This window comes from Poecile atricapillus, chromosome 2, assembly GCF_030490865.1.
Source record: "Poecile atricapillus isolate bPoeAtr1 chromosome 2, bPoeAtr1.hap1, whole genome shotgun sequence".
NCBI lineage: Eukaryota > Metazoa > Chordata > Aves > Passeriformes > Paridae > Poecile > Poecile atricapillus.
This window is the reverse complement of record NC_081250.1, coordinates 46,812,303-47,100,660: the sequence shown is the minus strand read 5'-3', so window position 1 is coordinate 47,100,660 and position 288,358 is coordinate 46,812,303. Positions and strand designations below refer to the sequence as shown.

The following is a 288,358-nucleotide window of genomic DNA, read 5'->3' as shown; positions in this document are numbered from 1 at the left end:
TCCAGCTTTTTTGTACAAGTGGAGAAAAATGTATTACTGAAGTGAGTTTCTCTGACAGATGCTGTACAGGGTGCTTCATCCACAGACATGACCTCTGTGCTGAGTCATGAGGTATCCTTTCTCTTTAGCAATGCCTGCTCAGGTGGAGAGCAGACTCAGTGGAGTGAGATTGCCAGACAAGTCACCACTAAGGCATGGCCTCAAAGACTCTCCGTGGGGAGTGCTGCTCACTCATAAACCCAAGAGGGTTTTCTCCTGTCTAGTGCTACCACTGGAGAGCCAGGCATCTCTCTCCCACCTTTCTCCCTCTAGTTTCGCCCAGACTGAATGACTATGGCTTTTCCATCACCTGCACTGTTGCCACAGTATTTTCAACTTGTCTCTAGAGGCAAGTCCCATGCAGAGCTGTTGCAGATCTTCAGGTCCAGTCCAAAATGTGGGATGGCAGTGGCATTTCTCAAGACACCCTACGATGTGTCCATGACACCCACATGATTTTTCCCATTTTGCCCAGGCAGACAGACCCACTGTGAGCAGGATTAATGCCTGGTCCCCAAGCCAAACTCCCTCCCCTGCCTGCCTGACCCTGCTCAACAGGGCCTGGGAGACCCCAAACCAACCAGCTCTTGGTGCCACTGGGACTCATCACCTCCTCTGTGTTTTGGATGAGCAGCCCCACGTGGGTGTAGCTCATGAGCATGGTTGTGGTCATGTGGGTGCAGCTGCGATGGCTCTGCCTCGGGCTCCTTGCTGCTGTTCATCCGTGCCATGACCGCAGGCTGGGACCAGCACCAGTATGGAATCACTGCTCATAATTACAGCTATTTTAGTGGAGACTACATCTTCTTGGGAGAAATTATCAGGATTTCAGAAATGCCAGACAGAATCAACTGGAAAAGCATGGATCTTTTTTGTTGGCATTCCCACACCGCGATTTTAATGTTTAAGAGGTTTTTTTCCCCTTCACTCACACAAAAAGACAGTTGATGGTAAAAAAGCACAGCTTTAGCCCAAAACGGTTCATTCTGGATTTGCATAGTACTGTTATTTTTAAGAGAAGCTGGCTTACCTCCAAGTTCATACGCCAGAGGCTGAATGAGCTAAATTTAAATACCAAAATATTTCAAATGGATATTTTACATTAACAGCAATCTCATTTATTTCAGTTTAGTGTTTTCCCATAGTTTTCCAAAGTTAAGCTAAACCCACAATATGAGTGTTTCATTAATTTTTATAAGAGTTATAAGAAGCATATGTTTTAAAGCTTCCTTTTGTAACATAGCAAAGTGTATTGTAGACATATTTATTTACATAATGGCTGCATTAGAAGAAATTTTCATATGGAAAAATGCAACAACACCAAGTAATGGTTACCACAAAGTTAAAAAAAATAAACTAATGATATGGGGTGACAAGAAACAGAAACAATTAAAAAATTAAATGACAGGATGTGATTTTTTTTTTAAGTACTCAAAGTAAGCACATTTCCATTCCTATCACAAAGCAAATGGAAGCACAGCATTCTAAAGGAAAATTTCATGAAGAATTGCAAAAAAATATTCTGTGAAAGAATTTAAATATTTCACATAGAAAATCAGATCTTCATCTTATAAAAGTGAAAAATGACAGTTTAACTTTATTAATCTGGTCAATTTGCTGTTCTTTTTTGTTCAGTTTTGGTTCAGGTTGCATTTTTTTAAATGTAGTATTCACTGTATATAAAATATATGTAAATCAAATGCTTTACTATGATACAGCAATAAATGAAAAGCACACAAATGTAAATGTTTTTACAATAGCAAAACAAGAGTTGATGCAGATAATCAAACCTGTTCTGATGAGAAAATTCGTGGTATATTTCAGGTGGTGGCAAAAAAAAATCATTTTCCTGTAAGAAAAAAAAAACCTGCCAGCAGCTTATCAGCTCAAAGTTACCACAAAAATTATTGAAAAGGGTTACAGCAAATAAACTACATCAGCACATCATCTTTCAAGAATCAAGTCAGCAGCTACTGTAACCTCCTTTTGTTTAAGGAAAAGTTTGAAAGGAGCCTCAAAATGTAATTTGTTTTTTATAGGCTTTCAGAGCTTAATAACTGTAAGTCTGACCTTAACAGGAATTTGAATTACCAGCTAAAATAATTTATAGAAGATGCACTAAAGAGGTTTTATATATATAAAAGACATATGTTTTCTTCTCTGCCTTGACTGAAGAGCTGTTGTTTTTGTAGGCATGTGTACTTACATTCTGCGGGTAGTTTCATAATCTAAGTTTTCAGCAAGACGGTAGGTTTTTACATCAGGTATATATTTTGAGGAAAGCATAAGAGTTTCACTTTTTTATCTGAATACTGGAAGAATATCATCAAGATTTTGCTTTCAAAATGCCTCTAGGATTGGAACTATTTTGTCCAAGACCTAGTCCTAGTACAGAACCTGAACCTGTCGTAAGCCATTAAGATGGTGCTAAACCCTAGATAATTTACTGAATATATCAGGAAAGCAGCAAAATCAACATTGCCCCACTGCTCCAGGGATCTTTTTCAACGTTGAGTAACAACTCTCTTGACTTCTCTCTGCAGAAAGTTGTGTAATGTCCTGCTCAATGAAGGCATGCATTCCTGGAAGAGCAGAGGTCCTGAGAATGTCAAAAGCTCTTGAAAACAGGTCCAGTTTCCACTTTGCCAGACGCTATGGCAAAGACTGCTCTGAGAGCTAATTTTGGATAATGAGCAATCAGCAGGGGCAGAACATCCTGTAAGTATCTACAGCTGAACACTCTTAGACAAGATTGGAATCACCCAGAGCTTTTCTCCTGGGTGTTAATATGGTGATTAAAGTTTACAAGAGGCCCATGGTTTTATTTTGGTCTTGTCACATCCAATGGAATCTAGGCAGGAAATCTGCTTTAATGCATCGATGTTTTTGGTCACCTACGTATGGAATGCCTGACATGTTTGTGTAGAATAACTGCTGTGTAAATTTAGTCATGATTTCTGTATAAATGATGTTAGGCAAAGGTGTGGCAGTATACCCGAAAATATTATTCGGATAAATATACTTTTACTGGAACATCTGCTTTAGCGTGCCAGTGTCTTGAAGTACAAATCTTGTGTTGTAGGTAAAATAGATACGCTCAAACTGTTTGTAACGCACAAATGTGTGCTCTGTCACAGTGAGAAATACCTCTTCTGAGCTGGCAATATCTGCTGACAGCACTGTGTACCAGCAGATCCTGTTGCCTATTGTTATGTATGTTTTTCTTCACAAAAGTCAACATGAGACCTCCTACTTGCGTATATTTATGTAAATTTCTTTGTCAGTGTACAGAGACAAACCGCCAACTTTTGGAAGGCAGCCTACTCAGTAAAATATGTAGGGTTGTTTCTTCCACTTTCTGCTTCTGTTCTTTCTCACCTTTGTATTTAAAAGACTGTCTTGAACAGATAGGATCCTAAATGAGATTTATCAAGGTCAGAGCTTGTTGCTCTGATACAAATTTGAATATGAAACTTTGTAGATATCTGACTCCCAAACATCTTTGGAAGCCATATTTACCAATAGCTTGCCTGTAATTGTGGTTAAATTTCTGCTTTCTTTGTTTCATTTCCATTATTAGAAGCTTCATCCAATTTAGTTAAATCAGAAGTAGATTTAATTTAATTTAATCTACATTTAGAAGGGATCTGTGAACAATTTTCTTTGTTTTGTTTTGGGTTATGGTTTTTACAAAGCTGAGAACAACTTATGTTTCATGAGGATAAATTTACATATTTTCATTTTTCTCTCTTAAAACTGCTTCAAACTTATTTTTGAAGAAAATAGTAATTTTTTTTTTCTTTTCGCCTTTTCTTTTTCTGTAGGAAGAAAATGAAATCTCATGGCAAGGGTATGTTGTATCTCAGAGTGGTTAGAATGGCCACTGTCACCAGAAGGGATGCAGGCATGCAGAGCAGTTGCCTACAGGGCTAGGACGTGCTTAGGGAAAGTTTTCTCTGGTTGGGTCCCTTGACCAAATTCCACTGTGCACAAAGCATCTGGATTTTTTGGGAACTGGCACTTGCCTACATGTGGAATAGTTTGCCAGAAGTATTTGTTTGGTACCTCTCTCATATACACTCTAACTCTTTCATACAGAGTAAAAAGCAGCGGTAGAAACTACTGAAACATAATCTCCTACATCGACCCACAATTTGGCGGTTTGAATTTAAACCCCTTAAATGTGCTTGAGTAACTCGATGGGTAGTGATGGGCACTTTGTGTAAGAGCCCTGTTGGACCTGAAGGGATAAATTCCTTACCCACATTGCCTGGCTATAGGCAGTTGGGCGATGGCCAGCCCTGACTCATTTGTTCACCTGTAGGTTTGTATGTGCTGTTTGGTGTGTTTCCAGGGCACCACATCTGGGTTTCATTTGCTGGTTGGCCTGGGTCTCCTGTACATTTATATAATATCTGCCAGCCTTGGGCCAATGTCCCAGGTGTCATGGGACGTGTCTGTTGGTTGCTTATAGAGGGGCAGTTGAGCTTGGCCACATCTGTCTCCTGAGTTTTGAAGACATCTTTGAATATTGATGATTAGGGCTTGATTACCTCTTTTTCTTTCTCATCCCTCTCTCATCTTGAGAAATGTGAAAAAAAATGGTTGTCTAGGTTATTTTCATTAGCATGTATGCATGCACAAAGTAAAGGGATGACACTACATCTTTGTGGGAAGGTTTCTGTGGGTAGAATTGCAAATAAGTAAGAAAACAGCAATTTGGAAAGCATTTGTTATGCCATTTGTTCCAATTTGATTTAGAGTTGTAAATATGTAGGTTTTCTATATTAACAGCTGAAATTTTTTGTGTAAACACAGATGGGTGTGGGGAAGAAAAAACCAAAATCAAGAGACTGATTTTGGTAAACAGTTTCAACAGATGTTCTAGAAGAACTGTTGAGACAGGATTCAAGCTCAGATCTGGGCTGAATCACCAGGATATGAATATGTTCACCTGGGTGGGTGATACACTTGGACATGCTGCTAAGATCAGAGAGAACAGAAAACAAAGGAGAAGAAGGTTATTTGTTTATCAGAGAAAAAGAAGCAAACATTTATGGGATGCCAGCTCAAATGCTGAACTAGCTTGATGGTATGGAAGTAAGACTTCAGGGCAGAGATGGAGTTCCTCCAATTTTGTGCCTGCAGTGCCAAGCCACATCTCGGTTCTCAGGTGATCTCAGTTTTAAAGGCTATGTCTACTTTAAGAATATTGCAGAGTGAGATTTTTATTTGTGTTTGTTCTTTTGATGGTCTAAACTGAAGATGAAACCATAATGAGAGTCTGGTTTTCAGAATGGAGTTACTTTTGATAAACTTCTGGTATCCAAAAGCAGGCTCTGGTCCTCTGTGCTCAGTGTGGAGAAGGTCAACTCTCCCTGTGGTACCTCTCTCTACATTTTCCTCAATGGTGAGTCAGCTTGAGGGTTGACTCATAAACACCTGGCAGGAAGGAATGAAGAAGACAGAGACAGGCTCTTTCCAGTGGCACCCAGTGTCAAAATCAGAGGTAACAGGCATCCACTGAAACACAGGAGGCTTTGTCTGACCATCAGGAAACACTTTTTCACAGTGAGGGTGACCAAGCACTGGCATGAATTGACCAGGGAGGTGGTAGAGTCTCCATCCTTGGAGAAATTCAAAACTCAGCTGGATACAATCCTGGACAATTTGCTCTAAGTGACCCTACTTCAGCTGCAGGGGCAGAACTGACTAATTCTGATTTTGAAAGAGCTCTATTATCACAGATTCTGGATATATTAGTCTCAAAAATTCAGAAACATCCAGAAATCTCTGGCAATTCTTGAAAAAGAATGTTCAATGCACCTTCTAAACCTGAGAGTGTTTTTGTAACATAAGAAAGCTTTGCTGTGAAGGACTTATTTAGCCCTTTACTATGAACACACTTGTGGTCTGCAGCTCTGAACCATGAAGAATGGTCATATGTTTCTGGGTCCTTGTACAATAGCTGCAAACACCGATAGTTATTAATGGTCTAGAATGGCATATAGTAAAAACATGAAAAGTGAACCCAGAGGGAAGTCAACCATTAACTTCAGAAGCAGAAAAGCTTTTGAAGTTGGGAATTTGCTAGCTGTGGAAGCTTCATCAACTCCTTATTACTTACAGTTTGCTCTCCAAATGTAATGCTGGTAAAAGGGCAGAACAGCTGGAAAGGGGGTGGTTTTCTTGCCAGGTCCATGGACCTCTGATTACAAACACATGACTGCATGACATGCAAAAGTGACAGGGTTAGCAAGCATGCTATGCTGAGGGTATATCACCAGCTGTACAGTTCTGTGGGATGAAAACATTGCAAATATCTAGCATTATAGCAAAATTTTAAAAGCCAGTCTTTGCAGTTTAATTTGCACAGAAGAAAATAACAGATCACATTCTTCCTTGGTTTCCTAAATTTTACTAATAGTGCAAATTAAAATAGATAATGTATGGGAGTCTGTGTGCATGTGCACACAGCTTGTGTATAGAGAAATACAGATACATATGCACATATTTCTATGGAACCAGTACATGCAGAAGTGATGTTCTCAAAACAGTATACAGGGCTTGGCATAAACTGGCCTGCCTGCATGAAAGAAATAGTTTAGAATATACCAAAGGAATAAAGAAAAAAGACAAGTTGCCCCTTAAGTGAAATCCCAGCAATTGTGGCAGGATTCACACACTTCATTGCTAGGTAAGCTGCACTGCTTTTCAGAGTGTTCAGAGTTAATATTCATTACCTAGCCATAATTTTTTTAATATATAAAATCAAATCCCATATAATTTAAATGACATTATTTTCCTGTGTGTCTTTCAAAACCAAGCAAATAATCACAATAAAACAATAATTTTCTGTGTGATACAGTAAGAAATACTGTGTTAGTGGTTTGTGTTGCATCAAGGTGTGCAGTGAGGTACACAGTGTCTGCTGTCCAGCTCCCACATTGCCAGACCAGCAAAAACCACACAGAAATGTGTGGTTATAAAGACTGCACTGCAATATTTTTGCAACTGCTCTGCTGGACAGATATGTATTTTTCGGTAATTTTATATTCTCAAAGAATAACAGCCACTTCAGATTTGCACACACTCCATTAATTATAAATTTTGGATTTTGAAGGCAGATATGTTACTGCTTGATTTTCACTCCAAATATTTTGCCATTCAGGTACACTTCTCTTAAACATCATTATGTCATTTTCACTTTTATGTTACAGATTTATATTTGTAAGTTCAAATATCAATACTGGAGTTAGATTTGGTATTGAATTATAGCCTAAAATTAAATTGGAATCACCTATGCCCAAAGATATCTCCAAAGATATAAAACAGTTAATAAAGGTATTTTAATGAATTGGTGCTTAATTAAACAGTAGTTTTAAAAGCAGCATAAAGTTCCTTTTTAAGTGCTGTTTGGAGAGCTGTTTGGAAAAACAAATGGCATCAGAGAAATTGCCTCTTTAGAGCCTAAATAAATGTAGCAAAGTCACAGGCCAATAGAAAAGGAAAAGGCCATCAAGAGTCTGTGAAATCAGATATGGAAAATCCTACTTTTATCTCCCCCCATTGTTAGTCACTGCTCTCCATCTTTCTACCTTCTCTGCACATTCAGCAAGTGCCAGATCAACATTAGCTGAAGGATTTTTCCACTTACATCTATTCCAGCCGACAGGGATGACGACAGCCCGTTATCTGTTGCTGCAGCTCCAAGGAGCCTCAGTCAGGGATCCTGCGGCGCTTGGGTTGATACGAAATGGAGAGACAGTCTCTTGGTCTGCCTCAGAGCAGCTGCAGCCTAAATACGTGTTGTGTACCTCACTCCCCAGGCAGCTGCACAAAATGGATCATGCCAGTGCTCGTACACCCAGCACCCACCATCGCCACCAGTAGTGCCCTTGGCAGTGGGGTGCAACAGGGTTTGATGGGGCACCTGCCCCAGCAGACATTGACTTCTCAGTCCTAAAGCAGCACTGGTGGTACTCTGCTGCTGGTGTTCCCTTTTAGCTAATATTTGAGTTGAACTACCAAATAAGTTCTAACTAAGTAGGCTGATTTTAGCATCAGATGTTAATCCATAGATGAGAGGAATCAAAGTAAAATTACCCATCCCATTTGTTGACATCTAATCTGAGATGCATGTTGCTAATGAATACCTATATCTCCCTACTGGTATTTATATTGGTATTTCAAGGAAAATAACCATGACCACATACTCGGCTGTTTGTTTGAGAGTTTTTTGAGTTCTGGTGGTGCTTTTTGAGTTGCTCTCATTTTTGAGTTTGTGGTTTATATTGCCACATCCTCAAAAAATGTATACAATAAGCAAAACACCCTCCCCTTGGAAGCCATTTATTTTCCTTCCATATGCACATCCTCACACTTTCTTATATTTAATGTAAATAGAGTAGGTTGGGAGATAGACGTGAGGGAGAATGTTGTGCTTTAAAGTCATTGGAAACAGAAAAGTTATGCTCCCTCTCTTTAGTAATAACAAAACAGTGCTTATAACTCTTATCGAGCAGTCTGTGCAATGTCTACATCCTTTCACTAATTTCAACAAACTGTCCCAAGGAGTGGGAAGATTAGCTGTGGGGTTGTTTATTCTTGGTGGAGTTATGGACATGTTCTCCATGAGAGAGAGAGAGAGAGAGGAGGAAAATAAAATCTTGTTTGTAGCTATCTGATCTGTCCTGACTTCTTGCAGCAGGAGAGAATAATGCCAAGGGATTTAGGATGCAAGCAGATGCAGTGCTCTTCCTGATGGTGCGTTCATATTTGGGGCTTCACAGCCCTTAGTTTTCTATGGCCAGAGAAATGGCAGGATGAGGAGTGTTATGGTAACTGAGCAACCACTTCCTTAAACAGCCCACAAAAGTCCCCAATGTCCTGTATTAAGTGTGTGACAATTAGTGCCTGTAGTTAATACATGAACATTAACTACATGATCAACATTAACAGAAGAAACCTCTGATATTATTATTTTAATTTTTTTTTCTTTTAGGCTCCAAACTTTACAATTTCCTGTCTTTCATAAATACTGATTTAGACTTCAGAGTCTAGATGCTCTTTGTGAGGTTTTCACTACAGGAGGAATAAAGGAATAAAGTTGTATGTAAGCATCAGGAGTTAGTAGTTGATCTCTATATCTTTTGTTTGCTATCTGAGCTGAGAAACCAGAAAGAAAAAATTTCAGGATTAGTTTTAACTTAAGTGGAGATAATGTTCTTTGTGGGTTCTAATTTTCTCTTTTACTCTCTCTGTTTTTATGTATTTGTGAGCATGTGCACACATGCACAAATACAGGTTCTTTGGGTGATCTCTGCATGATTTTGGGGGGGCATTCTTTTATAATTGAAAGAGAGACTTTGAAACAAAATTGTATTTTGAATTGAAAAAAACCAAACCCTTAAACTTATTTTTGTAAAATATATAATTCGGAAAACTTTTCAGATATTTGAATCCTTTTCATCTGATCTTATTTGCTAAATTCCACAGGGTTTTAAAGATAATTTTGGTCAAAGTATGATTGCAAGTCTCAGTAATTCCATTCATGTTAAAAATTTGCTAGGACCCGCCAGCTGACTTTTCCATGACAGATCTATAGACTAGGTAATGAAGGATAACTGAATTCAGCTTTCAGGTGACAGGGGAGATTACACCACAAAAAGACATTGTAGACGATATATTGAGGGGGCAATTTTGGGAGGAAATCTCAAATTAGAAGCTACTAACAAAAATAAAAAGAAAATGGTTCTTTTGCTGCTAAACCTGCTTGCATAGATTTTCCCCTATGCAAAACTTAGTCTTCCAGTTCTGCATTAGGTGCACTACACAGTAAACAAAACTCAGTGCAAACTTAACTACAGCCCTGCCGAGTTATGCCAGATTTTTGCCAGTGAGCCTGACCCCATGGAAACTCCACCTATGCATATGCATTTGTATAAATGAGAGTAACTTTGGTATTCATGTCTGGAAGTTACAGCAGAAACCTTTGCATTTCTTAGTCTTTTCTCTCTCTGGATTTTGCCAGCAAACAGCAGTGGGCTAGAGGCCACTGAGATAGGCTCCACATGGAATCCCAGCAGCTCTCACCAGGAATGAAGACCCAGGGCAGGAACTTCAGAAAAGTTAGGAGTTGTTTTAATTCCTTTTTTTTTTTTTTCTTGTATTGCTGAGGGAGTTTGTCTCAGCCATGTTTATCTGGTGTGGAAGAGGAAGCTCGCAGGCAGCATGATGCATGGGCGGCGAGTGTCGGCATGAGGTCATGGCGAAAGGGAACAGAGCCTGGCTGTGTCGCACGAGCTGGGGAGGGAGCTGCTGTGGCGCGGGACGGCCACTTTATCAATTAGGTAATGTCTGGGGGAGATTGGGGGGGAATTTCATTACATTGTGTTGGGCCGTGCCGCTGATGTGTTACCAAACATCTGCAAGGTACCCTGTAGTTTCTTGGGCAGCACAGGCTCAAGCCAAATCCTGCTGCCACGACTGAGCAGAGGAAAGGGGTGGGGAAAGGGAAGAGTGATAACTTCCCTCCAAAACAAACTCCAGGAGGGCTCTGCCTTTGATGGAATTCCCGTTGAGGCCTGGGGGAGAAGCTCATCATTGCATTGTGCAATGGAGATGATTGGATGAACTGTTCATGTATGCTCAGCTATCCCAGCCTGTTGCACATAGCCTTGTTGAGCAGGTATCTTTGGAAAGCCAACTAAGAGCCTTTGTAAAGTCTTGGGGATTTCTGCCCCACTCATTTTTACCTTTTGAGAAAGACCAAAAAGCCAAGAGACGTGTAAAAAGCAACATGGAAACAGTGGTGCCAGCCTTCCCTTTTAAGGGAAGCTAGCGATTTGAAAGCAAACTTAATGCTAAGGGCCAGCTCAACATTCTGATATCTCAGAGCCACCATAAATAAATGACCTAGTTCTCCCAGTGCTCCCATTAGAAAGGCCTGTAAGCAGTCCTCCACTCACTCACAAGACAGCGTGCATCTCTCAGGGGTGGTGCAGTCACCACAAGCTGCCCCACTGACAGAAAGTGTCAGGTGTCCATTCACTGAAAAGTGTGCCCTGTAGATGTTTCTAGCTTTGAAATCACAACCTCGGGGGAAGAAGCAGAGGAGCAGAGCTTACCCCCCTGGTTCCTGATCCCAGTGAGCACTGGGATCTCCAGGCTCCCTGCTGTATGTATTGACTCCCAGCAGTGATAAGCAATGATTCAAGAACACAAGCAAAGCAATGTGCCCCCACCCAAGAAGCTAGGAAATTGCTTAAGTTAGACATTTTGTTTCTGCAAGCACAAGGAGAATGTGTTTTCCCTCCTCCTGAGTGACAGTGGGCGCCCAGGCAACGCCTGGGGGCTATAAAGGGGCTGGTCCTGCACCCACTGAAATTCAGCATAAATCAGGATTAGTGCTGCGGCATCTGGGGAGCTGCGCCAGCAGGGAGCTGACGCGAGAGGGAAATCAGGCCCTGTGGAGCAGGCTCCCCGAGTGACATGTTTATTCCTGCCAAGCTCCCATCTTTTATCCCCTAAACAGAGCAGCCTGGTAAGCCCCTCTAAGTCTCTGGTATGCTAAACTGATATGGAAGCCCTGCTCTCACTCTGCTGGAAGGCAATGCGGTGGAAAGGGACAAGGACTACATGTTTTGGCATTGTCAGCCAAGGCTTTCACTGCCCATTCAAGCACCCAGAGGTGCCCTGCCACGAAGTCAGCTTTTTTTCAGACCCCAGATTGCTATCTGCAACCTCCTGATGGAGAGGGAAGGAAGGAGGGGAGGGCAATGGAAAACTGCTGATCAGGAGAAGTGCAGCCCTCCTCGTCCTCCCTCCTCCCCTTCTCGCCTGGGAGCAATTGATTTAGGAGCTTTTCTTAAGTAAAAATTTCATCATGAAAGAGCTCTCTTCCGAGAGCAGCTGAGAAATTGTCTCTCCCCCCTCTCTCTTATTTATGTACGTATGAATGTTCCTGTTTTGGAAGAAGCACCTATCCTGACCCAGGTGGCAGGAACTCGAACTAAGGGGTTTATTTACTATCCTTCCCTGGAAAACAATAAGCAGTTTTCAGGCTTAAGGTGTCACAAAAAATTACTAGAACATCACTGCCAATATTTGAAAATTTCTCATGATGGATTATAAGGAATAATAACCTTGATCTTTCCTCTGAGCCTGGAAGGCGTGCTTAGGAGACAGCAAGTAGGATTCCTAATGTTTCCAGCATTACAACTTCAATAAAAATCAAGGAAATCCACAGGATAATGGCTACCCTTAAAATCCATGGTATTACTGACATAAGTCTTGCATTGCTTCTGAATCCATGCTCATCTTTCTAGACTTTAAACACAGGATATAAGAGTTGTGTCCTGATTCTTGTGAGTGGACACCTGGGCAGGGCCATTCTGAAGAGCGCAGATGTTCCACCATGATACTGAGGGACTCTACATCCTCTCTCATGGAGTGTTTTGTATGGTCAAGGCCTCAATGCTCTGTGTTGCACCATGACAATTAAAATATGTTTCTCAAAATTCCTTAGATAAAAAGTAACTCCTGTTTGAGAAAACAACAGGTCAAACTTACAAGTGAGTCCAAGTCTACAGAATGTGAAGACATTGGAACTTTCCTCAGGAACTAGGGAAGTCTTGGCACTCATAGAAAACTACCCACTGGGTCGCTTCTGGAGACTTTGAATATTCAACATGGTAATACTGAGATACAGAGACCTTATCCTGAACTAGATATAGTTACAGGAGTTTTCATTAGAAAAATCCCCATATAGAACATTTTGTGGTTTTCTCTTTGGCCCCACAGGAAAATGAAGACAATTTAGACTGTGGTGAGACCTTCTTTGCCTTTCCTTCTTGTGGATTTCCAGTATTAGTCTAGGAGATGAGTAAAAAAAGCATGAAAATTTTTTACTTATTTCATTTTATTTGTTGTTCTTTTTTTTTTTCATTGAAAGATGTCTCAGGGTATTAATTCTGATTCCCTGAAAACATTTTAACTGTTCAAAGAAGATGTTAAAACTGGAAATGTTAGTTTCTTTGTTGAAACCTTATGTGAAAACTTTATGTAATTATCTGCTTTTCTAGACTAAAAATAATAATCAAAGCAAAGACCTCCAGAAAGGTAAGAGTGTCTTTAATTAATACCATGGAACAAATAGAACTTTCAAAATACCAAGTAATTTCAGAAGTTTTGGAAGATGAACAATTTAACTGAACAAAGAATATTTCCTGAAAGAATTCATTGTCATTTAAAGCCAGATTTGTAAGGAAAGCATGTTATTGAAAATGGCTTAACTCTTAAGATTTGTGTACAAAACACAGACAAAAAGTGCACCACTTTGTCAGTAATTGCTATTTTAAGAAAAAACAGTACTACCTAATTTATACAAGTCATTCTGCCTCTGTAGATGATCATGTAAATATATTCTGCTTTTTACGAGAGTTTAAAGGAAGATGAAATTTAAATATCTAACCTGTAGGTTTCCTAGAAATTAACTCTTTAACGGCTCTTTACTAATGCCTGGATATTAATGCCAGAAGATATTTGGAAATATTGCAGAGTACCCCTTTTCCAAAGCTTAGAGGCCTCTTTTCCTTTGTGTAGCACAAAAATAGTGACAGTGGCTGTAGTGACATCCCTGCACAGCCCTTTGGCTGTAGCCTGCTGAGGTGAGCACATGCAGGTTTGGAGTGCACTTAGTCACTACTTACTTAGTGCGTATTTATTTAAAATGATATTCTTTTGTAAACTTTCCTGGCAGTAAATTCATTAGTTGAACTAATTGAGAAGATTAAACATAGAAGGACCATGATACAGCAATTCACTAATGAAGAATCATGTTAGGGGAAGAGTCTGATCTTCTTTCATGATGAAGTATCAACTCTGTGGGATATCAGCTCCCAGAAAACAAGCTAAAAGGGACGGCAGGGCTGCTCACCCAGCCAGATATTGACCGAGACCCCAGGGACCAGGAGGACGAAAAAGAGACATGTTAGAAGAAAGTAATAGCATTTGGGAATGGCAGTTCAGGAGATAGCTCAGAGGAGATGGATGATAGTCTAAAAGTCTGCCTGAAAACCAGCCAGGAGTAGATACATATGTCTCTGGCATGGCTGCATGGGCAGGGAAAGGAGCTTGTAAAGGTAAAAACTAATGTTTTGGGTTGTTCTTTTTGTCAAAAAATTGGTCTCTTTCTTATCAAATTAAAAATCAATATTTTTACTTGTATTCAAATACTACATTCAAAATTTGGAATTAATGGGGGTTTCTAAAGTTGTAGAGAGAAAAGAAATCATAAAGAAAAGAAATTTGGGGACTTCTATAATTTTTCCAAGTGATGGGCCAAGAGTCCCTGTGCTTCACAATTAACTTGGTTCTATTTTAAACTTTCTTTAAAAACTTTGTCAGTAGACCAGAATCAATGATATTTTCTTTATCTCTGTCCTCCTAGAACCTAGGTTTCCTGAAGAACATCTTTCACTTGCAGTACTCCCATGTTCTATTGCAAACTCTTATATACAGGAACCATGTGGAGTTCAGAAATACTGCTGACAATGATGAAGCTGAATTACAGAAAGGTTTCCAGAGCCTGGATCACAATTAGCTGTGCTCTGGGCTTAAGAACAGTTAGTACAGACATCTCAGAATAAATATTTCTTCATCAACATACAATACGCAGTTTGCATACAGAGAAAGAAAGAAAGCAGTACAGAAGCAGCTGATAAACAATTCCTTGCTATCTGCTGCAAGGGAATTGCTTATAAGAGCCCAAAGACCACCCCAACATTGCTTTCTATACATGAGTGCTTCTTCTTCCAGCCTGGTGTTGCTTACTAGGGAGCAAATAGAGATTCCTCTGCGTCTGAGGACAACAAATCTGAACTAGAATATACAAAATGCCATGCCAAACCTGTGTCCCACCTGACCGAGAAGGAATATCTTCTCCAGGTGTTTGTATCAACAGCCATCACCTGTAGGAAATCTCCCATCCAAAGGGATGGAGAAGGCCTCCCCTGCACAGGTGCTGGCCAGGAAGAAAAGGCTATAGGAAGTTTTTGGTGAGCAGCCTTTGCCTTGGCCTTTGCTGAGAACCACTTTTGGATAGCGAGGTGTCTGTCACTTGCTGTGCATTGTGAATTGCTGTGATGGGTTAATTTTCCCCTTCTGGGTATGAGCACCATGAGTCAGAGCAGTATGTTTGTTTGCTGGGCTCCTGCTTGCTCAGGACACTCTGGTATATTGTGTGCATGCCTGGTGTATATTATTCTCCTATGCTGCTACCATAGCTGAACAGAAATGGTAACACCAGTGTGTTATTGTCCTTGGCCCAGACTTGGTGCAAGTGCTAATGGCCACCTAAAGTGTAGAAAAATAATAAATGGTCCTTGAAATGTTACTTGCCTGCTACCCTCAGAGATGGGAAGCTCTCTTGCCTACAACCCTTTAATTAGTGTGCTATTGAATACTCAGGTTAAGTTGTGCCTTTGGCAACCTTACTTCAGTCAAATTAATTCTTCTTAATTTAAGTTGTATTTTATACAATGGAGGCCTGAAACTTCTGCTAGGCCTTCGCAATCTGTGTGAAACTTGCTGCTGCTAGGTAGGACAACTGTGATGTTAGTTATTTTCTGTGGTGGGGTTTGGATTTTTTTAACCCTTAAATAAAGTTAAATTTCAAGAAGAGGATAATATATTATCTATTTCCAGAATATATATCCCTCTTTCTAGAATTTCATGTTGTCCTTTGCCTTCCTGGCCATATCTGCCCATGCCTTGAAATGCTTTTGCCTATTGGCTTGTGTGTGTGCGTGCACATATGCCTGCTGCAAATTTTTGTGTGTGCATATTTATATCTTGGTGGCTGTGTTGCCAAGGAGCTCTGAAAGAAAGCAGAGCTGAGATAACTTCTAATCCACCTTTCTGTGATAATGTGGCGCAAGTGAAAAAAGCCAGGGGTCTTTCTCTGCTCTAGGTTTGGTAGACTGGGGCCTTTAACAGGCACTTGGGACTTTGCACTTTCTGTCTCAGGGTTAGTGCTTGGCAGGGGAGAAAGCAAATATCTGGGCAAATGGAAACTGTAGGCCTTTGCCGGAGGAAGTCTCAGAAACTGAATGAATGTTTCTGATTGGGCCTGGGCAGATGGCAACTGTCCTGTTATCTGTGCCTTCTATCAAAGTGCTCTGTTTAGTTTTCCTTGTCCCTTTTGAAAAAGGGGTCACAGAGTTGGGGTTGGATGAGTCCTGCCTGGATGCTGTTGCTTCCCTGGTTGAGAAGAGAGATGGACATGAAATGATTGTACCATCCCTCTGTAGTTTTTCAGACGTGGAAATCCCTGTCCTTGTTTCCTGTTGCCCGGGAGGGTCTCTGGAGTGCTTGCAGAGGCAGCAGGAGTCCAAAATAGGCAATGACCTCCTGGTCCTTTCTTTCAGCACAGAATTTTGTTGCTTTTGCTCAAAGCAGAGCCTGAACTTTCCCTATCTGGGAGAATGTCCAGGCTGTTGGACCTTCCTATAGTTTTGTGATGATCCTTTCTGCTTCTCAGAAATTCTTCTTTCAAGTTGAGATAGCCGTACTCCAACTGCAACGCCTGATGCTTATCCAACACCCTGCTAAAAACAGGTTTGTTTTTGGAGTTGGTATTGTCTGAAGAAACGAGTTCTTCATAGCAGAATTCCTGACTTGGCTCCTGCCTTTGTTACTTTTACATAATATGGTATGCTTCTTGTTAGCATGGACTTGCAGAGCTATTTTGCTGGTATTACCCATGTGCAGCAAATAGAAAGAGACAGTTTGACAGAGAATCTTTGGGGGATATTAATTTTTCATTTTGACAAGGGTTTCAATTAATTGTGGTACTCTTCTTCATCTTCTGGATATTATGAATAATGGGCCAAATGTTCCTGTGGTGTAACTGCATTAATGACCTCAAATAAGATGTAAACATATGCACCATAATTTGAAGTTTTGTCATCCATAGGCTTTTTAGGATGTTCAGTACTTTTGCCTTTTACATCTCCATTCATTGTCTGGCTTGGCTTTTCAGAGTCTTATTAGACTATAAAGATAGATCTAGAATATGGAATGCACAGTTGGCATCTAACTTGTAGTGTTGCTGATAGGATGATATGTTTTGTAATTTAATGCTCTTGAATGGATGGATGCCAGTAAAAAGGCAAGGCATCCATACTGGTCACTTAATTCTCAATAAAAATATAAAGCAAATAGCAAGCACAGGTGACATTCTGTTGTAAAAGCTTAGATTAAAAGACATCAGCGACTAATTCTGCCACTTTCTGACATTAGGGTATTTAATTTTGCAGCCTTTCCTTTCTGCTGTGACATTTGGGTTGTAATTTCCTACCCATATAACATTTGCAACATATTGAGAATACTAAAATGGGATCATGGTTCTAGCAATAGCTAAGATCAAGACGTAACTTATAAGAGGTTAGAGTTCTGTTATTGCTATTAGACTGCAAAGGGCATCCTCTGTGCTGACTCCAGGCTCCAGAAGGCCAGTGTGTCTTTCTTTTCACCTCCTCTTACAAAATTGCTCTTCCCAGCTGCTGCTCTTCCTGTTGATGTGTCCACATCTGCTTTTGTATCTCCTTTCCTATATACTTTCCTCATTCATCTGAGCTTCATCTTCTTGTCTCCTTCCTCTTCTCTGCTTATTCACCCCTTTGCAGCTTTTCAGGCTGCTCTCATTCTTCTCTGCCAGAACATTATCAAGGGAAGCAGAGGGCACAACACAGGCAGCTGCTGTCAGCTCTCCTGTCTGGCTCCACGGAGACCCCGGATAGACAGGAGAAAAGAATAATTGCAACAAGCATTTCACTTGGCCCTTTAGCCCTGGGATATTCTGTGGAGACAGCCTAATCCAGTTGAATGCAAGAACTGAGGGAGGTTAGAGCAAGGGACCATCAGGGATCTTTGCAGACAAGCTAATATGTTCCAGCTGAACATTTGTGAGCATCAATTCACTTTTGTAGAGGCTTTGGATATGGGCAGAAGCAGAAAGCACATTCTTGATGAGATGACAAGCTACTTCCCAAATGCTAAGCCTCCACTCTCAAGCACAGGAGACCACAGAGCTCTGCATGTGGGGGAGAGATACCCCTTTACCAACTCTCCATCACCAAATTATGGTTGGGGGAAGTTTTACCTGAGGTGAGTGCACCAAAGTATTTCAGGATGATGAGTCAAGATTGCTAGCAAAGTTAGATTCCTTCTAGGAAGGCAGCCTGTGTACAACTACTAATATTGCTTATGGGAGAATAGGAGGAGATTTATTACCATTTTTGTTTAAATTCTCTCTGCTTCCTTGTGGTTTTGATAACAGCCCCTTCTCTATCATATACACTTCTTGGTCCTTCTGCATTTCTCTTTTTGAAGAACCTTTAAGATATTTCAAAACCAGTCCCCTGATTCACACCTTCAGACACTAAGCAAATGACACAGCTCCTCTCTGCCCCTTCACAAGACTATAGTGCTGCTTGCCTAAACAATGTTGGGTTGCCTTTCTCCTGTGACTGATGCACAGTTCTTGGGACATGACCAGCTCCTGCCTGGTAATCTCTGAGACCACGCCTGTCCTGCTACTCTCAGGTGGAGCTGTGGTGATGGTGACTTGATTCCTACCTTTCAAGTACTTGAGACTCTCTTCTCAATTTTGATACCCAAAATTGTCTCTGCATGGTGCTCTGCTAGTTGATGTGCTCATAGGATGAGTGAATTTTTGTGGTGGATATTACAGTATAAGAGAAAAGGTGGTGTTATGTGTCACTTGAGCTGAGTACTTTGTTGGCTTGGAGATACAATGAGGGGCTGGAAGAATCTTATCCTTCCACTTCAGAAGTCCCTCTCTCTGAAAAATGTGTCCTTCTCAGGGATTCCCACAGATAGCTACAGTCATCATGATCTTTGTAGGGCTGTGAAATGCATTGGTGTCACTCTACTATCCACGTCAAGGATGCTGTGATACTGGAGGGTCAGATTTGGAATCAGGGTTCTCCCTTAGCATTTCTTTCTCCAAATGTGTTTGCTTTGCTCATGGTTTACGGGATGGATTCTAGACCACAAAAACTTTCTAAATGGAAATCCTGAGTGTATGAGTATCTCTTGTGCTGCATTACGGGCCTTTTGTATCGCATTGGTGTCTAAGCCTGTGCTGTACTTGTTCGTCAGAGAATGCTTTTTCTTTAAATAATTGTCCTCAGAATCTCACTCGAGTAGAAGTAAATGTGTGTAGAGTCAGTAGGCGTTGTGAGAGGAAGGGCAGAGCCTTTTTTTGCCATAGCTCCTCTGGATTCCTCCAGGCTGATGTTCTGGTGATACAAAAAATAACGATTAACTGAGTGGGCAAGGTGTTCAAAAATGAGGAAAACCATAGTGAGAAAGGGTTTTGGACTGTCATAACTGTACTATGAAGTGAATCAAGTAAAACCTGCATGCTTGAGGAGAGGGCTTTAATATGAAGTGATACATGCCTTTAGCAGAGTGATTCTAAAGTCCATTCAAGAAGACAAAATGCTCAGATGTAGAAGAATGAAATATAGTGTGCACGTGGCTATAGAAAATGTTTTTGCTGCAGCTGAGTAGTTGTAGTAGTAGTATCATAAAGTAGAAAACAGAGTAAATATTACATACTTTAGACCCAGATGAGAGAACAGTACAATATTTATTAGAGGCTGGACACTGGATCTATTTAATAAAAAAAGAAAAGCTCTCCTTGGAATTTGACATCTGCTTGGTAGCTGGATCCATTCCTGCTTTAACAGCCCACACAGAGTGACACTCTGCAAACACAACATTGTCACCTGAACAATTCACTCAACAGCTCGCTATGCTGTCAATCTCAGCAGACTCATTTCTCTTCTTAAAAAATTTTTTTTATACCCCCTCATTTTTTTTCTTTTGTCTCCAAGTCTTTGTTGATGTTGACAGCTCATCCTTTGGCCATCATTCATCCTGGCTACTGCAAACTTTGGAGAAAATAAAAACCCTGCTCCCCTAATCAGATTAGAGGGCCTGCAAATTGAATTCAGCCCCTCTCAGTGTCCCCTCAGCTGGCTGTCATTAGGAGCAAAGGCTGGCCCTTGGCGGAGGTCCAAACACCAGCTAACTGAATTTGAGATGCTGGAGTCTTGACAGGCCAACGAAGGTAATTGAAGAGCTGTGGGGATCTTGTAAAATTTCAGGCAGTAGGGATTACACTGGGGGGATCTTTGGGACCCATCAGTAAAAAGGGACAGAGCACTGAAAAGCAGCTCTTCTCATTTTTAAGACTGACACAGATGAGTAGAGGAAAAATATTAAAATGCAGAAATGAGGTTTTGGACTTTCCGACTTCTTTGCCCCCTTCTCTGCCTCTGTCTTGACTGAATGCCCAGATCCACGCATCATTGATTGGTTGTAGCTCAGAAATGTCCGGAGGCCTTAGCCATTCTATAAACATGCTGAATTAGTAAATGCTGTGTTGGAATAATATTAGTTCTTAAAATATTAAGAACAGAAAAGCAAGACTACAAACTAATGCTTAGATATATTTTCTGAAGTATTTTATCCTGGAGCCTATTAAGTCTGCTCCACATAACTTTACCTTCCAGTTCAAGTTGTCTTGCTTCAACTGAGACCAGATATTTCACAGGATAACACCATGTCTTGGTCACTGATGTCTCTCCTACCATTAGAATTTGCTAAATATACCAAGGCAGAGGGGAAACTCTTTTTAGCCACTGTTCCAGCACTTAAGTAAGTAAGTACTTATCTTGGCAAAAATGTTTTGGATTTTATCCATATGTAGAAAGGTTCTGATGGGGGAAACATTAATGTTCTTGTCTGTCAATGCTTGTGGATTTGAGATGACTATAGAAAATTGTTGCACCAGAGGATAGTCACCACAGATCCCATAGATATACCAGAGTAAGACTAACTTCAAAAGAGTATAGCTGCACCTGACTGGGCTCCTTAAGGTATGTTATGCAGACTGTGGAAGAGAAGAATTCCACTGTAAAAATGTCAGGTTTTTTAAAAAGATCTAAACTCCTGCTGAGGCATATAGGTGGATCTGTCCTGGGCACTAGAGCATAGCACAAAACGTGCAGATGCCTTCCCTATCAGTGTACCTTCCCCTTTCAGAGAGGAGCAAGCTGATCCCAGCAGCTTGTACCCTTGATCTCTTCGATATTATAGTTATTGGTATATTGATTGCATCCTTGATTAGAAGCCCTCATGTTCATGGCTTTTAAAAGTCAGACTCTTCCCTCTGCACCATCGCCCAAGAGAAAGAAGTTTTGCAAAAGAAAACCACATTTCAAGGACTCCAGGGCTGACACACTCTCAGGACACTTCATCTGTTTCTCAACCCAAGCCCAGCTCTATGCCAGCTACACAGTTTAAGCTGAGCTACTGGTGCATATTTGGTCTCTCACCATTTAGCATTGTTATCAGCTGCCTCAGCCTCCCATCCATCATTCGAAGTACAGTTTAGGAAACCAGAATAACACAACATATATTACAGGCAATCTTCAGCTTCTGTAGATTTGAATAGCCCTTGGGAAGGCAAAGGAACTGTGCTCATTTAAAAGCAAAAAATAAAATAAATTTCTAAGATCTTGTTCTGTTTCTAAATTTCTAAGATCTGTTCATGCAGTGTTATAAGTAGGACAAGAAGTGTAACCTGCTGCTGAAATTGTTGACCAAGGTCCAACTGCCCATAACTTCAGGTTATATCCCCTTCCAGTACTAAATGTTTGCTTTGGACTGGCTTAATATGATAATGGGAAATTTAAGAATTTTAGCTCTTCTAGTCATTTATGTGGAAGACCACATGATGCCACATGATATTCCCAGTGTGTGCTTCCTTGGGTCTTGCTGTGATTTATAAGAATTTTTCATTGTTCTTCTACTGATGGCTGCTGCTTAGCTGGGCATGTTCCTTGTGTACTGAATGGGAACTGAGCAAGGTAACAGAGTTAAACATACTGTAACATGTTCACCACCCATGGGCTGATTTAAGGGTCACAGGGTAGCCACAGTTTTGGCACTTCCCAACTTGTGAATGCTTAACTCCATGACCTGCCTTTTATGTCTGTTCTTTTCTAATTTTCACTTTGGGATGTGGGGTAATCTGTAGGGAGGAGATGAAAGGAGGGAAGAAACATGCAGGCTTATCAGTTGGAGAAGGTAACTCTAAAAACAATTAGAAGTGTGAAGCGTGCTCTCTTTCAATAGGGAAAATGACTGGAACATCTCCATCTATTGTAGAACATCTGAATTTTCTAGGGAAAAGTTTTCATATTAAATTTTTATTCTGTTTTAAAACTTGAATTGATTTTCTGTCTGAGTAATTAAAAGCAAAGTCCAGCTTGCTTTTTTTGGTGCTTTTTTTTTGGGGGGGGGGGGGGGGAGGGAGGGGAGTGGAGTGGGAAGGGCAGGAATGGTGTATATAATTGACTCTTTGCCATGGGTTTTGGGAGGAACATATTTAACATGGCAGGTGCAGAAGCCATATAACCTTCTTAGTTTCTAGAAACCAACAAGGTACCTTTTGGGCAGCTTTTAATGGTTGAAGGGGCAGAGAAGTCAAGTCTTCATTGCTTAATCAACTGCCACCAAGAATTGCTGGGTTACATGAAAGCTGAATTCTCCTGAAGATTTACAATACAGATGCAGAGGCTTCTAGATCCAGGAACTCATTGATTCCTCTTCATTCTGGTAGATCTGAAATCACTTCAGGATGATCACAAAGGTCTCAAAGTAAATTCAGGTAATCTCTTCCGTTGAGCGACAGCCATGCCCTTAAATTTGCCAAGCTTGAAAGCCTGAGATAAAGCATTATACTGAGTGATTTTCAATACTTTAATATGAGTATTTGATCCCAAACAGCAACATGGAATAATATCCCTGAGCTTATCCTTGGAGACCCTTGAATGCACTGTATTTAAAAAAACCCCAAAACACAGTTTTTAAATCCTCTGGTACTCAGGCTCCAGTGACACTGATAAACTAAATATGGGTAGAGGACCCTTTTGTCTTGTCCAGGCCAGATTGTGTGACTTCAGACTATCAAACTGATGACCTCCATGCTCCTGATAACACTGCCTTCTGTAGGTCATACAATCCATCTAGATGAGCACATGTAATTAATACTTCCTTAGAACAAAATATTTCAGTGACTACTACGTTTTATGTAATAGGCTACTGTATAACTGTGGTGTTGCTTGAGAAGATCAGTACTCACAGGATAGTACAAAAGAACATTTTTTCTTTTCCTAAACATCAATATTTTTCTTTTCCAGCCTTCTCCATCTACCTACTTTTCGGTCTGCAAAGAGCAACAGCCCTTTGTGTGACAGGAAACTATCCACACAATCCAATACTACAAAAAAATCCTTAGGAAATTGTTGGTCAGCAGTGGCCAAAGTTGAAAAGGGTGCAGTGTATGTAAAGGAACTCAGAGAGTTATGGCTTGAGTGGAGTTGCAGTGCCCTTGTGGAGCAGGGCTTCAGCCATGCAGAATGGAAATGCGACACCAAGCAGCTCCCTCTTCCTCTTGGACAATTGTCATATGTACACATCTACTGGTGTATATTCAGCTTGCTTTTTATCCTTGGTCTGGTTGAGTTGTGTGAGATCTCTAGCTCAGGTGAGGTGAGTGCAGAGGGTGTGGAGATGTCTGTGCTTCTGATTCTGCTTGTGGAGTTTGTTATTGTCTTGTAGTGCTTCTTATTCTATAAGATGTATTTCAAAAGGAGATTTGTCAGGAATCTGCCATGAAGCCACTTCAGCAAAAGTCACCCTTAAGAAGAAAACAAAAGTCACTTCAGGGGTTGCCCTTGTTTTCTAATCTCTCTTTAAGTTTGCATCTTCTGCCTGCATTTTTCATCTTCTAAATCTTGAGGGGTATGTCCTCTTACTATACTACATTTCCAATAGGCAACCTCTCTAAAGTGGCCTTATGTCCGTTGTCTGTACAGCTGAGAGTGAGGCCTCACTTTGTGTAATGGTTTAATTATAATGTCAATGTGGATTCATTAGCATGACAGCTGTCACTGTAAATGGGTGAGCAGGGAGCCTTTTGGACCCCCTGGGGTCAGGGTAATTGATGTAGTGAACAGAATACTGTATTCACTGAACAATGGGATGGGTTTCTATTCTGACCCGGGAACGGCAATCAGTGTAAGCAGGGGAATCGATAGCAGCTGAATTTTCATCCATGATCAGATTGATTCAGCCATGTTAACCTCCATGTGCAGATTATATTCTGCTGGAGCCTGGGTGACTTTAGCACACCCTGAAGCAGGACAGGCAAATGCTGATGCTTTCATTTTTAATATAAATCTTGAACAGATACAAGAGCAGCTGCAGTTTTGCTCCACCACTCTGATCAGAGGAAAAGGGGATCTGCCTGAACATCTGGAGGCAGTTCTTTATGTTTGTTTTGCCATTGCTTCCCCAGTTCTTACTCTTCTTGACATTTATTCTACAGTTTGTCTTCCCTTGCCAAGTATGCCTTTGGAAAATGAGCAATACTGTTCTATTAGCTAACATTGCAGTTTTGCTCATTTTCCTTAAAGGAACTTGCCCCATGGAGCAGCACCATATTTGTGCTTCCTTTATGGGCGTCCTGGTAGAGGTTTGTAGTATTTGATATCTACTACAGGTTTGTTTCTCTGCAGGTCCACCACAGATCTTCTGTTATTTCTCCAAATGGAGTTTATCTCATGCTGACAATTGCTTCCTATAGTATTTTCTTATCTAACATTTTTTGTCTTTTCAGTGTTACTTGTGCAGTTGATCAAACATGGAGACAAAAGAAATATTGCTGGAAAGTGCAAGAGTTAAGAAAAGTAAGGTGTTACTGTAAAATTTATAGGTGTCTTCTGTAATATTTGTAAGGTAACCTGAATACTAAATTCATTCCTCTAAACATTGAGCTAGGTAAAAATAAGTTGAAGCAAAGAAACTGAGTAAATTATAGTTAGAGGTGGCAGTGACACCTCTGTTCTGAGATATCTTTTATTTCTTCCTTGACAAGGCAAAAAGTTCTCATTAATTCTTTCATTGATGACAGAGAGAGGTGTATAGAGACTTTCTTCTGTCTTACAAAATAAAAATAAATCCATAGTTTCCCATGAAAATAGAATACTCTTGTTTGAAATCATACTGAATAATAAAAGTTAGCAGAAGTATGGCAAGACTTTTAAACTGCTGACAGCCTCCTTTGTCCTCTGTAGCCATGGCTCTTTCTGCGGCAGAGAAGCTGCATGCATTCTGGGGAAAAGCACACTCCAGTATGAGTGATTCATCACCATAGCTCTGTGTCGGCTCTGCTTAAAGTCAAACTTGAGTTTTGGTCTCCTAAGGCTGACCCTTCCACATAAGGCTGATGTTGGAAGAAGTCTGGCCCTTGCTGGACCCTGCCTCCTCCAGTGCTCTGGAGCTCAGGAGACTCAGATGTGTTTCGAGGCAGTTCAGGAGCTGTGTCTGGAAATACAGAACATAGATGATGGCTGTAGGAGAACCGTCTGCAGGGAGAGGAGGTTCAGATGCTTGGGGATTCAAATGGACAATTAACACCAGTACTGGGGAGATCTGGCTGAAGTAGAAACTGAGGTCAGCAAAGCAGAGTACAGTGGGGCTTTCTAAAACTTAATGGATGTTAAAATGCACGTTGAGATGGTCAGGAGAGTTTGTATGCCAGGATGCGCTGAATGACCACTGTGTCACAGGCTCTTCTCTCACTCTTAACGTTACTGCAATTACCAAAAAGCCCAAAGTTCTTGCTCTTGGAGAAACATCACACATCACTAAGCTCCCTTGGTGGGGATCACACACTTCAGCCACTGCAGGTCTACAAAGCTGGAGGGAAAGGTTTAGTTTCAGGGCTCTATAGAGCTCTTCCAGAAACATGCTTCAGAACACATCTGAGAACAGGAATTGCATGAATAACATTTTCTCCTCTATTACACCCTAACATAATCCTAATTTTGTATTTCTGGCATTTCCAGGCTATCTTTTTAGTTTCTAAGTCTGAAGAAACTCAATTATTAGTGGATGCTAAGACATATTGCCAGCCCTCTATTTTCTTTGTCACCATGGGCAGAGGTCTTTCTGCTCTGCAGGGACAGATGGAGTTTTGATTAGGAGATGTTGACATTTGGAGAGAGGACAGCACCGTTCTTCCTCCCCACAGCCCACCAGACAAAGGTGGGATTGTTGAATACCAAACTTCCCCTTTCCACCTGTCACACTATTCCTGTTTAGCTGCACATTGAAATGCAACCCTTTAAAACAGAAGAAAGGCTGTACAAATATTTTCCATCCCAAAAAAAGAATTATTTGTTGTTTGACAAAAGTCACCGAGAAGGGTCAAAAAACCCCAAAGCCTCTCCTGCCTTGGGCTGCTTATCTTTTGAGGGGAGGAGAGTGAAAATAGATTGTCTCAGTTAACCAAGTATTGAAATGGGAGTACTGTATCTGGAATGACTGTCTCAGTCCAGACTGTCTGACAGGCTGCCCTGGTTCCATGTTTTGGGGATGTTTCACTGTGTTTATGTCAACATCGTCATTAGCTGGTTAATGTGCTGGCTTTCTAGACATCTGTAGTGTGGGTAATTTTTTTTTTAGTTGGAAGGGTATCACGGAAAGCAGAGAAATGAAATTAATGGACAAAAAAATTGATACATTCAGTAGCAAGCAAATTATGTGAGGGATTCTAAATTTGAACCAAAACTTGACAAACACATTTTCCAAACACTGAGAAAGAGTGACACTGTGGTTAGTTTACTTTAGAGTAAGGGAAAGCAGTGCAATAAATGAAGATCCCTAAGCACACATAGGGGCTGGAGATGGTTAGAGTTAACTTACTCGTCAGGGGACATTTGCTTAAATCCTCTGTTAAAAGGAAGCTATTTCCATGACTAAATTGGACTTGTATAATTGATCAAAAGGGTATTCTCTGTGCCTTTTCCACCATACGTAGCGACCTACTTGGATTTTACACCGCACATTGGAAACTCATGTTTAAGATAGATACAGTGGATATCAACCTGTACCTGCTTAAAATGTAAAAAAAAAAAAAAATAAAAAAAAAATATTGGGAAAGGATAGAGAAAGGAGAAAGTAGGGATAGGGCACAATCACATTAACTTCTGAGGAGGCTTGTGTAAGCACACACACATGGTGTCGCCTCTGTTGGTTTCATAAGTGCTTTTAAAATAATGAAATTACTTCCTTCAGAAGGAGGAGAGAGATTCTTGCGTGATATGGCTTTTGGGGAAGAGGGAGGGGGAGTAGGAAGGTTTGCTTTTTGCTATTTAAAAATATCTATGGCTGTATTTATACCAGCCAGGGAAGTTGTGTTGCCAAGTCTTTTAAAGCTTACAGAGGAAACGCAACACAAAGCAAGAAAAATATCTGTGGAAGTACTTTAGAATGAGCTCCAGAGGGGAAAAAAAAAAAGAAAGAAAATTCCAAATGCTGCGTACTGTGTGGTCTTTAGAGGACTACTTTGAGGGAAGGAAGAAGAAAGGCTGTATAAAATACAAATGTACATACGTACGCCTCCTGGCAAACTGGTCTGATGGTTGTGACCAAAAGCAAGAGGCTTTTGAACTTTTCATTTTACTTGTTTGTGAAAAGAAGGAAGAGGCCTTACTGCAATACCCATCTTGCTAAGTTTCTATTCTATTGAATAGTGTCAGAATTAAAGAGAGCATGTACAGCAGAAGGAGATGTTTCATTTGGAGGAGGAAGGGAGAACCCTTCTGTGAAGAATTTCCGATTTAATTAGTGTTGGCTGAGGTAGGTACTAAGAAATCAGGGGACACGTGCAGTGGGTTTGGTGTCAAATGGCTCAGCCAGAGCCATCATATAAGTGGAGGTCATAGAAGCACCCCAGACTTGCATTGGGGGGCATCAGTCTGGGAAGTAGGGGGACCCACACAGGCAGGTAAGGACCCATATGCTCTGTGTGACAGGGACTTTGCACCATGATAGGAGACAGTCCTTCCAACAGTCCTTCTGCCTTTTCCCTTCTGCACCAAACCATGACTCATAACCACTTTCATCTGCTATTTTTGGTACCAATCCAGGGAATAGTCTGGCTATGATTGAGCAGTACTGTATTTCTCTGGGTACCCCTGACAGTAGTTGAACATTTTTAAGAACAGCCACCCTCTCAACCAGTCAAGAACTCTTGGGCAAGTGAAACTTCTGTGCTTCCTTACTAAAACATATTTTCTTCCACGATGGAATAAGGTACCATTTCTATATAACTACATGTGCATGCAAAGTGTTTTGTAGTCTCCTGAGAGACTGAAACAGAAAAATTATTTCTTTAATGACACATGCTTGTATATGAATTTACACTTTAGAAAATAAATAATATCAGGGGAGTTTTCCCCTAGTTTATAACTGTTTATGAACTAGCACCTTTTCTCTCATCCTCCCTAACTAGCCATAAGAAATAGAGCCTGCCACAGCTGACAGCAAAAGCAGCTGCTGCATGTCTGCAGTGCTCACATTTGGCTCTTGCTATCCAGGGTTCTGCCATGCTGCCAATGTGTTGAAGAGGTTAATGTGAGCCTCAGAAGCGTGCCTAGGAAGCCAGACCCATGGACTGACCACCTTGTTTCCTTCCGTGCTTCCGTGTTTGAGCACTAAATGGAATGTATAGCTTTCATCCATTTTTTTCTTGACAGAAGCTGCAAATTCAATATTTTTCTACACTGAGTGTCTAGGAAAATGTGTTTCCAGTGGTAAGATGGCCCATTTATTTGCCTATGAGAAATAGGCAGATTAGGCAGAAATTCTAATTAAAAAAGGATGTTATTCAAGTTACTACTGAACAGTGCAACTCCCTTTAAAATAAACTCCCTTTCTTTTTTATTCAGACCTCTTCTGGCAATGAGAATCTTATGTAAGTAATTGATGCAACAACAAAATCTATGTTACATCACTATGTTGCAGTCCCCCTACCCAAAGATGATGGCATACACAAACATATGCACCTTCAGAGCTGACATAGACTCTGTTAAAAATAAAGCTAAGACCTTCTTTCCTAAAGCCCTTCGTTCTTCCTTAAGAGTCCTGTTTTCATTTCCCTCTTTCTCCCGTGACTGTTAGGCATTCTCCCTGAGATCCTGGGGACTGTCAAGAGAAATGATGACATGTCTTCTCTTGCAAGTAGACCAGAAGTCTGCAGTGGCAGAGGCAGAGCTGATTTCCTATCTTATCTCAAGTCGCTGGTCTCTAATTCAGGCTTTGGCAAACAACTACTAGTCCTGTTTTTTTCTGGAGCTACAGGTTAATGCTTAATGTATTACTTTTCTGGGACTTTGCCTATCAAGAATGAGAAAAAAATCTTTTGTCTTTTATGATACCATCTGGGAACAGACTCAAATCAAAATTTCAAGTCCAGGGAGCCCAGAAGGTAAGAAGGTGAAGGACGGGGACATTGTCTGTCACTGAGGACCTATTTTTCCTGTAGCCACCCCTGAAGGATGACAGGCCACGATTTATCAAATAGTAGATAAACTTCAAATCAAACAGAATTATGTCAAATTGACTTGAGAGATTCACTTTGTCCTTGACCTGTTGTGATCATTTTAAAATGTGTTTATTGAAGTGAGATCCTTGCCAAGAAGGAACTATAATACAAAGAAAAGTCTTCCTTTGCCATTAACCATCTTTCCTTCATCACTATGCTGTGAAAGAGGTTTTAGAGCACTCCATTATCAATACCTAGCTATCCTCTGTGACCCATAGACCACGCCCCAAGGGTGACAGACAAATAATGTCTGTCTGCAGGACAAAATACCACTTTACCTGAGACATCCAGGAAATTTTATTCAGTATTACATCTTTTCTGTGCCACTAAATGAGTGAGTTGCTCTTAATCTTGCAAGAGAACTTAAGTGTAGTTTTCATGGTCTCATTTTCAGAAATACATGGCTGTGAATTTAGACTTCTTGTGTGGTCACAGTCTGCATTTAGAGAGAATGGTGTGACCATACACCTTTCTGTGATATATATAAGGGTGTGACCATACACCTTTTGATAGCACCTGAACCATGGAATTTGTTATGAAACACAGGCTGTATGGTTATCTACAGACCCATTACATGAGCCCATGGGCTGAAAGGTTAAATTTGACTCAATGCATCTTTTATCTGCGTCTCACCCAGAAGAAACAATCTGTCTTCAGAATAAGATAGGGAGAGAAACTGTTGGTGGAGGGTAGAATAACTTTGAATACTAGGAGGTGATCACAGATATTTCCTGCTGCTGGTCCTAGATTGTTTCCTTATGTGGTAGTTCAAAGATGCCATGGAAATGGTAAACTAGCATGAGCAGTCTGGTTAGCATGATGAGCAAACTTTGTTTTGTATGTTGGTAGAAAGAATACTCTGACATTTCTGGATGCTGAATTTCGGACATGTGCATCCATGCTGTTATATTCAGCACAGAGCTACAGCAGCCTGCACTGTCCTGCCTTGCAGGAGTCCGGTTCATGCACCAGTCCATCTCTCATGCATACTGAAGTCAAATGATTCACTCAAGGTTTTTTTTTTCTGAGAGAGACATAATGATACAAATCTGCTGTCTCCACATTATTACAGTCGGGCATGGTCATGGAGCCCAGGATAAAATATTTTCTTTTGAAAGTGATCTTCAATGGCCAATGAATCTTCAACCTCTAGGTATACTATAACAGCTTGTCATTTCATGACTGACTAAAAGCACGTGGCATGATATTTAACATCATGCTAATTTTTTAAAATTTTTTAAAATTTTTTTAAATTTTTTTTAGATTTTTTGATAGTAGTTGCTGTAGAATACTGGAATCAATACACTCCCTATAAGAAATTTCATCACAGAGTGAAAAATATCATGTTACAAAATTTGAATAAAAAATTTCTGCAATGCAGGTATACTTTTAGCTAAGCAAGGCTCCACCCTGTGTTAGTACATCACTGTAGGGCAGGATTATTTTTGAAGTCTGTCTCACACATGTCCCCACTTAACATGCTTTGGTTTGCATTGTGAGGCAGTCCTGGAGGTCACAAACCTTGTTTCTTCTGTGTGGACTGAAAACAGAGGATGTGTGACCAATGTGCTCCAGCCAATGGGTTTTAAGTCTGGGGTAACTGGGTGAGTGCCAGGCTGAAGCACCCCTTCAGCTGAGTGCAGTGTGAAGCTGAGTTCCCTCCACCGTTTTCTTAGCTCTGCAGATCCCCTCCTACTGCAAAGGGACTGCTTGCTAGTGCATACCTGCCCTTCATTTCTCCTAAGATTTTTAACTTGTGGCACATGCTGTTTTCACTTGCTTCCTTTTTACTGCTTCAGTAATTTCATGGATTATTGAAACTTGACTACCTCCATCCATGGGTTGTTTTTGGTTGGTTGGTTAAAGCTTTCAGTGGCTTCTGAGGTTTGGCTGTTTTGTCTCTACCATACTTTTACCAGAAACTGGACATCATCTACAGCTTGTTTTGGAAGCTGATCAATCTGCTGCTTCTGCCATGTTCCAAGCACCTCAATAGTTGTTTCTACATTGTAGTATGTATCAGTTAAGTCTGGTCTCCCTATCTAGCATGACACTTTTTTCTGCATGTCTATCACATGCCAAACTGTGCAGGAAACTTGCTCAAAGCAAAATCTCTGGTCAGACAAAGCCACAAAGTAACTTAATGATACATTATCTGCTGATATTTTATGTTATTAGTCCATATAGGAAAAGCAAGGCCCAGTGGCTCTTATGAAGAGCTTGGTTTTGTAACACCAATACTACCCATTTTGTGGCTTCTGAGCAATTCTATACTGTGGTCTCAATTAAAAACCTCTTCTGTTTATAATGGTGTGTAACACCAGATTTATTGCAAAATGTGTTTGCATCATTATTTGAATGATTTGGATTCTACCATGTTGCTTTCTAATTCAACATTGGTATAAGCATAATGGGTGGGATTTTCAGTAGGGACTGCTATTACTCTAAGCCTTTTCCTGTTAGTCTTAAATCTGCTCTTAATAAAGTGGATGAGTCTCACTTCTGATGACGAGGAAAGAGTTTTACCAACATTCATCACTTCATCAAAATCTTTCTTGTTATAAATATAGAGTAATCCTGTTCTCAGCCCCAAATAAAGCTTTCTATGAAGTACTGACCTACTTCATAGCTACCACCTGTGTGTGCTGTTGTGGTACAAATAATTAACACTTCATGTGTATGTAGTCCTAGTTGTTTTATTTCAAGCCAACAAACCAAAGCCTGTAACATTTGGCTTGAATGCTCTTTTATCAATGCCGGAGTATGTGCAATATTTTACAAGCATGCTACTAATCAACTTGCCCTCTGAATTATATTTCATTATTGAGAGAGCTGAAACTGTTTAGATAAAACACAGACAAGAATCTGATGCTTTTTGTTACTGAAATAAAAAAAAAAAATTAAAAAAGTAAGATCTATCAGCATGTAATATGACCATAAAATTAAGCACAGCCACAGCATCCCAAACCAGACTGGTTGAATCATTGCAAAAATGCATTTGAAACCAGGCTTTCACTTCCAATTCTTGCAGTACATCAGGAAAACTTTCAACTGCTCCCTGGTAACAATAGCCTTGGCTCCTGACAAACTGGTGGGAAGGAGGAGAGGAAGCCTTTGCATTTTCAGTGTTGAGACAAAAGAAACATGACTTCTTGTAAATGGAATTAGCCTTGAGCTTCTTGAGGTGGATTTTGCCTGGATTCTCTTGCTGATATAGCACACCATCCTTACCACATGCTGCCATGTGACTGCTGTGCAAAGCACTTTCCACCATGACACCTAATTTTGTGGTTTATGATAGCACCTTACTAAGCTCAGAGAGGCAGCAACTTGTGCCTGGAGCACAGCAGCAAATTTCTTGGCCTTCACAGTGAGCCAAAACTAATGGGTGCCTTGGATGAGCCATCCCTGGAGCAGGAGGATCAGCAGTTGTGGCTGCTCTGCTCAACCACTGATGACAGATGCTTGTCACTCAAATGCACAGCAGATAATGTGCTGGGGATGACATCTCTGTCCCTCTTCTTACCCAGCAGTGCCCTGGAGGCTGGGTGTATGGCGTCTCCTATCCCTGTCCGCTCTGGCACAGCCATGAGGAGAGGCTGCCAAGCTGCACTGTGGGATCAGAGAACTGGGGCGTTTCCCTTCTCCTTCCAGGCAAAATTGTTTGGGTTGTCCCACTCAGACTGAAACTGTTGCTCTTATTGTCAGGATCCTCAACTGACATGGCTATCTTTACAATGACCTTATTGGTCAGACAACACACTGTGCTTACAAAAGGACCTAACCTAGCTCATGTTTTGGAATACTAGTCTTGATTCAGCCTCTAATGGTTAAAGGAGTATTGATATTTTCAGGCCAAGACCTTGAGAAATAAGATTTTACTAGCAGAGTGACACAAGCCACCCTCGTTTCACTTTCCCTCTTCAAAAAGACCCTAAATTCTGAAATTTTTCTCTGTTCTGTTTACCAGAATATCTGAATGGTTCTTTATGGTCTCAACTGTCATCTTACATGTGCCAATACAGTAGTTAGTCAAAGAATTTCACTGGTTCATTCATTAAAATTAAGGATTATTTTTTGGATGGAGTACAGAAAAGTCAAAATTTGTCTTGGATGCTAAATGTAAGTGACTGAAAATCACATGAGAAGCATGATGTTTGTTATGCTACATTAAACCTTTAAATGAGCTTGGATTGGAGAACATGGACCATGCATGGAATGAAGACCCTTCCTTTTGCAACATGATGCCAAGGTGTGTGCATTTTAATGCCTTCTGTCAATCTTGACAGATGCTCTTCAAATTTCTGCAAGTTAAATAACCAAGAATAGCTCCAAATGCACAATGATCTGAGGGCAAATTATTTTAGAAATTTTTGTGATCAAGAAATATCAGAGCATGTAATACAGTTAAGAGATGAAGAAAAGCCAATGCCTACCACCTGCTTAAGTAACTCAGGACATGATAAGCCACCCAAGCTGCCTGATGTTATTTGAGGTGAAGATCCAGAAAAGTGCTTGACTTTGGAACTGAGTGTGGGGGAGCACCTGGGATCTAGCACTTTGCTATCCAGCTTGGCTGTGGGAAACAAAAACACAGGTTTTGAAGGTAGGTGCAAGGGCCACCAGGTCACAGCCTGTTGCTTCTCATGGTGGAGTCAGTTGTTGTGCTGTGGCCAATGTGGTACAGATTCCTCATCCAGCATAAGAAAAATTCAGGCTGCTCTAGCAACACAGGTCATAGTTCCAGGTACTGCACTTGCAGTTAGCTGAGGCCTGCAGATTTTGAACCCAAAACACACAGCTCCTTCCACTGCTTGGACCATTGTGATACTTCTGACTTTACCAGACCCTCCAGTCCCTTAAGTGAATGTGCTTGTATTTTCCTTCCCTTTTCTCTCAGCTAAAAATGACTTCAAAATATTTTGGCACTTGCTCCTCTATGGTGAGAATTTGGCTGGGATGTCTCTGGGAATAACTATCAGCCACTTGCAAAAGAGCCCAACCTCTCTGAGCCTGCCTGTGAGCCAAAGCTTTTATCAGGGAAAGTTTCATTCTCTGTAGCACTGCCATGGCTCTTTTTCTCTCTTGTTGTCTCTGCTGGGTTAGATGGTGTGATTTAGGACTGATGCCTGGGAAGGTTGGGGTGAAGGCATCTTCACTGAGGGACTGGGCAAGGGGCAGCCTGGGTTTTCCTCCTCTTCACATGCTGAGAGAATGTGCTGGAGAAATACAGCTAGGAGTTTGAAAGGGGAGAGGGGTACCTTCACCTCTATGTTCCCAGCTATTGAGGATGATGTCTGCCACTCTGCTGGGGCTGTGTGGACTCCTCCTCCTTTTTCCCCAGACTCCAGTTCTCCCCTCCCCAAAACTCATCTTCAAAGTCCTTTGTCCAGTTACACTGAGAAAGCTGTAAATCTGTACCCTTGTTTAGTGTGGCATGTACTCTGCCTCTAATCCAATTTCCCCTCTGTTTGTTCTCTGTACAGCCTCATTTGGCCTGACAGCTATTTAATAAACCTATTTGCTTTTCTTTGACATGAGGCAGAAGTGGTGGGTGTTGAAGAGCCATAAGGCCCTAGTGGACAATGAAACCCTTTCCCACTCAACACTCTTCCAGCTCAGCACAGATAAATTGTGTAGAACTGGGAAATTAACTCATCCTATCCTAAAAAAAAAAAAAAAAAAAAAAAAAAAAAAAAAAGGAAGGAAAAAGAATAAAGCATTCACAGGCTGGTCCACAATTGATTCATTGATTCATTTCTTACTCCTAAATGAGAATTCTTTTCTGTCTGTCAGTGCAGATCCACAAGGCTGTAAGATGTTTGAAGATGATTATTTATGCACCTTTGTCTTTGTCAACTATAAGAAAGAAAAACATTCAGAGACACTGGAATTCATAAAATAAAATCCTGTCTGAGATATAAAGGAACATTAATCTGTGAAGCTGAGAGAAACTAACCTGGTAATTTACACGCCACAGAGATGTTTTACAAAATGACTAGCTTAGAGATATTTCCATTTTCGTGTATTTTCTGTGCTCACCTTTCTCTGTACGCCCCTCCCTCAAACTAATGTTGACTTCTGGAGCACTGCATCAGGTATCTTTCAGGCAGTCTCCGTTTTCATCCTTTTATGGCTGAGATGGAAGACACACAGACTGCAGTGGTGAAGATGCTAAAAGATCAATATTTAGATACATAGCTACATATAGGAATGAGAAAGTTTTTTCTCTCAATGAAATTAAAATAGAAAATAAACTTTACAAAAGTTTTAGCTTCCTAGTACTCTACAAATTAGCAAAGAGGCTTTCTTGGCCTTTATCCCATTTAATGATATTTAAAATATCTTTTCATATATGTGTGAAATTCAAGTGCCAACCACCTACATTCCAGGGTAGCGGGAAAAAAAATGTTAATTTTGAGTCTGTTTTTCTTTGGATCTGGAATATTATCTAGACCTACTGATAACTGAATGACAGATTAAGCAAGTAGACTATTTCCTTCCAGTTATGCCAGCTATTTAATATTGGGTAATTATTTCTTAAGTGGGTTTCTGTATTTCTGCCTGTAGACTTTCCTTTTGGAGCAGAGCCTTAATGAATTAGGTGCTGTATAGAGACAGAGTGAAAAGAGGTCTTTCCCAAAGAAACAATACAGATATCCACAAGGAGCCATTAATTTGACAACCCAGACTGAACCTGATCTGTGTTGTAGTCCCAAGTTTGTTAGAAACATCAGGGATGTATGGACTTGGTTATTCTGCCCCTAATTTTGTTTCTGATGTATTTCTGATAGACAATAAGCAAGTCAAATATCACTTCCCCATATCTCTTTCAACTAACACAGCAGGTATTTTGGTTTTTTTTACATCTTTCCTTCAAAGCCACATTTTCTATGATACCATAGATATGTGTTCAAAGCAGCACCTTTCCTCTTCAATGACATTGTCCCCAAATCTTACTTTTTAAAACTATTCTCAGTCATAAGGATTGGAAAAGATACCTGAGAAGTACTCACAAATGCACAAATGCAACTACTCCAGTACAGCATTTTTCTTTGAAGTTCCTGTCCTGCTTCATTTTTGCTGCAAAGGAGGAGGGTCAGCACCAGCAGGAAGAGGTAGCACTGCTCCCTGATGTCATGTGGGAGCTATATCAGCTGTGGCAGCACCTATCTGCAGTGAAAGGCCAAGTGGCAAGCTGAAATATGTTAGAGAAAAGACTTGCTGGCAGATTGATGGAGAACGCTGACATATTTCTGTAAACCACAATACAAAGAGAGTTAATCAAGATCAGGAGGAGTGTCTGTCTTCTTGAGAAGTCATTTCCCACCTCAATTAGCTGGCAGTTTAGGCAAACATGGGCAGTGGTTAGCCCCCATCAGTCTGAGTGATGTTTTCTTGAGCAACTCCTATATTCCTGCCTTCACTGAGTCTCTGTGACAGCGTAGCTGGCCACTGCAGACTTTGTCAGCAAGCCAATAAATCTTTATTGACAGCCTTAGCTTCATGTTTGGCTCAACTAATGCTCCCCTCTTAAAGCAAAGAAGAAGAGGAGGAAATATCTAGGCTCAGCATGCACAATGTCTATCAGAGGTCTGGCAGGGATTTAATTTCTTTGTTAAAGAGATTGTCACATTTTACAAGCCTGTGTATGTCTCTGTTGCTAGACTGCTCTCTTTTGGGATGTGTTTTTTTTCTCTCCCCCTGTTTGTATGCTTGTTTGGTGTTTCCTTTTCTGGAATGACCAGTGTCCTAATTTTGCCGTGTAGTCTATGTGAGCTGTTTGAAGAAAACCAACTTGTACAAAACGATGACAAAAAAATCCCCAAGATCAAGAGGGAAAAAGGAGCCTTCAGGCTTGTTAGCCTAAACAAAGGCAGGCAATAAACATGTGGTAGAAAGGGATGATTTCTTTCAACCTTTTTACTGTATTCTCTGATATTATCCAGAATAGGTTACAGCCCTTTTGTTTTGCACTCTCTGGATTTGGCAGATCTCTGCTCCCAAGCTGCAGTAATATGTTTTTTCCACTGTCTTTTTTCCAGTTTTTGGTGTCCCTTGGCATAATGAAATTCTGTGAATTGTCCTTCCTGCCTAACAAACACCCTGTTATTGTTTTGGACCACACTGGAGGCTCTTTACAGTGAAAGCTCTCAGGAGTAGGATGTGATACACTGGCAAATTAAGTAATAAGTTTCCAGGTCTTGTTTCCTAGTCTCCTACCTTGCAAAGAGTAAATATAACTTTTTTTTTTTTTTTCTTGCTTTGGGTAACCCTTTGATGTTCCAAATTTTAGAGAAAAATCATACTTTTCCTTTCTTGTCCATTCACTATGAGAATTTCTCTAGCTGTGTTAGGTAAATATTCTAGGTGAATGCTGCTGGTGCACATAAAGATTGAACTGGGTGCCAGCAGCAGGCACTCATCCACTGACTCACCCATGCAGAAGGGTTGTCTGAATGGCTCTTATCACCCAAGGTAAACTGAGCTGCTTTAACAGTCCCAGGTCTAATTCAGGTAGCTATCACAAGTAACTTAGGCAAGTTAACTGATAGACAGTCATCTAATTAGAATGCATCTATAGAATGAAGTATGAACTCAGTCAAAAGCTTCCTCTTTCCTACACCCTATATTTGGAGCTATTTAATTATCAGGAATAAGTCAGAAATTAGTAAAATCTCCCTGGTAGAAAATTATAGTTTGTATAAAAATACAAGTTTATTCTGGGGAAGGGGTTTGCAGACCTGTTGCAGGAGAAGCAGGTGCTGATCTCTTATCTCTGTGTCATTGGGAAATGCTGCACAAGGATGACATCCAGGTATTGCAAGGAACAAGTATTTTGCAAATGGGGGTGTAGGGAAACCACTGCTGTGGCTGTGACTGTACATTTGTCCTTGTGACACAGATGGCTCTCCAGGGGATGTTCTCATGCTTGTGTGTGGCTCCATTGGGTATTTGGGAGTAAAGGGGCAAAAGACAAATAAAATCACTTCTGTCCTGCACATGGTGCTTTTTAGTTGTAGACCATGAAACAGGAATGCTGTCTTGTTTTCTTGGACCCTTCTGAATGATGGATTTATACTTCAGTGCTGAACCTTCTTGGTAGCACCAAGGATGTTTTGGCCAGTGCGCCTGTGGCTGTTGACAGACAAAGTGGTCATGGAGGTGGTCTTGCAGTGCACAACTCAGCCAGAGTGGTACCTCATTAATTGCTGCTGCTAAATAGGATTGGTGGCCCAGATTTCATGCTTGGCTCTTCTGTTCTTTGCACCAGAGTGGTCAGGAGCCACTGCACAGCAATTACTGGTGTCACCAAAATAAACGTTTCCCTGAGGGACAACCAAGCCTTGAGTTTATTTTTCCTTAATGAATTCTTGATTGTTAGGTCAGGGAATATTCTTCACCCCCAGTGCTGGTGTGGTACTTAGCAGATGGAGCACATCCCCTCATCTGATCCTCCACCTGAAGAAAGACACTAAAAAAACCTCAAACTGTTTCTGCCTGCCTGGAAAAGCAGCTCCCTGCCAGTGAGATTAAAATATCACTGGCACTAGACATTAGTCTAAGGCATATTTATTTTCTGATAGCAAAATATTCCCCTCCTGCCCTTTCTTATCTCCTAGCTTCTCCTTGTTCCAGCCTCAGCACCTCATTTCATGGCTGCCCTGACTGAGCCACCTCTGTGTCATGCCATCCCACCTCTCCCCTCATTTTGGCAGGTCTTGGCACTAATTAGAAGTGTTAACACTTTGCAAAGGAGCGGTGAGTGCCTGCAAGGCATCTGGCATGGTGCAGGGTGAAGCTGCCAGGGCCCTGATGAGTGCCAGCCATGGAGGATGCTGGCAGCTCCCTGACACACCTGTGTGGATGGGAAAAGCCTTATTTGAGTCTGCAAGGCCGTGTGGAAACCACATGAAATTCTAAATAAGAATTTAGACTTTTCCTCTCCCTTTGTAAGCTAGAGGGAGGTGAACTGTGGCTGCCTTGTGCCTGGTGCTGCATGGACCAGGTGTGAGCACATTTTGGGGAGAGCTTCTGCACATTAACAGGACAAAATTGTCACAATAGCTTGCAGGAGAATCTTGTCTGAGAGGTTTTTGATTTGTGCTAGCAAGAGGCTGGAGATGTCAATGCCTTCATGAAACAGAAAAGATGGCAGCACACGGACATCTTCACAATGCAGGCCTCAGACTCCAGAGAGAACTTGAGATGGGAATGAAGCTTTTGAAATCCTTTTTTCCCCTTCAGCCATTTCCTCTTTAACATGTTGACCCCAAAACCCTGGCAGTGCTCGAAAGGGTTGGCACATCAGCGCTCAAACACAAGACTCTCTATTATTCCAAATTTATGCCTTAGAGCAGAAAAGATTCAGCTAAGCCTTTGAAGCATCACGTAGCATTTTTCTCAAATATCTGTCTTCTGTTGGGAGTCTCTTTGGTGGGAGGCAATAACAAAAAATTTCACTTGGGTGTCTAGAGGGGCTGATGCAATGTTGCAGTTGTCAGAGTTCCTCTATGCTATAAAACTGCCCACTCGATGCATCACCACAGTCATTCAGAACACCAGATTTACAGTGATTGTGTATGTTATGTCCTAACAGTGTTATCCCGAGGGGAGTGTTAAACAAAAATTCATGCAATAACTTGAGATGGCTCCAGTCATCATCAGAAATTGTGGGTAAAATGTTTTAACCTGCAAGTGTAAGTCTGCAATCCTGGAAAGCAGTGACCAGGGTAATGCTTGGGTACACTTCTAACAACTGCAAGGAGGGGGTCAAACATTGAGAGCAAGCTTGAAGATACAACCTCAGACATCAGTTTAAGCCCCCCCATGGAGAATCCTACTGTTATCTACCCCAAATGCTAACCTCCGACACCTTATATTTGCATTCCCCACTGTATCTGGAGAAGCATCCTGGAGAGCAAGGGATGAGTCTGCTCTGTCCTGGAGCTGCTTCCCAGTGAGGTGATGCTCTGTCTCACACTTATTTTGGTGCCTAACCCAAAAGAAGTCACTTGAAATGTGGCAAAATGTGAATTCTGCAAGAACCCCTTTCCTCTGAGAGAGCTGAATAAGTTTTACTGCTTGGTTTAACCAAGGCTTTTGCTATCAGCTGGCAGAACTTGCAGCCTTTTCCTGCCTGGCAGTTGTAGACAGGGAATTGCTGATAGCCTGTCTGAAATCTGTCTCTTGCTCTGAGTTGACTCCAGAGTTACCTTGTCTGGCACAGTTATAAGCTCTGGGAGATTTATATATTTAAAAAGGGGTGGGGGTGGGAATAAAAAAAGTCTGGCCTAGCCTCAGAGTCCTATGAGACTGCAAGAGGAAGCAAACTGGAACCCATTTTCCTATTTCTTCCTTGGCCTTATCCGAGAACAGCCAGCCTATCTGTAAGTGGCAACTGTGGAAAATGTGCTCTGGCCACTTGGTGTGAAAGATAGGCAAGACTCCTAAAAAATCTTCTCCGCAGCTTATCACCTTTTTGCTGGCTCCACAGCAAACCAGTGCCCCGGTGCAGAAGGAAACTGGCTGTCTGTAAGGCTGGACAGGGCCTCATCAACAACTGATAAGCTCCCCTGTGAACATTCAGGCTCTTCAGGGTTTACTGTCCTTTCAAATACCACAGAAGCTCTGGCTGGGCAGATTCATACACATACACATGTACATCAGTGCAGTTGGTATTTAACGCCATGCATCTATCTGGTTCTCACTCGCTCTTTCTGCTGTTTTGGGAATGCTGCTCCTGTATCATTTGGATGTCAGTGTAATAGGCTTGTGCAGCATGTTTTGTAAAGTTGGATTGAGGTATTTAAAGATAATTCTCCTACCAGTTCTCTGTGTAAATTCATCTTCCCACTAAAATAGTAGTAGGAATAGAAAAATTGAGGGAGTTCCCACTTTGTTTTTGGGAAAGAAAATGTCCACAAAAAAATTTATGCCTGGAGTTGTTCAGGTCTTGGCTATTTTCAACTGGGCCAGGGAAAATGTGACAAGCCATTGTTCAAATTTCATTTTCTTCTATGATTTCAATAAAAACAGAGAAGTAGCACTACACAACACTCCTCTTCCATGGAGCAAACCTGCCCAGTTTGGGGAAAGCAGTTATATAGCCGGCTGACCAAAAGCAATTAAAATATGCTGCTACATGAAAGGACCAGCGGGGTGCAAGGAAACAATCCCACATGCTGAAGGTCTACTTTATATTTTGAAGAGTAATTCTGTAAGAGAAGGCTTGATTTGGTCATGCAGAAGCTTGAAGTGAGGTAAAAAGCAACTCTGTTGCTTTGACACCACTTAAAACTCCCAGTCTTTGGAGTTACCACTTTCAAACCAAGGTTCGTTTCACACTAAAGGTTTGCATGGAAGGGGACACTTAGTGGACAAGTTTAAGTTGTGGTTGATATACATGACCACTGCTCCTGTAGAAAACTGCAGCAGACTGGAGCAAGGTGGGCAAGAGGGATGGATGTCTCTGGGGGAGTCTGCTGAAAGCACTTCAACTTGATTGCTTTAAAAGAGTTAATGCACAGTGGATCTAATCTCACCAAAACCCAGAGCCTCAGGGTTTCTCTCTGCCATTTGGCTAGGGAATTGTTTAGATCAATGTAACTTATAAATCTGAATAGCTAACAATTAAACCAACTCAGTTCAATAAACAACTAAACAAAGCCACAGTAAAACACATCCGTTCCCCATAGGGCATTTTCAACATTAGATTGCCATTGCAATGGCAGAGCAACAGACCTCAGAAGCCTGATGCATTCAGATCCAGAAAATCCTAGCTGGGATAACCAGGTACATGACTTTGTACTGAAATAAGAGTATTTCTCTGCTTGAGAGACTATAAACACTGTGTACGATTAGCTGTTAACAAACAGAACAAAAACATGGAAAAGGGGAAGAGAACATCATTAGGTAAGATGGAAGCCCTCTTGGGAAAAGTTTAGTCTCAGAGGCAACAGTGTTTGTGTACCAAGAAAACACTGTAAAGGAAAAGGACAAGGAATTGCTGGTGAGGGCTGGTATTGCATTGCCAACTCTCCTTGTATGGCTCTGGTAAGTAAAGCATGTGTTGATCCTCTTCTGGATTTTAGTCGTTTTTGTTTAAAATCCACCAGAAAATGGGATTAAAATATTAATGGCAATGTATTTATCCAACAGGACATGTACTAAAGAAGCTGGAGGAAACACACTGTAATCACTGGATAGAATGGGTCTGAAGTTGTACCATTAGTGCAAAACTGCTGTTCTTAGAAATCCTTGTTATTAGAAAGACGGTGAAAGTTTAATTAAAATTAAAATTAAACTTATCCATGCTTCCACTGTAATACAATCTAACATGTTTAAATATATATATGTGTGTGTGTGTGTGTGTGTGTGTGTGTGTGTGTGTGTATGGAATGCATTCAGAAGAAATAAGGAGATTTAAGAAGGAATATGAAGCCTAAGCTGGAGGGAATGTATGTGACCATCGGTATTATACACAAAAGGAATATAATGTATTTTTATTACAAATTAGGTTAGTCGGTCTTAGCAGGTGATCTTTTCAGACTTTTAGAAAGAGTTGGACTCTTTTGGCCATGTAAAAAGTAAAATAACAGCTGTAGCTGCATGAACATGTTGTCTTTTTCATATATTGGGGTCCTTTTTACTTAACACAAGATCTCTCTGACTCTCAAGGTCTACAGGTGTTCCTGTGTCACATTAATGTAAAATATTGTCATACTGAACATCTTTATTTTATCTGGGGTTTTTAAAGGTTTAATTCAGAAAAAAAAGACATGGTATGTCTTCATTCCTTCAGATAACAAAATTAGTCATACAGTGACATAAGTGATGGGAAAAATATAAATTGAATGAGGGTAGAACAAGGAATCCCTTTTAAACCCATGTTAAATAGTCACCATACATAAATTTTCTAGCTGCCAAAGGATCAAAAGTTGGTCCTTGTCTCCATGATTTCAACGGTGCATTTGTTTCCCATGGTCACCACAAAAACTACTTGATGGGATCTGTTACCCATTGTAATTACCTGGTGGTGGGAGTTTGGGTTCAGCCCCTTCAGACTTACATTTAGTCAGTCTCACCAGAAATGTCTGGGAAAACATTGGGAGAAAGACACACTCTGTGTTTGAGGGTTGTAAAGTTGGCTTTCTGTTGGAGTGCTCTGTAATGCAGAGTCTTGGTGGATACTCACTGGCAAGCACTGTTTCCTAAAAATGTGTGGTCTCTCCATCCTCTTGGGGCATGGGAGAATCTCTCCTGACAAACCTCCCATGGTCTCAGCCCTGGTGAGTGAGGGAGCTGCTCACCCCACAATGCACACCATACACACCATCTGCATCATGTGGGTACATGCTTGTGCTGTGGGGCAGCACAAGCAAGAAAAGAGGGTTGGATTTTCACTGCCGTAGCTTTATGTCCCTCCCTCCAATTACTCTGCTAATTATTTTATGTGCATGGTCACGTGCAATTCTTCAGCAAGCGTTTTGCTGGTTTTAATGTTAGAGGAATTATGTAGTATTTTTCAAGTAATTTTTTGTTTTTCTCCCAGTCACAAAAAGCTCCAGGTTTGAATCTCTGCATGTTTTTCTTCCATGCATTCCCTATCTAGCATCTCTGTGGCCGACCTTGTATAGAGCAATAAAGTAGGGAAGGCAATTTAGGCTGCCAGGCAGCTTTGAGATTGCTTGTTAATATATCTATTTAGAGCTTCTTGCAGATGTATGGAATAATATTGTTATTCAATATAAATACAAAGAGACACATCTGACTCACTCTCAGAGACAGCCCCATCAAATCAGTTCCTGTGAAGATTTTTAGGAGCAGTGGATTTTAAGAGCCAAGGGCCTTGGCTATGGGTGTTTTGGATGAGCCTGGAAAGCAAGCTAAACTGTCGTGTTTGGTCCAGCTGCTGGGAGAAAAGCTGTCCCTCTAGTGATCCACTGCTCCACAGTGAGAGCAGTGCTCTCTAAACTAAAGAAGAAAAGGAGGAAAAAGCAAAGTTCAACATTACAAACCCCCCCCATTTTCCCCCCAGTTGGGCAACAGCACTGGGAGAAGCTGTGAATTTGTCCTCAGGTTACCAAAATACTCCATTTCTCCCTTTGGACCAGTTACAACATTTATGAAGGCTGGAGTTTTATAGAAGAAAACTGTCCTGCTTCCTTAATGAGAGTGATCACTGTGTCTGCTGCTTTTTAAGAGGACAATAACTTATTATGTTAAGCCTGTGGGATGTTTTTTTGGCTAGGGAGATGTTGTATACTGCAGGCATCTGACTGGTTTCTGTGGTGTCATGCCTGGTGTCAGGAATGATGGGGATCTGCTGTTTCAGGGAGAAAAGCACTGCTGAAACCGGACAGATCTGTCAGCATAGAAACCCTCTAAAGCAGGGCTTTAACCAGAGTCCACTGAGCAGTCCCACTGGTTTTAATCACACTCAGAAGACTTTATCTACGTCCTTTGAAGCAGATGACTCTTCCTATTTAAATGAATTCATGCATAGTTGCATTTGTGTGAGACTAACACAGGCCACAGGATATAAAGTGAAGCAAAAGGTCACAGAGATCTCCATTACCCCTCAAAAGCAGACATAGTAATAGGAATAAGTAACTCTAATATCTAAACTTACTAGGAGCAGGGTCTATCCTTTCCGCTGTGTTTGCAGAGTCCCTTCCATGATGAGTGCCAACCCCAATGGGCAGGTGTATGTGACAGTGCTCTGCCAGGGGTGTCAGCACTGTGAGCAACAAGAACCAAGGGTCTTTATTCTACCCTTCTTCCATTGCCTCTCTGTTTTCCCATCAGCCATGTCAGGAGGAACTCAAGGGCTTTGACTGCTGAAATGCCATTTTCATTGTTATGGGAATGTGTGAGTATTTAAGGTTGTTTGGTGTCACTGTTTCATTTCTCCAGACAAAATCTGGAATCCATGAAAGAACAGGACAAAATGTTGGAGGGATTCAAAGAAGCCAGATGACCCTCAGCTTGCTGCCTCTTGGCAGATCTTTTCCCTGGAGTGCAACAGGTCATTGCAGGATTTTGCTGCTACTTGGCTCTGTTTTAGCATACTCTGTATGATTTTCTTATCTAGAGTAGTGCCAGAGAAAGATAATGGTTCATTTTTCAGTATTTCATCATAGACAGAGTCTAGCCAAAACCAGCCTAATAATGGACAGAGGGAAAGTAGTTGGTCAAGGTGTGTGGTGAACCAAATTTTTTGGCATCATAGCTTTCAAGAAGTTTGTGTGTTCACAGAGCTGGAGGGCATGATCTTAGGAGTACTGCATCATAATCCTGGCTGAGCATGAGCAGATGGCCCTGGCTCACTGGCCCAGCCTCACTGGTGAAGGTATCTATTTATCAAAGATGGGTTGGGCTACCTGTAGCCAACCTGCACTGTAGTCATATACAGTGACTTGCTCCTCACTCAAGTACCTATGGCTCCTGGGAAGAAGATACAGAGTAGGAATAGAACGTCTGTGGAGATGCAGAGCAAGTCAGTGACCTCATGCACAGGGTAAGTGACCAAATGTACAGCACACTTAGAGATTTAAGGAAGTCCAACATTTTCCTCTGGCAACTGCCACTCTCCTGCCATGGTCTTGTGAGAAGCTCAGCTGTTTCCTCCCTCTTCCCATCCTTCCTCTCTTTTTTTTGCTCATTCAGAGCAAGAAGCAGGGACCAGAATAAATAAGTCTTGACCTTACCAGTGCTAATAATAACAGGTTAGGTCAGCTGACACTGTACCTGATTTAAAGTAAGCATGAAGTTTTTGTATATGGGAGTTGGACTGGGAGAGGCATCCTCCCTTGAGGATATGTCTTTTAAAAATACCTGGTGCTAGAAGGAATGTGGTGTGCTCTGAAGGCAACATGCTTTGGCTGCTCTGAAACATTTTTATGAGGCCTGGGATAAATCAGCTCTGGAAAGTATGAGTTGGCAGTAATCAGAAGAGAGAGGGAGTTTTATCCAGGATGTGGGAATCGCAGACTGCAGTCTTACTAATGCAGCAATAACGTGCCAAAGGAGATTTCTGTGGATCCTACAGCAGCGGTGCTTTGCTCCCTCTGCAGAGGAAGAGCAGCATGTGGCCCTGGCATCATCAGGGATTTATGGAAAGGCTGGAGCTGGCCGTGCCTGGCAGCTGCCTCATTGAATAGGAGGGCTCCTCTGGCTTTGGCTGAAGACTGTGGGGATGATGCACTGGACTCACTGGGTTCATTCCTGGAAGAGCCAATGGGTAGCAAAGGTCAGACAGGAGTGAGGGGGTAGGAGGGTCACCAAGAGGAAGGGAGTGATGGCAGTTGTCCAGATCTCAACTCTAAAATCAGCTGCATTCACACAAACCCCCAAATTGTTTTGTTCTTAGTTTATTATACAAATATGCAAAATATAATTATGCTGTCTTGGCTCTGTTGAGTGCCAGGGATGAAAAGCTTGGGGTATACAAGACACCTTGATTTATGTTTTTGAAGATGTGTGGGTGTGGTTCCCAGCCAAGGAAAACCCACAGCCTCTTTGGGGCACCTTGTCTCTCTTGTGTCATGGAATACACATTGGTTGCACTGCTAGGAGGGCATGGCTGGTGATGAGGGTGCTTTCTGCAGAGGGGTGAGACCGTCTGGTGCTGTCTGCAGACCCGTCTCGTGTACCAGGTTCAACTGAGAGAGTAAGAGCTGACTTTCAAGAGTGATCCAGGCCTTGATGCCAGGGACTGCAGTTTAGCTTACTGCCCATGCCACTCTCCCACTGCCTATGGAGGGACTGCTGGTCCTTGAGCTTCCGCTTCCTTGGGCTTCCTCCTTCACCACACTTGCCACAGAAGTTCACTCTCCAAACTCAAAATTCCTGGTCCCTAAAGTTTGAGTGGTATGGGTCATCTTGCCCTACAAAGCCCTGTAAGCTAGTGGATTACAGAAATGTATGCATCTAGGAAATGTAAAAGAGCTCCAGCTGCAGCTCTGATACCCAGCTGAAGGCCCCCACAGGCATTTGTAGCCAGCCATGCTGAAATGCAGCCTGGACCTCTGAGAAACAGGGTGATCACTTACCCAGGCAGCTATCAGGGAAAGCAAGCTGTGACAATAATGTTTGGAAAACACTCCAGGATGAAAGACATGCTGCAGATTAGGTATCTAATCAATCTATGTTTCTACACTGAGTCCATCATCTCAGGCCCTTTTTTTTTTTTACAAGCTGGAAGATCAATGCATGTTTCAGGTAAATCCCCAGCCTCTTTGCAATAACCCTATGGACTTTAATTTTATTTCCTTACTTGTTAGTGGCAAGCAAAGCCACATTAATTCTAGGTACATGATGCTGAACCAGATTCCTGGTGAGATAAACCCCTGTGGTTTCAGTGATGCAGGCCAGCTGAGGATTTGGTCTGCCATTTAGCAAGTTTTTATGTGAAAGTATTATTTGGAAACATCCTTTGATATTTCCCCTGGTGCTGAGAATATTACATAGCAGGAGTTATCTGAAGATTATAGTTGAAGTCAGGATTTTTGTGTAATGCTTACAGCTGTCCTATTTCTGCACAGTATAAAATGCATCTGCATCATTTTAGGTTTGGAGCAAATGTAGGCTTTATTGGAAAACCTTGTCCATACTGGAGGAGAAGCCACTGGGGACAAGGAGATTTCTGCTCATGTAATGATTTTGACATGTCAGAATTACAACTCTATCACTTTTGGCAAGCATGACTTTAACTGACAGTGAGTGGAAGTGGAACAAGAAAATTATAAGGAAAAGGCCTGGAACCCAACAAAATACAGGCAGGGGTGACAGGCAGCCATATGGGATAGGGAGGGATGGGAACATGGACACATTTCCTGCCAGCATGTGGGATTTAAGATGAAGAAGAGTTGATAAATTGGCTGCGGTTCTACAACTCAGGGCTGCCAGTGTCAGAATGAATGGCAAAATAAACTTTCCAGCATATGCACGTCCCCCTGGCCTGGAAAAAGCCCACAGGGGATTTACATTTAAGTGATGTTAATACAATTTTTTGAAAATACAAACTCTGGAGCATAAATAACATCTTCAGGTATAAGCACAGTTGCATTTACTCAGTAGCCATCTCTCTCATAAAATGATTGAAGGATAAAGGTAAGTGACTGGTACTAGTCATGCAGCATCATCTTACTCCTTTCAGAGTTCTCTGATTTTGGTTCCTTTGGCTTTAAAAGAGCACATTTTAAGATCTTTCTCACTAAAAACCCATAAATTACTTAAGCAAGGTCACATGAATGTGGTTCTTTGCATGTTAAAGCGGTTGCAAAATAGGCATTTTCAGACCATAAATATATTAGTTTAGGCTCATCTTGCTGAATCTTAGACCACACAAGACCTAGGACATGCTGTAAAACTACCAATATTTACATATTTAATAGACAGTCAGTAGCCACAAAGAGTAAGTGGGATAACTTAAACCAGTGAGACAAACATCAGGCTCAGTCAAAATAAATAATGTATTTCTACAAGGCTCTGTTAATGAAATATTAAAGGACAGGAACATAATTAAAATATGTTCTTAGATCAAAGCTGATGCCCTCTATTCTGGAATTACAAACTTTATTGCTAAAAGAAGTTTTGGAAGGTATTTATCACACTACCTTCTGCACGCCAGCATTATACATTGCTTAAAAAGCATATATGAGATGAACTAAATCTTGAAGAAGTTGTAAGTAAATGAGGAATTTTAATTGAATGTAGATTTTTCTTGTTTGATTCAGTGGCAGTACATATTTGACCTGGCAGTTTGACATCTTTATCTGTGAGCTGAAGTAAAACCATAATCCGGAGATAAGGCAAAGACTACCTGGATGGTAAAAGTCAGGACGACTACGCAGTGTTATAAACTGGTCTGAGTGACTTGGTAAGTATAGTCCTGCAAAATGAAGTGGTACAGTTAAAATACCAGTTTGCATACCTTAGAACAAAAAAAAAACATCTACAAGAAAGGAGGGCTGTATTCTTAAAACCAAGAGACTACACCAGCTATACCGGACCAGAAGAACAGCAAGGGATTGCAGCACAATACTGCAGTTCTCTTTGCAGTAATGCTTCCATGAATAAAGAGGTTACTGAGCTCTGAGTTTGTCTGTGACTGGAACTGGTGAGAACAATGCTGGAATACTGCAGTTTCAGCAAGTTGTGCTTGTGAGGTGTATATCCAGAAAGCACAGAAACAGCTATAAAACAGAATCAAAGGTTGGAGAAAAAATCACTGAGACAGAGCTTTTTATGCATGTTTACCCTCCATAAATGTCCTCCAGAGAGGCATCTTCATTGGAAGAGAAGGTTGAATGCTAAAGAGCTTTACAGTCCAGTGAAGCAAAACATAATCTAAATCTGTGGCTGGAAGCTGAAGCTGGACAAATTAAGCTGAAAATAACACACATTTTTATTAGAGTGAGTCTAATCATGGGAATACACTAGTGGGGTAGGGTAGGAGGGAGAGGGAATCTCTGGCTCCTAAAGTCTTTACATCCAGACAGATGCCTTTCTGGAGATAGTCTTTAGCAAAAAACGATTTATTGGACTCGATGCAAAGGTAACTTGGTGAAATGTAATGACCTGTGATATATAGTAGGTCAGACTGGATAACAGAGTGGCCCCTCCTAGCTTGGAGCATTACAAATCTATAACACTTAAACTTTAGGAAATTATGACAGTAAGCTGTAATATTTTTTTTCTGCTGAGATTTCTCCAAAGCTCCTAAATAAATCATTACATACAAAGCTTGCTAACCAGCATAGATTTTTTTTTTTTTTTTTTTTTTTATGACTTATGTTGGGGATTTTTTAATCTTCTTTTTGGAAAAATGGTTTATAAGATTTTCTTTTCCTTTTTTAAGTATAGTTAGGAGGCTCTAACACTAAACCTCTCCAAGAGAAAGGGAGCATTCCTATGTTGTACCTGAGCTAAGCTATGTAACTTCATTGTGTTTGGCTTTTCAAAACCTTTCCCATAGCAATTTGCACTTTCCATGTGCCCTGATACCAGCTTTAACGTCAGCTCTACCACGTGGTTGGCTGCCCGTCCCCTGTCAAAAGATATAAGGTTTTGAAAGAGCAGGCTGATACAAGAACCCTTTTCTCATAAGAGGGAACTGTTAATCTACACACTTCTCACAACAGGAGCTGGGCTCAGGAATTGCACTTCATGTGCTTTACCTCCTCATTTGAAGGGGAAAATTTTGCATTATCAATAGAGCCATCTCAGAAGCAGCTCTTTACACAGCCTCTCCTTGGAAGATTCTACAGGGAAGAAGGGAGGCTGGGTATAACTTCAGAAGAAAGTACTTGAGTCCCTTATTGAGGAAGTACTTAACTTTAAACAGGTGATGAAGTCCATCAATGCAAAATAAATAAATGATCTGTGGAAACATTGCAGTATATACTTAAGCATAGGCCTGTGCTGCCAATTCTAATGAGTTACAGCTTCAGTCTCTGGAAGCACTTGAAGAGCTGTGTGATCCAAAGTGCAGGAGAAGTCCCTTGACTTTAATAGATGGTCTGCACAGTCAAAGCCATCCACCTCCTAAGTGCAGAACTGAAATAAAGTGCTCTGAAAAGGAAAAGGAAGCAAAGTGGGAGAGTGCGGTGAGCACACACCACTTTATTTGTTAGTGTTTGTTAGTCTGGGAAAATTGATCCACAGGTCTTGGGAAGGATGGAAGTATGTGAGGCCTTCAGGTGTGATTTTCTTTGGGAAAGGCTAGAGCATTTTTAGAAGAGAAAAAAAAAAGAAAACCAACTCAAATTTAAACACTTCCCAGCAGTTTGGGGGTAAATAAGCCCTAAATTTTAACCTGGTGGAAACTAAAAGAAGTTTGCCTGAGATATTCAATGAATTAGCTGTAAGCAGGGAATGAGCTGTCTCCTAACTCCTTAGGCAATGGATTGATGGTTGTTTGGTTTGTTGCTAAAGAGGCAACTGTTGTTGATTCAATTCTTGTAATTCTTCCTTGCTACTTCCCTCTCAGCCCTAAACTTAATGCAATTATTTACAAAAAAAAAAAAAAAAGTAAAAGAAAGTTTACCTTTGTTTTCTTTACTATTTTTTCTTTCTTTTTTTTTTTTTTTTCAGAGATTATTACTCCTAACAGTGCCTTAACATAATCTCACAGCTGACTGAACACTACCCTCTGACCTTTCTTTCCTTGGGGACAAACTCAGGTTTAATTGACGTTTATGTCTGTGAGCTCTGCTGAGGAGAGATTAGCAGTGGCTTAGCTAATTAGTATTTAAATGTTCACTAATGTTCCAATGGATTTGTCAATTGCAATCTTATTAAAAATTGATGCAGAGATTTCAATTTTTTTAAAAAAAAGCAGCGATGTCAGAGCTGATTCAATTTATCCAGAGGATTAAAGACAAAATCAAATCTGCTATTATGATCTTTTCAGTCATACTAGAACACAAGAAAAGTATTTCAAATTGTAAATGGCCCATATACTTCTCAATGTGCAAATATGTTCAATTCTTGTTGCTGGGTTGAAAAATTTGAGGATGAACAAACTCTCATTAGGACAATTTGGAAATATGCCCCCTGTAATTAGAGGTGTTGATGTTCTACTGTCCCAACAAAGCCTTTGCAGTTTGAAATACTAGAAGAGTTTTCGAGACAAATTTAACACATGACATTAGAATAACTCCACTGGTAATACAGGATATCAATCTCTTTAGAGTTGCCCATGGTGTACATAATACACATTTCACCCAGTGCACTGAGTGTGATCTGTAATAGTTTTTAGCCAAAGAGTTTCAATTTCAAATTAAATCCACAGTTTATACAGTAAATGATGAAGGCAGCTTCTGGCTGTGGAAAATCTTTAACTGATCAAAACAGGGGCACCTTGTTATGAGCTGAAAGCTTTCTTCAGACCTGGTGAATGAGGGAAGATAATAGAAAATAGCAACGTGCTTAGAACCAACCTTCTTTCAACCCCTTTCCACTAATGGATTTCAGCACACAGAGCAAGTAGGCAAATATATTAGATTTGGATTGAAGTTTGAAATTTGGTGCCCTAAAGACACTCTTTAAAGAGATTTCAGAAGCCATCTATATAACCTAAATATAGTTGACTTGACTTTTTATTTCCCAGAGATGCTAAGGTAATACAACAATACAGCAGGTTTGGTGTATTAGGAGTTTCCACCACTTAGGAGTTACACACCTTCTGCAAATGGAGTTGGTTTATTTGGAAATGTGAGTGTAATTGTGCATTTGGGTGCTCAGGAAATATAAGGAAATATTTTCATGTACAGTAAATATCCAAGAATACTGGCATGACGGGGAAGCCCAAATTCATTGACCTTCCATGACAGCTCTAATTTAAGCAGCAAGAATGTATGATTATTTTGGGGTTTTTTGCAGTCATTATTTAAATAGGAATTAATCTATATTAGCAGAAAATTGCTTTGTTTCCTGTTTAATGAACAGCTAAGAAAATATGCTTTGGATTGAACTAGTGAAGAGAGTGTTATTAGGTTTACCTGGAAAAAGTTACATTTCATTTTTAGATGCTTTATTTAAACAGAGAAAATAGAGATAGTCCAAAGTTTCAGAACAGCACACATACTTCTGGTTTTCTTGTTTCTAAAGCACTTAGAAAATAATACCAGCCTCAGAATTGTTGTAATTTACCCAGCTGCTTTTCTTCTGGTATTTTTCCTTGATGAAAATTTATCTAAGAACCTGCATCTCTTTTAGAAAGGGGCTGCAAATTCGTAAGTACCTATATGATTTTCAGTCATCTTTAGCACCCCCAAGTCTGATGCCATGGTGCAGATACATCAGCTCATTTGGGTCCTAAGGGTTAGTAGGTAGTTTTCCAATTAATCTTGTTGGAGCTCTCATTAGACTAGAGGGGAGTTTTCATGAATATATTAGGGGAAATTCTTGGACTACAGCAAAGAAAGTTGGAGTAACATGAGTTGGAGTAACTTCTCTTCTCACATCTAAGCAATGGCATTATCTCCTTCCATCTCTTCTTCCACACACCACCTTTTGGGTGTCTTCACCTCCCACTCATCTTTACTCCTATCTCATGGCCTTCTTCAGGAAGGGCAGCATGCTCAGGTCCAGAAGATGCATCAGCAGGAGTGTCAGTGGCACATGGGTGCAGAGCTGGGCAGATCCAACCCTGCATTACTAAAACTCTCTGTGGTCCCTGACTGTTAAGACACAAGGCTCTGTCTTTCCTAAAACATCCCCCTGCAACTCAAGAGCCATTAGTTACAGTTATCAGGGAAAGAGTTTTGGTGTTGAGTTTGAGATATTGAACTGGAGACATGGGGTGAGCAAATTCACCTCTGCATCCTACAGGCCTGTCTGGCACCAGAAGGTCCCAGCCCTTCTGCTGGAAAATGGATGTCTGAGGTAGTTCCAGGACATTGCCCTGCCTCCCCCAAACCCTGATACCATGGGTGTTAGAAAAAAGCCTTGATAGGGGGAAACATAAACAGATAAAGACATCTGGGAACTGTAGCCAACAACTGTGTTCTGGCACCATGAGCCAAACCGCAGCCTTGACACTGCGAGGAAGATATTTGTTGGGGTCACTGATCATCAGGAGGAACCCAAAGGGGACAGGAATCTCCCATCTCCACCAGCTGTTGGAGGATGGGAGTAGGGGTGAAGGCTGGACAGCACTTAGCAGGTTTTGGGGAGGGAGAGGACACCAACACCAGGATGTGGCTCCAATCAGAGTCATCAAAGGGACATGACCCATCCCCAAATTCACATACCACTTCCTGATAACTGTGAGGGCCAGGGAAGAGAGCCCAAATCAGTGTTACCACATCCCTGCAGTAACTGTGGGGTTGGTGGGATGTCACATTGCATCCAGAGCCTGCTGCTGGCTGGGGAGAGATGGCAGGATGGAGCAGGGGGTCTTGACCCCCTGCCAGAAACCCATCTCAGCCTATCAAGGCATCATATGGTGCAGCAAATATGGTATAAGTTGATGGGGAGAAGCTCTGTGTGGCCAAAATGGAAATAAATGGAAACAGAACAATTTCCTGTAGCAAACTGTCATCTCTTGAGAACGGGCAAGAAAGAAGGAACCAGACTGATTTTGATTTGTTACTCCTTTTGTAAACACATTTGCTGACAGTAGCATGGTATGTAATGTCTGTCTCTACTTGATTGGCATATCTGTTTTGCTCATTGCTTCATGAAATAATACATACTCATTGTACTTCCTTTTATCTTGACTTTTTTTTTTTAAATTGAGAGGCCAAAATGTTCTTGCTGAAAATACAGGTTACAGCCGTTTTTGTTAAAACTGTATGTTGAGGAAAATGAACAATGAAAGTAGTGTCCCAGTTGTTAAAAGCCAGATAGCTTTTATATTGTTTTGTCATCTTCATTCCCCAAAATATTTGTAGTATAGGGAGAGTCAGCCCACTTCCTGGCTTCTTGCATAATGTAATATGTTGCCTCTAAAGCTTTGTTGATAAGAGATGATTGGCCAGGCTTCATAACAGTCCTCTAAGAAATGGGTCACTTTATCCCAAGATTGGACAGGAGAAGGATGACAGCTGCATGAGGCAGCTCATCTGCTCTTCCAGAGGAAATGTCTAAAGCCAAATTTTGAACTAAGGAATAAAACCAGTAAGTATCCATGTAGCCTAAATCTGAGATAATAAAATACTGGATTCCAAAAAGAAAATACAGTAAGAATCTATTAAATTAAGTGCTGAATTGTGTGTAGGATTGATTTGCTAATTTAACTGACAAATTTTTAAATGTCCTGCCCAATCCCTTTTAGCAGCTGAAAGTTTTGGTTTTTTGGGTCTACCAAGACATGATGTGGAGCATATTGCCCAGGTCAATCTGCTTCTGTCAGCTATCAGGTAACACATGCAATCAAAAAATAACCATTGTCCTCGTCCGTGGAACTAAAAGGAAAAGGTGGAAAGACAAAATATTCCTCCCTGCATTTCAGTGAAACACAATATATGTTTAATAAGCTTCTTTTAGATACAAAAGCAAGCACATTTCATTTTGTGAGTCAAAGGGAAGGAGAAAGCATGGAAGCTAGTGAAAGGATAACTGACAAATAGGCATCACTATCCTCTTAAATTTTGAACAATTAAGAATTGTGAATTACATTGAAGCAAACCTGATGTCATTTCTATTTGCTGAAAGCCCAACCTAAAGTACACAAGGAGTTGTAAACTCCCCTTCAATGAAATTGGCCCTCAGTTGAAGCAGGCTTCCTACTTTAAATGAAAGTTATAAAATCATCCTGAAACAGAAACTTGACCGGGAAGATTTGGGTGCACTGAAATGTGTGAGTGCCCCAGCAGTGGGCTCCCATGCATGGGAGGTGGCAGCCCCATCCCTGACACACAGCTGCCTGTGCACGTGTGCTCCAAGTGCGGGGTGCTGCGTGGAAACAGCCTCAGCTGACTGCAACCAGATGGTGAGGGGATGACAGCTCATAAAGGATGCCAGTATTTTAGATAATTTCACAGAGGGTTCTGCTTGGCTGAAGCACAAGGAAACTCTCTCGCTCGGTGTTTTGCACAGCCGAGTGTTAAATCACTTTATATCAGAGCTGAACCTCAACCTCATTGCCGTTAATCTTCTTGATTGGTTAAGTCTTTGCTTTCTGTCAGAAAATCTGAAATCTGAGTGTCAACGATCAGCACATGAAGCCTTTATGGCAGTGCCCCCCCTTTTCCACCCCTTTTCCCCTGCTGCTCAAGGGAGAGAGCATCCTCTCTGTTTCTTGTACTCACTGTTTGCTGACTGAACAGCCAGCCTGAGCTGCAGGTATAGCCTTCTAATACTCACCCCCAGCCCAATGAGGCTTTTTACTCATGCACTCATTATTCACCTGTACAAAGGAATAGTGTCTGGGAAAATCACAGAATTCCTTGTGTATTTGAATATATCAGCTCTGAGAATCTGGTATCCTTGTTAAATGAGAACAGTTCTATGAGGAAAAATCAATCTTTTAATCACAAAAGGTCGAATGCAATTCCAGCTTCTATTTGTACGTCACTGACAGTATTTACTGCTTCACCAAAGGTAAAATCCCATTCTTTCATGAACAGGACCTGGTTTGGGCTCCTAGGCAAATGCCCTTAGCATTAAGAGATATCCTCCCTAGACTGTGTAGTCACTGCTGCAACCATCCTAGGAGTCATACCGTGCGTGAGTCTCCTCCCTGCCCACGGTGCACTGGCTAATGCTTCACTCATCCTCAATGCAATCCATGCAGGGTACCCATATTTCCTTCCAGAGAACATAACCATACCAAACACCTGACCGTGTTGTGGATCTTGCTTTCTAACAGCAGAAGAAGTGATATTCAATGAATTACAAAGATTTTTTTTCTCATGTCAGAATTCTTGCCTTCTTGTCCATCAAACCTCATAGCCAGCCCCTTTGTAACTTAAGCATGATGTCTGACTGGCCCCTCAGTCACTGGGTATTATTTCAGTTTTCTAATTGAATCACAAAACGATTTATCAAATGAATTAAGAATAACAAAAAAAAAGTCAGGGTGATGCATGAACACGCAAATGAATATGGACATTAGGAAGATTAATAGACATGTCTCAACTAGTCATATCAACAAAACTTTGGTGGTGTAAACAGACCATTAGCAAATAAAAGCAGGATGCTAAAAAGGTTAAAGAGGGCAGCCTCTCAGAAATCAAATGAATGTTTGGAAGCAAGGTTTTCCAACCTGGCTAAACAGGCTGTGGAAAAGAAGCATAAACTCCCAGCACACAGCAAGAGTCTCTGGGATCATTCTTGCGATGTCCAGCTCACTGTGTGAGATTTACTGAATGCAGAAATTCATCTCTGTGATCACTGTCTAGTGATGATCCTAGTCTGAACCACAGTCACTCCACTGGGTGCCTCGGTGAATAAGGCTGCCAGAAAACTTGCTCACACAGTGCACACAGCATGTGCCATTGCAGACCCTTCCTTGCAGCTTGTCCCCTTGGATCTGACAGAACCACAGCAGAGATTTTGCAGAGCAGCTTCACCCAAATTTGGAAGGCATGCTTCTGGTTAAAGCTGGGCTGTTTCATGCAGAGGATAATGTTTGCACTGAATGTCAGTGTGCGTTTTGGTTTGGTCAGGATAATGCCTAGCCAGTGACCTTATTCAGCCCCAATTAGCTGATAACTGCCAGCCAGTCGCATTCCTCATTGTTAGGAGTGAACAAGGCAATCACGGGAGAAAGGTAGCAATAATAGGAACAGCTAATTAAACTGTGAGTGGTGCACAAGGCAAAGAAAGGAGGAAGAGGTATTGTGAGAGTTTCTAGATGGTCTGGCTGCCAGCTGAAGATGAAGTAAGGATCTGGAGTCCAGGACATAAGCATAAGTCTCAGATCAAGGTTCAACTCCCTCTGCTTCTGCAGCCTTTTCTCCCAAGCCGTTTGAGTACATTTAGGTCTTGCAGCACAGCACCCTTGCAGCTCTGCTCAGATAGGCACTATCCTCGTGACACAACAGCCTGTGACACACAGGTGGCACCTCTAGTCCCAGAAAGACAGTGGATGGGTGATTGCAGTGCCCTTCCTGACCCCACTGCTCCATTCCTGGAGAGGGCAGTGGTCCCCTGCCAGCAACAACTCAGTGCTCTCACACTAGTTCCCTTTTCCTTGAGCAGTGGTGGACCACAGGGAGTTATGTACCTCAGGTGTTTTAGGGAGATAATAGGAAAGTGGCATGTTTTGTGGGAGCCCATTTTAGCACCTTCAAGAAATCACAGCATCATTTACATTGGGAAAAAAAGTGAGATTACTAAGTCTAGCTTCTAACCTAGCATTGCTGACCACCACCAAAACATTTCTCTATGTGACAAAGTTCCCTTGGGGACCTCGTGCCCACAGGATTTTAGTATCAGCAGCACTGATATTCATCAGATTGGAAAAACCTTCTTTCTGAAATATGCTTTTGAGATACTTTTCTCTGTTGAATATAGGATCTGTAAAAGCGAAAAGCATCATTTATAGAACCCGAGGGAATTCTTCATATACTGCCAAGATTTCCAGATGAGGGGAAATATTTTTCCTTTAATCCTATTTCCACATTCAGGCCTTATATTTCCTGCACAGTCACTCGAATTCCAGTTTGTTGCCCAGTGTCACTTGGGAGAATAATGTATACTTATTCCAGCTTAATTGTGCCTACAAAGATACCCAATGACAGTAGAATAATCCTACTGAAACAATGGGATTACCAACATTTCCTTACCTGCAGTCTTTTTTTGTGTGCCAGCAGAAAAGTCATTAACATGACATTTTTAAAAAAATATTTGCTGTGGACTATACTCTGCTTTCACTAATCCTCCTAAAAATCTGGCAATTTCTGTCAAAGTTGCTAGAGCTGACCTGAACTTGCATTTAGGCTGAATAATGAAATTTGACCCTCTACAGCTATATGAAATGTGGTTTCCCATGTGCTGTTTCAGGGGAACCATGTTTTGGATGGTGGGTATTTCAGGGGAAAATTATTGATTTGAGCAGGTACAAATCAGGGTATCATGAGAGGGTGGGGATGCAGCCTCAACAGCCCTGATGGTTTGAAATGCAGGGAGGCAGGCAAGTTATGTAAGCCTGCAGAGGCTGTCGTTGGAGGGGATCCCTGATTTCAGCAGAGAACTCGGGGCATTACTGTGAGACAGATACAATAAAGTGTAAGTCGTTAGGCAGAGAAGATAAAGCACCACTTAAGGGAACCACTGACAAATGGGAGTGTGGCTCTGCAGCTCCAAGCAGGGAAAGACTTGGGTGCTTGCCCCTTCTGCCTCTGAACCTCCTCACAATGCCTGGAGAATAAAAGCCTCATGGCATAATGGTGGTGGTGATGACAAGGGTAATAAGGCTCATGATAATAAGGACAAGCAGGGTTTCCATTTCCATTACCAGAGGAATCGATTGGAGCTTAAGGTTTTTTCTGCTTTTTTTTTTTTCTTCATCTAAAGCAAGTTCTGTAAGGGCCAGATAAAACACTGAAAAAGGCCTTTAAAAAGGTCTTTGGGAACAGTGTGGAATTTTAAAATCTAATCTGTAATTTAAAGAATGAAAACTAATCTAATTGGTGTACAATCCGTTTCCATTAGGAGCAGGATACTGCTGGGTTCTTTCCCTTCAGCATAGGCTGGATTAAACATACAGGTGAACTATTCTTTTTTTTTTATGTAGTTCCACTCTCTAGGGCATCTGCACAGTAGCAGATGGCAGCTTTTTTGCCCATTATATACACACACAGATACACACACATATATATTTGCTCCCCAGCATGGAGAGAAAAGCAGCTGATTCAACAGAGGTGCTTTGAAACTACATGAATCTCAAAGCTGCCTACATGCTTGAGAGTAGAGGCACCTTGCTCCTCACAAGAGATACAGGCTGCAGCACTGGGTGGTCCCTTGGCACAGAGGGGTGGTGTGATGCCCCTGAATCCCCAGCACACTCCTTTGCCAACACCTGCCACAACTGACCACTGCAAACAGATAGATCAGCCTGGGCTGGCCGCAGCTGGAGTCAGTGCCAGCAAAGTGAGGTAGGAACTGTGAGGGGAAGAGGTGCTGCGTGATGCTTGGGGCTGTGGAAGCACACAGGGGTTATCCTGGGGGGGCTGCTGGCAAAGAAGTTTGTGTGAGATGAGGGTAGGGGAATAACCTGGCTTCTGCTCAAGGTAAAACCACCTCCTTCCTCACCAGGAGCTTAAAGCCAAGGCTGAAACTGAAGTGCTAAAGAAATAATCCTTGCCCAGAGCTGTTGGCTTTGTTTCAGAATTGAAACTGTGAGTCAAAGATGTTTTTATGTCAAGACTTGCTTGAAATCTCTCACTGTGGTCCATTTATTTTAGTCTGTGGCTGCTGGGGATGCAGTTCAGATGGGTAATAATATTTGGGAACTTGAGTATGAACTTCACTTCCAAATCAAAACGTCTTCTCTGTGCTCTGCTGGCTGTTGCTCAGGGCTGTGAGGTGCTTCAGGTGATGCTTGCATACATTGTGATGTTCTGAGCGTCACACAAAAAGCAGTTGTAAGCTGTATCTTGTGGGAGTTTGTTAATGATTCAGTTTGCTATATTTTCTCAAAAACATGACATGCATGGCCATCAGTCAGGTGTCCATGCAGACAGCATTCTATCTATCTATATATAGAAAGAGAAAATTAACAACTATTATGTATTTTAACTCCCTCACACCATCAACTGTCCAGATTCTATCTGGAACAGTAACCCTCAAGCAGATGAAACAAAGGAGAAGGAACAACTTATTTGATAAGTAAGTATCACATTAAAATAGCTATCTTAAGTTAAACTCTGTAGTTCAAGCAGGACTGGGCAGAGGTAACAAATATTTGGTAGCATGGGATTTTTCCAAGGCACTGAGAACAGAGAGTGCAGAGCACATGAGAGAGGCCAAGAGCAAAGAAGGGTAAGGTAGCAATCTTGCACGGAGAAATAGAAATTTTGTCCCTAAAAAAAAAAAAATCTGACATGAAATTGGAATATTTTCTTCCATTAAAATTCAATCATATATCATTCCTCCATCAGTTGGATGCCCCTAGAAATCTCAAGCTACACTGTGCTATTGAAACCACTTATGCACATCAACAATATGTTTTTTGCAGTGGTCATTATGCCCCCACTTTTGCAACATGTTATTTTTTCCCCCTCTATGAAACTGTGACTTAATGCAAAGTAATGGCATGTCAAAGGCAAAGTTACAGCCCCCGTCTTGAATGCAATGCTGAGCCTCCTGTCATGCGTGGAATGTAATTACCATTAAGGCTGAAAAATGAGGGAGATGAACAGTAGTGGCAGTTTTTCTCAAGTTTACATAAACACTGGCTGCAAGAAGAGGGCAGGAACATTAAAATCAAAGAGTTCTTGTCACATCAGCGCTTTAAATCTCTAAGCGGCTCCTTGAAAATCATCTGGCCTCGGTGAACACAAACAACTGATAAAAGCTTCAGTTAAGGTCTGCTCTTATCTGCTAATTTCAGGGCAGTCTTGCCCTTTACCCACTGTCCCTAGGAAAGTAGCGATTTTGGCACTTTCTCTTGGCTTGCTAAATTCTCTGCCGTGGCAAAAATATTAACTAGCTGAAAAAGAAGTAAAAATGGGGTTGAAGGTGTTTGAAGAGGAAATCCCTGTATCACTCACTGAGGAAACACTCTGTTTCCTTTGCCCATGCATCCTTAGAGCTAAAGACTGGGTGATGGAGAGTACCACTCCCCTCATTCCTGGAGTTGGGTGTTATCTCTTGGGCACAGGGCAAGCTCTAAGCCTGACCCAAAATCTCTCATGTGGGCAGTATCCCTCTCCCACCCATTCCCACTGAATCTGCAAGGTTTGTCTCCTACTAGCAGTGCCAGGAAGCAGGAATGCTTTGGGAAGAAGGAGTAGGCAAAGGTGTTTTAAGTGGTTTCCTGCCCCCCCCCAGTTGTGGAGGTAGTCCTTTCCCTGACTTGTGCTGAGTTAACAGCCAAAACACAAGCTCACAGGTTTCGGGTTTCATTAGGGACCTGAAGCTCTCATCAGGTTTGCCAGAGGATGTTTCAAAGGTAACTTGTCTGCACGAAACTGGGCAGATTTATTGTCTCTGTGGTTTTATTGAACGTTTTTGGCTTCTGTTTTCTCTTTTTGGTTTTTTTCATGTGAAAGCCGATGGCTTAAGGCAGGATTTGTTTTGTGGCTTTGATGGATTGGAGTCTCCCCATCCTGCCGCTCTTAATGGAGCAGAGCTGTAAAGCACTTCAGGTTCAAAAAATTCGGTGCTGGTAGGAAACACAGGTTGCTCGTGTCTGTGTCTCCTGGGTTTTCTCTGTTGCCCTTCCTCTCCTCTCTCTGAGACTGGCTCTGGGCATTGTGCTGGAGCCACAGGCAGGCAGCCACCCAAGCAAATGGCCTGTGCCTTAGAATGGCCCTTTTGCTCCCCTACTTCCCTTTGGCTTCTCCTCATACCCAGCGAGGATGGGAGCCATGCCATGGAGATGCTCCTGTCAGTGCCTCAGGCTGCAATGGAGAGGAAGAGAGAAGGAAGCAGTCAGGAAAAAGACAGAAAAAGGGACACTGCTGGTAGTCTGTGTACCAAAATTCAATAATGTCTTCATGAAAGAAGGCAAAAATGCTGGTCTTCTCCCCGGCAGTCTTTTCCTGCTGCCATTGCAGTCACCGGCTCCAGCGCTTCTGAGCTGTTATGAAAATGGTCCTCTTGAGTCCAAATGGGCTCTTCTCATCTTCCAAACTGCAGACTGTGTGGAAATTGTAAACAGCTGCGCATGGTTTACCTAACAGCAACAGAGAATTACAAGAAAAGCAAAGAATAGGAAAGTTTAAGGCAATCCCACTTGTAGGTTTGGACACTGGTACTGATTTGCCACAAAATAATCATGTGTTTTCAATAAATATCTTATTTTTCATTAAAACACTACTTCTTGTGGCAAGCGTTTTTTTGGCAAAGCCTTCTCTCCACCAGTGTTTTGCTCAGCATTTGTTTCTGAGCTGATAGAAATTGGTAAGCTCTAAATATCCTGGGGAGAAAAGAGGGTTTCACCCCTCATATTTTCCAGGTTGAAGGTTCTAGGTGAAGCCAAACTTAAGATCTTAAAATGCTCTAACTATTAAAATCACACAATCATAGAACTGATGAGGTTGGAAAAAAACTTTAAGATCATCAAGTCCAGATGTGAACACAGCATTCCCCACCATGTTCACCATTAAACAAATACTTCCATGCTCTTTGCAGGATTTGGATCTCCAGATGGGCTAGAGACTCATGCTTGTAGAAGTCACCTCCACAAAGCACAGGTTGAGTGCTATGGCTCATTCTTTATCATAAAAGTACTTCTAAGCCCATAATTGCTGAATCTTTTGGGATCTGTCCCACTGTACTCAACAGCTGCAAGCAGAGTATGTCTGGGGATGTCTCACCAGGCTGAGATAAGAGGAGCCAAGGTCACTAAAGGAACCCATGGCGGTAAAGCCAATTCACAGCCAAACCAGGACCTCTAGTCCGGGGGTCAGGGATGGTGACGTGAGATTGAGCACCAGCGATGTAGCTCAGGCAGAGACCGGGGTGGAAGCCTGAGCTTCAGTGTAGATCAGGAGGGAAGTGGAGACCTGCAGAGACTTCTCATGGCCAGACCCCCAGGATGAAGCAATCCACCCAGGGCCCTGACACAGATACACTCACCCTTCAATGTTGTGGACAGGTGTTTGCAGTGCTAAACCCTGGAGAGTACTCTCAGTATTATAAATCATTCAGGTATTAATGTTCCTCAGTGATAGGAATCAGTATCAACAACTTCAATGTTCATTGCTGGTGCTCAGGCAGCAGGATTTCATCTAACCTTAACCCCAGTCAGGTGAGGGGAAATGCCATCCATTAAATATTATCTTAACGACATAGTTGGAATAAATGTATAAATGTAAACACCACAGCACTCAAGTAGAGTTGAAAACACCCCAAGGGAGGAGTGTTCTTCCATGCAAGTGAGACAAAAATTGGATACTTCAGAAATGGTGAGAATGTTCTTGAGAGTACAATCCTTTTTGCAGTGTCACACGACTATGATGGACTTTTATCAAACCACTATGGTGATAAAAGCTCAGAATTGAGAAAATCAAATGGAAAAACTATAAGTGGGAGGAGGGTGTTAGTAAAGTCTAATGTGTAGTGTGCCATGTATTAGTTTTTAATCAGGTTCTATATGTGGCCACAGTAAAGAAATATGACAAGTTTCCTCTGCTTATATTTCACATTCTTGCTGGTGGTCTTATTTATTCATGCTGCATTTTTTGGATAAAAGCACTGGGGGTGGGCAAGAAGAGGTGGGAAAAGCAGAGAGAAAAAAGCAGAGACCATGCTGGAAAAAGAAAAACCCCTCTGAGCATTCATGCTTTACATAGTGCATTCTGCATTTCATTCCATGTGTGAAAACAAAATGCAGCTCCCCTGTTCCCCAAAGTACCAGTGGACCAAATGGGTTTGATTCCTTTAAATATAATGGAGTAAGATCATTCGGGGTTCAGTTGTTTTCCATTGCACTGAATTTTCCATTTTGCTTGTACCCAAATTAATTTATATCTCTATTTATTCATAGACAATTTGTCCATTCAGTTTTGTTCATTTTACAAATCTTTGACCCTTGATCTGTTCTGATACATGTAAAGGGATATGGTTTAGCAGCTAAGGAAGGTTTCAGCTTAATTAACAGCTATATAAAAAGTTTTGAACTTTCCTAGCACTAGAGTGGCAGGTCTTGGACCACTGCCTCCTGGTTTGTCCTGCCAGGCACGGTGCAACGCGTACAGCAGGATGCATTTCACCGGCTAGCTAAGCAGAAAGGGATAAGCTCCAATCTAAGAGGAAATCATCGTGCTGGGAACAACTTTTATGATCTTAAGGACAACAGATGAGACGATTTGCATGTCATATTTCTGCAATTAGGGTCTGCATCTTTGATCAGACACAGAGAATGGGTCCCAAAAGAAATTTTACACTTTGATATGTTTCTCTGAGTGAATTCTCTGCTGCCATGTTAGGCTTTTTCTGGATAGCTTCTTGCAAAGGTTTGAGTGATGGAGCTTTTTTTGGTATGTATATTTAAAGGAGGCAATTTAGGAATTACTTCAACATGACTAAAATGAAAATCTCCTTATGAAATTCTAGAGATGGTTCATTATTTTAATAAGCAGAGGTGATACTGTGTGGCTTGTCCGAAAAAATTGACCTAAAAACTTGCAATTTTTTCCATCCATATTTGCTGGTCTGCTAAAGGATAGTGTCTCTTCCTGTGAAGATTGTCAAATTAGTACAGTTCAGACACTGAATATCACACCTTGGTAAAGGACTTTGTGTGCACTGAGAGAAACTTTTGGAGAGAAAGGCAACAACACAACAAGTTGTTAGACTTTTTAAAGAACAGATATTTTGAGGAATATTTTAAATTATCATCAAAACTAAATTGGATTTTTTTCCCATATTTGCTTCATATTTATTTGTTCATTTATTTCATAATCTGTATGACATTTTTAAGAAAGGACATGGAAGAATAGAATGGTCTATAATACCACCTATAGATAAAACCACAGAACAGCCCTTTTGCTGCTCTGTGACCCTGCTTCAGCCCAGACTATTGTCCAGGATGTGAAATGCCATGTCACATGCATGAGGTCATTTGTGGCACAGGGCACCCAGCTGTAGCTTCTTTTTTCATGTACTGTTTTTATAATTATTGGTTTTCATTTGAGTATAACATTGCACATGTAAGATACTTCATCTCTCACAAACAGCCCAAAGTTATTATTAAAAGGTCCAAGTATACATTATTTATGATTTGATCTAAGGGGGAATGAAATATAAATTACACAGAAACTTAGAGAAGATTTCCAATTCTCTCTCTCCCTAAAAGCAGTTTGCACAAATACCTGTATCTCCTCTGTTTTATTTGGAGGTCACCACTAGCTCACTGTTTGGAGACATAAGTGTAGCTCTTTTAGATGGAAGATATAAAATCAGATTTTTTTATTTTTTTTTTTGGTTCCAGGGACAAGTGTCCTCAATTAACACTGACAGCTATTTAATTTCATTTAAAGTAGGTTGGTTTAAAATATGATTCTTATCTCACCACCGCAGGATGGACTAAGTCTCTCTTTTAGAGCCACCCAGCAGTGGGGATTAAGGGAACTCGGTTACATTTCTTTCTACAGAAACCTGAGCTCCATTAGCAAAATATAGATTTGAGCAGATATGGACCCAGCATCTGGCCCCTTAGAAATAAGATAAAACTGTGAGGAGGAAATTAGAGAAGATCCAAAGCCCATTTAAATCAATAGGGAGGTTCCATAACCTTCAGCAGATTCTGGATCCCACTCCCAGAGAACAGAAGTACTTGTTTACCATAAAGAAAGAAATCATTATCAGTTCATTAAGGCCTTGACTTTGTTTTTGTCTAAAATCTTATTTCTTTCTCTAACAGTAACTGGCTCTCTTAAAGAAAATGGGAAGCAACCTATGCTATGGTGGAGAGGAGTATATGTTGTCCCTTACTAAGATGGCTGTTCCTAATCTTCTAGCACTTTGGTCCAACCTCAAATACTGCTCAATTTGTAATTAAGCCATGTTTTATGTGATTGTTTATGTTTTATGGTTTATGTGCTGGTCTAGATTTGGTAGACTGATAAAACCAACTACTCTAAAGTTTTGAAAACATCTTTTCAGAGTAACAGATATTGATGTGCAGTGCTTTGGTCAGGTTGGTTTTGTGTGCTTCTCATTTCCCATACAGGTTTTTTTTCTTTCAAAAATCACTGATCCTATTGGTAGAGACATTTTGTTAAAACACCAAAAGAAAGAGGAAGAATAGGAAGACAAGAATGAGAAATACCTCTCTTATCCAGCTCTAGATAGGCCTTCAAAAATATTGAATTGACTAAAGTGAGAACAACTGACACTGAACTCATTGCTAAGAAGGTGTAATGTATCATGTTGGATTATATAAACTCGCTGTTTGAGGTGATTCCAAAATAGCTTCTTATCTCTGGGATTGTTTAACTCCTGAAACACAAGGCTCGAGGGCACAGCTACTAAATTAATATTTCCTGAGCCACGGTCAGCCAGAAGAAATACTCAGGTCCCAGGACATTACTGCATGTGATGGCTTCACAACAGCCCCCTAAGACACCAGGGAAACTGTGAGAAGCACAGTTGCCATTTCTACCAGCATGGGGGGACTACTGGTAAGGGTTCCAGAAGGCAAAATTGCCACCTGTGAGTGGTCTTAGTCCAGATCACAGCTTGCTATTTGAGTAGTCCAGCTCTAGGTGTCAGTGAGGCTGTTTTCTCTATCACCAATGAAGATACAGGAGAAGAGTTGCAGTACTGCTCTAGATAAGTGAACATGGTGAAGTTCTCTGTCAGCACCCACAAATAGCATCTACATGGCACTTAAAATCAGTACCTAGCATCCCTCTACCAGATGTGCAGCTACAACACCTGCATGCAAAGACTTGTTTCCCTGCATAGGAGAGCATATCTGGGGTAAGAAACTTGTTAAGGGCTCTCAGGTGCTTATGGTTTCATTCCAGGTACTCTTGGGCTGGTGTTGGCCTTGCTACAAGCAACTGGGAAGAGTAGAGAAGTTGTGATATGCCTATTCCCTGGTTAGCAAGCAAGTGGACTGATTTGCTGCTATTCATCTGGAGGTGTTAGGGCTGAAAAGCATCTGTGTCATCTGTGGGGTTATTGGCACCAAAGACAGAAGGGCCACGGAAAGCTACCACTTGCTTGCTGGAACTTGCAGTGGTGAGTGGAGAGGAGATTCTTGAATTAATAGGGAAGGGGGTATCAGTGTAACACTAAAAATTCCATAAAATATCTAACTTTTATGTGAGCAGTCATCTATTTCTACATTCATGATTCCTGTATACAACTGAGAGACGTACCCACAGAGCATCCCCAAGGACAGCTGTACACAGGTAATCCTCCCTTGCTATGCCATTTTTTTCAAGTTAGTGCTATGCTGGTTCTCCCTTACTAAAATTGTCCTTTTTTCACCTGAGGTGCTTCCAAGCAGTGATATAATAGGTTCTATAGATGTGGTTAACAGGCTGCCTGGTGATCCTGAGAGACGCCTGTTAAAATACAGGTTGATGCTGTATGTTTTAATATAGTTCTCTTTAATTAATGTGAGACTGAGTGTAGCATGGAGGTTTAGGAAAAAAAACTGTCATTAACTGTAAAAACAATAAATTAGAATTTTTATTGTATTACAGTGATAAAATCATGCACTATGTGAGGTGTCTGCTTTCTAGTCAGGGTGTTGGTCTCTTCGAACATACTCATCTTCCATATTCCTTCTTTGCACACTTCTTAGGATATGTTTTTGGGTGAAAGAAATGCTTCTGAGGATAGTCTTAAAAATGTATTACTCTTGGGACTTGATCTGATTTTCTTAGTTGCTAAATATTAGTATAAAAATTTGAAAACACAAAAGTACTATTAGGATTACATTATTTTTAAACTAGAATATTGAAAGAGGAAGTAACAAATACAGACTCTAGAATACTGAACTGATATACTATAGAATTATACCATGTCCCTAGTTTTAAAGATTGTTTTCTCTTACAATCTTTTTTATAGCTGTTTTTCAAATATTTACTATTAATATAGGCAGGAGAACACTACAAACAGGCTTTCATGTTGAAAACAGAATCACGTTGGAACAGATAGGTGGGAATAAAGAAATGGAAAAAATATGTGGGTGAACAAGGGGTGTAAAAGATTTTTACTTTCATTTTTCATTTCTGTAAGAGCTACTACAGTGAGCCAGACCAAAAAATCCATACAAGGCGATACTCTGTTAGTTGTTTTCCTACAAGCTGGCTGAAAAAATAGAGAGAGATCCCTTTTCTGGCATATTTTTCCAGCTTAAAAACGTGACATAAGGACCACAATTTTCTTGAATACGCACTGAGGGGATGGATTTATCCTCTACAGGTTTGCCTAATTCTTCTCTGAATCTGTTTTTATGCTCCTGCCCTTCACAGCCTTCTGTCACAATAAGTCCCAGAATTTAACTATTTGAATGAAAAAGCACTTCCTTTCCTTTAGGATTGCTGTGAGGTAATTTCATCAGCTATGCCTTCAAGTGATTTGTGAGAGGCAACTACCATCACCTCACTAGTTTTTGGTGTGACAGACACCATTTTTAGACACAGTTACTTTTGAATATTATTTAAAATTTCTGTTTAATAAAGGAAACATTTCTTGATGCCTCTCTGATGAGTTACTTTGAAGGACTTAGTTTCACCTATCTTTATATGTGCTGAAAGTTATATTGTAGCTACATCCTTCTTCCATTACATTCTGTCTGGATTGTCCTTAATAACATTGTTATTTCAGTCCTTTTTCAGCTGATGTTGTGTCCTTCTTAACACATGCTTTGAAATTTATCTTTGTATTAATGTTTCAAACTTATGAAAAATTGTGTCAGGGAGATGGTGTCATTAACCTTAGGACACCTATAACTGTGAGAGGTCTGATTCAATAAGGCTGGAGGTCAAAGTTTTGTAAATCATAGAAGCAAATAAACTATCTCCCAGAACTTCAATTTTGGGTGAGGAGAGTGGGAGAAGAACTAATGATATTTAGCTTTTTTTACAAAGGTGAAATATCTTAGCCACCTCAAAGTCAATTATTCTGCTTGTCCATTACTTGGACCCCAACATAAATAGCATTGAAGGAACATCTATTTTTCTGCGAGACAGTGACACGTTCAGGGGGTATGTGGTGAGCTGTAGCTGAAATCAAGTTTTTTTCAATAGCTCATTTGGACCAATTGTCATGTGGTACAGAGAGTCAAATAACCCCGTGGTGTTGGGTTTTAGGGTGAACAGCAACCCAAGCTCTGCCTGTCTGAGCTCCCTTTGCTAGTCCTGCCCCAGGGTTCCCTCCAGCTGCTGGGCATGGCCCCAGTTAATCCACAGCTGTTAGTTAGCACAGATCATGCTAAAACCCCTCTACCAGCTCCTTCCAGCATGTGGTCCCCAGGGAGCCCCAGGGTGGACCTGGGGATGTGAGGTGTGGCTTAGTGGTGGACTTGGCAGTGCTAGGCTAATGGCTGGACTCGAACATCTCAGAAGTCTTTTCTAACCTAAATTGTTCTTGGATCCTGTGGATAAGTGGTTTTGTACTTCAATGAATTGCTTCATCATTTCCTACATGGGTATGTTCAGGAGGTCTTAAGGGCCTTAAGCATATCATAACAGGAAATGAGGGACTGGTTTTTCCAATGTCATGGTCATTTGTGTTAGTGAAAGATGGGAACCAAAAGAAACAAAGAGAAAACTAAATAAGTTCCTTGAAGTACTCCAAAAATAAATTATTTTAATGGTATTCAGCACAGTGTTCAGGATTAATTAATTGCTCCTTGAAATGAAATTGTGAAAATTTTATTAGATCCTTTCATTTTTAAAAAGGTTAACCTGTAGAAAAATATTGTAAAGATTCATATGCGAAGAGGCTATTCACTGCTTTTACGCCATTTTAAAAGTATTTAAACATAAGAAACTACTCACAACCCAGATTTCAGTTTGCAATTATCAGGAGCAAGGGGTGTTTGTTGTGAACATCATGAGTTTGGTTTTCTTGGAGTATTAGTAAAGGGGATGTTATTTGTTTTGGGTTCTTTTGCAAACTGTTGTTTGGCTACAGCTGGAACAAATGCATCATCTCAGTCAGACTGGTAACTAATGACATGTTAGAATTTCTTGCCTTTTGGAAAGAAGATTTTTTTTTTCACAAGACAGAGCACAACATGAAAAACTGCTTATAAAATTCTGACAGACCTATCCTATGGCTAAGAGAGGTTAGAAAGGCTAGGACACTTCCAGCTTATTAGAAAGGGAGCATTCTGATAGTCCAGTGCAAGAAAAAATTAGATGGAGTTCTGTGTGTCCTGAACTCCTAATGAGTCTCCTTATCTCCAGAGAAAGATAATCCCATCTTCTTCTGATTTAGCATGAGAGGCTGGGTGATGGGAACATAATCTTTTACTTCTCAATCCTCCTGTCCTAGAGTTCAAGTACCCCAGTGCTTCCAAGTTCTTTGACACTTTTCCAGCATATCACTCCCATTCTTCAAGCTCCTTCCCCATTCCCAAACTGTTCCCACACAGAGTTTTCTGCTCCTTCCCCAACAGACTATGACATTTCACCACCATCTACCCCAAAGTCCCCGCTTTCCTCACCTTATCCATTTCATACTGTGGCAGCCTTTGAATAAAAATTTTTGGTAGCGTAGTGTTTGGTGAGCTCTCCTAGGCTCTCTCTCTGTCTCCCACAGCAATTACAGCTGATGAATATCAGCTTCAAATATTCACTCCCAGCTGTCTACAATGGGAGCTGTTGGATGTTGAAATATTCCTATAAAGCTAGTCCAAATAGGACCCTATTGTAATGAACAGAAGAAAATGGTGTGAATTTCCTCCTAAGAGACAAGAGATTGTGAGTTTGGGTGTGCATACTCATGAACATCTGGTAAAATGCTATTCAGTGATGAAAGCTCCCTTCACATGCTCAAGTCCTGACAATATCACATGCTGTTTAGACTAAACTTTTATTTCAGCAAGTGCTGCACTTTTGCTTTCAGTGACCTTGTACATCAGTCAGAGGGCATGCCACACACACTGTGATTTCCACTCTAAATGGGGAGGCTGAGGTTGAAAGTTGCAGGTTGGAAACTCTACCACCCCAATACTTTGTCCCCATTGTTGCAGCCAAGCTTGTTATTGTGGAATAATTATTGTTATGTCGACAAACCAAGCACTGGGCTGGTGACCTCTGCAATATCAAGGGTGCTGTTTTCATGAGACTCATTTCAATAGACATTTTCAAGTGACCTTGAACTGCAGCAAAGATACCCTGCTGTTCTTTTGTGGTTCAGATGGCCTACATGGCACAGGCATGATGCTGAAATAGATTCCTTCCACAACAATCTCTAGGAAACCTTGACTGTTGATGGGACCTAAACTGTTATCAAAGCTGTGTTACCATTTTGTTTTATGTTCCTTTGCCTTATTTAATTTTCTATATATGAAAGAGTAGAGTGGGGGGGGAGATACTGTGCCATCTGCGCTCTGGTGTTTTTGTCATAACTGTGATCCTAAACTCTGCTATGTGGAGAGTTTTCATTACAGATGTAGGAACTCTAGGACAGGAGGACAGCATCTCTTATTTTTGCATTTGTGTTTTTGATGACTTGGTGCAACAGGAGATTTTAGAACTGTGGCCATGCCCAAGTTATCTGTATTACTCAATCCATGTTGTTGGAACATTATCCAAACATGGAGGAATAGGATGCAGGTAACCAGCTCTTTTGGAGATGAGAAGGAGATTACCACTGACTCCTCTGACTGCATCAGAAACCTAAGAGAAAAGATTATTTTTATTTTAAAGGAAAAGTTGAAGGGCCAAAATATAACACCAGATCCAAGGCTTTGTAATGGCTACCTATGACAGGATTTGGAATAAAGACTTTGATCTGAAGGCAAACAATGTAAGACAGTGCCTTCTAGTATTCTTCAGGTCCCCTCTTTTTTCAGAAAGCAATGAGGACATGTGGGACAGATGTCATGGCTGAACAGGGGAGCTTAGGTTTTCAAAGGCTTTGTGCTCAGAGGGAATAGGCACACCTGGTACGACACTGTGACTTCTCTTTTACATGTCTTCTTTTTTAAAGAGTTTTCTGACATGCATTGCTAATACAGCTATTGATAAAGTTCTGCAGGAAAGTTTCCTGCAAGTCTGTGCTGATGTGAATGTGGAGAAAGGTGTTGAGGAGATAGTCTTCCCCTATATAGACAAAGAGACCACAGAAAGCTGAAAAGCCATAATTTAAATGAAAATAGGGCTTATGCAGATGCAGTCAGTGACAGGGAAGCTGTTTTGCTGCTGAAGTGCTAAAATAGAGAACCTGTGCTTTCAAAGTATGAAACCAAGGATGTTTTGCTATTTCCCCTGTTATGGGTGAAAGACCCTTGAGGTGAATCTTTGCCTGCTCTATTCCTTTTATTCCAGAGCAGACAGTCATCCACAGTGGAGCTAGAGAAAGTAGCAGGAGAAAGATTGTATAGTCTGTTATATGGCAGGCCTTAATATACATGCCTGTGGCAAGTTTGAAAAAGTCTGCTTTTACTTCAAACCTCCAGAAATTGAAAGACTAAGGTGACACTTTTCTCTTGAGTTATTACAAGAAAGCAGTACGGGGTAGTCTTATCTGTACTGGTAGGCTATTAAAATAGCAGTGCAAAATTATTTTCAAGTGATCTAAAGAAGTATTAAGAAAGGTGTGTGTGTGGGGGAGGGGGTGTATTCATTGATTTTTGTTTGTGGGTTTTTTTTTAATATACATTAGTTAGATCTATGACAGTGCTTTGCTCCGCTGGACTCTACTTTTGCTGGCATCTCCCACCTATTTGTGGAGTGCTGTCTCTCACTTGTTTGGATAGTCTCACTGAAAAGAGAATCATATCCTAAGCAGAAAATTTTTTTAAATGTCAGATCTTGAAAGAAAAATTGAAAATCACATTACGAGTGCTGTGTAAAGCCCTTGCAATTTTGTAGTGACTTTTAAAAGAAAGCTGATGTTTTGCATTCTGTACTGATTAATACATGTTCTTAGCTTATCTCAAAAGACATTTCAAAGGCTGGAATTTCATAGATCTTCAATAATTGCATAGTTCTTGTCCAGCCAGTTGAATTTCTGAAGAATTAATTTATTTGGAGGTTGAAATGTTCTATCTGTATCTCTCCCACCAGCTTTTGCTTCCATGCACTGAGGTGGACAGGCATATATCTTCACTGTATCTACAAATAGGCCTTCTGGTCATCCAAATTCCACTGAACAGAAGATTAAGAACTGGAAGATATATAGGTGTGTGCATATGTACCTGTGTAGAACATATTTAGTTGAATGATGTTGAATGAAAGGAGCAGAGCAGTTGATAATCACTACTTTATCCAACAGAGTTCAAACAGATTTCTGGTAGAAGTCATTGCTTGGGGTTTCTTCTTGCTGTTAATGTCACAGAATCGGGCCTTGTTCACTCTTGACCTCTGAGATATTCTGAGACCATCCTGTCTGAAATCAGACCAAGAGAGTCCTCACTTGGCTGAAAACTCCTGTTTCCCTTGGATTTCATTGCTCAGTGGGGTAGAAAGTCTGTTGAAGTTGCACAATGCCCACTTTTTCAAGTCAGGCTCTGAGGAGGCTCACAGACATACAGTGATTTCCAAGCAGTTTTCCCCTCAAAATCAGAGAGCTGTGCCTTTCCACTCCTGAACCATTTTACTAAAAGGAAAAGCATCGAAAAGAATAGGGGAAAAACCCAACCAACAGAATTGAAATCTTTCCTCCCTCTTTTGCGGTGTTGCCGTGCCTCAATTGTAAATTAGAATTTTAGGACTTTAATGGGGAATGGAGCATTTGGCTGCCTCATTTCATTCTAAATCAGAAATAGTATAATAAAGCAGTTATTTTGCAAAGAAAAGAACAGGAACTACTGCCCAGAAAACTGCCAGTTTTCTCCTGTCTTTGCAGCCAAGCCCTTGGGCCCCTTTCATCTCAGCCCTGCTATAATTGTAACACCTGCTCTGGAGTTACACGGAGAGCTGAGCCGATAAAGGTGGTGGTTTGCAGACCTGAGCGCACTGGAGCGCCTGAGCTTTTTGGAGGGCCCTGCTTTCCCTGGCCCAAATCCAATACACCACTTAGACATCTGCTTAACTTTAAGCATGTGAGTATCCCCTTTGAAGTCCTATGTATATTGTTTTGCTGGACTGAGGTCAATGAGCTCAGTACCTTGCAGGATTGAGCTCCTGAATGTCAGATTTGATTAAATGCTCCCCTTTTCTTCCCCCCTCCTCCTCCCCTACCATGAAAGCCTGACCAGAGCTAAAACAGCCTCAGCAAAAATAAAAAAAAAAAAAAAAGGAAAAGAAAAAAAAAAAAGAAGAAAAAAGAAGAAAAAAAAAAAAAAAAGAAAAGGCAGGCAGCTGTTGGGAAGTGAGCCTGGCTCAGCTGTGGTAGCTTGGTTTTAAACTGTTGCAGATCTAACCAGAATAAAAGGAGAGCAAAAAATCCAGTTGGAGATCTGTTTGAAAATTAAACTATCTACACTTTCCTAAGGGAGCTGGAGAATCTCAGCTAGAAGTGACAGTGACCGTGATCGTGCTGCTTTTTTGTCCTTAAACTCTTGGTGCTCTTGCTTCACAGGTACGACTGTCTGTTTTATCTAAGTGTCTCCTGTTAATTGTCCTCCTGTTTCTGTTTTTTTCCCTGTGGCTCCAAAACGCACTCTCCACAAGTGGAAACGACCGTGCTCTCTCTCCCCCAGTCTGTTCCTTGTCAATTCGCATCAGTTTAAGGTCAGGAAAGCTAACGGGGAACAAGGCACTGCAGCATTTGAACTCAACCTTGCCTTCCCAAGGAACAAACTGACAATTAGTCCAGGGATCAGCATCAAAAAAGAGCAACCCAGCGTGAAGCCTGTCTAATTAGTCATATGAACGGAGGGCTTCCCCTCCACTTCCTCAGGAACACATGCCTGTCAGATCTGATACAAAGAGACTTCTCTCCCTAGCATAATACTGAAATTAGGTTGAGAACAGGTAGCCCTGCTTGTTTAAGCAACAGGAGGCTTAGCTGCAGGATCGGCTTGCACACCAGTATCCACAGTTGCAGCGTGCTTATGACCATGTGCTTTGCAAGTGATTGCAGGATATTTCCTTCCTTGCAAAATACAGGGGGAAAAAGAAAATGAGTTGATCATGTTGCTAATCTTCTCGATTTAATAGCACTTCTTGTTTAGATGGAAAAATGAGCAAGGGGAAAAATTAGAGATGAAAGTTGAATGACAGTCTCTTAATCTCAGAGAATTGTGCTGGTTGAGAGACTCCATGTGTCTGACTTCTTTTTTTTTCTGTATGAACCAAACATGCCTTGATCCCCTACAAAATGAAAGACAGTATAAGTATAACTTAAAACTTTGATTACTGCTAATTTTGCTGTAGGATTTGGATAGTGGCTAACAGCTTGAAATTAGGATCCTGTTGCATTCACTCTGTGATGAGGGCGATAACCAAAGCTTATGCAGACTAGCAGCTTGTCTAGACAGAGACAGAAAGAAAAGGAACGAGGCAAATTAACTAGAAGTGTATGTTTTATGATTAGTTATTTAAATTCCTTAGTCGAACTCCTAACTCAGAGTTTAAAAGTCCTTCATCTTATTCTGCAATTCTGTTGAATTTACTTTGTAAGTGAAGCAAACGAGATGAAATAAAACTGCTTTTACCATGTCCTGAAACTTTTCTGATGTGGGCTGCAGAATGTATGTGGCATGCTAGCAATTCTGAGTTTTCATTTTGTTCTTTAACATAAGGTACTTTTTATAGTGCTGTGGCTTATTTCAGAAAGGAAAAAGGAATAAGCTACTTGGACATGTAGAACTTTTGCATTGACGGAAAGAAACATCTGCATAGGTGCTACATGCACATAGTAAGGAAAGAAACACACCTCCACCAGTGCCACAGTTTAGTCAGTGCATCTGCTGCATTTTCAGAGTGACGTGTTGCAACAAGTCCCTCAGCAGTGATTTCCATACAGACCACAGCCTAGACTGAGCTTGCTTCTCTCTCCCATTTCTCCAAAGTGCTTTATGCCTCAGTTTCACTGATACATCTGTCCTTTCAGATAAACTCTCTGCTCCTTCTGTAGGGGCTGCCAAAAGCCATCAGAGAAGCTTTGCTCCTATAAGGCTGCCTGTTTCTGACAGGAGACTGACAGCTGCATGTTCAGATTTGGATTCCTGGCATGGCAGGAGAACACCAGTACCAGCCCAGGCATCTGTATTCAGGTTGCTCCTTTGTTTATATACCAAAAAAGGAACACAGATGTTTTTTATTTCATATAATGCTGGGCTGAGACTTGGGAGACATGCATACACTTCCTACCATGCCATTTACCTTCTGGTACTTCAGGGAACAAAGCTGGAACAGTTTATGTAGTTCTTCCTGTCCTATCTATCATGATCATACACTTATTGCAAAGAACTTGAGCTGTCCCACTGAAAAGTGTCATAGAAGGTCTTTTCATCATTAGTTATTTTTATTAATGCAGAAGCATGGGCAACCCTAGCTTGAGCTAAGTGTGGGCTCATGAGGAGCACTGCTGTGCCCAAGCAGAAATGCCCACCAGGACCTGAGACTGTAATTCAGTTGTTTCCTCGTGTCCCAGGGTGCGTGTGCCAGCGTGTCAATTCCTCTGATACTCTGACTCAGAAGCAGTGCCACGTGCCTGCCAGTGAAGCTGCATCTCCCCAGTATTCAAAAAGTGCTCTCTGCTTCATTCATGCAGATGCTCCATGTATTAATTAACTGAAATCAGATACTTGTTGCTTTTAGCAGTTTGTATTTGAATAGACACTTGGTGGCACACTTTCTCTGAACAGTGCTATGGGAATACTTAGCTGTTTTGTTAGTGACCCTTTTTGTTACCTTTCATTGTCCTTGGCATGATGTGTTCATACAGGCTGCCAGCCTTGTCCTCTGGCTTTTACAGCTTACCTTGAGAGGGTGAGCAGGTGCTTTTACAAAACAAACAAACAAACAAAACATTTCCCCACAGATCCCTTTCCAGTTCCGCAGAAGGAGAAGAAAATTGACAGAGTTTTCTGCTAGTTTTGATGACCATCTGTGTGGTTCCAGCTCACCTGATTTCTCTGTAGTCTGTGGGTGGTGGACACACAAAGTCCTGCTCTCATGGATTTCCTGGGCATTCCTTCCTGCTTCTTCATTTCTGCTTTCTAGAGGGTACAGTACTCTTCAGTATTTGTATATACTCAAGAAAACACCAATATTTACTTTAGCTAGCCTTGGTGCTACATATTTCTGTTACGCTCACACATAAGGAAGAACCTTGCTGTATTAAAAAAGGAAAGCTATTTGTACAAATAGTAGAAGTGTTTTGTGATTTTTTCCTTGTAAAAATACTTGTGGTTCATAAATATTTACCCTACTGCCCCTGTTATACAAATACTTGCCTAATACTATTGCTCAGCCATAAAGCTGACTTTTGCTTCCAGCAGAGTTCAGTGGTGTGAACTGGCTAATACAGGTATCATCTCTCTGTGAATATGCATTACTGGATGACTAAAAGAAGAATTGTGTCTACATTGCCCTGAAATTTTACATTTTTACATGGTGCATTTTTGACTTCCCGTGCTTGGTGAAATATTGGTTGAAATGTGAAAAAAGTATAGGAGTACCCAGTATCTGTTGAACTTACAGCTCTGATCATCTTTCCTTCATGCTGCTTCTAGCAGCTGGTACTTCAGCCATGCAATGGACAGCACAGCCCTGGGTGTGGGGGCCACTAATGAACCAGCAGTAATGAACTCTGCCAAAATCCACTGCCATCAGAGCACAAAAGTAGAGAAATGGCCATCTTGTCAAGTGTTTCATATATTTAGCCGTGGACAAAAGCTGAGGGGGAGGGGAAAGAGCAGAGGGACAGTAGTATGCTACATATCAAAGATGACTGTCATATGATGAACTGGTAACTAGTTCCCTGGTGTTTTATCTGCAGTTCCCCCAGCCCTGCAAGTAATATTTTAATTAACAGGATAGTTGTCCAAAGCAGTCTTTGCTTATCTGCTCATTCTCCTTACTTAATGTATTATGGCATTTGCTCTTCTGCAAAGCTCTGAGGACTTCTGTGAGGAGGAAAAGAAACAGCAGATTTGGCTCACAAATGCTCTAAAGCTCCACTTAAAACCAGAGAGTGAGTAAAGGCTTCCCATTGCTCACATAGGAAGGTTTCAGATGATATAACAGTGTCTTTTTCATCCTTTACAGCTCTGGCTCAGGTCTGTTAGCCATTTCAGCAGTGTCCCTCTGAGGGAACGTTAGCAATTCTTCTGCTGCTGACTCACAAAAAGCTCCACTTCCTTGACACATCACAGTGACTGCAAAGAAAGCCCTTCTCCATGTGAGCCATGCAGAAGCTCAGCCTGGTTCTTGTTATGTTCCACCTCATACCACTATACTTCTGCATAGATGCAGTACCCACCCAACTGGGGTCACGTCTGCTGCTAACAATCTGCTGACATATTAGATAATTTATATGGGTTTCTTCACTGCTGCCAAGGGCAAAATATTCCCACATATACCGGTTTTTGTCATCCTTTACTTCTTATATTTTTTTTTAAACCAGATGTGGGTCAAGCTACAAAAGCAGGGAAAGTTCCTGAAGTATTGTGTGTTTAACACTGCCTGGTCTGCTCCCCAGAAGTGTAGGACATGAAACAATGGGGAGGTAACAGTCAGGCTTTTTCCCCTTGGCATGTCTGATGGGTCTTTTGCTTCTTTGTTTCTTCCTATGCTCATCTGATTTGGATGTTGTGCAATTTATTGTCACTCTCTTTTAATTGAGGGAGATCTAATGATTCACCTGCAAGATCATCATCTTCAAGGTAGAGCACACGGACAATTTGCAAGGCATCTTAATGTCTCTCACAGAGTTTTTCACCCCAAAGCAATATTTTTGTTTATGTGACACAAAACTGATATGATTCATTGTTGTGATATTACTACAAGGGAGCTGTTTTTGTTGCCTGCTTCTCCTTAAGGAAACAAGGTTGAAAAAATTCTGCCTATCCCACCCCTTCTCCAACAAAACTTCTGAACAACTTGGGTAATTTCAGTTTAATTTGGAAACAAGGACAGGATGTCAACGAATTTCAATGTCTACTTGTTTTGTGACTATAGACAGACTAATATATGAGGCCAGAATTCTCTTCATACTTCCATTCATGGAAGAATTACAGCATGGTATGATTATCTAATTAGAAAAATTATTGACATAGTATACTTTATCACAAGACATAAATTCATGGGTGACCAGCTTTCATAGGTTCTATTACTTTCTACTACTAATTGAAATAATTATTTTAGTCCCCTTCAGTACATGCAGCAGGGAATCTGTACCTAAATTTGCACATACTGCTGCTCCACTGAATCACAGAGGAATAGCCTGGTTCCAAACAAACTGAGCATGGGGTAGATGTACCAGCAGTCTTGTTCCTTGAGCCTCAGCAACTGGTCTAGTTTCCCAACACATGAAGTTTTGTGAGCTCCTCACATGTTCTTCCTTGTTTTGATTACACAGGTCTCATTTGTTATAAGCTCCTGTTAATAAAAACAAACCAACCACAAAAACCCAAACCAACCAAACAGAAATAATTGGTAAATTCAAATTATACCAGAGGAGGCAAAATTTACTTTAGTTGTTTTGCATGTGCTACTGTCTCATATATAATAGTTTATACCTTTTCCAGTCCCTAGCATGTGGATGACTAAACAAACTTGTTAGGAGCTTCACTGTAAGCCTTCAAAAAGGACCTCACCTAGACATGTCTTAAGCTATTTAGTATCAGTGGGGCACATTAATATCAAATCTGCTGAACAGATAGTAAATCTGTTTTCTGTCTTTCTTCTTTAAGAAGGGAACCCAGCTTTTGTAAAATCTGGGTTCCATATGCAGAGCCAGCTATGAAGTCTTTCCTTTCACAGGAAAAGCCTGCACCAGTGTCCTCAAAGTTTCATCAGCTCTATTATGCCTCTCATGTCCCTTCCTTCCCCCCAGGAGATTCAAAGTACCAGTGCTTTGGTCAGGCCTGCATCATCTTTACTGGAGACAGATGGTGATAAGTAGGTTTCATGTCCCCACTACCTGTTAATAAAATGGCACATTGAAGGACCAAGATGAAGAGCCTAGCAAGGAACTGCAGCTTCTGGTGGCAGTTGTATGAGTCAACAAAGATGATGTGACCAGGTCATAAACATCATAAACATCCTATTAATATCATTCATTCTGAGTTTGGCTGCAAAAGTTTGTTACAATCCTTCCCCCCTGATTTATGGCTTTGAGGGGAGGTTATTTTAAGATATCAAGAACTAAGTTCAGGAATATGGTTAGCTGATCAAATTACCCCATCTTTACTAGATGGTTCATGGCATGTTTCCTGTGGATAGCTGGGCTAAGTTCACTAGCAACTGTGTGTTAGCAAAGATCCATCTAAGTAGTGGCTTAGGAATGTATAGCAGTGAAGCACCACAGGAAGAACACAGAAGAATGATCACTGTTTATTAACTCCTCTGCGTCTGGGGCTGAATGTGACAATGTTTCAGCTTTACATCAACATTTATGTGCTCTGAAAAAGATCTGGCATTTCACAGCAGAAACTGCTTTTCTTTAAAATAAAAAAAAATAAAAAAATAAAGTAAAATGAGAACCAAAGTGAATTACAGATGTCAAAGACTGTAGGCTGCCAGCGATGACATGAGATAGCATTCAGATGACTTAGGCAGTGTGTGAATAAACTGAAAATTCTTCTGTTGAAAAAAGGGCAGGAAAAAGAAAGGATGGTTTTCACTTCCTCTCTTTCTCTAATACACAACCTTCCTTCTCTACCTCTGCAGCCCATGCATCTCTCTCTTGTGTGTTTCAGATGTGCTCAAAAGTTGGTTCTTTTTGGTTCTCTATTTTCCATGAAAGCCCTCTCATTTCTGTGGCAGTTGGTTCTCTGGATTTCAACGTGGTACATCTTTAAGAATGCACATTTGTGTTAGCAGAGCAAAACCAGGATAAGTGACATGGATACATTTGAGATCCCACTCTCTGCCAAGTGGCTGCATCTCCAGTCCCACCATTGCTGCCATCTAGACCACCGCTGGCAGGACAAGTGCATGCTCCTCCTGTAATTCCACCATCACCACCATGGAAAGCACAACAGACACAGATTTTAAGGCAAAAGAGCAAGGTCCAGAAATAGATAAGAAATAACAAGGTTAAAATGTTATTCAAAACTGTATATACTCAGTTTTTAGTGGAGAAGACCAGCAAAGTGATGGTGACCATTGTGTTGTTCTTGTGATGGGTCTGCACCCATTCAGTTCTTCAGTGCTCAGGTCACACATTAGAGAAGGATCAGTCACTGTAGATTAGCAGATGTCATCCATTTTAGTGACAGCAGAACTAAGTAATACTCCTTTTTCTGCAGCAGTCGGTAGTTTCTCTAAAGACATTTCCAAATTCAATTGCTGTTGGGTTAATTCCTCTTCTCTTATATCATACTGCAGACTGGACAGCTGCCTCAGCTGGTGTCTGAATGTTCAACAAAGAAGAGGTCAGCAGAACTATTTTTCAACATTTAGCAGAAATCTGCTGAAACTGTCAATTTTAGAAAGCTGATGGCAAGTTGTTTGACAGATGCCAAGTGGTAAGAGCCCAAATATACTATTGGGAATGTTTATTTGTGGGCATAATCTCCCCTGTCAAACTGAAGAAAAGGAAGCCATGCAGGTTTCAGATATTAAGTGACAGATTTCATGCAGTCTTTCTTTCACTGGAAATGTGAGTGCATGTTAAACACAGAAGTGCTCTTCCCAATCCCTAGGAACACATCAGTGCAAAAGGCACACGACCCTTTGAAACCGGACTGAGGAAATAAAGAGTTCAAGTATTGGTTGCTTTGCTAACAAAAATATTTTAAAACCTCTCTGAAAATTGACCTAATTGAATATGATTGTGTCATTAGCTGTTGGTGGGTAGAAAGAGTCTACTTTTAAACCTGACCTATTTTATTTGTGAAAGCCCAGAGAGAGTCTGCAAATGAAGGTGCCTTCCCAAGTGCCCTGTTTTATAGGCAGTACTGACACCATCTCTCTAGGTGGTGCTTTTAATCAGCAGACTCTGATGCCTTTTCTGCAGCAGGTTGGTATCACTCCACTTGGGCTTGGGCAAGGCAAAGCAGGAAGGTAGAGCAGTTGCAGCTGTGGGCTAGAGTCGAAAACCAGTCAATTCTGACCTTGTGTTCGAGTTACCACATTGTACTGATCAAGATCAATTGTGGCACAGCCAAGGAAGGGTGGAGGCATCACCTGAGATACAAAGCTGTCATTACAAAGCTGTAAAAGTTTAGCTGGGATTTTCCCAGCACTTCCATCCCTGGAACTTAGCAGTAAATTCTTTTCTCTCTCACTCTTATACCTTTGGTCTTAGTTTTTTTTTCCAGTACCAAATATCTGGTATGTCTATATGTCTGTTTATTTTGCCGGAATTAACCATGGGTTTCTCCTTTTGACATAAAACACCTGTTTTAAAGTACTCACTAAATTATGTTCCAACTTTCCCTCTCTTATCCCTCCTATAGCCTTACTGTACACTATTATCTTTCTTTTATGGTGCCAGCCTTGGTTTTACTATCTGCTTAGTAAATCCACATAATTTATTCTAGGCCTTTTTAGGGGATCCATGCTAATCACAGTTCATAGTTCTAATATTTTGTACACTATATAGAGGTGAATATCACTTTCTACATGATCACTTACATCCAAGTGTTTCAAAACTGAGAGACAAGGTTTGTCTTGGCACTAGCACTCAAAGCATTCCTGGTGTTAGAAAAAAAATATTAAAATTCTTGTACAGTACTTTGGTTGCTGTCTTTGAAATTGAAAGATGCATGACAGGTTTCTGTACTCTATACTTGCTCTAGAGTTTCTGTAACAGAAAGAGGGATGTGAACCCAGGTATATGAAAACACCACAGACTTTTAAAGAGAACCCACTCATTTCAGCTTGTGTGAGACTTAAACTCTTGACTAAATCCTTAATTTGTCAAAAAGTGACAATATAAAATGTATTTCTTAACTTGAAATATACTATTTTAACCTGTTTAAAATAATAATTTCCATTATTGGAAAATTTTTTCAGTTAATGAAATGTATTTTTTTATTTGATAAATATCTTTCTTTTTTACTTTGAAATCCATTTACAGATGGAATTAAAGCCTATGACTTCAGGCTGATTTTCATCACAAAATTATATTTTAAAGAGAAAAAGACAAAATGCTTAACCTTAAATTTAAGGGACTACCATGGAGGAAAAATAAGTTGCCTCCAGTCCTCAGCAGTGGTTATGGGGGAAGACAAGGAGGTTAATCCATCTCTAGTATAACACAGGGCTGCCTTGGCTACTGATCTTCAACCATGTTGTAGCAGGATTTGGGTACATTGGGTAACTATGGATAGAGAGAAAGGCTAAATCCTGCTCCAAAGCCCTTGCAGGCAGGCTTGGAGCAGTGGTGAATGGAGAAGGAATGAGCTGTCTTTTTCCACTGATGGTCAGCTTGCACAAGGGGAATCTCTCCTGTCCGGCAGTCACTGGTGGGGTTCCCTAAGGCCCAGTATTGGGGCCAGTCATGTTTAATATCTCTGTTGATGGTCTGGACAAGGGGGTTGAGTGCTCTCTCAGTAAGATTGCAGATAACACTAAGTTGGGGAGGAGTGTTGGGAGTGCTGATGTGCTGGAGGGCAGGAAGGTTCTGCAGAGGGATCTAAACAGACTGGATCAGTGGGCTGAGGCTCAATAGTGCAAAGTTCTGTGCCCTGCACTTATTTCACAACAAGAACTCGTGCAGCACTACAAACCTGGGAGGAGCGGCTGGAAAGCTGCCCAGCAGAAAAGGAACTGGGGGTGCTAGCTGAACATCAGCCAGCAGAGTGCCCAGTTATCCTGGCTTGTATAAAAAAACTGTGTGACCTTCAGGACCAGAGAAGTGATTTTCCCTCTGTATTCAGCACTGGTGAGGCCACACCTTGAGTATCGTGTCCAGTTCTGGGCTCCTCACTACAAGAAAAACATTGAGGTGCTGGAGCATGTCCAGAGAAGGGCAACAAAGCTGGTGCAGAGTCTACAAAAGTAAATCAGAGACAAGTGGAGGCTCAGGGGTGACTATCACTCTCTACAGCTGCGTGACAGGAGGCTGTAGCAAGGGTGGGGGTCAGCCTCTTCTCCCAGGTAGCCAGTGACAGGACAAGAGGACATAATGTCAAGCTGCACCAGAAAAGGTTTAGTTTGGGCATCAGGAAGAATTGTTTTTCATGGAAGGGTTTGTCAAGCATTGGAATGGACTGCAAGGTAGTAGAGTCACCATCCTTGAAAGTGTTTAAGAAATTACTAGAAATGGGACATAGTGCTATGGTTTAGTTGACAAGCTAGTGATCAGTCAGAGGATGGACCTGATGATTTTGGAGGTCTTTTCCAACCTAAATTATTCTATTTTTTTTTTTTTTTTTAAAAAGTTCCTCATTTACAGCCCTAATGCTGGGCTAAAAGAGCACACTGGAATGCAAATGTAGTTCAGTCCTTCTGTAACCAAAGTTAATCTCAATAAAAGACCAGGAAAACTTATTTTTCTGCTATGGAAAAAAATAAGATGCATGATAGTAAGTGTTTCCTTTTTGTTGGAAATGAGCTCTTCTCACACTTTTTTAATTCCCCTTGTTTTTATCCCCAAGATATCCAATGTACATGACTTAAACCCATTTAAGACCTATATTTATGATTGTATTTCTTGGTTATTTCTTCAGCACAAGCAGCAAAGTATTATCCGATTAGTTAAGTTTCATTTGTGTTTCATAGTAACAGCAGTAACAATTCTGTCAAATTTTGCTAACCTTTCATGTATCTTGAAAAATCCAGCCCAACTTTGTATCTTGCAAGAATGCTTGGGGCTAACACACGACTTACTCTTGTCTTGCTATGTTTTAAACAAGCAGATTTGAGCACTACAAGACCATAAAGGTTCTTCGCTAACAAAAACTACCTGCTGACCTATATTAAATATAAACTGTTAAAATCTCCTATAAACACATAGAATCTCATGTCTGTCATAGGACAGTGCTTGTTTCTATGTCACCCAGAAGCCTAATTGATTTGTATTTTCATTACTGCACTCATTGTTGATGAAGGTTTTAAGATCAACCATGAATTCTGTACTATGGTCAACAATAAGTTAAGCTCTAAAACCAGCCAAAAATTTCTGGTAAGGCTGAACTGAAATATTGGTCAAGCTCTTCTCTGATCCATGCTAAATGAACTGTTAACTTTAAAGGGGCCATAATTTCACCTCTGATCACCTGAAAGCTGATGGCAACCTACTTGGCTTGTAGCCACTTTTTATGGTGCAAATTCCAGGTTGATTGGTTTCCTCGCTTTGATATAACTAATGGAAGCAAGCTGGCTTCTCCTGCAATCCTGTGCAGGCAGGGCAGGAAGTGCTTTCCTCGTAGGGTTGTCTTCACACTGCTGAAATGAAAACCCTCTCGGTGTCAGCCTTCCAGCAAAGTGTGTGCTGGGAGTTACACAAACTTGTGAACTGTTTTCCCCCCGTGTTATTTACGACCACGTTATTTCAAATAAGCTTAGTTTCCCTCTGCGAGCATAGCTGTTGCCAGATAAATCAGCGGTATGTTATGGGTACTGAAATATGTTTTTCAAACCCTAATCCCGAATGCTTTCAAAACTGCAGGCTTAAAGAAAAAAAAAAAAATCCTTTTTATGCCTGAACACCCCCAGTCCTGTTCCCCTTTCTGTTAAAATAAGCAAAAGCAATGCCTTTCACCATGCCATGGTGTGGGAATGCTTCTCCCTCCATCCTTACCTTGTGGAAATAAGCCAGAAATATCTGGCGTTTGCAGTGCCTCATGAGTCCAGCAGCAGGATCCTCTCTTCACCCGCTGGGTTTCTGTGATCATGGCTGTGAGACTTCAGGCAGCAGAAGGCTGCTGGAGCAGCTCTTCGGTGACAGCAGCGCTGCTCCCAGACCGTATCACACGCTCTGTTACAAGCTCTGCATGAGCTGGGAGAGTTGTAAACCACAGCGCTTCTTCTCACTTTCCAAGCTCACCAGGCCAGAAATGAAACCTTCTTTTTTTCTATGTTCACCTTTCTCCTCCTTGTTTTCTATCTTTTAATTTCCATTTTTCCCTTTTTTTTTTTTTTAAGTACCATTTTTCTTTACACCTACCAGCAGAGGCGAACACAAATGACAGATACATCACTGAGCAAAAATGGAAAAAGCACCACTACTGAAGTTTTTGAGAAGTGGCTGATAGCCTTCTTTTAATGCTTTCTATCGCTGGCCCTCAAAGCAAAACTCATTTTCTTTACTCGTTGTCTTTGGGCGTATTCTACTGCTGTATGTTCACAGAGGGAAAATATGCAGAGATCAGCAGTTTCAAAGGCAGTCTCTAATTTTAGGTCCTTAGCTTTGGATATTTTGGGACAGAACTTTAGACACAAAAAAAAAAAAAATTTCAAGGAACTATAAATCTAGATGAAGTAAATAACACCCAAGACATCTCGAATTGGTGAGCCCAAACTAGACACTTCTATTTAAAAAAAAACCCGAAGTTTTAAGATTTGCCAGAATTTTTTTCTCTTACTTGTTGGGCTTTCTATTCTTCACAGCATTTCCCACTATTCCTATTTTCATGTTGCCATTACAGGCAGCTCTGAAACTCTCCTACCAATCCAAGGTCTGCAAAGAGAGAAATTTGGCCTTTCTCATTAATGTTCACGTGATCATCTTTAGTACTATCAAAAGTCTCACGATTTTTTTGACCAAAAAATGCTCATTGAGATTTTTTTTATTTAGCTGAAATTGTTCTAAATTGACAATTTATGGTTTATTAGTATTCCTTAAACAGGCAATTTCCAACAAACAGCAAATAGATTAGCTATTTAAATCTCACTTGCATAATAAGATCAAAAGTTCTGATTTATTACTTTTTAATTAAAATTAAATATGAAATGAGGAAAAAGACAAAAAGGCCTGAAAGAAAATGAAAATAAAAGAAGGTTCAATTAAAATATCTGTCAGAGGTGCAAGAAAAAAAAGAAAGAAATATTGTTTCAGGAGCTTGAGGAACATTCTCCAAGCTGTTCTACTTCACGAGCAAATCACACACTAGCCAGAGATTGACTTTAACCAACAAACAATGTGAGTGGCAGCTTTCCTGAAGACTACAAGCCCAAAATTTCAGGTGGACCACTGTACCTGATCAAAGGAGAGAGAGCCATCATATCCCTACAGTCTGCCAGGAGCTGCATCTTGACTTCCATCATCAAGGTGAAAGTCAAGAAGCTCCATCCTATCTCAAGGACAGACAAATAGGCAGACATACATGTGCCTGTCACGATATCTTAACTCCAGTGAGACTTAAAAAGTCAGGAACTAGAAGAGATTTTTCAGAAGCTCCAGCAAACTGCTTCCATATCATTGGCATGAATTTTCATGTCTTTAAAATGAGAACTGAAATAACGAAGTTTTGTTTTCCACTAAAATTTTGGTCCAAAGCAGTGGTTTCAGCTTACAGTAAATCTTGTGCTGTGGCAGACCGTGGCTTTCTTGTATTGTTTCATGGAAGACAACTAAGAAAAGCACTGGGCAAGTTTGTGTATGGTACTGCAGATGTATGTATGTGTATACAAAAGCATACACACAGGCACATTTTGTTCATCTTGAATAATATTCCCATCTGCTAAGTAAACAAGTCACATTTTATTATTTATAAAATTTTGAAATGTTCTAAAACCCTTTGTGAGTAAAGAAATTAATAATACTTTTTGTGTAAAGAAACCAGACAAACAGTTTCTGTTCCAAGCCATTGAAATGTAGTTCTCCCCAATGAAGAAGTTGGACAGACAATTCTGTGTCCTCTGTTGTCTAAGACCTGTGAAGGAGCTTTTCTAAACTTATCTTTCTAACATGCCAGCCCTTCTGCTTAATTCTGCCACTTAATTAATATTTTCTCTAACTCTGCAAAACAGGTGGACGGGCTCCTAAGGACTTTGATTTGGAATTGAGCATAAAATGGTTGTATAAAATAGAGCGTTAACGATGTGGCTTTTCATCACACTTCTGTGTGATTTAAGCCCCAAAATCCAAAGCTGGTGCTTGGTGCCTTCAAGCCTGGTCTGCATTGCATAGGTCCTGGCGGTTCTGGGCGTTTGGGGGGGATGGGTCGTTTTGCTTTAGTTTTCAATTAATTGATGTTGGGAAAGACAAGCAAGACAATCTTGTGTGTTAATGATTTATATGTTTTTATATTTTTATACCTTTAAAAACCCTTTAAAAAACCACAAAGACACATGATTTTTTGGTACGTGCGACATGAAAGGAGGCAGAAGTTCCCTCAATGAATAGAGCCAGGAAGGCCCTGCTGCCTCTGCCTAGCCCATCCCGCTATGGGGAGCCCAGCCTTGCCCTCCACCGCCCTCTGGTCCAGGACAGACTCTACTGGGGCAGGAAGTGGTGCCGGCCGGCCGCCGTGGAGCATCGTCTTCCCGGGGGTGCAAGAGCCTCTCCCCGCCGCAGGGAGGGAGGCTCACAGTCCCCACGTCCCCCGGGACAGGCACGGCACCGGTGGCTGCGAACCCGCTCACCTCATGGCAAAGATTTTGCAATATTGGAATTAAATGATCACATCCGAAAGTCGTATATTGCTTGGTGGTGCTTCAAATTATAGCTGCAGAGCGTTAGGAGTTCAAGCCCTTAGTGAGAATTTCGTCAACTTCCAGTGACAGTTTTAAACCGAAAAAAATAATCTGTGGAGTACCCAAAGTGGGACATTTATTTTTAATAAAAATGTCATCGCTGTCATTAAATATAAACTTTAGGTTTATACAGAAAAGAGTGTATTTTCTGCACGTGAAGGGACATTAAAATCTAATTGCGTCCAGCTGATGCGGCGATGTGTGAGAGCTAGATGATCTTCCAAGCTCTGCTATACACGAGCCGCGCTATACACGCACAGTATGGCACTTTGGAATAGGCGCTATGGATGCGCTTATCCCGGCGCCTTTTGCAGCGGCTGTGCGTGCGCTGGCCGGCTTGGACCACAAACAGATTTGCCACACGGCTCTGGGTCGGGAAGGATGTGTTTAATGATCCTTCTGGCTGCGAGACCTCCTGCGTGTGCGTCTGTCCGTGTGTCCGTGCGTCTGTGTTGAGTTGTACCCGGCTGTTCGCGCTCTCCGCGGACAAAGACGTCTCGCGTCCAGGAGTGCGGCAGCCTGCAAAGTGTGAATAATTTTCAGCGAGGAGTTACACTAAATGGGAAAGCTTTTAGCACATTATCCACTGGCAATTGGACTATAATCTAATTGTCAGCCCTCGGGTCTTAATAGAGCCTTTCTCTTTCCACCATTGGATTTGCATCTGGGAGATGCCTAATAGGTTTAAAATGCCTCGCATTTTGCTCCAATAAGCCAGCCACCTTCTCGCTGTAGGTGACATTGAGATGTTTTTGTTGTGAAATTGGATCTCGGGTACCTTGCTGGCGCGGCTCTTTCCGTGAGGAGTGTGGAGCGGCGGCAGGGGAGCGATGTCCCCGCCGCAGCAAGAGCTCTGGGAGCGGGGTCTGCCCCGAAATCGGGGAGCGCAAATAGAGGGGGAATCCGGCCGACAGAGCAATAGAATTACGTGCAGCGGAGGACAAAAAAAAAGCTCCTGAAAGCGGGGTTGATAATCTTGTGAGGTCGCAGGGCAGCAGAGTCAGAGCCGGGTAGCGCTGTAGCCGCGGCTTTTTAAAGTAGCGGCGCGCTCGCAAGGCAAGAACGGGCGAGCCGGAGACCCTGCCCGAGAGAATAAACACCGTTCTTTATGCTGGACAAATTGTTTTCATCTACAGCGGTGAAAAATAAGAAAGAGCAAAATACTTTAATTCTTCCTTCCCGAGGCAGGGGGAAATTCAATCCCTAGGCAGTGCAGTAGGTTACCTTGGAGAGGGGGTGCGGGCTGGAGGGTCAGACACACACTCCGGGCAGCACCGGAGCGCTCAGGATGGGACGGCGGCAGGGAGGGTCTCGGCAGCGGCACCCCGCACCCCTAGGCTCCTAATTAAAGGGAAATGTGGTCTTTGCCCTCCGCACAGGCTACGGATCCGGAGGGGAGATGGGAAAGTAACGGAGCAGGAGAGATGGGATGCACATGCCGGGTTATCCCAAGGGACAGCCGGGAGAAGAGCGGGTGTCAGCTCGGCTCGGTGCCGGGCCCGTATTCGGGGCGCAGCCCCGCGGGTGCCGCAGCACAGACTTGTCTCTGCGGCGTGGGGGATTTTGCGGGAACCAAAAAAAAAAAAAAAAGTACAACGGCAAGGACCCCTCACCACTGTGCGAAAGAGTTGCTTAAAACCTGAGCATGGTTCCTCGCCCGGTGTGCGCCTCTCTCCGCACACGCCGCCCGCCGGCGGGGCCTGCGCGGCCGCGCAGAAACGCACAGCCTCGGAGCTCCTGTCGCACAAGCCAAGGCGCACCTGAAACCACCCTCTGGAGCCCAGATTGCTCGGCGGGTTTCTGCGGGTTTTCTGTCTCTCGTGTGTCGTTCCCGTCGTGATTTTGCCTCGGTGAGGAAAGGGCCGGGAAGATGCGGTGCTCATGGTTTTCTCGGGATCGAGTTTTCTCCTCGGCTTTTCAGGGATCAGAGGCAGGCTGCAAGGGGAGCAGTTTGAAACCTGGAGGCGAAACTGAGACCTAATCCTGATTAAAGCTGGGGAGCGAACGAGCGCGATGAGGTGTGCAGCGATTACCACACGCTGTTTTTCGTGGTGCACAAGAGAGTAAGGAGCGTTTCAGGTAAAGGAAGGTTGTGGAAAAAAAGTATTTTGAAAGAATAATGAAACCTAATGAAATGTCTCCGCCACAGCAGGCTGACAACAGCGATAAACACATGGATTTGCTAGATTAAAAACAAACTGCGGTGTACATTGCGTGTTCTTCATATTCGGATAAACAATAACGAAGGATTTAATTGAAACGGGTTCAAACGAGGCAACTGCCCTGTTGGGGAGCAGCAGGGTTGGTAACTCTGCTCTCGGGAGGGGGTCGGTACAGAGGTGACAGCCGCTCTGCCTGGGTGCGGCGGGGACTGGCAGCTCCGGTTCGCATCCCCTGGGAAGAGCGCGCGGACGTTTTTAAATACATCCACTCGGTTGGGAAAGCAGAGAGGCATCAAGAGCCTTGGGTTAGTGGCGCGTTCCCCTGACACCCTCTGGTCTCTGGAAGCCGGCCCGTCGCCGGAGAGGGCCAAGGGCAGGGACGGCAAAGCAGCCCAGGGAAGCCGGGCTCTCACACTTTCCATACTCCTGTTGCCTGATCCCTGGGTCTCCCCAGCTCGGCCGCGGCGGGGGAGGGAGACGTAGCGAGGATTAGGCGGCCGGAGTTGAGACCCATTCCCTGCCCACGGGAGAGGAGGGGGTGCTCTGGGCGTCTAGACAAGGCTCATTTCCTTATCGGAGGCGGAGCGAGGGGGAAAAAAAACTTAAAAAAATAAAGATTTTCATGGGATAGAGCGAAAAATTGCATGGCTTAACCAAGTAAAAGAAAAGTCATCCCGTGGTGACGGACCCGTTAAAAATAAAATAAAACGAAGCTCCTCGTTTATTTCCATCCCGTTTTTATTTTACCTCCAAGGTACGAGCAGACACCCACAGGTCCCCAAAGCCAGTTCCTCTCCCCGGGGTGAAACGTCCTGCTCGGGGGAGACCGGCAGCCCCGTCCCAGCTCCACGGCCTCGCCGCGGCCTCGGTTCCTCCTCGCCCGCAGCTCCGCTCCCCTCCGCGCCCGGGTGCGCCGTGCCCCGCTCACCGCGCAGCGCTTCCCCCCGCCACGGCCGAGTCCTCCCCCTGGCCAGGGCAATGACCGCTCGCCCTGCGGGACTGGAAATCCTGCGGAGAGGGAGAGCAGAAATCGGTCCGGAGCTGCCTCAGCTGCCGGTGTTTCCCAGACGGACGCACAGAAATATCCACAGCCCCATCGCCCCTCTCCCCTCAGCCCCGATGGAGCGGGGAGCCCCTGCTAGGGACAGGTATGTTACGACCCCACTGCTAGAGGAAATAAGAAAGGGAAAAAGAGAGGTTGTTTTTGGGGTTTTGGGTTGGTTGCTTTTTTGGTTGTTTTTTTTTGGTTTTTTTTTGGGGTTTTTTTTGGGGGGGGGTTTCTTGTGGGGTTTTTGTTGTTGTGGGTTTTTTAGTTTGTTGGCCTTTTTTTTTAGGATCTGCGCTGTTACTTTGACGGGTTTTAACCTGTAGGTTTTATTGTCCTCCTTAGTTTCGCGGCGCATGCAGTAGGTAGGAAAACAAAAGAGACTTGGGCATCCCTGTTGCCACCAGAGGAAAGGTGAAGAGGATAACTTCCCCGGCTCTTTGTACCCTCTTTCCTCTTTCTTTTCAGGCGGGCCGGACCCTGCTTTTCAGGTAGGGCCAAGGAAGCGCAGGGCCGGGACCCCCGTCCCACCTCCCCTCGCACGCCGGGAGGGGTCCCAGGAGCGGGGCTGTCGGGCAGGGAAACCCGACCCATAATTGGCTGGATGTCCCTCGGGATAAAGCTGTAAAGTGTTGGGGGGACTTTTTGTTTGTTTTTATAAGATTGATGTCGGCAGAACTTCTCGTCTGTGTTTCCCTGTGTCAAGCAAGAGGCGATGCTTCGTGAGCTCACCCTCGCAGCTCGCCGGCCGCGGGACAGGCTGGGCTTTCCCCTTTCACCCCTCTCCTCCGACTAATGCCTGAGGCGAGACCGGGGCCCCGGACCGCTGTGGGCCACGCCGAAATCCTCAGCCAGACTCTTTAGGCGCTTCTAAATATTCACGTCCCGTTTGCGATAGATATTCTGTCTGTCAGGAAATTCAGGTAACAAAAGGGCAAGCTGCAGTTGATTCTCGCCGATCTCAAGGCGATGAAGCAATGTTTCGTCTTCCCCACTCAACTGGCTGGGGAGGGTGACCCAAATCATTCTTTCTCCATAATAATTAATTAAGAGTAGTAGAAACGAGGGTGACGCCGGGTATGGCTCTTGGCAAGAGCCTGCATAATAAGAGTCCTTGGATTCTGTTCTAGGTTTAAAAGGTGGAACTTCAGTGACAAGCTTGCACGTCCTCTTGTGACTCGTTCTAGCGAGTAAATATTTTCAGTGCTATTTTTATTTAAAGGAATTTAATCAAACGCACCGCTTTGCTTTATTTAATTTATTCATGAGAGTATGTTTACATTTGATGTGTGAAAGAGTACCGGTGATCAGCTTATTTAAATCACCGCCTTGGAATAAGCTACTCGTTGGTACCATCAGCCCGTCCCGACTTTCTCTGTCTTACGTGCTTGATCAATACCATCTATTTCGGTGCAGCCGCTGGAACGGATCTGAGGAAAATTGTGCGATCAGCGGCCCACGCACTGCTTTGGCTTAGAAGGGAATGCTGCAAGGGTCTCACCTGGAGTCGGTGGGGGCGAGCACCTCTCACCGGGATGACAATATTTGGGATCCGGTGCAGGAAAACCAAGGGCACGATCAGCCTTAAGGAACATTCTGTCCCAACAGAAAGCACGCAACGACGAAAACAGCCGCTTTGAAAGATGTGGTCTTTTAATATTTGAATGTAAAAGAGAAAATTGACACTCACACACACGCACCAGAAAAATTACATTTCATCCTTTCAAGCGCTTCTCCGCCGTTTCTCGCCTAGGCAAAGCGAACAGCCTAGGGACCTTCTCGGGAGCATCCCCGCCGCGGGGCCTGCCCTCCCCTTCCCGCCCCGGGGCTCAGAGGAGCGGAGGGCGCTCCCCGAACCGCAGCAGGGGCCCCTGCGGGGAGCGGGGTTGGGGTGCCCTAAAGGGGAGCGGCTGCGGGGAGCCGTCCCGAGGGCCGGCCGCCCCCTCCCCACCCTGCGGGCGGGCAGAGCCCTCCCCTTCTCTCCCTGCCTCCCCTCCCTCCCTCCGTCCGTTCGTCCGTCCCTCCTCCCCCTGCTGCTGCTGCCCGCCTCCGCCCCCTCCCCCGCGGCCGGGCCGGGCCGGGCCGGGGCCCTTGACGTGTCCCGGCGCCGATTGGCCGCCGGCCGATAGGATCTCCGCGGCCCCGCGTTAAGGCGGGGGAGCGAGCGGCGCCGGGAGCAGAGCGCTCCCGGTATCCCGGCTCCGCCATCCCCGGCCGGTCCTCCCTCCCGCCCGCCCCGTCCGGGCACCGCCGCAGCGAGTCCCCGCACAGTGGCCATGGAGTACACGCCGCCCCCCAAGCCGCAGCTCTCCTCCCGGGCCAACGCCTTCTCCATCGCCGCCCTCATGTCGAGCGGCAGCTCCAAGGACAAGGAGTCCCCCGAGAGCACCATCAAGCCTCTGGGTGAGTGGGGACGCGGGTGACCGCCGGTGTCCGTGGGGTGCGGAGCTCCCGTCCGTCCGTCTGTCCCTGTCCGCCCTGGCTCGCTCTTCCAGCGCTCCGGCAGCCGGGACGGGCAGCGGCGCGTCCCCCCTGCCCGCAGGTTTCCCCTGCAGAGGGAAAAGCAGCACCACCTAAGCTTGAAGGTTGAGTGCCTTCATCACCCACGGTCGTTTTTAGGCGAGGCTGTTTATAGCATAAAGCATAAAGAGTTTCCTAAATTCCTCCAGTTTCAGTTATGCCTCTTATTCATTCAGCTTCGCCATTTGTAGAATAATCCCGCGCTCTAAGGTAGCTCAATTTCTCTTCGCTGACATGAAATTAATCTCTTAAATATTTATTGCAAATCCACCCCGGTTCTGAAGTCAAATTGGAGACTCTCCGTTGTCTTACCTAGACTTACAAGGGGTAGAAAAACTTGTGTGTACAACTGAAAATCCCTTCACTCCGCAGTTCCTCGATGTAGGCTCATATGGGCTGTTTTGCTCTACACAGACCGGGAGTTTTTTGTAAGCGCTTGCGATTTTCGGGTAAGCGATTTCGCTTCTATTTGGTTGCCTCTATTCAGAATCCTGAAAAGCTTTTAAAAACCATTTACATCTTCCCTTCCTCCCCCTCTCCAAGATTCTGGGGTTTGTCATCCTTGCGTGTATCCAGGAGTTCGCAGAAAACTACAAATATGTGTTAAGCTTTCAGGGCGCCAATGAACAGGATTACATTCAATCTTAAAAGAATTTAGAAAAGGCAGCTCCTCAGTGTCTGCTGCACCTAATCAACTGTCTCAAAAGATTTCACATAGTTTAGGGATTCATTGTGAACTTCAGTTTTAAGTCTGGGAGCTAATGTAGGCCGGGAATGTTGTAGTATTCCCGATAGGCGTATTTACATGGGCTTGTGTTAAACTTAGTGGGGTTTGTTGTTTTGTTGTTTGTTTGTTTGTTTTTTCTGAAAACTCTAATTTAACTTTTGAAATTTTTTTTAAGCCCTTCCCTCATGTCGTTCAACCAAAAACCCAAACGACTGCCTGTGACTGGGTTTTTATTAACTGGAGCTTTAGGCAAAACCTTTCCCTGGAGGGCCAGGGCGCGTTCGTGCTCCTCCCGTTCCTTGGCGCCGGGCGGCGGATCCGTCGCCGCGTCCCGGTGCCGCATCTGGGGGCCGGGCAGAGCCTTCGCAGCCCCTCTGCCTGCTGGCCTCGCCTCCGGCCGAAACTCCCAGCGGAGCTGCTGAAGCGCCCGGAGCCTCCCGGGCTTGCGGGGGTGGGCGGCAGCGCTGGCGGGAGGCAGGCGCGGCGGGCAGCCAGCGCCGGCAGCAGCCACCGCACCCGCGCAGGGTGCGCGGCCACACGCAGCTCCCCCGGAGCCTGTTTCTCCAAAGGAGCGGGTTCAGTGTCAGCAAACCGGCTGTGAGAAAGGCAGACCCAGTTTTCCGGGAGGGTGAGCCCGTGCCCGCTGTTTAATTAGTATTTGGGGTTCGCTTCCCCGTCAAGGAAGCGCGGAGGCTGCGCGGCCGCGCTCGGGCTCCTTTCGCGTTGCGCTCTCTGACAGCGGCGCAATCCAGGAGCAGCGTCCCGTGGTTCCCCAGCGTGACCCTGGCCCTCAGCAGCCCCTCGGCGCCCAACGCTCCCGTTTTAATGAGAATTAGTGACCTTTCCGTGGATCCCCTCGGTTGGCGGGGGGGCAGCGCGCAGGGCTGGCTCTGCTCAGCGGAGCGGGATCACAGCCGGGCGGTGAGGCCGGGGCCCTGCTGCTCCCGCCGCCACCCGGCTGGCTCTCCCGGTGAGCCTCTGGGGAGTGGCGCCGCTCCGGGCTCTTCCGGAGCTCATCTCCGAAAATCTCCACCGCTGCCCGCAAATGATGAGCGGACGCCTAAAGAATCGGCCGGGTCTGCGGGTGTGCTGGGGCAGTTGAACGATAAATGCCTTTTACATATATATATATATATATATATATATATGTACACATATATGTATACTTAAAATAGCTTGTCTTGGTGGTCGCGTTGTCCTGACTGAATCTTCTCTCTCTCTCTTTGTCTTTCTCTCTCTATTTCTTCAAACCCTGCAGAACAATTCGTTGAGAAATCCTCCTGCGCCCAGCCTTTGAGTGATTTATCCAGCCTGGATCCTCACGGGGATTTTAGCAGCAGCCCTTCTTCCCTGTGCACCGAGCCCCTCATCCCCACCACCCCCATCATCCCCAGCGAGGAGATGGCCAAAATCTCCTGCAGCCTGGAGACCAAAGAGCTCTGGGACAAGTTTCATGAGCTGGGTACCGAGATGATCATCACCAAATCCGGGAGGTAAGGCTGGGCAGCCCCGGGGTTTCCCTCTGGGCATCTTTCGAAAAGCGGCTTTGGTCGGGGGTAAAAACGTCAAAGTTCGCGATTCCCGCAGTTCTTTTGTATGGGGAGAACGGCAGGGCTGGGTTAAGGCGAGGATGAGGAGGGTGAAGCCCGGTTTTGCCGCAGCCCCTCGGCGGGCCCAGCCCGGCGCTGGGGGTGCGGTGCGCGGAGCCCCGCTGGGGCAGAGGGAGAAGCGGCCGGGCCGGCAGCGAGGTGCGGTGCGCTGCGGGCTCAAATCGATCCCGGCCATCCTGGCGGCAGGGAAGAAGTGGTGCTTCCTTAATCATCAGGTTTGTGACTAAAATCCCGCGGTGATTTTGAGGCGCTGGGTTGGTACAGACCGAGGGAAACGCGGGGTCGCGATTCTGTCAGAGCTCGGTTTAGTTTGTTCTTTTCTCTCTTGCAAAAACGCGCAAAAGAATTCCAGGCTTTCTTCTTACATCGAGCTGTGCCGCTTTCTTCAGTAAAGCTTGTGGGGTTTGGATCAGTCAAACGCAGTCCGGAGGAGCCAAATGTCTTTTCGAGTTTTTTAATCCCCAAAGTTACTTTTTATTAACGGAGTTGCCTGAAGTTGTTTTGGTTTTTTTTTAACTGGTCTGCTCTATAGGTATATGTTTGGGGTTTTTTTGAAAAGGTATAAAACATGAAATATAAAACATGCAATTTAAAGCTCAAAATTTAAAACCGTCAAAAATAATTTATTTCTTTATTTTTAAAAAAAATATTTGTTTGTTTGTTTAATTCTTTATTTCTGGTCTATGCGAAAACCTTACATTTTAAAACTGTGTTTTCTTGAAAGTTTCGTACAGAAAATAAATGTTTTAGTTTTGAAAATTCCGTTCAAAAACATTGTGAGCAGGCTTAAAAAAACACTCATCTAAAATATGTGAGAATAACCACGGAAATAATTTCTGGAATATTTCCCTTACAGTAGTATGAATCCTGTAAAAAATAAATAATGAAAAGAAAATTCAAGTTTCTAAATATCTGTACTTTAGCTACAACTATTTGCTGACATCGTTGTGTACTTTTAACAGGAAATAGTATTTTTCTCCTTTACTTTTTCACCTTTACAATATTTTTCTTTTTGCTTCCAAATATCATTTCGATTTCAAGCTGCTTTTTTTTCCTCTTTATTAGAGAGACACAAGATTTAACTCCCATTATGTTAAAGCAAAATCAATAGATGTCCTAAGATTTTCAGGGTATTTAAATATAATTCTTACTTTTAACAGCTTTTCAAATGCTCTCTTATTTCTGATTTTGCCCAAATATTTATTTTCTGATTTACCCTTTTTTTTCAGGAGAATGTTTCCTACGATCAGGGTTTCTTTCTCGGGAGTGGATCCTGAGGCGAAGTATATTGTGTTAATGGATATAGTTCCTGTGGACAATAAAAGATATAGATATGCCTACCACAGGTCTTCCTGGTTAGTGGCTGGAAAAGCTGACCCTCCTCTCCCTGCAAGGTTTGTAAATTTATTGCTGGTCTTTTATTTTTCTTTTTTTTTTTTTTTTTCCCAAAAATATCTTGTATTATTTTATTATTTTGTTTACAAACAATACTCTAAGATTTTGAGTCCATGTTCAACAAAGTTGGTTACAAAACTCTGATTACAATTTTTGTGTTGCAGAATCTGGCCTCAAATCTCTGCTTGAGGTTTGATTTATGCTGAATTTTCCAAGATATGCAGAATTTGGTTAAGAGTTCTTTTATATCTATCATTTATTTATTTGTTTGTTTGTTTGTGTTAAATGAAGTTTGTCATGATTCAGATAAGAAAACTTTAAAAAGAAATAGAATTGATTTGTCTCTTGGATTTGCCTCCCCAATATTTGACCTCATAATTCAAAGCAATCCAGGCACCACCAGCCAAGCCAAAGTAGAAATAAATTGCAGCTCATTGCTGTTTATGCTTGAAATTATATTATTTCTGTAACATATCCAGCATTTATTGGTTTGCATTTGCTAACCAATGATTTTATTCTTGATTTTAATCATCTCTTGGGCAGCAGGCAAAGTACAGAAGAGTTTCTCAGCACAGTTACTTTTCTTTTCATTAAGAAATCATGAAATATCATGAGACATTAGGAAAAAAGCCCTCTGTAAAATAAATTCCCTTTTCTTTACTGACACATGCTTCAGAAATTTGATTTCTAAAGTAATTCCATTAATGTAATTAATGACTGATTCCTTTAAGTGCTGGGGAACTGAGGCTGCAGGGCTGGGCTGTACAGTGGGAGGGCACTTCAGAGGAGACCCACACTTCATCGTGTTCAGCCCAGCACTTCTGTACCTACTTCAGTCCCCAAGTCCAGTAAGACTGCAGCACATGTCGAAAGGCTTTGCTGAGTCAGAGCTGGAGATATGGAAATAACACGGATGCCTCTCTGGCTTCAAAGAACCTTCTTGCAGAGGGCTCCACACAGGAACACAGATCTGCTCCAGGTGGCTTAGCCCAAGGTTAAGAACTTGCTTATTACAGGGGCAGAAATTATAAGTGAAACACAAGAAATGGAAAAAATTTTTTTTGGTGTGCGAGTATAGGCACCAAATTCTCCATGATTTCCTTATATAAATCATTGAATTGAAATCTTGGTGACTGGTGATCTCTGGAAGGCTGTTCAGGGAAGTAAACAAACAAAAAGCGCAAGCTGAGAAGCTGTGATTAAAGGCAGCAACCTAGGAGTTATGTCTGCTTTGTTTTCATGGCCAAAAACTCCTTCTTGCAGTGTGGTTAACGTCTGAGGGCTTCGTTTGACGTATTGTAATGGGCACTGATCAAAACCCAAAGAGAAAACACTGATCCTGCTCCAAAGGAGTCAGCATCAAAAGAAGAAATAACAGAAGAACAGAAATAGTTTTAAGGCAGGGTTTCCCCCTTCATATTTTTCTGTTCACGCCCCTTTTGGGATACCTTTAAATAGATTTCTAATTGGCATTCTTTCTGGCATAGACTCGCTCAACAAGGAAATACTAGAACGTAAGACAAGAGACTGGAATAATTAACAATTGCCTTACTGAGTATTGGAAAAAACCTTCTTGAAGTTTAATAGTTATTTTTATTGCACTGTGGTAACTTTGTGAGTCCCCAGCAGATCAGTGTCCCTATGTGCAAATGCATGTCCCTGCTGTTCCATTTTCAGGATGCATTGCTCCTGTGTGTGAATGCACACCTTTCCTGCCTCATTTGTAGGATGCTTAGTTAAACAGACTATTGATCTCTGATCATTCATGCACTTTTTTCTCCTTATACTTTGATGAGAGAAAGGGTGCCAAGAAGTTCAGTGTGCCAGTGTTTGCATTACCAGTGCTGCATCTTTTCAGGTGAGAGGCCTCAGTCTTGCTTGAACAGATTAAAAGTAGTTCTCCTTCCATCTTGAAACAAGTTTGGTCCCGCTCCAGTAACAGAAACCTTTAAAAAAGTTATGATTTCTTGTCCTCCAAACACAGGGTTTTAGCTCTCCCTGCTTGAGGAGCGTCAGAGAGGTGTGTGTGTGTTTAGTGTCTGGGCAGGGGTAATGAGGTACTTACTCCCCACACACATCACTGCCTGCCTCTGCCCAGGCACAGTATAATTCATGAGTTGCATTGTGTCTGGGTGTAAGACTTTGCAGGATTGAACCAGTTCGATGGTTTTACTCTTTCCATTATAAAAATAACTTTCAACATCACGACAGTTTTGTAGGGGATTTTTTTTGTTTTTGTTTTTTTTTTTTTTTCAAATTAATAAGTATTCTGTGATTCTGTTTGAAAGATTAGCCCTTCAGGGAACTTTCTATTAAAACCAGTTTTATCCTTGTCTTCCTGCTGTCAGTGTTGAAGACAAGTTTATGTTGCAATGAACAAGTTTATGTTGCAATGAACACTTAAATAAAAATACTTTTCAGAAAGTCTTTTGTAAATCTTCTAAAGTGGTATCTAGGGATAGAGTTCCTATGTGATATTTTGTGCTTGTCTTCCACATTGTTAAGACTGTGTGAAACATCAGTTCAGTAAGTCTCAGCATGTACCTTTACTTGATCTTCTTCCTTTTTTGCCTCATTTCTTTCACTCAAAAGTTTGTTACTATTTTTTTTTTAACTGTATTTGTCTCAATAATTTGTTTAATGAACTTAATGTTTACAGACATATGGAGCACTCTAGGCAGGAAACCTTTAAAAGGTATTATATTTTGAAAATTATTTGAGACATTATGGTAAATAAAAGTAGCATGCATAGGGCTTGTGGGACCAGACCAGCTGTTAAACTAAATAGAGGGAGTGCGGTGTTGCATTCCAAAATACACAAGAAAGAAGCAGTACCCAAACCTTGCTTATATCATGAAACATTATATACTGCAGAGCAAATGCACATCCAAATATGGCTCCTAAATCCTTTGTGAATTGAAGCGAGGAGCCCCTCACATCTGGCTGGCCTTAGGCAGCAGATACCAGACAAACTTCTGGGAGAGCCTCGTGTGCCGCGCTGGAATGTGCGCATTTATCTCACTGGCCTGTTTGCTCGTGCTCACTCCTGGTCTTGCCAACTTCTGCTTCAGAAACCACTCTGTCAAGTGTTCAACACTCTTCCCCGAGGTGTGCAAGCTCTGGCTGTGGGAGAAGTGTGGGAAATAAGTTTAGGTCACCAGATGGAACCCCGTGTTGCAGTGGGATTGTTGGGGTGTAGCAAATGGGTAAAGAAAAGTAAGGTCTGTTACTGCTTTTCAGTAATTGACATTCTGGTGCCCATCCTTCAGTGACCTTCCTCTTAGCACTCTGCTTACAGGCACTGGTAGTTTTAAAGCAGTGCCCAGCATTAACCATTGATGGTGTAAAACAATTGTGCTCAGCTTTTCAGCACAGGGAGGTCTTTACTCATTCCCTGCACATATTTGAAATACTTTGGCTTCTTGGTCCCAATTAGCCAAACCTTGCTGAGTCTGTGCTCACAGAGTGTTATTAGCTATCCAGACATTCAAAATTAGGAGTCAGGCTCAAAAAAAGAAAAAAAAAAGTCACAAGAGGCTGGCTGAAAAATTGCAGGGCATCTTTGGAACTCTTTGCTTTGCCTTCTTTAATTCAGGGTTCTAAATATTGACATTTTCACAGTTTTTTAGAGGAAGGCAAAGCTAGTTTTCTTGATAGCTAAGATTCTTTTGACATAACATGATTCTAGGTCTTGGTATTTCAGATACATCACCATTTTTCAAGAGCTTTGCAATGCAAGCGGCAGAGTTGATAGCAGTGAGGACGCCTGCATGCTAGGAATATTTTATTGTGACAGGAATCCTGGCTCAGCATCCCTCCCATGGACATAGCTAGAGCAGCCAAGCTGTGCTTTGGATCAATGTAAGGAAAACATCCTGCACATCTGAGGCGAGCTGTGCTGGTAAAACTTTAGTTTCACTGTGTCTTGGGGATTCGGCTGGCAAAAACAGAATACAGGATCAAATCTCCTTCCTCTTTGAGCAACAGAGCTGTTCTCCCCAGCGTCTTTGCTATGGGTATTCCTTGATTAGGGATCAGCATGCTCTACTGGAGAGTTACGCCCCACCATTTAGTGGTTTTTCCATTCTAAAATCGTAGCTCAACAACAAGGACAAATGTTTATCTTCCTAACCTAGCAGCTCAGTGCTGCCCCACCCACCTAATGGAAGAAAGTCATTTGTGTGGCTAAAGACATCACCCAAAATGAGAGTCAGGCCCTCAGTGAGTGATAACCAATGCAGACAGCAGCAAAACAGGGCTGGCTTGCACTAGCTGAAAGTCTACTCCAGCTTTTAATTTGCCATCACAAAAGAACAGTTGAGTTCATAATTTCCAGCAATACATTATTCCTATAAAATCATTGCTCTTAAATAGCATGGCACTTGTAATTAGTGTAGTCATAATGTATATATGATTGTATCTGCATGTCTTCTTGCTTCCTTTTCTTCTGCTTAATTTCCCAAGTGTAGGACTGTTAATAGCAGAGCTGCAACTGATTTTTCATGTCAGACCACTGTGTTGGACTGCAGCCTTCAACCTCTTATAAACAGACGTCACCACAGCGAATGTGTGATCGAGTGCAGGTTAAAATCATTATCACGGCTTAATGTTACATATAAAGAAAAATGCATTTTTATCTGCATTCCCCCATTATCTCTGTAATGACACCATGTTTTTTCTCCTGGAGTTGTAGTCATTGTTATTTTAAGTGCTTGTTAGTACAGCTGTGGGGAAAGACATGATCAATTTTTCATTTGGGAAAAGACACAACAGGGAACTTTAATGTCTCCATTTTAGATAGTGGGATAAAATAATCAGTATGGTTAAGGAGCAGTCTAGCACTCAGACACAGGATTCTCAATTATGTTCCAGTGAATTAAATAATGCTTTACTGCTTTACTGTCCTTCATGAATAACTTTATTTCAGGAATTCATTTATTTGGGGGGAGATGGTGTCATGTTCTAGCAGCAGATTTGTATTACCCTAAGCTCTCCGGAAGTCCATGCCCGTGAAAACACTGCATATCCTGAAAGCAAAATGATGTATGCATTTTAATTTCATACAGAGTTGGTGCCCACAAGCACACAAGCCCAGAGGAGAGATTTTATTTTGAGCAGGCATTTTCCCTGTGTTTTTTAGGTTGTATGTGCACCCTGATTCCCCGTTCACAGGAGAGCAACTGCTGAAGCAGATGGTGTCCTTTGAAAAAGTCAAACTCACCAACAATGAGCTGGATCAGCATGGCCATGTGAGTAGCTCTATGGGTGGGAAAGGGAAAAGAAATAAACCAAGGAATTGCTTGCTTGTGCCACAGGCCTAAATGGGAGAGAGACTGCCATGGGGAAAGGCTGCCGTGGCCCCCATGGTACACCTCTTTTAGCCAGCCCTTCATACCACAGTGGTGGAAGATATTGTGTGAAGCTTGAATGTGTTTGGTTTAACACATTTAAGGGTACTTTTGGGTTCCTTTGTTGCTGAAGAACAGGCAGCTTTCAAGCCAGGATTTTCTGTAATATTTTATAAGGTAGAACCTGGATCAGTGTTTCAAATCATGCTTTTACTTCCATTAGAGGCAAAACATCCATCAGGGGCAAGTTCAGGGTGGAGCTGAGCATCAGAGCAAGGGGTAGAAGGAAGGTAGATGAGCCTTTTGCTGTGCTTCTGCTTGCATTTTGCTGTGACTTGGCAGTATGCTCTGCCACATGCTGTGGCCAGCAAAACCACGTGCTTGGAAGCTCCCTACAGGTCACTTCAGGCCACCTGTTAGGGTTGGGTCTGTCAATAACAGCTCTTTTACTTCCAGACTTGTGGCAGCATGGGCTCAGAGTCAGAAACAAATACTGACCTGACACCAAATCGACCAAAGCAGGGTCTATTGAATTATAAAATATAAATATGCCTCAATTGCCTGTGAAATTACTGTAGGCTAACTGCAAGTCAAGGTGCCACAGGGTGGGCTTGGGCCTCTGAAGGAGACAGGTCCCAGATTGGTGCCAGTTTGTTGTCACAAGTCCTGAGGCTGGAAGATGGTAAATAGGATTGAGAGCTGCTTGCCATGGGTTCCTGCTATGCTCCATCAGTGGGGACAACTCCTTTAGTTATCTGACTACCCAGTGGTAGGTAGTAAGAACAGATATTGTCTGTCCTGTCCTCTCCATAAAAGTATCTATAAAGTACAGGAATGTCTCGGTAGAGTTTCCATATTTCAAAGAAAGAGCTAAAATTGTTGCCTCTGGGCTTGGTGAGTCTCTCAGGGAAGGCAGAAGGAGCAAGGGGATGGATTTGAAAGGATTGTTGGCTGAGAACGGGGAAGTTCAGAAGAACAAGTATAAGGACAGTGTTAGTAAACGAGGTGTTGGGAAGAGAGGAATGATTTTGAATTCTAAAGCATGGGTAGGGGTAATGAATTCGTTCAGCTGAATAATTGCAGAATACGATGTATCAGAAGTCCCTAGTGTGGTATTTATTGCCTGGACTGTGGGATACAGTGGCCATTTGTCTCAGCTATGCTCTGCGCAAATGTTTCTCATCCAAAAGAGAATTTTCACTTATTTCACAAACTGAGAATTGAACCACAGCCATGCTCGTGTAAAATACATCCTGGATATAACAACATCAAAAATAGCTGAATACCCCAAACAAATAAACAAAAGAAAGCCCAGATAGATGCCTCTGTGTTGTTCTTTTGTTGAGATCCATATGTGGGTATATTGTTCTTGAACCCAGCTCCCACCGTTGTTCCCTTCAGGACTAGCGGAGAATGGTTTTTCTTTTTTTCTCTCTTTTATTTCATAATCTGTAGAAGGGCAAAGCTGAAGATTTGTGGGCTCTATCACCGAGTGATGATAGAGCAGTATACGTGAGCACTTAAAAAGAAGCATTTTTCATCATAACAGGGGCCATGTGTGCCTCTAATAAAGGGCTCGCAGCAGTATATTGCAAGCTAGTTAGGAGAGCTGCAGTTCCCAGAAGCCCAGAGGAGTAGGAAGAAGAAGTAGGTCTGAGGAGCTGTCGGGAATAGAGACATGTGGCAGAGCAAGAAGATTTAATCGTCTCAAATACTGGCAGCAGGAGAAAATGATCCGTAGTGTTTGAGATGCGCCTTCCCATTAATTTCCGGAGAAGCAGAGGTTGATCCCGTTCTTTACACAAAGGCTCTGGACAGCCAACGACAATGGAAAGTTTTGTGTGTTCAGTTAAGAATAAGCCCTGAAGTCTTGATCCTGTGTTGAGATTTGAGTGACAGGTGTTATCCCTTCACAGAGCACTCTCTTTTAAATATTTTGTGGGGGTTTATGTTCCAAATGAGGACGTCAGGTTTTACATGCTGCCTTACTGAAGCTATGCAAATGCCATGATTGGATGATCAGTAGAATTAAGGATGGAATCAGTCCTCTGGAGCCTTTAAGGAGGATTTACTGTGCTATGGTCCATGGCATTTCCAATCACATGTGTATAAAGAGAAGAGGAGAATTAAAACACCTCCTAAAATCTCTCCCTTCAGTTTGAAAGAGTCAGTCTTCACTTTTTAATTATATTCAATAAGGTGTGTTGGTTCCTGAGGAAGTTTGGATGACGCCTTTAAATACCAGTTACAGGTATGGAAAATGAATCCAACCTAATTCCAGTTTGTTCTAGTTGCTTGCTTTCTTCACTATGCAGAAGACAGTTTGGGGTGTTATGGTAATTGTGGCTTATTTGTAGGGTGGTTCACTTCCTGAAAAGCAATCTGTAGAGAAGAGAGGCATTTGTTTGTTCTAGCATATGTTTGTTTTCTCGTGTTCCGAGTCTTTTGGAGTTGGCAAGCATTTCTGATGTGTACCTTCAGGAGCATGTGTAACCCCAGAGTTATGCACATATTCTCCCCAAGCCTCAGGCACAAGTCTTATCTCTGTGTCCATGGCATACAGCTCACTCCATGGAAAAACTTTCAGATATCCTTACCAGAGAAAGGAAATGACTCCTATCTCTAGATTTTTACAGCCAAGCAAGTAATTGCCATTTTCCTGACTGCGAAATATTTATGAATGTGACATTTTCCCCTTAGTTTTTAGTGATATTTTTCATCTCGAGTGCTTTCTTTAGGATGTTTCATTGCCCTTCATTGGAGTGCCATAATTTCTGATTTATGGTGAGGTGAACCATGAGTGTACACATTATTGTAATTGTTTTTTTGGCATTTACTCAAACACATGAATCTATGCAAAAGCAAACTCAAAGCTGTGAACATGTTTAATAAATAACTGTGAAAGCAGGGTGTGTGGAATATCCACTCCACACACTCCAAGGAGTTATGCCCAAGTTTTTTTAGTCAACCAGATAGAAGTTAGGAACCCCATGCTTTCAGAAAGAAAACTTTACATGGTAATGCTATTATTTGGTGAATATGGAAGCATCATTCACAGCACAGTTCCTGAATTCAAAACCACCTTGGAATTTTGCAGCTGGCATCCAGATTGCCTCTGGTGACTGGTCTGTAGCCAGTGTGAGCCAGATGCCTACAAACCTGCCTGACCTTACAGCAATCAGGATCCAGTAAGAAGGTATCCTGGTCATCTCCCCTGACTCAGGCTGTCAACACAAAGGTAGATGGGGTAGCTGGGGGCCTCTGGCTGCCAGAAACTGTGTGCAGGGGGGCTGCCATGAATATATGGGCACCTGATGTATCTCTTGGGACATGCCAGCAGGATTGTCACTGAGCTGGCATAAGGGATTTTCTGATAGCTACATCATGCAGGAGGGGACTGCTTGGACTTTGAGGCCACTCTTGGAGACTACTCTGTGAGGTGCACCCCATGGACCTAACTCCTTTGGGCTATTTTTATATGGTCCTAACTCAAGAAGTTGCACAGGTATTAAGGAGTGTCTTTGTATGTCATCAGCAGCTTGTGTGGAGGTACAGGTGGAAAACTACACATACAGACCCTCACATGAAGGAAATGTTCACATTTACCTTGGTCATGGGTCTTTTGTGACCTCCTGGCTGCATTCAGTACTTGTTTTGTACATGAACAACCAGACTTGTTTCTGGTGGGAGCGGGAAATGCAGAGTACCATGGCAAGGGATGTTTTCTATGTGCATTCTATTTTTTGGAAAATTTTCATAACAGAGTCTTGTTTGAGAAACACAGTTCCTTTATCAAAATTAGCATTCAGAGAGGAGTGAAAGGAAAGGGCATGTGTGGGAGCTGCTCTCAACATTTTTTTCTTCCTTCCACCTGAGTGCTGCTCAGATGTAATGCCTTGGTGTGGACATCGTGGCCATGGAAGGCAATGGAAAGCACCAAGGTCTGTGGGCCAACCCCTCAGTAAGCTCTTCACTATCCACACACCCTGCTTTAAAATGTCTTTTCCATCTGCTTAGAGCACTCCAAGTAACTAGGATGGCAAAACAAAATTTTACAAAGAGAAGGAAAAGCGCTAAGGGTATTAAAGGCAAGGTCCATGGCCGTTGTGTTTGTTCCTATATAAAATGGTAAAGTACTTTGAAAAAGGACCTGAGCTGGTTAAAGCAAATATGCAACACTTTCAGGATGATGGTTCAATGTCATTTTAATGTCTTTCTCGTTGCTGTGTGCCTCCCCTCAAAGTCACAGTGTGAATCTTGGCAATATTTGGCCCCAAAGGAGCAGCAAAGAAAAAAACTGATGGATATTGTCGCCATGATAGAGCTGTCTCTGTGCTCTCCACTGCAATGCAATGTGCAACCTTTCTCATTGACTTAGCATGAAATACTGCGCCGCTCCTGCTATATTTCAGCTGAAGTTAACGCTTCCTGAGGAATGCACATTAGCTATTCCAGATGTACGGAGCTGACTGTAATGTCGTTATGGTCCCTGCAAAATAGAACCACCCACACCATTGCCAATTTTGTCTTGTGACTGTGATTATATCCAAAACAAGGGCTGGTGTGAGCTGAGCTCTGTATTTAATTCTTATATTGTAATACTGTGGTTAGAGGCCGCCAAACAGGCCTCCAGCCAGTGGTAACTGAAGCAAGGGGGACTCTTGGTTTGACTCCAGTGAACGTTGAAATTGGTTGGTTGCTACTTAGGTTTAGAATTGTTTTGGGAGCTCGTAAACAACTATTAATGAGGATAGAATAGCAAAACCCAGTCATTTGGGGGTTCCATACTGGTTTCCCTCCTTGCTCGCATTTTTGGTAGTCTGCGGTGAGGAGCAGTTCCGAAGGAGTTTGTTTTAAAGGTTTGCCACAGTGAAAGGCTACGTGGAGTTTTACTTTTGGTCAGATGGCTTGTGCTGCTGCTGGTAGATTTTTGGATGGGTCTAATTTTTTCCGTCATTTTTTCTTTTTTTTCTAAGGGATTTGTGACTATTTCATTCTGCACCTGCGCATTTTTGCAAGTGGGGACTCTTGGCCATTACTTTTCGGGAGTTACATATTCACACCTGCCAACCAGGGCACACTCTGGCAGTGACTAATTCTGTATGTAAAACACCTCACCTGTAGGAACAGGTATTTACGCTGCAGGAAATGCATGCTTGCCAGTGGCGTAGGAGTGAGAGGAGACTAGCTCCTGGGATGCCTGCTTTTCCACCTTCATTTCCTGGAACTGCCCAAAAGATCTGGAGAATTTGCTCTGAAAACCAGCCCCTGGCTGGTTAGATTTCAGATGCTTCCTCTGCAGTGTTAATTAGATCTTCCCTCCCCAGCCACCCCCCGCCATGGTTTAATAGTCTTTGAGGGCCCTGTCAACTTTCCTCTCAGGACGGTGCTCTGTCATTCTTCCTTGCAGATCATTTTGAACTCCATGCACAAGTACCAGCCGAGGGTCCACATCATTAAGAAGAAGGATCACACAGCTTCTTTGCTAAATCTGAAATCAGAAGAGTTCAGAACATTCATCTTTCCAGAGACAGTTTTTACTGCTGTTACTGCCTATCAGAATCAATTGGTGAGTAGAGTTGCTAATTTCTACAGATGTAACTAGATCCCACCCTGCTGAAAACTCCCTTCTGCCCAATCTAAACTAGGAAAATTTCTGCCATAACCTACCTTTCCATGCCAATTTTACTCACATTCACAAATAATTCCTGAATATACAGTAGTAGTACAGACTTCAAAGAGCAGTAAGGATTACTCATGAGAGTAAAAATGGCAAGTAGGAGGCTTTCTTTTGTCTTCCCCTCTGTCTATACAAAGCTGCTTGCATATTAACATTTAGTCATTTTCTAATTATAGCTCATTAAAGAACTGTTCTTATTTGCAGTGATATGTCATGCCACAAGCTATGAGCTGAGAGAGATTCTGGTTTGCACATGATGATTTCACAGGCTTAGAAAGTTGACTAATTAAGCTGTAAGGCTCAAACGTAAGGAAAATCACTCAGAGATATACTTTTCAGAGGCTGCCCAGATTACATCCAGATGTTTGAATTTCAATTTGCATGCCAGTGAATAATAATATATACAAAATGGAGGAGATCATAACAATGGATTGCTAATGAGTAATTTTAGGAAGTCTATAAACAATCAGAGAACAGAGGCTCTGCTTGATGGTGGATTGGGCTTTAATATTAAAGTCAGTGGAAATACATTCTTGCCTTCAGTGTGATTCAGAGCATGCTTGAAGGGCTTACTGACTATGGTAATTCAAAAAAACCCACATATTTTGCTCCTTAATTCCCTCAAGTTAAGAAAAACACAGGCACTGTCCAAATATGTGGGTAGGCAGCATCACAGAGTTAATGTACCTGCTGGATTGTTTAAAGTAGGCATTTCCTAATATGAAGAAAATCAATTTTGAAATGCTATGAATAAAATGAAACTAAATCATAGGGTGCCAAGGAAGCTCTGAAGATAATGTTAGTAATATTAAGTCAGTCCTTATGACAGACCCCACATCCTGTTTTAAGGCTTTAATGTATTGATTTAGACTTAGATTTGTATCTGAATGCTGTAGAAAACACACTCAGAACCTGGCAATCTCAAGAAAATAGTGTTTGGACAGGCAGCTAGATTTTTCCATGTAACTTTCTTTAGAAACCAGCAAAATACTAACAAGCACAAAACCAGCTAAACCCAGAATTTATTTCTGTAGGATGGATTTGTGTCTACAATGATATTTACACTAGAGATGTTTCTAAACTAACCTTCCCAAAGCACATACATTGAGTCCTGGAAAATTTCTCAATGGAACATCTCCGGAACCCCTAGAGGTTGATGTTGTCATTTTATTTATGACTAATGAAAATGGAGCCTTTTTTCATTTTTGCCATTTCTTTCAGAACTGTTTTAAGGAGGGATTGATTACATTTCTGGAGGTTATTAGATAAAAGCTAAATACATTACACTTTCAACAAACTATCTCATAATTTAAGATTTAAAGGGCATGCATTTATTTAAACAGTCAAACCACCGCCACAGAGTTGAATTGTAGGTCAGATTTCATTTTAAAATGCTTTCTAGCAGATGTTCTCTGATTGTTTGTGAGACAGTCTCTCAGGAAAAATATGGTCATAAATGATTGTGAGTCTCATCTGGCTTTGGTGGATACAAAAAGTTTCTCCTGTGATGTCATACCAAAACTTTAATATCAGGAAGATGGAAGTTTGATTGGTGAAAATATGCTCAAGAGATGAATAGACATCCTTATTGTTCTGTAGTGCAGTTGGCTTGGTGTGTCGGTGATCTCAGTCAATGGAACTAGTTAGAGCTTGTCTTTTTTCAAGGTGGTTTTCAAAATGCTGCCATAAAAATCTTCACTGGATGTGAGGCACTAACTTGCTACTCTGCAACATCACCATGAGCTGAGGGCTTATGGATGCCTTGGAAGTAGAATGAGCCAATAGCTAAATTTTTGAGCCATTTCGAGGTTCTTGCGACAAGGCTCCAAGGTTGTTCCCACCAGTTGTACCTGAGCGATGAGACAGCCTCAAACCCTGCACCAGCACTCAGGTCCATGAGTTTTAATTAACTGGCAGGCCATTAATTAAAAAGTCAGAATTTCCCTTCATCAGCATGTCCCTTCCTCTGTGTGTTTTCCTCAGAAGACCTCTTTCTCAGAATTAAAAGTTGGGTCCAGTTGTCTTCTTTATATTTTTTTTTTATATTTTATATAAATACATATTTGTCCTCTTTATTATTTTTTTATTTTGGGGGAGAAGCCACCCCATTTTGAAATATATTTGTTTGATGAGAGTGTTTCATTGTTTGAGGATTTGGAAAAGATCCCATTTCTTTTTTTCCTGAGTCTTGAGGCCCAATTATTAAAAATGAGATTGTAGCCTCTTTGATACAGACTTTTTTTGAGAGAAGTCAGGCTGACAAAGCCCCTTAATATGAAATGATTTTCATGGCCTTAAGCTAGAGTTGGTGGCATTCACTGCGCTGCAGGATGGGTCCTATGTTTTCTTTCATCAAGCTCTAACTCTCACTTACAATTTTAGTTTTAACTCTAGGAAGATGTATGGCTGGAAAATCCATATATTACAATGATGTCTCAGGTTTTATTCACCAAATCCAAATTGGTTGTATATATAGAAAATTTCACAAGAACAATGGAGCATTTTTTTTCCCGGTCCTCAAGAACCATACGGAAAGCCAGCGCCATTTGCCTGAAAAAGTTTCACCACAAAGAGGAGCTCAGATGTTTTGGGGCAGGAGGGATTCCTGGTCCATGAGTTGCTCAGTCAAAATGGAAAGGCTGACTGAATGACTGGGCAGGTTTATAGCTACCTTTGAAGAAGGGAGGAAAGTTTTTACTCATGATCTGTGGTTTTTCAAGACTGATAGTTTCAACGGGGTTACTCCTTCGATCCAAGCTCTTTCACTTTAAATCTGAGTTCTCCCCACATTTTTCCTTCCCTTCCTTAGCCTCTTCTCATATAAAACCAGTTAAACTGCCCCATGTGGTGACTGGTAGGCCTGGCTGAGAACATTTCCACCCCAGTAAAAAAAATAAAGGTGCTAGTGTAGTGAAGCCATGGCTTCAGGCTGCTCGGGCTTGTTGAATTGGTTGATGTGCAGCTCCACCAAGCAGGCTCAGCTGTTAGCAGGGTGATTTGTGCTGCTTGTGGTAAAGAAAACCCGATTGATGCTGGGAAAGTATTTGGAAGCTGTAATACTGGCCGTGGGTGGGTTCCTCCTGCTCCAGGCAACAGGAAGGCTGAGCCTGCCGTGCCCTTTGGCCTTTCCACTGCCATATGTGCAGTGCACCCTGGTTTGCCTCCTCAGCTTTGCAATGTCTCAGGAGCGGCGCACACGCACAGGGCACGCGGATAAAATTAGCAGTGAAGTCACAGGGGATGCATTGGTTAACACTTTGTACGCTGCAGTACCCTAACACTGTATTCGTGTAATGTTGCTCTTTTCTGTGTTCCCAGATAACCAAGTTGAAAATTGACAGCAACCCTTTTGCTAAAGGATTCCGTGACTCTTCCAGACTCACTGATATCGAGAGGTAATGGGGACTTTCTGTTTACTTTCCATGCAGATAAGATAAAGAGAAGAGAGAGTATGTAGGAAAAGCATCCTTTCAACTCCTGAGAACCTGTGCATTTTAACGTTATCTTGCTGCATACAGTAAGACTCCTCCACATCCTTTAAAAATGCTTATAAACTTTATGAAGAAAGAGTTGTTTTGAGTTTTGACATCTGTTCCAGTTGGGGCCAATATATTAGTCTTCCTCAGGGGGCTTCTTGAAGGAGGAAGAGGGTCAGTTTTACAACTTCAGAATGAAAAGCTTTTTTCTTATCATGCCATTTAATCCTGTTGAGAGCTGTGAATTGGGTCAATGGGAAACAAGGGCAGTGGTCCTGTGAAAAACATCTTTACAGCTCCCCACTGCTCAACATAGTGGAAAAGAGAGTGGAGAGCTCCCAAAATTCACTTCAGCAGTCCCAGACACCAAATTGGCAATTACTGCCATCAGGATGGCTCCCATAACTCCCACTCTGACAACAAAGATGCCATTTTTGTTTCACCAAAGTTGTATTACAAGCTTCACCAGGGGAAAGCTTTATCTGGAAACTGTTTTGTATGTGTACAGCTCATTACAAGCAACTGCTGCCATAGGGACAGAAGCATTAACCCACAGCTGAGTTAGGAAATAAACTTCAATCTCTTGGTGGCTTTCCAGCACGTCACATTTTTATGATATCGTGTCATATAACTTGGCAAATGAAGCAAATTAAGCTGCTTGTGTCCTTTAAGCTGGAAGAGAACTCGATGGAGATGGATATAGCACGTCCAATTTTTCCTATGAACACACAGTCATGAAAGAAAGTTTGGAGAGGTCAAAACCCTCCAGGCTCCTATGTGGAGACATCCAGATGTATCTGTGAATCATTTTTTCACAGGTGCATACAGGGGACGAACTGCTCAATGAAGTCATAGCCACAGAGCTAGAGAAAGTCTTTACAGCAGTTCAAAAGTACATCCATCTAAGCAGGCCCATGGATGGGAAATAGTGATATCCTTTACACCTTACTAATGACTGGATCATAAGTGATCTGTTGAGTAAATGGGTAAAAGAACAGGAATTTGGGGAGAGAAAGATTGTAGGCTGCAGTGCATACTTGCAAAGTCTCTTAAATGGAAGCCTTCATTAAAAATGGAAACAAATCAAAGAAAAGAGGCAAATTTAATAAAATAGCATGGTCTGCTGTATTGACAGAATACTGAGGTAAACAACATCCAAAGCTCAGGTTAGTGTGCAATAAATAGCCAAGGAAGCACCTGTCAGAAGAGGTTTCCTTGTTTTACAGACAGGAGACATCTAACGACGCAGCTTTGCAGGGGCGGAAAGAGTCTGAACAGATAAGCTGGGAGAAAAACTTAGTTGCCTCTGTGCAGATGAACTGACTATCGTGGTGCTGGATATGAAGGGAATTTTTCCAGAGGACAGCTTATTATAACAGCACATGGCATGGAGTCAGAAATGTTGAGCATAAGCTGCAGTGCCCTTTTGTTTATTGATAAGTGTAAGAATAGAGCCTGAGACAGGCAGCCGAGCCCAGGCACAAATGTTGCCATGAAAGATAAGGCAGACAAATGGGAAGCCTACAATAAATACAAGAAACAGAATGTGAAAAGTGTTAAACATACATTAAAACTCTGGATTTGAGAGCCCAAATTTGGGCTATGTCCAATTTGTTCTTAAATTAGAACGCTTAGCCCTGATTACTATTACAATAGTATTTAAAAATTCAAAACCTGCTGCACAACACATCAAGTCATGAGATAATAAAAGTGTAACATGCAAGTGGGCTGGTAACAGATTTGAGAATTGCCTAAGTTATACAAATGGTACAGAAATATCAAGGGGTTTATTCAGTTCTGCCACTAAAATAGTCAGGCTGATGAGGACGTCATTCTCTAAGTGCCCACAGGTTCTACAGATTTATCTTAGCACCAGCAAAATTGCTTAAAGAAATCTAAAACAAAGCAAAGGAAATAGCAAAGTGAGACATGACAACAGGAAGAATTTCTTATTTGATGTCAATTGCAATATTAATTGAATCTTGAATAGTACAGCATGATTCTTGCTCAGTCTAATTGGAAACTATAAGATCACTGCTGGAGAAAAACACTCATTTTCCAGGGAAAAGACTGTGAAGGCCAAAACACACTTGCACAGCTCTTGAAAATGGAATAGTTGTCTAGAAGCTGTGAAAATACTTTGCCTGCACTGCTCCCTCAGCAGGCGTGCACTCCGCACGAGCAGTGTGCAATCTGCAGTGTGGCGTGGTGATCCTAATGGGCTCCTGTAAAGCATCCCATGATGCTGGGGCCAAGACAGCACTCATTTATCCTGAGTCCCAGCTTTTCCAAATGACCTAAGTAGTGTGAAAGCGCACTGAGCTTTGTATTTCATTTCCAAGTATTTAAGCCTGCTTTTTCCTAAACAGCCTTTGGGGAGGGAAACAAATCAGATCAATTGATCTTTAGAGACCTAAAGAAATTAAATTAGTCTGGAGTCAGTTACTGCACTAAACCATCCAGTAATTGGATTGCTTCTTGTAACTGATTGAAAACAGCCTCTATCTGTAACAATATAGGGAGCTTTTCTTTATAGTAGATCTGAGAGAAAAACACATCTTTTTATGACATGATGACAGAAATTGCACTTTTTTAACCTAATTGAATATGATTTTATAAATATGTGACTTTAACGATTTCAGGCTTCCCATTCTAGATTTACGATCCTTATGTAAGAAATTCAAGCTGCAAATACCTTTAGGATTAAATCTGTGGGCATTGAATGTGTTGGAGTTGAAATAATATATGTAAAGATAGTGAAATTTGCACAGCAGTAGAGGAGGTAGGCAACAGCAAAACTTTTGAAATACCCTGTGTTTTCTTTAGTTCCTGTCTAAATACCACAGAATGGTTTCCTTTTACTCATAGCTATATGCAGGCCTTTTAACTATTGAAAAAAATCTTTGGTGAGTTTGGTATATACCTAATTTTTTGTAGGATGCAAGGCTCCTTTCACAATCAACCCTTTCCCTACATTACTTGTGGTAATCTATTTATAGCAATGGGGCAGACTTTATCTGGAGCTACTGTGATTTAGATAAGTTTCTGACTCACCTTTTGATCTTTTTACGTGGTATTTACATCTCCTCTACTATAAAAAGGCTCCCACAGTGGTTGTGAACAAAAAAAATTGAACGTTTAGCAGCAATTACTGGAATGTGGAGCTTAACATACTGTGGTGTTGATTATGGGATGCCAAATCAAGTAATGAGGCATTTCTGCTGAAGAAAAACTGCCAGAGGCATGAAGGATGTAGAGGCAGAACTCAATATGCATTTTTTTTTGTCTTGAGTCTGAATTTATCTTTCGAGTTGTTGTGAAGAATTAGCTTGTTAAAAATAAATAGACAAATAAAACAATCATAATTACTTACCATTTCAAAAATCTAGTGAAAAAGATGATAATTTCAAGAGCAGAAGCCAAGTATGTGATAGGCAAGTTCAGGGTGTGGATTTTTAACTATTAAAGAGAGAGTTAAATGAGTATACCCATCTGCACAAGTCCAATAATGCTTCTGGGATACTTAAGAGGAAATATGGAAAAGTATGGTTGCACATCCAAGTAATTTTTAAGCAGTGAAGGGAAGGATGGGGGATGGGGAAGTTAGAGAGCAGCATCCCAACTGGATTTGCATGGTAATAAAATTCCAGATTTTCCCCTGAGGAGCTTCATCTCTGAGATGTGGAAATGCATCATGCTGGCTTACGAGGCTGTAAGCAAAGTTCATGCTAATGCCTGGATAGGGGCACTTCCCTGCTGAAGGATCAGTCAAAGCCACATGCTCAGTGATGGGCTGAGCACAGCCATCCTCTCTCCCCACAGAGCTGCCGTCCTTCCCATTTCTATTGCCTACTGCTGGTCTAGAACTTCTTAGAGTCTTGAAAGACCCCTACCAACAGCCACAAATATATACATGCTCTATGACTTACCCCCACTTAAGCATCCATGGTTAAGTAGGGCTTTGTCATAGTTCTCCAGTAAGTCAAAATTCCAGCTGATCTTTTATTCTCAGCTAGTTGTCAGTCTGGGAATGTCAGCAACCAGCCATGAGATATCATCTCTGATGTTTAGGCTCAGAGAGGAAAAGGGGAACAAGTCCTGAATTTAGGGAGCAATACCAAGGACTCTGGCATCTAAATGGCTGGTATATAGTGCCATTCCAGATGTTGCTGACGTTATTCCAGCCTTCAGCTGCTGCTCCAGATGGGTGGGTGGATTGTCGGTATTTTCTGCATCATCCCTTCCAAAACACTGCAGATGGCTTGGATGCCTTGGCAAAACTTGAAAGCACTACCTGGTTATGTTTAAACACCTATGTTTAAATTATTCCCTTCAAATCTGGTTCATCTGACTCTTGTTGTTAGCCAGGCAACTCTTGACCCAGCAGAAAGCCCCCTGTGCCACCTAAATCCTCTTTAGTTCCCAAGTTTTTAAGGACTCATACTCTGGATCATTTTTCACTTAGGTTTTCTGTTATCTATCTTCTTACTTGTGCAAAGTAGTATAAAAATACTTTTCTAGTTGTTTCCATTCACCTCATGCAGATGTAGTGTGTGCATAACAGGTGGGGATTCAATGTCAGGTGGAGTCAAATTAGACCTATGGTTTCCACCTCAGAGAAAGTTTTCCAGGGACTTCCCCCTACAATTTCACAGGACTTCTCTGTACTCACCTCTCATCATTTGGTTACAGTCAGAAAGAAGTGGTTTCTCCACTGGGTGAAGTGGAGCTCCATAGGGCTAGATCTGTAAGATAGTTTTCTCATTTTTATTTGCAATTGAGAAAAGAGGAATGAGTATATGGAAAACTTCATCCCACTTCTTCATAGATGTCATTACTTTTCCCATGCCATGGCTTTACAGCTAGGATTTGCCACATCCATGCATGCTACAGCTCATCTACAGGTGCTGGATTTTTACTGAGAGTGTGACAGTAAACATCATTGTGGCAGTGCACTTGTTCTTCTACAGTCATCAAACCCTAGGTTTTTCATAATTTAAGACTCATTTCCCTTCTTTCTTGTATATATTCTTGCAGTAATGCATCCATCCAACACTTGCCCAGCAGTCCTGACTTTGTGTGAAAGTGTTTTGGGGCTGTGGATTAGTTTTTGGGCCAGATCACATGAGCCACTGTAGCCTGTAGGTCTTGTTTTGTCCCTGGTTGGTTCAGTTTTAATCTAAGCAGTGGAGCAGTGGAGCAGTGGTTCTGCTCAAGGATTTGGTCTGTACCATGGACCTTCCACAGCCTGAACTATGTTCCTGTGGTCAGCCCCTAATATTCATCTACCAGTAAGACCAAGTATATGTAGAAAAATTCATATGTCTGTATGTTAGTGCATATGTAAAATAGCAAAAGCCACAGGAACATAAAGGCTGAATGATATCTGACAGCAAAAGCTGTTCACTCATAGCTGCTATTAAAGAAATGTATGTGTTCTTCTGTTCTTCCTGCTATGCTGTTTTGGTTTTTTGGGACGTGAGTGGTTTTATTGTTGGATTTTTGGGGGGAGTTTTTTTTGTTAATTGGGTTTTTTTGGTTTTGGTTTTTTTTGTTTTTTTTTTTATAGACTTGTTTTTAGCACTTGTGTCTTGGACAAATTAGTCATCTTTTCCCTTAAAAAAGAGTTCTACTACAGTGCAACTTCCGACAAGTTTATTTTTGTGCCTTCTCAGTCCATTTATTCCATCTGTCTTCACCTCACCTCACTTCTGACGTCTTCTGTTATCTGGGCTTTCTTCCAAACATACTGACTGGCAGCTACAAAAAAAGGAAACCTTTGAAATGCAGAACTAAAGAAGTCATTCAGGCTGCAAACTGATAATTCATACACTTTATATCCTGTTCTTTATTTTTCTTTCTGTTGGACTGAATGGCCAAGCAAAACACAATTGTCAGTTTTACTATTTTATTATTTTCTTTCTTTTTTTTTTTTTTTTGTTTTAAATTGTTATTGCCTTTTCTTGCAAAGAGAAAGAAAAAGTCAAAAAAGCAAACTCCACAACACCAGGAAAAGGGAGCATATTCTAGGAATATCCTTACTTTTTTGCACACCTAACACTTGGATAGCAAGGGGTAAAACAAAAAAGAGGTTAATAGCTCTGCTCTGAAATTTGTACCTCTTGTAGCCATTCCTGAAACAGTAACTTGTTCAGAAGACACTAGTTCAGAATGCCTGGCTCAGCCACTTGCTCTTTCTCATGGCCCTTTGACTTTAGCGTTTTGTCTTCAAAGAAGCTTGAACCTGGCTCCCACTTGGAAGGGACAGCTGCCCCTTACATCAAACTTCATCTTCTTTGTAGCCGTGGTATAGATCTAAGATAGGTACTGGATGCCTTGGTTCCAGAAAGCTACTTCTGAATCAGCTTTTCTGACACCTTCACCAACACTAAATATGTCTTAAGCATCCTTGTCTCAAAGGAAGAAGGTAGGCTTTCCATCTCCATCTCCTTTCTGCCAAATTCAGAATTAGGGTCGTGGTGATCACCAGGCTGCTGTGCATGCACAGCTGAAGTAGAGCAATTGCAAAAGGAGCAGAAAAAGTGACAATCAGAGATGCCTGCCCCCACCTACAAAGAAGCCCTGTTCTTCCATCTTGATTAAAGATCCTGCTCAGGGTAATCTGGGACTTTGTCATCTCCTGAGAGAATTTCTATAATCTGGGTTGACAGCAAAAGAAGTGAGCACCCTCACTCAGAGCCTCAGTACTTACCAAGCCAACTCTGTTTTCTGCCATCTCCTAGTTCAGATCCATGGCAAATCTTGCGTTTGGTCTGTAAAGTGCTAGTGAATCATTTGTCAGGTACATCAGGATTTTCCCATCTTCTTATTGGTCATATAAGGCTACTCTGTACATACAGGGCACTGTTAGTTAAACAAGGCCAAAGACTCAGCTTAGAACTACATGACATCAAGCATCCCTAGCCAGAAATTTAGTTTTGGAATTGGTTGCCAGCAGAAACAAGAGTGAAATGTTTAATCAAGAGGTTAGAACCTGCAGAATAGCAAGATGTTCCCTGTGCACCCTAAACCCTTTCTAATTGATTAATTCTCTCAGCCTTTCACATGTTTTGATTTCAGGTTCAAATTTTGCTGTTTTATTTCTTAGACAAAGGAGACAAGTGCTTCATTCATAATAAGGTTTATTGACAGGGCTGGGCTCAAAGTGTGCTTTGAGCTCTTCATTCTGTTGGAATGAAGATTATTGGGATCAACCCAAGCTCCTTTTCCTATTATCTCTCTTCAAATTTGTCCTTCCTCAGCATCTTCTCTGTGGGTGTGCTTGCCAATACAAGCTCAGATTTTTCCTTTCCATTTGGCACATGGATCCTTTTTCTGAGGCAGCTTCAATCCCTAACTTGTACTTCTTTAGTCTGCATCTCCTACTATTATCCAATTCGACACATTGCACAGCTTAATCATAGTAATATATTGTGTGTATGTGCATTCTTTTTCCCCTCCTCTGGGTATTTCCAAGACATCTGTGAGTTGAAGAACCGCGTGGAAGACTGAAACTTGTTGGTAGACCACACAAAAATATTTGACAGAGAGCAGATATCTTTCCTTTATTCAACTGGCAGCTTGTGATCTCTCTCAGAACAAAGTTTAATGCTAATTTCTTGTTAATAGAAGAAATTGTGGAGTTCTAAGACATATTAAAAGGTAAAAATTGTTGGGTCCCAGTATTAGATAACAAGTTTCTGATCACAAAGAAAGAAACAGAAGAACAGAAATTGAGTAACTGGAAGTCACTCTGTTTTCCAGACTGTTTACTGTGGAACAGTGGTGAAAAATACGCAAAGCCAGCTTTAAAAAAACCTCTACCATACTCTTCACTTGCTATTTTTTGAAATTGAGCATAGAATCATAAAGTGGAAAATATTAACTTATCATTTAGTACTTTATAAAATTATTTCCATCAATCCTTTGAACTATATTGAAATATCTGATGTTGAATACATAACTCTAAAGTCAGGGGTAATACTGTATTTCCCTTTTAGTAGTGTTAGTGTAATATTTTGGGACTTGAAAAAATGTATTTTATTAATCCACTCTCCAGAACACCATATTTGGGATAACTTAAAGGGTTCATGGTCTCATAAAGAGAATTTTCAGAAAGATTTTAAGTCCTTTTGTGTCCAGTGGAAACAAGGATATAAGAAGGAATCTGTATTCCAGATTTGCAGCTTTGTTCCTGCATTTTGAACTAGATTTCACAGGCACTTAAGTCTTGTTGGTAAAGCTTTGCTTCCTCCTATGTATCTGCATTGGAGAAAGTCCTAAGGCACCTCTGTCTTTAAAGGGTGGAGGAGGATAATCTCCTCTTTCCAACTTGTGTAGGAAACTTCAAATGTTTTCATAGATTAAATGAGTTGCAACTGCTGTCTTCTCTATCCAGACTCGAAGTGATGTTCTCTGAGGATGGAATATTGCAGCATGGTGCAGAGGCCACCACACCCTTTCCTTTCAAACATGAGGGGAAGGAAAGAAATCTAAGTGCAGACTTCTGCTCTTGTTTTTCTAAGTGGAAGAAACAGTGCTTGGAGGATAACTCAGAGATATGGTTTATGAGTGGAGAAAATACACCACTTCTTTTTTTTTTTTTCCTGTTTCCTTTTGCACACTTAGGTGTGCCCAGCCTTTTGCATTTTGTAGGTCTATTTGGAGGTTTCTATGCAGCTTGTGTAGTATGTGGAAAGAAGAGGGGCCACCTGAAGCCTGTGGGGGCAGGTGCCTAAATTCTGGTGTGACTCTCAGTGCTTTGCACTCATGATGAGAGTCACAGCCTCAACCCCTAAAATGAAAATTCAGTAGGTGTTTTGTGATTATAGCATAAACAACCAACATGGTTAGTCAAGATAAGCTCATACAGTTTTGAATATTAAATCTCCATTGCACAAAAGTGTTTGAGATTAGTTGCTTTCCCCTGATGCAAGTTTCCACATTCCCTCTGCCATAAAAACCTTTGCCTTTTGTGCTGATGAATGAGATTTACCTTCCAAAACCTTTTGCATACTATCTGCAACACTACATCATAAAATAAATAAATAAACCTACCACATAGTTCCCTGGTTTCAAACTTTGCAGATTCAGGGTTCACTAAGAAGTCATCTCTCTTTTTCCTTTAAAAGAAGACAACCATATAGAATAATAGAGTTCTCTGTCTAGCATACAAACCCATCTGGAAAGAATTTAGTCTGCAATAATTGTGGGCATTTGATTTAGCTTTAAATCCCTGTAGGTAATTCAAATGTAAATTTATTGGGGTGAGTTTATCCCCAAGCTGCCATTGGATCCAACGTTTTAGAGGTGAAATTGGCCCACTGCACTACAACTAAAGCCTGCATTGTTTCTGTTGCATCAGGATATTATTACATGCTGTAATCTCTGCCATTATAAGCAGACCCTTACTAGAAATAAATACAGACAATCACCTGTATTAAATTTATTTTTCAGACCTTGATAGACTAGTAATTCTTTAATTATGAATATGTTTATATACCAGTTTCTAAATCACTCAGAAAACACTGGCCTAATTTGTTATTCTGTTAGGCTGTACTCATATGAAATAGTCATTTTGCGCAAGTAAAATTCTTTGCATGTCACATTCTGCTTCAGAAGAAAGCCTAATGTTCCAAAAGGCATTCAGCACATAATGTAAACAATGCCATCTGTCTTTTTCTTTGCAAAATCTTCTTCCAGATAGCCCTGATATGCCTACTGTTTTCAATCACTTAAAAGGCAGTAATCCAATTATATCATACTCTATGTAGGAACTGCCATTGCTTTCAGTCCACTTCCAATCCTGACACAAGTAAATCACTTTGATAAGATCCTCTTTTTATTTATTTTTTTCTAAGGAGACTAGCATAAGTAATGATGCCAGTGATAGACCAAGGACAAAATGACCATAATGGACTTTCTGTAGGAAAGGAAAACATGTGCCATTGTGATTTATCATGTTACTTGAAAAATATTTTTCCTTGGAATTTCTGGAACAGGCACACTCAGCCAAGGGCATTAGCAAGTATGAATGGACAAATGGTAAATTCAGACAAAACCTTCATCAAGTAGTAGATTTAAACAATTATGGATACTTAGTTTTCTTAAACAGGAACAGAAGGTCAAAGCCATTTTGAAATGTGCCTAGGTCATTTTCATCTTTGGTATAATGCCACCTACTTACATGGAAATGCACTTGGAATGTGTAAGGTTGGATCTTCCTTACAAACTACTAAGGCTTATCGTGCAGATATGCCTTCCTTCTATTTAAAAATGGTTTGGGTGACTTCAGTGCTTTGTGCTACCAGTGAGGCAGGGGCCTGGCAGACACGTCTAACCTCCCGGAATAGACATGGCACGAGATCGGTAGTATCTGAAGACTTCCTGCTATGAACTGCCCTCAGCTCTGATGCTGAGAGAGCAAAGTCAGAGCTGAGCTGTCTCTGGACACACCTATCTTCACCCCTGCTTTCAGAAAATGGAGAGAGCAGCAAATGAGGTGGTCATGTGCGATGCAAAAGCTTATTTGAAAGGAGCTGGACCACAGGTGTCTCTTTGAACCCAGACTCACCACTCAGCACAAATAACTGCAGAATTTGCATTTTCAAATTTATGAAGAGTGCTGGTCTGATATTCACTGTCTGAGACCACATCCAGGAAACACAATAGGAAGTTCACTCTGCTGAAGAAGCTGGTAAGCAGTGATCTGCAATATTAAAAAAACACAGGTCAAATCTGACATTTCCAATGTCATGCTATGAAGTAAGTCTTTTGCAGAGCCTGTGTGAGAAGGCTGTGATCTGGACAGGAAAAGGCACTGTGTTTACCTTAACAAATTAGGATGCAGTTTAGGATGGTATTGATACATTAGGTTGTTTCCTTTTACAGAGAAAGTGTGGAGAGCCTTATCCAAAAGCATTCCTATGCCCGATCACCCATTCGGACCTATGGAGGAGAAGATGAGCTTGGAGATGACAGCCAGGCAACACAAAGCAGAGGTAGGAAAACATGCTCATGATGTAAACTGTGGTGACTCATTTATGCTTGAGAAAAGCAGGACCACAGGCAGTACTGTGGTACTCTAAAGCATTTCTCTGGTGTGTATCTCTGCCAGGAAGTCATATAATGAAGAAGAATACTTGTTACCTTTTGGCTCTTTGGGACATCTGATATGCCCACGGCACTAGTGTGGGTGGTTCAATTCAGGAGGCAGTTCTAGAGACAACCACGTAATCTTTGCCATCAGAAGAGAATTAGTTCTGCATCCTCTTCAAGATGTCTGCAAACATCAGGAAACTTCATTACTGTGGTGCTGAGAACAAGTTAACACTTCCCATCTCTTGGCAGGACTTACTAACTGGGCTCCACACCACACGTAAAGTACCATGCTGATGTGCCTCTTGCTGCCCCTCCAGCCTTCTGTGAACAGAGGACTTAGTTCTAATCATCTTCAGCCAGCCTGTGGTTAACCCACTTTGCCTCCTCAGGAAGAAAATTTCATAGCTCCCTGAAAAACTGATGTTTGTTATCTGTTAGTCTCTTAAAGGTGCTGTTCCTGCTAAAGCAATTAGCCCCAAATGCTTTAGCAAACAATTTGTCTGCGTTAGTAGCAGCAAAAGTAGTAGCAAGACTGACTTGCTCTTTGTGGGGATATTTACTGGAGAAATTGTATCTGTCATAATATACCACTGGAAATAGATCTCAAACCCTTCCTGTAGGATTGCTGACTAGCATAAACTTGTGTTGCATTATACTTTGCATGTTGACTTTGTGACCTGCCTGATATGCCACAGCCACTTGAGGTAAAGCAGTTCTGTCTGTCTTCGACTGGCAGTGCCCTTGTCTTGTCCTCTAACTTCATACAGTGCTGCTAAGATAAGAGCATTATTTCTGGTCATGAGCTCTTTGGACTTGTACAGGGAAAACACACTTATTTTTAACCATGAGTTGCTCTTCAGCAAAATGTGATTAGGTGGGCTTGCTTTTACACATCTATTCTAAGAGCAGGTCCTTAGATTATGGAGTTTCTGAAGCAACTTTTCACCTGATATGATGCCATCCTTTCACATAGTTCTGGGGAATTACCTTGCTTCATGTCAGCTTAGATCCTAGGCCAGATGTTGAAGACTGTATTAAATTTTCCATTGCTGGAAGTGCTCAGAGTGAAGCACATTCTCTTCTAGAATTAAATTTCTCCCTAGTATGATGCCCTCCCTTGGGAGTGACAAAACAAATCAGGTGAACCTCAGCATGAGAGCTGGCTGTAAAATCTCTTGAGAAGAGAGTCCTTAGAAAGGTGTCATGGGGGATATACTACTTTATGACAATTAACTTTATGTGCAATAAAAGGGTACAGTTCTGCATTTGCTTGCAATATGGCAAATGAGTAAGTGAGGAAAATTGTGAATCATGGCAAAGAACTTTTTTCTAATCTGGGAGCCATATGCTACATGGGATGTGAGCTCTCTGGGCAACCAGAGACATGCACAGAGGGTAAATCATACTGTTCTTACACGTGAGTAACTGGTACTGCATTTGCTCTCTCTTTAGGGCTAATGTCCTTAAATAAGGAAAAGTCCTCCAAGATACAAGGAAAGAAACAAAGTTCTTATTGAAATTCCATCGATGTTTTAATTTCTGCCAATTAAATTTAAAATTACCTTGCATGCAAAACTGATGGATCTTCCCCCCTGAAAACATGAGCTGAGAGCCAAATGCATATACATTGCTGGGTGGTGTGTGTTATAAGCACTTTGAGACCTTGATTGCCTCAGAACTACTAATTACCTGGCAAAAGTGGTATGTGAGTCTTTTTGGAGTACTAAGTTGCAATTAGAGACCAAATCAGTTGGAGCAGGAAAGGATGCTTGCAGAAGTTCCTCATGAAAATCATTGAATAATAAGTGTTGGAAGGGACCTTTAAAGGTTATGTAGTGCAATCCCCTTCAATGAGAAAGGACATCTTCAATGAGGATGCTTAGAGCCCAATCCAACTTGACCTTGCATATTTCCTGGGATGGGACATCTGGCCCCTCTCTGGGCAGCCTGTGCCAGTGTTTCAACACCCTCATAGTAAAAAATGTCTTCTTTCTATCTAGTCTAAATCTATCCACTTTTACTTTAAAGCCCATACTCCTGTTGTGACAGACCATGCTAAAAAATTTGCTTCTGGCTTTCTCATAGGCCCACTTTAAGCACTGACAGGCTGCAATTAAGTGTCCCAAAAGTCTGATCTTCTCAAGACTCCACATCCCCAATTTTCTAAGCCTTTCCTTAGAGGAGAATTGTTCCAGCTCTACAATCATTTCACATTCATTCATGAGAAAGAATGGCATACCTTATTCTGCATAAATCAAAGAAATAGATAGCAGCAATAGAGTTGGTAACTAGTTCAGCACCCTCTCAGAGCATATTCTGCTCAGCCAATTTCAGCCATCTAAAGATGGAAGCAGCTAACCTACAGTACAAGATGTCTAATTCCAAAGGAATTGACAAATTGGAAATACATAAATTCAATGGAAACTCTTTAATGCATAATTTCTCTGTGCCTACATCCACACACATTCATAGTAGCTACCAGAGTCAAATGCAAACCTGCAAATCCAGATTTGTACCCTGCTTTCCCTGTAGTGCAGTAATGTTCAGATACCCTCTGATTTGTCAAGGGTTTTCTGGTCTGTGAGTAATGCATCATCCTTAGAGTTTGGCTTTGAATCCTAATTTCTCAGCAGTTAGGATTTGGTTCAGTGGTAGGACCAGGATTTGGTTCAAGTTTATTTCCACTACTAAATTGGCACAATTTCTTTTTCCTATTACTGGGTTGTTTTACTTGTTTCATTAAACAGAGGGAAAATACTTCATAATTTGAGAATACATCCCATAAGAGATTTATGATTTAAAAAAAACAAAACACCAATATGCACTTTTTATTTCTGTTGTTTTTTGCTAATAGTTTTGGTTTGAGTATGTGACTATGATTGGTTACTTTACTTAATTCAAATAAGTTTTCATTGATGGATAGAAGTCCTCATATGTTTTCATTCTACAGTTTGGATGGACCTTCCTTCTTGAATAAGATTTATGAAACTAATACCTGTTACAAAATTTGTTGTCTCAGAATGTTTTGCAATACTGAATTTAAATAATATTTCATCAAATACTCTTGCCAACAGATTTATTTTCTAAAGTAAGAGAGTTGGTCAAGTAAGAAAATACATAAGTGACAAGAGTTAAATTATTGTTTAAAGAGGAAGACAAAGAGTTCATTTATAGAATTTTGTTGTATTCCCCATTTCTAGAAATCAGTCATATGGTGATGACCAGATGCATATAGGAACTACAGAGATGAAGGGCAACACGGTCATCAGATTATTTGAAAATTACCATGTGTAACTATCCAAACAAATTATTGTTTCTCCAAAATTTTAGTGTCAACATGAAATAAGAAATTAGTTTTAATTTTAAGAAACCATTTTTCTTTTTTTTTTTTCTTATGATTCTTCAATCTTCAGGAAAGAAAGGCATTTTAAAGAGTTGGAAGATTTGTGGAAATAGTTTTTGAAACTTTTCAGATTAAACAAACCCAAAACAAAATGACAAAAAGAACACTTTCATTTGATCAAAAGTAGATAATTATCTTCAGAGCAAGTTCTGCACCTCTTACTATGAATTAGCACTGGTGTTGTTTATTAGAGTATTACACACATTTGGAAAAACAACAAATACTTTGACATTTATGTTTTTAGAATTTTTTCGTTCTATATTATGGAAAGAATCAGGTTGACTGGAAAGATGTAGTGTTGACATGTTTCACTGGGATAAAAAAAAAGGAAAACTTGTAGTGCAAATTACATTATTCTGCATTTTTGCCACACTGAAATTTTAGAAAAACACCCAAAACTACAGTTCTTCTAAGGATATGATGTAAAAATCTACAAGTATGTCTTCAAAACACAGATGTAATACAGGGAGCTTCCATGTCAGAATAGATATTTCAGTGTTAAGTGGCAGCATTACAAGGTGCTTCAGTGTTTAATATCTGAAATGTTCAATGTGGAAAGCTGATTTTACTGTTGAAACCACTGCAACCAGCTTCTGAAAATCGAAATTTGTCTAAGATATAGTAATAAAGGACAGCAACCAGCAAATAACATTTTAAAGATGGACATATTTGGGAATCATTTCCAATGACAAGTGGTCATTTAAACCAGGCTTGTGAGAGACTCATTTTCTCCCTTCTCGCTACTTTACCAGCTTTGTGTGTCCAGTGCCAATGTTAGGTATTCTTTCTCTTTGCTTGCAGGGTCAGCCTTTACAACATCTGATAACCTGTCCCTCAGTTCCTGGGTTTCCTCTTCAACCAGTTTCCCAGGATTTCAGCATCCACAGTCTTTGAGTGCCCTCGGTACCAGCACTGCGTCCATAGCTACACCCATTCCTCATCCGATCCAAGGATCTCTGCCTCCGTACAGCCGCCTGGGAATGCCTCTTACACCCTCTGCTATAGCCAGCTCCATGCAGGGCAGCGGCCCCACTTTCCCATCCTTCCACATGCCAAGGTACCACCATTATTTTCAGCAGGGTCCTTATGCAGCTATCCAAGGACTGCGTCACTCTTCCGCAGTGATGACACCGTTTGTATGAGTGACGTAAGACAAGAGGAACACAAGATTTTACATGTGCAAGTTTGCTATGAAAAATACGTGGGACCTTCCTGAAAGGTCTGTGGCAGGAGTGCTGAACTCATAACAAACCAGCTAAGAAAATGCATTGTGGATATAGATTCCTCTTTTGAGGGATCACAAGAAGAGAGCATGCAGCTTGGAGCTGCTCACAGATCTATGTGTAACACAGCCAAAATGGATCCCAAAGTTCCCAGGATCTTTGGTCGCGTGCAGCTTGTTCCAAAGGTGCATTATACCTGGTGGAAAGAGATTATCTTTAAGCAGTAATGTACAAACTATTTGTCTATAGGTCTTTTTTCATATGCTAGATGAATTCTAAAAAAGGCAATACTCTTACTCATCTTCATCTCTTCTTGTGACTGATGAGCATCTAAACAGAAAAAATGTATTGCTATAACTTTGAGCATGTTCTAGGCTATCTCAGCATACATTTGCTGAAAACAGGACAAAGTGGAGAAGACCACTGTCCTTTTTAAGACTGGCATATATTCACCAAAACCAGTATTTCTTAGTTGCTACTATAATCACAAAGAGAACGTTATTAACAAGTATTTCTTTCTTTCTTTGTTACTTTCACAAAACACTTATCGGTTCCAAAAATAAGAACTGTGTTACAGGACTGTGGTAGTAATAATGTATTCTGTCCTTCAGCCTAAAAGGAAGTTTGTTCTATATCCGAGGAGGAGCAATTTAACTGTTGGTTAAGGTATAATGAAGAAAAATTTTGATTTGGGAAAATCTGTTACTTAAACTTAGAAACCCAAGATTTCAAATTTTAAAGCAGTGCTTGTTAGCTACTGTGCATGCCACTGAAGGCTTGTTTCCACCTGTGCATGTGTTAACCAAGTTAACACAGTTTCAGACTAGATCAGTCTATAGACTCTCTGGATCGAACTATAATTAATGGACTGGTATGAGTAGCATTGGAGTATCTTTCCACTTGTTCTGATTTTGTTGGGTTTGGTCATGGCTGTTACTGTACAAGTTCCTTGGCCAGGAAAATGAGGGTTGTACTACCAGCTTTTTCATGTTCTACTGGAGTTTCCTTGGGAAAATATCAGTGCAGAATTTCACATGAAATTTTTTTTAAATTCATGTCTGACATTTTTTCAGTTAGTATTTGGGGCTCTCGTTCAAAGTACTGTCCTGTTTTTCTGGTATGTTGTCTCTGATGCAATGGAGGAGCTATAGAGGCATAAGAAAATAATGACCTTATCTGCAGAGAGCTAGCATGAATCTTTTGTACTGCTAGAAACAGTACCAGTGTGATGTTGGTTTTCTGTGTGGCAAGAGCTGGGATTCCGCTGTATATAATAAGTTGACATAGTTTCTGTGTCGAGTTGCATCCAAGCTATAGATGATAACACATCTACTGACAAAAAAGAACTAGCATATATAATTTCATATATTACAGATCTCTGTAGAGCTGGAACACAAAACAGACTTATTTCCTGCTATTGTCCTCTACTTTTGACCATTCCGTGTTGGTGTCATATGGTAAAAAGCACAGTGCAGTACACTGAGTCACCTACTCCCATACCTGCCAAGTGCAAGGCAAGGCACTTGTGTCCCACAGAAAAAGAATATTATTATGTATTTTCTAGAAGCTGAATTAAAAATCTTCTCAAGTTGGCCATTTCAATCACCTTTTCAACCAAGTTATCTGCAATATCACCCTAATTCCCCATTAATCACTGTTGGACCTGCTGATGAAAAATGACCTGGGCCAATTTGCAGCTCCTGTGTTCTGTATGTAAATAAAAATTAAAATTTATTTATAATTCAGACCTGCTACAAGGAGTTCCATAAATTAATATAACAGGGCAAGCTCTGCAATATTTAAATGGCTCAGAATCAGACCCTGAATTTGTCTTGGTGTACCCAAATATTAGATTTTGCTGTAGGCTACCATGTTCACAGGAAAAGTGCATGTTGCAAGATTGTGCCTACTTATAACTGGTTTTGATATAAACTCCCCCTATTTTTCACAAAATTAGGTGCTACTGACCCTACAAGAATGTAATTCTTCAAGTGCACATGACTATACAGAGACAGTAATTACAGAAAGGGTTTGGAAGAAAGCTTTCTCTTCAGTTGTTTGACTTCTGTTAGAGCTGTATGAAGACCCTAGGATGACAAGCACTAAGGCCTGTGGGGAAATTCTATTTCTTTTATCTGTCTCCTTCTGCAGATTCATTATCTTACCTGAAGTTGCAGGGAATGTATTTAGGTTCAGAATTCAAGCCAGTAGTTTTACTGCTGGTACTTCCGTCAGAGTCAAGTGAGTAGACAACCTTCACATGACTCTAGAAGCATGTTTGGAACAGGTGAGCTGATTGAGGCATGGTCAATATGTGACATAAAGGCTGCTCATACATGACCTTCCTTCATGAAGCAAATTCAGAGAAATAAACAATTTTTCAGCCCTGTCCCAGTCCCTGCTCTGGGAACACCAATATTTGGCATGCAGAAATGCCCCCGATACTGTTTCAGAGAAAATTCTCCAGGCTCTTTCTGGAGACTGAAACTGGATTTTGACAACTTCATTTATAAAAAATATTAAATGAAAGAAAAGTGCTTTCCACTACAAATGGAGTGTGATTCATAGCTGAAATAACATGGCAGTAGGCTGTCTCGACATTGAAACATGATAAAGTAAACTCCTCATCCAAATTCTCTCCAATGAATTTTGTATTACAGATGATGCAAAATTATCTGTCAAAATCCACAGCTTGATTTTTCCAGTTACACCAAGTCTGTCTCAGTGGGCTCATCCCTCCTTGTGATGCTATCTGATGGTTTAATTCCTTCACAGCCGAAATCCATTGGGTTCCCCACTAATGCAGAATCACAGGCAGGTCCCAAGCAAGGGAATGAAGGCAGCTTGTGAGAGATTTCCCCCAGAATGAGATCAGTTGATCTGTCCATTCCTCACTTCCTCTTCTTTGCCCTCACATATTTACCTACAAAACTGGTTGCATAGAGTTGAGGTTAAAGGGATTAAGTTCACAGAGGCCACAGGACATCCAAAGAGGTCTTGCCACCTCACAATGTTTTTGCTCCATGTCCCTCTCATCTTTCTACAGGCCCAGGGAAGCATGGGAGTGATTCCAGGAATAAAATTCCTGCCCAGCTGAAGTCAAATGGAAATTTATTGACTGTAACAGGGGCAGGATTTCATTCCACTTTGTCATCTAAAAATAAAGTCTGACAGTAAGAACAGTGACTTAAATAACAGCAAAAATACAAGAACAGTACTGAAAAGATTAAAACCCAAGTAAAAATGAGCTTTAGCACTGAACACACTACTGGAAGAAAATGAGTGCAAATTTGTAATTAATAGGTTAAAGAGTGAAATCACTTTTGCAAAAAAACCCTAATAAAATAAAAAATATTAAATTATCTCCATCACTTTGACAATAACCCAGTAATTTATTTAAGGATTTGCTGTAATGCTGTCAAAATTGTATCACTTTCAGGACAGAACATCTGTTGTTGGTAGATGGGCTAGGAATGCCAAGTATAATCTAGAATTTATTTTCCAAATACATTTCACATTTTATATCCCATGAGAAGTGCTCTTCACCTTTATGAGCTTTTATCTTGGCTCAGAAAAATGGAGCTGGTTTATGTTGTTTGATTTTGTTTGGGGTTTTTTTGGGGGGGAGAGCTGTTTGCCTTTTTTTATAAAGAGTGGAAAGAACATGCATGAATATACTTTTTAAAGAAAATGGTAAGATTTCCTTGGAAGTGTTCCAAGTACTTTTGTGTTTTTCCTGAATTACCATTTTATCCATAGATTGTCAACACCCTCCAGTCTTTAATCCAACAAAAGTGCCCCATACAGTAACAAAACTTATTTGGATGTATTTGTCTGAATTTTATTTCTTCTACTTTTGGAGCCCTGGGAATCTAAACACAAAACCTCCCATTTTTAATTTATCTCTTTGGTTTGTAGTATTGCTTTATATGGCCTGAGGCACTGTCAAAGATAGCAAATCAATGCCACTGGGTTTCAGTCATACTTTTCTGGGTGTAAACTGAATAACAAGCATAGACCATGTAGATAGAGTTCCTGGTGGAAATGCTTCTTCATGAGTCCGAGGATGGTAAACTGTATGGTAGCTAACATGTTTGGTACTACAATCTTCAGAATGCAATTGCAGAAGTTCTCACAGTTAATTTTACCCATGAAGGCCGGGACACTGCATCAACATGCTATTTCCAACATCCAGCAAACACTAACTGGCACTTGAAAAGGAACCTTTTTTAACTGAAAAGCATTTGGGCTGCAAGAGTATCTCCTCTCTATATGTGTGTACTACACAGAAACAGAAATATCAATGAAAATTTTTGAAAAATCTGGGAATAATTTCCAAAAGTGTAAGTCAATATAAATTGTGGTAATTTACTCCTAGATAAGGGTAAAAGCAACAGTGAGATCAGTGTCACACTTATGGTTTCTTGTCTTCAGGAAGTTGTGGCCACAGTGCATATACTCATCATCTGCAGGGGGATGACACTCACTGCAAGATTAATTTTGGTTTTAGTGAGATTTTATTCTCACTATTGTTTATAAAGCATTTTCTGCTGCAGCTGTGGCTTCTTTACTAACCACCTACTTGCTGGCCAGAGGATTTATGTATTACTTTATAATCAAACGTCCTTGCATATAATCTCTAGATTATCAAATGACAACTCCTTTTTCTTTATTTTATCTTTTTAAGAGAAAACTAAGCAGTGAATTAAACAAGCTCTGAAGTAACTTTTTATGATAGTTTAGGGACAAAAAATACAGTTTGCTGTATTTTACCTTTAGCACATTTAAACAATCTTCTCTTTTTTTTTTTTTTCTTTTTTTTTTTAACTTTACCTTCAGAAACATGAGGAAGGATTTGGTTTAAAAATAAGGAAGGTAAAAAACTTGGATGTAGCCTCTTTAACAGAATGTACCACAGTTCTTCTGTTTGCTGTGTTGACTTTGTTGTTTATAATGCATTGCGTGAGCACATTCACCATGTACCGAAGTGTGTGTTTGTGTGTATGGGGTGGGGGTAGAGGGAAATCTTTTTATGGAAAAAAAAAAAAAAGTTGTGAACATAAACTATGAAGCAACATCTAATGAAAAGTTTCTTTTTAAGTGCAATATATTTATTTCTGCTAGACATATAATATCAACATTATGTAATATTTGAAGCATTAAATGTTATTTGTAAACAGCTTAAAATTATATATATATCACAAAAACTGTACAGAAGTGCAAATGTGTGGATATTCAGTTTCTTTCATTAAAATATTGGGTGTTTTGATATATCATTCTTATTTAGCCAAATCTTTCTGCTTCTGTTTATTTTTTTCTCTAACCAAGTTGCTGAAGGCAATGGAACCAGTCACAGATGTTTCTGAGAGCACACAAAATTTGTTAGGGCTGCTCATCTACAAAAGGTGGTCTAAGTCTTGGATTCATATGGAGTGATAGTTGTTCTGTAGTGAAATACAATTGTAGTCTGCATGGAGTTACACAAATTATTTCTTTTTCAAAATGCTTTGCAATCATATTCACAAAAATTCCTATGTTTGCCAGCAGAAGGGAAATGAATGGCTGAAATATGGGGTTTTCAGGGTCCCCAGGACAGTAAATACAGACCTAGGAAACACAGTATAAGAAGAGAGTAGAATTCGGTCTCTTAAGTCAGGAGTAGTGAAGAATGTAAAGAAGTGAGGAGTAAATTCCTCTCCATAAATACTGCAGGCTTTTTATTTAAAAAAAATAAAAGTGGTTTTATTGCAATTATAATAGCATATATTAAAGCAAGAGAGAGTTACCTGAGACTCTATCTAAGGTATTCAAAGAGGAAAGACAGTGACACACAGTAAAGGATTACCTAGAGAGTATAAGGAGCAATACCTATCATTCAAAGTCTTCTAGAACAGGTTGAACATGCACTACTCAAGAATGATGTGATTAAAGCTAATCTTGCCTTAGGACAATCAAATGATCTCTTGAGGTGCTTCCAAGCTTCCTACAAGAGCCATCCCTTAAAGCAGCTTCTGACAAAATTCTCATGTTACTCCAAAAGTTTTTGTTATGAACCCAGAGTTTATCTTGTCCCCAAATTGAGATCAGCTGCTGGGTCTTTTGCAACTAGGTCACAAGATCCCTGGTTTGCAAAGAAACTCAGTGGGATGGAAGAGCTGTGAGGTTCTAAGGAACAGTAGCAGCAGCATCTTCTTGGTTTGGGAATGTAAGCATGGAGATAGCAACCTCAGGTAATTCAAATCTACCTTTACCTATGCTAAATTGCAACCATGTTTTAATGTATCTCATTAATATTTGGAATGTATGAAAATCAGGATGGATTGCTGAGTTGGTAACTCTGTATGATGCCTTTTGTCTCTGTATTAGATTTTATGGCATCTTGGTAGCGAAACACCTGCATTCTCTCATGGATATTCAATGCTGTGAAAGTCTTTTGCTTAACCTCAGGCTAAGGGGGCTTTCTTGATTACAAGTAACACCAAGCACGTGCATTGGCACTTTCCTGAATCAGAACTATTGGCTGTGCACTGCTTTAAGACACAGTTATGCCAATGGTCCCATTGAAATCAGCTGCCTTGCTTGTGTGAAGTTAGATCAGTGCTTAAGCATTGCAGTGGCTCTGCAACAGCAAAACTCCTCGTGCTTTGCAGAATCAAGACCTTTGGGAGCAAGTTGGCTGTGCAACAAACACCTCTGTAACTGGAGCTTTTATTTGCTATTTTACAAAGAGAAACTGGGGAATTAAACAAAATGAAGATTCTGAACTGTCTCCCAGTAGGATTACTTCGAAGAGACTGATGAATAGTCATGGCGACTGTAGGCTGCCTTGTGTATCACATTTAGAAAACAGACTTCTATCCAAATTATTTATCTTGGAGATAAGCAGTGCAGAAAACAAATTATTTGGAGAATGCTATTTTCTAAATTTCCTGTGCAGGAGCACAATGAATGCATGATTTTATGGTATGCTTCAAATACAGAGTAATAAACAATACGTTGAATCAAGATCATTTCAAATACACATAAAATATTTAGATTATACACCAACAGTTCAATATATAAAAACTAACAACAATCACTAAGAATAACTCTAAAAATGAAACTGCCAGTGGTCTAATGTTCAAGATCTTTATTAAAGTTAGTCATTGATATCAGGGTTGGTCAGTGAGGCTCTAGGGACCTTTGCAGACAGTACAGAAGCTGGTCGCTGTTCTCCAGAGTAATAACCAGAGGGACCAAGAAAAACCTATAGGGATGTCTACCAGAAAAGTTGGACAGAGAGGTTTTTTTGAAGAGTAGGATAATAACTTCTCCCAATGCAGAGTATTAGATATATCATAACTGTAGTATTTTTAGCTCTGTTAATATAAAATATTATTTGACAGGCAGACACATCAAAATCCAGTATTTTTGAGGCTTTTTAGGATGGAAAATAGATCTATTGCATGAACTGCACTGACTAACTAATTTGGTAAATTAAAATCAAGCAACCATTCTCAAGCAATAATTTTTGCCTCTTGGTTGATTTTGAATTGTTTTTTATTCCCTGGCAGGAATATATACAGTAATTTTGAGTTGTTTTAGGGTGCTGTGTCCTAGAGAACTTCTAGAGAGTTTGAGTCATGTTTTCACAAACTCCATGAGAAACCCCTTCAAAGGTCTGTGTTCCCCTGTATTTGGAGAAGGGTAGTTGCAGAAATGGTTGTGAGCTGAATGGTTAACCTTTAGCTATGCAAGGGGCACTCAGCTTGTTCTTTGTCTGTTTAAATTACCAATATCAGAATTGCCCAAAGAGTAAGATTAATTAAAAAAGGGAAAATGCTTGCAACTGAATCTGTAATTGATGATATTTAGAACAAATAATCCCTCAAAAGGTTGAGGTGATAGCAGTTCCTTGAACAGCTGTGGCTTTTCTCTATTTAGATGTTTAACTTTGGTCAGCTGTTCTGAGAGAGTCATAGAAGAAACAAAGTACATGCCAAAGAGTCTGTGTCTGTCACCTGTGTCAGAAGTCTGTTATCTGTGCTGTAAAAGGCAATGCATTAATATGGCTTTGTCACTTCAAACTAGAATGATTTTTGTGCTTTTTACCTGGGTCTCTGTCTTAAGGCATCTTAAATGATGTGAAAGGAATGATATTAAAATGGTGAAATTCATGATGTCTTTGCTTCTAGTATGCACTGTCTTGCAGTCAGCTTCTAGGGACAATGCATACATAATTTTAAGTATAAATACTAAATCAGATAGGTATTTGGTGTCATCAGAAACCACCCTCTCTTTGAGTTCTCACAGAGATGGAGTAAATTGTGATGCTTAAACTGGTAGTCTGTGCTTAAGAGGGTTCACTTAAATTGGACTGCTTTCAATGAGGGCTTTTTTTATTGAAAATTCCACATGATTTCTGAAACAAGAACTCTGTGGTCTTCACTGGTCTTCACTCTGGTGTAAAAGTCGAGTGTGGGAGAGAGAAGTTTCTGTTTATCTTAAAGACATGGTTGATACATCATCACAAATCAATTATTATTTCTTCCTGTGCTCTCTTATTGATTGATCTAAGGCAGCCAAAGGAGGGATTACTTTTTATCTTGATGCAAATTGCTACCTGTAAGATTTGCATTGATTATATCTGAACATGTACTGAGGGCTTTGGAGTGGCAGGTTTCAATTACCTTCCCTCTGAATGTCATAGCTTTCAGACTTGAGACACCAGTCATACTACTCATCTTCAATGATATTACAAATAAGTTAGTAGTACTCAGGGGATTTTTCAGCCTGACTTTATTTAATCTCTCCATTTTCAGTTAATATAGTCACCTCAAACAGTGAATTTCCAGAGGATGATTAGATTGTTTCAGATGGTTAAAGACTTTGGCCTTCCTTGCTCCTTCATTTTACAATGCACTAGGAATCTTGTACATTTTTGACTGAACATATAAAAGCCTAACACTTGTGCCCCCATAATTTCCTTTACAAGGCTTTAAACACTTCCAAGTTGTTCTTAAATGAATTAGTATGTGTTGTAGAGCCTATCTAGCACTTAAGACAACTTGGCAAGGTTTCCAGTGGTTCCGGACAGACAACTACTTGTGTTTTCAGTCACAGAAAATGTTTTCCTTTCTATATACCTGATGAAGGAAAAGACTAACAAGGAATATTATAGGCTGAGCTTTCAAAGTCATTACAAAGGTAGATGCACAGCTCACAGTAATTTCAGCAACTCATCTTTCTGAGTCCTGTTCAGAAAGTCTTTGCTATAGTGTTTGTTATTTTAAAAGGTTTATGTTTTTTTTTCAGAGACCAGCCTAAACATTTTAACATTTGTTCCTGAATTATTTTAAAGCCTCTTTTGCTCCATGCCATAATATCATGCCTTTGTTCTTCTGTTCTTTTAACCTTGGCCAAACTGTTAGAGAACACATGGATACTTCCTTTTCATTTGCTAACTCAATAATAAGGGAATGCATATGAGCTGAAGAGGTTAACCTACTTTTTTCTTTCTTTGTGGAGTTTTGGAGGTGGTTTTGTTGTAGATCCTATTCGTCAGAGCTTAGTTCTTTTTTGCCTTGTTTATAGAAGTATAGTCTATATACTTGTCTCAAAGGCAGAGTTGCCATCATGGCAATATATGCAAAACTGAATTTTGCTGTCCAAAATTTGAGGGATGGGCTCGAGCTGACATAAAAGAAATCAGAATTTAAAATGCCATGAAGATGCATCAGCACACTTTTACTGCTGCCAGGAACTCCCACCCTGCTCCTGAGTAGCTGCTGCCATTCTGCATGCAAAATTTCCCCAGCAGCAAAAGCAAAATGTTTTCCTCTTCAGGGCTTTGGTATAGGCAGCAAGGCAGGCATCAGGTTTGGGACTGGTTTGTCCCCACCTTGCCCACAAACATATAAACATGCAGAGTATTTGATGCTGAGGAAGCACCGTGTCAGCTTGTGCCTAGAGCCGCTCAAGGCTGTGGATTCCCCGAGTGATCTAAGAGCCTAGCACCTAAGATCTGCAATGTACAAGTCTCTCTTTCACACACGCAAAAACTTATGGCTTAGAATATTTTTAACAATGGTATTATTCTGGAAATGTGAATCCGCAGTGCAGCTGCGATGAGATGGACATTTTCACCGGAATGGACACACTGGAAAATCCAGAAATACGTAAATAGCAACTGTCCGGATGCAACAGTAGAAATAAATTGGAAGCTGATCATAAGATCCAAGTGGGTATTTAGAGTTAGTGTAAATAGAAATACCAAATTAAGCAAATAACATGTAATTTTGAGATGAATTGCCCCATGTGCCAAGCACAAAACTTTGCACTGACTATGCACTGCATGATAACATGAGAATAGGGCAGACATTTTAAAACCTAAAATCACATGAGAAATTGCAAACCACAAAAAAGAATACTAAAAGTCACACATGCAATGTGACTGTAAACAAAACTGCAGTATGGTTAAAGACAACTGTAGCTTAGAAAGAAGGTTTCCATAACACGTAACCTGAAGGAAAACCAGATCATACATCCAAATTTCAGCTATACCAGATTCTAACTGAAAAAAATCTAAAAAAGCACCAGTGTAAGGATACCTAAACACAGGAAATATGTTATATAGCTTATTCTAATTTCTGAGTTAAAATACACTGCTAATTCCCTGTTTACTGCTTTGGTTCTGGAGTATGTCCACATAAAATAAGTTGCTCGACTATGGCTTAAACCAGTTATCCAAACATACAAAGACAACAAATGAGACGGCAATAATGGATTTCTGCTTTATCTGGGATTCATGGCAAGTGCTGAACATGCATCCAGATGGGGAAATTATTTAGAGAAGACGAAAAAGACCCCAGAAAAGGAAACAGAGAACTGTGTATCATCTTCATTTAACTAATGAAAGCCATAAGAATTAATAAGTGCACCAATCTGTTGGAATAAAATTGAGAAAAGAAAGAGAGGTCTGCAAAGTTTCCCCTACCATTGAATATGACATAAATAATTTTAAAATTAACAATGACTTCATTTTTGTTTCTCTCCACACTTCACTGATGTTGAATTAACCAATGCCTTAAAATAGATTTCTCCATGTGAAATCACTTTGAAAATTAGCTTTTGAAAGAAACATTTCAAGCTAGTGAGGAAATCACAAGTTTAAAAAAAAAAAAGCAAGCCTTTGCAAAGATATTACGTGATGGTCTGCACTTTTGCTAGTAAAGGAAATAGTGATTCCTAAACATGAAAAAGTTCAGGCATAAATCTGATTCTGTAGGTACTCTTTCCATCTCTGTGATGGAAAGGACCATAGCAGGGAGCTCATTCATTTTACACGTGTGGTTTCAGCTGTTTTTACTGGATTTCTTTATTTATATACACAAGACATTATAAACTAGTTGTTCTTCTTGCTTCACCCAGATTGACATGTATCGGATATCCAGATGTAGAGCTACAAGGTATGAGACTACTTTTAAATTTTAATATGGAATGGCTATTCCCCATAATCTAATTTTATGACTAAAACATTTCAATTCAGCATTTGGGAAACCAACCTTTTCCTCTCCAAGGCATCCTCTGATTTCTCCTTTGTAATTGTACTGTGAATTTTGTGTTGTTTTATCTTGTTTTTTTACTAAATGCATGGACATGAGAAAGAGAATTTCATGACAATCCCACCTTCCATTAAAAATAAAAAAGGCAGGAGGAAACTAAGTTGGAATAAATGTTTCAAAATTCAGGATACTACTAAATGAACCAGCTTATAATTCTTGTTTGGACACCTTTTTTTTTTTTTTTTTTTTTTTTTTTTTTTTTTTTGATATTTGGGACTGGAAACAGAATAACTTTTGCTGCTGTTGCTATGTCAACAAATAAATTTACTTGTAATATAATTTATTCCACTTACATAACCAAAATAAACAGTAATGGCAAAGTGGCTTTTAACTGTCACTCTTCACACAGCCTTTAGGACTCTTTAAAAAAAGGCTCCTGGATGGTTTTTGGTTGGCCGGTGAACTGGAAAAAATAGGGGAAAATGAATTCAGAATTAAACGAAAATGCAAAAATCAAATTTGGAGGAGTATAAAGGGTTGATTTAAATGAAGAACAAGATGACCCACACATTTTGTTTGTGTAAACGTGCAATGTCGTATTCACTGAAAATTGTTTACTGTGTCCTCAAACGAATCATGACTCTTTGTTAACTTACAAATTTACATCAATTTCAACTGAAATACTAAAATACTTTATCACCTATCAACCAACTTTTTATTTTCAACTTCTGATATAGTTTCCTCTTTTTATTTCCAGCTGAAAATCATTTGGTCTGAATTAGAAACTCATTTCCGCTTCCAGGAACCAGATCTTTCTTCTGACAAATGCACTTATCACTGAGCTTCTTGGCCATGTGGGGTCCTAAGACACTCCTTCACGAGACTGTCTACTCTTTATTATATACTGCCACTCCATCATTGCTTTTATTGTTAGATAAGGAAAAAAAAATAATATGAAAAAAAAAAAAGGCATCAGTGACTTTCTCACCCGTGCCCTAACACTCTGAAGGTACATAGACACAGGAATGTTCCTGCCCGTTTGTTGCTAATCGAACACGGCAGGTTTTTGGGTTAACCCCCTGGAGGCAGGGGTTACCTGGACGAGCAGCCCTGTGCCCCGCTCCGCGGAGGGGAGCGCAGCCGCGTCCCGCGGGCGCCCTGTGCCCTCTGCCGGCGGCACCTCCGGGAGAAGGCAGGCGGGAGAGGAAACGGAGAGGGAAAAAACAGAAGTAAGAAAAAGAGGGATTTGTGAACGTAGTATTTTCCATGCGCCCCGCATGCCACCTCTGGTATTGCCTGAATTCCCGCTGCCCCCTCTCGTCTGACCTCCAGAGCCCTGTAACGCAGCTCTCTGCCCAGGAACCTCTTCCGCCACTGCTGCACAATTTCACTAAAATGCCTCAGACGTTTTTCAGGCAGCAATATCCCCTTTCCCCCCCCCCCCCCCCCCCCTTACACAATATGTAACACAGCCTGCTTTGGGTACGTTTTCCCAGATTTTCTACCAGGTCCTCAGGTGCAAAATCCACATGGTGAGTGAAAGCGTGCTGGCCTGCATCGGATATCAATTTATGCTTCTTAAGTTGATTAGGCTTTTCCCTGATTTGTTTTTATCTCAGTAGTTTTGTTTGTTTGTTTTCTACTTACTGGTTGGATGGCATCCAGGCAAGTCATAAATGTCTTTTTGGATTATGAATGGTAATATATAAAGTTTTTTACTCTCTAATTTTCAGCAAATATTACTGTTGTTTGCAATAAATGAGCCTGAACAAGAGAAAAGAATTAGCTTGTATCCACATGTACTACCTCTAACTTCTTCCAGGTAGACAAAAAAAGTATTTTGCTCTGTATCTTAACAAAGAAGTAATCTTTAAATACTTTTGGAACATGCACTCAACACTGTACCAGGCAGAAAATACACAGCCTGATTTTCATTTACACAAAAGCCAATTTATAAAGCTCAGGAAGCCTTGCAAAGATTAAAGCAAATGTCTGCACCCACTTAGAGCTTTCTTTCCACACCAGAGTTGTGTAACTGAATAGCTGCTCAGGACTTGCTGCTGCTGAACCGGGTAAGCATGCCACACCTAACACCTTACTCAGGGCAAAGCTATGTAGATTGCATGTTTTGCATAAAGATGCATGTATTTTCTTTTGTGGCAGTCATTTTCATACATTTGCAGCCCTTCAGGTCTCAGAAAGCATGATGATGGTCTCAGCATTTTGTTCCCTTTTCCTTCCACTGATTGTGTTGATTTAACTGTCATTAATACAGAAGCCATCGAATTACACAGCCACACCCCACCATTTCAAAGTATAATGTTGCATTAAGTTAAAACTGGCTATATAGTGAAAAATAATTTCCTATAATTAGAAAAATTCATATATGCATATCCAAACATATTTTTTGTAGGAAACTGACTAAAAATCATGAGCATAAGGACTTATTTTCCTCTTTAATCTTCCTGATTTTTGGATTTTGTATTTAAGTTGACACAATAAAAGAAATGGAATCACATACTGAAAAGGATGAATACAGTCTCTGCAAAAGGATCAGGTTGTGTCAGCTGAATTCCCTAGTGAAATGGGAATAATTCTCTTTTAATGGAAATGCTGAAGTCCAAAGCATGTGTCTGCCATCACCCTGCCACCTCTGAGGAGTAAAGACATATGACTGGTCTTGTGTTTGAATTCCTCTTTCTTCTTCCAAGCCATATTTGGAGAGATTTTTAGAAACAGGAGGGCTAAACCCAAGGAAAAAAAAATCCAAATCCTTTAGTGCTAAAATTACAGGGACTTTAGGACAAGGATAGGGCAACTCCAAGAGTAGAGCAGAGATTGGAGAAGTATAAAAAAAACTTGAATGTTCAGTTGCAATCTTTCTTTTTGCAAGGTGGGTGCAAATTTTTTTGGTTTTCCTTTTCTTCTTGCAAAAGGGGTGCAGTTGTTCTTCTATGAAATTTAACAAGGGAAAGTGCCAAATTCTGCACCTGGGACATGGCAACTGTGGTTGTGTGCACAGGGAATGAGAGGCTGGAGAGCAGCGCTGCAGAAAGCTGAACATGAGTCAGGAGAGCCCTGGCAGCCAGGAGGGCCAGCCCTGTCCTGGGGGGCATCAGGCACAGCACCACCCTCCAGGCAAGGAACACACCTTGAGTCCTGTGTGCAGTTTTGGGCACCATAATATAAAAAATACATTAAGCTGTTAAAGACCATCCAAAGGAGGGCAATGAGGATGGTGAAGTGCCTTCAGGGGAAGTCGTATGGGAGGTGGCTGAGGTCACTTGGTCCGTTCAGCCTGGCAGAGACTGAGGAGAGACCTCACTGCAGTTACAACTCCCTTGTGAGAGGAAGAGGAGGGACAGACACTCATCTCCTCACTCTCAGGACAGGACTTGAGGAAACATCATGAAGCTGAGTCAGGGGAGATTTAGATTGGATATCAGGAAAAGGCTGTTCACTCAGAGGGTGGTTGGGCACTGGAACCCAGGGAAGTGGTCACAGCACCAGGCCTTGTCTGATTCCAGGAAGTGTTTGGACAGTGCTCTCAGGCATATGGTGTGAATCTTGGGGTGCCCTGTGCAGGGCACGGAATTGGATTCATTGATCCTGATGGGGCCCTTCTAACACAGCATTTTCTATCATTGTACAATTCCAATTCAGGTAGCAGTGACAATGAGGAGCGAGGACCAGAAACAGGCTCTTCACAAGACCTTTGGGACTTATTTGTGGAAATCCTAAGGAAGAAGTAACCTTCAGTTCAAAAGAAGACAACAGCAAAAATCCATCACACAAGAGACAGACAGACCCACCCTTGAATGTGGCAATAGAGTGGATATGATTCCATGAGAAAGCAACTTCTTGTGTCCTAAGGTAGAGAAGGTGCGTACAAAGATACCTTCTCAATCTTTTGAATTACATGAGAAATTTAACCATGGCTGACTGGCTTTTACATGTCCTTGGGAGTGTGAGGTTTTGGGATCTCTGCTATAAGCAGCAGGTTAGGGGATCCAGGTTCCAGGGCCAAGATTCACTACAGCACTTAGATATTTTTTTTCCAACCTGTAGCACTCCTTTAAAAAACATATGCAACACTGAAAGCACAGAATTTTTGTTGGAGTTAGGCCTCTGTTGCACTTGCATATTTAAAGTTAGTTTCCAATATGACTTTTCTTTCCTCTTTCCTTCTTTGTCCTCTGACATTTCTTCCTCATTTATTGCCTGCTCCTCTTCATTCTCATTTTGCATAAACATCCCCTATTCTCAATGCTGCTAATCAATTATTGTCACAGCTCTCTTCCTTTCTTGGTATCACCTCATTTTAGAGCATCCACTGTACTCACAAAGTAGATTTGTGGCAGACCCAGTAGTGAAACTTGCGTGCCTCTTTAAGACCCGATCTAGTTTTCAACTGCAAACTCAGTGTTGCCTCTTCCTTATTTTCCTCTTCTGCTCTCCCAGCTCAAGAGAAAGGTCCAAGCAGATATTACAGGTTTGACCCTGCTCTTCTCTTTCCAGAGTTCCTTCTTTTTCCTTGTTTTTTTTTTTTCCTTCTTTTTCAGGTATTGGCAAAATTTGAAGGTGTTGCCAATGCAGCTCATTGTTGAAGACTCATAATCTGCAAGTTACACAGAACCTTTATGATAAACAGCATGGCATCTCAGGATAAAAGTAGCATTTTCCTCAGTATATTAGGAGCTGGGTGGTCTCCAGCTCAAAGCTTCATCAGGGGATACTTGGGATGAATTTTTTTCGTAAATACTCACTGAAGGATTTGCTGGTACATAATAATAATAATAGGTAGGGCAGGAAGGGGTCTTCAGAGATCATCCCCTTGACTTAAGCCAAGATCAGTTTATAATTAAACCACCTCTGGAAGATGTTTATCTTATTTGTTTTTAAGAGGCTCCAACAATAGAGACTCCAGAGGTCCTTTAAAGATTCTATTGCTTAACTATTCTTTCTTTTGAAATTGGCCCTAATATCTAACCTGACTCAGATGGAAATTTTAGCCCTTCACTCCTTATCCAGTGCTTCTGTCACTTCTTGTAGCAACCTTTTGCCTATTTGAAAACTGATACTACATTCCCTTTGATTACTCTTCTCCAGGCTACTTTTTACATCTTCCTTGTGAAGACTTCAAGAGTGTTTTTTGCTGTGTGTATGTGCTTGGTGGAGGGGGAAATCTGGTTTGCAAATACCATGGCTGATGTAAAATAAGGATGACAGCAAGGGATAAAGGAGATTAGGAAAAGTCCCTGTCTTTCAGTGGAAATGCTTCCATGTTTCCTGAAGTGCAGTGTTCACTACTGGACACATTCCTTTAGCTGAGATCTCCCCAGTGCTAACCAAAGTTAACAGATGACTGGAAAGTAAGACTGTCATAATTTATTTTTCATTACTTTTTCTGCAGTTTTTCTAACAATGATAGCAATAAGGCTTATAATGACAGCTGAAATGTGGAATGTGGAAGTTCCATGCTGCCTGCAAAAAGGAATTGTGTGCTAACATGAAACTACTTTAAACCTGGTACAGGCAGTTTGTGAGTTGTTAGTGCGCATTGAAGCTCTTTCTGTTTGAAAGGCAGGTAGAATTTTTCCAAGTACCACCTCAACAGGGTGGACAGTTTTCTCTAAAGAGAAAATACCTTTTAAAACTTTATCACGTTTTTCTGACAGTCATTCTGCATTCTGCTCTTTGGAATCCTCTTCTCCTTCCATTAAGTGGCAATTTTAAAAGCATCCTTCCCATGAAGTATTTCTTCAGCAAAACCCAGGATTATGAGTGGGCCACAGTTTCCTTGCAATGCAGCCCCAGGACTCATTCTGGAAGCACAGCTCTACTCGATGAAATTCTCTGTGACTTTGTAACATGACAGCTGCATGGGAGAAATGGCTGAAGACAGCTCTGTCTTGTGAAATATGCCTTCCTTGACCAGCAGCGCAGGATTTTTAGTATTTCATAGTATTTCATAGATGCTTTTTATATATATGTGCATGCAAACACATATACTTGTATGTGCACACTTGAGAGTGCATTGTTTAGTGAATTCTCCTCTTTTTGCTGTGGGGCTAGCAGCAGAAAATGAATGCCATCCTATATTCAGGCTTCAGCCCATTGTCAATATATACCTTGATACATATCATATCATCAGTGTAATCTGCCCGGAAGGGAAATCCTCTGAACTCCCACGTGTCATGCCACAGGAGCCATGCTACAAGATCCCTTACTGGGAAACAAGTTGTAGCACATTGAGGAACTGGAGTGGTTGCACCTGCCTTGTGAAACAGTAAGTCAGCTGCTGCTGTCTGAGCATAATGAGTTGTTCTGTCAAACTAAAAAGAAAATGAGAACATGAAACAAGCAGTATATTTTAGAAGGAGCTTTTCCCCTTCCCTCACATAATCTCTTCGGTGATAACAGCTGCATGCTTCCTGAGAAGTGGGTAAGGCTAGAGATTTTTGTTGCCTATAGATACTTCTTTTGAATTGTTTTTGGTAACATCAAAAGTAAGTAGGATTTTCTAATAGTAGGAATAGAATGGGCAGAGAAGTCCATACCTTTTGTAAATGTAAATGGGGCTTTTGGTGTGAGAGAGGGAGTGTCACCAAGGGTCTGTGGTGTGAGCAATGGTAGGTGGGAGAGTAGAAATGATCCCAGGCTCTCTCCCAGGACAGTCTGTAATGCTCCAGGCAACACTCACAAGGAAGTGAAACTGCCTACATTGCCACACACCACCCGTGGAGAGACTGAAGGCAAACACAAATTGAAGAGGAGCTTGTAAAGAACACTTCTGTATGTAACAGGTAATTTGTATCTGCAGAGCTGGAATGATCACCCGGAGCAATACAAATCTGTGGCAGAGGTATTTACAATTTGTACTTGAAACACAGGCCTGATTTTTCTTACTTTGCATGCATCTCCAAGTGCTTCCTTATGTAGACGTACTCAACATTTACAAGTCAGGTGTGATTCAAGATCTGCAGAGATCAGTGGTTTAACTTAAATTACCAGCAACTCTGACAAAGCAGTATTAGAGTCAGCAAGAAATTATAATGGCCGGGCCAATCTGTTTTCTTTTCAATCAATCAAACAACTCGAGACTTGGCCTACTAGCCTAGATGAACGGGTATATTGAAACACAAATGAACGTGTTATTTTACCTGCTGGTGTTTTTAATTATGATGATGCGGCAGCAGAGAGGATGCATTGGACAGTAGAGGGCACTATGACCTCAAAAATAAGCTTCAGACTGGGCTGTAATTGAGCCTTTTTGTGAGCACAGCTGATCAGACAAATGCCCTATTCCAACCAAAAAAGAGCTCTGTTTGTTTCTTAGTAGTTCTAGAGACTAGAGAAATAATGTCAAAAAGCAAGGAGGGGTTGGACTTAGAGATAGTGTAAAGGAATTATCACTACAAACTTCCACAGTAGCAAACTGAAAAAAGGGATAAATTTCATCAAGATGCTTGATACTGTGACATATATTAATGTTTTGTGAACACAGTCTTTAAAGCCTGGGTTGGGTGCTATTCTTAACGAAGTTTAAGAATATATAATGAAGTATTTAGGATCATGCTCTGAGATGGATTGTCAAAAAGTTGAAAAGGTGAGGAAGGAGATGAGGAGATGCAGCTACTATTTTTATTCACCAACAGGGACTCCAAGTACCATTTTCAAATTTTTTCTGCATAAAATTTGTATCACATTTTTAGTTTTGTATGGGTATTGATCAAAGGGTTTGTAGGCTAAGTATATATTTTTTTTTTCTCCTCTTTATAAGGTATTTAGCGAAAAGACCAGATTTACCAAGAAAGGATGCCCTGCAGTCCTCAAAGTGACTGTGTTAGTCACATCAGCTTGTCATAAAGAATTCACCCTTTCTCAGTCATATGCAGGAAGCAAACAGCATTCCCAAGCCACGACTTTGTCATTTAAGGGGTGTTTGATGTGTAGGATTATTTTGCCTTGTCTTGTCTGCTATGTTGCTCAGTTTGCCAGAGGTAAAACTATCTTTCTATCTTTTTATCACTGTCTTAATGTGCTTCTTCTCTACCTCCAGTAACCAGGGCAGCAAGGCACATTCTGGGATCCCCACCAAAATGAAAATCAGGTCAAGAAAAGTGTGAAGCAGAAAAAAACTTGCTAACATCTGAACATGCAAGCTGCTGCTGCTTCTGATCAGCTGTTTGTATTACACAGTGGTCCACAAGCTTCTCTTGCCAAAACAGATTTGCCAGTAAATCTCCACCGATGCAGATATACTGACTTCAACATGGCAACATATTTCAAGAGCCCCACTGTTTCTCACATCTGGCTGCTCTGCCAGTTGTTCACTGAAAATCTATTCTGTGAGTACTTCCAGATCATTGCTTTTCTCCTGCTTCTAAGTCCACTGCTGACCTTCCTGTATTTCCACCATAAGTGGTGTCTATATTCTCAATCTCACGCAGGGAGCATCTGCCATGAAATATAGTAGTAACTCAGCCCATGTTCATATGGTCCTGTTCTGTTGTTATCACTTAGCTTCTGCTTGTCGCTGCAAGCTGTTTCCTCCGTGTTCTCTGATGCATCTTTTGGCAGCTGCTACTTAGAGACACAGCAGATAAACACCGACTCCATAAAAAATTAAGTAAAACCACCGTGGCTAGTAAATCAGGTTAGGGGAAGCCAGATCCATCACTTCTGCTTGTAAATATTGAGTTCTGTGGTCCTCAGGTAACTTTCTCTGTAATTTGCTCCTCCAAATAGAAGCATAATGAGATGCAGTTGCTGTGGCTGTGAATCATGGCATCTATGCCAAATTAGCATGACTACTCACAGCGGCCAAATGCCACGCAATAAGAATGCGGCGTGTACAGCAAGAGATCTTAATTTTGAAATCTGAAAGGAGATTATGTCATGCAGGGGAGTTAAAAGTCCTCAGAACAGTGAAGAATTACAGAAACATTCCAGGCCTCAGCTGGGAGGAGATGATCCCACTCCATGCCTGAGGAAGGGGCATTGCCAAATCTCCCCAGTCAGCTGGTCAATAGGGCAAGTGAATGCGTGTGCTGCTTTCATTGTTCTGTCTGCAGCAAGGAAAGAAGGGTAACTGGAAATATGTTAGAACTGCTTAAAAGGTTCTCAGTGTATTTAATTTCTTTCCTGAAGTCATAGTATTTAGCAGTCCTTTTTTTTTAAAACTATTTTATTTTCAGAGCTGCAGGGAAGCACTTAAGGTAGCATGAATATGTGGTACTGGAAACTGGAAGCAAAGAAATAAGAAGAACTCTGGTGGAGACTAATTAGGTTTTCTGAGTCACTAATGTTCTTCAGTGTTATTCTGGCAGTAGGAAGTTTGAGACTTATAATCAACATTACAAAAACAAAGGAAATAATTTCTGTGTCAAAGAAAGAAGGGCCTTCAGGACCTCTCATCCAAAATATGTGATTTTTTTGTTTCTTTTGTTGTTGTTGTTGCCAGGGTAGACAAGCTAGGTAAATTGTTCTTATTTGGTTCTAGTAGAAAAAAGGTTTTCCTTGTATGAGCAATTAGCCATATAGACACAGATAATCCAGTTCTACATGGATTTTTTTATATATATAAAAGTTAAAATGCAACTACAACTTTAAAAGTGACTAAAGATACATATGAACAGACATGTGCAAGTAGAAATCAGATTACTAACCTACCAGGAGCATACTTTTTCTTCCTCAGAATATAGGTAATGGATGTTTAAAGGGGTCAGCTCAAGGGGGGATATTTGTATCCTGCAGAAGGTGAACTGGTCCCACAAAGCTGTTAAATAGGACAGGGTACACACTATGATAGTTTGCCACTGCATTCTGCTCTTTTTGTTTTTCCCTAGGAAATTCCTCCATGTACAAACTCCAATGGCAATCCTGCATCTTTACTTCTGCCTTACAGGACTCCTTTGTCTCCTGCACTCCTGGTCTTCAAAAGAAGAGGTCCCAACTCTTTCTGTTGCCCTAAAGATCTTTCTGTAAGTAAGAATTTGTCTGCTGTGTGACTGAAGCTCAAGTAGTATAAATAATGAGTTAAGTCAGATATGGCCATACGGCCATATGGCGTGGAGCTCTAAATGCTCTAACATCCCAGCTAGTTACCTGAGGCTCTGAGCTCCACATTGCTGCAGCTCTCTCGCTGTCAGCACTCAAAATGGCACATTCAATGCTAGGCTGGGTACATCGAACCACACAGCAGCCACACAATGGTTTTCTGAACAGCCACACTTTCTAGAACATGCCTTCACTGAATGCTAACCTTGGATTAAATGAACCAAGGAAAGGGAGCCTGAAGTTCCCCAACTTGCTACAATGCAGTCCTGCTATTATTAAGTCTGCTGCTGAACGTGTGAAAGTGTGGGGGATCAACAGAAACTTCACAGAAGCAAAGCCCTGTGGTAGGTGGAAACGGCAGCCTTGTCACAAAATCTGCAGAATATGCTCTGAGGCAGTGCCACTGGAACAAAGCAGAAACATCATTACAGACAAAAAAAAGGAATCTCTACAGGCACCCTTATCAGAACACCTTGAAGGTGACTGAAGAGAGAAGGGGATGGTACTCGTAATAAACTAGAAAGTGAAGGTCTCACTTGAGGCAAGAGACAAAGAGAGAACTGGTGTAATGGAACAATAAAGAAGATGAGAATGAGTGGGGGAGAGGAAAGCAAGCTCTTGATGTTTGATAATGAGATGTGCCCATCCAGCATCCTGAGGAACAAATACTGTTCGAGAATATATAGGAACTGCCAAGGCCAATGTGCTTCACTCGCAGGGGCTTATTCCTGAGGACTGTAAATTACTTCCACTGACAATGTGTCACAACCACTATCCAGATGAGATTGCTGATATCTGTCACAGTGGTTTGGAAATATGAAGAGACAGTCCAGTGATCACAGAAAATATGTGAGCAAAGAGATAGAGAAGACCTAGTGGAAACAGAAATATTGTGTTCCAGAACGTGCCTTGTCCTGGAAAAGCAGAAAACTATGGAACCACATATTATGGATTTTGCTTTCCTCGGACAAAATAAGTTAGGAAAATCTGATTAAGATGATGTCTTTCCTATGTACTTGTGTATGTCCTTCAGCACCCTTGAGAGTTGAGAAATAGAATCTATTTTCCCTTCCTTTTTTGTTACAAGCAGAAAGATATGTGCTGATTTATTGGAATCATCCTTTCGCTGTGACGTGCAGGATCAGTAATGAGCTACACTGTCTGAAACATGATGCTGGATATTAAACATAGCACTTCCCAAAAGAATATGCAATTCCTGTGATGATATAAACCCAAGCTTTATTTCTTACTACTTGTATTGTATAGATTGAAACAAATGTCATTTTATTTTTAGAGGTGTACTGCTCTACTGCAGCTCTTCTGAAGTAGTGTTGGAGGTTTACTACAGCAAGTCATGGTTGCTGAAGATGGGCGCCTTTACATTTAAGAACGTGATGTTCTGTTTTTGAACACTTATAGTAACTTTTTAAACCTTTAGGATTGTTTAGTAGTATGTGCCTTTGTAACCACGTTCTGTGGGTGGTACCTGTTGAAATAAATTGCCTGAAGAGTTTTATTAAGAGAAAACAGCCTGAAGGTAATTGATCTGCTGCAGGCTGGAGCAGGCCCAGTTAATCTCAACGGCTGAGCCATTCCAGAGCTATTTTATGAACCTTAATAATATCAACCCGTCAAGTTTCTAAGTGTTCCATGACTCTATCGATTTTGGCAAAAATTGAAATATAGGTTACAGGAGTTAAAAATCAGCAGAACATATAATACTGCTCTTTTCCTGTGCTGGTTATGTAGAAAACTCTATCTGGAGCCTGCACCCTTCAATCACTCAGACAGCAACAATAGACTCCTTTGGTTACTGAATTTACAACAAGGCTACTCAATTAAAATCAAATACAAAAAAGAACAGATTGTGGGACTTTTTCTCCTGTAAAGCAGGCGGGGAAAATAGTATGTAGTCTTCAAACACTTGAAGGGTGTTCCTTTTATGCCTTTATTTATATTTAGTATGTAATAAGCACAGATAAATGTTTCTTGCAATATGAAACTGCCACACATAATTCATGTTGGAAGAAGAGCCTGGGTACTCAGGAGACTGGCTGTCTTATATGAAAAATTGTATTTCTTCCTTGCTTGCTTTTTTGAGATCAGTGTAATACATGTCCTTTGCAGTTACCTCCCCAAAACAGCTAATGATAGAACTCCCACTACAAATGAGTAGTGATTCTCCCCCAGCAAGGAAAGAAACATGGGGCCAAGAGAACTTGTGGACACACAGGATTTCTGTCAGTCCCACAGGTTTGCTTAGTACCAGTTTGTATCTTTACACCTTTATTGGGGTGTAAGCAGCCTTACTACTACCACAAAGACAGCAAAAGCCATCCTGCTCTTACACTTCCATTGCCTCAGTGGTTGGATCTGAACAAAAATTACTTTCCTGTGCTTACAATGTGCCAGTTATATATCTGCTAAACAATTTTTTTTTAGTGCTTAGTCTGGTGTTTGCCACAGACTCAAACCTTTTGTTTCACAGGATAGGATTAATAAAAATAATTAGGGAAAGGAGATGGACATAAAGAGGTTGTAAACATTTTAGAAGAAACCTACATATGTTATGTCAGAGGAAAAAAGTGGAAAGGCAAGTAAAAATAAATAGTTGAATGGAAAACTCAAATATAAAACTTGGGAGCAAAAAAAAAAAATGAAGAGAGCAGAGGGATAAAGAAAAGCATGAAGGCAGCAGTGAGGAGCACCTGGGAGGTAAGGAATAGGTACAGTCAAGAAAGAGAAAAATAAGAAGAGGCCAGGTAGGAGGGAGCAAAATGGATCTGTTTAGAGAGATTGCTGTTACTGAAGAGGTACACTCTGCTATATTTAATCAATATTATCAAAAAGTAGTAATTAAATTAATATATTGATATATTAATATATCCCTATTGGATGAGGCACTGCTTGAGCACTGTTCTGTCCTGAGAGCACAAGAAGGAGGAGGAACAGCGGCTTTGCTGTAGCTGGGTCTTGCTCCACAGTTGTTCTGTATATTCACCACTCTTCAAAGAGGAGTAATTAGAGTAGGAGCTTCAGGGATTGCTACTGAGAGCTCCTGAAGAGAACTGCTCCGGAAAAGTCATGGAACACCTCATGTCTCAAGGGCGTTTATGTGCAACGGGGCCTTTTAGCCTCTGAACCCAAAGCAAGAGTTTGGCTGGACCTGCAGGGTGCTCATGAGCGAAGAGGCTGCATTGCTAAAGCAAAATCACAATGAAACTCCAGAACAAGAAGCAGGACAAGGAAGTGTTTTCTGTGGTGCGGAAACCCTATAGAACATAGCAGTTACACAGACAATTTACCTTCTGGGAGTTTTAATTTTGGGAATTTGAACAGGGGGAGGGGTGCCGGGCACTTCTGGGGTGGGCTCAGTTTAAGCAGACGATGTTACAAAGCTGAACGGCCCGAGAACGGGAAAGGCAAATGAGCGAAACACCAAGAGATGTCGGAGGACGAGGCCGCAGCAGCGCGGAGGGCACTGCAGGCCTGTCCGCACGGGGACCGGCGGGAGAACCGCAGGCGTCCCTCAGAAAACAGAGGGAAGGAGCGAGCGGGAAGAGCCCCGCTCCCGCCTCCTCCTCCTCCTCCTCCGCTCCCGCCTCCTCCTCCTCCTCCCTCCCCCCGCCGGGCTCCGGCGCGTCCGTGAGCGGCGGGGCGGAGCGGGGGCCGCGGGAGCCGCTCCCCGCCCCGCCGGCAGCACCGCCCCCGTCCCCACGTGTCCAGCCGGGCGGAGCGGGCGGCGGCGGCGGCGGCCGAGCGAGGACCGGCCGCCCCCTCGCCCCGTTACTACGAGCCCGCCGGCTGCGGCTCCGCCCCGTGGCCTCCGGGCCCTGCCAGGGGGCGGGAGAAGCTCCTCGCTGAGCACCGCCCCTCTCGGCTCGGCTCCCCTCCCCTCCGGCGCGGCGCTCCGGCCCCGGCGGGGACTATGCGGAGATGGTCGTCCCGAGCCGAGGCAGGAACAAAGAGTCGCCGCCGCTCAAGCCCGGGCAGCAGCAGCAGCAGCAGTCGCCGGGCGCCAGCCCCAGCCGCGGCCGCCGGCCGCACTCGCCCGGCAGGCAGGTCTCTGGCGGGGCCCGCGCCATGCGGAAGGGAGGCGGCGGCCGGCGGGGAGCCAGGGGCGACCCCCGGGGACCCTACCGGGAGGGGCCCGCGGCGGACGGGGAGCGGGACGTGCTGGGCCGCGGCCCCCTGAGTCTCCTGCGCGTCTGCGGAGACCGGCTCCGAGGTGAGGTTCCTGCCCCGAACCCTGCGCCCTCCCAGCTCCCTCTGCCCCCGCTGGGATGGGAGCTAGCCCTTCCTCCCGGGGGAAGTGCTGTGGGGCTGAGCGCCGCTTCCCGTCCCTCTCTCCGGCAAGTGGCGGTAGTCTTGCCCCGTGGCACGGGGTGGCTGTTGGCGGGGAGCGCCGGGACGTCTTTCCCCGGGAAGCGGCGATGGGGGTCCGGCGGCAGGAAGGTCCATCCCGCGGGAGGGAAGGAGGAAGGGAAGGAGGGAGGCGGGCGGTGTCTGGCGCTGCCCGGGGCAGCGGCGGCGGGGTCGCTCTCTCGCCCTGCCCGGGCCCGTGCTCCAGCCTCTCACAGCGCGGGGACGGCAAAGAGAGAAAAGCTGACAAAACCCACACAGGGATCGGCAAGAAACGGGGGCGAGGGAAAGGGAAAGGGCTTTTTACCACTTCAGCATCCTTTGGGGGAGAAGTGGGGAAAGATGCTGTTTGTGTAACTAACTCTTGCTAAAACAGCCTGTCTGGTGGTGTTGACTATCGCAGCTTGCGGTGCTGGCATGACCAGCTTATTTCTGCTGGAAAGCATGGGAGGTTGTTTGTTCTTTAAAAGTCTGACTTTCTGCTTGAGCGAATTTGCCAGTAATACAGCTATGTAGAAATTCCCTTTTGACAAGTTATTCCGTAAAAGTTATTTCAGAAATTAAAAACCGGATTATTTATATAGTCACTTTTGTCGTCTGTCTGTGATGTTTAAAGCTTTTATGTGTAGTTACGGACTTGCTGTATGAAGTTCCAGCATTTTTGAGGTCTAGTCAAGATTTTTTACGTAAAACTAATGTTGCAGAGTTCAGATTTCCTTTTGTAGACGCTGTGCTTAAGTGATGCTTATGTGCTCTTTTGGCAGTATTTGTTGTCGACAGAAAGGCCTTCATCACAAAAGCTGATAGCAAGATATGGCTCACATTTCTTCTGGGTAAGTAGAAGGAATACATCGTGGGGGTGGAATACTAATCTTTTTACCTTTCTTTCTCTGGAATTGTAGATCGTGTCAAAATACATTTGGAAATACTACTCGGGAAAAAGCAAATAACATAGATGATGTTGAAAAGGGACAGGAGATACCTTCCTACCTGGTAACTTTTGTAAAGCTGTTACTGTAGCAGTTGATGATCACAATATTTATAGGAAAAAAAAAATTCTAGATATTTATGGATTTCTCCTGTCGAGTCATTAGTTTCTAGGAAAAAAGGTAAAAATTAAAAGGCAGCAACTCTTATTAAGTAATGTCATCGCAACAGCTTGTTTGGGATGAATTGTGGGTGGAAGTACATACAGTTGTAGAGGGATGTAAATTTGGATGTTACTAGCTTTGGGCATATTTATAAGTAAATAATGAAATGGCTAAAGTCTTGAAAAAAACAGCTTAAGTATTTGCAAAGAGATGCATTCCTAAAGTTAACAAATGTTAACTAATAGCATATTTGTCAGATGCACCATTAGGTATACCCTGAAAGGTATTTTAGTAGATACTGTCAGGGTATTCTAAAGATGCTGGTACTGTTAATCACATCACCAGTAGTCCTGGTTGCCGGAGGGAGTTTCTTCAATTTGATGAATTACATTGCAAAGTGGTAGCAGAGAAACAGCCCTTAGCTTACAAACTAATTAATGAATAAAGCGTTCCTGAATTGCTTCGCTTAAATCTGTTTATTCAGCATTTCCTAGACTCATAGTTACTTAAATGACATAGAAATGCTAAAATGGTGGTCAGAATTGAAAAATGCTTTCCTCTGATTGAAATTAAGAGTAGATTAGGGAGAGAGCTTTATAATTTTTGTAAATTGAATTTGTCTGTGAAATCCAGATAACCTATTAAATATTTCAGGAAGGTTTTTCAACTGGAGTAAAACCTTAATAGCAAAGTATCTACTAGCATACAGTATTTGCAGTAGCAAAGATTGTACATATACTAAATATGAAATAGTGAGCTTTGATTATGAGATTTGATTATGATTAAAAGATGAGTTTAGAGGACTTTGAATTTTTGTTGTTGCTTTGCTTAAGATTTAAGGCCCATATTTTAAAAACAGAGGATCCCACAGCTGGAAGTAGTTTAATTGTAGAGTGTAATTTTTTTTCTCTTAAGAATTATCTCAAATTTATGTGTAGCAGTAAAGTTGTCAGACTTTCAAGGATGTTTTATACAACACTTCATCCTGTTATGTTGTTTGGGTTTTTTTTTTCCATATTGACTGTTGACTTGGGGCCTTATTCCTGAAGACATCCTTATTGCACAGAATTTCAAAATGTAGCAACCTGACTAAGCTACAGAAGCAGTTGATGCTTGCAGGTTCCATTGTTTACAATATTCTGATGTATTCCTACCTGGTCACTTTGTGGATATTTGCAAAATATGAATCAGTTTTTTGTACCTTTCACATCCTGTTGGATTGTAGTGTCTCAGCATTTGTTGTTCTCTTGGTAAGTAAAGCCAATGAATGGCTGTATTCTTCAGTATTTAATTTCCAGAATTAGAATCCTTTTTATATGCCATTCATACTGCTTTTCTTAGAATTATGCACAGGGAAAAATAGGAAATCTATCAGTTTTTACATAATAGCCCTAGTCTGCAAAAATCTTATCATATGCTTTGCTTTTTGGGTTTCTTAGGCTGGGTGAGAAAATGGCATCTGCAAGTTCAAGTACATAGTAGCTGTGTAAGTGTCTACAGCATTAGGGCTGTAGTATTCCCTTCCTGTCCCCTCCTTCATTCCCTCTCCAGTAAGGACATTAATGAGATCAAAGGGTGGTAATTTAACAGAGCTGAGCTGCATGTTTTCCATCAGAAACAGGCTTAATGCAGTCTGTTGAAAAATGCTGATTTGGTCTTACAGTGGAAGTCTATGAATTAAGCCCATTGTCTCTTGAAATATGAGTAATTAACATTAATTGCTGTGTGATTATGAAAGGTCTTCACTTTGTACTTATAATAGAATGATACTGTGAAAATGTATATGAAATTCTCCAAAATAACTGTGAATGTATTTACACTTGCTGCATTGACTTTGAATAAAACATTTACTGAAGGGAAGAATCAGATTTAAAGACATTGTTTTCTCTATGAAATAAGTGGTATGTCTGGATGTGAAATGTAATTTCCATAATAATAGACAGTTTATTTGCATCAATAAAATGCTGCATATTTGCTTTATTTGTAACCACATGAATTTGAGTTAATGAACTGTCCTGGTAACTAATACGATTGGACTTTACTGTACATTCTTACTTAACATGTGATCTGTCTTAAAACTGTTATTTTTTCATAGCTGGTGTGTGTGTGTATATGCAAATGTATTTGAGCATCTAGTCTTACTGGGAATCCTGGGAATGTTGCTGAGAAAAGAAATAATGCCTTGTGCACATGTGTAGCTATTACTCAGTAAGCAGTAACTGCAAAAGGTCTGGTCTGCTCTGTTTCTTTCCATAAAAACAAATTTTTTTTGTATGGAATATGTTTTGCTGCATTGCTGGTAGAGCTAATGTGCTTACCTGGAATTCCATCTCATATCAATACTTGCTCTTCTGAAAAAGACATTTGCAGCTTTCCATGAGAACTAATGTAAATGTCCTTAATACAAAAATAACCCCTGCAACTCCTGAACCTTTTCTAAAACATGTAAGTTCTGCTTACCTCAAGCAATTTTGGTGATATTTTTCTAGAAAGCATATAAATAGGCAAAGTTTTAAGTGAAAGGTTGAGGTCTTAATTTTCTAACTGGAACCCAGGCTTGTCTTTGAAAAACCTACTTTAGTGATGGAAGTGGAGCTGTAAAATTCTGAGGGAAGTTTGTGTGGTATAGTACCACGTCACCTGCTGTGCAAAGTGTTTATCATGAGGTCAATGTTGTTAAATTGTACCAGCAGCTAGTTTAGAATTTTTTTCAGTTGGTTTTTTTTGTGTGTTTTTCTTTTTTTTTTTTCTTTTTTTTTTTTCTTTTTTTTTTGTGGCAATTTGTTTTGTTTTGTTTTTGGGTATTTTAAATTTTATTTTTGTCTTGCCCAGCTTCACCTTTGATCTCTTTGCATACAAAACCTGAATTTTAAAATTAGGTCATAATGCAGCCCACTACAGTTAGGAAGCTTGTTGTGACCATGATAACAAGTACTGTCAGCAGCACTTCCAGGCTCTGTTTTGGAGGAATATGTGGAAAATATATCTATATATGGAATATATATATTTGGTGTATATATATGAGGGTGTGAAGTGTACATTAAATCCCCTCCCATTCCACATGAATTTAGCAGGTTTGAAAAGGTGTTTTTCTTTCTCTTATCCCTGCTGCTTTCCAGAAGCAGACAACCCTAGTCTTGTAACATGCAGCCTGAACAAATGTCCATTCACTAACTCTCAGACTATATTCTGCATCAGCATGCAGGCCTTGCTGTGTGTTTCACCAATGAACAAGCAACGTGACTCCATGTCTTCAGAGAGGCAGCAGCAGTGTCTGGGTGCCAGAAGGAGGAAGGTGTGTGCCAGTGCTCAGGGAGGGACACAGTGCTCAGCACCTTTCTGGCCACAGCTGGGTCTAAGCAGGAGGGATGGTTGTCCTCTCCACTTTGTCTGCTCCATACAGCTGATGTGAATAAGAGGGCTCTTCATTAACCATAAAGATTTTCATGGATTAAAGTCACCTAGTCTGCCAGATCTTTCTGTGGCAGAAAGCTTAGAGGGCAGCTGAGACACCTTTAGTCTAGGAGGTGCACTTTGGTCTCTCTAAATGCCTTCCCGTTATCCCTCACTCATGCATGCTTTGCTTCCATGCTAAGCTGCATATGTTAGCACTGCTCAAGCAAAATGGAGTGGTTCCTGTTCTCTCTGGATCTTGTCATGCTGAAGAGGTCAGAGACCTAGACTGTTAACCCACTGCTTTATCAGCATTTGTCTCTTCCCTTTGTCCCTCTCTTGTTGTGTACCTACATGGCAGCAGTGCAGATAGTCTTCAAATGGACAAATGGAACGTTATTGTATGCAGAGTCTGTAATTTTTTAGCAATTACAGTCTCAATTAGATTTGTGCTGGTTGTCACGGTCCATTTGGATTTCTCATATTTACAGCACAGTGTGCTCTGTAAATTAAAATTCATTTTATGAGTCCATTAGGAAAGAAAACAAACAAACATGACAAACAAGGGCCAGTCCACTTTGTACAGGCTAGTCTAACATACGAATTCACTAAATCATCATTTAAGGCATGAGGTTTTGAACTCACAAATGCTCTAGTTCATAGCTCAACTTGAAACTTCTAACTTGCACCTCTCAGCAAAATTATAATTACCTAGATAATGGTGGGAGTGTTCATCCTTCCTTTTTCATCGTGATGCTGTATCAAACCAAGAGGCATGAAAGCCTCAGCAGTCCTGCTTCAGAAGCTTTTTGGCTAAGCTGATGTGTTTTCACATTAAAGCTTGAAAGTTTGGTCTGTAGCATTTCCATGAGTTAGCAGATTCTGAAGAGGCTGCCAGACAATCAATACGCCAGGAGGTGGAGGGGATGGCTGCAGGAGACAGCGGGCTGCAGGTGAGAATGGCTGCAGGGTGACCTTAAGCCCTTTCAGGCCAGCAGGTCCTGCCTGTTGGTTGCCCTTGCTTTGACCTAGCAGCACTGCTCGTAGTGCTGCTTTAGGCCTTTTAGCATGAGTTAGTGAAAATTTGAGCAGGAGTTGAGTGAACAGTCACAGTAGGCATCATAAAAATTCTAAAAATATTTATGCTTATTAAAAAAAACACTTTTAACTGTTGATAACTGAAATGTGTGCATTAGATGCTGGTGGGTCAGCTTGAGTGATGCAAGAAGTAAGTGGAAACGTTGCTTAGTGCTGAGTACCACAGAAAATTTTTAAAGACCTGGCTGTGGAGGTTAATGCAGATGTTCCTATTCTGTTTGCTGGGGTCTTGAGTACCTTCTGTGCATCTCTGAAGTAGTGCAATTACTGCAGTGGACACGATTTCATGTTCAGTTATTTAAATATTTGAGTAACTTCGCACCTTTTGTTTCCTTTACAGCTGTTTTTGCAGGAGTCCTACATTGGTAAGGTTAATTTTATTGCTTCAGAGTAATATAGTATTTTAAAATAATAAAAATATTTTATTTGTAGAGAAGATATTGGAATAAGTTATATTTAGAGCATTCTTCTCAAGACTAAATTATCTTTGAGCTGAATAATTCTGTTCTTGTGAAGCTGACATGGGAGGTTTCTTAAGTCTGTTCAGAGAAGAGTGAAGCCTGCTTTTCAAGTGAAAAATACAAATACATTAAAAATGTAGAATACCTTACAGTTTTATATATAATACATAGCATTATAGTATTATTGCTAATGCCATAATAGAATTTAATATTCTGTGTTCATACTTTCTCAATTTAAAATTATCTGAACAGATGAGGGTATTTGTGTAATATAGGTGTAAACTACAATAGCAGTTTGTAAGTAAACTTTGGGTGTTCATTGAATGTTCTTTGGCATCTATGACTTAGTACGTATTCTAAACCTCTTTATTCCATTTTAATTGTTATTATTTTTTGGCAGGTGTCACATAACAACTCTTTTTGAAAATGACCGTCATTTTTCTCACCTGTCAACACTAGAAAGAGAAATGGCTTTCCGCACGGAAATGGTTAGATTATGTTTCAGTGTTTGGAAAACTTCTGTCTGTAACCTGATCATGGGCTTTCCAAAATTTCCTAATGCATTCTGCATAAGTATACATATTGATCTCTTAGAACTATTATGCATTACACTTTTATGTGCAGAGTATTTGTGTGACTTGCAGCCAATCCCTCTGTATGTATCAGTTCACAGTTCACTTAAAATATTATCTAAAAGTATGGTTCTGGAGAACCCAAAATACCAAACGGCAAGTACCTTGTACCTTGCTTTCAATTATGGTCTTCTTATGCAGCCTGTTTTTCTAAATATTTTTTCAGTTAATGTATGTTAGCATATATACACACACACACGCACACCTTTTGTCTGCTTTTATTGTGTGAACTGTGGAACACTATGTAATGCATAATTAGCAGCTCAAACTGGCAAGTATGCCATGAAACAAAGTGGAAGGAAACCCACATTGCTTGTTTTGGTGGCAGTAATAGATTTGAAAAGCTGGATGATCATCTTTAATAAGCCTGTCCTGTTTGTTGCATTGCAAAATTTGTTTAAAATTGAAGCTTGTATGTAGTGGTTCCTGAAGCAGAAGTGACATCTTTAATTGTAAATAATAAATCTGTTCTCCTGTAGGGTCTTTATTATTCCTACTTCAAGATCATTATTGAGGCACCATCATTTTGGAGTGGAGTATGCGCAATTATGAATGACAAACTAACTGAATATCCTTTAGTGATTAACACCTTACAAAGGTTCAATCTTTACCCAGAGGTGAGCTATTAAATATAATACCTTCTGCAAATCTTTGATTGTTTAAGTTTTTAAAAGTTATTCTGCAAAATGTGGTTTTAAAGATACAGTGACTAATGAAGTGTTGCTTAAATACTGTACTTCAATTCCAGATTTCAAATGAGTAAATTACTTCATACATTGTGATCAATTTCCAATCTTCAAGTATTTTCAATCAACTATGAAAGCTTTCTAGATCTTAGTATTTTGTGCCCAAAAGTTGCACACCAGTTCTATACCTCCTGCCTTTTTTTTTTTCTTTTCCCTGGAAGCACGTGGGTTGCTGACATTATGTACTTCAGGAAATAAGGCGTATGAAGTATCAGTAGTATGTGACAATAATGACTGCAATGATTTAGGAGGTTGCAAGGGGTTATTTTGTTTTCCATTTTGTATAGGACACAAAAAACTGACAGAACTAAGCACATCACAATTTGCAGTGGCTGTGAAATCCAGTGGTAATAGTTTACTTAGATGTTGGAGAGGAAATTCCTCTGTGGAGGACTGACTGCTGTTCTTTTTGTACATACTTAATGTTGGACTTGTTACCTGGTTAGATCACATTCCTACTCTGCTTTTTTGTCAGTAAAAAGAACAATTGTTTAAAGTACATATTTAAATATTGAGGTTTTTGCTTTTTAAGGTTTTGCCAGTGTGTCTCAAACATTTTGCCAAGGGAAGATTTCTTTGGTTAATGTATGTTTCAGCAGCAGTTTATTTTTATGAGAACCAACTAATAATGGCAGTGATTGTTGGGTACTAGCTTTTATATTCATGCTCCTGCTCTGTTGGAGCAGAGCTGCTTTCAGGAACTGTGTGTGTAAGAGTTCTTGGTGTGCATGTATTTGTACAAGTTGCATCTACTTGTTTCATTTGCTTCCTCAGTCCTTGCACTGGAAGAACTAAATGCAGTATGGATGAGCACTTTTTGTTGCTCTCTTACTTGTTTATGGTTTGCTTGGAATTTTGTTTTCTAGCTCCAGAGGGATTGCAATTCAGTTCTTGAAATGCCCCATTGTGAACCTCATTTGAAGACTAAAGAGTTATTTCCTTTAGCTGACAAAGATTTAATGACTTCAGCTATATTCTGACTTTCAAAAATCAAAGATTACTGGTGAGATGAACTTGTTTTTCAAGACTCCTCAGTATCATCCTGAAGTATGACCAAGGATGAATTCAAAACAAGAACAATCAGATATAGTGGCTGACATTCTGCAGTAACACTAGGTTGATTACAGTATAAAATCTGTAGGTTTGTCTGTTCATACAGTTTTCTAGGATTATACTGGCTTGCAGAAATTGGTGATAAGGTATGAATTCGTTCATCTTTTCTATGCCTGTGTGGGCATGCAGAGCAGACAAATAGTCTCCTCTGCTCCTTTCAGTCATTCACTGCTTAATGTCTAGCCTTCCAGTAAATAGTGCTTTGGGGTTTTCTTTTTAAAGTATTTCTTGAGTACTCCTGTTTCCACATAACTGTATTTATGAAACTGTCAATTGGTGCAACTTGACATTTGAAATACATTGTCCAAATTTGTAGAATTTTCTTACAATTATAATGGATCTGGGTGGTGAGAAGATGCTTGTAGATTTATTTGTTGGCAGTAAAATTCTTCCTTCAGATGCTCAGTATCCAGTCATGCTTCCTGAAAGTGTTTCGTTTCCTGTTCGATATTTTGGGATCTTTCCAGCTCTTTCAGCCCATTAGTAGCACTAAGGCTAAATTATAATAAAATGTTTGTTTGTTTAGTGGATATTAAAATTAAATTCATCAAAATCAATCTGGAAATCCCATTGCTAAATAGAATGTTAAATTAATTAAGAAAAGTAAAACAATTCACTTGCATGCACAGCCAGTACTAGCCTTAAAAACTTCAAAAAAAGGAAAGTAAAGTAAAACGAGTCTGTAGCTAATCAGTACGTCATTTATGTGAATTATACATATAAATGTTAAAAAAAAACTATTGAAAGCAACAAGGTAGTCCTTGTAGCTATACAATGTTATAATCCAAATAAAGTTGATTTTCCAAGTATTTGCTCCATACTCAGGTTGTTCTAGTAATTGTGGTGTTTTCATTTCTGATGAAAAATGAGAGAGAGATAATGTGTTCGTTTCTGTGGTGGAAAGATAATATGTTAAGTTTGCTCTCTGGATGTTCATTGTTATGGAACAGTTGATATTTCTGTGTGTGGTGGTGATAATGAAAATGTGAGTTGAAATGAGGAGTGTGTTGCAAAGATCCATGTAATTTGCTTTAAAGTGTACACTCAAAGGCAGCTAATGAAAGGGCTTGACTTTTCTCCATGTTCTTTTACAGCAAAGGACTGGCCTTGTCCACAGAGCTCTCCAGGGTCTGAAAGCTAGGCTTTTGTATCCTGGGTTCTGTGTTTTCTGCCTTATCTGATACAGAACAGTAGAAATTCCAGAAACATCACCTTGCTCTGACTGACCTAGCAATTTTGTACTGCTTACTGATTTGTTTCCATTTTTATGCCCATGTTAACTGTTTCATGTGAAGGAGCTTTCAGCAAAAAATGTTTTGGTTTTTTTTTTGCTTGATGTACCTAGCCTGATACCTTTTTAGGGAGTATTCACTTGTAAAATCTTCAGCAGACACAGGCACTTGTGGCATAAACAAGTTAAATGGTTAGGTTGATAAAAAAATCGTTGAATTTTTTTTTTTTTTTTTTTTTTTTTTTTTTGGTGCAATATTGGTTTGGAAAGAATGCATTTTATGCTTGGGTAATGTCAGCTTCAGGGCTGGTAGTGCAAATATGCCATACAGATGTCCCTAGCAAAGCACATCCAGGTGATGAGAAGAAAGACAGTGATTTGGTTCTTCAGGCCTATTCATGTCTGTCTGGAGATGGGGCAGGTGTCTGGTTCATGTATGCACATGTGCACTGTCAGAACCACAGGGCACAGGTATTTAGAAAGCTTCCAGGAGTTCAGGATATTGTACTTTGTAAGGCACAATGTTGAGGCATGGAGTCTTGGTCTGGGAAGATGATATTTTATAGGATTTACCTTGCGAGGGTGTGAAGGCCACAGATGAAGTCAGCCATGATGATTGGAGCTTTGATATTAAAAATTAATTAATTTTAGAATGTCAGAACAGCTGAGGTTAGACAGGCTGTCCGAAGATCATCTAGTCTCAACACTGCTGAAGCCAGGGTGAAGTAGAGCAGGTTGCTCAGGGTCAACTCCAGTTTCAATTTGAATATACTCCACCTCTGTACAGGCTGTTCCAGTGTTTGACCACTCCCAAATTAAAAAAGTTCTTTTCCTATGTATAAGTAAAATTTATTGTATTTGAATTTATGCTCATGTCTTATCTCATGTCTACCAAAAAGAGTCTGTCTCAGTCATCTTTATTCTATGTCCTTCTTGTCTGGGCAGCCCAGAACTGGGCTCAGCACTGCAAATACAGTCTTAGCAGTGCTGAAGAGAAAGTCGCCTTTCTTGTCCCAGTGACATACAGCTGAAGATATATTTGTCTTTTTTGCATCAGGGGCTTATTGCTGGCTCAAGTATAAATTATCTACCAAAACCCACAGGTCCTCTTCTGCAAAACTGCTTTCTAGGTGGTCAGATTCCAGCTGTACTGGTGGTGCACAGTGATGGTCATCCCCAGTGCAGGACTTTGCATTTCTCTGTTGGGAAGATTCCTGTTGGCCCATTTATCCTGTCTTTTGATGTCCCTCCCAAAGGCAGCACAAGGATCAGTCACTCCTTCCAGTGTTTATCCTGCAGACTTGCTGAGGATGTTCCCTTGTGCCATCATCTATTCTTAAAATGTAGAACAGATTGGCACCAGATTAAAAAAATATGCACAGCTGTCTCCTTATCGATCAAGACAGTCATCTCAGAACGTTATAAGGCTGAGCAGGTGTGATTTCACCTTTGTAAATCCATAATGATTGCTTCAAATCAATTTTTGTTGTCCTTTGTATATTTGGAAGTGGTTTCCAGGAGGATTTACATTTACATTCTCACACGCATTGTCTGTTTTTCCTTCTTGCCCTTCTTGAAGATAGAAGTGACATAAAGAGTTTTATTAATTGTATGGGGAACGAGAAGAGAGAATCATCTTTCTTATATATGTTCTCTGTGACACAGGGCCAAGGCAGCTAATACTGCAGTGGTGAAACATATTGTCAGTCTGGGAACACTTGGGTTATAACTTTCTGCAGCAGCTCAACTGGAATGGCCACATTACTCATTTATGAACTGTATAAAGTCAGTTATATCCTGACAGAATAGCTTGGTAATGTTATTAACTAATGACTTTGCTATGAGATGAGTTGTCATTTTTGCTGTGTGAAGTACTGATGTTTTCTGTGTCAGGTGTTGAGATTTAATTGAGTTGTTGTTATAGGAACATTACAGCCTTTGCATGGAAAATGGAAATGCTCTCTTACATTGCATCTGGAAGCCCTTTGTAATGCATGTTTAAAATTAGCCTTTCAAAATTCAACAGACTAAAAATCCTAAAGATTTGGTCCACTAATATTCTTTCCAGGTGGAAAAAAAAATGATTGGCTTGAATGGGTTCAGTTTGGTCAACTGTCCTCTATCAACAACATCTGTGATATTAATATCTGATAAACATAAATACTCAAATGAGGAACCTTCCAGACAATGTAAGACATAGGGATTTTTTTTTTCTGAATACTGCAGCTTGATGCTTGAAATTATTTCTGTTATAAAGCATCTAAATATCAATAGACATAATTTTAGTCTGTTAATGAGCACTTGGTCTGTTCAATAACTCTAGGAAATTGTGGTCAAAAGTACTAAGTTGCTGATGAGATAAATGCTGTGTTTGAAAATGAACCTGGGTGAGAGCCAGCTGTCATGAGAGGTTAGTCTGGGCAGAAACTTCTAATCCTGTTTTCCCCCTAGGTGGTCCTTGCCAGCTGGTACCGCATGTATACCACCATTATGGATTTCCTTGGTGTATCAACAAAGACATGTTGGACTGTAAACAGAGGAAAGGGGCTTAGTCCTGTTGAAAGCTGTGAAGGTAAATTCTGTTTTTTTCATGGTTCCTCCTTGGAAGCATACAATTGTGGCTTTCTTTATTTCAGAAATAATAAATATTCCTCTTAATTTCCTCTTTTCGAGGGTGAAAATGTGGGTTTTGCTTATTAGGTATAACTCCTCCTGCCTAGATTGAACTCTTGTTCTGGGCTTCAAAACTTCACAGTTAAGGTCTGAGCCTTCATAATGTTGGATTGTTACAAAGAATAATATGTTTTAAGTGCAATTGGAAGCCTACTGTACATGTATTAATTTTTTGTGACTTCTGAAGGATCCCAAATACATTATTTCCTCCCTCAATTTTGGAGACTTTTTAGAGAAATCTTACATAGTGATGCTGCTAAGAATCCTCTTCCTCTCATGAGCTACTATTCAGCCTAAGAATTTCAACCTTATACCTTGATTTTGACACCAAAGCAAGGACATTGCCACTTTTTTTCTTTTTTTTTCCCCCACGTTTGAAATACTGGCTTGTCAGGTAAGTATTAAACAATAAAAGTACCTTACCAAGAAGTGCTTTTGAGGTGTTCTACAGTCAGTTCAAGCTGAATAATAGATGGTAGTTTGTGAAGTTGTTTCATTTTATCATTTAGAATGCCTTTGTGTGATGACAGGGTAGTATTTTTCCTTTGCACAAAGGCTGTAAGAACTTCAGTGCTTGAATGGTTCACTTTCTCTAATTTTGTTAGAGGCAGTAAGCAGTGTACAACCTTTCATTCCTGTTTTTCATAAAAACAAAACCAACAGGAGCACCAGCTATTGAGACTGCTGTGTTTGGTGAGCGAATCATCATCTTACTTTAGAAAACTGTCTTGCTGTATTTTCAGCAGTGGGGAATAATCAGTTCTGCATATGAAACTATTAAGTTTTGCTGCCATTCACTTTAATGAATAAGGCTTTTTATGTTGTATTGCTGAAATGATTAGAGCCAGGAGGGTTTAAAGAAATAGCGGGAAAGAGAATAACAGCAGAAGAGTGAGCGCAGAAGTGTCTTGTTAATGAATAAATTGAAAGACTTGCATTACTGGAAAAAACCTTGGTTTATAATGAAACAAAGAAAGCAAAAAGCATTGTGTACGATATGTTTAAAGATGGATTTACTTCTGCAAGAGATGTGAAAGGCTAGGATTAAAAAACCTGTTATAAAAAAGCTCTATGAAGTCAAAATGTTGTGTAGAGAATATTCTCAGCAGTACTTCTATCTTCTAAACCGTTCAGGTTTTTCTCTGGCGTTAATGCATCCCTCTTGGCTTACTCTGTCACTGACTGCCCCAGTGTTACATCTACCCCTGCTCTTCCTGGATTTTTTCAAAGCTGTGGTTTCCTGACTGAACCTTTACAATGGTCTTAATGACATCTGTATTCTTTTTGTCTCTTTCTGTAGATACACTGAGATGTTATACTGATAGTTTATATATAATATAAACAGATTAAGATAGTATACTGATTGTGTGGTGCTTTATAACCAATGTGGCCTTTCTTCTATATTTGACAACATATATTAACTGTTTTTTTGTTAGGGTTGGGAGACCCTGCTTCCTTTTATGTTGCTGTGATTTTTCTATTGAACGGATTCATGATGTCACTGTTCTTCATATACGGTACATATCTCAGGTAAGGCCGTAGAGACTGGGCTATTTAGTTGGTATTAGCTGCCAGTTTTTAGAGAAAACTTGAAAAAGTCAATGTTAAAATATTTTTATGGGATATTGATTATTTGTTTGTACAGCCTTAGTGCTTTTTTTTTTTTTTTTACATAGATGTTGTCAATAAAAACTAACAGAAAAAGTGAAGCTTTTTGCTTGAAATAATAATGATGCTGGAAAAAAATATGGAAAATTTCATTGAGGTAGTATCTTATTGATACCACTGGGTTGTGGATAAAACTAGATCCTGTGTGTGTTTTAAACAGCTTTTGACATATTTCTGCTCTTAGAATTATCACTGTAACTAATTTTTAAACATGAGTTGAATGACTGTGTACTTTTAACCAAGACTGGTGTTTTCCCAGTGCTTTGCTTCAAGTCATATTTGCATGTATTTCCATTTTAACTTAACTGAGAAGGCAAAAAAATGCATTCTTTTGGACAAATCGTATGTACTTCCCTTTTTCTATAAATTTGTGTTTTCAGTATCTGTCCTTACATTTCAGGAGCTGTTATACATTTTCATACAAAAATAGATTCCACATTCAGCAGAAAAGCAGAAGTGGAAATACATTTTCTGTTTATGTCTGTTTTCATGTGTTGGTTTTGCCAAAAAGTGAAAGGCAGCTCTGTTTTCCTCTGAGAGATGTGATTGGTTTTCCTCTCCTTCATTTTCTGTCTTCATTGTCATGGGTTTTCTTCTTTCTCTCTCTCAAGCATGGGCTGATAGTTAAAATAAGGAATAGCCCAGGGCAGACACTGTCAGTAAAAGGAGGAACTTGCCTAGTGCATGTTTTGAGGAAGTAGGTAAACTTTGAATATTTGTGTTATTAACTTGTAATATTTCTCTTGAGGGCATTATGCAGAAATTCACATTTTATATATGAATGTCATTGCAAAATCAATGAGCTCTTTATTTCTCACTACTTTCTTTAGAAAGCATAGACCTTGAGTTTTGTTTCTGGTTTGGGGTGTTTTTTGGCAAATTTTTGTTTTGTTTCTGGGACTAACATTTTTAATGTTAAGCATGTTATTTTTTTGTAATTTTGCATTTTAGTGTTAAAGCTTTTTGAATTTATGGGATGTAAGGTTGAGTTTTATGTGCAAGAATGCACAATTCCTGGAGTTTGTTTTAGCACTTGGTATCTTTAATCCTTGTATTTTGTACCCAGAACCTACTGATTCTGTTTGACTTGCATATTAGTGATGGGTGAAGGATCTGAGAGGATTTGAAGGGTTATTTTTTTGTGGGTTTTTTTTTTTGTGTGTGGTTGTTTTTTTGTGGTTGTTGTTGTTTGGTTAGGTTTTTTTTAAAGAATCTTAGCAGTTGTCTGCTGCTTTTATTTAGTAGCAAAAATCTGTCATTCAGAGTAGTAGTGAACTTGTGTGCACAAAAATGTTCTTTGCTTTGTGTCACATAACTTGAGTAATTACAAATCTGTTCAAACAAAGAGGAACCTTATCTATTGCTCTTTTGAAATGGGAAAAAATCTGGGTCGTATCTTTGAGTTTACTTTAGCTATTTATTCAATAGGTGAATTTGATTCATATGGAAATGTAAAAAATTCTTAAGTCAAGGGCTTAAAAAGCTTCCTGATGTTAACATTGCAGTATTTCACATAAAAATTAAGTTGTATCTTGCATTGACCATATAATGAGTTAATTTTTAAATATATTTTTTGAATGTACTTGATTTGATTACCCTAAATTTATCTTTAGATCCAGACCAAAATTTCCTGTTGGGTGATTGAGTATGTAGATTCTGAAATGCACTGCTCAGCATCTTAGGGAAGAAGTATTGCATTTATATTGCCCGGTTTTTAAAAGCACTGGATGCAATGATCTAAACTGAAATTTGTGAGCAGTGGAGTAACTGTTTTCCAAGTAACATTAAAATTGGTGATCTGCAGAAAAGTGTTGATGTATGAAGGACTGGTTTGCTCTGAAATAAACACTGTCTGACTAACTAGTATTGTAATATTATATATACTCTGTTGATTGCTTTCCCGTGATGCTTGAAAGCTTTCCTCCTTTCCCCCCCAATAAACTTAGCTGTATACAAGTGCTGCTTCACATTTTTTAAGCAACATTGACCATTATAAGATTTTTTTGTACCTATTTTTCTTCTTTTCACAGTGGGAGTCGTCTAGGAGGCCTTGTTACCGTGTTGTGTTTCTTTTTCAATCATGGAGAGGTAGGTTTCCCTCTCCCAGCACTCCTTTTTTCTTAATTATTATTGAAGTTTAAGCTAATTCTCATTTAATTAAATGTAGTGATGTTGCTTATTTATTCGAGATTGAATTTAAATAAATTCAATTAAAATAAATGAATAAGACAATTGAAAGCAAAATAGACTATGATTGGAAAATATACAGCACAGTTCAGTGTCACTTTAGTGCTTAAAAAATCAGAAAGGAAATATATTGTAAATTGGTCCACTTAGTAGCACAATGACTTCAAGTTTCAAAACATCAGAATGCTGTCTTTTCATGCTCGCTCCACGTATAACTGGGCGATGTGTACCATATGAGTAAGCTTCAGAAACTTCTTTAAATTGCTATGTATTTTACTGGAAATTCATCAGTACAAAGAAAAGTGCAAAGAAACATCTGTATTACTTATATACTATACCCAAGATGCACAGAATTTAGAAATAGTGTATTTATATAAAGGATTCCAATGCTAAACTTAAGTAAGCTGCATCACAGGAAGGAAGAAGAAAATAAACTGTCACTTAAAACATCTCCTGGTTTTCCCAGTTAATGCTGTTCGTGTCATTGTTTTATATTTCAAAAGCAAATTCATAGCTTGCCTTCTACTTCTCTTGGGTGTTCAGTTTTTTTGGTTTTGTTGGGTTTTTTGGTGGTTTTTTTTTGTTTTTCTTAGTGCTCATTTTATGAATGGAAATGTGTAAAGATCTTATAAATGGAAACTAACTACCTTCTGGTTTAGTTTAGTGTTGAATTTATGTTTTGCTTTCTTATTTTACTGAGCTGAACTTGGTAGAGAACACTGAGTTTTAAGAACATGTATTGTACATAACAGAATTAAAGATGCTTCCATTCACAGAAAGCTTTGACAGTTTTCTTATAAAACAAAAATCTGTGTGATGAAATAGCTATTTTATTTTCAAGTTTCATTTGAAATGTCTTTTCTTTAAATGTTCCCATGTATGCATGGGGGATATATAATGAATTTAAGCATTTAAGAATTTAAGCATATTAAAGCATTGTCAAGCATGGATGTTGAAGTGCTTGGGTTAGAACAGGTGGACATTAGAGTTGCTAAATTTTTTTTTGTGCTCTGCAAGTGAAAATACAACATTTTATGTGAATTTCTGTTCTTAATGTTGTGAAATAATAATAATAAGTTGTGAAATAATAATAAGAATAAGTGAAATGATGTTTCATCCTTTGCTAGTGAATACTTAAAAATGGGTACTGTTTTGCCAAGTCTGTGCAGGTGGTAAGTGTAACTTCAGAAAGAAATGTATTGAAAACTTGAAAACTTCAAGGTAGTGGTAGTAAAAAACAATTTATTTCACTAGTACAGTGCAGTTCTATCCATAGGTGACTGTAGGGGAGCTTCTCTCTCTGTGGGTGACTTGACCTGGGGAAAAAGCACAGATAATGTATTTGGGAGAATGGTGTGAAATCAGATCTGCATAGCTCTACACAGATGTAGTCTGGGCTTAGGAGGGTGTCCCTGATTCAGGCTCAACTGGATGGATTTCTGGAGAGTAATACTTGCAGAGGTGCAGAGTTGGCTTTCAGCTGGCACTTTGTGTTTGGACCGTAGCTGAATGAAATAACTTATTTGATGTTGTTGTGTATAGTATATAGTTGTGGTAGTACCTGTAGTTACAGGTGCACGGGGGCATCTCTCCTCACTGGGTGCTCTGTTGAATCCCATGCAGTGGGTGTGCCTGTGTGTGTGTAAGAATTGCCCGGCTCTTCAATACACTTGTGATTATGTGCAGATCGTCTTGTGTGGGTCAACAGTGTGTACAGTCGAGCTAGACCAGCTGCTAAAAATTTCCTTTCCTATTTGGGAAAGATAGTGCTGAGCTACAGGAGTAAGGCTGATCTGTGAGCCCTGGTATCTCAGCTCTAATGCTGTGTAAAAATACTCTCTGGCTTTGAGCTAGTGACCCTAAGGCTGTATGTTTTTGTTTGTGCTGTTCTTGTGCTACTGTGTTTTAATGATTTCAAACTTAGACAAATCTGATATATTTCCACCTGCAGCAGAGTGAGTTTACAGCCTTGATAAATCATCCACAGATGATTGAGTTTAGCATTACATTCCAAATATAGAAAATTAGCGTAGCCCACATTAGTCAATCCACTTCTAAGGTAGTGTTTCCTTTTTACGGTTGTATAGCTTATCATTTTTTCCTGTCTTATCTTCTCCAGTATCATAAGATTTGGTAAACCAAATGTTGCTGTAGTCCTGAGAAATACTCAAAATGACTACACTGCTTTAGAATAATCATGATTATAGTTATTGCTTATTAAAAAAAAATTAACTCATCACATCTGTGCAGTCAGCTGAGGATAGCACATTAATACATGTATTTATGAAAGGTTTATTTTAATGATAATTGGTGCAGCTTTTACAAAGAGTACTTCTAGATGTCAGGAACTGTGATTAATGTGATGGGTTTCTGTACTTTGCTTTTATTTTACACTATTAATTTAACATACTTGGGAAATAGCAAGACAATAAGAAAGGAATTAAATTATGTTGATTTTAGTGACTTGTTTGGTAAAACAATATTTTAAAAAAATGGTTTAAAGATTCTAGGAAGCAAAGGAAAAGGAACATCCTGGCAGCAGTATCCTACAAGGTTTTCATAGATTAATTATGGTCCATGTTGAGATGAATTACGTTTTTTTCCTGTAGTTGTAAAGAACCTACTTCTAATTTTTAATGCAAATCTCTATAGCAAATGTGAACCTGTTTTTTGTATGTCAAAGTACTCCTGTAAAGTTGTATTTGTTCTTTTATGGTGGTTAGTGCAAGCACTTTATAAAGAGCTGGGCATGAACATTGGAGACAACTGTTGTAGCTGAGCCATTTGCCACGAGGCCCATTATTTATTTGTCATGAACCCCATTAATTAAGAAATAATTGAAAAAAATATTCCATTGATTTCACTGTATTATGCTTTGCTTTATTAGGGTTAAAGAGTGGAATAAGTAAGTTATGAATAAGCAATATTGAGTCTCTATGAACTTAATTTAATGAGTTAAGTGTACTGGCCTGTTTTGGAAGGCAGCTTCAGATGTTATACTTAATGTGCTGTTACTAATAGAAATGTGAAATGTTTATAACCTAAGGAACTCTGGCATAATGAAGAATATATTGGTTTATCCTTCAAATTATCTCCCCATACACTGTCTCTGCCTAACTGTTGCAAGTCACTTCATGAATTTGGGAACGATTTACCTGGAAGAGTTGATAATTTCAGCAGAACCAGGGACAAGTAGCTGCTGTCCTGCTTTTTCCCTGGATATTCTCTAGCTGTTGAATTTCATTTTGGAAAAGAAGCGATCTATTTTAATTAAACAGTGTATATTGGGCCTCAAATGTGGAAACTACTTCCTTTTCTTTCCTCTTTTCTGCTTCCTGGCTTGTTTTTTTAACTTTCTGAGTAAAACCTCATATAGCTTGATTTTTGCTTTGTTGGAATATCTGTAGTCTTTCATTTTGAAATACAAATGCATGGTTTTATGGCAGTGTATCAGTGAATGTTACCATCTAACCCAGTTCTTATTTTTAGTGCACTCGCGTCATGTGGACTCCACCTCTCCGTGAAAGTTTCTCGTACCCATTCCTTGTGATGCAGATGTTGCTTTTGACCTATATTCTCAGGTACCTCTCAGTTTATACCGGGCCTTTACAATGCTTTAAAAAAACTGAATGTCACAGGACATTTATTTAAGTGCCTTTATTTAAACATTTATTTAAATGCCTCCATGTGCTGTAACAATGGTATCATTAACAGAGAAACTTTCCTGTGGCTGTTACATTACAGACGCTGCACCAGTAGAACTGCAGTCATATTACTCATTTATTAAAAGGAAAAACTTTGCAACTTGAAGACATGATTAACATAAAAATCAGAATTACTGTGTTGGCAAATACGTATCTAAAGTAAAAATCAGAATTTTTGGTTGATGTCCCTTCCTTCCCATGAGAAACAAGCTGATACTTCATCAATTGGTTTTGTCCCTCTTGGAGAGTGGTATGTTGGCTGCACGTAGAGTAAGCCTATGCTTTGCAACAGAGGATGCTATAGGCACCCATGAGCTAGTATGTTCTCGCAGTTTTCTATGACTAATTAACTAGTCTCATTAACTAGTTCAATGATTTAGAGCAGTCTAATTACCTTAATGCAGGGATGCTCTTGAGTTCATTAGCCCTGCTTTTCCATGATTGTTTCTGTCTTGCAACTTGATTATGTTACTGTCTTGCCTCTGTTTTAGAAAATAGCATGACCATTCATACTTAAGGGCTTTTCCACCAACTCCATTGCATCAGATTTACAATGTATTTATGATTTAGCTGAACTTAGTACTTAGAACCACCAATTTTCGTTTTTTTAGGTCATACTGATTTGTAGTTATTGATTTTTAAAGCAAAAGTATGTCACTAGTTGTCACTAGTTTGTCAAAATGCTTGTCACTAGTTTGTTGGTTTTTTCTACATGAGGAAAAGATATGTGCTCTCTAGAATTTAGTGAAATTTGAGACATGATGTATTTCAGAATTGAACCTGAATCAACACAGGATTAAATCTTTTGAATAACATTTATTTCAGGACATGGAGAATAGGCTGGGGTTTCAGTTACAGATGAGTTTCATGTATTTGTTATTGTCTCCTTCCCTAAAACATCAATCAGGATTGCTAGCAGAAAGTTGTAGAAAGTAAATATGGAAGAAATGTGAGAGAGAGGAGTTAAATCACTTTGAAATGCAGACATTCTGAAACAGTTGTGATTTCAGCTGAAATGGCAATGGTTGTGACCTGACTGTAGAGTTTTCACAAGAAGGTGAAGCACTTGAAAATTACATACTTTGGCCTGCTGTACTGCATTCTGCCAGGAGAAGACTTGTTTGGTAATCAGTGACTCATCAAATAGTTAAGGAACATTAAACAACAGAGCTTGTTGTCATGGAAACTCAAGAAAAAAAAAAGATATTCAATTTATTTGAGCAGTGTTATTTGTAGTTGATCAATATTGCTAGCTATCTTCCAAGGTAACTGTGTTCTTATTGCATTTTCTATTGTACTTTTCAATTATATGCAAACACCTGTGTAATTGTACTTACTGATGCCTATTCTGTCTCTTTTTCCCAAGGATTCCGAGTATTAATACAGGAAGCTTGATTGCACTGTGTGTTTCTAATATCTTTTTCATGCTTCCCTGGCAGTTTGCTCAGTTTGTTCTTCTAACTCAGGTAAGCCCATATTTACCTCTAAATAGCCTCTTTGTCTAACCTGGACAAATCAACTGTTTTCCATAGACAGCCATTGAATTCACAGCTATACAGAGCTTTCTTTTTAGCCAGATTTCATTCTTGCTGTCAGGAAAGATTCTCACCATTTATCACATCAATATTTTTCTAGTCTTGAGGTTAAAAGTTGACAATTTACACTACTTTCCATTTGGTCCCCAGGACTGAAAATACTTACTTTTCCCATATAAGCAGCCTCTAGACTGAGATCAGAACATCAGTACAAAAACAAAAACTTCGTATTTTAAAGCACAAAAATAAAAAAAACATTGATCTTGCATCTCTTTAGGCTGTTACAAATTTTTTAAATGTACCAGTGTTTGCATGGCATGTAATATCTGGCATGATTTTGCATGATTTCCTATATAATTTTGATGAGTCTGTGAGTAGTGCTGTAGTCTGAGATTTTGGATAGTTGAGGTAGCTGTAGTTAGCATTGAAATCTAGTGAATGCTGATTGGAACAGTAGGATACTGTCACACAGTAAGTCACACAGCAACTTCCTTAGTGTTTGAAGTGGTTGAAATGTAGCCATTTGACTGAAATTCATCTGTGTCTCCAGACCTTTTCACTTCTCTGCCTTACTTGAAGCAGATGTTGCCTGGTTTGAGTTGATAGCTTTAAACAATATAAGCTGCAGTCTGCAAGTTTTCTATCTGCGTAAGGGAAAATCAATAAATTCTGTAAAATATTGAGAGAAACTTGTCACTGTAACCTGTGTGAAATGCTGAGCCTGAAATTTGAAAATTCAGGTTAATTTCATAATTTCATTAATTTCCCATGTGACTTTTAAGAAGCTGTGTCTAATCAATAAGTCTTATTTTCCTCAGCAGCAAATTGTGGCTATTTCCATATTTTGCTGAAAACTTAAAATTAATGATTAATTATTTTGTGGTTTTGACTGATACATTTTGGGTGTTTTGGTTGGTTTGGGTTTTTTTTCCATTTTTGTTTTGTTTGGTTAATTTGGTTTGATTTACTTTGTTTGGGTTTCTGTTTGTTTGGTTTGCAATTTGTTGTGTTTGGTTTTTTTTTTTTTAATTTTGTTTTAAGTTAAAAGACAAAAGGTAGTGTGTTAGTGCTGTATTTTGGTGACTTGCGTTCTTATAAAGTTGAATACTTATTTCTTAAATATTTAACTATATTTGATAATTCTCATTTAGGGCACCAGAACAGGATTTTTGAAAGAAATAATTATGAAACGCCTAAGTACTTAGCAAAAAGTAGCAATAAAAGTTAATGATTGTTTGAATAATCTTTTCTTATGCATGAAGGAGTACACAAGTGCAAATTGTTTTAACTTCCCTTTCACTTTTGATTTTAGATAGCTTCATTATTTGCGGTGTGTATTATGGGTTATATTGACTCCAGCAAATTACAGAAGATACTATCTGCTCATATGGTAATGCTTTTTAAAAAAAAACTTAAGTCCCCTCAAACAGGTCAAAGCATGAAAAGAGACCATTTGTCTGAAGTGTTTTCCTTAGTTGTGCAAAGGTTGAAAACATGCAGTGATAAGGGAGGGAGGGGTCTGGATTTGAACTAAAATTGGGTTTTGAAAACTGCTTTAGTCTTGACCATGCAAAGATCTCATGGTTTAACTGTTTGGGGAGATACTTAGAAAGGAGGACAAGAAAATAAACTGTTAAGTTGAAAACCATTTTTTCTTTTTTTTTTTTTTTCAAATCTGGGTGAGAAAGTCAAGAAAAGAAAGGAAATGATAAGTAAAAGATGTGTAAGTTTCTGCATAATACCTGATTTTAATTTTTTTAATTGAGATAATAATCAAGTTTTGTTTTTGAAGTGAGATTACAGTTTTAAATATAAAGGAAGAAGTAGACAAGTTGTTCTAAGAAATGTGATGGTGTTGACTTTTTTTTTTTTTTTTTTTTTTGCTAAAGTTGGCTATGCTAACTCAGTGGGCAAAAAGGGAATATTTCCCCAGAAAAGAAACCAAATTATATTTCATATGTTTTCAATTATTTTTTTGAAATACTGTAAATGATAAACTAAAGGTAGTGGTAAGTTCTGTGCTACTCATTAGTTGCATGAAGCAGGGACAGAATAAGCAGATTTATTTAGTAGTTTTTTGACAGAAGCAGGATGACACACTTAAGCTTTCTGGCTTATGTCAATAGCTGTATCATAATTTAAGTGCTGAAGTGCCATAAATAGCCTATTTTCAGATAGATAAACAGTCATGTTATATTACAGAGACAGCTTAGTGAGTCTGGGTAAACTGCCAGTCTCTATTGTGGTGTTTCCAATTTTTGCCTCCCTCCTACCTTCCTCATTCTGTGGAAAATGAAAGTCTTAACTATGTGAAGAGGGGAGTAGAAAAGTCTGCAAATTACTATGTTATTTTTCCTTATTTCTGTGTATAATAGAAGACAGAGCTTGCTTATTGATTTTTGCCCTTCAAGGTGGAAAATATAATTCAGATTGCTTTCTGTTAAAAAAGAGAGCACAGTAGATCAGGATGGTGGATAAAAGTTGCATTTCAGCCTTGACTTTCAAGCTCATATAATTAGGTGCATATGATCAAATTGTCATAGTTCTCTTTCTTTGACTTTGATGATGGTATTTTAAATACATGTTTGTCAGTTAGGAAGAAAGAAGACATAAAACATTCTATTCATTTTTGTTTGTCCAGAGTTCTAAAAGGTAGCAAGCAGGATGGAGAGAACTCATGCAGTAATTTAGAAAAAAATTAATATGTTAGAAATAACTTCAGAAATGTAGCTGTTGTGTTACATAAATTCATCTTTTGACCAGGCTTTGTTCTTACATACTTTTAATAAATAAATTGAGACAATAATCTACACTTGGCTATCTGCTGTCATTAAGCCCTTACAATCAGTATTTTGAGAACAAATATGCAAGTGTGAGTAACAGGCTTGCACTTTGCTGTAAAGTAGGTGTTTTTAAATTTAAAGCTGTTAACACATTAGGTAATCCTTAACTTTCCTGGTTTTAAATTGAATCATTTTTATTTTCTTCTTTCAGGTATCTCTTCTGGTGTGTTTTATTCTGATGTTCGGTAACTCAATGTTACTGACATCATATTATGCTGCATCTTTAGTAGTTATCTCGGTAAGCTGCTTAAGAAGAATCATGTGCTGTGCTAAGACTGCAGTGCTGTAGTGTTATATATTTATTGATGTAAAATATCATTGATGTATAGATAAACATTGATGTGAAAACTGCTGCATTACCAGACAGATGAGAAACCTTTCACATGAGAAGCAGAATTAAACCATAAAGATATCTGGTGAAAGGGTAAATACTTATTCAAGAAATCATGGATTTATACCAAAACCTCTTTGTAAAACAAATTCAGTTAAGACTCAGCTCTTCTACTTTTATAGTTCTCTTTTTATAAAAATGTAAAATTTACCATGTATGTAGTTTTGACCAGAGTGACCGTAAAACAAGAACATGAGCAAGGAGGAGCTTCATTTAAATGCTTCTTATTGATAATAAATCCTCTAGTGTAGAACAAATGACTAAACCATATATAACGTGGTTTAAGACTGTTTGAAACTGCTGCATCATACCACTGTGTTCACGAAATTATTCACTGAGGATTCATCATCTCACCATTCATTATCTTAATTTTTCTTTAAATTGGAAAAAACCCCACAACCTCTTTCAGTTTTGTATAGTTCCTCATAAAGGATTTATGTATGTTATAAATAGGAGGTAGTGTTGTGAACAGATCCTGTTTAGCTTACTTGAAATCATCTTAATTTCTGATTCTTTTTGTCTGTTTGTTTTTATTTTGTCAATCAGGAAGAATGTGGCAATTTCTCACTTATGCTAACAGTAAACTGCCACGGCTGCATATTTGCTGTAGTATAGTTTGCTTGTTATGAATCTATTCTAGTTTCTTGCAGCAGGTTTTGTAATTATGTATTAAGTGTTGAGTTGAGTTCTCAACCTGTAGAGTTCCTTGCTCGGAAAACCTGTGTTCTGCTTTGAAAATCGTATTTGTTGTTTGTGTGTTATTTGGATGCTTATACTGGCCTCAGTCTCACATATGGACTTGGATTTCTGGAAGCTTTTAATTACATTGTTCATCAAATTAGCCTAAAATGGGTCTTCCTTATGTCGTAAAATGAACATACTGTGAAACAGAAAGGAGTGACTCCTACTGCTCTCTGTGTTCTGTTGCCTTATGTGAAAATTGTTTGTAGTATACTGCCAGTGATTTATTTATTGCTTCAGTCTCTTGTCATTCACAGTTTCGCATTGGTTTTAATTTAAAGAGGCTTAGAACCGAATAATACAGAATCTCCTTACTCATTCAGGAGAAAAGTAGTCTTCCATTAATTGTACTCAAACTGCAGTAAGAGTTTTTATGTTGGCAAGTTTTGCTAGTACTGGGTGAAATATATTGATATCTCAGGTTGTATTGATTATGGAAGATTTTTTAATAAATAAATATATGATGCAATAGGCTTACCAAAAGGAAAAACCTCTCATTCAGGGTACTGGAATAGCTTGTTATTACATTGCCTGAAAATGTGCATTACTTTTTTTTTATTAGGGAATTCTTGAATGGAGTCCAAAAGTCTTGAAAAGGCGCAAAAGAGAATTCTATGTATGGGTAAGGAATTTTGTGTATTTTGAATTACAGAGAAAAACTGTGACCTTTTTTTTGTTTTTGTCAAATACAGAAACGACTTCTAGTTTCATTTCTAGTAACTGAAGATCAAGGAATGTAGCTGAACTACTATCTGTAATAAATTGTCAATGTTCCCAGCAATTAGTCTTGAATTCCCGAAGAAATAAAGACAGCATTAACAGACATTTATATCAGAAAGCTGAAATAGGCTTTAAATGGCAACACGTTTAATTTTAAATTGCCAACATGTTTACAAAAACCTAAGATCTGTATGGAAATCCTTTTAAAGTAAAGGTCAATTTAGAAAAAGCAAGTGAAAGTCTACAGTGCCTGCAGAAATGGAGATTAAGATACTGCATTAGATACTCACTAAAACGTGGATATCTATATTATTTTTAAAGGATATTTTTATGACAGCAGCAAACATCTTAAAATTAGGCATAAGGAATCAAGCCAGAGTAAAAACACTGTGAGGTGTGTATGTGAGTTGGAGGGTAGTAGAAGTCATGTCCAAACAGGGAGAACGTTTCCAAAACTATTATGAATAAAATGTAACACTGTAGAAGACATGAGAAGCGACTTGCTGCTTAAGATATAATGCTAACATGGAAAAACACCTGAAATGGGAGCATACCAAGACTATGCTTGACTTAAGACAGGCATTCGTATTAAGTGAAGGGTAAGCTGTTAGCAAAACTGGATGAAATTTATATAGTTATTATAAAGGAATTAGAATAGGAAGGAATTAAAGTATTTATAGCAAATTGCAGTGCATGTATACATGCCTGGCTGTAGTACCAGGGAAAATGAGAGTGTAGGCAGATTTCATGTCAGTTTTCTGAAATGGAGATCCATTGTGGAACAGCAAACTAAAAAATCTGGGTTTTGTAAAAAATAAAAATAAATCAATAAAAACTTGATACGACGAGGAAGGTGTTAAGCTCTATGTATGTGCAGCATAATGAGAGACATCTCATGCAGCCTTTGTGGAAGGAAGTCATGCCTTGCAAAAGTGTTTGACTTCTGTGAAAGATGGAGATAAGGGTGTGTGGGTGAATGTAATGTACATAAATTTCAGGAACTTTTTGGAGAAGCTGTCTAACTGGAGCTATAAAAGAAATTAAACTCCATGAGATAAGATATGAATGTTAGAAGGTCAGAAAAAAGGGCAGGATTAAATGGTGAGTTTTCAAAAGTCCACCATGACCCTAAAAGTGTGTATAAAATAATTGTTCCCAAATAAAGGTGGAGTTTGCATTTACATTCAGCAGAGAAATCTCAGTATTCTTACTCAAAGTTCTCTGAACACACCAATTCATTACTGAGCAGGCACCAAATAGAAGATACTTGATGGAAATCACAGAGAAGGACCTGTAGAGAGAGCAGAATTTTTTTTATTTTATTATTTTGTAAATTCATATGTAACATTGTAAATACTGCATGTAATCTCAGTCATGGTGTTTTACCTAAAAAAAAAATTTAAAAACTAGAATGCCTTCTCCCAAAGTCTACTACCATTAAGTAGAGTATGAAGATAATTATTAATGTAGATTCACCAAACAGCTGAGATTTTAAAATATGTTAGAATTCTACATCTTGTAAAATAAAGGTAAATATGACAAAGCCAGTGAATAAAAGTAGAATATAATTATAGTTTTTTAGTGCCTGTTACGCTAGAAGCAATAAATTTATAAGGAATAAGAAAATCACTGCAGAAGAAAAGTCCCAGAGGCATTCAGTAAAGGATTAGGATAGATACCTTCTAGGTATTTAGGTTTCTTAGCAGCCATGAAATGAGACGATTGAATGCAGCCCTTCTTCACATGAAAGCCTTGGTTACATTAGGGCAAAGATCAGTTTTTTGTTGCATTCTCTTTAAAAGCGTCTGCTGTGAGTCCCAAATACAAGATACTGAGACAGGTTGTCCTATTCAGTTGATCAGTTTTATAAAGAATTAGCTAGATTAAGCTACACTGCCAAGAATTTAACCTTCCTGGTACAGGAATGAACTTGATACATAACTAAAAGCAGTAACTGTACATACTTTGTTTATATTTCCATCAGCTTCTAATCTCAGACCATCTTGAGATGGTGCTATAAATCAGTGAATTCCTCCAAAGATCTGAATTACCAGGCTGGCACAACCTGATAATATGGAGCAGGTCTTATCCAAAACCAATCCCTACACACTGATTTGTGCAAAACAGATGGAAAAGAGAGTGAGGCTGCTCCTTTTTAATTAACTTTGGTACCACCTCTGCTACAATGTTGTATGCAGTGGTACAGCTGTAGTGTAAATCAGTTGCACAAAATTATTTCAGCTATAACATAGGAGAGTTTGTAAGTAGTAGCTAAATTTAAGAAGCCTTTAAAAAAAGAAAAAGAAATTGTAAAAGGTCAAGATATATTAATTCCATTCTAAATATATTTTTCAAGGTCATTGAAGGGTTTGCCTGGTTATTTGGGACAGTCACCTTGAAATACCTGACTTCCCTTGTGTTCGGAATAGCTGATGATGTAAGTTCTCTCATGAGAGTATCTAGTTGGTTTCTTTCAAAAATTTTATCATTCTTAATATTTGATTTTGATGTTTTACTGATACGGTTTCCTGAATTTCCAGAATTTGTTCTGCAGAAGTGGGAGAGAGATTGTATATTTGCTTTTTCTTTCATTATATATTATCACTTTGAGATGCTATTACCAAAATTTATGAAAACACAAATATCTTTACTTTTGTCTTAGTGAACGCTCTGTGTTTGTTTTTAAATGTGGATTTATAAGGCTTTGTTTGTCTTGGGTATCATCAGCTGACACCTTTATTTACTCAGTTTGTCAGTTTATTCTTCTCTGAGACTAATTTTCAGGACAGTTTTGAAATGCTTGTCGTAACAAGTACAGCCTTTGCTGTATGTCAGCCTCTTTATCATTAAAAACCTGTCTGCAGATGTGTATCAAGGGGTGAAAGATAGGAAGGTCATGTCTTAAAATATGACTATGCAAAACTATACTCTTGTTGAATATGATCACAATGGTAATGCCCTGTATTCTGCTCTTTTCTGCTTTTTTTTTTAACACTGTACAATATGTGTTAGACTCAAAGATATTATATAATACACTGGAAGATTTTTGGTGCTCTTGTAACAATATTGTAAGTGGTACAAACTTCTAATTAAAAATATTTCTCAATACCATATAATTTCTCATATTTATACTACTTTGCTGTTGAAAATGGGACAGATTTTGCTTGCTACAGTTTGGTATCTCTCTCCTGTATATTCCACCAGGCTCATATAGGAAATATATTGAAATCTAAATTTATTGGCTACAAGGATTTTGATACATTAATGTATACCTGCGCTGCTGAGTTCGACTTCATGGAAAAAGAGGTAATTTTGTCAAAATATGTGATTTTGGAAGAGGAAACTTCTTATTTTATCTTTATTTGTTACTTAAAACATTTGAGAACCACACCTCCTCCTGCCATCATAAGTTCAAGTGCATACTTGTGGAAAGAGAAATTAATGAACTAAAGCTAAATTTAATTTGGTTTATTGCCTTTAAATGAACTTAAACTGAAGCAGGGTTGATTTTAGATCTAAGAAATGTGCTTGCTTGAATAAAAGTAGTGCTTCCTCAGGAATAAACGAAAGGTTACAGTACTGTAAACAAGATTTTATGGGGCTCTCAGTACATGGCTTTGAGAATATGGAAAATGTACTGAGAGCTACAAGGGCCTTATGTGATAGGCTTAGACTACAGAATAGCATTGAAGCTTCATAATGTGGCATTAACAGCCTTTTAAAATTTGTCGGTGCCTAGATATGCATTTAGAGTGTTCATAGGTTAGTCAACCCATAGTACTCAGATTCAAATGAGATACAATCCATTTCTCATCTTTGGATGGCATGCCAAAGAATGGGAAATTATTTACTTATGACCTTAGTATTATGTCTTTAGTATGGTTCCTTGGTAGAGTTTACATTTACATTTTAATCCAGGAAGATCTCCTTATATTAATTTTGTTAAAATGGTGATTGAAATAATTACAGATGAAGGAAAGCAATTAATGAACTTGATTTCCATTTTAGACTCCAGTAAGATACACAAAGACTCTGCTATTACCAGTTGTTCTGGTGGTTTTTGGAGTAATCATCAAAAGGGTAAGTGATTGATTTAGTGAGTCACCTTTATCTTGAACTTACATTTCAGTTTTTTTGAAGGGATTGCTATCTATCTGTCTGTCTGTCTGTCTATCTATCTAATCTATCTGTCATGGTGTCACGATCTGCCAGCACAAGCAGGAGTTGTGGGAGGTTCATTTGATCTCAGAGTGCAATAAGGACACCAAGGGATTTCAGTTTAAATCACAACAGCAATAATGTGTCTTTATTTTAGTGCAAACAGCATGGGTTATGTGATAGAGGAGAGGGAGAGAAAAAGAGGGAGAGAGGGAGAGGAATAAAGAGGCAAAGTAAAGAGAGAAAAAGGGGGAGTTATAGCTACCAACAGACGAGATGGGGTCGCCAGTGTCTTCTTCCACGGGGAGATCTCTCTCAGAAAGTAACTTGGAAAAGTCACTTTTATAGTCTGTTTCAAAGCAAGGGGCAGTTGGAAAAAAGGTGGGGAGATTTACAGACTATTGTGGTGTGACCCGTTGCTCTGGGAAGCAGCTGTCAGGTCAAGCACACCTTCAAACAATCACTTGGCAAGCATCCACCTCAACCAGGCCAGAACCCCTGCACAAAGTCCCCTGGGGGCTTCAGGGTCTTAGTCTCTGTTCATGAGATAGTCTTGGGGCAGATGAAGGAAACTTTGGACTGTCTCTTACAGATGGGAAGAAATTGATGTGATGAGTTAACCTTTGCTGACTGCCAGGTGCCTGCCAAGCCATGCTGACATTCCCCATCATATTGAGGGTAGGGAAAGAAGAGTAGAAAAATCTCATGGGTCAAGGAAAGTACTAGGGTCTCACTCTGATTCACTGTCATGAGCAAAACAGACTTGAACTGAGGAACATGAATTCAATTTTTTGAGCAGTAAAAATAGAGTAGGATTGCAAGAAGCAAAACCAAAACTAGTACCATTTTCTCCTTGTCCCCAGGCTCAACAGGTCCCTTCCATAGGCTGCAGTTGTTTCAAAAATTGGGTCAGCATAGGTCCTTTCCATGGGGTACGGTTCTTCAGAAACAGGCTGCTCCAGCATGAGTCTCCCACATGTTGAAGCTCCTGCCAGAAAACCTGCTCCTTTGCAGGCTCTTGTCCCCAAGCTGCAGTTCCTGCCAGGAACTTTTTCCTTTGTGGGCTCTCTTTGGATTGCAGCATTCTTCAAGGTATCTGCACCTGCTCTTGCATGGGGTCCTGCACAGGTCTCAGGTGAATTTCTGTCTGTTCCACCGTAACCCTTCATGGGCCTCCAGGGGAAAAAAATAAACTTAGATCACTGTGGTGTTCTCTAAAAGCTGCAATCTCATGGTTCTCATGGAGCACCTCCTTGTGCTCCTTCACTGACCTCGGTCACTTCAGGGTCATTTCACTCCCAATTTTCTTACTGCTCTCTCTTAAACGTGCTGCAGTTACCTTTTTGTAAACATGTTATCAATAGGGGTCTCACCAGTGTTGCTGATGAGTTCAGCTTTGGCCAGTGGTAGGTCTGGTTTGAAGCTGTCTGGAACTGGCTCTCTCTGACATGGGGGCAGCCCCATGTCTCTTCCTACAGAAGTCACCCCTGCAATGCCCCTGCTACTGAAACCTTGGCATGTAAACCCAGTACAGTCAGAACAAACACAGGTTTTGAAAAACATGTATTTAAAATTCTGTATTCTCTTTACAAAGATTTTTACAAAGGTCCAGCCCTAAGTCAGTGATAAAACTTGATTTGATGTTAAGCACCAAAAAAAATTCTGATATGTAGCTGATAAATACTAAAACTGGAGTTTATAACTGTTTTTGTAAATTTGATTATGTTTAATTTGTGTAAAAAGAACTTACAGTTTGCACAGGAACAGATGGGATAACTGCTAACTGCCTGGCTAATTAAACATGCTCTAAAAGAAGTTTTAGCTAAAACATTGCATGTCTTTTATCTTAGCATTATCTCAAAAAGAGATTACCCAGGTGTAGTTTAATTTAGCAAATGTTGAAAATGCCTCAAAATGTTTTTGAAAGAATGTTCATACTTTTTGTGGTCTCTTGTTTTCTTCAGGCAATTAAATATATTCTGTGGTCCTTATCTCACACAGGACGATATGAAAAGTAAGTGTTGTCTTCATTTTTAATGTAAAACTGAATTTTCTGCTGGAAGTTCATTTGCTTTGCTGTATGCTACGTAATTCAGAATTCTGCATTATGTAAGTCCTTTTCGAAAGGTTAGTTATGTGCAGTTCAGTAACTGAATGGATGTATTACAAATCGTATTTTTATATTATAGCTAAGACTAAGGTTGTCTGCTAAACCTGTTTTAGACACCTTAACCCATTTATACCTAGATTTTATATTTAATTATTTGCTTTTCTTCTCTGTTCCTAAATCAGCATTTATATGCCTTTTTTGCTTTTTACTATAAATAGTGAATGCAAATTCTTTTTCCCCATTATTTTTTTCCAGGTTGTAAAGATACCTGAGTTTCATCTCATGGAAGTAATTTTAAAAACCTGCTAAAATCAATACTCAAGATTTCCAAATAGATACAGGGATTGAGGAAAACAGTTATGATTTGCAATTTATTTCAAATCTTGCATAGAAGGGAAAAAAAATTCTTAATTCATGCTTACTGGATTAGTTGCATTATCTAATGCCATTAGAGATGATATTAAAATAAAACCAGTGCCTCTGTAGTACATAAATAATGGTGGGTTTTGGGTTGTTATTTTTTTCAGAGACGAACGTTTTAACCATGGTGAGGTAAGATTCTTTTTCTGCACAATTTCATTCCTATGTTAATGCAAATACTCAGTATTGAAAGGCAGGTTGCAGTGGGCTGATGCTGATATTTGAACCTAAGTATTTGCATCGTTATTTCCCTCCTCTTTGGTATGTCACCAGAATAAATCTGAAATGTTGAACAAAGGCATAGTCTGGCTAATGAGGGTGACTGTGCAAGAGAAGGATCTTGGGCTTTTACTGTAGCTGTTCCAAAAGACACTGAAATTAGACTGGACCTTCCATTTTCCACATGGAGGCTGAGAAGGAGATTGGTTCCTTTACTGGGGTTTCCATGAGGGATAATGTTCAAACTCTGTTTTGAGATATGCCATAATGAATGTTGTAGTACACACACGGTTCTTTTGAGTGAAACTGCTAACTAACGTAGTGTATCCCCCTCTGGAGCCCTCGGCACAGGAAGAGCATGGACCTGTTAGAGCAGGTCCATGAAAACAGAGGGATAGAACACCTCTCCTGTGAAGACAGGGTGGGAGAATTGGGGTTGTTCAGCCTGCAGAAGAGAAGGCTATGGGGAGACTTTACTGGGGCCTTTCGTTGCTTAAAGGGAACCTATAAGAAAGACGAGGACTACTTCAATAGGCCAAGGGATAATGACTTAAAATTGTGTAGATTCAGGCTAACTATAAGGAAGAAATCTTTCTACAATGAGAGTGGAGAAATACTGGGATCAGGTGGCCCAGAGAGTCGGTAGATGCCTGTCATGGTTTAACCTCAAGTTGCCTTAGAAGAAGTTTAGATTGGCTATTAGGAAAAATACCCAAAAGTATTGTCAAGCAGTGGGATGGACTGCTCAGGGAAGGAGTTGAGTCACCATCCCTGAGGGCATTTGAAGATACGTAGGTGTGGCACTGACGTCATGGTTTAGCAGTGGACTTGGCAGTGTTAGATTAATGAATGAACTTGATCTTAGAGATATTTTTCAAACTTAAATGATTCTATGATAATCACATAAAAGCACTGATTGCAAAATGGCTCTGATTTAGAACAGCACTTTGACAAGTAACATAGATTAATGTTAGTAGTGAGTGACATATCTGATGCTTTTTAGAATACTAAAACAAGCTGCCTCTGATTGTGTGATTATCAAGGATGATCTTACTTGCTTCTCTTACTCCATACTTGGGTATTATGGGTACTAAAAAGCAGGGTCTCTTAACCTCTATAAAGAAGTTATACAAGAAATTTTTACATATATAATTGTCTGTTAATGTCTAAGGATTTTTCAAATAGCTGGCTGCTTCTCTAGCTTCTTTTTCTTTTATTGATAATGTTTCTCCTTCCTGTTATTGCATTCCTTAGCATACTACATGCACTCTAGGTAAAAGATAACAGAAAATCATTATTATCATCTGAAATATGAATATCTTTACTTTGACTTGGACTCTTTCAGACAGACTTTAAGCTATACTGAAAATGAAGTTGTGTGTTTAAGGCAGAAATGAAAAGTATGCAGATTTGCTTCTGTGTCTTGTGGTTTCTTTTTTTCTTTTCAGCTGGTATTCCATGCATTGCAGCTGTTGGCATACAGTGTCCTAGCAATTTTAATCATGAGACTAAAGCTGTTTTTAACACCACATCTGTGTATTATGGCTTCCTTGGTGTGTTCAAAACAGGTAAGGTCTCTTTTATCCTATAGCTATCTCAGTACTTAGATTATTACACAGATATTTGTCCTAAAGCAGATTTCTCTGTGTGTAATTGCTGAATCTGAGAGTACCAGATAAAAATAAACCAGATTATATTGCCTGTCAAAAAATGGTTCCATTCTCCTCTCTTCCCAAATAAAGCTAAAGACTTGCTTTATGCAACTTGTCCAACTGCATTATTACACGAGTTAACATGCTGTGTATCAAGCTTGAGCACAGGGAGACATATCGTGGGTTTTACTGTGTTTGCACACCTCTATGCCGCTGCAAGTTTTTATTGACTATTAATTTTATCCAGTGTTTGTCTTTGTTTACATTGTTTTCACAGCTCTTCAGAGCTTATTGCCTTGCATATTTCTTGTCTATTAATTCTTTCCAGAAGTCTCGTTTGAAGTCTTGCATGTTGAAAACATTTCAGTCTTAAAAATCAAAACTCATATGCCTAACTCAGATTTAATCTTTCTACTTCAAAATAATGTATGAGATCAAATGTTACTAGATTTCCTCCAGATATGAAAGGTCTTAGAATAAGCTTTCCATGTCTCATTATCTGTGTTTTTGAGAAGTGAACATGATTAAATCTCTATTTAAATAGCTGTTCTAGAAGCTTTGAAAACTCAGCAAAAGTAGGGTAAGTAGTCCTTGCTTACTAAATAGTGTGGGAAGCAGGCAGGGAGGTACATTGAAAACTGTCTGAACAGCTGGGCCCAGAGAGGGGTGATCAGTGGTGCCAAGTCTGGTGGAAGGCCAGAAACCTGAGGGGCCAGTGCTGTGTCCAAGACTGTTCAGTGTCTTCGTTAATGGACTGAATGGTGGGGCAGAGTGTAGCCACAGCAAGTTTGCTGATGGTACAAAACTGGGAGGACCGGCAGAGTCTTTCACATGGTGCCCGGTGATGGGACCAGAGGCGATAGGCACATGCTGAAATGCAGGCAGTTCCCTCTGAACACGTGTAAACTTTCACTGTGAGGGTGGTAAGTACTAGCACAGGTTGCCTAGGGAGGTGGTGGAGAGTCCATCCTTGGAGGTATTCAGAAGCTGACTGGACGTGGACGTGGGGCACTTGTCTCTGGGTGACCATGCCAAAGCAGCAGGGCTGGATCTTCAGAGGTTCCTGTCACCTGCACTGTGATTTTGTAGAAAGCGTCTAAAGGGGAATTAGAATGGTGCAGTGAAGGCAGTTCCTGTCTGTGAACGGCTGATACCTGTGTCAAACAACTGGAAGATGAGTGAATGAGACAGATTTATGCAAAGGGAAGAAAGCTATCTCGTGTTAGGCCAGCTGAACAAATAATTGTTTTCCAGAAAACTGAACTGCTTCCTAAATGATCTGTAGAGAAGGGCAGTGCTTTATAACACTGGACAGGTTACATAGTATCAGTCTGCTTAAATGTTGTGCTCATCCCTTTCTTGATGCCTGATGTACTTGGCATGGATAAAAGTGCTGACTGTTTGCAAACATCAAATGAATCTCTACAGTTAAAATATACAATGTTAAGAAATTGTCAAAACCTCTTTCTTTAGCCACCTTGTAATTGAGTATTGGGACTTAGGAATTTATATGCTTGCTATTCTGGAAGATTCACAGGTGTTCAGTTTTGCAGCTCTTAGTTTTCTTGAAATGCTGGCATCCTCTTAGGTGGTCTAGTTGTTCAAACAATAGCAGTTGCACTGGTTATTTTTCTAAGTGAACTTTCGTAAGGTGTTTGAGTAATTTGAAATGAAGCTGCTTTTCAAAAGTCAGAGAAACAAAATGAAAAAATGTTCTTTTTACATGCAATTTCTAGATAACAATTACAATTTCAATTAATGCTGTCCAAAGTTGATTTGTTCTTAGTTCTGTTTTTAGCTGAGTTTCTTGATGGGCTTTTCTGCCCTGTTGGTTGTGGTGGTGGTAGTAGTAGTAGTTTGTAGTGAAGTTCAGAATGAAAAGTATTTATATATTTTGTGCCACTGTAAAATCTGTACTGTTTTTTTTTAGCTGCATGGCAATTTTATTTTTTTAAAGCACCTCAGTAATAGGATTTCAGTAGTTCTTCCTGGATTGTTCTGGGATTTTAGTACTGCAGCTGAGGTCATCAGGCCAGTTAGTGAATGCTGGTGCTTTTCATAATTGTTGTGTGTTGGATCTTAGAGGAAGCCATGTGTCATAAGTGTGTAAATACTGGAAGGGAGGATAGGTTCAGAGTATTTTGTCAATATTTTTTTCTCTGCTGCTTCCAAGTGTATTTTGGCCCTTTGGTTGTTCCTACTGTAGAGTGAGAGCAAGCTTCCAAGGGAGCTGTAATTGCAGATGATAACCTGTTCTGGGAGCTGCCCCTGTTGGACCAGATGACTCCCAACAATTCCTTTGTTCATTGCAGCATCATGGAGGCATAGTTGGCTTGAAAGAAATAGGTCATGAGTGCTAGGGAAGGGCTTTAGATTGCTGTAGGTCAGACATTTGTTTTGTGCAGAAGGGGATAAATGACCAGCAGCCATATATAATACAGCCTGGGAATATCCTGGCCCTGGCTTGGGCCTTAGGAAAAGTGTTTAAGTGAGCCCAACTTTAAGGGGAGCAGTGTAATTGAAAATAAAATCGATTTTCTTGTCCTGTTATTAGTGAAGGTTTTTTTGCCTGTTCTGTGTGTTCCCTAGGTTGGTGCTGATTGATACCCATAGAAGACAAGCTGGATTTTTTTCTAGTCTGACAGATGTGTGCTTGCTTTAGTAGGGAAAGGCTGATAATCTTCCAAGTAATACAGCATGGCTTCAGCATGTGTTGTGGTTGGACACTGGACCAAAGCCAGGCACCCACAAGAGTCTCTTGCTCACCCTCCCCTGTCTCAGCTAGGCAAAGGGGGGAAAAGGAAAAAAAGTTAACAAAAGATTCATGAGTGACACAAGGACTGGGAGAAATACTTAATGGGCAAAATATTTCAAGGTTCAACTTTAGTTATGAAGTGAAATTTATTACTAACGGAATCAGGGGAGGATAATGAGAAGTAAAATAAGCCCTTAAAACACCTTTTCCCCCCCAGCCCCTTCCTCTTTCCCACCAGCAGTGCAGGGAGACAGGGCATGGGGATTTTGGTCAGTTCATCACCAAGATTTTTCTTCCGCTGCTCGGGGAGAGGAGTCCTTCCCCTGCTGCACCATGGGTCCCTCCCACAGGGACAGTTCTCCATGAACTGCCCCGGTGTGGATCCACTCTCATGAGCAGCAGCCAAACTGCACCTGCTGCAGTGTCAGTCCCAGGGGCACACAGTCCTCCCCGAACTGCTGCAGCATGGGTCTCTTCCCACAGGGTCCAGTTCTCCAAGGACAGGCTGCTCCAGCCTGGAAGCAAGGCCCTCTCTCTACCGGGTCTCCCACTGGATCACAGCCTCCTCCAGGCACCCACCCACTCCAGTGTGGGCACCTCCCCCAGGGGCTGCAGGTGATGTAACTCTGCATGCCCCGTGGATCCCCATGGGCTGCAGGGGCACAGCTGCTGCACCATGGTCATCACCACAGCCTGCAGAGGAATCTCAGCTGTGGCACCTGGAGCATCTCCTGCCCCTCCTTCTCTACTGGCCTTGGTCTTGCCATGTGGTTTCCCTCACATGTTCTCACCCCTTCTTTGACTAGAAGCAAAACCCATGGCTTTTGTTTTGATTTTCTTCTTAAATATGCCATCCCAGAGGCATTACCAGCCTCTCTCATTGGCCCAGTTTTGGCCAGCAGCATGTCCATCTTCAGAGCCATCAGCCATTGGTTCTGCCAGACATGGTGGGAAGCTTCCAGCAGCTCCAAGAGCCGTCTTTGTGGCCCCCTGCTACCCAAGACCAGGCTGTGCCAATCCAATATGGCACGATAGGGTGGCCCATAAGGCTACTGAGCCACTACTGAGCAGATCACTTCTAAGACTTAAGCAAGCAATAAGAAAACCTTTTGTTTTGGTTCTTGTTTTGGTTGATTTTTTTGTTTTGGTAGGGTCAGGAAAATATCAAGTGGTTTTCAGTGTGTTTTTTCTATCCTACTGGCTGCTGAGGAGTAGTTTTTTGAGGCTAAAAAAATCTGACTGTATGTGCAATACTGATCCAGAATTTCTTGGATGGAAGAAGATGAGAAGGGGAAGATGGGACTTGTGACCAAAGTATTGATTAACACTTGGTACACTTTATCATTGGATAAAATTTTAGGTGTTTGAATGGAATATTAGTTAATAAGTGACAATTTGGTTTTGGTTTTTGGTTAAATCTCTAGTTTATTTGGAGGTTAAAAATTATTATTTGCACATGGAAAAGATATTTTGTATGTTGTGTTCTTTCAGCTCATTGCATGAATCCCTGCACTTTTCATTTTTTCATTACCAGCAGCTTGTGGCAGCTGATGGGCAATAAAAACGATAATGTTCTTTTACTAATAAAGAATATTTTCATTGTCTGGAATCCTTTCTGATGAAAAGAAGAGACCTAATGTTGATTTTCACTGGAAAGTAATTCACTTCACAATATATTTTCAAGAAAGGATTTTTTTAATGAAATAAAAATATAAAGTGTCTGCATCTTTGCAAAGGGAGTAACTCCTTTGTTCTGTACAACTGTATTTTAAGTGTTAGAAACCTGTGATTGGAAACTTTAGTTCTCTTAAGTTGAACAAAGAGGAGTAATTACATTATGGATCAGTTCATTTTTGTTGTTTAGTTTACTGTTTGTGCTTCAGGTTTCTTATATCCACTGTTGTTTCTGTTCAGACTTTTTGATCATTTACAGTCACACATTCCTCTTTGTTTTCTTGTTATCCTGAGTGGAAATTTTGAAAACAAAATAAAATAGCTGGAGAAAGACTTACAGAATTCATTTGGGAAAAAAAAACCAAACCTAAAACCTTGAACTGATATAAAAACACATAAGTAACAGCATCTGATGAAAGAAATGCTTCTTTTGCATTTATTCAACTATTCTATGCTCTTTATGTAAACAAAATAGAGCTAAATTCAGAGACTTTGAACATCAATGAGGTTTTATGAAAGCGTGACAGTAATGTAATTTTCTTTGATTTTAAAAGCTGTGGAACTGTCAAAGTTCTAACATGTCCATGAAGTGACATTTTTGTAACTGTTGGTGAAAAAGAGGTTTGCTCATGTAGAGAAGCCTACAGATGAATTCATTTCTCTTCATCCTTCCAGATCCACACAGTGGTCAGGCCTCTGTGGGATATTAACTTTCCCTGGATAGTATTGGTGTTCTTCTCAGAGTGTTTAGTGAGTCTTTAGGGATGAGACTAGAGTACACTGTATTTTTGGAGAGGTGGCTGGAGAATTATAATAATCTGAGGTAGTTTGTGGTTAGTTGGTAAGAAAGATAACACACGCTACCTCATTGGTGTAGTCAGCCTAATGGGAGCTTCTGCTGAGAGAGTTGATTTTATTGTTTCATGCTTTAATTTTTTTTTAAAAAACAACAGGTAATGGTACTATGAATGAAATGCATTTATTTAGTGTAGTTTCATATTTTTGAAGTGTAAAGCCTTCTAATTAAAAATAGCTTTATTATGTATTCTTATATATATATATTCTACTTATAAATTACTTAATTTGTACTTTCTTACTTAAGTTTTAGTTCAGGAATGAATGAGATGAAGTGTTTCTGCTCAAACTAAGCTTCAACACAGCAAATTTAGTACTACTTTTTAACTGCCCATTTTCATGTATATATGAATATTTGCTTAGAGCCTCCAGCAAATTGTCTTTAGGAAACAAGGCAAGAGCCAGTTCAAGAAAAGAAAGAGTAGAATATAAAGCAGTATTAAACTTATTATCCTCCAAGTCTGTTTTTCTAATATGTTTCAGGAGTTTGCAGTACAATCTCTACTCTGTATACTACAGATAAAAACTTTAGATGTAAATGGGAGAAAAAATACTGTAAAAGTCCAGTTAGCTTTATTGAATAATCTTTATTTTCAGATTTTCACTTTTGAGCTCTAGCTTTAACAGTTCGTATTAATGTTAATATTTTTCTTTTTTTTTTATTTCTTTAGAATTGCAAATGTAATGTGCAATATTTGTTAAACATGAATAATTCTTAGGAATTATATTCTGAAATTTAATATGTATTGTATATAATATTTTATTCTGAACTATGTTATAATACTATGAATTATAGTCTGAAGTTTAGTGGAGAAGAAATAGCAGAGATGTTTCGTAGTGCAATATATATATATATGTTAGGTTCCTCACAGAGAAATAAAAATAAATTGTTCTGCATACAACGTTACAGAATTGTTGTCTAGGAATTAACTGATTCTTGCATTTCAGTTGTTTGGATGGCTCTTCTATAAAATCCAGCCCAAAACATTGGTCTTTGCTATTTTAGCATTGATGACAATAGAGGGATCTGCAAACCTTCGAACTCAGTGGAACATCATGGGAGAATTTAGCAATTTGCCACAGGAAGAACTTTTAGAGTGGATAAAAGTCAATACCAGACAAGGTAAACTATTCATTAATATGGGATGTCCCCATTTATTGTGAGGTCAAACCATGGAACCTGTCACAAATGACTGCAGAGGTGACTGCTACTGTCTGTGGCTCTGGCATGTCTGCTTGTCCACATAAAAGCTAGGTCCAGTGGAAAAAAGCACCAAAAGCTGGCTTTGTTAGATTCCAGGCTACTGATCTGGAGGTTCTAACCACTAGTGGAGTATTTTCAACAAAAGTATCTTTTCCAAGTCAAATTAAGATAGATTTTTACTTAAATTACACTGGTCCTCTATGTGGGTCCATGATCACCATTTTGCAAGAAGAGAATTAAAAATGCCTAAGTGTGTTGTTTGCTGTACCCCTCCTTTTCCTAAAATGTGTCAGAAAACTGGTTGGAAGCAATGTTCAGCTACATTTTTATGTTAAAGCTGTAGTGGACTGAAATTTTATTGCCCATTTAACACTGGTGAAAGAAGTGACAAATAAAAGTGTGTTGTTATAATGAGTATGTTACTCTACTAATTAAAAAAAAAAAAAGCTTTAAATCTCCACTTTTAGATGCTTAGTTATCTAGTAGCTTATATTCAAGGTTAAAAAAAACCCAAACTAAAACTGATTTTGTGCATTTCCTGTTGATGTCACATATAGCCTTTTAAAAAGGAGTAGCCTACCCACTTCATGATTTTTCTACAGGATTACTGTTCAGACGTTTGAATTGCTTCTCTAACTGTTTGATTCCTCATTTCAAAAATGCCTTTGATTGTGTATTTCAGATGCAGTTTTTGCAGGAGCAATGCCTACAATGGCAAGTGTTAAATTGTCTACACTTCGTCCTATTGTAAATCATCCTCACTATGAAGATGCAGGATTAAGGTAAATTTTGCAATTGAGATTTTAGTTGCATCTGCTCTTGATTCTCATAGTGTTTGTAATACACAGTAGGAAGGGCATCATGTTATATTGTAAAATTTGTTAAAATCTCATAGACTTGGATTTGTTATTTCAGTCAGATTGAAAACACATGCATTATTTCTTGAGGATTTGTCTTCATCAGACTGTATATACTCTCAAGGGACAGATATGACTTCAAACTAACATCCAAGAAAATCAGAATTAAATTATGGAATTGGATTTCATCTGTACAATTATATCCTTTCTTCATTCTAGTTACTCCTGATATTGTAGACAGATATTTATTTTTTTTCCAAGATAGCTATTTATTTCTGTTATCCTTCTGTGATTGGCTGTCATTTTTTATGATAATGGGTTAATTATTGAAGCTGAAATTTTGTAGTGGAATTACTAAGATTTGTACTCTTCTTGTTTTCAAAATCAGGATATTTTCCTAAATTTAAATTGATTTATCTGCAAAGGTCATTAATTTTTTTTACTAAATTTAATAGTGTCACATCATTTTTTTTGTTAATTTGGTGAAACTACTTAAATCCAACACAACAAGAAAGCAGTAAGATAGAGGGGGTTAAAAGAGAAAGGGCAAGAATTCATTCTACATGCCTTATGTCCTTAGTTTTCTGTCTGGCATTAACTGTCTGGCTTTAACTTTTGGTCAGCCCTGAATTGGACAGTGGGACTTGGATGATCACTGTAGTCCCTTTCAGCTGAAATATTCTGTCCTAGTTACAAAATCAGGGACAGGGTGTTTGGGGAAAAATAAGGTACAGGCAGCACTCCTATTAAGTATCAGAAAATGAACAGGCTTTAACGGCATCATGCTTTGCACATGCAGAGTATATTAGTGGATGTGGTATGGACTGGCCTGGTTTTGAGGGACCTTGAAGGTCATCTGGTTCCAAAACAGGATCATGGTGTCCAAGGGCTGATTTTGCTTGATCGCTGTAGGCAGACTCCAGGTATATTTTGAAAATGCTCTGCATTTCAAAATGTCCCAGCAAGGGCAGTGTGACCACAGTGACACACGGTGACGGAGATCTTTTGTGGAGAGACTCACAGAGGATTGATTCCTCCTGGTCAACCCAGTCCAAGTGAGGTTGTTTCTAGCCTTGAGTATTACATGGTGAATGCATTGCTTTGACATCTTTATACTTTCAGTTCACAGTACCCATAGATCTTGTTATAAAGTTGTCTCCTGCTGCAGAAAAACCAAAGGGCTGTATTACTTGTTCTTGGAATCATTATATTTGTGAAGACGTAATGATACTTAAGCAAGTGGCACTATTAATGTAAACCTTGGTTTAGCATAGTTACCTTGTGAAATAAAAAGCCTTCCTCTCCAGTCTAAGGTTAAAGCTTTACATTTTCATGCTCTATTGCAGCTAACCCTTAGATTTTTCTTTTTGAAGGGCCAGAACTAAAATAGTGTATTCCATGTACAGTCGAAAACCTGCAAGCCAAGTAAAAAGAGATTTAATAAAACTAGGAGTGAATTACTACATCCTTGAAGAGTCATTGTGTGTAAGCAGAAAAAAGTAAGTAATCTCCCTCTTTCTCACAAGAATGATCCACCCCTCAAATATGTAGTCTAAGATTCTTATCAAGTTTTGAAATGTTGATTTGTGCTTTATTAAAAGTGTTCAAAATGCATTTTTGTCCAGAATCTATAGATAGTAGTTGGTAAAATTGACTTTACCCTCATTAGCAACCCTGTGTTCTTTGTGTGAACCTGGAAAGCTGTGTTGTATGGTTTAAACTTCACTGGAAAACAAAGAAGTCATTACAAAGGAAAGAAGTAACTATTCTCTGATGGCAAGAACAGATGTATGTGTATAATGAAAGCCTAGTATGAATAAGGTGCAGAGTAAAAGATAGAGCACCAAAATGTTATGACCACTAATACTCACTAAAAATTTTATCACATTTAAGATGTTCCTCAGAAAGAGCTATGCTTTTTCTTCCCCCTCCTCTCCCCTTGGTGTCTCTTTCTGGCCTCCAGAACACAATTTTAATTTTATTTTATTTTCATTTAGAATAAAATTAAATATATCTCTTTAATTTCTTTGCTATTCTCTTTCATAAAATTAGAAAATTCTGTTATTATAACTTTGAAAGGCAGCTGTACAGGGAATTGATGTTGGCTGTGATCTTTTATAAAAAGCAAGGAGTTACTACTTTTTGAAGGTGTTTTATTTCCTGAATTTTCTTTTGAAATGTTAGCAATATGTATACCACCTTCCATTTTATAGGAAGATTTAAGGGTCACTGGTAATGTATAATGTATTGCATAATTTGTGTTGTTTTATGTGCTTCCTCCTCCAAATTAATTCTTAATTAATTACATAACCACAAAAGCCAGATGCATTTTACAGATTCTCAATACTATTTTTAAATTACTACTGTATTTATTGATTTTGTAATCTGGTAATATTTCCAGTATAAAGAACAAACTTAAAAAATACAGATGACACAATCAAGTATTCATCGGGCACTGTGAAGCAAGCTTTGTGGGTTTTTTATGGTATTTCTTCATTTCTCTTTTTGTATTCCTATTTTTCAGGCCTGGCTGCAGCATGCCTGAAATTTGGGATGTCGAAGATCCTGCTAATAGAGGAAAAATTCCTTTATGTACCCTTATGAGCAAGGATTCCAGGCCATATTTCATCACAGTATTTGAAAATAGCAATTACAGAGTCTTGAAGATTCCAAAGGAATAACATTTCAATGCAATGAAGCATCAGTCTTTCAAATCTTTAAACTAGTAACTGTAAGAATTCTAAATCAGAAATACCTTTTTTACTAGACTTAAAATGGAAAAATGTGTATTTTATTTTTTACCATTTTAAGTGAATTCTGATTATAGAAGTATCTTAAACCTAACAGTTTGGATTTCTATTTCAGGGTCAGTCCCTTGAGATTTGCTATGCAAATGATTATATGTTTGCACATTTTATTTAACACTGATCCAAAAAGAGCTAAAAGTAGCTATGGAAAAGTTCGTAGGTGGACTTGAAACTTCATTTTTCTTGGTGCATGTTATTGGATTCCTATTGATATTAAAAAAGAAGACTAATAAGGGTAATATTTGCAGTAAGCAATAGTTTAGCTTCTCAGTGTCCAAGGGTTTTTAGCATTCATATGCATTCAGAATAAGCTGGCATAATATACATTAAATTTTTAAGGGAAAATGCTTTATTCAGGAAAAAATCTGTCATAGCCTTAGAAAGATACTAAAATAAATCCTTCACTGCCTTAACTAGACCTTCAGCGCCTAACTTGATAAGAAATTACTTTCAAAATTTAATGCCCTTTTTCCTTTCCCCATATATTAGATCCTGCCTGGACTTTTTCATCAGCATTAAAGAAAAATGAAATTTATCCCAGTTGTGCTATGGGTGTAGTCAGTTGTGTGGGTATAGTAGCTCCAGCATTATTAAACTGGTTCTGCTGCTCTTCTGTCATCTTGATGTCACACCAGTATTATAATTAGATAATAGAGATCTCACTTTCCGAGATACCCAGTGCAAAGACACCCTTTAGTCGTTTAACTGACTCAGTAGAATTTTTGTATGTTTGTTGCCATTGAGAGCAATCACAGTAATTGTGATTCTACAGCATCATATGACTTCTAAGGTCTGATGTTTCACCGTGTATCATTCATGGTTTGGATTTGTTCCAACTCAGTTTTTTTTGTTCACATCGGTCTATTGGTATGACTGGTCTTTTTAGCCCGAATAGCATCTAGTGATCCTGGATGTTCCAGGGCATCATCCATCACGCCTGTAACAGTGTCAATTAAATGGGAACCTGTGATAAAATAGTAGTATAACAACTGATCAGTATTCTAAGACGTCTTATTTTTTTATGATCTGTTTTATTGAGAGGGTGAGGGACAATGGCTGAAAATGCATTAGCTTTTTAACTTTTACAGAATAGATTTTGGAAAAATTTCTATAAGGAAACTCAAAAAAAAAAGGGCTTTTGGGAAGTCACTTTTTAAAATGTTAATTGAATTCAAGGAAGCAGGAAAAAAGTCTTTATATAAACATTGTGACTAGTGTTTCGGCACAAAAAGGTACTGTATTTTTATGAAGTTTATGCCAACTGTTGACATGTACTTATGTGGTTAAATAAAAAAGAGAAAGATGGAAATTGTTCTCATGTTTCTGGTAGGTGTTACACTTCTCTCATGTCTGTTAAACTGAAGTTTAACACAGTTACCACTGCAGATACGATTGAAGCTGAACTTTCAACTAAAAAAATGCACAGAAGGGCTGCAGATGATTAAACCAAACTCACACACCTCTTTCTGGCTTCCTTTTTATTCAAAATATCAGTGCAGGAATATGTGAAAAGACTGGTGGAATAAAGAAACATTAGAAAGGTAAGGTTCAAAGATGTACTTTAAAATTAATTTTAAAATGTTCATCATTTGTTGAGGAAGTGACTGTTATTCAGTACATGGCCAGACACTGCAAATTTTCATCTCCAGGGATATTATGCTGTCCCTCTCTTTGAACTGCTCTGAAACCCAAATACGTATTTTCATCTGTTTGATATTGATGTGATAAAATTTAGTAATGATTGTGAGGAAGAAGTATGTGAATTCTAGAATCAGGTGTCTTGTGAATTTGTCATCTTAGTAATTTGATGTCAGCTTCAAAGGAAAGAATTTTTGTTAAAATAACACAACATTTAACATAGGAGCACCTCGTTAGCATTACACTTATCACTGCAACCTCAACCAGAAAACACAAGTTGGAGGCTTCTTAGCTCTCATTGAAGTTGCTTTTCTCTTTGCAAGATCTTAATCGAGGAATGTGTAACACAATAATGTTAATACATGCAGGCCTTGAAGTAATTTAGACATGGGACTGGAATACTTCCATATGTGAAGGCAGTTTCCATTACGTTTTAATAATACGGGATCATTGTGCTGATTTTGGCTTTGGGCTGTGTTTTGGCAGAGCCAAGGTGTACTGCCACACTGGCCAGGAAGTTTGGGGGTGTGTGGGAAGTGGGGAGGAGACACAGCCGGGACAGGTGATCCAAACTGACCAAAGGGGCATTCCAGACCATCTGACATCATGCTTAGTGTGTAATAAAGTGGGGAGAGGGAGGAGGAAGGGAGGGATGTTTGGAGTGATGGTGTTTGTATTCCCAAGTTCACCACAGTGTGGGATGGGGCCCTGCTCTCTCCAGAGATCACCGAACACTTGCGGGCCCATGGGAAGTATTAAATTAATTCCTTGGTTTTTGCTTGTGTGTGCAGCTTTTGCTTTCTATCTTAAACTGTCTGTATCTCAACCCATGAATTTTCTGGCTTTTGCCCTCCTGATTCTCTCCCCTGTCGTGCTGGTGGAAGAGTGAGCAAGTGCCTGTGTGGGGCTTGGCTGCTTGCTTAGGTTAAACTATGACAATCTGCATGATTTGTCTGTTGGAATCTGAAATATTGCTTGCTTTGCATTAAATTTCTTCAGTACAATGGGCACAATTAGAATTTGGTATCAAACTTCTGATAATTGTGCAAACTTAATAATAAGTATGGAATCCAAATGAAGCACCTTTGTGAAATGAAGACACTCAGTCCTATTCAGTACTGCCCTGCACTTCATTCTATTCATACACCATTAAAAAGAAAAAAATGCTCTTTTGCCTGTTTCAGTTGAAACGGTGAACTTGAATCAATCTCTTGAATTTTTATGATTAAGCCATGGAGTTCCAAAACACAGGACTCGCTCCAAGTGAAGATATGTAAGGCATGGTATAAACACAGGGTTGTCAGAAAATAGGCAATGTTTTTCTGCATGGCATGCAGAAGTTCCAGATATGAGAGCTGGTCAGCTGTGCAGAATTTGCTTGGGTAGCGAAACCTGTCAGTGCTATAATAAGTTCTCAGCTGTAGCTGTACAATATAAGCACTTTTATTTCAGTACAAAATCAAAGTCAAGTGCTCCGATGAACTGTTTGCAGTGGAGCTGTAAGCTGACCTTTTAGTTTGGAACAGAGTAGTAGGACGATTTACAAGTTAGGCAGCATCTCCTCAGTAAACTGGCTTGTTTCTGGTCTCATGCTGTAAGTCTCCATTATCGATGTAATTCATATAATGTCTGAAAGCATCAGTTGCTCAAGTGGGTTCATCATGTAATAGTTCAACAACTTTATTGCTTCCTGTTACAGCATATATAGAACACTTATTGCCAATAGATCATGAGATATGGATAGAAAACACAGTGAATGAATAATATTGATTTCATATCTGGCTGAGGACTCAGAGAGGATCCCTGTGGCCAGTCTTCCAGCCTGTCAAGGTTATTAATGTTTAAACTGAGTCTTGAGTGCAAACAGCATTTGTTTTGCCCATTTGGTAGGAAAGATGAGATACACCTTTTAGCCTGAAGAGTACGAGAAAACTGACTGAATCACATTTATAAGTGATATTGAGCCTGCAACAGGAAAACTTCTCTCCTTTAAATGTTTGCCTGAAAGGAGACAAATCACTGTGGTTCATTCTTCAGGCTTGACCAAGCTTATTTTCAAAGCCGGTGCACCAAATTTTTACTTCCATTACTAATAATTCCTGTGTTAAACAGCTGAAGAGTATCATCTTCATGTTACTGAACAGCCCTTTGCTCAGCTTCTCTGACTACAAGTCCCTGGAGTCTCTCAAGGTGCTGTTAGCAAACATTATTTGTAGGTAGTTAATGTTTTGGTGTAGGTATCTCTGCTTGAGCTCTGCAAAAAAAAATCCTAGCCTCTTCTGAAGTATTGACTTTTATAGTTTAACTATTTTTGAAAATCCTGATTTTTTCTTGGCTTAAGCAAGGTAGCAAAGCCTGAAAATAGCCCAGAGTAGGATGCCTCCTATATTTTTTCCTAAATTAGCTTCGTGATGATGTATGAATTGCTGTCTTGGTTTTATTTGGAATGTTAAAATGGAATGCATCTATAGTTGGAGAAGTTTATCTTCTACTGCTTATTAAAAAACTTTTGAAAAAGCTAAACTTAGAATCAAGCTTAGTAAATGCACCAAGTATAAATTTTTACATTCCTGGATTATTTCAAAGGCCATTTGACTCAAAACATGAGTTGCATGAAAGCACTAGGTGTAGATGTTTTCCTTAACCTTAAGTTTGTTTTAGATCCTTGTTGGATTTAGCTGCAGTTATTGCAGTCATATAATAAAGAATCTTTGATTTGATACACTTTGGCTATTTTTGCGTTACTACATAATTTAGTCATAAAATGTTTTGGGTTGGAATGGTCCAACCCCCTGCCATGAGCAGGGATACCTCCCACTAGTCCAGGTTACTCAAAGCCTCATCCAATCTGACCTTGAAAAATAAAAAGGAACAATTATTTTGGGAAAGAATAAATGGTAACAAGATGATCAAAAGAGGTTGCATTCCACAATTTCTTTATTCAGAATTTTAGAATTTGCTACATTCAGTGCTTAAAACCAATGAAACTTTACTTAGCAAGTGGTGCTTATAGAATCTCTAATTTTTAAGCTAATGAGGTCTTGTCTATTTACTAGAACTGCAGGTTTGTTTTGTCCATTAGGTTTTGCCTGAAATAATACTGTAAAAACACTGTTGAATTAGGAAGTTGTGACATGTGTTGTCTTGTTGCCTTCCTTTGAACCCTCGATGTGCAACCGAATTCATATTTGAATTTAGAAGGAAACCTGTCAGCGCTGATGGCTTGTTTTGTAAGGTTGTCCTTACACATGAGGAAGTAGTGAAGCAATAAAGTTCCAATTGAAATAAATTGAAGAGCAGAAATATTTGCAATGTTGAGGGGCAGCTGGACTGTCTAAAGGAAACATGGTTTCAATAAAGTCAGGTTTCATTTAGAATGTCTCTTTCTGGGTTGTTTTTTTTTTTCTTTTCCTTGTGTTCCATTTTGTTTGATTCTGTTTCTCTTTGGTGCTGGGAAATGGAATAAAACTGAACAGAATGGACTTAAGAAAAATTTTATAGCTGAAACTGAGATGTTTGTGTCTCCCGAAAATGACTTGGTTTCAGTAAATCTTGTCAAAATGCTTGGCTTATGCCAATGATCAGAGCATGTGGTCTTCTTGTGATCTTGAACCAGTGAGTTAGTAGGACCTGGATTTGTTCTTTGGGAGGACTTGGTTGCTGCTACCCTAAGCATCACATCCAGACATGGGTTCCACTGAAGAGTTTCTCCAGGCTGCTGGAAATCTGCACAACATCTTTTAGGTGCAGCCACCAGCCACTATGACCAAGTTCCTCAAGGACTTTGATTTCATCTTAAGAGCACTTTGGAGAAATGTTATATACTGTGTTATATATGTTATATAACATGGTGCAGTCCTTTGAAAGGAGTATAACTTGATCTGACTAATGAATGTGACCGAGCCCATGTACAGAGGAGACACTCTGGACAAAATGAGGGATTGTTGGGATTCTTAATCACTGAGAACATAACGAACAAAGCTTAGTACAAAGGAGGTGAATGAATGGCTTTTCCAAAGGTGTGAATTATTTTGTATGCTTTCATTCTAGGGTGTGCAGACTCAGCCCAACTTCCAGAAAAAAAGTATCGGTCGACTCAGTCACTCAGAACTGGCTACTTAAACTTTCACCTCAAGAGGAAGGGAGAGAAACTGATACCCTACAAGTAGCTGACACTGAGCTATGTGTATAATAGTTGTTATGAAGAGTAGTGATAGTAGTAATAACAGTAAATCTTGGAAGTATTTAAAGAAAGAAATACTTTTTTAATTAATCTTTTAATTAAAAGATTGCCTGATCCTCAGTGATCACTGCTTCAAACTGCCCTTTTGCTTTGGACGTAGGACTAGAGTTCGTTCATTGTTTTTTGCTGCCACATGAGGAATTGCACAGTCCTTCCACTCTGAGGCTACTTTTTTGTTCTCTTTCCAAGACTGATGTTAAAGCACATTAAAACAAGTCACTGAAAAAGCAACAGGAGGCTATTGCTCTACTATGCTAAGTAGTTCAGTTGGAAAGCTGTCATGGTTTTAAAGCAGCAACTAAAAAATTACTAGAAAACTTATTTCTTGCTGTGAGATATGGATTAGAACAAGAGCAAAACAGGCTTAAAACGTAAAAGGAACAAAGAAAGTTTATTAACAAAAACTACAAGAATAAGAAACTAGAATAAAACTTCCAGAACAACTCTTTTCTTCCATACTACTCAACAATTCTCTTGTTCACATGACAACATAGAAACAAAAAAACTTTGGTGGTTAATGCAGTCTTAATTCTTGTTATAATCTTTTTATCAGTCTTTGTAGAGAAACAGAAGACTTCTTCTGCTAATCTGTGGAGTTTTTCACAAGAAAACTATTTTTCTTCATAGCTTTCCATTTCTCTGATGCCCAGAACTCTTGTCATCAGTTCACTCCTCCTATTTCACATCACTCTGAGGTGTGTATGGGTCAATGAGTCTAGGGATGTCATTTTTAAAGAATGAGTTATTCAAGGCAAAAGTTCTCTTCATCTGTTTTTGTGAGCTTCTCTAGAAACAAAAGTTTTCTCTTTGCCTTTTAAAGGCCGCAAATCTTCAACTATTACCTCTCCCTCTCTGTTCCAGCACCTCACAGTATTGTAACTACTTCACTATTTGCTAAGTATCTCCACTTTGAAACACTCCATTCTTCCCAAAATACTCTATCAGGAATTAAAGGAGTTTTTTCAGAACATTACAGTCTAGCTATAGCTTTAACAGAAAAATATTTCAGCTTATTGAAGTATCTCCTTTTTTTTCTACCTCCTCTGAGGCTTAATTCTTTTCTTTACTCTCTCTGGTAGTTTATAGGATCTCTTTTACATGTTGATCACTCTCTCTTTCTCTCTCTGAAAAAAAAAAAAAAAATTAATCTGCAAGTCTCATCTGGGTAATGAAAGGGTTAAAATCTTGCCCAGGCCTTGTAGCTGGTTTTGTTCTCTCTGCGGAGCAGCGGCTGGAGCTGTCTGCGATGATCTTCCTCTTTACTCGGCAGTCTCTGATGAACTTAGCAGTGGCAGAAACTGCAGCCAAGCTGGGGGAACTGGCCTGACCCGGCCTGGGCCGCTCCCCTTCCACCCCCCCCCGCCCTCTGCGGCCTTGTCCGGCCTGGCAGGGGGAGATGGGAGGCTGAGCCAGAGCCTTGTTACCTTTTCAAAAGCTGGAAAACAAAGAGAGCAAGAAATTCTCTGACTTACATCTTAAGGTGGTGTTCACAGGATCTCAATTTTTAATGGTCAAAATCACTGTCAAGTCTCAGAAGTAGCCAGTTATTGGTCAAGAAAAGAAACTCCCATCAGCCTTCATCAGTTTCAACTTCCCTAGCTCTTAAAGCTAACTTTAAAGGCGCAGAACTTAATATATAACATAAACTAGGTGTTTAGAGATACCAGTGTCATAAAGTCACCCCAGGACAAAAGCTTTCATGAAGAGCTGCACTTAACGAACGTGTGACCTATGCAATGCCTTCTCCTGCTGTCAGAGTCTTTGAAACAGAAGACATGTCCAGTGTGTTTAAAACTACAAAATTTGAATGGTGGTTATCACTTCATAGCACTATTGTTTAGCAGCTTAACTGCTTGGTTTATCTTTGTATAGGTGTGTTTTCTGAATTGTTTTGAATCATGTAGACCCTCTTAGCGCATGGTTGCTGTCACCTTTGCTGTCAGTGAGGTGAGGCACAGGACCTCTGTTCCCTATTGCCTCACACTGTGCTTTCCCCTTCCTCCCCCACCTTTTTTCGCACCCTTATCACCACTGTGCTTCATCTAATGCCTTTGTGTTAAAAGTAATATTCCACTCTGTGACTAAAGGGATTTAAATGCTGTCTGTGCAGACCAGGCAACTATGATGGAGTTACCTGTTCTGTGATCCCTTATTTAAATTCCACAATTAAATAACAGCAGTGATGAATCCTTTTATGCTGCTACCACTCTGTCAATGCCTACAGTTCCTTATGGATCTTTCTTCTGTAAATTTGTGACAGGAAATTACAGAAAATATACATGAAAATGTTACTGTACATTTCATTAACCAGAGCAATTTCCTCTGGTAAAGTGGCCAAAATGTCAGAAGATATTCTCTGACAATGTTTCAGATCAGACTGATCTATTTTGGTGGTTCAGATTACACTTGTTAAGAGCCAAGGATGAGGGAAGCACACAATTTGGACATAGAATTGAGGGTGAACAGTACAGACACATTTTCTCAGTTTCTGGTCTCCTGATAGCCCTTGATACTTTCTTATGTAAGGTGACTGTGTGACTGTGGGCTGCCCTTCTCTGTTTCCATCTGAGCTGATAGCAGAGGGTATGTGAGCAGAGAGGCAATTACAAGGTAAAAAGCAAAGGAGACAAACCCCTTTCTGGCTCAGCTTATCGAGTTCTCTGTATCTATTGTTTCTGCACAGTGGCAGAGGTCCATTGCAGGGAATCTTTCTGGACATTACTTGCCCCCTTGGACAAGGACCAAATAAATGAGTTTCACTGACTCCTTTGTGACTGCCTAAATCACAGCTGTGAGAACAAGATGGGTAGCAGTGAGTGACCAGCAAGGCCCATGTAGGAGACACGCTCTGAGCTGGGGAGGCGACATTCTGTGCCGTGGGCTGTCACCATGGAGCGTGTTGACCTGCACAGCTGCTTTGCCAGAGTTCAGGCAGGTTTCATCTGTAGCAGGTTTCATCTGTAGCAGGTATCACTACCAGGTGAGATGCCATTCAAGTGCTACTCCAACAATTTTAGGGAGGTTTCCCTTGGTTTTAGTCTACATTTCCAGTATCCAGGAACCCATTTGTGGCACTGTATTAGGAACGGCGAAGTAAAGACACAGACTCTCTTAGCTGGGTTGCCCAAGAGAGCTAGTTTTATTATTTCTGATCTTCATTTATAGACAGGTTCAAGAATGTCTGAGAGGTAAAATTCCCATTGGTCATTAAACCAACACATCACTATTATTGGACAATTAGGAACAACACCCTTTGACTGTTTCTTGCAAGTAAACAACAAGGATCTAAACAACACCTGCAAAGGTTGTTGTCCTCTCCAAGGACTGTTTGGATTCCCCCTTATGCTTTCTCAGGCCAGATTGAGATCCTTGTGCGACTTAGTTTCACACAGGGTCTGTATTCCCTGCCTGCTTTCAGCATTCATGCCCATTTACTAAGTCTTTGCTTCATGAGTGGTTGGGTTCAGCTCTTACCACTGGATGAAACTTCCCTATCCATTTACTAGCATGTGTGTTTGATTTTAGAAGGATTTAGAGGAGGATAAACTAAACTTTCCCTGAGGTAGAGATTTTCTACTTCCTCAGGATTACTGAAGTCTAAGCGCACAATTTTTACAAGCTGTAATTCCACCTCCCAGAACCATTCTGTGACTGAGAAAGATTGAAAGGCTGAGAGGAGACACAGCAATCACATTCAATTAGAGAAAAATATCAAGAAATTATTATTTTTCGTTGAATTAAAAATAAAGTGAAAGATGAACATTTGAAGAAATGAAAAGCTGATTTAACTTTGAGAGAAGGCTAATGCAAAATACAGCTATGAGAATGTTAAATACAATCTTCTTCTAAAGCCTTTCGAAGGTAAGTGATATCCAAATGGTGGAAAGATTTAGTCTGGCTAAAGTTGTATTTCCATATACATGACAGCATAAACATGAGTGCCACTGATGAATTCATTGTCCCTGAGCCAGCTCACATGCCAGCATAAAATTCATGCAGTCAGGGCCATAAACCAGATCAGGAATTGGTCCAGATGAAACTCATCTGGGAATTTTTTTTTTTTTTTTTTTTTTATTACATCAAAAGACTTTGTAGCCTCATTCATCACACAGCTACAGGAACCTTCAAATGACCAAGGAGAAAAGCCATCATGGAGAAATACCCAGACAGACAATTAGCTTTTTTCAGTGGCTGGGTCAAACAAGACTGATAGAAGCCTGGGATGCTGGACCTTCAGAACAGCTGTGCTTTGTCAGGCCCTACTAAAAAACTTCTGAGCTCTTTCCTAAGTTCAATGAAATTTGATGGGGAGGTAAAGCTCTAATACAATATTTTGTACAGGTTTTGGTCAAACTGGTACACAGGAGTAAGGCTGGAGAGGTCAACGTTTCCTTCTTCACTGCAAAAGCCACAGAACACAGCTGCCTGAGTACCTCTGCCCCAAAACACTGCTGTCTCTGTGCAGGACATGGAAAAATGGGGTTATTATGGTAAAGGAGGGAAGGCTAAGGAGAGGAGGCATTACTATTCATACAGCTATTAATTAGGTTTTTTCCTTTGGAAAGTACTTCTATTTCAGAGCTTTTCCCCACAGCTCTGTGCATAAGAGGGAGAGAGAGACCTTTCACTGGAAAGATCAAGATGCTTACAAGATATCCATCCATAAGTCATATTGATTGCATCAGCCTGATTTTAAGATACTATTTCCATCTTCATACTCCAGACAGAAAAGCCCCTCTCCTGCCTCATATCTGCAGGTTGTGCTCAAGGAGTGTATGCACATCCCTGCCGCTTTCTTGGCACTCCCAGAGCTCAAGGGCTTGGAAGTGGTGGCTCCAGCTGCCACCCTTATGGAGCACTCCTAGCCCTTCCAGAGTCAGCACAGGTGGGGCCAGCACCTGCTGCAGGGAGGATCAAAATAAGGAGGCTGTCTTGAAGAGCTGTGGATACTGCAGCAAATCACTCTCTAGCTTACAGGGACTACAGTCCTGCTTCCAAGGGCACAGCAGAAAGCCAGAGCAGTAGGTAGGTCCAACCTGAGGGCCTGTAGGCTTGCAGGCACAAGCATCAGAGCAGGCTTGGAGGGCAAGCTGTGGAGCTGAGGCATTTCTGTGGCTCTTGTGAGGTGCATGTGTTCAAGGGGACCGGCTTGGGGACAGCAAGGATGTGGAGTGTGTGTTTGTATCTGCATTTGACCTGTGGACTCCCACAGCTCTAGAGGAAGCAGTGGTGTGTGCTTCTCTAAAATAGTTGGTTATATCCTAAGGTGCGGTTGAGTCATGTTTATGCTCTTTATTATCTGCTGTTAGTTTAACTAAGTCAGCCAGAGTAAAGGGTGAACAAGGCTTTCCCAGTTCAGGCCCCTTCACCAATGCAAGTGGAATCTGCTGTAAAGGGCTGAGCTCTTGCAGGTATCCATGAAGCCACTAGGAAATTTGACTGGTTTAGACCACCTTCCACAGGGATGGAAGGATGGGCTTCCTCACAAGGGTGTTGGGGACTTAATTTCATTGATGTGCCTAATGTAAACTTGCAGTGTGATGATAGGTGTGAAACAGAAATCTAAGGCAGCACATCTGGAAAGTGTGGAGTGAAGAAGGTGCGTGGTCATGCACTGAGCATTTGGGATGAGATAAACTAATGAAATGGAGTTAATCAGGATAGCCTATTTCATGTACTATATAAATCAAATATACTTTGTGGTAGTAATTCTGTTCTATAACGTCCACATATTGAAGGAATGAATAAATTAACTTTCACATGCAATCTTAATTTTGATTTGTGCTAGTTGCAGGGATTAACTTTGACACATTTGTGGGTTTTCCAGGGTCTAGGCACACACACATGTGCTGTGTGGTCCAAGGGCACTCAAATAGTGGATTGCTGTTAGGCACAATGCTGGATCAGAGTTTTCGTTCATGGTACCCTCACAGTGCTTTGTCCTCAGAGTACATTTTACCAGACAATTGTTTCGGAAAGCTTTGACAGTTCTAAAGGCTGCCTGCTTTCTGAGTAAAAAGCCAATGTCAGCAGCTCCACAAACTGCTGTTGCTGTCAGAAAGCATGGTCTGCTGGCTCTCTGCCTCCATCACCCTCTCCTTTGGTTAGCTGACGCATTCCTACAGCTTTATGGGGAGCAGAATATAGGAACAGGTCAAGGTAATACTTAGTGTTGCTGAAATTAAAGCTGATTTAAAGTGCTTGTGCAAATTGTGTGTAGGCATGTGCAGCCAAGACCTGAGAGATGAAGATGAAGGGAACATGCACTCTGGAAAACCTTTAGCAAACCCTCTATGACACTTGCGGTATGTTACAAAGTCACATCCTAAAGCCTGAAATTGTGAAACGTGGGGACTGGTTTTGATGTCGAAGTTGAGTATCTGTGTAGATAAGCATTGTGAGGTTGTGAAGGTGTCCTGGGTTGAGAACTGACCACAGCTGAATACCTCACCAGCTCTGCTTGAGAACTCTCCTGTTGTAAGAAGAGAAAGTCCATATTAAAGCTGCAGATAGTTTTTTCCCATAATTTATAAAATGTTGGATGTTTCATGACAGTTGTTCAAGCTTATATTCCGATGATTTTGATTAGGAGGAGACAGAGAGGTGTATGATAAATAAAATACATAGCAGGTCATCACCTGAGCAGTCACCAGCCTGAGTGTGCATGGACAGGTGGAGGGCATGAGCTATAATTGTAGGGTGGAGCTGTATCTGTGTCTGAGATACCCTGTCTAAGGTAAAAGTTTTTGTTATTTTTATTTAGCATCCCCCCTACTCTTCCTCAGATATAAAGAGAAGGAAACAACTGTGTAATATGTAAAGGAAAGACTTAAACTGCAGAAATGGCTCAAATGGGGGAGAACAACACCATGCCACCTCATGTGTTGTGAACAGCTAACATGAAAATCTAGAACAAAAAGTGATTTGAACTGTGCCAAATATGAGAGGAGAAAATTTCTGGTCTTCAGATCAAATAGCCAGAGATTTGGTGAGAAGTCAGGAGATAATTGCTAGGAAGTATGGGAATATTAAGACTTTTGGTTATGATATATGGTTGTGTTGAACAAAGCGAGCTGGCTTTGTAGTGTTGTAGGTAGGTGCCACCTGCATCCCCCAGAAGGACAGGTACTGGACACTGACTGCCCACCCTGGCACTGGTCAGCTGTGTCCATCCCGGGGCAAAAGTGTTTTAGAATCATAGAATCATTTTTAGGTTGAAAAAGAGCTTTAATATCTAGTCCAACCACTAATTTAGCACTGCCAAGCCCACCTCTAAAGCATGTCTTTCAGCACCACATCTATGTCTTTTCTAAGTATCTCTGGGGAGGGTGACTCAAACACTTCCTTGGGCAGCCTCTTCCAGCACTTAACAACCCTTTTGGTGGAGAAATTTTTCCTGGTATCCAATCTAAAGCTCCCTAGTACAAGAGCTGTAAGATTTCAGCAGTTGTTGTCCCAGACACTGAAGTGCTGAAAAAATAATGACTGATGTGTTGAACATGACTCAGTACCCAGTAGCAGCCCATATGGAGTGGGACAGATCCAGTGCCCTCCTGTTATGCAAGGGCCTGATGGAATTTCTGAAATCTTGCACATCTAGGATACCTGGCACCTAGAAGACCTGAATTACAGTTGTCTGGTTGAAAGACTGTTTATTTGCTAACTGAGATCCGTTTGTTACCTGGCAGCATAGTGTAGCATCTGCTAATTGACTGGGAATGAAGCTCAGTGGCAACATGGAATTTGGAAACACTGAGCTGAGGGAATGCACATCATCAGCTTCAATCCAAGGGTACTTAGTCATGGTCCAAAGTGGCTGGGGTTTGCTTTCAGTTCGATATTTCATATGCTGTTATCTGTATAAATTCAGTATGTCAGAGCTTTAGAAAATTGCTTTTCTTGCCTTTTCATATTCTCCATATGTTTTTGCTCAGGTAACCGCAGAAACATAGCTCATTTCAGTGTAAAATTTCTTATGTCAATATTTTATCCTTTGTAAGCTGTATAACTAGATGAGATGCTAATATATAACCCAGAAAAGAATTCTCACTTTAAATGGAAATGCAAAAATAATGGAATATTGCCATTCTGGAAATAGTTGTTTTCCTTTGGATTTAGGCTGATTTAAGCACTCTTTTTTTTCAAGTGCTGGCTTACAGCTGGTGACAAGGAGTGAGCCTGAAACCTGCAGCACTGATGCTCCTTGACGTGGTGTTGCTGCCTGTGTACAAATAAGGACAGGGCCGGTAAAGGGCTGGGAGGCTGTCGACTCTGCAGGCAGGGATTTAAAGCTTGTAGCTGGCATAAAAGCAGAGGCGTAAAGCTTTCATCTCAATAGCTCAAATGACAAAGGCAAAGTAGCTGCAGCAGCGCTGGCCCTGAATGTTTAGGCAGATACGCCTCTGAGTTAGAGCAGTCTTGGTATCCTGGCCAGCCGGATGGAAAGCCTCCTTGTGTGCATCTGTACAGAGGTATTTGCATCCCTCACATTGCTCTGCCAGTGTGAGGGAGAGCAGAGATCCAAATTGTTTCTCTGCCAGTGTGAGGGAGTGCAGAGAGATGCCCAGGCATCGCTAAGGGGCCCTCACCTCCTGCAGCCCTGAGAACAGCTGGCGACATTGCAGGAGCATGGGGCTCTTGTCGGAATTTCGAGGGGGTTGGGAAGCACAGCCCTGGCTCCTACCTCTAGACAAGTGTATTTCAAAGAAGGTAAAGAAACAGTCTCAGAGCCTTGCAGCAAGTTCAGTGTGGTGTAAATTCTTCAGGCAATGCAAGTAAAGAGGAATTTGTAGTTAAAGGTCACGAACTTTGCTTTCAGTACTACAGTAAAATAGAATCTAAAAGAGGCATATAAATAGCAAATATGTGTGTCTTGATGAATGTAACAGCATTTTGAAAAGGACAAAGGATTCCCCTGAATAATATTTAAACTTCCATGTTGCAAATTGCTTGAATGAATAAAAATGACATTTTTAGAAGGTCAAAAATTGCTTCAGAAAGGCATCTAATCTTTAAAGTTCAGTAAAGAAATCTGCTTCTTACAGCCTTGCTTCTGTTCATGTTGGTCTGTACTCACTTCCAGCTGAGGAATCTGAGCTGTAGGGGAACTGAGCCTCTCTGTGTATTAAGGTGTATCAATCTGGACAGTGGCCCTTTCTGGATGCTTTTCATTGACACCAGTGACTGTACAAGCTCAACAAACCTCTAGGAAAGTCCATCCCTTTCCCAAAGAAAGCTGAGGGGGAAATTCTGAGCATTCGGTGCAAATCGCAGTCTACATGGCAAAGCAAAAATAGCTGCTGTAGCTGGCAGAGGATGCTGATAGGATTTTCTGTAGATGTGTGGTTGGCACCATTTTCCTTCAGCCCTGCCTCTTAGTGAGTTGCCTGAAGTGTCCCTGCTCTTGCTTTTATGCTTCTGCTTTCAGATTAGCAAGATTTGGGGTTTCCTCCCTTTCTGGGAGATACTTAGCCATGGGTATAGAATGTGCTGTGGATGGGGGGCTGGAAGGGCATGGGAGAAGCAGGGGCTCCCCCAGGGCAGACAACTCAGTGTCCAGTACCTGGAACCAATGGACTGAACTTGCATTTTGGTGCTCAGCTTGTCTCCATTCAAATACACACTTAAATGTGTTTTTGGCATTAGTGGCATTACAGACAACACAGTTAATTTCATGACACCATATCAAAAGAATGTACCTGCCCTTAAACCTTGCCCCTCTTGAAGCAAATGTCCCAGGGAATGCAGGAGGATGGGGTTGGAGAGGTGGTAGTGTGACCTTTTGTAGACAGGGTAATTGGTGGGATGAAGTTGCATTTTTAAGGGCCTGTCTGAAGTAGTGCTCTGCTGGTGCTACATTGACCAGTGCATGGAAGGGCAGCATCTGGCTCGCTGTGAAAAATGCAGCCGGCAAGGAGCAATGCTGTCCTCTTGGAAATGTGCTCATCATCCCTCCTCCTCTCCCTCCTTGCCTGGCAGATGAGGAGACCGGGGATAAACCACATTGGCATCATTTTTAGTGGGTTAAACAAGGGCTGTGGGAGTGTTGAGCTGCCAAACTCAAACTCAGATTTTCCCACCTGGGAGGGGAATGTGGCATGGATCCAAATCTTCCGGGGTCTGACCTCCCCATGGCAAATTCTCTTTCTTGGCCTGTCTTGTTAGTCTTTTGCATAGTAACTGACTGTACTTCACCTGGAAACGACATGTGTTGCTGTGACCTTTTACTTGTTGTTTTCTTTCTATCAATTTTGTGCAATTCCAAGGCACAGTTACAGTGTGGGCTGAGTAATTATGTTGCTGATTTACATGGCTCTTATGTAATTATAGTTACAGAGACAATATCAGCCTCCTTCTCGCTAAAGTTGCACCATGGTAAGGATGTTTTATCACTATTGCATTTTTGGTAATTCATTTGGTCTGCTTAGACTAGCACAGGCTTCTAAAAAAAGGTTTTTTCCATGCTATAACCAAAGGGTAACAGGCATTGTATGCTCACTTGTTCTTGGAGAGTCCCAAGGGTGCAGGGGTGGATGGCACAAGCTACAGCAATATGTGTGGTTAGCACTAGATCAAGGAACAGAATGAATAGGAAGGCTTGGCCTGATCTCATCAGCAAATTAGATTAAATAGACTTTGCAGGCTGATTGAAGCTCTAGTTGTCAGAGTGTCAGTGAACCCTGGTTCGTGAGCTGATTGGAAAATTGCAGTTTTCCTTCTGGTAACTTTGAATGCCTTCCTTCCCTTCATCCTGCTATTGTTTCACTCTGGTATTTCAGAACTTGCTCATTTTGGTTGATACTTCCAAATAAAACAAAGTCACTTTCAATAGCAAAAGAAATATTATTTGGGAATTTGTTGTAGGAACAGTTGTGGGAATTGAGTTTTTCTGATAAATGTGTAAATAACTGAAACTTGGAGTTTTACCATCTGTCTTCATCTGTTTCAGGCCAGCTTACCTGAGTACACCTTTGGATGGATGTTGGAAAGACAACTGCATTTCATCCTTCCTGCCACTCTGTACTGACTGACAAGGAATTCAGCTCAAGGTCACCGTGTAATCTGGTAGGTCTGACTCTTTTCTTGCAATGGCAATGACATGCTGTTGTTGGACTATTGAAGATGTATTATTGCAAGCATAAATGGCTGAATTGTGGGGATCAGAGGTTTCATAAGTCTTTGGACCAAAACTCCCCATCCTTAGTGTGGGTTTGTCAGCAGTGAATTTGGTCTTCAGGAGTTGTGGTGGGAAGTTCTGGTTAGGTCAGAACAATACACCCACCAGCTGGTGTGTTGTGCACTGGTCTGGTCACAGATGCACCCTGTGCAATGCGAGAGCCCCACTTTGGGAAGGTCTGAAGTGGCACTGGGGCCTGATTCTGCCTTTGTCTTGCAGTGGCAGAGAAATTTTGTCACCAGGCTCTCATCTCCACTAGATACTTTTTTGGCACAGACCTATCAGTCTCTGGTAGCTCAAGCAAGGTGCCTCTAAAGAGGGACCCCAAACAAAGAAATCCCTGGCCAATTACACTCTTACAATTTGAACTCCTTATCCTTCATGTGACAGTATGGACAAACAGACAAATTACAGTCTGGGGTGTTATCACTCTTCATTAGTTCACTGTTTTGTTACCAGATGTTGCAATGTTGTTGTCTTCATACCTAGGTCAGATTTAGTGAAAGTTTCAGCTGATTCTGCAGTCAGTGTTGTAATGTGTCTGTTATAGTTCATATGCCATGGCCTGGGGACTCTCCACTCTGCCTATTAATTTTTAAGAATTATTTAAGCTGCTAGCTTTGTCTATCCTAGCCCTTATTAATGCTCAGACTGTTAGCTCCAGATTCAACTTCAATCCACCTTTGACTTCTACAACATAACAGCAGAGTTCAGGTAAAGTTTAGCTTGAAGCCTAACAAATCTAGATATTTATGTCTACTTTCAAATAATATAAAAATATCAACATGCAGGCTTGCCAGAGACAGGTCTTACCTGGAGCAGCCATATCTTTCTTCATTTGGTGTGTCTACAGGGTTAAGACCATGGCAGGATCACCCTGTGTGGGAGGGAGGCAGGAATTTGTGTAGTGTGAAGAGTTTGCTGCTGGTGCCTCCAGTTTTCTGTCAGTAAGAGGTGTCTCATCAGGCTTGAGAGTGTGCAGGCAATTTTGTACATGGATACGTGCACCCTTTCAGTGATCCTGGTGAAGGTTTGAACTGTCAGTGCTGCTGCAGTTTGACCTCCCACTGTCCTCCACAAGCATGTCCCCACCAACTCTTAGCATGCTAGTGGTTCTCAGAAATTATTTGGCTAAAAACAGCCCTAACAAGATTAAAGTTGTCTTTTGGACAGCCTGATGGACATGACACCTTAGATTCAGACTGGCTTCAAGAGCTGTGAGAGAACCCATTGGCTTCAAACCCCTCAGAGAGCTGCTGCCCAAAGGTCTAACATGCTGTCAGCCTAAATGCTGTTACAGGATGTCCCTCCCTTCTTTCTCAGCACCCTTAACAGTAAGTGCATGGAGATGTAGGTGGAACTGTCTGCCCTGTTGTTGTCTTCCATGGAAATAATGAAGAAGAAACCAGAGGAAAACAAGGAAGTGGGATTTATTCCATCACAACCAAGGGTTCTGCTCACGCTTCTACATGTCTGCAGTTTGCAGAGACTATGGCCCAGAGAAATTTTAAGTGAATAAGTTGCTAAGAGTGTGTTGTGGTGGAGGGTGGAAAAAAAAATGAGATCAATTTTATCAGTCAGAGTTTAGGTGACATTTGAGAAATGCTAAATTAACCTTCAAAATGTCTCCAAATGTCTTGTTTAGGAGAAAAAGAAAGGACATTCAGTCTGGGTAAAACAGACAATGAATGAGTGCATGTAAACAAATTCCCTAAAGCATTCATAAATGCATTTCCTCAGCCTCCAGTATTACATCAGGTAATGAATTATTTTCACATCTGCCTTATTGAACAAAAAATACCACCATCTGAGCTTGAAGGTGAAGAGGGAGCAATATATTTAAACTAAACCTGGATGTAATTGGAACAAAGAGAGACTATTTAAAAAAAACACCTCTGCACATTCACAATATTGCTTCCCTGTTCCAATTAGAAAAAATGAAAACAGGCTTAGTTCTATATTTTGTTGAAAATACAACTTTGACTTTAGTTTGTGTGATTCAAATTTCAGACCTTAAAAAAACTGAGATGAAAATTGAATGGAATATTAATATAGGTTAACTCTTGTGAAGATCCTTACCAGCCTTGCCTGATGCTTGTTGGCCCTCTGCTTGCACTCCCACACATGAGATGCTGACAGATATACACATTCTTCCAAAGAGAGTCTGTCTTTTGAGGATAATTCAAGCACACTGGAGCCCCAGTATTGTTGCTGGAGCCATGGAGGGAATAGACTTTTCCTTGTTGGTCTAGGTGCCAGGGTTCTCTCAAGGCAAAACTTGGCCCATTGCTGCTTGGCTCCAGGCATCCTGGCACTTAGACAAGGCCAGTTGTCAAGTTTTTCTGAGGCAGTACATCTCAATAGTCACAGTGGACCACACTCCCCATGGGTATCAGCTGAATACACTGCCTTCAGGAAGGATTAATGCCCACTAATCCTCCATTCAAGAGAAAAAGACTCAGGTGTTTGCCAAGCACCAATGAGCCAGTTTAGTCCTTTCCTCCCTCCCTGCACTTCTATTTCTTTTTAAAAATAAATCCTTCTCAAAATTACAAAAGCAGATCCAAGCAGTCACAGTGACTCAGCTGTAAAGCCAAAAGCAGCCCATATTGCAGATTAAAATTGCAATTGGTAATATCATTGTGCAGCACCGTGAAAATATAAAATCACTCTTTTCCTACTTGCTACATGCAAAGTACCACATGCAAATATTTGCATCAAGCCAGAATAGTTGCTAGTAGAGAAAAGGAGGAACTGACATCCTCGAAGGGGTTAGAAACCATCTCCCCAACTTTAGAAACCATCTCCCCCTGTTTTACCAGTACTGTGATCTTGGCTGGGTTTATCTGAAAAGGAAAAAGGAGACAGACTCAAGAGCAATGTATGACAGGACATTCATTCACAGATTAATGGTACAGGGAGTGGTCTTTCACCACTTTTCTGTGATATTTTTTACTTCCAAAGATAGCAGTCATGATATTTTTAATCTGAAATCAACCCAGAGCTACAGTAACTGCAGGTGCTGCTCATTTCAGTCAAGCGTTTAAGAGTTTACGAAGATTTAAACTGATTAAGTGTTAGAGAGGAGTGATGAATTCCAGATACTGATGTGCTAATTACGATAATGCATTTGTAGTGATTGCTTACAAGTGTAATTGCCTTTCTCATTGAATCCAGTTCTCTTTGCTCCTTGGTCATGGGACAAAATAGATAGTAGTGTCACCAAATCTCCAAAAACTGGAATATGACAACTAAATACCAATTTAGTGCTAAGGAAGCATCATTTATTCAGGCACCTGGTTTCACAGGCTGTTCTTTATCTCTCTTTTTTTCTATCTTATTCCTGTTCTCATAAGGTAACTGTCCCAACACTGCTGATGTTGTACAAATTCTGGCTTTCTCCCAGACAAACTAAGCAATATTTGTCTGTTCCTTTTGATTTCAACAGTAGAATTTCCATTGGTGACAATAGGAACAGGAAATCTTCATAGTCCTGTGAGATTCTTCCTGCTACCCAACCATGGTCTTGTTCATCCCTTCTGTTAAAATGCTGTGTTTACTCTGTGTCCTGCTGGAATGAGGTCAGGAGTTTTCTTTATCCAGATTTTGCTCAGCCACTGGTTTCCCTCTGCCTCTTTAACACGTCCTAGAAGATACTTGAGCACTTGACTGACTTTGATTCTACATTAATTATCATTATTTTGTTTCTATCCCAAACCAAGGATGCAAAAATCATGTTAGAATCTGTACAACCATTTTACCTCTGTTTCTTTCATTACCCATTACTTCTCTAACTATTGCCAGAAGGCATGAAGCATTGCCATGCAGAATATAACTCTGCTTTTCAAATACCATAAACTGAAGAAGGCTTGTTTAACTGTGCTTACAAAAGAGAAGTTCTTCAGCTTTGATAAGAAAACAACCAAGATGAGGAATCCAGCATTTCTTCCTCATGGTCATTCCCTCCACTAGTTAAAAACACTCAAAATCTGTAAAAGCTTTTTGAAAAAGGTGTGATTTTTATGTCTGTCCTTCACAATGTGTGTGGAAGGGTATTGAATGACCTCTTTTTTCTTTTCCTTGGTCTCCTTTGATCCCCTGATAACACTGGAGCTTATGCTTTATTGTTCATTATTGTTATCATCTCTAGTGCCTTTCTGGTCTTGGGCTTTGCATGCACAGCACCACTTTCTCTATATAGAGGGGACATTCTTTTCCCCTTGATGCATAGTTTGGTGCTTGATTGTACTCATACACTTTTTTTTTGTATAGGGCTAATTTACTGAATGTCCTTGTCCTGCTTTTGTGAACACTCAGCCCCCATCACTGTTTATCTGTTAGACATCTGCATAGCTTAGCAGAAGTGATTTCCTTTATGTTTCCAAATCACTGATAAGTATACTGAATCAGATCAATATGATATTTCTCTACTTTCTTTTTTGATCTGCCTACAGGGTTCAGATTGTGTAATGCTTAGTGGCAAAGCAATTGCAAGAGCCCTGGGGAAGGAACCTTCAGTGGAAGGTAATTCCTCAATGCCCTCTTTGCCTGCACATTCCTGGCAGAGGGCACCTGCAGCCAGCTCTGCTTGTCCCCCACATTTCCTTCTGTCCCCTTTCTGTATAGCAAGTGGAGCTGGAGGATGAGATGGAAAGGAGACCCCTGCTGTTAGGGATTGTGTGGGGATTGCTCTGGATTTCAGCACACTGCAACATGGTGACAGGAGAATTTCTGATGCACTGAGGGATTTATGAAGCTGCAATGGGGTGGCAGAAGAAAGCCCTAAATGGGGGGGGTTTGGTATGCCAAAATGTCATGCTGCAGTTCTGATTGTAGCTGTGTGTTGTAGTAAACAAACTTTCCTGATAGTCACTCTACTTGAAAAGCCTTCTTTTTTTTTTTTTTTTCTCTTGTCTGCTTTCAGCAATGCTTTAAAGAACTTAAAAGCAGCTTTAGAGCAGAAGTGCCACTTCTGTCGCTGCTTGCAGGTATACCACCTGAAATAGTATGAACCATAAATCACTTTAATAGATAACAGCAGAAGCTTCACAAATCCTTGTGATTCAAACTTCAGAGGCAGCTAATGTAGCAATTCAGAAGAGGAAAACTGGGAAACTGCAGTTGTATTTTGTGCTGCTGGCTGGAAAGATCATGAAATGAATACAGCTAATCATATAAAGATTGTCAGTCAATAGAGCAGTGGTTCTGTGTTTAAATGGTTTAATGACTCCACTGGTGAATGTCCTGTAGCTTGATAATCATTTGTCTTTGAGTTAATTATCTGAGTCATATTAGCTTTGTGAAGTAGAAATGGAGTAGTGGGAGGCTTTTATTACACCATAAAAATATTAAAATCAGACTGCTATCCTGTTAATCTTCAGTGAGAATGTCTTGGCAGAGACAAGCACTTAGGACACTTTTACCCTGAAGCTCACCTTCTCCTTGAACAAACAGCAAAGCAATCAGGCATGCTGAGTCTTTTATCCAAAAGCTTTTACTTTACTGAAAAACAGATGTTAGAGTTGGTGTGACTGTCTCCTAGACTGAAGTGTGGTATAGAGGCAGAGGCAGTGTCTAAGGATGCAGCTGGGTGCAGCAGCATGCAGAGGTATCCAAACTGCCTCTGAATATGGAGTAGAATGACCAGGGTACTGTGGCCCCTGACTTTTTGCCTGTAACCTCATGCATGCACGAGAGTGCCATAGGAAGGCCTACTCAAGTGACAGGCTTGGACATGGCTTTTGACCATGAGTAAATATTTCTTGGACTTTTTCCACTGTGATTCCTTCTCTCTGCAGACTGGGGTTCAGGCTGCAGATGCAAGTGCATGGTACAAGTTACCCCACAGAAACCAGAGTTTTCCCCAGGGTGAGAAGATGAGCAAGAAGATGAAAGAGAAGTTGACAATGAATCCCCAAACTCTCCATGAAGAGAGTGACACCTGTGAAATACTCCAAGACCAGTTTTGAAAGCCTGTCTATGATTTTTTTGCCACAGCCTGAAGGCAGGGTAACACATTTTATTGAGTTTAAGAGTTTTTGTCTATTGAGACTTTTTGAGCATGGATTTTGTGCTACTTAATCCCAGTTTGCCATGGGAAGGAGTGGAATTCATCAGAATTCTGATCTTGACTAGAGAGGGTTGTATTTCCCCTGAGATTGCCTTTAGTTCCTATAGATGTGACTCTGAGCATGCTTGGTGACCCAGGAATTATGTTATACCACTGCCAAACCCATAAAAATGTCAAGAAGATGTCTGAAGTTTGTGCAAAAATCCTGGAAAGATTTGTGTCCCATAGTGTCATAAAATCCATGTTGTTTCAAGACAATTTGGTATTGTGTGATATTCCTGTCTCTCCTGTCTGTAGTGTAATTTGAATCCACTGAATTTCAGCAGGGTATCAGGGCATTCTTTCAAGTACTAGGAATGACCTGTGAAATAGGAAGCGAGCATTACTTGTTTCACCACTCTGTCACCATTTCAGTGGTTCCTCCCATCCCATTTCTTAGGTGTGTTGTTAGATAATTCTGTGTCAGTGTGCACTATTTTTCTCCTAGCATTTTCCTTGGCTGACCTGAAAAGTCCTCTCTGCAACCTGTTTTTTAAATGTCAGTTTGTTTTGAGGTGGCAGTTAAATCAGTTCAGTCCTGCCCAAAATAGTAAATGTAAACACATTAAACAGGTCTTGTGCTCTTCCTGAACAGACCCTGATCAACTCCTACTGAAACCAATAAAAAGAATCTTCCTGACTTGTGATAGGGCTGGGTTAATCTACCAGAAATATTTATTCATCACCCAACAGGCCTCCTCCAACAATGCAAACTGAAGTTCGTGCTGCTTTATCTAAGAAAAGAAATTAAATTGATTAGATACTTTCAAAATATAGCAGCTTAATTGCCTTCAGGCTTTTGCAAAGTCTCCAGCTGGCTAGACTACTAATCTTTTGCAATTATTCTCATAATTATAAAATTAAAATTATGCTTGTTTTCTGATGATTGATCATGGTTCAGAATGGCTCACTCTTGCATTCCTTGATATACAGATGTAGGCCTGATCTAATGAACCCACCATATCCTCAATGAAAGGTGATAAAGACCTGCTGAGATACATAAACAGAGAACCTGGCTCCAAATATCAAACAGGTTGAAGTGTGTAATGCTGAATTTCCACCAGGCCCTTTCTGATATCTCGCTGAGTCTCTGTGTGAGCCATATCAACAGCTTGCCTCCATGTATTGTTAATTAGGTATCTCACCCACGGCTTTGGGATTTGAAATGAGCGTTTGCTGTAGTCATGCAGTATGGTGCGTTGCAGTGATTCCTCCTGGCCAAATAATGCTCTTTAACAAAACTCAAGCAGAGCCATTTCCCCCTCTTGAACGAGAGGTTAGACTAATTTAAATGAAATTTCTCTCTTTTTTTCCCTTTTCATAAGAATGCAGACATTTTTCCAGACTCAACAAGAAGCCCCAAGCCACATGAAAATCTTGGTGTAGGAGGGAAGATAGGCTAAGAGTGAGGGGAGGAGCTGCAGAGGGGTGTGAAAGCAGAGGCAGCTTGTCCCGGTTTTGCCTGAGATAATTTCTTCTAAGTAGCTGGAAGAGGTATGTGGTTTGTATTTAGTATGAGAATGATGTTGATAATTTACTGATGTTTTGGCTGATGATGAGCAGTGCTTACCCTGAGTCAAGGACTTCTCAGTGTGTCATGCTTGACCACTGAGCAGGTGCACAAGAAGCTGGGAGGGAGCATGGCCAGGGCAGCTGACCCCAAAGAGATACTCTGTACCATAGAATGTCATGCCCAGTTACTTTAACTGGGGGAGTTACCTGGACAGGATTACTGTTTGTGGGGATGTGACTTGACATGGGTGAGCACATGGTGATCAATTCTATTGTGCTATACTTGTTTTTCTTGGTTCTCTCTTTCTTTTTCAATTTAGTACTATTATTGTTATATTTAAATATTATTATTATATATAATAATATACGTTGTTTCAATTATTGAGCTGTTCGTAGCCTACAAGTTTTGCTTTTTGACTCTCCTCCTTTTTCCACTGGGGCAGAGTGACGGGGGAGTGAGCAAGCAGCTGTGTAGTGTTTAGTTGCCAGATGGGCTTAAATCATAACACATCTCCAGGGTGCTCCTCTGTGAGGGTATTTTCCCTAGAATGGGGAGTCATGAGATGAGTCTGAGGGGCTCAATACCACAGAGTGGATGCTGAACACCATGTGGGACTGGAAGTCAGGAAATGTTTATTTCTAGCCCTGGGGATTTTGGATCTGAGAAGCTACACGAAGACCTTTCTTTAGCACTTTGCTTAACCCTGTGGCCAAGGCCATGGCGATGCTGAAGTGCCTCTCTTTTCCATTTGGTCCAGAAAAAAGTTCTCTGTGTGCAGAAAACTTAAAAATCAAAGATCTCTCAAAAATAATAATTTGCTGCAAGACCTTGATTGACAATAACTATTTCCAAATGACCCTACACCTTGTCCCACATTACCAGCCCATTCTCTGGGGGATGTTCTGGGAATTGCTAAGTGATTGATGACATTTGACTTTCCTCTGTGAATTATCTGACGCCCATGGCATCTCATAAACACCATCATGCTAAGTCACCTTTAAATTGATATTTTGGTGCCATATTAATACTTAGCATGCTTCTTCCACCTACATTACATATATAAAAATCAGTATTTCCCCTGTGTAGCTTTTTAAAAACTCTCTTGGATTAATCCTCCCAGTGAGAAGATTAGGCCATGAGGTCCAAATGGGACTTGGTAATATTTTTCTACTTGATCAGTTTAAAGTCTCCTTGCACTCCTTAGAAGCTATGTGAAGGCCTTTTAGCTTTTAGCATGATCAAGGGAATCTGATTTATCTTTAATTTTATGTGTAAAGCATTTAAGGGACCCAAATCCTTTAAGTTAAGGACACTTTATCAATTTACTGTTACAATAATATTTCCCTTTGGCATTAGTCTTTCCTGCCCAGGAGGCCGAGTTCTGCTGTCACTCCATACATAACTTACGCAATTACAGGCTTTTAGTCACTTCTTTGTAAAACCATGAGCACATGTGAATGTAGCAGAGTGGGAGCCCAGACAGTGGTGAGTGGATCCAGGCTGTCCACAAGCCACCAGTGTAGCCGTGGGCTGCTGCTTCAGCATGAGGCTGTCGTGTGAGACCGAAGAGTGCGAGTGTCTTGGGCAAAGAGGACAGAGGATTATCCTTCAAAGAGCACTGCTTGTATAACTCTGCTCTCATCAGTATTGATCTCAGCCTGAAAGCCTGAATACAAGCAAAAAGGCCAGCTGCTACCTTGTACTTTCCTGAAACCTGTGATGTGACTTGGCAGGGCAGCAATGGGGAGAGCATGCTCATGCCTGAAAGTTCATTGACTTTTCCAGCTCTCTCAACTTAAGAGGATATTATGTCTCAAAATAGAAGTCCCCTTTGATACTATCCATATAGTCTCCTCACTGCACCATTACAGAGGCATGGACATTAGCAAGATCCAAAATGAGAGGCACAACTCCTGGTCCCTTTGAAAAGCTTGTAGAGAACGCCTTGCCTTGCCTTGCTGTGGATTTAGATCTCAATAAACAGCTATAGCAGAAGCTAGAAGGATTTTCTCTTATAACAAAAGTTTGTTTCCAACCCATGCAACAAGGTCTGGCTAGGCTGATCATTGTATTAGATTAATTTATTCCAATTTATTCATAGTGAGATTATTCCAGGGGGCAGGGTTTGTTGCAGACTTATGTTTTCAGGTAGTTTTTTTTATCCTTTCCTCCTTTTCTCAGTGTCATTACTGTCTTAACAGACAGCAGAAATACCCCTTTTCAGCTTTCCATTTTACCAGCCTCAACAAACCAAAAGCTCAGATTGTTCTTTGCCACATTCCCTCTTTCCCTTGTTTGACACTGAGTGGTCTCATCAGAGACTGGCAGTGACTCACATAGGCTTAGACCTCTTCAGACAAATGCTTCACCAGATCCCTGTGGAGATTGTATTAGCCCCCTGACCCCACTGGCTATGGTGGTGACAGTAACCAGGCATCCTCTGGCTGAGGATGCTCAAGGCTTTCTTCTCTTCAGACATTTCCAGCTGATGAGTTCCCAACTTACAACAGAATTTCTCATTATTGATGTAATTGATTATTAACACAGTGTTGTACTTACCACATTTCTGCTATTCGGGTCCTGAGGATCATCTTTCTATGTGATGCCTCAGACTCTTAATTTTTACTGATTTTATTAAAGTTGCTGAATTTTAACCCATTTTCATTTGCCTGGCTTGAGACATAATCAACAACTAAGATTCTAGTGATGTACCACTGTAAACAACTCAGTCTGAGGAATCAGCCATGTCTATTTGTAAATTCATGCATATGTTTGTATGCCTCACCCTCTACCCCCATATTTTATGCATACTCAGATGCCAGCGAAAATAACAAAAGATTATCTAATGAGCCATTTAGCTATAATACTTATCTAAATTAAACACTGTGTAAAATAGATTAGTTTGCTAAAGAAAATGAAGCATATTTTAGTTTTCACTAAATATTGCATTTACTCCACAAATTAATCACAATCCTAGAGGTTAATAAATAAAGTAAAATCTCTTCTCCTGTAAACATGAAGGCTTTGTGTTGGAAGGTACACACAAATAACTTCTACACCAGTTTATCTTTATTTGTGGAATGATTCTTCTCTTGACAAAAGTCACTTGTGCCTACAGTATACATGTATACAGTTATCTTTTTTTAGTGTACTTTCTGCAATTCCTTTCTTTTGTTTTTCTTTTTCCATCAAGTGTTTCTGAAAAGTACATGCAGTCCTTGTGAGGAGTAAAGGGAAGTGGCAGATAGAGTGATGGCTTCTGTGTTCTTGTCTGAAACATATCTGCACAGAGAATTAGGACTTCTGAAGGGACACTAAACTTGAGGCCTCTTATCAGCAAGCATATTCCTTGTAAAGAGAGCCAAGAGACTTCTCAGTAGTCTTGGCTCACAGTTACTCCAAAGTGTTCGTATCCTGAGAAATTCTTTGCCAGTGCTGTGGAGTGTTCAGTTGGGTTATTTTTCTTTTGTTAGGGCCCTATGGCTTGAGAGAGGATTTTCCTGATTTCCTGTATCTTGTATTGTCAAGAAAGTACGGAATCTGAGTAGACATAAGGATTTCTGGTATTCAGATGTCAGGACTTGAACTAAAATAAGTTTTAAACTTGCTTTTACTTCTGCTTATGTGTCTTTAGAGACTGCTGTTAGGAGGGATCTGGTGTTTGCAATACCTTATACTCCAAAAACACGTTTTGTAAGTCCACTTCTATAAAGACATGGCATGATTCCCACTAAAACAATTAATATTTAAATGCTTAGGTAACTTGTAGAGAGAGTATGAACCTTCATTCACTTGTGCCTTGCAAAAACTGGAGATGTCTAAGAACAATTTTTTATTTTTTTGTTACTGTGTGGAAGTTAAATCATCCTGTGTCATCTCAAAAGCTGTAATTATTTTTCCATGAAAAATATCTCTCAGAAAAAGCCCCAAACCTATAAACAGCGAAGTAGTGGCTACATTTTTCTTTTCTTGGGCGGAAAATGTCTGCACTTCTAAGCACTGGTCTGGCAGTGTGCAGAAGGGTGAAACATGTTTCTAGGTAGAGGTTTGCTTTGGGTCTTCAATGGTCACAATGGACAATGTTGAATTTTGCTGCCTTGCATTAATTTTTTCAAATTAAAAACAAAAAGAGGAGACAAAAATTTCTGAGGCAAAACCAAGCTGAAAGACAAAATACTGCTTTGCACTTTTAGCAAGATACGGAAATCTGGTCTAAGAGAACTGAACTTTAAATTACATTAAAAAAATCCAAAAGAGAATTAAATAGCTTTTTCACTCCGATTTTATTTGAAACTTGCACAGAAAGCATACATGTTTTCTTGGATTAGTGTTAGCTAAGAGAGTATCCTAGTCCTATGCTGTTTGATGTGACTGAGGAATGAGGAATGAGTATCTGATTTTTCATGCTTCTCAGGAATCTACAGTCAAATAGGATTTTATCATCATACAAGGCTTTATGTCCTAGCAGTCATGCATATGAATATTTCTGTTCACTCTGGGAATGTCAGAAGAATCTCACAGATGCCTCTTGAAATGTTAAAGCTGTTGAAAAACAGAGCTCCTCCTGGGCTGTCATGGACAAGCCAGCTGGGTGCCCTCTTGTCGTGCCCAGCCCCCCTCTCTGGGCAATCAACCTTGACAGTGACTCTTGCTGCCCCCTCCTAAGTGTGGGGTCTGTCAGAACAACTTTGGCACCATTAAGCAACTAAACAGTCAACAGATATAGAGTGAGTTGCAGACAAGGAATAAGAAACCTACTGGAGACAGATTAAATTCCCTAAATCTCTCTGCCCAGAGACAAAGGAGGACTGTGCAAGTGTTTTCCAGACTAATGGACAAACTCAGCTTTACAATAGAAGATATGGAGAATAAAAAAAGGTAGTAAAATGCCATCTCTTGCACAGTAAGAAAGCAGCATAGAAAATAAGATGAATTATTTATTCCTATATTTAAGCACTTGGAAGGGATGCAGACAAAAACAGTGTGAGGCCATTTAATCTGAAGGATTCTCATATGAGGAAAGGCATCACAATCATGTCCAGAGGAAAAATGATAAGGAGAACTTGTAAATGGTACATAGTACAATAATGAATGAAAGAAAAAGCTGTTTCTTTGAAAAGAAATGGAGGATTACTTTATTTCAGTCCAGAGTCCTACATTATCTCATGCATATGCTTAATTTAGATGGATAGGATAATTCATGTGGTGACCCCAGTGAATATTATGTAAATTTTAGTGGGATTGAGTCATACTAAATTTGCAAATCAAAGTACTGCTCAGAAATGTTATCTGATTTCCAGGTATTAAACCTAAAAACTCCATTAATTGTTCAAAAGTAGGTAATGAGTGTACATTTATCAGATGAAAAAGCTAAAGCCTACAATCTATGAAGCTTAAAAAAAGCAGTCCAGTTTTAGGAAAGTTATTACATGCCCATGGGAAAAAAAATATTGTCTGATTCTTATATACAGCCTATCCAAGGTCGCTGCTGTAAAAGCTGCTGCAGATTCATAGTTTTAATTAAGCAGCAGCAAAATTTAGACGTATAGTCTAAATAACAGAACTTCGTGGTAATAAAAAGAGATACCTTATTTATTTTCCTGAGAACATAAAGCCCCATGACTTTATATATCTCCTACTTAGGAAAATGTATTTTTGTAATATAGGCAATTATAAATAAATTTTATTCAGTTCTTGCTTTACAGGGAACAAACTCATCACAAAAGATCATAATAATAAAAACCCCTTTTTAAACCAAGTCTGTTTAAATAAGAATAATTTTTTCACTGAGAGGAAACAAACTCAGTTTCCATAGAGCTGGTTATAGTGCATTTTTAATACAAACACTTCAAGCTGCCTTTTAGTAAAATGAACATTGAAGTTAATATCACCCTCCACCTGCATGAGAAATTTTTCCTTACATTTGAGAACAGTGTGGTGGGAAAATGCCCAGAGGGCTGGAGAAAAGGATGCCCAGGTGCTTGGGCACTCAGCAGCAAAACTTGGCCTGACCATTGCTCCTCTGTGAAACCTACAATGAGTTCACAAGACTGGACCTTCAACAGATTATTTTTTCTAAATGTAATTTGAGCCTTGTGGTTTTGCTTGGGTCTTTTTCCAGCTCTGAGTTTGTTCAAAGATGTGTGTGGTTCCCTGCATGATTTAAGTGACAGGGATGATTTACAGGGGGTATGGGACAGGGAAATGCTGTCGTGTGGGTGGTGAGATAAATCTGCACTGGCTAAGTGCCCTGCATGGCAGCTCCCCTTAGAATCCTGAAAAGGCAGCTCAGGGCCTTTGCCACAGAAGTGTGAAAGGATCTGCACATGGGATATGCTATGGGGTCTGGGGAGGGACTGGTGAACCGTTTGCCAGTAGCCCAGAAATAAATATCTGTCAGATGTATCATGTGTGAGTCCTGCTGGGACCCTGGGGTGCCACTGATGTGGCAAGGTAGGACAGCAGGGAAATATCACTCAGGAAGGGGAGGAAGAGGTACAAGGGCAGTGCCACTGGTGTGAGCTGAGAAGCCAGGCCAGGTGATGTGGCAGGCAGTATCCCAGCTCTTTATTCCCCTCTTCTCTGGCTACAACTTTGTTAAGTGGTTCTGTACAGTTACATAGAGTGACAATGGTGTTTTCTCATTGGAAAAGTGCTCATGTTTTCATTTTAACTGGGGTCCTTGCTCTGTAATTGCTTGTAAACACTCTATCAGTTATAAGAGCCGGATGGTGCAGTAGATGGCTTTTAGTGACTCCTGAAAAATAGAGAAGACTCTGACTAGACAGCATTTACAATTATTTTTTCTGTTTGAAGCACATAGATTGCAGCTTGCTGTAAACAGAGAGTCAAGATGAAGCCTCACAACAGAGGCATGCAAACCCCTCATACTGAGCTTGCCACTGGCAGCGTGCAATTGATGAACCTGCAGTACCCACCCAAAATATACGTGCCATGAGGTGCACAAGAGCACAAGGTGAGGGCTCTTGCCAGTCAGTGTCCCTCTGCTTCACTGTGCACGGGAGCTGTGGGGGACCTCTGTTTTCCTCTGTACAGGTGCCAGTGTGGCTTTGCAGAACACTGTCTGTGCTAGATGCATTTTGGTTTCGACAGGACCTGCATCTCCTGCCCTCCATCGCTCCTTTCACGGAAAGTCCCCCCCAGCCTTTGAGATCTTCTTTCCCTACAAAAAAAATAAAGAATAGTCAGAATTAAAGGAGTCAAAAATAGTCAGTCAGTCTGGGGACTGTGTTTATGTGTTCCCTCCCCTCTCAGGGTAGTCAGAGTGACAGTAAAGGAGCAATACTCAGAAGGGGGGCAGAGGCTGTTGCTGAAGAAGCAGTAGATGAGGGGGTTGACGGCACTGTTCAAGGCTGGCAGGTTCTGAATAATCACAGATGCGTAGAAGCGCTCTTTGGTCTCAGGGAGTATGTTGAAGTTGTCCAGGATATCAAAAAGAAAGTAAGGGCTCCAACAGAGAATAAAGGCTGCAGAAGAGACAGAGAGAGGAAGAGCTGGACATTGGAGAGTTTAGCAATTTAGGGAGGCAATTACACACTCATGGAGTGACTCTCATAACAGACAATATCTGTTCATGCAAAAAAAAAAAAATCCTCTCCCCATTCAGGATCTTATTTAAGAGAATAGTTATTAGATTGTGCTTTTATTTGTCTTTATTTTTATTTTAATGCCTATAAAATATATTATGTGTGTTTCTCTAAGTGTTTAGAGTGCTCCCTGTAGACATATTGAGACACTTCTGAACACTACACAACGCATAAAGGGTAAATAGGTAGCCAGTTAAAGCATCATCAGTTATAGTGAAGTGCTCTTTTAATGGTCCCCGGAGTGAGCAGCCAATCTAAATGTACACACAGCCAAAGTGCTGCTCCGTGACAATGCTGCCTGTCACAGCCACCTAGTAAAATAAGGTTCTCAGACACCGAGGAGCAAGGAATGACACTCTTTCACACTGCATTATGGTAAGCCAACATGTCATTTGGCATGCTGGCTGGAGGTGCTGTGTACATGGAGTGTGGAGGGAGCTTCTCCTAATTTCCTGTATTTGAGAGATGGATTTGAGGAAGGGAAGAGAGGGCTGTACTGCTCACAGCCTCAGCTTTTGTTCAGAGGTGGTAGGAAAAAAGGTTAGCCACAGATCTAGCTTTATTTGTGGGCATAAGGAATTAATCTGTCCCTCACAAATTTCTGTGTCATCTCTTCTCACAACGGCTTTTGATTCAGGATCTGCATAGAAATGCTGGGAGAGGCAGTTCACTTAACTAAGCTCTAAGTACCTGGGTTGCAAACATACAGGTAATTGTGAAATCGGACACATGATCACATCCTGCCCAAGATGAGACAGCAGAGTAACCCCGTGCCTGTTTTCTTGTCACATTAATCAGAATTTCTTTGCTGGCAGTTAGCTGAGCACTCACTAAAAGGGCAAGGAAGAGGTAAGCTCCCCTCCTCTTTTCTAGAACAACCAAACAGGAGGTGTCCATGCACAGATATATGCACAATAGCAATACACAGTGTCAGAGTGTGGATCATAGCACTTACTATGCAGAACTTTTAGTGGTTTAAAAAAAAAAAAAATCCATGGATGTTAGATGTCAATCTGTTTGCACATCAAGAGATGCTGGGTGCCTAATATTATCAAGTTCTGCTGGAATACTTGAGCATCCATGTGAGCTCTCAACATCTGATGGCCCTGCAGTAGTAGCTGTGTCAGACAAAAGCTTTCTTTGATTGCCACGCAGAAAAGTTCAGACGCAGAGATGTTCTTGGGCTTATGAAAAGTATGAATCACACTGGCCTCTCTCATGTCTGCAGATGCTGCCACTAAATAGTGAGCTAAGCTACTCAAGTGGCTGTTATCACAATATTCTCCAATCTGAATTTTGCACAGTGTTGGAAAGAGAAGTAATCTCTTTTTTCCAGTGTCAAGGGATGACTGTCAGCCCTTGGGAGTAAACAGCTTTGGTTCCTTTCCTGCGTGTCTCTGGCAGCTAATCACAAGCTCTGTGTGATGCTGCCTTTATTTATTGAGATAGAATATCAGCCTCCTAATTGCATCAGAATAATGCCATTTCCCTGGGAGATACACCTGCACTAAGTCATCTGCTGCCCAGCTGGGAAAGGAGAGCTCATTCTTTCCATCTTGGCAGGCAACACACTTGTGACATCAAATACAATAGCTGCACATCTCACCTCTTCTTCTCTCCCTTGCACCACCCCAGCAGCTCACATGCCATACAGTGTCTCCAAGCCTAAAAGACAACTCAGCTGCCAAATCTTTTGGCAGTCTGGATAGGAAAAAGATGGCCTCTTCCTCTGTTCCCTTTAGACATTGTATCTTTCTTTATGCACACGAGTGTCTGTGCATCTAATTTAATTTATGGCTTATGTCAGATACTTAAAATAGAAACATATCAGCCAGAAGAGAGGAGAAGGACAAGAGCAGAAGGCAAGTCAGGTGTCTGGAGTAAAGCTCCTTCTCCAAGCCATCTACTTTGTCTGTTGATGATAGAGGTTGCTGAGGAAAAGCAGCTTCCTAATGTCAGCACCCTCCCTAGCTACCAGCTGTGGGGCTTCTCACTTACCAAGGATAATTACAATGCTGTACTTGATCGCTTTCACCTTCGCCCTGGATATGAACCCACGACTGCTATAGCCACTGGAGGCTTTGCCACCTGGGAAAAGAACAGTTCAGCTAGTGAAAGAATAGGACTGGGGACGTGTCTGTGTGTACCTTGACAGGCAGGACAGGAATACACAATCCCATCTTTCCCTGATGTCAGTCAGGACCTCCCTCAGTAGTTCCTGAAATTTGGACACTTGCAAGTCTGCTCAAGTTGGACAATCAAAACCTGAGCCACCCAAAATAAAAAGGCAAAAGGTAAGCAGAGCAGAACTTCCCGAAGCACTGAGGCATTTGTATTCTTGGGATGGAATACTCAGATCATTTTATAGCTTTGTGTGGCCAGGAATTTCTGATCTTGAGCAAAATCCAGACTTGCAAGGACATGTGAAGACACAGAAAAAGCATTGCCAAGTATATGCTAGAAAAAATCTATTCTGGAAATGGACAAAGTTCTAGGAATAGGAATTCTAACTTCTAGAATAATCAGTCTTTACTTTTTATTCATCTTCCCACAGATGTTTTCTATTATTTTTCTAAAGAGAATTTAGTGTCAAAGGGAAGAAGGTAAATAATGTAGAAATGAGTTTTGAATGAACAAATACAGAAACCCCATTTCCCCTGCAGTAATGGTCATCCAACATGACACTGCATGTCCAAGCACTCCCAGATTTGTGAGGATCAGCTGGAATTGAATCCCAAAGCTGGAGTCACAGGTATGCTGAGACTCACCAGGACAGCTAGATATGATGACAGCCTGAGCTTTGCTCTTCATCCAGATGGTTCGAATCACAATTGAGTATATGACACTGCAGAAGGGGAAGAGTTGCTGGTATTAGGCACAATAAATTGAACAGACATCCCAGTCATTTGTGCTCTAAGAATACACTTATCTATATGTAAGGAGTTCACAGACATGGTGGGACTGCACAGGAATAGTAATAATAGTAATAATGGTAATAATAATAATAATAATAATAATAATAATAATAATAATAATAATAATAATAATAATAATAATAATAATAATCATACTCTCCCACAGTATTTTCCAGAAGGAGATCTGAAGACTTTTCACCATGGAAGTCCTTATGGTTGCCCTGGCTTCGTAGATGTCAAATCTGAGGCTCAGAGAAATGCAGTGATTTGGCCAAAAATCTTTCAAGCAAGAGCTCATTGGTGATTTTGAGCCAGCCAATGCCAAATGCATCTGAGTATCAGCCCTGGAACACTAGCCCTGATGAGGGAAGCAAAGGAGGGACCTGTTTTTCCTTTAGGTACACTTTGATTTTGCTGTTACTTTTTGGGTGTGAAGCTGGTAAATAGAATTTCACCCTGGGGAATTTGATAAGGGCAAGATCCATGAGAAATGCAAATAAATACATCAGTGCTCAGTTTTGGGTCTCAGGGTCCTGTGGTGGAAATCAAGGAGGACTGAAGTGTGAAATAAATTGGAAGAGCTAGATGATCCAAAACCAGATTCACCACAATTTGCATGTTTAGAGAGGTTTATATACTTTCAATAGGAAAGATGAAAAGTGGCCTAGTACACAAGGACCTTGGGTAGTTATGTATTTGCCCTTTGCAATAGCCAATCTGGACTTCTATTGATTTAATATAGAATAGATAAAAATAATTCCTTCAAGATGAAGAGCTCTTTAAACCCACATCCTTCTGGAGGATATTAATTGCCATATACCTTAGTGATCCATACATGAAAAAGGTGCAAGGAAAGACATAATTTCAGCATTTTACAAAGGCAAAAATGTTTCTTACTGTTATGTGGCTTATTTTTGTTATCAGAAGAGGCATTATTCTTATTAGTCCTTTTAGACTCATATATGAGTCTTTCCTACAGCACCCTCAACTTCTAGACGTGCTCACAAAGGCAGAATTTGTGCCCAAAAAACTATGAAGATATGGAGGTTTCCTTTCTGTGGAAGGTTGAGCCATCTGGTTTCCAGACTCAGTAGGTGAGAGCTGTAAATTCAAGGTGCAGTCTGGGCTGTGCAGAGGAGAATTAACATCCTTGCCCGGCGAGGGGTTTGCTTGCATCTGCAATGGACTACAACTTGCTCTCCTTAATCCCTTCAAAAGTCCATCTTGGCTCCCAGCTGATTTGAACATTTTCCTTTTATCTCCTGGCTTTTCAAGAGCCTGTTTATTTAACAGCTCATACACTTGAGAGTTTCTTTGTACTTTTTACAGACAATGGTGGAAAATTCACATATCTTTTCTCCTTTGATTGTTCCAATGAATCAGAATGTATTATAATGATAATTGTTATCATCTCAAAAATTTTACCGGATCACTCTTAAAAGTCCTGTTTCTATTTTCTTCCTAGCCTGCTGTCTCTAGCCTGATCTCTTTATTTGCAGTTGAGACAATGTCCTCTCTGACACAGATTTTCCTTTGTCCAGCAGGACACATTTAGAGTTTCTTAACCTTTTGTCAGGACAAAGTAGTCTAACTCAGTAGTCAAAATATTCAGACTTCCTACCTTCAGCCAAATGCCATAAGGATTGAATTATGAAGCCAGGCTTTTCACTTGCTTTCCCTCTGACCCCAAAATTCCTGCCCTCTTGGCTGCAGAGTCTGGTAGGGGCATGTCTTTTGCCAGATAGAGTTAGAGCATCTGTCTTTTCACTGGCATTTCATATATTCATAGACTACATTCATATATACATAGATTACATTCATCAGCATTCATAGATTACACGCTGATTCATTTGAATCCTTAATTTTTAGAACTACAGAGGAAAGTTGAATTCTTGTTTTTATCCAGCAGCTTATAAAGCTATATATGCTGCCACATAGTGGATCTGTGTGGGTGATTTTGCCACTCTTCATCTTTCTTTTCTCTGTAGCTGAAGCCACTGGAGTCTTCCTTATCAGGAACGGACCAGAGGTGGTGCAGAGCTGCTCAGGGTGGGTGTCAGGTAAACTTCTGAGCAGCTCTTGTGCCAGTCACAGTTACTCATTTACAATTTGATCCTTCTGTGACTCCAGTTCATAGTAGTGCTTAAACAGTTTTAGATTTTTTTGTGTTTTTGTTGTTCTTTTTTTTCCCCAGCAATGTTGGCATGGAGCTGAGAAACTGGACTTTCCAGAAACATGTTACCTAAAGCACAGGATCATAACAGGCAACTGCACGTGTGTTTCAAAGCCACAGAAGTAAAAAGAGTGTTCTTATGGAAGAGAAGTATTTTTCTTAGGAGGGAAAAGCAGCTTTTTTCAGAATATATTTGTAGCTTCTCTTTCCTGCAAAAGGCAGCTGGAGGAGGATGCAGAGGTTGGTCAAATCTCAAAGAAATTCTCACTTGAAAAATGAAGTGGCAGATGAGCAAAGAGTAGCAGGGAACAGATGACAAACTGGTATTCAGAGGAGTGTTTGGAAATAGTCTGCACCATTCCAACCATATCCTAATCTCTGTTCCCTTTCTCTGGGTGCTGAACTGCTCAGCCTTCACTGCCAAGATATAAAAGCACGTGGAACACCTTGCCACAAAGCTCATTTTCCAACCTATGTAACATGTCTGCATGCTGCTTGCCCTTGTCTCCACTGAAAGCACCGGGAGATGTGATGTGCAGCTCTTGAGGCCCAGGTGTTGTCAGCTTCTTTGTGTCTGTAAGTGCACAGCGCACTGGTCCTCCAGCTCAGGTTGGGGCTGAGAGACTAATGAAAGGGTACTAAGGTGCAAAAAGTCAAACCTGGATGGAAAATTCGTCCAACCCATTCTGAAAAGTAGCTGTTCAGGCTTTGAAGACCCCAGGACAGAAAGGACATGCTTTTGATCTGAATAGATGATGATTTTTCTAATCCTGATAAAATGTCAATCTCGAGAGATGGAAGGAAAATACAAAAATATGGCTCACATTGTGGATGTATCTCAGAAATTAAATTCTTTGTATCTCCAAAACAAATTTAGCTTGATCCAAATTCTAAAGGATTAAGAGGCATGTTCATCATAGCCTGATATAAGTTAATGGTGTTGTTTAAGAAGCCTCATTGGTAATTACAGCATTTTTTATCCATGCAAATACATAACTTATGGTTAGTCATACAAATGCAACTGCAAATAATTGCACTCCATCTGTATTTTTAATTCATAGACCACTATTTTATTTATTTATTTATTTATTTCAATAAATATCCTCTGGTAAAACAATGTACTGATACTAACAATCATAAGTGTTATTGATCTGCCCTCTCTTTAGATGCAGATTTTTTTTTATTGTAACTGATTGGCAGTGTCCCATGCAGCCTCAGTATTTTCTCGTAAAATAAGCCCTCACCACAGCAAAAGTGCACTTAAGCTCCCTGTTAATTGCTTTTATTTATCATCCAGTATAGCCTATTGTTCTTTATACTTTATTTGTGCAAAGTGATGCTTTGTTTTATGGCAGCTAATTTACAGCACTATTTGTCTAAAGAGAAAAGTAGCCTCATCTGAACAAACCATTGCAAGTACATGTAATGGGTAAGTGAAGAGCTGGGCTGATATTAGAATGTATGCACAAGATCTAGGGTTTTTATTTAGAAATGGAAATTGCAGACAAAAAAAGAATGGCCTCACTGAATCAAGTTTGAAAAATGACCTTTGGTATTTTTATTAATGGCATTTCCAGTACTTTATTTGATTTCATTCAGAGAAATACCTTTTATTTAATCTATTTTTTATTTCATTGCAATGCCTTGGGTTTAATTCCGTATTTTCCATTTTAGCTGATTCTGATTTTTTTTCTCTTCTAATTATTTTTCAGCTGCTCCAAAGCAAATGTTCTCTTTGGAGTTTAGATTTTAAACAGCAGATGGATATCTTTTTCTTCTGTGCTTCAAGAGGAGCTTTAGCAATTTTTTTTAAAAAAACATGAGTTTGCAATTATATTAGGTAAATGTCTACGTATTATATTTTTAATATAAAGATATAAAAATATATTTAGCAATTATGAATAACAGCTAAAATACCTCTAAATTTCTGGATACTCGAGTGCCAGAACATAATTATGCTTTGGCACAGAGTAGCAATGCAGAATAGAAACACAGTAGTTCTTCTGTCTCCCCACCACAGCTTCTGAGGGGGCCAGGTGCAAATATTTGCAGGAGAGCTTGGTGTAATCTTGATTTGACCCATATTTAACCTCTGTTCAGCCCCAGAGGTTTTCAACTATCACAGATGCCATTTGAGCTTTGCTTGGTGTATTTCAGAACAGGAGAAAATGCATTGGTTGTAGCTCATGACATTTGTCCCAGAAGAAGAGAGAACTAATTACTGCAGGTCCCCTAATTACTTTCTTTAAAATTTTCTAGGGTTTTTGAGGTTGATAATATCAACTGCAGAAGAAGCGGTAGAATAATATGAATAAGAGGGAGCAGGCCGAATTTTTAAGCACTGCATAGAAATACCTGACTCAGGATCTGTGGCTCTTCCTGTACAACACCAAGACAGTGGGGACAAGGGAAGCTTTAATATGAAAATAATAAACATTCTCCACTTTTTTCAGCTCTCAAAGATATCCACACACTTGGGTTGAAAATACCAGTCATAGCTTTTTATTTTCTTTTCATTATTCAGGTCTTGTTCATTGGTATTATTATCAGATAAAAAAACTTGTTGAAAAACCACAAGCTCTTTGATAACTGATTACTGATTCTCCAGCTGTGGAGAAGTGGTAGGAATAGACCTCAGAAGTATTAAAATCTTTCAGGCTGTTGCAGTTTTCTTCATAAGTTACTTTTTAATATACATATTTTTTAAAAAAAGCAGGGGATGAGGGGGAAAGAATCCTGTGTTCTTCTGGTTCATGTTTTCACTTGGTATCTGTAGAGTTTGCTCACACCACATCTGGGGGTTGAGCTTGTCAGTGGAAGGGTTTTCCATGGTGAGCATAAGGTTATCAGCTAAATAATTCATTCCATGGGCTGCAGTGTTATGAATAACACAAGTCCTGTGAGTTAGTTGAAGGCTGTCAGGAACACGTGAAATCAGCTCTACCGAGAGAGAGCTGAGGGCTGGATGAGAGAAGCTTAAAAGCTGATGGTGTCTGGACTGTAGCAAGTGAAAACAGCTCAGCTAAAACAGCATATCTAGTGTGGAATTAAGTCCTGCACCTGAAAAGTAAGATTTTATCCTTTGTATGCACTTCAGATGAACAGCACCAGAAAAAGTGCTGTCATCAGTGAACTACTTTGCTCTAGAGGTTAGGTTTTCAGCAGATTCAGGCAGCAGAACTAATTAAGAATTAACTCTGCCAGCCAGTGTCCCACATTGCATCAGACACCTGCCATGCAGCTAAATCAGAGTGCTTCAGCAGAGAAAATAAAGTAGCTGTGCAAACAATATGAATTCTTGCAGAAAAGGTTCTATTTTTTTTCCCTGTGTGCACCCTGCCTCGCTTCCTCAGTAAGTGTGGTGTATGCCTTGCCTTCTGGCTTATATGTATTCATGGCTTCTTCTACTGATCCTTGACTTTTCAGATGCACATTTATGGATCTTCTCTCCATTTCTATGTTTTGGCCTTTTTTAAATAACGTCTTCAGCTAAAGGTCATTAAATTAAAAAAAAATCAAAAATGCCTTCCCACATTTCTTAAATAACACCTTTCATTTTATAAATAATCTCTTGATGGAGGAACGCACAACTGGAGCATACGTGATCTCTCTCACACTTGGTGAAATAGCACCTCATTCATCACCAAACTGCCTGTGCATCTGAAAGTATTGGGTGGAACAAAACTTTTACAGAGAAACCGAGTCCCTGGAGAGGTTAACAGCCATTCCTGCTGTTCTTGAGCCACAAACTGCTTACCAGAGTATTTGTATGCTGCAGCCACATCAGGTGGATTAGCTTTAAACTCCTGGACTGCCCATGATTTTTAAAGAAATAGATGTCACACCTTTAGGCTATGTTGCCAGATGTTTTACAGATGCATCAGCTGGGAAGTTGCAACCTTCACTTTTATGCTTAAAACTTAAAAAAGTGTTCTGAAAAATAGCCATTTCCTTCTAAATTGTATGGCGTTTTTTCATAATGTCTCTGGGCTGACCTTGCCCTGATGCTAATCCTCTTTTTCTGTGGTTTTAGACAATCCTCTCTGTTCTGAAGAAGATAGTATCCCTGACAACTAGAAATAAATGAGTACAAAATAAATCCTTCCCTGCATCACTCCATTTCCTTCCTTCCTTCCAGTGCCAGACACCACTTTAGACTTGTCAAAAATCTGACTTCTGCTGGCAAGGACACAGGAGCATTTGTGTTAATAAACACTGAAACCAGGAATGTTTCTGGGCAGGTGATGGACACTGTGCTGCCCGTGGCTCCAAAACCAGTGGATTTAGTTCCTGTCCTGCCATAAACTTCTTGTGTGAATGTTGCTTAAGGTTAAAGCCACAAAAATTTTAGGATGTTTTATTCATGTCTCAGATGTCAGGGCAATCTCATGAAATGCCAGTTTTACTGCCTTTCTCTTTCCCCTCATGTCTTCATCACCTTCTTGCTTCTGGGGATTTACTGTAAAGCAAGTCACAGAGCTGATCTGGTTTGAATATCTTTCTTTGGCAGGGAGGAGGGGAGCATAATGTCAACAGCTCTGAAATATTTATTGCTGTGTAGCTTGCCTTTTCTTGCCAAACAAGTATAGATGGCGTGTAAAAGGAGTGGCTGGTCTGTAACAGAAACCATGCAAATCTGTATGTTTTAGTGTGAAAGAGATGTTTCACACACCTATGGAATGACTGGTAATTGGGCAGGCTGTGGGGATTTTTTATCCTGAAACACTTAAGATGCTGGCTAGAATTTCCCAGCTGCTACCTATTTGAGAAAGCTCATAAAAGAACCTCTTTCACAGTAACAGCCAGCCTCAAAATTTTCTAGTGCCATTTCTTTACACTGTTAAATTACTTTTTGTCTGTGTAGTCTATGTTTATTGTTTTCACTGATACTGCTGGGCTGCAGATCTACCCACATTTTTATTTACATATTTCTAAGAATATTTTTTTGTATACTGAAAGCTAGGCTGGCTTTCAGAGACGGGAAAACATGCAGAGAAATGATCCCACATAGGAAGGAAAACTTGAGTTTCCTTTCTTTAAGGAGAACTTTCTTGAGTTTTTAAATTATATGTTATGAGCAAAGTGCAAAAATCATCCCTTCTCTCTAGGGAGCAACACTTGTCCATTTTGAATCCATATCAAAAAGTCAGCTAGATGAGTTCAAGCACCACATGGTTTTGATTCTACCAGAGATAAACCTGTTGCTATTAAAAGCTGCAGAACTTTAATCTCTGTGAGAAAAACATAATAAACTTCAAGGCATTTATTCAGGTTATGTAGTCAGTCTTGTCATCATCTAGAAGAGGCTGGCCTCTGCCCAACCCTCTCTCACCCAGGGTACCAATGAGCAGGAAGCTAAGGGAGACTCATGGCTCATCACTTGTTGGAAAAGCAGATGGACCAAGGGATAAATCCAAGGGACATTGCAAAAATAGTTCTTCTCTCAGAGTCGAAGCAACCTGTCACCAAATTATGGGCGGGAAATATGGAGTCCCAGCAAGTCGTTCTTGCTGCTGACAGGAAGAGATGGACACCAAGAAATATGATTGCAACCTGGCTAGTTAAAGAAAAATAAGGGCTCTGAGAACTGTCACTGCCACTGGCAGCATTTTGAGGCAGTCAGGAAGCCTCAGTCCTGCTCCACATCTGATTTTGACTGCTCTTTTGTGTTGGTGGCTCCTCATGGCTAGTTAACTTCTGTTTAACGGCAGTGCTCTAGAGGGAGGCTAATCACTGAGCACAGTCTGCAATATTGATTTGCCTCAGTTTAATACAGCTTCTGCAGATTGTGATTTGAGGCAAATCAGTCTCAAATATCTGCAGCTTAGGTTTCCTCTTACAAAACAGGAAGAACTACATTTGTTCATATTTTGGGAGTAGTTGGCAACTTCAGCACTTGGAGATTTCTTTCCAGTCCTGGTGAAGGAATGCTTGTTGAGTACTGTGAAGCTTAAGAGCACTTGAAGTTAATTTTAGTTTAATTAGTGTTAAGTGCAGTTTTCTGTTCTTCTATTAAAATTATCTTTTGTAATAATGGATAAATATTCATACTGGGTTTATAAAGATACCTTTCAAGCCTGAAGCTGTGGAGATAAGTGGACACACTTAGAGGTTCATTCCTTTTCTCAGAGAAAATGTTTCTGGCTGTTAATACCACACAGAGAACACCCAGGGCAAGTACAACAACCCGTGTATTATGTGATAAAAACCAAAGCAGCTATGCAGCAGGTATGGAAATGAAATTGTAATGAATGAGTAGAAATTAAAGCATTAAGCTGATTGCACACTTGACAGCTTTCACCACATACTCGCTGACTTACCTGATAATGATCAGAGGAATGAAATACACCAGGAAAGCCACAACTGTCATGTAGGGGATCCAGTAGGAGTCATCAGGCCAGAGAGCCCAGCACTGCACTTCCCCATTGGAGAGCTGCCGCTTCCCAAAAATAATCAGAGTTGGTATGGAAAACAGGAAAGAGAGGCTCCAGGCCACTCCAATAAGCACTTTTGCCTGCCTTTCTGTGTAACAGAGCCAAACAGACAGTGTCAGTGGTGTTGTTGGTACTGGTGAATCCTTGCAGCACTATTGACAGAAAGGCAGGGAGGAGGAGGAAATTCTGTGAAGAAATGGAATTTTGGGCTGCAGCTGGCTGATGCTGAAAAGACTTCAAAGGAGAAAAAGGATTTCATCCCTCTCATGATAAATAGTCATGTCGTTATGAGCTTGTATTTTGCAAGATTTATTTAAGGATGCTTAGGGCCTGTTAAATCTGAAACACTATGAGAAAAGCACTGGTCAGGGTCAGCAAGTCAGAAACATGAAATGCAAATGGCACCTCTATGCCACCAAGAGAATATCATTAATGGATGTAAAGGACCTCAGGCCTGCCCTACTCCATGCCTAGAGATGCACCTTGAAGTCACAAAGATAGCAAAACATTTCCTATGAGGAAAAAGAAAATGCCTCAGTTCAGGATCAGAACAAGACTGCACAACCAGCTGCCTTTAACTCCATCTGCAACTTCACTGTCCCAAAAAACATGGGCACGAGGAGCCTGGGCATGTCCTGCTCTTCTCTGTATGGTGCCAGGGATCCAATTTAGCTCCTGTTGATGAACTCAAGCAATGCCAGGAGTGGTCTAACCACTAGACAGGGCAGATGATGGTGCTCAAGTGCCCAGCCCTATTTTATCTGCTGCAAGATACAGGAACTGGGAGATCCTACTGGACTTCATAGTGAGGAACAGGAGCTAAAGAACCCCAAAACCTCCATCAGGTTTGGGTTACTGCATCATCTCTATTTCCTGCCACTGCCAAGTGAGGAAAAACAAGTGGGAAATGAAATGATGCCTGGTGGCACCCACGAGGTTTTGTAAATATGAATGGGTTGGAGAAAAAATTCCCAAGGCTTTAATTCTGGCTAAAAGCCAGTTAGCTCTAGCTGAAAAATGTGGGAAAAATGGGCTGATCTGTGGAATGCCCATGATTATCAGTGACACTTATTCCTCCTCAGCTAGATTTCAAGATGAACAGATGGGGACAGATTTATTTATTTATTTTTTTATCTGGGGAGCTTTAGTGTTCAAATATTTTATTATCGTAAAAAATACCTGAGGTTGTGTGTGAAATAGAAAACCACTTTAAATTATGCATATCAAGAAGAATGTCTTTCCTCCTTGAAGCTCAAAGAGCAATACAAAGGCATGTGGGCGAAACATTCAAAAAGTAATTTTATGCTTTATAAAACATCAGTTGCAAATACTCAGTTATCATGCTCATTTTTAAATGCTCCCCATGTTCAGGAAAGTATGGTCTTGCTAATCTAGGGCTTAAGGGAACTCTGATAACATCTGTGTGAGAGGGTTAGATTAAGACTATAAATATTGAACAGGCAAAAGAGAACTGTGAAGTTTCCCAAAGCATAACAGAATAGACTTAACAAAAGGAATATTAAAAATAAATTTTGCAAAATATTTCCTGACAGAAAGGACATTTCAAATGTGAGCTAACCTCTTAAACTACAATCATGCAAGCCTCAGTTGTGCCCACCTGTGTTTTTCTAACTAAAAAAGATTATAGCTGGAAAAGAAACCTTATTTTTTTGTACTATATATTGAACAGAACTGGGCAGTTTGTTTTGGGCAAGAATGGTATTTCTTTGTGTTTAATAATACTTTTCCTGAAATGTTAATTTATTTTTAAATGTCTCTTGCATTTGGTAGAATATGGCCTTGTTAGTCTAAAGAGCTTTACAGGGCACTGATAGGTAAGCAGATTTTTGCTTTATTAGAATAATATTAATTTTCTGCCTCACCAGCAGGGTTTTTTTTATGCTGCGTTTTAAAGAGTTGCTCTAATATGCTCTAAATGCCAGCAAATCACATAACTACAGCTGAATCTGTTATGAATGAAATCAAACAAATAACTTTTGAAATACATTATTCTGTTGAACCAGTCTGAGCACTTTCCTTTAGGGCTTTTCAAACTGTGGTGGCCAAGACTAACTCCCATGGCTGGAGTGGGAATCTGAGTTGTGAGCTCTGGCTCTGACTCTCCTAAAAGTTGTTTTGGTGTGGCTGTCCCCTCTGCTCTGCTGCCACATCCCTGCACTGTGACAATGGGTTTGAGGACATCTCTCTGCTCCCAGCAATATGGGACAGGGCCTCTTGGAAGGAACTTTGCTTCCTGCCACCAAGAATGTCAATGCTATGCAATCCTTTGATAAATTGAGTGCCACCTTAAAATTAGGTTTTAAATCCAGAGAGAGCAGAGCTCTTCCAGAATCTCAGTGATAGCACTGTTTTCAGCCCAAAGCCACACAAGGATGAGTTTACATTTTTTGGGGTTTTGTCATTTCCTTAAGCAATTCTTTTTTCACCTGTTTAGTTTGCATGTTGTTTGAAAATACCTGTCCAACATGATGAAGTATTCACAAAATGTTTGCTGCTATAACTTTTCAGTTTCTTTTCTTTTTGATCTTTATTTTATAATTTTTTCTTAATACCCTTTTTGTTGTAGAATTAGGTGTCTCACAGTAAACGTTTAAGATTAAAAGGAATATTTCTTTCCCATACTGCACTTTCTCTGGTTATTTATGTATTTGCAAAGTATGAAAAATTCAGCTGTTGAAGTTTTTTTTCTTAAAAACCAAGAACAGCCCATTGCTAATACTTTTTAACAGGACTTGAGGCTAGTAACTAAACCACAGTTAAAAAAACTTGTTTGACATTTTCAAAGTGCAATGTTTGATTTTTTTTTTTCTAAAATAATATTTCAAGGTTACATGGAAACAATTTTTCAAATCAGTAAGAAGAAAGAACTCTTTTGTTTCTTGATTGAAGGATTTTGGGGGGATGAATTTTCATTTTGTAAAGAAATTTGCCACAGGTTGACTCAGAAGTTCATGAAGATCCTCTGTGTCATCACCAATGACAAAGATTTGTAAATCTCTTTGTTCTCTCTCTGTAGAATAGCTGAGAGGGCATTTCAAAAGCATCCCACATGGCACCTCTGCAAGGAATAGCTGGGTGCAAAAGGGGATTATTTTATGTATATTCCAGAAAGTTGCTATGATAAATATGCCTCTCTAGAGCCTTCTTTTGGATTTAAAGCTGCCTTCTTTTTTCCTTTGAACACGGTCTTTGTGCATCAGTGTGTAGCCAGACCTTGCAAGAGGCAGATGGGTTTTGTCAGTATTCTCTCTGCTCGTTACCTTTTTCCCCTAACCAGAGCTGCACCGAGTGATGATTTCACTACCCTCAACTGGGGGCAACATCTGCTCTTCTCCAGTTTAAAAAAACCCAACAAAACAACAAGAAAAAACTTTATGCTACAGGTATAGGAAATGGGATTTAAAAAAGGCTTTTATGAAGATTTGCAGTGATTTTTTGGTGGGTTCTTTTTCAACTTCAAAGCTCTTTCCAAAGACTACCCGTCAAATTCTTTACTATACCCAGGAGGTAATTTAACAAGCGTTGCTTTTCCTGCACCATACATGAAGAAGAAATGCCAGCAGGTCTGTCCCACAGCTCATCCTGCTCAGCCAGCAGGTTTATGAGCCCTCACCCTGCCTGGTTTAGGAGCCCTCCTGTAGCAGCTGTAGAGCAATGCCACCTCTCCCAAAGCCTGCTGGAAAAACCTTGATATCCATCTCCCTGTTCTGAAAGAGTTGATCTGCAGGCTGGGGAATATAAAGCTAAATTTCACACAAGTATTTGAAGCTTTCAGACCTTAACATCTGCCAAAGCTGCACCACTGTCTCAGCCGTGATTGACTCACAGGTTTTTAAGGCCAGGAAGGACCATTAATCTGATCCCCTGAATAGAGACGTCTGGCAAAAGCCATCATTACTCCAAAACAGGAATGATATTTGCATCTGTTCAACAGTTACAGGTTCTTGTAATTGTTCTTCCTCCCCACCTGCTACCTCTGTTTCTTCACTCAGTGCCACATACTTAATGCCCCACTTTAACGATGTGGGAAAGAAATAATTTTGTTTAAACTGTACTGCTAAGAGGCCAGGATATATCCAATTACTATACAAAAACCTGAAACTAAACAAACAGAGGAAATTATAACAATAGATATCCAAACTTATATGCTATCACTTCTGAAGATACATCAAACTTTTGTATGAATTCTCAGTACCACACCCTCCATCCTAGTCATTTTCTATTGTGAATAAATAGATAGAATAAATGTTGCAGTTCCTACAGTTATATAGTGGAACAAGGAATAGCTTTTTCCTATTAAAACTTTCTAAAAATGCTGGAATATGATGAAAACCACTATAATTTTTTAAATGTCATTCCATTCTTTGCTAACACAATACTTATAAAAACTGCTGAAGGGTAAGTGAAGTTTAATAAATCTTGAAACCACAGCTACTTCATCATTTGGAAAACTGTAACAGAGTTCAAATAGTAGCTAGAGCAGGAATGAATAATGAATAGCAACAAGGTTAAGAATTTAAAGTTAAGAAAACTAAAAAATCATCCAATAATGTCTATAATAATAACAAGGTACCAAGATTCTCCTACCTCCTTGCAAGAACTTCATGGGGTAGACTATGGCATGATACCGGTCTATGCTTAGTGACACGAGGACGTAAGTTGAGGCATAGAGAAGGACCACCTGGGGCAGAAAGTAAAACGAGACAACAGTTGAGACACATCTATTTCAGAAGGTGATGTCAACAAGAACTCTGAACTAGAAATGTTTCAAAACTTACTGAAGGAAAAAAAAGAAAAAAGGAAGAACCCCCCCCCCACCTTGTATATTCACCCAGGTGTTTCTCTTTTAAATGAACATTTCAACATTTAGGACTTTTGCTGCTAGAAAAAACTCTACACAGCATTTTTGTCAGAGTTTACTGCTATGGGGGCACAAAGCACAACATTTTTATACCTGGAAGTAGCGAACAACCCTGCAAACGATATCAGGGGCCATAAAATCTCCAGTGTAGCGCCAAATGATGTCAGTCATTATGTTGATGAGTCCTGTGAATGAATCTACAAAGAAATTAAGTGAAGAAGAATTGAAAAAAGCAAATACATGACTTCAGGTGAACCACAGAGGCAGGTAGGACCCTTGGGATTTGTTAGCTCCCCAGTCCTAGGGGCAGTCATGACCACTCAGTCCAGTATGCTAGAGGAGCTGGGACAGCCTCAGAACCACCCCCAGAATTAGTGTCTAAGTGTGTCAGCTTGATTACAGCTGTGACAAATACTGAACCACTTAACGTCCTTTATTCTTTATCTGTTGTTTCATTTTAAAAAGTCTCATGTGAAATCACCTGGAGTGGCAACCAAATGCTGCTAAAGTTACTGGAAACTTTGTCAGGAGATAATTTGCAAACTTAATTAATTAATGACTAACCGTGCCTTGTCAGCTTAAAGTTAACCTACTTCTGCCTGTACTTTTATATTTGCCAAATTAAATACACCTCAGGCTATCTTTTCTTTTTTCTTCTTCTTTTTTTTTTTTTCTCCCACAAGAAAATCTATAGAGATATTCCAGCCTTTGTTCTGTTTCTTACCGAACAAGCAAGTGCTCACAGAGTTGCACGTTTTACAAATGAATCACAAGAACTGGCACTCCTGCTTTATATATGGGTGATATTAAATTTTGTCTTTAAAACCAGCTTCTCTCACTTGGACAAGATAAATGTTTACAGTGCAATCCATGGAAGAAAATGTGTACCAGTCCAATGTCCTGCCATTTCAAGCAACATGCCATGTTGCTCTTCTTGCACAGTTTACCACAAAGGGAGAAAACAGGTTAGGAAAACGTTTTGTGCAATTTTTCAGGACAAAAACAAGCAATATGAAGAAATATCTTCAAGATATATTAAAAAAAATAAAAATTAAAGTGGTGAGGTAAAGTTTTTCATTGTGCTACCACCATTTTACACATTCAAAAACCATTTCTAAAGTTTAGTGTGATAAAGATAATTTAACCCCTGCATCAGAAGACTTTGATTTGAAATTTTTGCATTTGAAAACAAGATATTTCAACAGTTAAAAAAAAAAAAAATGGTTTGAGAAAGAAACAGTTTGGGACAGTATTTCCAAGCAAATATGTTTTGCAAAATAGGTTTTTTCTAAGCCTTTTGAAATTCCAGATATTTCTAGTTGGAAATTGAGATTTCAGCTTAATGCTTCAGAAAAAGCAACCTGCTTTGCTTCACTGGAAAATCAGGGTTATTTTTTCTGTATCAGCAATCCTTTATCTCCTCATTTTCTTCCTTCATTTATCTTCTTCTGCAAGGCTCAGTTCAGAATTAAATTAGTGTAACTATATTGCCTCCCTCCTTATGACTACTGTTCAATTAATCCTTGTTTGCTCTTTATTCTCGCAGCATTTCCCAGCCCCATCTTCTCTCTCTTCTCTCTTCCCCTGCCTCCAGAGAGAGGCTGCATCAGAGACAATCTCCAGAAGGAAGTCTGGGGTTTGAAACATTATGTTAAATGTTAATGATTAATGATGATCATTAATGTTAAATGATGAACACTGATTAGGGTGATGGGGTAAGGAATGATTGTTCCTCTGATGAGAACAGTGGCTTTAAGACTTTACAGAAAAGACTTTAGGTATATAATTAAGGTGGTCTTTGAAAAAAACACAGTTTAAGTGTTTCAAAGTGCATCCTCCAGCAGTATTTCCAACCTATCTCTTTCCGTTTCCTCACTCCTGAATTATTTATTCATATTCTTTCTCTCTACAGTAATGAAATATATATTGGTTCAAAGTATTACACATCAATAGAGCTTCACCTCAGGGTATCCTCCGGCTTTTGATGGTCTGAGCATCTGCCAAGCAGGTGCTAAATCAGGGCTCAGCTTTCCTCAGGAGGGGAAGGTGCAGAGGCTGCCCTCCCTCCTTCCAGTCTCAGTGCTCTGAGGAGGAGAGGAAGGGGGAAGGGAGAGCACCTCAGCTATCTCATTTCCCTCTTCTCACAGCCGTCCTCCTTTTCATTGCATCAGGTGAGTGTTTAGAGATCCTGCAGCTGCTGGGGAGAGGGGACAGCATCCTGGTGGTTTCCTTCAGTAAGCAATTTGGCAGTCCCAGATAACACAATTTCAGCTTATGCCCACATCAGCTTTTTAGTTTGTATCAGGAGTGTGGTTTTTAACTTGTGGATGGCCCCCACTTCACTGGCTCATGTGATGGAGAACCACAGGAGAATGAGCCCTTGTTTAGCTGATGCTTGGCCCAAAAGTACTCTCCAATACTCTCCTCCTTACATCCCACACCATGCAGCTACCAGCCAGTGCTCAGGCTCAGGAACCATGACAAAGTTTATGCATCAGAAGCAGATCCCTCTCCAGAAATATGGCATGTGGATATCTGCTCTGTCTTTTTCATGCTACAGGTCTCTACCCACTGCATGTCATTACCTACAAATATATCTGTAGCCTTAAGTACCTCAGGAGCTTTAAAGACAACTCAGGATTGTCTTTCCCTTGAGAGCTGTTGAGTGAGGTTTTTCAGGTGACAGCAGAGGCTTTTAAATGAGGCTTAAACTTCACAGCTTTTTTTGTGCTGGCAGCCTCAGCTCCTCTCCTGTAGCAGTATGCTTTAATTCAGCTGTGCTGAATTTCAGAATTGCTGTGGAGGGCTCGGCATGAGCCTCTGAGCATGTGCCCCTAAACACAACACACACGTGTGTACCAAAGCCAATGCAGCCAGCTGCACGTGTGGGCCAAATTTAGCCAGATTTCTCAATGCCCTTTAATTATAGAAACATTCTCCCACTCAATGCCCTCATGCCCTCCTCAGGTTTTAGAAATATCTCTTGTCTTTTCAATCCTAAAAGTACCAGACTAACTTTTCTCAGAGGATCCTTCAGTCCTCTGCTGCCTGCTCCAGAGGGTGTTTCTTATCCCATCTCTGCAAAGGACCAGGCTCTATCAGTGTGAGCACACACGTCTCGAGGATTTGTCCTGCAGACTTTACATAGGGCCACCAAGTAAATAATGTGCTTTGTGCTGGTGATCAGACAGCATGAAGGGAAAATGCAGCAAACCTACAAATCATGACAAAGGATTGCTATATACTCTCCAGAGACACAAGTACTAGTGCAAACCTTTACTAGGCATTTAGACACTAAATGTGCTGCTCATTAATCTGTTATGCTCATCACACCTTCAATAACCAGACTTTATATTTTTCACACCTTCACAACATTTTTCCTTACAAGCCTCTTTTTACACAAAGCCCCAACATGCCAGCACTATAAACCTGGTACAGAGATAATGAATTGCCAGCAGACCTTCTGCCACTGGTAAACGAATCCTCCTCACCCTTGTATCATCTCAGATACAATTATAACCATGACCATGGCATCTTGAAATCCTCATTTGCCATGTAATTTGAATTGCTCTATTAGTGGTCAGTGCATGGAAGTCAGCTGGTTTCAGCAGTGAGATCTCAGCAGATCACACATTCCGTGGCTACTTTTGGCAAGCTTACACCTCAAACAGTGTCACTGTGTTGCATCATTGTCATCCTAAGTGGTGAATGTCAGGTACAGAAAGCCGACATTGACATGAAAGCTCTGAACCTCAGTGTCCTCATTACTTTGAGTATCCTCACCACTCCTTACAAAGCTGGTGGCTCACGTGTTAGATACTTGTGTTCTTTCACTGATGAATGTTCCTGGGCCAAATGGGACCAAGATAATTTCTGAAAACTGTCCTAAACAACCTTCACTCACAGCTGTGTGCAAACTTGTCATTGCCATTGCCTTCTTAAAAGTCTTCTAAATTGTTTTACTAAGCAGTGGCGTGTTTACTGTGGTATTGTGTCAGCATTGCTAGGCAACAGTGGGGTTATGGGCCCATTTAATTACTCAGAAAAATGGGCAGAAATTCAATTAATGAAATATATTCTCTTTTGATACAAAATAAAGATGACAGTCACAATAATTTGTGACTTTTAAGCCAAATGTATATTCAAAGAAAGATACAGATGAAAAAATTCCTTGTTGAAGAGAGGACATGGCACCAGTGTGACAGGAATGGAAGAAGTTTGCTCTTGAGGGAGAGTGGATTTTCTATAAACAAATGTAAAAGAAAAATTCCATGCGATTTCAATAATAAGAAAAAAGTAGAGGGAGGTAGGGAGTAAAAATGGCTTTGGCTGGGTAGAGGGAGGGAAGAACAGCTTTGTGGGGTTTGTGCAACTGGACAGGTCTGCAAACCTTTATCTATCTCCTCCCTGTCACCACCATGGCCACAGCCAGTCCTCAAAGGCAGAACTAGTGTCTGCCTTTACAAACCTGTCAGCATTTCAAAATGCAGCATTTTTAAACGGCATTTATGAAAAAGGGCAAGAAAACACCAGAGAAGGAGAAGCACCCTGTTCCCAGAGGAGACTGAAACATGCTGAATATAGAGCTACAGCATCTGTTGTTGGGAAATATGTCAGGTACTGAAACAACCTGTGAAAATCCTGGGCCCTAAAGGCCAACATAACCCAGGTTTCCATCACGTTCAGCAAAATGTGTTTGGATATTTTTACGGGCATGACAGAGTGCAGGCATTGCCTCTACACCTTTGAGCCCAGGAACCACTTGGTTCAGGAGGTGATTGCAGTAGCTTGGGTGATGGGTGCTGCCTCATATGGCTGATCTCAGAAATGTAAAAAAGAAATCACTGCCCTTGGAGGAACAAATCTGAATGTCAGCTTGCTGGTGGTGTGAGTGAAACAAACTTTTGTGTCAAAAAGCCCTCCAAGAAAGAAGTCCATTATAGAAAGCAAATGGAGGTAATTAGCAACTGGCATGGGAATAGACAGATTACAACTGTTTCAGATAATATGTTCATAGAAATTCATTGACTTGATGGTATTGCCAAAGGGATGTACCTGTGCAGACTTCAGGATATTCTTTTCGTTACAACTTGGGAGGTTCAGACAAAAATCTGCACTAGCAAGTCCACAAGAAAAAATCTCTATCATTTTATTATTAGTACTGACAGCACTCTTCCCTCAAGACACTAACCCTGAGGATGAAAGCCTTTTCTGTCAGAAGTGGAGAGCAGATTGCTGGTAAGCTGCAATGGGTTAAAAAGCTCTACATGTCATCTCAGCTGCAGTTTCATTTTCCCCTGATGAGAACAGTTCTATTAAGTTGGATGTGGTGATCCATGACTTCTAGGTGAAGCTGTGCCTCTTACTAAAATACCCTCTCTTTTTTCATGTCACTTTCAGAGTGATTCCATTTTAACAAGGTACATTTTGTTCTGCTTTGTAGACAGCACCACAAGGCAACACAACATTTTGTAAGGCAAGGCAAAAGGTGCAAGCTCCTGGCCAGGGCTGAGCATTTCGTATGGCTCTTTTTTTTTTTTTTTTTTGGACCTCATGATGTAAATTCCCGTCACCTACCACTCCCCAAGGAGCGTATCCTCTGGAAGCATCAGTTCACTAACAGCTGCCTGCAAAAGAGTGATAGACCCTTAAAAACAAAAGTGGCATCATTGCCCTATGGCAAAAATCAGGTCCTGTCCATGATTTTTGAACTGATGAGGCAGCCAGTGCTCTCTGACCTTGCTGCTCTGTATCACGCTTGATGTGCCATCAGCTAATCCGAGTCAGGGCTGTGAACTTGCCTTGCAAGTTAGCAAAACCTATATCTGATATTTCTACAGGCCTGTGGTTGCAAGCAAGTTAAATTAGATGTTCTTAGGGGTCCTGGAGGTTTACTTCAGGACAGACACAGGGCAGAGAGAGCAGGAGAAGCTGCCCTACCTCCAGCAGACACCCCTACAGCTTGTTTTCTCCAACTCTTCCCATAGTCTGTGCTTTCCACTGAAAATTACACAGGTGGCTTTTCAAGTACTCACTGCACTAGGAACAATTTTGTAACCATGTTTCCTAAAAAATATACCCAGCCCTCTGCTCTCATTCAGAAGCTGATAGTGAAATTGGTTGTGTCCCTGGTCTGGGTATCTGTAGGACAAAATACTTATAAGATATTTAGAAGATGCCTTTTAAAATTATGACATTTTAGCTCTTTAAACACTGAGGCACGAGAGCCTAGTGTGTGGCCTCTCCATGCAGTCATGGTGCAGCGAGGGGCTGTGTATGGAGCGGAGTGGGTGCAGGGGACCTGGGTGCAAGAGTTGCCCTCATGCTTTGACAACTTATTCCTCCTCTTCACAACCCCTCCAGGTGCATTTATCTGTGTCTACGGTGGTTTGCAGCCCCTTGCTCCAGCATTGCAGAGCATCTGGGCACCATGCTGGAGATGGGGACAATAGGGAGGATGGCTGACAACCCCAGGAGCTGACATGAATCTGCCAATCCTGATTTTAACTATTTTAGAAGTGTTGATATGAAGCAGATATGATTGTGCTTATGCAGTGCAAGAATCCCAGCTCTCTGCCGGAGAATCTCTGGCAAAGGGACAGGAAGTGTGAGCCAAAATCTGGGGTGCACACAGTTTTTGTGGGGGAATCAGCAAGGACACCCACAAGTGCTTTGTTCCATTGTGGTGCCTGCATTGGAATGAATGTTTTGCATTGGAGCAGTGTTTTTTCCACAATGTATTCTGTGCTGCTCTTGGGCATTTTCTCCTTCAAGCCTGGCAGTCTGGAACAGAACACCAAATGTAATGTATGAAGCAAAACCCGCTTGAAAATTGTCAAGATAGAACCTACTCAATTGACCTGTTAATGCTAGGTTGGATTTTTTGTGGCAGAAATGGTGCTTTCTTTCTCTTTCTGGCTCAGAGGAAGTGACAAAAAATTTTGTTGAACTGTGTGAGCACCTAATTTATTTGTTGCATTTCTTATATTTCTGCTCTGAGATCCACTTTCTCATGAGATGAGGCAGGCCCTGTTAGGCTAGATGTTGTCAAGGATGAAGGCTCCAGCTTCACTCCATAGCTCATCCAGACTGAAAGATGAAAGGCTGAGAATAGTGTATACTGCACTATACCAACCTCTTAAGAAACAGCACTTATAAGAGAGCTGGAGATCAGGTCCCTAGGAATTAAACTTCAGCATGTCCTGCCATTGTGAAAGGCACTGAGGTTTGTTTAATTTGCCTTTATTAATATATCTCTTCCTCCCATTATTTCCTACTGCACCGTTGCTGTGGAGATAAACAGCTGGAGGGGGCTGGACTGCTCCAGCAGCTCTGCCAAGAAGGAGCATGACACCCACCAAAACAGGACAGGATAATGGGAGCAGCAGCAGCACATCAAATACAGTGGGGTGGGCAAAAAGGAGGGCTTGGACACCACATCAGCAGTGGTCTCATTATTCAGAAAAACTGGTTCCTCCCACAGAGTTGAAGAAATGACTGGAGAACTGTTTTTTGGTGAACCAGTCAGGACAGTAAAGGCAAGTTTCCATTTTCCATTCAGATGTCCCCTTCTTCAGACCTCTGCAGATACTTTGATTTGGGATTGGCAGTTGCCCTTAGGGGCAATATGTGGGGGCAGATGAAGCTGGTGATAATTCTGAGCCCTAGGACAAAGTCTCTTCCCATCTTGTGTTACTTGCACGTAGATGAGACCACTGTCTACTAGATGAAATATTATTTTGTTGCACGCAATTGTTAGTGGTTCATTCTTTGTGAAGAGAATGGGTCTCAGTTTAAATGCAGAAGACACACTCCTGTGGATCAATTTGTCTTACTTAAACATAGAAGAACAAGGATATGCCTCCTCAAAAGACAAAGGAATCACCCTGTTTGTAATTCATTGCTGCTGTTTATATTTCAAGTGGTGCGTGTACTTGTAGTGTTTTCCAGAAAAAAATTATGTTCTGAGATATCAAGTACCAAACAATTCCATTTTTAATTTCCTTCCCTAACATCTTGTATATAGATGCTTCTGCTATTTCTTCTGAATCCTCTATACTGATCCTTTTGCTAACTCTTTACCTCAAGTATTTGAAGTACTGCAGATTCATATCTTGGTCACAACAGAAACCCATTATTCTCATTGAAAAATGTGGACTATCCTAGAAGAATTTTCTGCTGGTGTAGTTCAGGCACCCAGGTCACCATAGTTATTGATTACTCACACTTTTTCCAACATAGCCTTAGTTGGCTCAGGTATTGTTGATGCAGATACTTTAGTCTAAGTAGGAGTGGTAAGGGTAAAGCTTTCTTTCTTCCCTCCCAGCAAACTGCAAATCAGATTCCCGTGGTGCTCAAGCAGTGACACTGCATGCTGCAGCTCAATTTTTGTTGAAGCTTAGACTTTCCATTACAGAACAGTAGAATAGTGTTCATTCCCACTTTTGTATCTGCTTTGTCTCCCCTGGTGTTTGCTTATAGCATGAAGAAAAGCACACTGGTAAGTTTCATTGGCAAACTCCCATGTAAAATCATCATGTGGAAAAGGTAGATCAGGCAAACCCACACTGAGCTGTTTTCCATTAAATATGCTGCAGTGCCAGAACAGGCTGAAAATACATTACATGTGGCCTGGATCCCTGTTCTATAATTGAGCTGAACATGGCCAAAATGGACTTCTAAGCATTTGGTCTTAATAGAGCAACTGAGTCTCTGTAGCACCACATGATATCTTTGACCTGAATTCCATAAATCCTGTTAATCATTTGTAAACATTTGGTAACCAGCTAGGCAATGGAACTAAAGGAAGTCACTCTCCAGAGAAAACCTGTAAAACACATGAATGTGAGTCAGACGTATTGGCAGGTGACGAACTACCACATGAAAATGTTGGATGTGTCGTCCTACAGCCCTTTGCAAAGACGGGTAAAGGGAAACGTGGCAGTGTTATTGCTAGTGACACAAAGACAATCTAAGTAAATAAATATCACTGCTTTAATATGCAAGAGGGGAATAGAAAAACCCTGATCTTCTTAATGTGACTTTAGTGCATGCAAAGCCTATTTCCAGAATAATTTCTTTTTGATTGCAACTACATGTGCTGCAGTACAGATGATGGACTAGAACAAGCTAATGATGTATTTGTACTTTTGATGTCAAAAGTTTAAAGTCATGTCTTTTAATAGGAGCTAATGAGATCCTAAGTGATGATTCCAAGGAAAGCATAGTTAGTAATTGTGGCCATGCTGTTGGCAGCACCACACTCGTGCAATCCTGTTTCTCAGCATTTGCTGCTGGCACATGAAGAAGCTGGGTAGCAAACTCCACACACCTACCTATATTTAACAATAGAAGATAAACTCTCACGTAGAGTAACTGTAGAATAAATGTCCTTTATGTCAGGTGACAGTCCTGCCTGGATATGCATCAGGGAATCAAACAGGAATCCATAAAATTTAGAGGCAATGTTTTCCAAATAATTAAAAAATAAGCCTATTTCCCCCCTTAATGCTGAAATATTGGACCCAAAGGATTGTACAATTTATCTGCCAAGCCCCTTTTATTAAAAACAAAACCAGAAACAATCATAACACAACTGTCATTAGGATTTGAATGTCTGAAACAGGCTGAAGGTAGGAAAACCATAATCAGTCCTTCAGGACCACATAACAATTCTGAAGCTGTCAAAACAAGAATTAAGGCTTCCTATAAACTGACATAAATTGGCACAGCAAAAGCTGACTGCTGCTGATGTAGAAAATGCATGGTTCATTTCATTGACTGTCAAGTGTATCTACAAAACATATTCAGGGCCACCACTGGGCCACAGGAAAGGCTATCAAAATAACCTTCCTAAGGTTATCAAAATAACCTTCCTAAACCATCCCCATACCTGCTTTTGCTCTGGAGCTCCATAGAAAACCCTGAGTTCACCTCTTGCCCTTCATGTTTCCCTGTGCCTCACTACATGCAACAAGAATAAACCCCACCTGTTCTTGCACTCTGCCTTGTTTGAAAAATGTGGTGTTTTGAAGAAAGTAATATATGAAAGTATGCATTAAATGGGTCTATAATTTTTCCAGCCTGACTGAGAGATGCTGCTGCTCTGTTTTCCCAAACTATGTTACTGATATGAATAAAGGCTGTGCCTATGCCCCCCACACACCATATCTGGACTGTGGTACTGCATGGAGCTGGTGCATCAGATGTTGTCAGTGTGGACAAGTCAGATCTCTCTGACAGTGCTGGATGTAGACACTCCTTCCCTGGTTCCTAAGGGATTCAACCTGAAACTGATATGAGGGCATGAAAAACCTCCAAGACCTACACAGAGCTTTGCTATAATGGAGTCAAAGTTCCCCACCAGTGTCAAAAGTATTTGGATTTCATCTAAATTTTAGTTTAAGGGCTAAGCCAGCCAGCCAGCCAGAAGCTGTGCCAAGGTTGCAATTGCAACCCAAAATTGAAACCCCAGCATGCTAAAATCATAAAAGACATTAGTTTTTTCAAAATGTCTGGCTTCTTTTCCTGTCCAAAAATGCATGAGCATCTTTGAGATTAATAACCAGATATTTGGATTATCCCTGAAGACAATTCACTGACATTGACTATAGAGTGTAAACAACGAATCTAATTTGAAAGCTAAAATAAATTGACTTCTGCCTTTTCCACATCCTGTCAGTCAACATCCTAGCAAAGAACTTCTGAAATTGGAATGTCTTCCCAAATGATGAATGAATATGAAGTTTTGTGCTTATTTACAATTCACACTGAAAATGTAATTGGGAAAAAATTCATGAAGATCCAAGTATGTTTATCTACATCTGAAGCCATGAATGGTCAAGAAAGGGATGTGAGTATTTTTACAAACATCTTAGAATCATAGAATTATTTAGGTTGGAAACTATCTTTGTGAGGAATAAATAGCATAATCAACAGACTTCATAAATTCAGCAATATGAAGAATTTATAACCACTATTATAAATTATATAAAGAATATTTTCTGCAAGGCACAAAAAATGTATTGTGGAAATATTGTTAGCTGAAAACAATGCTAACCTACCAAAGCACTCATATTGAAAATGTAATTGGTATACTAAAGAGTAAGTGTTTAAGGATTTGGAAATAGAATTGAAAATGCAAAACTCTATCTTGCAGTAGTCCATTCATTTGTGACATTTCAGAATGATCAAATTAGTCTTGAGCTAGAGAAAAATATTTTGTTTGTGATAATATCTGCACACTAAGAGGTCCAATAGAAGAACTCAAAATTATTTCCTTTTACAGATTCTTTAAAATTCACATTGACATTATAAACCATGTAAGTGGAGCACAGAGTTATTTAAAAGCATACCTCCAAGGGGCATGGTTTTGGAAGCATGGCTTTGTTTTTCTGACGATCTTGTTGAATCAATTTTTTCCAGTCTATTTGTATTAGCTGGGTAGAGGATTCACAGAAGTGCAATTGTGTATTGTAATTTGACTTTGATCACAGTAATTTTCTTTCTTCTGTCTCCCAAGCAGTCTTCTAGAAACTACAGCAGTAATGGTATGCAGCAGTGGATATTGAACTGCTTGCAAGCCACTCAGGCAGCTCATAAAAACATTATTAAAAGGCAAATGCCCTTTGTGCTCATAACTTCTAAACTACACAAGCTGAAGTGCCTTAATACTTCTAATGCATTGTAATATATTGAGACGTGCTCTCTTGGAGCTGGTGGCTTTCCAGCTGACAGCTTGTGCTCTCCTGCCAGTCACCATGGCTTGGTCTGACTCCGGCTCTCCCTCCAGTTCAAGGAGTGAGGAGTCTGAGCGTGGTTTGCTGGGAAGCTCAGTGACTGGCAGGTGACACAAACATTCTTTGTGCAGAAATCTCATTTCCTACAGAAGGAACCTTTTCAGAGCATCCTGAACCTTTTCCCTTCTACTAATAAGTGTCCTCCCAAACCATGGAGGCTCTGGAGATGCCCAGTCCTGCAAAGGTGCTTTGGCTCACCTGCTAATGTGAATCTGCTCCCAAGGTGAGAGGCCTACGAAGGCCACAGAAGGCAAGAGAATTTTCTGCACCCATATGCTGTGTGTGTGCTTTACCACACAGAATAATAAAGGAAAAGTTTTAAAGATAATCCTGATGCTCACTGAGAAGTGACAGTGCTTTATTTTCTGGTTGTGTTAAACCAGAATCTTCTCATCTTCTCTGCATTAATCTTCTAATCTCCTAAGGTCATCCCTTGACTGGCAACATCCATGAATATTGTTATATGAGTTTTCTCTTTTACCTGAAGAAGTGGGAGCACATCTGAGGATGTGCTTTAGCTAAAAATCAGAACATGTCCAGGTGACCTTGAGCTTTCCCCAGAAAGAGAAGAGCAGCAAGACTTGCTGTACAGTTCAACAGCTGAATAAGTATTGCTAATCCTTACAGTGTGCTAGGGAATTCTTCTACCATTTTTTGTTTTCTGTAAATGTTTGTCTTATTGTCTTTTTTTTTCCCTATCTTGTCTACTTCTTTTGTAAACTAAAAATTAACCTTATACTGTCTACAGGGTCCAGGTTTTATGACCTTAAGAAATATTTCTGCAAATTGCAGTTAAAAAGGATGCAGGATATGTTGGAACATCTAAGACTTTCACACATACAATAGGAACCTTTCTAGTCAGTATCAAATTGTCAATGTATGATTTATTTTTTCAGTCGTCCTGAAGATCTTTATCCCAAATAACAATTTCTCTATTAGCTCATGTTTTTCCCTAAAATGGAAATTACTTTCCTTTCTGATATATTTTGGTGTATTAGGGACTCCCCTTTAACAGTGAGTAAACTATTGCCTTCATTCCCTCCTCTTCTCTGCTCCCCTCCCCATCCTCCACTTCCAGCTCTGAATGTAGATATTTGATTTGGATAACTTTGGTCTTTGATACGAGTGTGAATGCTCCTCCCAAAAAGAGCACTTAAAAGTTACTTTCAGTGGTGGAGTTTATGCCTCCACCATAACCAAAAGGAATTAATAGGCAGAGGGCTAAAATTCAGTTTTAAGTATACAAAAGTTGTTTCATGCTCCTTGCCTTTGGACATGGTATGCACTTACAGTAAGGTAACTTCAGAGTGCAAAACATGCCTTTAATGCCATTACTGACAGAAAATCCATACTTGAGGTAATATACACACATTTTGCCCTGCTCCAGACAGTGCAAAACAATTCCATGCTGATTTCCATCAACCATCCATTTTCTTCAAGGCCTCAGAAGATGGCAAACACTGAACCTTGTCTCACTTGTTCTATAACCAGGTTCCAGTCAGCAGAGGTGCTACATGCCCACACTACTCAAAAATATCTGGTTTAACAAACATTTGGTAGACATGTAACTACAGCCTTTTAGAAATACCTGAGGGTTGCAAAAGGTGCTGTATTTTGAACAAACCCAGTTGGTTTACTTACTGCATAGGAGGTAAACTGGGAATTTGGGAGGCACTTGATGAGTACCATGTTGTGGTGTCCCCTTGAACCTGGCAAGCTGTAAGTGCCAGCATATCCATGCAGGGAGACTTAGAGATGGTCTTCACTTACAGCCAGATTGCAAAGGCACAGGATGCATCACTGATTTCTTAGTCTAAGAAGCTTCAGGGTTTGAGAAAGATTTTTTAGCATATTATGAGAGGACAGTTCAGAGAAACTAGGTTGATATGCAACTGATGTGGTTGTCACTTATTAATATTTGATTAGACACCTTGGCAAAGTAAAGATTTCAGGTGAGTAGTTTTATCATTCTGCTGTCTTTTGTGCATTAAAATTTCATTAGAGTTTTTGTCTTAGAGCAATGAGATTTGGTGCTAATAACTCTTTGACACAAAGATAATTATTTGATATTTGACTATCACAGCAGCATAAAACCTCATCAGAGCAGATCAGCAGAGATTGCAAATGCATGGATTCCATGAGTGGATTGGTGCTGTCGTAGAGTCTTCATGGGTCTCATGCACCCAGTACTGTGAGGATTACTTCAAAGGGAGTGTGCCATCTAACAAGTTCAGTACTTGAAATGTGTCAAGCTTGCTGTGTGCCTGCATATGTTTCTGACAGGGATGAGCAGGAATCCAAATTTATGTTTATTCTCTGAATGAAAGATGGAAGAAATGTTTGTGGTATCCTCCTTTGAAAAAGATGATAAAAAGGCTGAAAGATGCATGCTTTACCAGGGCTATATACAGAGCTGTCCCTGGGAGTGGTGATACTGGATTCCATGTTAAGGATGAGGGGAAAAGCCACTCTGCTTTTCAGCCCTCATAGAGGGAATCTGTTACCAACTTCCATGAGCAAACAGTTGTGACCTTGCAGTTCTTAAGAAAAGGATTTTAATAAGAGAGAATATCCTTTTGATTTCTAAAAGTTTTGCATGTTTCATTAAAATGAAGATGACTGAGCAGTAAATGGCATTTCTTGTATTTCAGCTGGCATATCAGATATCACTGGAGAGACAATTTCTTAACAAGCATTGAAATTACCATATCTAATATACCTCAATTTTTTTTCTCTGGACTTTCTAGTAATATAGCAGTAACTACAGCACTCCCATAACACATTAGAAAACTGGTGATTATACAGTTCCTATCTCTGCAGCATGGAAAAGCCATTTTCTAAGAGGGCTCTCCATTCTTTCCATATGTGGCATTAGTTCCCAATTTTGTCCCTGCTTATGGGAGCTGGAAATGAAAATGTGTAGAAATCATTCTTCCATTCAAGACTAGAAAATGTCCATCAAAAAAACCAATACCATCCCAAAATGTATTGGGTTTTTGTTTCTGGGTTTTTTGTTTGGTTTATTTTAGGGAACAAATAAACATCTCTTTTTTGTTATGTATCTTCAAATTCCCACAACTTCAAAGCAATCTGTTTCCTCCTGCAGACAACCCCTTATTCCCCTCTTTTAGTGTGCAGGTTTTCTGGCATATTTGAATAATGTTTTGTCTATTGTTCTCTTTTGCTAGTTTACAATGAAAGTAAAAATGTCTTGCAAGAAAGAAATCCTTTTGTTTGCTATCAGTATCTCTAAGAAACTGGCATAATCACCCACTTCTGCTTTTAAATGCTGTTATCCCTAGTCCTTAAGAACTAGCAAAAAGTTTGACTTGTAACTGAAATGTTTGGAGATTTTTCCAGATGTAATTTCCATTCTGTTTTGGCTGATCATGTTCTTGTTAAGCAGGTCTTCACTCTTTTCTTTTTTGCTTGCTACTGCCTGCTAATACAATAGGAGTGGAGAAACGTGTGACTTACCCACGAGTCTCTTTTGGATTTCAGGGCTATGATGTGTGGGTGTGGGTGTGGGTGTGTGTATTACAAGTGTGCAGAAACAGAATCAGATCCACGTTTCTTCCTTCAGTAATTTCAGGTGGTTCTTTCCACCAACACAGTGGGGCACAGCACTTACATGCACTGAACTCAAAAATCGTGAAGTTTTTTCCTAACCTAAAAGATTCTATGATCCTAAAGATTCTCCTTTAAGGCTAATCATGCAGTTGTAGTGTTAATGCACAGGTTTGGAGTAATATTTATCACTTAAACTACACTTTTGTTCCATACCCCATTTAGATCTCTGCAACTACCTGAAAGGAAATTTTAGAAAGTTGGGGGGCAATCTATGCTCCCTAGTATCAAGCAGTAGAATGTGAGAAAATGGCCTCAGATTGTGCCAGGGGAAGTTTATTTTGGATACTGGGAAACATTTCTTCACAGAAAAGGTGGTCAAGGATTGGAACAGGCTGCCTAGGGAAGGGGGTTAATCACCATGCCTAGAAGTATTTAAAAGACATGGAGATGTGATACAGAGGGACATGATTTAGTGATGGAATTGGCAGTGTTAGCTTGGACATGATCTTTTCCAACCTAAATGATTCTGTGATTCTATGAACAAATTATCTGTTGGGCAGCATCTAGAAAATCTTGGACAAGTTCCAGATGGCAGTTAAGAAACAAATCTGAGCACAAAAGAAATAATCCTGCACTTTCCATCAGGTAATATTGCTATGCCTTGCTGTGCTTAAAAATAAACAAATTGAAAGGGTCTGAAAAACACCTTCTCTGCAAAACTTTGTGTTTGGGGATGGGATTTGAGTCAGAGCCTTCTGAGGTCTGACTGAAATGGAGGAGGGTTAGGTTATTAGTTGTCAAAAATGAATAGTAATCCTGACATATTTAGTGATGTATAAGCACTGGAGGGATTTATACAGTCAACTTTAGAGATCTAAATTAGGAATTGAATCCTTCTGTGCAAGTCAGTGAAACTTAAGCCCAAGTATAGAACTGCTTGGAGTGTTTTGTTCTATTGACTATAAATTGAGCATAGGAAGGGTGACTTTGTATCTTACATACCTAGAGTGAGGTGCCTAAAATAGATGGCATGAATAATCCCTAAAATGAATACCAGTGTGCAAGAATGCAGTCATGAGATTTAATCCAATTATCTCTGTGACAATTAAGTCCCATTTTTCTTCCCAGGACTGATGTCAAGATGTGGGCTTTCTTCAGACCTGCAGACATGGCAAGAGGCTAACAGGGCATCTGCCCTCCACCTTCCCTATTACATAGAATCATGGAATATTCTAAATTGGGAGGGACTCTAAAGGATCACCAAATCTACCTTTTAAGTGAATGGCCCATATGGAAATAAAACCCACAACCTTGGCATTATTAACACCAAACTCTCCACCAGCTGAGCTAATCTCAATATTAATGATGTTGTATAAAGCAAAAGGTGTAAGGCTCCAAATAACAGTAACTTCCTCAGGTGGAGAAGGTCCCAGATTAAAATTGCTTTGGTCAAAGTCCTGCAGACGTAAATTGTCACCTACATAGTCAACCACCCAGCTGTAAGACAATGGAGGTGTCTGAAGATACTTGCCTAATCTGCATTTCACTTGGCTGACTAGAAAAGTTACCAAGATTAGAATTTTGTTCTTTTTGCTGTTTCTTTCAAATACCACATGGCTGCTCTATTTTATGAGCCCAGACTGTACTGCATTTTTTTCTTACAGCCCTCAAAGTGTTGTAGTTGCCCATACAAACCTTTATAATCTCCACATAGCCCAACAGGTATCAGCAGAGTTGTGACAGTACAGTAATTTAGTGCAAGCCTCAGCACAGGGTTAGAGAAATTATATTGCAGGTGAAAGTGGGGGGTAAAAAGCTACTGGCAAAAAAAGCAAACAGCTGAAAGGAAATGCTTTCATTTTAGTCACACAGATGTCTAGTCAGGAAAAACATTTGTTTGCAAAGATCTGAAGGAATGACAGCTTCTTTTGAAAGAGTAGAAATGGTAAATGTGGACCTCCTATGTGGAAATCTGTAGGTGGGTAAGTGGAATCCAATTTAGGCTGTGTGAATCTATTGAAATGAGAAAACAATGCCTTTGATAAAGATTTGATAAAGGGCATATAATGTCCATTCATCACTTTTAATCCTTTCAGAAATTACATATTAGCCAGGAAAAGCAAACAGAACAACTGATTCCATCTTAGTTTAAAATTTCATGATCTGGGGTGAATTTTTGGAGATAGGATTGTCACTGAGGTGTTACATTAATCTTTCTTAGTTCTTCCCTGGGGATGTCCAGGGGTCCAAACCTTAGGGATGGCATTCAGAAACACTCCCGGATGACTTAGGACAGAAGTTTGGTGCCTGTTTGTGATTTTAAAAACACACATACAGTGCAAAGAGATAATCATTGCACACTGTATTGCATATTTGTAGGCATGTTGTAGTTAGTTTTTCCCCTGCTTTAGAAGCAAGAGGATTTATGAACTAAAGCTTATTAAGTCCATAAAGTCTATATAAGGAAATACTCAGTCTTTGTACAACAATCAACACATCTACTGAAAATATTTTTTAACTCAAAAAAATACAAATTAAAAAAAGGATATAACTGGCTTCAGAGTGTTAAAGTGATTGAGATGCAGATGAAATGAGGGCATAACATCTTTGTTGCTGAATTCTCAGGTCCCAGGTGGTCGGTCCACTGGAATGTGAAAAAATCCACAAGGCCATATCCTACACTAAACGTGGTACTGGAACTACTGACAAGCAGAGATAGTGTGTTTGCTGTTTTGCAGAGGGAGATACAGTTTATATCCCTAGGCACTCTGAAAATTCCATTCTGAATCCCTATGTATGACAAACACACAAAGTGTCCCCTTCCAGAACAGTTTAGTACAGCATTTAGGTACTGTACTTTGAGGAAAGAAAATATTTTTTTGGTGAGTTCTCCTTGCCTGTGTGAACCTCAGTTCTGTACTTGGGCTTAAGTTGCAGAGTGATTTTTGCTACCTGAAAGGGATCTGAAGACCACTGTTCACAGAAAACAGACAGAAAATCACTGGTTTAAGGATGTCTGCCTAGTGGGTTGTGATTGCATTAATTACAAACCATGAATCATGGACATTTTGTCCCTGCATTTGTAAGATTAGAGTAGGCTGTATAAATAAAAGTCATTACAGGGTTTTTAAGGGGATGATCATGCTTGCTTCCAGCAGCAAATTTGAGAGATCTCATTACCTTTATATTGCCACTAATGGGAGGGACATTGCATTCTACTCTTATAGTTACTGTATGTCATCTTGCTGCTTTTTGTTTTGTTTTTGATTTTGTTTTTGTTTTTGTGCCAGTGCTGGTGTTTCCTACTGCAGTGAGCTCCAGTGGATAGACTCTTAGCCAACACAAATACTGAGTCCAGCCCTGGACTTTCCAGTGAGCCCCTGAGAAAATATTTAATTATCTAAAACTACATGAGAATTAACAAAAAATACAGAAGCATAACAGGCTACCATCTGTGGGCTGGTTAAAAACACTTAGGATTTGGTTTGGAATTGCATTCTAAAGCAGAAGTTGTTGTCAGCAAACTTACAGCTCATTTCTGCGTTCTCCAACTGTCCCATCTCTACAATAGCTCCCAGACAGCTTTTTGTGGTACCTCATTCTGGCCTAAAACTCTGATTACTGCATCAAGATTTGATCCATTCTTTGTGTTTCCTCATATACTTGCTTGACTCCAAACTTTTTTGGCACATGCAATAAAGGCAAAGGTGATCCAACTGCCTTAGACCCCAGGATTACTGCCGAGTCTCCAAGACTACCTTTTTTTTCTTATAGTCCCAGTCTTGTGGTATCATAACTTTACCTTTTCAAGGAGGTAAATATTGCACCAAAATAAATTTCTTTTGCTTAGACCTCACAGGGAAGTAGCTCCATAGATTGAGCACTGGTCCCAAATTCAAAGTTCCTACACTACGAGACAGGACTGGAACAAAGTATTTTCAGGATACCAAGTTTTCTATGTCAGACCTCTTGCTTCATGATTTCACCTCTAAAATATGAAATCTACTCTGTTTTCTGTGAGCATTTTCCTTTGGCTGCCTGACCAAATACTGTGAAATAGAGACACTGATACCCCTAAAGAGAACCTATCTCCTTCACATAAAGATTATTTCTGTCTCTTAGTTTTTGATGCTTAAGTTCACTTCTGGTTTCCTTTCCTGCCTTCTGAGGATTTTCCACTTTTTACCCCATTTACTTCAGGACTGGTTTGAGAGAAAACACCTTTTAAGAGGGATGCACACACTGGATATTTTCCTCAGGAAAAGAGAAACTATGTTTTGACTAGCCATTTACACTGAGATAAATGGATACATACACTCATGCAGAAATACTCATGGCTCTTTACATAAGAAGTCTTAGAGTATAGTAAAAGATGATTCATAATATCAAGCTGGAATTGTACAGCACCAGTGTCCAAGTTGCATATTACAAACTAGGGAACTATGACTCATCTTCAAATCTGAGTAAAAGTTCAAAGGAGAATTTGAGTTTCTCCTAGATGTTATTAAATCTCCAGGAATGGCAATGGATGGCAAATCTGTTTTGCCTCATGCTACCACAGGGTATTGCAGGCTGTGACTACATTTATCTTGTCCTGCATTATGTCTCAGTTTGTAGGGGCAAGCTAATACATACCTAACTTAAAGTAAGTCCCATGATGATTTCCTCTTACTGAATTAGTCTTCTTGGTAGATTCAGGATGGGAAAATGATTGCTTCTTTTCCAGGCAACTAATGCAGCCATGCAACAAATTTTCTTATTCAAATAGTTTCATGTGATGTATTGAATAAGCAATACTAATATTACTGTGTTTACTCCCAGAGACTATTTTTGCTCTTGGTAAATTGAATTACATTTATTCTCTGAATGCAAAATGAAAGTTGTACTAAATGCTATAGTTTCCGTAGCCTGCGGAGGAAAGGTGGATGTAATCTGTTTCTTTCCCTGTTTATCGAGCTGTGTGTACAGTCAGGTGATTTGCAGAGTTCTTAGACTTCCAGCTAGGTGTTTGGGAATAAAGCTGCCCTGCAAAAGCGGGGAATTTGGATGCCATCAGGTACTCTGTAAAATTTCAGTGTCTGTGCCTGAGGGAATATTAACAAATTACACCCTTTCTTCTCAATCTTGACAAACCTTTTTCAGCAGTGATGGGAGCATGCAGTGCAGAACACAGACGATCCATTAGCAGAGACAGTTTCCTTACATTAATTACACTTTCAAGAGGTTTTGGACACAAGGAATGTAAGAAATGTACATGTCCCTCTTTCAATGTTAGAAATGAATTCTGCAGTAAACTGCAATTTCCTTTAAGATTTCTTTTCTACAAGGTAGGATGATGAAACCTCTCACCTTTCTTCAGCCTTCATATTTTTCCTACAAATTAGCAGACAATTAGTGTGGAAAGAGGAGGGAGACAGGTTTCTGGGAAGTAGTTCAGTTTTGTGCATTAAGTTTCTGTGTCTTAGGTGGACAATTGTGTAAATCATATTGGTAGGTTCAAGCCAAGACCCAGCTGGCAAGATAGGCAAGTTTTCCAATATAACTGGGAACTCTATAGATTTTTTGGCTGCCAACAGTCCACCTCCATTAAGGTGACTTGCTGATTTAGCTGCTAATTGTCTCTGTGCAATTAACTTCCAATGCTCATAATCACTGTGATGTCTAAGGTACTTATAAAACTTATGAATTTGTATGAATGATTTCTCTAAAGTGCAGAAATATTCCAAGTATCATTTTCCAGATGAAAAGCTGGAACAGAGACCATTATCTGTTAATCATGTTCTACATGTTAATTTTGGTAATGGAGTTATTATATTAAGCTTTTCTACAGATCATGGAGTAACAAGTCATCTTCATTCATTCAAGTCACACAGAAGGATGAAGAAAATTATTGAAGGACAGGCACAGTCCATTAAAGAAGTCAGTGCCCTACTGGTTTTGGTGTAGGGAAAAAGAAAAGAAGAAAATAAGGACAAAATTTGTTCATGTCTAGCTCTTGTAGCTGCACAGTTAGATGCACTCATTTAGTTCATTTAACTGGAAAATTAGTTGGTAGTCTCTGCTTTCAGTCATCTAATCCAAAGTCCCCCTAGAAATCAGTGATTGAGCCCAGCTGGTTTTAGTCTCGCAGTCATGCTCTCTCTGGGCAGAAGCAGCACAGAAATAAAGCAGCACACTTTGCTTTAGCAGGGTCTATTTCTACCTATAAGCTTGCATTACCCTCTCATAGCAGGTTCTCAGTGTATTGGCTTTTTACCAAACACTAAACCAGTGCATCTGAAGGACCTTCAGCTTTCTGGGACCAACTGAAGAAGGTGGCAATGATACAAATACCTTTATATCACTTTTAAAATTACTTCCTTGTCTTTCTAACGTCATTCTCAAGCCATCCCTTAGGATTTGATATTTGTAGCTACATATGTTTGCAGAACATCTTTTGTTTTCCTGTTTATATCTAAGCTATCATAGAAGTTAGGTGATGTTCCTTCTATTTTCTCTTTTTGTTACAGACACAGCAATACCTATGTGAGCACATATTTCCAAACAAGACTGCCAGACTATAGCTTAAAATTTGGCATGCAGTAAAGAGCCTACATGTATTTCTAACCCCAAAAATGGGCAAAATGTAACACTGTTCCTAAAGTACTGATCTCTGCTAAATGGTGGAATAGAAACACACTGAGCTAAAGGTCATGACATTACAAGTTCCTAATTTCCAGATGTTAATGGTGGAGAAAAAGATCTACATAAACTCCCCACTTCTGGTCAATAAAAGGAACTTAAATACATTCCTCTGTCAGTAGTAGTTAAAGTTGAATGGAAAATAATGAGAAGCAAAATTCTTTCTTCTCATTCATTCTTTCCAAATCATTCTTTTAAATTCATTTCTTTTCATTCAAATTCAGACTTTTTTAATGTATTGCTTGATTGATTTTGGAATTGGTCAAATAATAACAGTTCTTACTGTATTAACTCTTTGGCCCATAAATTACATTTCTTATCCACTACTGCTCAGATAATTGGGTTTGATGTATGCCTCATGTCCACTGCTTTTACATTTTGAGAGTAAACTTAAGAAGGCCTTCATTTAGTAGAGCTGGATAAACTGACCCAAGCAGATACAAATGTGTGGACAAACCATCTTTTCTGAAAACAACAATATTTCACTTCAATATTTCCAGCTTTATACAGTGCCTATGAACTCATCCCACTCTTTGATCTTGAACCACTTGGTGATTTCAGTTGGAGGCAAACATCTTAAATACACTAAGACTCTGAAGTTATGTGAAATGGCATCAGGTAGGGGAAGATGTGAGAGATTTCCTGCCAGGAGAGATAGCTATGCCATGAGCATAACTTGTGCTAAACTCAGAAGAAATCTGTTTGGGGAAAAGTGCTTAGAAATACCCTCCTCACAGGGTAATCTTCAGAGCTTGCTCTTTCTGAGAAACTAAATTACCTTGGAGATAGAAATCTGTAGGAAACCTAGCTTTAGTTTCAGTCTGCACAGACAAACTTGTTTCTAAGAACATTTTTACAGAAGAGGAATCTGCCCAAAGGCAATTCTTGAACACAATCTGAAGGCAATCTGAACACAAGGCAAATATGGCAATATTCCTCTTCATCAAATTAGCTGATGCTGAGTGATTAGTACTATTGTTCAGCTCAGCTGTTAACTCTTAGCTGATTTCATAGGGCTTAATTCCCAGATAATTTCAAAGAGATTTATGCATGAACTGAGAGTTAGACATAACTTAAATGTGGTACTGACACAAGCATTGTAAAAGTGTATATTCAGTGTGAAATATTGTGGATCCAGGCTTCAGCAACACCCTTAAGCATTCTGAAGTTGAAGGGATTACTCCCACACATCCCTGAAACATTGATCACCATGTTGAGTTATGATGTAGTAAAGGATCAGTAAGAGTCTTCTCTAGTTTTGCAGAGTGGGTTGAACCACTGAATAGTCAGTGTTGAGAAAAGCCTCAATCAGTTAGTTACTTCTCATCTGCATCTGGCTTGGCAACCAGTCAAGAAGAACAACAGCGCTGACTTCTGATTCATGTATTATGCACAATTTGGCTTTGAATACCTTGTTTATTCTAACACGAAGGTCGTATTTGAATTTGATTTTGATACTACAATAGTGGGAAGATGTGAGAATTGAGGGCACCACTAAACTATTGAGCCACAGATCAATACACAAAAAGTTTTAAGATGGCTTTGAAATGCCTGCATTGATAAAGCTATATCCATTATTCTTTCTGCTACTGGGCAGAAAAAATAAATATTTTAAGAACCTCAAAATAAATGGAAGTAGTAATATTGACTAAGCAGAAACTGTTTGCCAGGAGATTAGGCTTTAGTTGGTAGGATTTAAATATGCTTGGCATGTCAAAGCAATGTGACAAGTCAGTGTTTTCATAATGTTCTGCGTCTACCTCATAACTTGTTGTGAAAGGATGATGGCTGTTGCCAGCTTGCTTTGTTCTTAATAATATTTTTAAAGATAAGAAAGTGAAATGGCTCCATTTCAGGAATTAAGTCATTTCCTTGTGCCAAAATACTGACAAGCAGTCTTGGTGCCGGAAGATAAATTAGAGCTCTGACTCCTGCATCACAAAAAAGAAATCGACATTGCTTGAAAGGAGCCTTGTTGTTCAAGCTGGAGTTACTTCTTTTAACATTGCAGATGTGAATGTCAAGTGAGTTTTCTATGTGAATTTTTGTAATATGGAATGGAACAGATTGTTGAACTCAGGCTATTTTAAACGTCAAGGATAATTTTAGGGAAGGGGAAGTCAGAAGAATCAGCAAGTGGAACACACGGATCTCAGTCAAATTATAACATCAGCTGTATAGTACTATTTGCTACCCACATCTAATGGTATATTTGCCTTGTTGTCTTCGCCACTGACACTGATTCTTTCAGCTCCCTCAAAACTGCACGTACAATTTCTTCCTCTCCCTTCATGCTGACAGTATTTAAACCCCTGTGAATGGCTCTCCATGCACCTCCATTCTAATACAAAAAGTCCTCTTTCCTATGGGTACCAAATGGAAAAATTCCCACTCAGACACTTATCCAGCGCAGCAACAGCAGCAGACTCCTCCCAGTACACCTGACAGTAAATAGAAAATGGATGATGTGCATCTGGGGCTTCCTCTGCTCTTCTGTTCTTTACTGTACTTCTGCTTGGCTGCCTGAGTACATTCCATTTGTCTGGGATCAGGAACTCTTCGAGCAGAGACTGTTTATTTTGAAACTCCTGTGAACACTGTAGTGCTTGATCTGTGATTGATGCTTCCAAGCTGTGGGGTGAGGCTGTATTGATCTGCCTTACCTGATGGAAAATACCACTGGCACATGAAGGAAGTGGCATAAAGGTCACGACTAAGATAAGAAGTAAAACCATTTATTACAGATGACTCGAACAGGAGAACCAGCTGTCAGCACTTCAGACAAGGAGTCACTGCAAACCTTCACCTCCTCACCTTGCAAGGATTTTTACATCACCTGTTACAGACCTGCCTCTTTGCATCAGTCTGCACACCCTGTTTCAGCTGACAGTAGTTCTTCAAACTGAACATATTTCTGAGGAGATGAGATTTAGGCCATGGAGTTAATTTATTTATGAAACTCAGGTTGAAGATTGGGCTGAGTAGTGCTCTGATTTTCCAGTTTAAACACAGGTACAACAGACACCAAAGGAGGATGTGGTATTGTTGGAAAATCATATATTAAACAGCTCTTTAGTGAAAAAGTGCTGTAATTCCTACCATAGCTTAGGGGAGTGAAAAAAAAGCAATAGAAAGCATATAAATATATCCTATATACACAAACAGTACAACACAGATGTCTTGCAAGCAGGGATTAGTAGCAGGACACTGTTATAGAAACAGCACATATTTTCCCTTGGGAAACTTAAACCCCCACAAATGTAGTCCATTCAAGACCACAGAGAAACAATGTGCTGGTTATGTTCATTTCCTTTCCTTCTTGCTGAGACGGACATTTTACAGACCAGGCTTCTGTACATTTCACATTCTGTTTAAAAACTACAAAGTCCTTGGATCAACATCCTTTTGTCTATTTAAAAAAAAAAAAATCTAAATTAATTCCTCTCCACCTTAATATTGTTATATTTCCCTTACTTCATTAAACTGGACAACATGAAGTTATTTTCACTCTTTACTGCAGGAGCATAATTGGTGGAGTAGTTTTAATAGAAAAACACAAGAGATACATCTTAAACTAGTTTAATTTAAACAGTTCCATGACAACAGCTGGAGACATACCTTCTGGGAAATACAGATGCAAACTCAGACTGGAAGATAAGATGGTGACATCAATGAGTTGCAGCTGCTGCATACTACTACATCTAGCAACATCTTTTTACATCAGAGTCAGACTGAGCCCTAAGACAAGCAGCCATCCATTTTCTTTATGGCAAACCACAACTGGACATTAAGTGGCAACTGAATTCTTTGCCACTCAACTCGCATTTTCTTATTTGTTGTTTCAATAGTGATTCCTGTGCAGGTCAGGTGCCCTTTCCCCTCCCATACACTACCTACCTGTGATTGCCAGCTGAGTAACAAAGTAGGTCATTCGAGATTTCCGCTTCCTCCTCCAGGTAGAGAAGAGCACAATGGCATTTCCAGCAATTGTGACAATAAAGAGAATCCAAAGAGTCACCAGCTGCTCTGTCTGCAATGGAAAGAACAGAAAAAAGCATATTGATGGGTGGATGGATAGACAGTCTCTTATCCTGAGACAAATGAGAATGGAAAGCAGGAGTGAAATTTTGAGTTTTGCCAATTGATTTCAACCATTTAGTCTAAAAGACATTCTTGGTTTTTTTCAGAAAATACTTAACATGCATCATTGCTAGTGATGTTCACTCCGGTTTGGTTTGCAGTGGCTGTATATTACTTCTCTCTTCACAAAACCACTAGCAGTGTCTGTATTCTGCACTTAGTGCTAAAACGAGTCAGCTCAGCTTTCTTGTGCTGCTCCAGCAAGCTGTGAAATAACCAGCTGCCTCACTTCATAAGGAATGTTGATAGATGGGCTCCTTTGGAGAAATGAAGGGAATAAATACTTCTCTTTTTCCCAACTTCAGTAAGTCTGGGTCATTCACAAGACCTGTGAAATTCAGACATTCTCTCCATGATCTAGATGTGCACCAAAACTGAAAAGGAAGCATGACCCACTAAAGAAAAGTGTAATTGTGTAGTGACTGAAACGTGATGACAAAACGTCCCCTAGTGGTGTGTGTACAAAGAAAACAAAGTAAGAAAGCTATTCGTGCTCTCAAAGCATCAGCATGCTCTGGCTGCAAGATCACACGGGTATGTGTCCACGTTTGCTTGTTTGGTGAGTGCACACCCAATCTTTTCATTCTAGCAACTGGGATGGGTTTTAGGTAATGTCAATGCAGTCGTTCAGGATCTTTCAGTTGCAGACAGCAAACCCACAATGTGAGAATTAGAGGAAGATGGAGGAGGCAGGTAAGGGCTGAGGCTGAGGAGGGGTGCCAGGTGCTGGCCCTACAGACGTGGCCTCAAGGACCTGTCCTGAGCAGGTTGGGGGAAGGATGCTGTCAGTAAGACCCCCATCTACCTGGCTGGGCTGATGGTGGACCAGAAGCCAGGGAGAACACTCATTAAAAACATTTGTAAGCCACTAGAGGTGAGAAGAAAACAGAGCTCCTTCTGCTTGCAAAGAAAATACCTCGCTGTGAGCATGGGCAGGGAAGGTGAAATAAAAGGAATGGAGCAAGGACATGGAGCTTCTTGCTTTGTAATTAGCCTTAGTGCCTTCTTGGCACTTAGCCTCACTCCTGGCCAGCAGTCATTGTCCCATCGCCCTCCCTGGGCAGTCTCTCCTGGGAACCAGCCTCAACTTTGCTCCAGGTAGGGAGCCACACTACCTTGTGGATCATGTGGTCATGCAGGGAAAGCAAGACCTGATGAGGAGCAATTTGATGTTGCACTCTGTGCCTGAGCCCAGAGATTTGTTTAAACAAACAATCAAGGTCATGTAGAAAAGATTTCGCTTTTCCCAGCATGATGATTTTCACCAGCATAATCTACCATTCACGTCATCTCACCAAACATTCCAAAGAGACACAACTATTCTAAATTGTCTTAGTATTGTCTAGGTAATAGCAGTGTCTCAGAGATGAGTCACCACCCATATCACCTACCTTGGGATGGGCTGTCTCCACTGAATATAGAGTGACCTAGATGAGACAACCTGTGTGGGCTAGATACTTAGCTTTTAGATTTAAAAAAAAAAAAAAATTTAAAAAAATCCATCTTTTTGGGGTATCAGCAAATCTCTTGAATTTCTTGGAAAAAAATTCCCTTTAAAATGTGTGGCAGAGATATGGTGAAACTATTTTTATGGGGATGCTTTTCTTAGTACAGGAATTGGAAAGAAATGTCTTTTTGAAAGACAATAAAATCATAAAAGATAAGATTTCACATCACTATTGACCTTGAAATCAATGATTTCTCCTCAGGGTTTGTTTTGTTTTTTCCATTTCAGAAAACATATTTCTCTCATAAAGAAAATTAAGGGACTGGACTTGCTCCCATTTTCTTTGATATAAAATCAGAAGATAATTTTCTTGAAAGGAATTATATTCCTGTATTATACTGATATAGATAGGACCAGAACAAGGATCTGATGCTCAAACCTTCTTATGATTCCCATGGAAGAAATAGCTATGGAGCAACAGAGGCTGTATTAGAAGGATGTTTCCCCATCATAGGAGCACAACACAAATGATCAGATTAAATCCCTTCTGCCAATTTAAAAGCAATGCCTAACAGTTAAACAATGTCTGACTCCAGAAATTAAACCAGACTGCAAAGATAACTAAAAAATGCAAACACTGAAAATAGAGGTAAGTCTGGAGGGTCATAGACAAAGAAATAAAGATGAAACTTCTATTAATATGTTTGTGGGAGCTGCCATTCAGACAAAAGGGGAAAATATCTCATTCCTGGGGATTAAGGAGCCATAACAATAGGCAACTTAAATCACTGCAGCCTCTCTCAGTCTGTGTTAACTTGCAGAATGAAAACTTCCATGATTATTAATGGGATGCCCACTGTGATAAAGGCCTTTGCAGAGCCTATGATTTGAATTCAAAATTATCCTCATGAATTGGAAACACCTACTGAGAAAAAAGCAACATGCTGTCCAACAAGGCGAAGTGCAGGACTGCAGTGCAGTGAGAGTAATCACATTTGGTTGGACCAGCCTTTAAAAAACCAACCCTCACACACAGCAGATGTGCAAAGTGCCCCAGAATATCATGGCATCACCCTGCCATGAGAGCAACAGCCACCAGCACTTTGGGATCAACACCAGGCTCATGTGCCTCTGCTCTAACCTTTCCACTGGGCCACGTCCACTCCTGGGCACAGTGCTTCAGGAGAGACACACAGAGGTGTTGTCATAAAGGATATAGTCAGGCAAAACTACCAAATGAATCAAGTTGCTAAATCCAGGAAAATCCAGCTGCAGGAAAAGATGAACATAGCCTTGAGGACACAAAAAGACTAATGTAGAAAGGTAAAGGACTAATCTCTTCTTTAGATCCACTGTGGACTGGACAAAAATCAAAACTGCAGTACAGAATTCAGGATGAAAATTTAAAAAGAAAAAGAAGGCTTTAAAATATATCATAGATAGAGAGACTGATTGAGGCAGTAAAACTTCCATCTGTGAAGGCCTTAAAAATAGTTATTAGATTAGAGAGATAGCTGATGGATCTTTGAATTTCACTCCAGCTGAATTTTCTCTAGTTTTATTCATCATCTTCAGGCTGTTTAGACATAGAAGTGCTTAATTTCATCTCATTCATCAAACAAAAATCCTTTCTTAATCAATCCGGGACAAGGTAATGTACAAAAAACATTCCTCAATAATATGATGTGCAAACATCAGAAGGATTCTGATAAAAAGGAAGATAATAATATCTCCCACACCTCTGTTGACCAGGAATTCTTTTGAAATGGGCATTAATAATTACACTAGATGAGAATGCCATGAGAGACTAGTGTCATACAGTAGTTATTTCAGGTTAGAAAAGCTAGAGATGCTGTTGACATTATTAAGGTCACCAACAAATGAAAATCAAGAGGATTTCTTTGGCTTGACTTGGGCCATTGCACACGCTGCTGTCCCACAAGGTTGCTGTATTTGGAGCATGGAAGTGCTTGATACCCAGAGAGCATATTTGTATTTTGCTAGGTTGCTCCAAGATTAAAACCAGTTTTAGTCAATGAAGAAAATGCCTCTTCATGGGTGAAATGTAAGCCAGAAGACATGTCTGAAGATTGTGTGCATTTTCCTTTGGCTACAAAAAAGGCTTGTCATTTTCCTTCTCTAATAAAATTTCTGAATCCAGAGGCTGGAATAAGTCTAACAAGAGGTGTATTCCACTTTAGATTTGAGGCAAAGATCACGCATGCAAACACCTTTAATCAAGAGCATAGTTAAAACCTTTTGGAGATGTTGGGTGGCATTCTCTTCTTCCCATCCTCCCCAGCCAACTTCCTGGATTTATCTTCTCTCAGGATTTGTATCCCTTTTGCAGAGGAGCACCAGCTGAGGCTGTAGAATGGGGATATACCCGTTAGCCCATCCCAGTGGAGGTGCTGTTCCTCATGTCGTGAGGTGCAAAAGCTTTTGTCTAATATTAGAGAAGTTGCCTAATAGAAAGAGAGGTTCAACTATCAATGGGCAAAGTTTATTTGTACCTGAACAGAGACTCAATCTAAAACAGTTTAGCTCTATCTGCTGAGGCTGCTTGAGAAACAGCCTGGAAAAAATAGGTTTGCAGGTAAGAAATGAGCAAAATAGAAAAAGAGAGGGAGAGATACTCCATGCCTGGAGTGGCTGACTGGCCTCTTAACATGAGGACTGCAGGCCTTTGGTAAATTCTTGGTCCTGCTGACCTAGTGTCTTTCTGCACCTTGTTCTTGGTCTCTTGGGTGAAGAAGAGGCATGATCCCTCTCATATCACAAGCCAGTAGCAGCTTAAGTCTCTGACCAGCTTTTTCTTGACAGTTGATAAACACTGGGAATACATAAATGATCTTGCCTTTGGTATATTTTAAAAATTATGGGGTTAGCATTGCAGCAATTGAGATTGTAAGAGGGATGCAATCATGGAGCAAGCCAAGCAATTTTGCAAGAGTGTTCTTAATATATAAGAAGAATATATAAATCCCCTTGTTAAATTGAGTAACTGTCATGCTCATGGTCAAGTTCACCACTAGTAGATTGCATTGCACTTTCTTGTAGGAGGCATAAAAAGAGAAAAATCTTTTCCCATTCTCTAAAAATAATCACATTAATTGCAGACCATTTAGAAAAATTGAGCAGTCTACATTAACATTTTTTTTTTTTTATTCTACTGTAGAAGATCTGGAACCTTGAACATTGAAAACTGAGAATGTTCATCAGGATGAATTTGTTAACATCCCCCATTTAGGATGGAAACTTAAAGCCCTTAAAAACCCTAAAAAAACAAGACAAAAACAAACCAAACAAAAAACAAAAACAAAAACAAACCCAAAAAAACAGGAAAATTAATTTTCCAGAGGCAGACAGGTGCCATTCAGTTTGACTGATTTCTGTCAGGGATTTATAATCAGCTTATCTCTAAGACAAATTGCATTTTGGACTGCAACACTGAAGGGAATCAAAGAAATATACCCATTAACCCAGTTAGGGAGTTTTAAAGGTACTGGCTAAACCTCTGATATAATTAATTGAATTTTTAAATAAAAAAACAAAGCAAAAATAATAAAACACCTCTTTTCCATACTGCCAGACTCCTCCACTGCAAAAACCTTAAAGGAGCCTTCTGGGGTCTAAGTACTGCCTACAATTATCTGGCAGGAGGGTGCAGAGAAGATGGAGCCAGATTCTTTTTGGATGTGCACCATGAAAGGGCAAGATTCCACAAACAAGTGTTGTAACATGGAATATCTTGGTAAGACATAAGGAGAAAAGTGTTCTTCATGAGGGTGGTAAAGCACTAGGATGGGAATCCAGAGACATTGTGGGATTTCCATCCCTGGAGATATTCAGAAGTTAAATAGACACTGCCCTGAGAAATCTGGCATCTTTTGGATTTGCTTTCAAGTGGTTGGTTCAGGTGACCTCCAGGAGTCCTTCTCTACTTGAATTATTATGCACACACACAAGTATGCATAAGACCTATTTTCTTAAGGAATATTCTTAAGACTAAAAGGTACTTAAACAGACATAATCAAATGAGTGCTTTGCACATGCTGCATATTATTTATTATATCACAGAAACATGAACAGCTCAGATCTTTCTGGAAATCTTTATGTAAATTAAAATTTGCTCTGCAAGTAAAGAGTATGGGTGTAAAGGCTACTGGCATGGGAATGGCAAAAACCTATTAGTCTCAGGAAAAATACTTTAAAAGTATAACATGGCATTTTTCTTATATTTATTTGAAGTCCTGAGATGACAAATTTCTGCCATGTGTGACCAACTTAAACTTTGGGCTTTCAGAAATGAAGTACGATGCCACTGAAGGAGTCATGACTATGGTTATGCTTACCACATACAAAATAAAGGTTCCTTAATACACAAAAAAAGAATGAACTTGAAGAAAAGCTGTAGGTGCATTTTGTATACTTTAATTGTAGACAACAGCTCTGACTGTCAAGCAGGAAAAAACTTAAGGGGCAACAAATATCTTACAAGAGGCACAACAAACAGAATACTTGGGCTAGAAGCAACCTTCACACAGCAAATCCTAACGACCTGAATGTGAAGATTCAGATGATTCAAGTCATCTCCTAATGCTCAAAAAAAGAAAAGCTAAAAAAAAAAAAAAAAAAGGCTGAAAAGCTCTTGACTCATTTGCTGATAGTCCTTGTCTCATTAAGAAAAAAACATGCTCAAACAACTGGGAAAGTCTCTGAAATCTTCAGTCTTAGTTGTCACAAGCAGCAGGAAGTTGTACTGTCCATCCCTGTAAAACAAATATCTTTCAAAAGAAAGCTCTCCATCCAGCAAGGCAAAACTGAGATGTTTCTACACAGAGTTCACACAAGATATTCCTAAAAACTTTGGGGGAAAAAAAATTGATTGACTCTTAAAAACCCAGGGAAATTCATGTGAAGGTAAGAAAGACTGGGGAGAAAAGAAAGTTCAGAGCTAAGTTTTCTATTTTGTCATTGAAAGTGTTTCCATTATGATTGAATTTGAGAGAAACACATTTGGGCAGGCAACAAGCCCTCTAGGAGTTCATTTATTTTTTTTAATTAGTGTGGCCTGGAATGGAGCCTGATTCAAAGTGCATAAACACCAGTGCAGCCCCAGGATTGACTCTGGGACTGCTGCTTTCTCATTTAAATGCTACCAATTGTGCTTGATTGCCCTCCTATCCCCAGTGCAGAGGCTGCCTCACTGAGCTGCTTTCTAACTGATTGTCTGGGTTATCCTCCCAGCCCAAGGTCATGGAACATTCTGGCAAACCTGGAATGCATTGCCACATGAAGCCTTCATAACTTATCAAACATGCTGGCAACAGTCACTTCCCAAGGAGTCCTTATCGTTGGAAAAAATACACAGCTGGAAGGAACACAAGTTGATTTTTTCTGTTCTGTTGAACTTGAGAAGCAGTTTTGTATGAGTTTGTGTCGATGTGGTATTCCACTCATAGTCTGTTATGTTTTTATGTGTTACATAGAGGAAAGATCTATAATATTTTCTTCCTTTCAGACTTAGGGAAACAGACAAGAGAAAGTCTATTCACTAAGGGCACTCTCTCATGGAAGGGGCCAATTTTGTTGTTAAGATTACTTTTTCATCTTTTTGAAATCAAGCAAAGCCACATATATATGTATAAATATATATATTTTGTGAACCTCTGTTTTTCTAAAAAACCTATTTCCTAGCTCTGGCTTCCATGGATGAGCAGGGTCCCTTCATTGCACATAATCTAATGCATGCTAGTTGCAGTGATCTTTCTGACCTCAACAGCTGAACAAGCCCCCACTCTGCCCTAAAATTCTGCATAGGTATGATGGTGACAGTCAGTAACAAATGTGACTAATTCAATTCTATCACCAAATAGTTCTTATTTGCCATTCTGTTGTGATTTGGTACAAAACAGATAATGAATGGGGGCAGTGCTGCTCAGTTATTGCAGGATGTTTTACCTATTATACTCTAGGAAAATTCCACAGAATTAGACAGATATTCCTGACTTAAAGGTCACCAGGAAACATAAATTTTAATGGTGTACCTCTCTATTTTTTTTTTTGTAGAATATTTTCAATGTGGAAAGATAGTATTAAGTCACCCAAAGGTCCATCCATAATTTTATGATTTTTGACAGCCCTATTTAAAATGCTAAAGTGTTGTTTTTCTTAATCACTTAAAGTGATTACTCCTAGTTGGCAAAGTTAAAATACCTCTAAAAATGTAAGAAAATTATACTTTCTAGGCATATTTATACAGGAGAGGCAGGCAGGTGCAAACCATGTGCCTGTGTGGAGCACAGGGACAGTAGTATGAGGGTTGCCAGTGTAGAACAGCCCAAATCAGCTGGCTCAGAGCTGCTCCTGTTGGGCTGTCGTACTGCCACATCACTTCTGTGTTGAGTTTAAGCAGCTGGATGAGGCCAGCCTGGCCACCAGCACTGCAGCAGCAGTTTCCCAAGGAGATCATTCTCAGTGCAGCATCTCAGGAACAGCAACAATCATTTCAGCATATTGCAGAGGCTGTGTTCAGGAGTCCCTGACACCTTATTTGTGTAAACTTAATCCTCCTCCTCTCCCCACACTGAAAGATCACAAAGTTACCTCTGAATTATTTGATATGTCTATTTTCTAAAATGTGTGATTGCATTTGCAGAGATTACTTCAGAAATTTGACAGTACCCATTATTATTTTCCTATTATGTATTCAATGATGGGATGCTCTGTGATATCTGCTTGAAAATCAGAATGAGCAATAGCATAATCAAATGCTTTTCAGGAGATAAAGTGACTCCTACATTTGGATGAAAGGATAGGGACATCAGACTGTGACTTCAGCAATCTCTGAGAACACCTGGAGCCAAATCCATGTAACTGGATAGTTCTACAAAACCTCTCGACATGTTGGTCTCCTCAGCCCTTTGCCAGTGATGGTAAACCCCGACCTTTGTAAAGAGCATTAGCTCCATGGATAGGCAGCCCATGTTCTTAGAGCTGTGCTTACCTGAGCTGGGTTGTGCTGTCCTGTTTAATATCTGAGCTACGTGGGCTAAAGCACACAGGTACAAGGAATGCTGCTATGTGGGGGGAGGACAGTCAAAGACATATGTTTAAAATCATTTGGGATGATTTTGATAGGCACACAGTTCCTCCTGAGAGCTGTAGCACTTCAGTGTCACTGCTGTGCTAATGCTGAATGGCACAGGGACCAGGGCTCATGGGGCCAGAGGTGTGTCAACATTTGCAGTGGTGATTGGAGTTCCCAACAACCTTGGATATAAACAACAAAACCTTTGTGTCCTGCTGCACAGGTGAGGACTCTACACAGCAGGAAACAAACTTGATGGATTCCCAGCTCTGCTGGGAGGTAGGAAATGAAGGTGGGGACACAGTCCACTGAGAAAACTCACAGTTGCCGTTCCTTTCTCTTTTTGAGCACTCCAACCTTTACTTTCCTTGCATAAAAGGACATCTCCTTTCTCAGCAGAGCTCTTAAAACAGAAATGATCCATACCCAATCTTTCTGAGATGACCACATGTTCCTACCATTGTGAAAGCTTCTGGGCTGTTTAGTATCTGCCAGGAGGAAATCCTTCCTCCAGCCCTGACAAAGCCTCCCAAAGCTTGTGCAAAGTTGGGCCAAAACTATTTTGAGATTCCAGCTTTTCTCCAGACATATTTCTGATTTTTACCTTGTCAGGCTTGCAGAGTTAAGAAGGTCCTAAATTAGAGGAAGGTTACAGGTATTTAGATGACTTCTGCTCTTTCAGGACTACTGTATTAGGCAGGTGCTGTTGATGCTTACTTAGAGCTCTTTTACACACGGATTAAGCACATATGGAAGAGATTGTAAAGGGATGTAATGAACTCTCCTTTGGCTTGGGAGGTTGGAGCTGTAATTAATACCAATTTGCACATCTGTTCTGAATTAGGTGCTGAAACAGCCAGCAGAATTCCTCATAGTTTAAGTCAGTAACCTACCTGGATACACCACAGAAAGGCACCCAGGAAGAAAGATGATCTGGGTTTTCAGGGACAATTTGCCACAGCAGCAAGACCTAAATGGCACTGGGAAGGAGGCAGCACCTTTGCCATGGGAAGCACCAGCTCATCTTGTGTGCTGAGTGGTGCATGGATACACCCAGTGCTGCCCCAAAAGCTGCTACTCTGCATGCCATGAGTCAATCTAATTAGCTCACGTGGCCCCAGATCAGACTTCATTAGCAGAGCTTTGGTGAGCAGCTGGCTCTACTGTAGTAACAACTACCAGAGGAAAATCTGCATTCCTCTAAGTGGAGGAAACGCTCCATTTTTGAGCTTAAATAAATCAACAAAATCCCCCCTGGCCTTCCCTCAAAAGACAACAAAAACCTGAACTGGTAAAACAGTATCTAACCTGAAACTGTGAAGGGTTTAGTTGTTAAGCAGAGGAATAGACAAAAGTTCAAATTTTTCTGAAAGAGAAGCATTCACAGCTCAGCCTTTAACAGGACATTCTGGCACTGAAATGCTCTAATGCACATTATTTTACTTTTGTCACGTTTCCACCACAGTATAACACAGACACTACCTGGGGTGGGTACTGGCTGTGCTTTTGCAACTTGGGAGGAAAAGAAGACACCAGCACATGCTCATGTAGTTTGAGCAGCATGTGAGATACCCTGGCAGCTGTCATTGGGTAAAATAATTAAAAGGTCATTAAGACAGACCCAGGGTGTCATTCCCTAGCCTCTGTTTATCAGTTTAGATCAGGTTTTCCTATGACTGCTTTGATAAGGTAGGTTACACCTGCACTTTCCCAGCAGAAATAGCTTGTGTGTTCTCTCTGCACCCTGGCACACAGGCTCTGGGGTCAGTCTGTATAGTGACCACTCACCTCCCCTGTCTTCACAGTCAGCCTATACACACAGCCTATATAGTGTGTTTGAAAATCCAAACCCTATTTGTTAGCTACCTTTTGAACACTCCACTCTGTTTTTCTAATTCCTTCAGCCTGTTCCAAACTTGAATTGTTTTAGCTGCTTAACTACAGCATTGTAAAGAGGATGATGATGATGCTGCTGCTTGGCTTGCTGAAGTTGGCAAGGATGCAGCCACAACATGAGCAGAGCTGGTGGAGGACAGCCAGCTGAGTCAACAGGTATCAGCAGCACCTTCCACATCTGAGTTTTACAGAGGGCTGAAATTACTGGCAGGGAGCCCTGTCTTCCCTGCACTGTAGTCATCAGAGCAGGTGCTTCCTCCTTCCTTTCCTACAGCTGCACCAGCTGTCACTCGTCTCTAGAGTCAAAATATTTCCATGCCTATCAACAGCTAGCAACTGATGTGAAATCAGTGAGCCTCCTTGCAAAGTTCATGCTACATGTGCCAGAGCCAGGCATCCGGCAGGGACTCAAGTGCAAGTCTAATGAGAAGCCCTCAGCTACAGAATCGTTTCCTTTAGCAATGGATGAGCATGCATGACTATCCTTGGTTTCCTAATTATTGTAATTTACTCAATCTCTCCTATTAGCGAGCATTTTTCTGCCTGGGGACTTTCTAATCATGGAATTAATTGTCACTTTTACCATTATAAAATACTGTTCCCATGACATTGTTCAAATTTACAGCCCTAACTGTGAAAAGAAGACAGGAGATAAAGAGAAAGCCGTTAAAATATTTTTCTTGTCCCTAATGATTTTTTTTTAAGAACATTTTAGGAGTCTAATATGGAGAGGGAAAAACAAGGAATAGAAAAAACAATTTTCACCCTTGAAATCCTAGGTAGGAAGTACTACTTTAGAAATTATAAGCAGCATGTTAAAAGACACCCTCATTAATTAAGACTAGCACTGTGGATCATCTCTTTATCAGGGCTGGGAACCTACTGTAATTCCACTGATTCCACTAGGATTGTGTCAGTTCACTACCAATCTCACAGATACAAAAATTAGTTTTGAATATATCCTCTTTTACCTCACATGTTGTCAAATGATATAAATGCCTGTATCTTTCCAGCTGAAATTGATCTCTTTGGTGCCAAGCTCCAGAAGGAAAAGTAGGATACTCCCAGTCAGATTTTTAGTGACTTGAACTTGTGCACCATACCATAACAGTAAAGAGACATGTGGCATTCAGAACGAAATTAAGCAGTAGCAACAGCCATAGAAATCTGAAGGAAATACGAACTTCAGAACTTCTCTAATCTTTTTCCTACGTTCACACATTGCTAGGGTGATGCTTAGTTTTGGAGATGACTGAATACACTTCCCATTGAATTCAACAGCATTCACTACTGAGTGACTCATCCAACGCATTCTTAACAGCAGATTTCAAGAGACACTGCAACCCCTGCTCAGCTTGCCAACAAACAAACAAACAAACAAATTAGAACTTGTCCCTCATGATTAAAAAAAATCCCAAACAACAAAAACCTCCTCTCACTTGTGTAGGATGCTTGTTACAGCTGGAAAATTGGAAAGAAATCCCTTATGACAAGATGATGCCTCAAAGAAATTACATATTAAAAAATATGTGTTAAAAATAATACAAGGTTTTGACTAAGGATGCATGTATAATTACAATACCTCTACAGAAAACCAGTACTGTCCTTTCTTGGAAGAGGACATGTAAAGCTAAGATATGTAAATCTGAAGTCAAATTTCCACAAGTATTTTGCTTTTCAGTAAGTGCCTCACATGCTGTCGGCTGTCTTTGCAGGTAAAAAAACCCACCAATATCTAGGGGAAAAAAAGTTCAACAATCTTAGTTGCCTCCCCATATATGCTCTGAAAATGCTCCAAAGCTGCAAGCATTTGAGAAAAGTAATGCACGCCTTAAAGTAATACCTTAAAGGAATAGTAAAAGGATCCCCACTCCTCTTCTGCCACCACTTCTGTGAAAGTCACCGTTTCAGTGAAGGTGACAAGGGTAAGATCCAGGCAGCCGGTGCCTCCCTGGGAGCTGCTGCTGGCTTCTGTGGAGTTGACCTCCATCACTGGATTTTGCTAAAGTTGTCTAGATGCTTGTTTTAGTAAGAGTTAATGCAGCCAGGCTTCTCTTGTAAAAGCGCAGCACAAAACCAGCTTCTCACTGGCTACCAGAGGTGTCGGGCTTCAGTGCAGCTGAGTGATACAAAAAAAAAAAAAACCAAAACAAAGCCAAGCTGGCATTCCTTTGAGCTTTCTTTTGTTACAACTCTGATGACAGCCATGCACATGCTCCTTCCAACAGCCAGGAATAAAGTCAGCACACATGGACCCAGCCATGTGCTTTGTCGACTCTGGATTATCTTGCACCTCAAACTGTTAGCTCTGGAGTCTGGCACACCTGTAAAAGCATGGAGCCCCTCCCTGCACTAAAACCAGGAGCCTGGGTATTCTACTCAGTAGCATTGCTTACTTACCTTAGCAGAGCTCACTATGATTTTGATTACCTTTAGTCTTATGGTATATCCATAAATAAAAGGCACCAAAATGCTCTCCCATATTTGCAAAACCCTATTAAGTTTGTAGGCTTAAGGTATCACAATTTCCCTGTCAATATCTACCTGACTTCCTAAACAGATTTCTCCCTCACTTTTGTTGGAGTGTGCAGCACACCAAGGAAGGCAGTGCTTTCTTTGTCGTATGGAAAGCCTGTCTGGAAAGGCACAGCTCCCTGATACTTAGAGGTTCAAGATTCTACAGAACAAGGTAATCAAATATCTCTCTCTTCACAGATTTTCTGGACACTGATCCCACATACCCTTTGTTTAAGCAGATGTTTTTACCCATCTCCAGCGGCATCACCCCAGCTCTACACCAAGGTGACAGATGAGAGTGTACTCCCCTTCCCTGACCAGAGCTCAAAATCACTGGGAAATACAGCCCTTGCTCAGCTTTGTG

At 40.2% G+C, this 288,358-nt stretch overlaps 3 protein-coding genes and 1 long non-coding RNA gene across 7 annotated transcripts; 2 read left to right on the top strand and 2 right to left on the bottom strand.

Annotated features, from left to right (window-relative positions):
* Positions 1 to 94,020: 94,020 nt before the first annotated feature.
* On the bottom strand, positions 94,021 to 94,718 carry LOC131576616 (uncharacterized). 2 transcript variants are annotated; one of them, XR_009277016.1, is made up of 3 exons: positions 94,466 to 94,718; positions 94,277 to 94,371; positions 94,021 to 94,205 (listed from the first exon to the last, which is right to left on the bottom strand). It is a non-coding gene; the product is annotated as an uncharacterized LOC131576616 (long non-coding RNA). The 2 variants fall into 2 exon arrangements; XR_009277017.1 differs by having other exon boundaries at positions 94,476 to 94,718.
* A 208-nt stretch (positions 94,719 to 94,926) lies between these two features.
* Positions 94,927 to 150,970, top strand: TBX20 (T-box transcription factor 20). Of its 2 annotated transcripts, none has more exons than XM_058833509.1 (8): positions 94,927 to 95,178; positions 97,281 to 97,515; positions 98,862 to 99,026; positions 104,168 to 104,276; positions 109,786 to 109,944; positions 113,374 to 113,450; positions 124,422 to 124,531; positions 150,652 to 150,970. In XM_058833509.1, exons 1-8 carry the CDS (start codon positions 95,052 to 95,054, stop codon positions 150,774 to 150,776), a joined length of 1,107 nt encoding a protein of 368 aa, XP_058689492.1. In that variant the 5' UTR covers positions 94,927 to 95,051; the 3' UTR covers positions 150,777 to 150,970. The 2 variants fall into 2 exon arrangements, with proteins under 2 accessions (XP_058689492.1, XP_058689490.1); XM_058833507.1 differs by lacking the exon at positions 150,652 to 150,970 and adding an exon at positions 128,836 to 137,204.
* A 3,627-nt stretch (positions 150,971 to 154,597) lies between these two features.
* On the top strand, positions 154,598 to 201,471 carry DPY19L1 (dpy-19 like C-mannosyltransferase 1). 2 transcript variants are annotated; one of them, XM_058833187.1, is made up of 23 exons: positions 154,598 to 155,090; positions 155,989 to 156,057; positions 161,147 to 161,171; positions 161,668 to 161,755; positions 162,379 to 162,516; positions 167,441 to 167,561; positions 169,099 to 169,192; positions 171,361 to 171,418; positions 175,007 to 175,098; positions 176,588 to 176,687; positions 178,069 to 178,146; positions 179,751 to 179,837; positions 181,294 to 181,353; positions 183,808 to 183,888; positions 184,656 to 184,757; positions 185,460 to 185,531; positions 187,574 to 187,623; positions 188,247 to 188,271; positions 189,807 to 189,926; positions 196,243 to 196,417; positions 197,181 to 197,280; positions 198,729 to 198,854; positions 199,880 to 201,471. In XM_058833187.1, exons 1-23 carry the CDS (start codon positions 154,799 to 154,801, stop codon positions 200,034 to 200,036), a joined length of 2,310 nt encoding a protein of 769 aa, XP_058689170.1. In that variant the 5' UTR covers positions 154,598 to 154,798; the 3' UTR covers positions 200,037 to 201,471. The 2 variants fall into 2 exon arrangements, with proteins under 2 accessions (XP_058689170.1, XP_058689171.1); XM_058833188.1 differs by lacking the exon at positions 178,069 to 178,146.
* Positions 201,472 to 231,925: 30,454 nt separating this feature from the next.
* NPSR1 (neuropeptide S receptor 1) lies at positions 231,926 to 287,467 on the bottom strand. The gene is made up of 9 exons (XM_058832780.1): positions 287,321 to 287,467; positions 274,799 to 274,931; positions 248,946 to 249,049; positions 248,579 to 248,672; positions 243,857 to 244,058; positions 235,217 to 235,293; positions 234,447 to 234,536; positions 232,148 to 232,328; positions 231,926 to 232,024 (listed from the first exon to the last, which is right to left on the bottom strand). The coding sequence occupies exons 1-9, from the start codon at positions 287,465 to 287,467 to the stop codon at positions 231,931 to 231,933; spliced, it is 1,122 nt and encodes a 373-aa protein (XP_058688763.1). The 3' UTR covers positions 231,926 to 231,930.
* Positions 287,468 to 288,358: the final 891 nt, after the last annotated feature.

What these genes read in the sequence shown, in the direction of transcription:
- NPSR1 (XM_058832780.1), bottom strand. Translation starts at nt 287,467, where the DNA reads ATGGAGGTCAACTCCACAGAAGCCAGCAGCAGCTCCCAGGGAGGCACC. An exon ending in GGGTTGTTCGCTACTTCCAG is followed by an intron (nt 248,673 to 248,945) that starts GTATAAAAATGT and finishes TTTCTGCCCCAG; the next exon opens with GTGGTCCTTCTCTATGCCTC. An exon ending in ATTCCTCTGATCATTATCAG is followed by an intron (nt 235,294 to 243,856) that starts GTAAGTCAGCGA and finishes CCCCTTCTGCAG; the next exon opens with TGTCATATACTCAATTGTGA.
- TBX20 (XM_058833507.1), top strand. Translation starts at nt 95,052, where the DNA reads ATGGAGTACACGCCGCCCCCCAAGCCGCAGCTCTCCTCCCGGGCCAAC. An exon ending in GAGCACCATCAAGCCTCTGG is followed by an intron (nt 95,179 to 97,280) that starts GTGAGTGGGGAC and finishes CAAACCCTGCAG; the next exon opens with AACAATTCGTTGAGAAATCC. An exon ending in CCAGGCAACACAAAGCAGAG is followed by an intron (nt 124,532 to 128,835) that starts GTAGGAAAACAT and finishes CTTTGCTTGCAG; the next exon opens with GGTCAGCCTTTACAACATCT.
- DPY19L1 (XM_058833187.1), top strand. Translation starts at nt 154,799, where the DNA reads ATGGTCGTCCCGAGCCGAGGCAGGAACAAAGAGTCGCCGCCGCTCAAG. An exon ending in ATGGCTCACATTTCTTCTGG is followed by an intron (nt 156,058 to 161,146) that starts GTAAGTAGAAGG and finishes TTTCCTTTACAG; the next exon opens with CTGTTTTTGCAGGAGTCCTA. An exon ending in CATCTTTAGTAGTTATCTCG is followed by an intron (nt 179,838 to 181,293) that starts GTAAGCTGCTTA and finishes TTTTTTTATTAG; the next exon opens with GGAATTCTTGAATGGAGTCC.